The sequence below is a fragment of the Podarcis muralis genome, chromosome 17 (assembly GCF_964188315.1).
Source record: "Podarcis muralis chromosome 17, rPodMur119.hap1.1, whole genome shotgun sequence".
Classification (NCBI taxonomy): domain Eukaryota; kingdom Metazoa; phylum Chordata; class Lepidosauria; order Squamata; family Lacertidae; genus Podarcis; species Podarcis muralis.
Genome location: NC_135671.1, coordinates 40,754,468 through 41,027,741, shown reverse-complemented (window position 1 = coordinate 41,027,741; position 273,274 = coordinate 40,754,468). Strand labels below are relative to the sequence as shown.

Here is a 273,274-nt window from a genome sequence, read left to right as displayed (position 1 = left end):
TCTATGGGCTGGAAACGCGTCTGTTAAGTCTTGGGGGCCAGACTGGGGAAGGGGAAATTTCCTAAGAAATTGGGGATAGGCTTATTAGGCATAGAAGGGGCTGACGGAATCCCTTCTGCTAGAGCTTGTGCAGCTTGGAAGTAAAGGCTGCCGTCCTATGCATACCCACTTTGGAATAAGCCTCACTGAACCCAGGGGAACTTACTTCCAAGTTTACCTGCCCAAGTGTGAGCCAGGAATCCCAAGTTAAGGCACTTTAATAGCCATGGGAAATCCTGAGCAGTCTGGTTAAGGGTGCTGAACTTCCAGAACTACAGTTCCCAGCACCCTTAAGAAGCTACAGTTCCCAGGATTCCCCATGACTGTCAAAGTGGTATGATGGTAGTGCTTTGAATGTACTGTGTAGGGGTGAGGCGACCTTAGACAAGCTACTATTCCTCGGTGCCTTCCCAGTCTTTAATATGGGGAATGGTCACAGAATCACAGAATTGTAGAGTTGGAAGGGAACCCAAGAGTCCTCTGGTCCCTCCCCTGGGTGGGCTCAAACACCAGTCTTCTGGTTTACAGCCAGATGCACTGACCATACTGGTCTACCTTACAGGGTTGCTAGAAGGATTACTAAAATAATATATGCAAAGAGCTTTGAACATTTGAAGTGGGCTTTTATTATTCTCAGATGAGATTCTTGTTTGATGTCTGGGTCTGGGGGGAGGATGAGGCCAAGACACCTGGGCTCCTCTAACACCACATTCATAGGATCACACTGATATTCCCTGCGATGTCTCATATTCAAAACATTTGTCGGATTGCGAATGGGTGTTTATAAACTTGTGAGGGGCTGCTGAGCCTTACTGTCCAAGAACAGACTGTCTTTAATGGATATGGGAAAGTCAGGGGGTGAAAGACAGGGAATAGGGGCTCCCACATCCATTCTCTGCTTCTAGTGGGGGCACATTTGGGCAGTTAACTATGTCAGAAACAGGCTGGGCCCTGGTGATGTCACCCTGCAATTTATAAAAATACAATCAGCTCTGATACCTGAGGGGTAAGTGGCAGTTGGAGGGCTGGAGGTGATTTCATACGGATGACATCACCAAAGGCTGACATTCTTCTCCCCTCTGTGTACCCTTTTGATAAGGGCATGATGGAAATGCTGGATGGAACAAGCTCTTAGATGGTGAGTCGCTATGGCTGGGACCCGCCCACTTTAAAGTGTATTACACAATAACACTTTAGATCTGGTTCACAGCTTAATCAACGAAGCAGTGCAAACAATTGTCACAAGGAGTTGAGGGCAGACCTGAAAAGGGTTTCTGGGACCTGAGTCATCTGCATTTCCTAGAAAGAAAGTACAGCTTTCATGTGTGTGCCCTTCAGATGTTGCTCATGCCCTCAAAGTCCCATCTGCCGCATCCAGCCTGGCCAGGGTTCTGGGATGATGGGCGTTTGTGTGGTAGCAAATGGGAGGGAGGCTGCGGTGGGGTGTCATTATACTGCAGGTGACCAACTTTTCTAGCCTCAGTGACTCCACTGATCTTTCAGAAGCTGGGAGCATATGGTGTCCTGCAGACTAAATTCACACGATGAATCTGGCAGCGTCTAGCAAGAAGAGCTTTGCAGCTATGGCGCTCTTGCACCCAGCTCCTACCTACTGCCCTCCCCTCTATGTTTCAGTCCCATCGGTTCCAGTCAGCAAAGACTTACTGGCTGGAGCTGGTGAGAGCTGTATTCAAAAACACCTGGAGGCCACCAGCTTGTGAAGGGCTGCACTATTGACAAATGAGGTGCACTGACTTCTTTCATAGATGCTACCTGCAGAATCTGAAAAGAGAAATGCACTATCTAAATCAGGATCTCCCAAATTTGGGTCTCCAGCTGTTTTTGGATTACAATTCCCTTCATCACTGACCACTGGTCCTGCTAGCTAGGGATGATAGATGCTGTAGTCCCAAAACAGCTGGAGAGAGACTCAAGTTTGGGAAGCACTGATCTAAATGGACAGACTTCCCATGCCTTTAACAGTAGTGCAGAAGAGAGAGAAGTACATCAGGTGCAGCTTTGCTATGTAGGTGAGGGGGAAAGCCACAAGGCTGGATTTCGCTCTTCTAAAGGTAAAGGGACCCCTGACCATTAGGTCCAGTCGTGGCCGACTCTGAGGTTGTGGCGCTCATCTTGCTTTATTGGCCGAGGGAGCGGGTGTACAGCTTCCGGGTCATGTGGCCAGCATGACTAAACTGCTTCTGGCGAACCAGAGCAGCGCACGGAAACACTGTTTACCTTCCCGCCGGAGCGGTATCTACCGTATTTTTTGCTCTATAAGACTCACTTTTTCCCTCCTAAAAAGTAAGGGGAAATGTGTGTGCGTCTTATGGAGTGAATGCAGGCTGCGCAGCTATCCCAGAAGCCAGAACAGCAAGAGGGATTGCTGCTTTCATTGCACAGCAATCCCTCTTGCTGTTCTGGCTTCTGAGATTCAGAATATTTTTTTTCTTGTTTTCCTCCTCCAAAAACTAGGTGCGTCTTGTGGTCTGGTGCGTCTTATAGAGCGAAAAATACAGTATTTATCTACTTGCACTTTGACATGCTTTCGAACTGCTAGGTTGGCAGGAGCAGGGACTGAGCAACGGGAGCTCACCCCATTGCAGGGATTCGAACCGCTGACCTTCTGATCAGTGTCCTAGGCTCTGTGGTTTAACCCACAGCGCCACCTGCGTCCCTTTTCTCTCTTCTAGATGACTATTAAAAGTTTGGGGACCCTGTCCACCAACAGAATGTTCCACTTTATTGCTCATGGGGTCACCCTTGGAGATTGGATGGTTAGGATATTGAGGCCTCTAAGACACTCTTCAGCTTAGCTTCTTAACATCACACCTGGGCCCCAGCATCAAATAAATGTGACTCCCCTCATTCTGCAATGGAGATGTTGTGCCCGTGGATGATTTCCTAAAGATCATGGCATCGGCTTTGGTGCTAACATCAGAAGAGGGGCCTTAGAAATGTGCCCAGGTTTTTTGAAGGGTAACCTTGCATGATGTTTGAAAAGCACTACATTGCCATGGATTCAGACTATAGGAAGATGTCTTATAGTGAGTAAATGGATTATCCCATCTGCTTCACTATTGCCCACCTTGACTGGCAGTAGCTCTCCAGGGTTTCAGACAGGAGACATTCTCAGCATCGCCTGGAAATGTTTAAACCTGGGACCTTCTGCATGCTAAGCATGTGCTCTGAGCCTCTGATATTGAACTATGGCTTCTCAAAGAGACAAGAGATCCTGGTGGAAGAGCTGCTTTGAAATGCGTCTCAGCCACTACAGCTGGGCTTCTGCAGTAATGGGCAGCTGTAGACAAGTGTTGAGTATCTTCTAGATCAGGGATGTCCAACTTCCTGGGGACTGTGATCTACTCACACAATTAAAATCTGGCAGTGATCTACCCCTTTGAGGGGGTTCAGGTAAAAGTTGTTAAGCTTTTAGGGAGGAATTGTTTGTGAATTTAGGGGCTTAGGTCTATTAAATAAAATAAGGCACTCACAAAGAGATCACTAATGAGACAGTCAGCCTCGCTGCGATAACTCCAACTTCCGCTCTAGCAATCTAGAGGATAGGGCGAAGGGGCGGGGCAGGATGGAGGAGCCAGTGATCTATCATGATCTACCGAAACCTCCCGGGGATTGACCGGTTGACAACCTGTTGGACATCCCTGTTCTAGATCACATGTGATGATGCCCCAGAACTTGCTCTGGAAATTTTTGTCTGCTCAGTTTCCAATGTTGTGAAAACTGCTATCTTAGGCTCTACCCCTCCCAGGCAGATCTGGGAAACCCGAGGTTCTTGGAACGCTTCTGGACTACAGCTCCCATCACCCCTGACCTTTGACCATGGGTGACCTGCTCTTGAAAGAAATGCCATGGTCTTATTCATGGGAGCAAGCAGGCAGGCAGGCAGGCAAGTGTCACGTCAAGGCAGCATCAGGACCCTGGGATTCTCTCACTCCGCGAGATCTCAGAGGAGCACTACCAGAGCAAGCAAAAATTTGTTTCAGCATTCACTGTGGCAGGTGGACATGACTTGCATTCCAGGTGCTTAGAACAGTTCTCTGTCCATTACTGTCCACTATCTAGTTTCCACCTGTGACAGAGATACATGGAAGACTGTGGGATGGTGCATTTCCCCATTTTGTACAGCACAGCATCACAGCAGCATGACTCAAGATGCTGTCATGGGGTGGAAAGCATGTTTAGCCTGAGGCAGTGGTCTCTTCTGGCAGATCCTGAAGTAATGGGAAGGTCCAGAGGCCAAAATGCTCAGAACAATGAATGTGAATTGTACCTTTGTACAGCAGGATAGTTTACACACACTCTCTCTCTCTGTCCATTCAGGTGTTTATGGGATGTTATTTTGAGTGATCAAGAACACAAGATATCTGGGCAACCCCCCCGCCCCCACAACTCTCAAGGCATGTGAAGCAAGGGCAGTGCGGGGCGGGGGGAGTCCCAAAGAGCAGGCAGAGAGGCAAGGGAGCTGCTTTTGTTCCCTGGGCCTGGACTTCCCCATGACAAAGGGTATTTTGGCAATTATCTGAAAGGGAGATGCATGCTGCTTGCTTACCACTGTACTCTGAGTTGTTGTTTCAAATTTGTTTCTGATTTGATCCCAAAATATCCCACTTTTCCTTATGACATCCTTATTTTCACTTGAAAAATGTTGGAGGGTATGGAGTCATGTGACGCCCGAGCCAAAGATTTAAGTAACTATACAACCTTTAGTTTAGAAGACATATGAAGGCAGCCCTGTATAGGGAAGAGTTTTAATGTTTTGTTATGGTTTTATATATGTTGGAAGCCATCCAGAGTAGCTGGGGCAGCCCAGTCAGAAATGCAGGGGATAAACATAAACATAAATGAAGAATAAAAAGGTAAAGGTACCCCTGCCCGTACGGGCCAGTCTTGACAGACTCTAGGGTTGTGCGCCCATCTCACTCAAGAGGCCGGGGGCCAGCGCTGTCCGGAGACACTTCCGGGTCACGTGGCCAGCGTGACAAAGCTGCATCTGGCGAGCCAGCGCATCACACGGAAACGCCGTTTACCTTCCCGCCAGTAAGCGGTCCCTATTTATCTACTTGCACCCAGGGGTGCTTTCGAACTGCTAGGTTGGCAGGCGCTGGGACCGAGCAACGGGAGCGCACCCCGCCGCGGGGATTCGAACCACCGACCTTTCGATCAGCAAGCCCTAGGCACTGAGGCTTTTACCCACAGCGCCACCCGTGTCCCTCAAATGAAGAATAGATGTCCCTATTTTCATCAGAGAAATTTTGGAGGGCATGTTATTTGCCTCTGACAGAGATCTATCCCTCCCACTTTTCAATAAAAAAGGTTCGTGGAAGCTAACAATAAGGTCTGCAACAGAAAATAAACAATTTGCAAACTGTATTATGCAGTAACACAATGTAAACATCAGAGCATATGGGAAAGTGGGTTTTTTTTAATGTAAGGCAGTTAAAAACGTATTTAAATTGCAAACATGGCAGCAGAGGCGAAGAAGCAGCCTAGAGGAGCCCAGACAGACCTCGGTGGTCAAACACCTGTTTTATTTAAAAGTTCCCGAGTTCCCACACTTGGGATATTCCAGATCCTCGACTCTGCCATTGCTCTGGAAGGAAGCCCCGCCCAGCGCACCAAACCCCTCGCTGGGAGCCCCCCCCCCCAGCATCTCATTGATTGCTGCACATGGTGTGTTGTTGTGGTTTGGTACCTCCCTCGTGTGGCCAGACATGGCTATTACACATCCATTAATTCTTGCTTTTCTTTTTTTGTTTAAGTGAAGCCGACAGAGAGAGAGAACATGAGGGTGGGGACAAGCAAGCTCCTTTAGTAATTATCTTAATAATTAATAATTCATTTTTGGAAAACTATTTTGAAAAGTGCAATATAATAAAACAACAACAAAACAAATGGTTACTGTACAGTATGTGATTTGAAAGACGTGCAAAGCATTATCAATGCTCATCAATGGTTCCTCTTCATCCTGGAGAAGAGTGACTAGTGGGGTGCCACAGGGTTCTGTCTTGGGCCCGGTCTTATTCAACATCTTTATCAACGACTTGGATGATGGACTCAAGGGCATCCTGATCAAATTTGCAGATGACACCAAACTGGGAGGGGTGGCTAACACCCCAGAGGACAGGATCACACTTCAAAACGACCTTGACAGATTAGAGAACTGGGCCAAAACAAACAAGATGAACTTTAACAGGGAGAAATGTAAAGTATTGCACTTGGGCAAAAAATAAATAAATGAGAGGCACAAATACAAGATGGGTGACACCTGACTTGAGAGCAGTACATGTGAAAAGGATCTAGGAGTCTTGGTTGACCACAAACTTGACATGAGCCAACAGTGTGATGCGGCAGCTAAAAAAGCCAATGCAATTCTAAGGGAGCTGGGCATGTTTAGCCTGGAGAAGAGGAGGTTAAGGGGTGATAAGCCATGTTCAAATATATAAAAGGATGTCATATAGAGGAGGGAGAAAAGTTGTTTTCTGCTGCTCCAGAGAAGCGGACACGGAGCAATGGATCCAAACTACAAGAAAGAAGATTCCACCTAAACATTAGGAAGAACTTCCTGACAGTAAGAGCTGTTCGACAATGGAATTTGCTGCCAAGGAGTGTGGTGGAATCTCCTTCTTTGGAGGTCTTTAAGCAGAGGCTTGACAACCATATGTCAGGAGTGCTCTGATGGTGTTTCCTGCTTGGCAGGGGTTTGGACTCGATGGCCCTTGTGGTCTCTTCCAACTCTATGATTCTATGATTCATTAAAAGAGCCCCTCCCTAATACTCTCAAGAGAAGCGTTTATGAAAGGGGAGAATGGAGTTCATACAGAGTCAAATGGATGAGATGCAGTTTGGCCCTTTACTTTCTCTTCACTTTCCACATATCTTGCTGATCTTTGAGATCCTTGAGGGGCAAAGAGGGTGGAGAGAAGGAGGGAAGCAGGTGAGTCAAGGGGTGCCCAGAATGCCCACTTTTGGCTGTGCCCTTTCCAGCAGCCGAGCCCATGTGCTTTAGCAGGTGAAGCCGAGATGGGGCAGCTGCAGGTGGCCCCTCCTTCCTGACCCTGGCCATGTCTGCGAGGGGGCGGGGAGTCAGAGACCAGTCGCATATGGAGGCCACGGCATCTCCACCCCTCTGTTACAGGCAGGGGAGCAGGGCCAATGGAAACAGTGGCAATGCCAAGAGGGCCGACAACCTATCAGCACCTTTGGGAGAAAGCAGAAGCCAGGGAAGGGACTTTGACAGAAGGAAGCTGTGTTCTCAAGCTCGCCTGTGTGTTTACAGGCAATTTGGGGTGGGGGAACTTTAATCTGGAGATTGCGTGCCCTGGGGGATATTGAATTCTGCCTTAAGTTCTTGGGGGGAAATTGGTGAGAACTACTGAGACCAAATCAGAGTTTGAATAAAACAATTTATTTATGTACCTATAATCATGCCAGTCAGGGGTGTAAAATGGCTTTGTGCCTTGCAGGGCCAAATGTAGTGTGGCCAAATGGCCAAATGGTTCACCACAGCAAGGTCACACACAACTTACCTTCCAAGCCCACATTGCCTGGACTTTGCCTATGAAACTGATAGAAGCAGGCAGAAGCAGAGAGCCTCATGGTTGCGGTGTGATAAACTGGGAGGGGTACAAGAAGCTGTTGACTTGAACTGGACTCCTAGATGCATCAGGGGTTGGGGAAATACTTGAATGCATGATTCACATTTCAGGCACATGGGGAGCAAAAAAGACAGCCCTTTTTTTGGAAATGGAAACGACAGAGAGAAAGGGAAATAATAAATCATGACTTGGAATAAACTGTTCCAAGGAAAGGGGAAGAAGATGAAGCAATTTCCTGAATGTCACTGTGACCTGCGGGCATTGCAGTTGTATACTGGAGTTCTGGCAAGTGCCAGGCAACAAGTCTTATGAATGTATGACAGTCTGCAGATAATAACAAGGAGAGTGTGTATTGTTCAGAACATTGGCTGTGATGGAGTGGCTGAACACATAAGGCAGGCTTTCTAGGTTACCCTTAAGCCCTGGGCTCTGCACTGTCCTAGCAAGCAAACTGAGCTCCTTAAAGGTAAAGGTAAAGGGACCCCTGACCATTAGGTCCAGTCGTGACCGACTCTGGGGTTGCGGCGCTCATCTCACTTTATTGGCCGAGGGAGCCGGCCTACAGCTCATGTGGTCATGTGGCCAGCAGGACTAGAGCTCCTTAGGACCTCCCAATAATAATAAAAAACTATTTAATGGTGAGCATGAGGCTTCTGTTGTGTTCCTTTCAGGGTCCTAACTAGCCCAAAGAAAGCAATAAATACAGAGAAGTGGCAAGGGAAGTGATCTAGCTAGAGCAGGAGCAGTCTGCTCTCATGAGGTCAAGCCACTTGAGCAAAGCCCAGAGCAGCACAGAGAGATAGAGAGAGATCTAGGATCCCTAAGGCAAAAGATGAGCTCTTTCAATTGCTCATTTAAAAATTGCTTCATGATACCAAAAACCAGCAATATCTTTGCCACATTGGGTTCCATTGGTTTCCAATTTAGCAGTCTCTGCCTTCAAAATCTGCATCTGTCTCTTTAAGAAAGACGTGCTTTCCCCATGCTAAGGAATGTAGTTTCAGTTCTGCAACCAGCGCTCACAGAAAGGACGGAGAGTTAAAAGTAATATAAAATAACAATTCTTAATAACCCGAGCATCCTTACCTGTTTATAATCTTTCTTAATGTCAGATAATTACAGTGGTACCTCTGGATGCGCACGGGATCTGTTCTGGAGCCCCGTTCGCATCCTGAGCAGAACACAACCCGTGTCTGCGCATGCGCGGGTTTTGATTTGCCACTTCTGCGCATGTGCGTGACGTCATTTTGAGTGTCTGCGCATGCACGAGCGCGAAACCTGGAAGTAACCCATTCCGTTACTTCCGAGTTGTCGTGGAACGCAACCTGAAAACACTCAACCTGAATCATATTTAACCTGAGGTATGACTGTAGATGCAATTTTTATATTATTTTTCAGCCTGTTAGTTAATGTTAGTTAATGTATCTTCTTATGCCAGCATACAATTTGTGTTCTAGGTGAAAATTAATTGACAGACAGGTCACCCAAATCATAACCTGATGCCCTGAGGCCTAACCTTCACGGCTGGACATGATGGTGGTTCCTCACTCCAAGATGCTCCCTTCATCCCAAAACCTATCTTAGCTCTTTGTGATTTCCAATTCATGCTTTCCTTCTGTGTTGATTTCTGAATTTCCCTATTTTGGATTAATGCAGATACACACAGGAAGGTGATAGACAGGAGAGGAGGGGCCCTGCCTGACAGATAGGGCAGAGAGGATCTCCCTGGGTGGGAGGCTGGGGGAAGAGGGGGGAGCTCCCAGGGGTGACCTGGGAGGGTTCACTCTTTTGTGTGTGGAATAAACGCTAATATATAATGGTGCTAGAGGGCTTTGTATGTACTTTTACTTTTACTCTTTATTTTCTTCCTTTTCTTTCTTTTTTAAATAAATCGTTTCACATTAGATTAGCTTGGCTTTTATTGCATTTTGTGTGGGAAACTTTCAATAAAAATTGATTTTTAAAAAACCCCTTCAACCTTCTGATTGACAACTGCACAGCAGGCCTTTGACTTACCGGTACATTGTGGGGATTTGTGCACAAAGGCAAAATCTCAGAAGGCAGAGTCAGGAAGACCCCTAGAACTGCCCCACCTTGTGACTATCCCTAGATTGCCAGAAATTGGGGTTGGCTTTTACAGTTTGACTCTCCATCAAGGGACTCTGTGTCCGCTAGAATTCAGTGAAAGCAAAGTAGAGCTTTATTTTTCCATGGCAACAGTTTCCCCAGTGCATTGCAAGGAGGTGAAGACCCAGAGCAAAGGTGTAAAAGAACCTTTAAAGACTTTGGAAATTGCCCAGCCCCTTAGCCAAAGACCACCCAAAAAGCATCATACACAGAAAGAGGTGGTCTGCAGCAGAAATTTGAGAGTGTGGCTTGTTTCCTGTCTGTCAAGATAATACTTGCTGGTTGTCTGGCCATTCCTCTGAGATGGCAAATACTTCAGTTCTTGAATCCAGGTCACAGGATTCATACTGTATACAGTATCAAAGGAACGGAAGCTGGGCCTATTCCTCAGCCTCTGTGGGCCTGAGGTGTTTGAGACGGCCTGAGCATTGGTTGCGCCTGAAGCAGTCCAGGCAACACCATGGGACACGATCCAAGAGAAGCTCTGCAACCACTACACGCCAAAGCCATCCAAGATTGCTGCCCACCATGCGTTTTACCACCGGAACCAGGCAGAGGGGGAGTGAATCAGCAACTACACCACCGCCCTCAGACAGGCTGCAATGCACTGCGAGTTCCAAGACTTAGACGATGCCCTGATGGATCGAATCGTCTGCGGGGTCCGGGACATCCATCTGCAACGGCGTCTCCTCGCCAAGCCAGACCTCACGCTACAGAAAGCCATTGAGGAGGCTGTGGCCTCAGAAGCCCAGGAGATCCGCAAGTCCAGTAGCCCGCGTCTTGCTAGGAAGCCAGTTCCAGTGCATCATGAAGAGGCCAGCAGTGATGAGGCATCCTCCAGTGAAGACGATGACGTGCACCAGACAAAGCGGGAGCGCAGGAAGTTCCAACAGAAGTCCAAGGGCCAACCGGAATGTGCCGGCTGCGGAGGCAACCATTCCCGTGCCAAGGGTTGATTCAGAGACGCCATCTGTAGGAAGTGTTCCAGAAGGGGCCACATCGCTAAGGTCTGCCGATCGGCTCCGTCTGACACCCCCCCTTCACCGACTCGCAAGTCCAAGTCTTCACTCCAGTCTGCCAAGGAAAGCTGTTTCGCTCTCACCAACTGCCACTGCCCATCTGGAACCACGATTGGCCAAACCGACTCGCCTATGCGACGCAAGCTGAACGTCACGGTGCTCATTGAAGGAGCTCCATGTGACATGGAGATCGACACCGGGTCTGCCCTGTCCATCGTGTCTTGGAGCACCATCAAAAACTGGTACCCAGAGTGTCCAAAAGGCAACTCGACTCTCACCGCGTACACCTGAGAGACTACCAGGGAAACGGCATTCCTGTGATAGGCGTTGGCCGGTTCCGGATCACCTTCAATGATTTTTTGGGCCTGCTCCAGTTGGTGGTGGTTGAAGGTCAGCGGCCAAGCCTCCTAGGGCTAGACTGGTTTGATGCCCTCGGCCTGGAAGTCACCGGCATCAACTGCATCTCTAACGCAGAGACTGAGGGTCTGGTCAAAGACTTTGCCGAGGTTTTTGATGGCACTTTGGGGCAATATATAGGTACGCCCATCTCCTTTAGCCTTGATCCACAAGTCGCCCCCATCAAGCTAAAGCCACTCCAGGTTCCCTTTGCTCTCAGGGCTAAGGTGGATGAACAACTGGACAAGCTGATCGCCCAAGAAATTTAGAGCCGGTTGACCATGCCAAGTGGGAAACCCCCATCGTCACGCCTGTCAAGCCAGACGGGTCGGTGAGAATCTGCGCTGACTACAAGTGCACGATCAACAAGGCACTTCAGCAGCACACTTACCCGGTTCCTGTTGTTCAACACCTGCTGCATTCCCTGGGTGAGGGTAAGGTCTTCGCTAAGCTGGACCTTGCCCAAGCCTATCAACAACTGCCCGTCGATGATGCCACTGCTGAAGCCCAGAAGATCGTCACCCACCGAGGGGCATTCCATTGCCGCTGGTTGCAGTTCGGGGTGAGTGTGGCTCCTGGCATCTTCCAAAGCCTTATGGAGCATCTCCTGCAAGGGCTTCCGGGCGTGGTACCATATTTTGATGACGTCTTGATGTCCGCAGACTCACACCAGCAGCTGTTCGAGCGCCTCCGTGCCGTGCTGACCAGGTTCCAAGAGGCCAGGCTCAAGGTAAAGAGGGAGAAGTGCCAGATCCCCGTTCCACAGGTAGAGTTCCTAGGCTATCTTATCGACGCCTCCGGCCTTCACCCGACCACATCCAAGATCCACGCTATCCAGCAGGCCCTCATCCCAAAGAACAAGACGGAGTTGCAGGCGTTCCTGGGGCTGCTGAACTTTTATAACATGTTCCTGCCCCACAAAGCCACGGTGGCTGAGCCTCTTCACCAACTCCTCAGCACAAAGACACCTTGGTCCTGGGGTCATCGGGAGACGGCGGCCTTCATAGAATCATAGAATCATAGAATCATAGAATCATAGAGTTGGAAGAGACCACAAGGGCCATCGAGTCCAACCCCCTGCCAAGCAGGAAACACCATCAGAGCACTCCTGACATATGGTTGTCAAGCCTCTGCTTAAAGACCTCCAAAGAAGGAGACTCCACCACACTCCTTGGCAGCAAATTCCACTGTCGAACAGCTCTTGCTGTCAGGAAGTTCTTCCTAATGTTTAGGTGGAATCTTCTTTCTTGTAGTTTGGATCCATTGCTCCGTGTCCGCTTCTCTGGAGCAGCAGAAAACAGCCTTTCTCCCTCCTCTATGTGACATCCTTTTATATATTTGAACATGGCTATCATATCACCCCTTAACCTCCTCTTCTCCAGGCTAAACATGCCCAGCTCCCTTAGCCGTTCCTCATAAGGCATCATTTCCAGGCCTTTGACCATTTTGGTTGCCCTCCTCTGGACACGTTCCAGTTTGTCAGTGTCCTTCTTAAACTGTGGTGCCCAGAACTGGACACAGTACTCCAGGTGAGGTCTGACCAGAGCAGAATACAGTGGCACTATTACTTCCCTTGATCTAGATGCTATACTCCTATTGATGAGGCCCAGAATTGCATTGGCTTTTTTAGCTGCCGCGTCACACTGTTGGCTCATGTCAAGTTTGTGGTCAACCAAGACTCCTAGATCCTTTTCACATGTACTGCTCTCAAGCCAGGTGTCACCCATCTTGTATTTGTGCCTCTCATTTTTTTTGCCCAAGTGCAATACTTTACATTTCTCCCTGTTAAAATTCATCTTGTTTGTTTTGGCCCAGTTCTCTAATCTGTCAAGGTCGTTTTGAAGTGTGATCCTGTCCTCTGGGGTGTTAGCCACCCCTCCCAGTTTGGTGTCATCTGCAAATTTGATCAGGATGCCCTTGAGTCCATCATCCAAGTCGTTGATAAAGATGTTGAATAAGACCGGGCCCAAGACAGAACCCTGTGGCACCCCACTAGTCACTCTTCTCCAGGATGAAGAGGAACCATTGATGAGCACCCTTTGGGTTCGGTCAGTCAGCCAGTTACAAATCCACTGAGTGGTAGCATAGTCAAGACCGCATTTTACCAGCTTCTTTACAAGAATATCATGGGGCACCTTGTCAAATGCCTTGCTGAAATCAAGGTAGACTACATCCACTGCGTTCCCTTCATCTACCAGGCTTGTAATTCTGTCAAAAAACGAGATCAGGTTAGTCTGACATGACTTATTTTTCAGAAATCCATGCTGACTATTGGTGATCACAGCATTCCTTTCTAGGTGCTCACAGACTGTTTGCTTAATGATCTGCTCCAGAATCTTCCCTGGTATTGATGTCAGACTGACTGGGCGGTAATTATTTGGGTCCTCTCTTTTCCCCTTTTTGAAAATAGGGACAACATTTGCCCTCCTCCAGTCTGCCGGGACTTCGCCTGTTCTCCAGGAATTCTCAAAGATGACTGCCAGTGGTTCTGAAATCACATCTGCCAGTTCTTTTAATACTCTTGGATGCAGTTCATCTGGCCCTGGAGACTTGAATACATCTAGACTAGCCAAGTATTCTTGTACTATCTCCTTAGTTATTCTGGGCTGTGTTTCCTCTGCTGAATCATTTGCTCCAAATTCTTCAGGTCGGGCATTGTTTTCTTTATCGGAGAAGACTGAGGCAAAGAAGGCATTGAGGAGTTCAGCCCTTTCTGTGTCCCCTGTTTGCATTTCACCATCTTCTCCTCTGAGTGACCCCACGGTTTCTTTGTTCTTCCTTTTGCTACGAACATACCCATAAAAGCCTTTTTTGTTGCTTTTAACCTCTCTAGCAAGCCTGAGTTCATTTTGTGCTTTAGCTTTTCTGACTTTGTGTCTACACGTGCTGGCTATTTGTTTGAATTCCTCTTTGGTGGTTTCCCCCCTTTTCCATTTTTGTACACATCCTTTTTTAATCTTAACTCAGTTAAAAGTTCTTTAGATAGCCACCCTGGCTTCTTTAGGCACCTTCCATGTTTCCGTCTCATTGGTATTGCCTGAAGTTGTGCTTTTACTATCTCCCTCTTAACAAACTCCCAGCCATCTTGAACTCCCTTTCCTTTTAGTATTACTGTCCATGGGATCTCACCCAGCACTTCCCTAAGCTTTATGAAGTCGGCTTTCTTAAAGTCGAGAATTTGAGTCCTAGTATGCTTGGCTGCTCCTTTCCGCTGTATAGTAAACTTCAGAAGAGCATGATCACTCGCGCCTAATGATCCTTCCACTTCTACCCCACTAACCAGGTCATCAACATTGGTTAGGACCAGATCTAAAATGGCTGTTCCTCTTGTTGCTTCTCCCACTTTCTGGACAATGAAGTTGTCTGCAAGGGCAGTGAGGAATCTGTTTGACCTTATGCTCTTGGCTGAGTTTGACATCCAACAAATATCCGGGTAATTGAAGTCCCCCATTACTACTATCTCCCTTCCTTTTGCATGCTTGGCCATCTGTTCCAGGAAGGCATCATCTATGTCCTCCGTTTGGCTTGGGGATCTATAGTAAACTCCCACAATGAGGTCACTGTTATTCTTCTCTCCCTTAATTTTGACCCAAATGCTCTCACTTTGGCTTTGAGGTTCTAAATCTTGGATCTCTTCACAGGTATACACATCCCTGACATATAACGCCACTCCTCCTCCTTTCTTGTCTGGTCTGTTTCTTTGAAATAGATTGTATCCCTCCATTATTACATTCCAATCGTGGGATTTATCCCACCAGGTTTCAGTGATTCCTATTATGTCATATTTAGTTTGCTGTACCAGGAGCTCAAGCTCATCTTGTTTATTTCCCATGCTTTGCGCATTAGTGTACAGACATTGAAGTCCATTAATCATTCCCCCGTGTCTCTTATTTAAGGATTTTCTCCTCCCACCACTAGGTCTGCATGCTCTTTGCTCCATTCGGTCTATGACATTTGGATGATCATCTTCATCAATTGATAGACTCCTACCTTCAGGAGCACTGTCTCCCTCCCCCACATTAGTCAGTTTAAAGCCCTCCTGATGAGGTTTCTGAGATTTTTTGCAAAAACATTCCTCCCAACCGTTGTGAGGTGCAGCCCATCGCTTGCCAGAAGTCCATCTTCAAGAAACTGCATTCCGTGATCTAAGAATCCAAACCGTTCCTGTTTGCACCATTTGCGAAGCCAGTTGTTCACTTCCACTATTTTTCCCTCTCTCCCTGGGCCACGTCGTTCAACTGGGAGGACAGATGAGATGACAATTTGTGCATTTAATTGCTTCAATTTCCTGCCCAGAGCCTCGTAATCTCTTTTGATCTTCTGGAGGCTATTGCTTGCAGTGTCATTGGTTCCCACATGCGGTCCACTTGCAGTGTCATTGGTTCAACGTGGTCAAGGCTCTCCTTTCATTGGACCGTGTGCTGGTACAGTACAGTGAATCCAGGCCGCTGGTCCTTGCCTGCAACGCCTCACCTTTTGGCCTTGGCGCTGTCCTTAGTCACCGTTTTCCAGACGGAAGAGAAGCACCGCTCGCCTACTTTTCCAGGACGCTATCTCCAACGGAACGGAATTACAGCCAGCTCGACAAGGAGGCACTGGCACTTGTGGCTGGAGTGAAGAGGTTCCATGAATACCTCTATGGCAGGACTTTTGACCTCATCACTGACCACAAGCAGCTCCTGGGCCTCCTCGCCGGTGATCGACCAACTCCACCGGTCCTCTCGCCACGCATGCTGCGATGGACTGTTTTCCTGGCTGCCTACCACTACCGGCTCGTCCATCGCCCGGGGAAATCAATGGGCCATGCCGACACCCTCAGCCGTTGCCCTCTTCCAGCGTTTGTGGAAGACCCGGCTCCTGCTTCATCGCTCCTCCTGATTGAGGATCTTCCGGCAGTGCCTGTATCAGCTGCCACTGTGGCCTCCGCATCTGCCCAGGATCGCACCATCAGCCGTGTGCTCAACTGGGTGTGGAGGTGGTGGCCACAAGGGCCTTTTGCATCGGAGTTCCAGCCCTTCGCAACCAGACAGCATGAACTCTCGGCTCATCGCGGCTGTCTGCTGTGGGGAGACCGCGTCGTGATTCCCCAAAGACTCCGTCAACGCGTCCTGGAGGCTCTGCACGTTGGCCACCCGGGAATCGTCAAAAGGAAGGCGTTGGCTTGGTGTTACGTCTGGTGGCCTAACATGGATGATGCCATCACTGCCTGGGTGTCCACCTGTCAAGCGTGCCAAGAATCGAGGCCCGCACCACCGGCAGCTAAGGGACACACCTGGGAGACACCAAAGACACCCTGGTCGAGGGTGCACATCGATCTGGCTGGCCCCTTTCACGGCCGGACCTTTATGGTAGTGGTGGACGCCTATTCCAAATGGCTGGAGGTGGCCCTGATGCCCTCCACCACTACCGAGGCCGTCATCCGGGTGCTGTGAGGCCTGTTTGCGATGCATGGGTGTCCTGGTGTCCTTGTCTCCGACAATGGACCGCAGTTCACGTCAGGCACTTTTGAGCGGTATCTTTTGGGACTGGGCATCCGCTATGCCCTAACGGCACCTTTTCATCCATCCAGCAAGGAGCAAGCGGAGAGAATGGTGCGCTCGGCAAAAGAGGCACTGGCGCGCCTGGACCGGGGAGACTGGCACGAGCGGGTTGCCGAATACTTGTTCGTGCAACACATCACCCCTCATGCGGCCACAGGGCAGAGTCCTGCTGAACTGCTTATGGGCCTCAGGTCACTTTTCGACCGGCTGCACCCGGACTTTGCTGTGGCCGAACCCCTAGGCTGTGCCAACGCGCCACGGTCATTTGTTCCAGGAAACCAGGTCTTTGCCCGGAACTATGTGGGGGACATTCCTTGGGTGCCAGCCACAGTAGTGGGAGTCACTGGACCTCGCTCGTACCAGGTGGCACTCGAAGACGGACGCTTGTGGCGCCGGCACATAGACCAGCTTAGGCGCAGGGTTGGGGACTTGGACACTACCGTGGTGCCCCCAACTGTGCTTGTGGCTCCAGAAGAGACACTTACAGAGGCTCCACCTACACCTCCCTCACAAACTGCCAGCGTGGAGCCGAACCAAGCCGCTTCAGAGGGTCTGCCAGACTTACCACAGACTCAGACCACTCCACTTGCGGACGCTCCACCCAGCGGATCCAGGGGATTTGGTTTCAACGCCACCTAGGGTCGCACCACAGCCTCAGCAAGAATTGTGTGGCCCCCCGGACTTGGCTACCAGTCCCTGGCGGTCTGGCAGAGTTTCCAAGCGCCCAACTTATTTAAAGGACTATGTTGTTGGACATGTATCACTGTTGGTCTAAGTATGGGAAATGTAACCGATATGCTTTTGTGCCTAATTGAACCATCATGTGTAGTGCTGTATATAAGGAAACCATTACGATTGTAACTAACGCCTTATCTCGGTGGGGAGGGGTGTTATGTACTGAAGTTCTCACCCTGGGCCAGCAGGGGGATACTGTAGATAGTTTTCACTCAGGTCCACGTCAGTTATTTTAGGTGGGAAACCCTGGGTTGTTGTTGCTACAATGTTGACAGCTGGCTGCCTATAAAAGCAGGCCGGCTGAGCTGTTGGCTGTTCAGTTCTGTCCAGCTTACAAATAAAGAGCTGCTCTGGAGAAATCGCTGTGTCGTCTGCTATGTTCGCCCACAACTTAACACCAGCCACTACAGATAAGCTGAGTGGGGATTTGCACCCTGTTCCCTAGTCCCACACTCTTAACCCCTGCACTGCCATACTTCTTTCTCTCGGAAGAGAACCCTATTTTGAATGATATCTCAGTAGCAGATTTCCACATGTGTGCTAGCAAAGCACTATTATCCACCTGACTTGCTCTTCAGCCTAGATGTGCCCCTTTTCCTATTTACATTTTCAGAGCCAGTGTTACGTGTTTCTTCTAAAGTTTGTTTTTGTGCTGAATGTAGCACAAGGGATCAAAAAGGGGAACAAAAAGGTGGTTGAAATGGTTTCTTTGGTGCCTCCAGTGCAACCCTGAGCTGGTGGGAGAGAAGGGTTTGGGTCTGCAGCTTTACAAGTTTGTCTGAGTGGAGCTCAAGCTCAGCTCCAGGTGATTCCCCCTTCGCTTCTCTCAGCTGCAGAAAAGGGATTCGTCTAGGGCTGCCAGATGTCCGAATTTCCTAGACGTTACTGGGATTTCAAAGGCGAAATTGACTTCAGGGGAGGGGGGCAGGATTTCCGCAAGGTGGTGTTTTGTCCTGGATCTTAGGCAAGTCAATCAAAAAATCATGTTTTTGGTGTTTTTGTAAAAAAAAAAAAAAAAAAAGGTCAACAATTTAACATTTTTTGAGTGACCTGGTTTTTCCTACTTCAAACATGGCAGCCCTGGATTTGCCAGAATTAAAGTGTACTTGCCAGTGGAGTGGAACAATGCACTTGCATAATTTAAGCATAGCCTCAGAGTCATAGTCACTTCCCTAAATACATTTAATGAATGTGTGTGTGTATTTGTTCACTACCTTATAGTATTTGCAAAAACAACCCCTCTTACTTGACAGCACAATATTTACCATGTCTGTCCAGCAGTAAGTTCTACTGAATTCAACCTCTTGCTTCCAGGCTTCCAGAGTGACTGTTTACTGAGCTTTCATCCTGATTTGTTTGCAGGGAGATTAGAAAGCAGTTGGCTGTTTAAAGAGCATTCACTTGATCTGTTTGCAGGGAGATTAGATGACACTTGCGTCAAAGCAACTGTTACCCCAGTGTTATGTACTGAGCTTGGATCCTAGACCTAGAACAATAGGCAGGTAGGATCCTAGAATGCAACAAGCTGATTGGCCTGCAGGAGCAGACCATCAGGCCCCTGGAGGAAGTTAATCAGTCTATTAGGCAGGTAGGATCCTAGAATGCAACAGCTGGAGGCTCCAGGAGGGAAGCAGAATCAGCCAGTCAAACGGGACCCATTGTGTAAATAATGTATATAAAGCCAGAGGTTTGGGGGGAAATTCATTCACTGTTTTACGAGCTGCAATAAAGAGCATGAAATCACTATGCGACTCCGAGTATATTTCACCCACACTTGCAGGTGCCTTTTCCTGGTGCTTTCCTTCTTGCGACAAGTCTGATTACTTTGGTGAAGTGGCTTTCTTGCACCAGAGCTGCCCATTAACAACAACTGCACACCTTGATTTTTTCAGTATGAGATTGGGATCCCCCCCCCAATAGTAACAGTCTGGAGGTGCCCCTGCAATGGAACTGTGTTCACAAAAAGACAACAAAGTAACAAAAGCTGACAAGCAGCCTCTTCCTGTCAGGATGAGCACTGCAAGGATTTTAATTGGAATATAATGCCCTTCAGAACCACAGCTATGGTTCTGCTTCTCAGCAATTGCAGAACAGTCATGATTCAGCACAGTGAAGGGCTGTAGTGTAAAACAAAGCAAAACGCACCCAAGTTGGGAAAATGGAATGAAACACGGTCCCATTCTTTGAGTGGCTCTGATGTTCTTTATATCTGGGTCACCCTTTTGCCAGACTTCTGCAGCCACAAAAGCCAGGGTGACTCATAAAACAGACAGGGTTATGAGATGGTAACTGGACTGTACCATGTCAGGAGGTACAGTAGGTGGGGTATATCACCTTTTATTAATTATTCCCTTCATCACAAAGCCACATCAACTCTCTGCAAGCCAGCCAGCCAGCTTGGCACACACACCAAGGTGAAAAGCTCTTTCCTGCACTTCTTTTCAACTTGCATGGAGCATTCAAAATATCAGTTAAGACTGAAGTGATATGCTCTACTCTACCATTTCAGAAACCAACTGGCGTCACTTTCAGGTGAACTGGTTATCAAGCATTAATCCTGATTTGTTTGCACAAAAATTTCCTGGAGCTCAGATTACGAGGAGCGTTTATTGAGCATTCATTTCCCTATCACGTTCTTTATTACAAAAAGAAAAAAATAATAAAGGGGGGAGGGGGAGAGCAAGTTTGTTGTGCAAGATCTCCAAATCTGCTGTAATTGCACAACCTGAATCAGCTAGTATGTGCTTGAATTCCACCTGAAAATAATGGGAGTCTGGAAACGGCCTGCCTCATTCACAGAGTTGCTTCACAGCTGTCTGACTTTACAGAGGACACGGTGTGGAAAAATGGATGGTGGGAAGACTAGAAGACTAGAACCCAGAGTTTACCCAATGGAACCGGAATGCTGGTATATTTAAGGCAGGTGTAAGGAAGTGCTTCAAACATAGTGTGTGGATGCGATCATTATCCCAAGGAAAGGGGAAAGGACTGCACTGGGATTTCATGGTTTGCAGTGGCTCAGGTAGGATCGTCAACGTCTTGTCCTGCTCTTGCTGCTATGTCATTAAACAGCAGCTTGATTTGCAGCAATCAGCAGAATAAGCCTTTCAGGGTCTTCTATGCCATACAGGCCTGTTTCTGCACACACCTGGGAATGCTCACTAATGGCACTGTGCATGCACACCATTTGAATTGCTATGCTCATCAACTCTGTGGGAGCCCGGGCCCCTCAAATATTTTATTGCAGGGGCCAAAGCATCCGTTGCCCCTAGGAGTGGGCTCCTATGCATGGTGCGATTTACTGCCTGCTTGCTGCTGAAAACCACCATGTCAGGAGCATGCCGCATGGTTTTGAATGCCATCTCCCATCATCCCTGACCATTGATCAGGCCGGCTGGGGCTGATGAAAGTTGTGGGTCCAACAGCCTGGCCTTAAAAGTGTGCTCTCCAGGTAGGAGCGGCCAACAAATAAATATGTTGTAATTGGTCCCCACATCTTTGGCAGCAGCTTGAGCTGCAGACATTAGGAAGGAGCAGCCCTCATCTCCTTGGTGTGAAAAGCATCTCTTTGCTGCTGCAGTTCTGTGGGGGTATCAGCCCCCAAAGCTGCTTTTTACCATTCACTGCTTTGTTTGAGCTATGAAGAGGTCCCATCTCTTTCTTTTTGCATAGCAGAGATTTATCTGCCAAGGAGATTTTACTCCCCACCTCCCTCTCTTTTGGTCTTTGCTAGCTTCCTCATTCTTCCAATAATGTGTCTTATTTCCTTGACTTGAATAGCTCTTCCAATCCCCTTTCAGTTCTTAAGAAGAAGTTAAATTTCCAGCTGCAGTTTCAGCCTCAGCTCTTGCCTCTTAATTTAGATCATTATCAAGGTTGTTCCCAGAAGCCATTGTGCAAGACAGAAAAGAAAAACCTCTTTTCCAAATGCCGTGTGGTGACATTTTAACCCCTTTTTTGCCCAAATATTAATAAACAGCGCTCGTTGTTATCAGCTCTTAAGAATAAATGAATGAATGAATGAATGAATGAACGAACGAACGAATGAAGACTAATTACTAATACTATTATCAATAAAACAAACAACAGCAATTATAATATTTGAACATTTCTCAATGTTCCTGGAGCATCTAACAAACCACAAACCACAAAATGCCCAATAAACTATAACACAGCAATAACAATTAAAAACAACCCATTACACATGCTGTTTAAACTTAAAGACATTTGCTAAAATGTACTAAAACGTAACCACCAGAACAAAGTAGGTACCAGCCATGCCTCCCTGGAGAGAGCATTCAATAAACTGGGCAACACCACTGAGAAAGGTGCCTTTGAGGAAGATCTCAATGTACATGGGCTGGTTATTAGAGAAACCGAGCCTTGAAGACTGGTTTGGCAATATAACAGGCCACTTACAATTTTGAAAATCTCTCAGTGGTGTACACTATTGGAGGGGAAGGGATTCATTAAAATACAGTAATGTAAAAACCTATAAAATCATTACAACAGGGATTTGGGGAATTCAAATGCATAAGATACGATCTGAAATTATGGGTCAAAGCCTGGGCTAAGTCTTTACAAGATGTATGAAGCAGCTGATGGTTGCAGCATCATGTAAGGCAGAAACGAGGCCATTCTGTAATACTGGGACAATGGCAGAGAATGGTACAGGGCTCTGTGCCAGGAGTAGAATTTCCCCATATGATTGTTCCATCGGGGCATGCATTTCGGCTTGCTGGACTGAACAACCCCCCTCTCCTAACTTGTGTGCTGTTTGGGGGTTCCTCTGACCCCCCCAAAAGAAGCCAAAAAGGGGGGGGGAGATGGGGAAAGTCTCTATGTGCAAGCAAGAAGTCTTTACACAAGGATGGTGTTGGTTAGCTGAGTCCCACCCAATGAAATCTCACAGGTCTGTACAAGGGAAGGTGGTATTTCAGGGAACATGGTCCTCGTGTGTTCCCAGAGTTAACAATAAGACTTTGAACCCGGCCTGGTAGCTGATTGGCAGCCCAGGTGATGGAGTGGGGAGGGCCAAGTGGATAAGCTGTCTTCTCCCCATGTTGCTTAAACTGCAGCTTTGCCTTTTCTCTCCGCACTCCCATCTGTGAATAGAAATGACATTTTCTGTCTTTGGACCCTTTGCTTCGTTATCACTTGGCACACCAGCGGGGATGAGCTGACCTTCAGAGGAGGACCAGGAGGCTTCAAATAAAGAGGAAAAGTGAGACTTCCAGGTTGGTGCCTCTGGGCAATGGTGGATTTCATCTGACCGGGAGGAATCTGCTCTGTGGAAATTTGGGTCTGGCCGCTACGGCGAAAGCGGAGACCCGTTAAAATCACAGGCGGGAGAAGCCTGTGAACGTGGGATTCGGCGGGCACCTTTTGCGCCTCCTTTACTCGCGGGGAAACCCAGTTTCGGGGATCCGGAGCGACGTGGGGTGAGTGGCGCGGTGCTTCGAATTGTCTGCTTCTTCCACGGAGTGAAGCCGCATAGCTGTTGCCGGAGAGCACTGACTTTTTCCTGTGGACAATTTGGACTCTAAAGTAATTACCCGTGAGTAGAGCTGATATGAGAGAATTGGATTTTAAACGTTTAATTTGGCATCAAAACGGGGAGGTTCAAAACAGGAAGTCCGCCTTCCCTATTTGTAAATAGACTGAGGCAAGGAGTCTCTAAGCTGAAGTCTTGGAAAGCCCTTTGTAAAAGATTAAATTTCCATCGGCAAAGAGTATAAAACCCCCCTTGGAGGCAGGAGAAGAGGGGGGGGAAGTTGTGGAGTAAGTATGCCTGCAGGAGAGAGTAAAGAGAGGTAAAGGCCTGCCGCTCTGACCCTGGAAACGGGCTGCTAGTAGGACTGACGTTTTGGAATGTTCATTGACAGCTCTTAGAATGTTCCTTGACAGCTAGCAAAATAAGAGAGATATATTGTTTCCACTTTCTCCGGCTGCTTCTAAAAAGGAGTAATAAAGTAACTGAAAACTGAAACTAACTTTGGATTGCGCTTAAAGGTGATATCGTTGATTATTATAAATAGAAACTGTTTCCCCCTAGTGGAAATTTCTGAAATTGGTTACTTTTGAAGAGCTGGGCTAGGGGAGTTTCCAGCTGCAAGATAAGAACTGTGTGACTCAGGGACTGACCTTGAATCTTTTAAGTGTTATGGCAAACGGAAAGGAAAGAACAGATGAAATGTCAACAGAAGAGGCCTTAGTGGTCGCATTATTGAAAATAAATGATTCACTGGAAGAAAACAGATTTGATGAATGAAAGGCTGGTGAAAGTAAATGCTGCAAATATTAAAATTGATTTAATGGCAGAAAGTTTAAATAATCTGGGACAAAATGTGAATATCAACACAGAAGCCACCCAGAAATTGACACAGGAATCTACTTTAACACGGCAAACAGCAGATGAAGTCAGGGAAACCTTTGCTGCTGAATGTAAAACAACACAATTGGAGTGTGAGAGAGCCCCACACATTCAAAAGCAACTTGACAAATATAAGCTGACCCCACCAGAACTGGGGAAGGAAAGTTTGACAGAGCTTCAGGAGGAGACAGGATCAACATCGGCTGAGAAAGAGAGATTTTTGGGGGTCAGTAGGACCGCCAAAAATGTAAATTTACTTAAGGGTAACTGTGAAGGACGTTGGATTGAAGAGAAGGGGGATTGGGAAATATGGATAAATCTGAAGTTGTTATGGTCGGGCCGAGCTGTTCTGGTGGGGATGTTGCTTTTGTATCAAAAAGTGCAAGTTTTGGATGGGATGGATTGTTTCAGGAGGTGGCAGAGGGATGTTTCTGGATTTGTCTGGCAGGGCAGGAAGCCTCGAGTAAAACTTAAGATATTGACGGATGTTAAAGAAGGAGGTGGACCTGTCCTGTCAGACACCTAAACTTTGTTGTGAATCATCTGCTTTTTGCTGGCTGAGAGAATGGCTGTCTCTTAAAAGCATCGAAGTGTTGGAGAATGGCAGATGATGGACTAGATTGAATTGGCAGAAAAGACTGGCAAGATCCGAGACCAGGGAGAAGAGTCGGTGGAAGAAGACTGGGAAAAGTTTAAAGACTATTTATAGAAATATTGTAAAATTAATGAATGTTAGAAGAATGTTGGAATGAAATTATATGGCTTTAGTAGGAATGTTATAAGGAATTAAGTATAAATAGATTAATTATTAGAGGAAAATAAGGTTAAAAGATGTTCAGATAATTACAGTGGTGCCCCGCAAGATGAATGCCTCGCAAGACGGAAAACCCGCTAGACGAAAGGGTTTTCCGTTTTGGAGGTGCTTCGCAAAACGAATTTCCTATGGGCTTGCTTCACAAGACAAAAATGTCTTGCGAGTTCCTGCAGGCTTTTTTCCCTTCCCCCCCCCTTTCCCCAAGCCGCTAAGCCGCTTATCAGCTGATCCGCTAAGCCGCTAAGCCGCTTAACAGCTGATCCGCTAAGCCGCTAAGCTGCCAGTGTGGTGTAGTGGTTAAGAGTGGTAGTCTCGTAATCTGGGGAACCGGGTTCGCGTCTCCGCTCCTCCACATACAGCTGCTGGGTGACCTTGGGCCAGTCACACTTCTCTGAAGTCGCTCAGCCCCACTCACCTCACAGAGTGTTTGTTGTTGGGGAGGAAGGGAAGGGAGAATGTGAGCCGCTTTGAGACTCCTTAAAGGGAGTGAAAGGCGGGATATCAAATCCAAACTCTTCTTCTTCTTAACAGCTGATCGCTAAGCCGCTTATCAGCTGATCCGCTAAGCCGCTTAACAGCTGATCCGCTAAGCCGCTTATCAGCTGATCCGCTAAGCTGCTAAGCCGCTTATGAGCTGATCCGCTAAGCCTGCTAAGCCGCTAATAGCGCTAATCCGCTAAGCCGCTAATGGGCTTGCTTCGCAAGACGAAAAAACCGCAAGACGAAGAGACTCGCGGAACGGATTCTTTTCGTCTTGCGAGGCACCACTGTATAGGATAGAAAACAGGGGAAGATGGTAAGGAATTGCTGAAATAATTAATAGAAGTGGAACACAAAAAGGGAGGTGTGAGGAGGCCATGGAAATATGGGAAAGAAAGATAAGATATTGGAAGTTTGTCCTTTTTCTTCTTTTTTCTTCTTCTTTTTAAATTGTTTCTGTTTCTGTTTTGTTAATTTTTATGTAGTGTTTGTGTATTATAATGTATTGTGTATTTTTTTTGTTTTTTCTTTTGTAAGTGTTTAAATTGTTGTAAAAGCAATAAATATTATTTTTTTAAAAAACAAATAAAGAGAAACAGTAACTCAAAGGCAGTATTAAATCAAAGTAGAAGTTCATACCTGGCTGGTATGGACAGTAGGCCAAGCTAAAAAATGCTGCTTTGATTGAAGTTGCCTGTTGCCATGGTAATACTTATGCAGATAGGAGCATGTTTTTATTAACCAATGACAAGGTGCACATGTGCTGATCACACCTCAAGCAGCCAATGTGTATTCATAATAGGTTGTGTTCACATGAAACGTGGTAGAACAATCATATAAATATGAACTTCGTGCCTCTTTATGGTGCGCAGAATTTTGGTGTATGCTAGCACATCTATGCCTTTCTCACATAAACCTGAAATAATCTTTTCCCCCTATCTTTCCATCCCTGGCAGTGATTCTTGGCTCTTGGGTCACCCCAGGAACAGGGGCTTTTGCCCCTTTGGCTGGTTATTCTGCACCTGGTGCTCTCCCACTACGGGTCACAATATTGGCCACAATCCACAGCTACCCTGGTTTCTTTGGAAATACTGCATTTTGATGTATTTTCCCCCTGACAAGCTTCAATCCAATTTGAAAATGTAAGTGATATGGTGAACAGACAATAGGCGACTTGGAAAGTCATTCAGTCATACTGATGCGCACAACGATGTGCATTTGCAATTTGAAATGCAACGGGGAAATGACCTCACTGTCTTTAAGTCAGGGTACACAGCCGTAGAATGGTCACTGTTCCAAGGGGTCACTCCACTGCAGCTCTGCATTTACAACCAGCTTGATTTGCAGACATCAGCCGGGATTAATGTTCATGCACATCCTGCAGACAGCCTCACTTGCTGATATTTGCACATGGAGTGGATGTGAGAGGCCCAAGATCAGGCCAACTCACTTTGTCCTCCTCAGCTGCCAATGTCCTGAGGCCCAGCTCTTCCACTGCAACAAGAATGTAATAGCAAATTGTAATTACTTTCCTGGATCAGACAAGCAAGCTGTTTCCAACAGCAGTCGGCCAGTTGCTTTTGGGATGTGTCACAACCAGAGCATAAAGGAACGGGGGTCCCAAAGGTCATCTAGTGCAACGTATTGCCAGAAATAACTATTTGCTGCATATTTATCCCCAGCACTTGGGGCTGGTTGAGTCTTTGTACTCTGGAGATCATGAATTTGCAAAAAGGAACCATTTATTTCAATTGTAATCTAATCTTCGTTGGTCGAACAATCCCTTAGCAAGGAACAGCACACTAGGCAGAATCAGCAGGGTGGAAGCATAAGGGTGCAATGGCAGAAGCTTCTGCAATAAACAGAGTCAGCACAAAACCTCCTGGTTAAGTAACAAAGAAGGCAGAAGACTTCCTATAAAGGTTTCCTAAGATTTTCAAGAATCTTAGGTGGAGGCACAATGAATATTAATGCTGCCACCTCAGGCTAAGTGCCTTTGAGGACATGCAAAATGCATTTTGCCAAAGTGGGATTTTAAAGAAGAGTTTAAAGACAAAATGTTTCTCAGCATGTACAGTGTGTCTTTCTATTCCAACACAGTCACTTAAAATAATAATAATAATTACCACAGATAGTTTTTGAGAATATAAATAGTGCCTACCCTGCTAAATACACATAATGATCACACTTTTTTTTTGGTCCTGGATTTATTTTCTCTTGATCTGGTAACTGGTGCCAGGAGCTTGAAATCTGGTCTGGACTGTTTGGCAAAAGTTTGCCCAAGCTAGATATGCAAATACTCTAATGGCGGTACAAGATTTTGCCTTAAAAACAAAACAGCCTTGAGACTGAAGAGCAGTGACAGATTCCAAGAATGCAGAGTTGATTTCATTTCCCCGCTTATACAAACATCAGTGATGTCAGAGTAGGGAAACAGCAACAGAGCCTTGTGGCTATGGAGATTTATGCACCTGTAGGCCATTGCAACTTCCCCCACCCCTGGAGTGCTGCGGCACTTATGAGGAGCATCTTCCACAATCCCCTCTTTTACAGAGATATCTGTTTCCCTGAATATTTTACTTCTCAAGGAAAAGGAGCTGGAAACAGAGGGGTGATCTTGAGCAAAAATGAAACTGGAAAGGAAATAGTTATCGCCGCCACCACTTAAGACTGTGGGCAATTTAACAGCTGCTCTTCTGCCAGCTGAAAGTGAAATAACAACTCTGCTTCCAGACTTCGTAATTCAAATACAGTAACATTCTGTAGCCAAGTGAGCAACACCCCCCTGCACAAAATATGGAGAGAGGTGATTTTAATTGAGGCTGCTGTGGGGGTCAGAGGGATCTACATTGGGACCTGCTGTCCAAGGTGGTCACCTCACCGTGCCTCATGGGTGGGCTGGCCCCGTTTAAAGCATATTCAAAGCATGGTTCCTCCCTCAAAGGATTCTGGGCACTGTAGTTTACCACCCCAAGCTACAATTCCCAGAAACCCTTAACAAAGTACAGTGCCCAGACTCCTGGGCTTCGAATGGGCTTTAGAGGTAGAATGTGGACGCAGCCTCAAAATGGTTAGAACACTCCCTTGATGGCCACCAGCCATGGTGCCTCTGTCTCCACCGTTGGAGGCAGCAGTGCTTCTGATGCTGGGGTGAGAAGAGGATGCTGGCCTGGAAGGGCCATTGGCCTGGGCCAGCAGGCTCTCCTTATGTACTTAGAGGTCATATAAGTGACCAAACTACTGAAGGGTCCAAAGGGTCATTCATGTCTGTTGAAGTGAGTTCTATGGCATTTTTTAAAAGCTGAATTTCCTCAGAAAGCAAGGAAAGGGAAAAGCAGAAGCCTGTGGGGGCTGTTTCTGCCTTTGTGCTCTGCTCCGGGGTTCTCCACAGCCATCTCACTATCTACTGTGACACAATGTTGCTGAACTAAAATGGGCCTTTTGTGTGAGCCAGGGCGGTTCCTCTTATGATCGCTGGGAGTTGGGGAGCCTGGTGGTTAAAATAAGCCCAGTCTGTGTGTGTTGGTGACACCAGATGACTTGGGATCTGGCCCATGAAAGCTCACACCAAAGAGCCTTCTGTCTTTTCTAAGGCATTGAAGTTGATTACATCTTATAATGAAATTTATGCTCTCCATTGTTACTGTTATTTGCTTTTGTGTTTACCTTTGAATGTGAATATATATATATATGGGAGCCTATGGCTTTGAGATGTTGTTGGGCTCCCTTCAGCCTCATTAAGCACCACCAATGGTCCAGAATGGTAGTACCTGTAACAGCCTCTGTAGTCCAACCTAAAGACATCTGAAGGCAGCCCTATTTAGGGAAGCTTTTAATGTTTGTTACGGAAATTACGGGGGGGGGGGCACATCTTTAAAGTTAAATATTACAAATATTATGCCTGAATGTATCCTTTCAACCTGACAGCTCAGGGAAGTTACCTAGCTTTAAAAATAATATAAAATCATCTCCTTTCCCAGTTTCCCCCATTCCAAAGCTATTTTCCCCTTGAAAAAGGACTCCAGGAAGTTCCCAGAGGCAGTGGCGTAGCGTGGGGGGTGCAGGGGGGGCCGGCCGCACCGGGCGTAACATCTGGGGTTAGGGCAAATCCACAGGTTAGGGGGCGCAAATCCACGGGTTAGGGGGCGCAAATTACTTGCCTTGCCCTGGGTGCTGACAACCCATGCTACGCCACTGCCCAGAGGTGACAATTGCTGGGCTAATTGTTAGTCAAAGGAAGCCAAATCTCATCACCTGACTCGCCTCAGGCTCCAGACATGCAAAAGAACTTCTATTGTACTTTTGGGTGGTGGGTACTTAAGACATATTTGTCTATGCTAATCTTATACCTGAGTCTTGCCCTGCCATGTCTGCTTATGCTAATCTTGTACCAAGGACTTTTCTGGACATGTTTGCCAAGGTTAACTCCTCCCCTTCGAACTGTATTCTGGGATATGGTGGGAAAGTTTTAAAAGTCCTTGTCACCCCATCCTTGGGGTTCAAATTTGCTCTTTGAACCTATTGTTCAATAAACTTTGGTCTACAGCTATTTGCTCCGGTTGGCTGGACTCCTTCCTTTATTTCGCAGGGACCTGTGGGCTCTGCCCGACCAGCTGGGTGACTGAGCAGCCTCACACCTAGATTTTTCCTTAACATGTTTAATAGGTTATTGTATTTTAGTGTTTTGTTGGAAGCCGCCCAGAGTTATTATTATTATTGTTAAGTTGTGGGTTGACATAGCAGATGACACAGCGATTTCTCCAAAGCAGCTCTTTATTTGTAAGCTGGAACTGAACTGAACTGAACTGAGGAGCTCAGTCAGCCTGCTTATATAGAGCTCCAGAAGAATTGTAACTGTTGCAGCTTTCTAAAACTATCCAATCACTGAACGTCACTTTCTATCCTTCATTTGTATACAAACTATCCAATCACTGAACGTCACTTTCGATCCTTCATTTGCATAACTATCTACAGTATCCCCCTGCTGGCCCAGGGTGAGAACTTCAGTACATAACAATTATTATTATTATTATTATTATTATTATTATTATTACCTGGCAAAGGTTCCCCACTCCTGACTTCAGGTGTTGTGTGACAGGGTGCGTTTAATGTATCACCAGGTGCACCCCCTTCTCTTCTTGAAACCCTTTCTGCCTAACCTGCACCCCTGCCTTTCAGAGCCCTGGTGTGTCTGCTCTGTCTAGCGGCTGTCAGGCTATTGGGGTTCCCGTCATTACACAGTGCACCCCAATCATAGAGGGGTGAGAAACTTAGGGGGTGCCTGGGTCTACTCACAGTTTTATATTGTTTTATTTACACATCCTGTATATACAGTCTGAGCACAGGATGGAGGGGCTCCAGGCATTAACATTCTAAGAGGTATTGACTCCCCGTGAGGTTTCCAGGGAAGCCCCAAGCTCAGCTTTGGGTCCAGCACAGTGCAAGTCATGTCTCTGTCTCCAGCTTCCAGCATCAGCCAAAAACTCACAGTAAGTAACTCTGGCTAGTGTTCTTCTACCTTACAAGGTGACTTGCTTCCAGCTAGATGGGTGGTGATGGTGGTAGCTACCCCGTTTGTCTCCATGGCAACAGGGCAACATCTCTCTAATGTAAATGGAAGGCTAAGGCCAACTGGTTTGACTGGTTTCCTCTTATAGAGTCAGACTGCACCTACACAGGTTTGGAAGGGACCCCGGGGTATCTTCCAGATTGACTCCCACCCAAACCTTTAACAATACCCAGCTCTGATGTTACAGACTCCTGCCATCTCCCCAACAGACTATGCTCTACATCAGCAGTGAGGAACCTGTGGCAATTCTTGACCATTCCTCATGTTGGCTGGGGCTTTCAGGGTTTATAGTGGCTTGGGGGCCACAGGTTCCTCCTTCATGCTTGAGATTTTGTGCATTGATCCACAGCTCTGCCTACAGAGAACAAAGAGTCTTGCAACCCCTTAAAGACTAATGAATTCATTAAGGCATGATGAATCTCAGGGTCCATAATGAATGGACAGATGATGCAGGAAATTGTGTCCTTGGCTGGTCGGTGTACATATGCCTATATCAGAGGTTTCCAACCTTTTTGAGTCCGTGGCTCCCTTGACCAACTACACTCTTTCTGTGGCACCCCTGTGGGCCTCAGGAGTTCAGTTATGTCACCCCTTGCCCTCAGAGCCAGCAGCCCCTCACCCCTTTTTGAACACCCTCCCGTGTAGAATGTTCCCTCGGCCTCCTCTCCCCTCTCCTTGGGAGTCCTTTGGGCAACTGCTGATGCCACTCCTGGTCTCTGAGCTCCCCCCCCCCGCCCCAAAGAGAGGTGCCTCCTCCCACTGCCCCACAGGGGCCTGGGAAGCACCCCCTGACCAGCCCCAGAGGCACCCTTCGCCTGGGGAGTTTGTAGCCAGGGAAGCTGCAACAAACAGCTGTGCAAGCTTTTGGGAAGCAGAGATGCAAGAGGACATCAGAGGGGAGGAAAGAGGGCCAGTGTTGCCTGCAGCACCCCGACTATCATTCAAGGCACCCCAGGGAACACTGGTTGAAAACCACTGGTCTATATGTTCTCACCTTACTTATATTGGTGCAAACTTGAGATCTCCTGGGGGGGGGGTCTTTGCTTCATGGAATCATAGACTCACAGATTTGAAAGGGACCCCAAGGATCATCTAGCCTAACCCCCTGCAATACAGGAATATGCAGCTCTCTCACATGGGGTTTGAACCTGCCACCTTGGCGTTATCAGCACCACACTCTAACACATGGAGCTATCCAGGCACCTCCTTCTGAGTGCTTTGTTGCTCTCCTTGGACTCCGTCCTCTTCGGCTGCAGGTATCTGATCAGGGTGCTGCCCCACCTATCAGGGCTGAGTCACTCCAAGGGACTATTGCAGGAGGGGCTGACCAGGGACTTCCCCTGCTCCAAACTTCCCCAATAGCTGGCCATGTCATCTTCCCTCTCTCGCTTCCTTTCACTCTGCTCCAGAGGCAGCCATGGCTGGGGGGAAAGAGTTCTGGCTCCTGGTGGTGGTGTCTTGGTGGTTTGGGGTGCTGGAGGCTCCTGCAGGTAAAGGGGACAGGGATGTTTTGGTAATGAGTATCAATTGCCGGCGGGGTGTGTGTGTGTGTGTGTCTTGCTTCACTTTGCATTTAAAGGCTGACCTGCCTAATCTCTCGGAAACAATATGTGAATTGAAAGGCAACTATCCTTTGAAATCTGGGATTCTCCAAATTTTGCAGGGCAGTTCTCCTGCCAAGTAATGTGTACAATGCTGCATATAACAGGGTGAACTGTGCACAAAAATGCATATATACATGCACCAGTGTATTTGGGGAAATTGTTTTGCAAGAATGTGTACCTTAGGCAAAACTGCATACAAGAATGTCTATAACAGTGAGTGCTTGGAGGTTTTTGAAGTGTTAACTGGTTTATAAATGCTTCAGAATAAAAATAAAATATTAGGAGAAATATGCACCAACATGAAGATTAATTTTCATGAGGAATTAAAAAAAAATCATTACAAACTGATGTGGAAATATGAAGAACTGAATTCAAGATTAGAAAACTGAGAAATTAGAGAAATTGAAATTGAGAAATTCACCCACCCCTAGTAGTGAGGGAGAGTGGCCACCATTCTCTGGCAGGGCCTGTTCCTGTGCCTGCAAAGCAAGCAGAAATTAATCCAATAATGTCCTCATGCGCACAGACTCCTCTGAGCTGCATTCTGGGGAAAGCTTGATGTCCTTAACTTTTGTGTACTGGTAGCTAAGTGACAAGGGACTCGGGTGGCGCTGTGGGTAAAAGCCTCAGCGCCTAGGGCTTGCCGATCGAAAGGTCAGCGGTTCGAATCCCCGCGGCGGGGTGCGCTCCCGTTGCTCGGTCCCAGCGCCTGCCAACCTAGCAGTTCGAAAGCACCCCCAGGTGCAAGTAGATAAATAGGGACCGCTTACTGGCAGGAAGGTAAACGGCGTTTCCGTGTGCTGCGCTGGCTCGCCAGATGCAGCTTTGTCACGCTGGCCACGTGACCTGGAAGTGTCTCCGGACAGCGCTGGCCCCCGGCCTCTTAAGTGAGATGGGCGCACAACCCCAGAGTCTGTCAAGACTGGCCCGTACGGGCAGGGGTACCTTTACCTTTACCTTTAGCTAAGTGACAATCCTGGACATAGGTTGTGTTTAGTTGCCACTTTTTATTTCCGCAGCAGCACTGCCTTGCCTTTTTACCAGCTGCATAGCAGGCAGGAATTCTGTGCACACAATCCTTTCCCCAGTATATGCAATAGGGAATACTTTGCCTATTGGATTTCTGCCTGTCATGCAGATGCTAAGCCCAGGACCCTCACCATGGGAAAAGGGTAGCAGACTTAGGCGGCATCTGGGGTGCTTAGGGACGTGGGTGGCGCTGTGGGTTCAACCATAGAGCCTAGGACTTGCCGATCAGAAGGTCGGCGGTTCGAATCCCTGCGACGGGGTGAGCTTCCGTTGCTCGGTCCCTGCTCCTGCCAACCTAGCAGTTCGAAAGCACGTCAAAGTGCAAGTAGATAAATAGGTACCGCTCTGGTGGGAAGGCAAACGGCGTTTCCGTGCACTGCTCTGGTTTTGCCAGAAGCGGCTTAGTCATGCTGGCCACATGACCCGGAAGCTGTACGCCGGCTCCCTCGGCCAATAAAACGAGATGAGCGTGCAACCCCAGAGTCATCCACGACTGGACCTAATGGTCAGGGGTCCCTTTACCTTTACCTAGGGGTGCTTAGGAAGCTTTCAGGCTCCTTTAAGCCACAGATTTGGCTTAAACATTTCCATGCAACCTGAGATGTGAAAGGTACCGTAAATAGTGCGAAACCTGCCTATTATGTGACCAAAGTATCCCACGGGTATAGAACTTACTTATCGCTTCTTACCAAATCTTCCCTTGGAAGGGCTTGGATTCTCGTGTGGTTTCAGCAGAGACCTTTTGTTGTCCAGGAGGACTGATGCAGAACAATCCCTTTATAACTTGAAGCATTTATTTAAATAATAAACATGTTGCTATTCAGCAATATATAAACAGCAGGTCACAAAATTAGAATAAAATACCCAAACCAAAATACAATGCAATGGATCCTTTCCCTCAACCCAACAGTTAGTCTTTAATGGCAATGCAGCTCAGTCTTCATTGGGCTTTTGGGGGCGGGGCTTCCCACTAAAGCTTTTTTCATGCTTTGTCATGCATCCATCTTGTGCATGGGTAGTGCTGTTTTGGCTACATAAGCAGCACCACTCACCTCTGAACACCAATAACAGAGGCGGGTGATGCAGCAAAACAGTATGAACCAAGGAATACTAGAACATAGGGAGCTGCCCTAATACGGAGTCAGATCCATTTAGATCCATTTCTTGATCCATTTAGATCAGTATTGTCAAGAAACAGGCTGGGTTTCAGGCACCTCCTCCTTGCAAATGCCAGGGATCAAACCAAGGAGCTTTTGCATGCCAGGCAGCTGTTCTGCCAGTGAGCGATAGTACTTTCTATGCAAAGATTATAGCTGTTGGTTCTCAAGGGCCAACTGAAACAACAAAGGTTTTACCCATACAGTTGTACCTCTGGTTAAGAACTTAATTTGTTCTGGAGGTCCGTTCTTAACCTGAAACTGTTCTTAACCTGAGGTACCACTTTAGCTAATGGGGCCTCCCGCTGCCACCGCTGCGTGATTTCTGTTCTTATCCTGAAGCAAAGTTCTTAACCCAAGGTACTATTTCTGGCTTAGCGGAGCCTGTAACCTGAAGCGTCTGTAACCTGAGGTACCACTGTAGTTGAAATATTGCTCCATCCTTCATAGGGTTTCCAGGTTTCTTTCCTGGTAGAGCTTTTGTAAAAGTAATAACAGCTTCCCGGCAGGGAGCTGTTGAGTCAGAGAAACGTTTTCTGGCCTGAAACAATGAGAAATGACAAGTGAGTCCCGTGGCTTCCTGATGTTTACTATGGCACAAGTGGTCATGGGCAATTGGTAGTTTCGCAGATGCATGCTAGCAAAACAGTTCACCTCATTAGGGTCTGCAGACCCGGCAGCTGCATGAAGCATTAACCTCACTTGGCAGACGTCCATAAGCAGTGTTAGAAACTCAGATTTATAAGCTAGGCACCAAATGGCTCCTTAAACCAAGGTTACAGTCACCAAAATGCAGTGGCGGAGCTTCATGCTTCGGCACCGGAGGGGGGGAGAGCAGGTGGGGGCGGGGCTGGCGCACGTCCCGGGGGCGTGGCATGTGTCCTGGGGGCGTGGTGCCCAGCGTGGGAAGGGGGGAGCTGTGATGGCACCCCACCGGGATGGTGCTGCCGGGGGCAATGCACTCCCCCCGCACTCCTCTGCCAGTGCCAAAATGGAACATCTAGTTGCCATTTTGGGGCAAAACGGTTCTAAAGTCTTGTTTTCCAAATATTGGACTGACTCTGATCGATTCTCAGTTAAACATCTGGCCAGTTCAGATGACAACCTTGAGCTAAGTTAAGAGCTTTGAGAACTTAAAGAAGAAAAGTCACTTACTCCAGGGACTGTCCACATATATATTTGCCTGTTCTGACCTATTTTTCTTAATGGTGACATGGACCATTCATAACGTAGGAATATTCTTCACAACTGTGAGCAGGGCAGGGGTGGGGGGACAAAGACGAGCTACTGCAATCACTATAACGCTGTTCCCTGCTCTTGCTCAGGCCACACAGAAAAACATTTTGGTTCCTCAAATTCATTCTGATTGTGCAGATAAAATATAACTGAAAGAATTCTACAGGATGTGGTATTAGTACAGTGGTACCTCGGGTTACATACGCTTCAGGTTACATACGTTTCAGGTTACAGACTCCGCTAACCCAGAAATAGTGCTTCAGGTTAAGAACTTTGCTTCAGGATGAGAACAGAAATCGTGCTCCAGTGGCGTGGCGGCACCAGGAGGCCCCATTAGCTAAAGTGGTGCTTCAGGTTAAGAACAGTTTCAGGTTAAGAATAATAAATTATAATAATAATAATAGATTTTATTTATATCCCGCCCTCCCCAGCCGAAGCTGGGCTCAGGGCGGCTAACAACAATAAAACAGTACAAAGTACAACACAAACAACACTCTAAAATCATTCATTATAAAATTAATTCAAATCAAGCCACTGGCAACCATTGGGCCAGGGCTCCGCGAAGATTGCCGAGGGAGGGAGTCAGGCTGTGCCCTGGCCAAAGGCCTGGTGGAACAGCTCTGTCTTGCAGGCCCTGCAGAAAGATGTCAAGTCCCGCAGAACTCCGGAACGAATTAAGTACTTAACACGAGGTACCACTGTATGTGAAAACAGTCAAGAGCCAGCGACCTAAGCAGTTATGTGGGCTTCTACAATTTCCCCCTCCAACTGCAAGTTCTCAGGCTTTTAGTACCAGTTCGAGTGACATGGAGGAAGACACATGGTCCTTTGGATCTGCCACCATGTGTTCTCTTTTTTTATTATAAAAATTAAAAAATTAAAAAGTTATCTAGTTAAATATAATACTATTCTAAGGTGGAGGAAACTGGCAACCAGTTGCTGCTATGGGAGGGTGGGTGAGGTTGCTCTAGAATCATAGAATCATAGAGTTGGAATAGACCACAAGGCCCATGGAGTCCAACCCCCTGCCAAGCAGGAAACACCATCAGAGCACTCCTGACATATGGTTGTCAAGCCTCTGCTTAAAGACCTCCAAAGAAGAAGACTCCACCACACTCCTAGGCAGCAAATTCCACTGTCGAACAGCTCTTACTGTCAGGAAGTTCTTCCTAATGTTTAGGTGGAATCTTCTTTCTTGTAGTTTGGATCCATTGCTCCGTGTCCGCTTCTCTGGAGCAGCAGAAAACAACCTTTCTCCCTCCTCTATATGACATCCTTTTAGATATTTGAACATGGCTATCATATCACCCCTTAACCTCCTCTTCTCCAGGCTAAACATGCCCAGCTCCCTTAGCCGTTCCTCATAAGGCATCGTTTCCAGACCTTTGACCATTTTGGTTGCCCTCCTCTGGACACGTTCCAGTTTGTCAGTGTCCTTCTTGAACTGTGGTGCCCAGAACTGGACACAGTACTCCAGGTGAGGTCCGACCAGAGCAGAATACAGTGGCACTATTACTTCCCTTGATCTAGATGCTATACTCCTATTGATGCAGCCCAGAATTGCATTGGCTTTTTTAGCTGCCGCGTCACACTGTTGGCTCATGTCAAGTTTGTGGTCAACCAAGACTCCTAGATCCTTTTCACATGTACTGCTCTCAAGCCAGGTGTCACCCATCTTGTATTTGTGCCTCTCATTTTTTTTGCCCAAGTGCAATACTTTACATTTCTCCCTGTTAAAGTTCATCTTGTTTGTTTTGGCCCAGTTCTCTAATCTGTCAAGGTCGTTTTGAAGTGTGATCCTGTCCTCTGGGGTGTTAGCCACCCCACCCCCCAGTTTGGTGTCATCTGCAAATTTGATCAGGATGCCCTTGAGTCCATCATCCAAGTCGTTGATAAAGATGTTGAATAAGACCGGGCCCAAGACAGAACCCTGTGGCACCCCACTAGTCACTCTTCTCCAGGATGAAGAGGAACCATTGATGAGCACCCTTTGGGTTCGGTCAGTCAGCCAGTTACAAATCCACGGAGTGGTAGCATAGTCAAGACCGCATTTTACCAGCTTCTTTACAAGAATATCATGGCGCACCTTGTTGAATGCCTTGCTGAAATCAAGGTAGGCTACATCCACTGCGTTCCCTTCATCTACCAGGCTTGTAATTCTGTCAAAAAACGAGATCAGGTTAGTCTGACATGACTTATTTTTGAGAAATCCATGCTGACTATTGGCGATCACAGCATTCCTTTCTAGGTGCTCACAGACTGTTTGCTTAATGATCTGCTCCAGAATCTTCCCTAGTATTGATGTCAGACTGACTGGGCGATAATTATTTGGGTCCTCTCTTTTCCCCTTTTTGAAAATAAGGACAACATTTGCCCTCCTCCAGTCTGCCGGGACTTCGCCTGTTCTCCAGGAATTCTCAAAGATGACTGCCAGTGGTTCTGAGATCACATCTGCCAGTTCTTTTAATACTCTTGGATGCAGTTCATCTGGCCCTGGAGACTTGAATACATCTAAACTAGCCAAGTATTCTTGTACTATCTCCTTAGTTATTCTGGGCTGTGTTTCCTCTGCTGAATCATTTGCTCCAAATTCTTCAGGTCGGACATCGTTTTCTTTATCGGAGAAGACTGAGGCAAAGAAGGCATTGAGGAGTTCAGCCCTTTCTGTGTCCCCTGTTTGCATTTCACCATCTTCTCCTCTGAGTGCCCCCACTGTTTCTTTGTTCTTCCTCTTGCTACGAACATACCCATAAAAGCCTTTTTTGTTGCTTTTAACCTCTCTAGCAAGCCTGAGTTCATTTTGTGCTTTAGCTTTTCTGACTTTGTGTCTACATGTGCTGGCTATTTGTTTGAATTCCTCTTTGTTGGTTTCCCCCCTTTTCCATTTTTTGTACACATCCTTTTTTAATCTTAACTCAGTTAAAAGTTCTTTAGATAGCCACCCTGGCTTCTTTAGGCACCTTCCATGTTTCCGTCTCATTGGTATTGCCTGAAGTTGTGCTTTTACTATCTCCCTCTTAACAAACTCCCAGCCATCATGAACTCCCTTTCCTTTTAGCATTACTGTCCATGGGATCTCACCCAGCACTTCCCTAAGTTTTATGAAGCCGGCTTTCTTAAAGTCAAGAAATTGAGTCCTAGTATGCTTGGCTGCTCCTTTCCGCTGTATAGTAAACTTCAGAAGAGCATGATCACTCGCGCCTAATGATCCTTCCACTTCTACCCCACTAACCAGGTCATCAACATTGGTTAGGACCAGATCTAAAATGGCTGTTCCTCTTGTTGCTTCTCCCACTTTCTGGACAATGAAGTTGTCTGCAAGGCCAGTGAGGAATCTGTTTGACCTTATGCTCTTGGCTGAGTTTGACATCCAACAAATATCCGGGTAATTGAAGTCCCCCATGGGTCTAGGTCAGGGCTGGCCGAGCTTTCCTTCCTTCCTTCCTTCCTTCCTTCCTTCCTTCCTTCCTTCCTTCCTTCCTTTCTTTCTTTCTTTCTTTCTTTCTTTCTCTCACATATTTTATTAAAGATTTCTAGGTTTACAAAAGTATGTGCAATGTCTCTTTTTTGAAGTTACTACAGATCAGTTTCATTTGTTGAGACATTAGTGTTATATTAGGAGGAAAATGGGGAAAGGGGGGAAGGTGAGTGGGTGGCAATGCTTCTCTTCTACGTGGTGTATATGTGGGGTTTTGTGTCAGCGTCACGTGTGGGTTCCCTTTACTATTCACTTGTATTTCTTTGGTGGGGAAAGAAGTTGGGGTTGGCCTAGGTTGGTTGGTTGTGATTGGCTGTGGTGAACTTTGTTTCCATGTGTGTGTGTTTTTGGATCACAGATTAGCCAGATTGCTGTTGGTGGGTTCTTGTTGTTGTCTTGTTGGGTTGTGAATGTGATAAAGGGTGAAGGTGTCTTCTTCTATTTGTCCCTGTGTCAGTTTCAGTTTGTTGGTTAGTTTTTCTAATAAGGCTGCTTCCCATACTATTTGATACCATTGGTGTTGGTCCATGTTTACTCCTAACAGGTCTCTCCAGTGTCTGGCTTTGAGGCTTCTGGCTGCTGAGAGTAGGTGGGTTATGAGCTCTTTGTGGTGTGAGTGGGCATTATTATCTTGGAAGATGTTTAGTAGGGCCAGTTCTGGGGTGACTTCTAATACTTGCTTAGTTATTTTGCATATTTCTTGTATGAATGTTGTCCAGAATAGTTGGTTTTGGGGGCATTCCCACTACCTGTGGATGTATATGCCTATGGAAGTGCATCCTCTCCAGCATTTTGGGGACGTTCCTAGGCGTATTAGTGCTAGTTTCCTTGGTGTTAGGTACCATCTGTAAGTATGTTTCAGAACAAGTTCTTTCCTTTTCGCTGATATGGATTTAAAGGGCCATATTAGACCATATTCTAGTCCACTGGGTGGGGTTAATGTCGTCCTCCCAATTTTTTTGATTACGTCTAGGGGGTTTGTGGGATTTTGTTTTGTTTTTTTTAATAAATTTTTATTGGGTTTTCACATTTTATATAGACAGCACAGACACACAAAGACAAAAAACAAACATGTATAATTTCAAATCCTTACTTTCTTAACCACTTTCCCTGACTTCCCCTCACCTCCCCTTCATGCATCCCAATTCCAATAGTTAGCTCAGCAAGTTCTTATCTCTCATCCTTACAATATCATTATGATTTTTTAACTTGGTTCTTCTTAATTAGCCAAATTTAACTTATACACAACTATTATAAACAATACATCCTTTTCTAAGGTCGACCCAGATTCCCTTCCACAAATTTCCCCTTTTTATATTATTTATTGATCATGATAACTAAACACAAAAAACATAAAAGTTCTTAAAGTTCTACTCTCATCCCCCCCCCTTCCCGGTTTCAGTCCCATCCAAAAAAAAAAGAATAATTGTCCACAATGACAGTTCTTAGCCTGGATTTCTCACGTCCGAGGCCTTCAAGTCTCTGTCAGTCCCTCTCTGCCGATTTTGTTGGTAGCCCTTTATGTTGGCCAGCAGGTCTCGAAGGAGCTCTATCTCTGTAAAATCAAAGTTTCTTCCAACCAGTCCTCCATGTTCAAAAGTGGAGCCCCAATCATAATTCTTACTTCTTTTCAACCCAAATATTCCAAATGTCCCAGAGGCTCCCTCTTTCATCTTAAGCAGAGTTGTAATCCATGAATATTCCGATCTCCCCATAAGGAGATCACTCCATTCTTCATTCTTAACTTCCATCCAAATTTTCATAGACCACATCTTACTTTCCTTGTATTCCACAATTATAGGCTTCTGGTTGGTCAATTCCACCTGCACTTTTTCCGCTCCTTCTTCCCTCTCCTCAATTTCTGACGATATCTCTTCAAATTCAGCTGCAGAATTTTTTCCAGTCAAGTCCTTAACACAGTCAACAGAATTGCTTACTTTAGAATTCAAGGTCGCGATCCTTCTAGCCATAGCTGTACTCTGGTCTTGTAATTTTCCCACGAGAAAGAACATTTTTTCAAGCTCGGCCTGTAATTTTCCATCTGCAGCCATTGTAATGTCTCAGAATTCCCCCTAGAGGGATTCTGGTTACTTAATAATCCTTTTCCAACAATCCGTTACCTTGTTATTTATTTCTTCTTTGTTTCCCACAACTTAAGTTTAAATGTAGCACACTTAATCCGCAAAGATAGTAAATAGCAAGTCTTTCTACTTTTGACAACTCGTTTGACAGCTTCTCAACAGCTGTCAAACTCCTTATGTCTCCTCAACAGGCTCGCTCGCAGGACGCTCCCGGGGTCCGGGGGGGTTACACAGCAACTTCTAAAATTCAGCACTTATCCTCCAGCACAAAACCTCTTATGCCAATCGTGAAATTAATATCTTTTATCTCACAAGGAGAGGAATGGTCTCTCCACCTTAGTTATCCAATTCTTGCTTTTAGCACATCCCCCGGTCGTACCGAATTCAAAGGAAAAAATTTTTTTAATCCCAATTCCGTTCTACTCACGGGTTGATTCTTTTCCAATCCGAATTTTCAAGGAAAAAAGTCAGCGCTCTCCGGCCATGGCTCGCGGCTTCACTCCACTGAAGTAGCGGTTTACTCACAGCACCACGCCACTCTCCGTACCCTCTCCGAAGCCTTTACAAAGGCTTCTTCGTGGGTCGGGGGGGCGCTTAAGGTGCCCGCCGAGTCACCAAGTCCGCAGGCTTCAGCGCCTGCGGTTTCTTTTTTTTTTTTTTTTTGTTAAATAAATTTTTATTCATATTTGCACATATTTACAAGGAAAACATAAACAAAAAATCCACCACATACCTTATACAAATTATATCCACTTCACAAATCATAAATAAGATACATAACTAAGTTAGTCTCAACTGAACCTTGGACTTCCCTCCACTCCTTTGGTAAGTATCGAATAAGTTATATTGTCGCGTACTTTTTAACTCTTTCACATAGGCCTTTCCCGCTGTTAGAGTTATTTCAACCCCGCCAGTGTCACCTGAGATTTAGATTCCATATAGATTAAATATTTCTTCCAATTATCATGAAATTTCTGTTCGTCTTGGTCCCTTAATCTTCCTGATATTCTATCAAGCTCAGCATAATTTATCATTTTAACCTGCCAATCACTTATGTTGGGTATTACTTCTAATTTCCAATTTTGTGCTAACATAATCCTTGCAGCTGTCGTAGCATATAGAAACAAGATCTTGTCTTCTTTTTTAATTTCTTTACCAACCATTCCTAACAAAAAAGCTTCTGGCTTTTTGGGAAATGTATATTTCAAGATTTTTTTAAGTTCATTATAAACCAATTCCCAAAAGCCTCTCACTTTGCAACACGACCACCACATATGGTAGAGGTCACCTTCTACCTCTCTACATTTCCAGCATCTTTTTTCCTTCAACTTATAAATCTTCGCTAATTTCACTGGTGTGTGCTACCACCTGTAGATCATTTTCCACAGGTTTTCCTTTAGTGCCGTGCATGCCGTAAATCTCATATTCTTGTTCCATAGTTCCAACCACCTCTCAAAGTCGATGTTATATCCAATGTCTATCGCCCACTTAATCATGGCCTCCTTCACCTCCTCATCTTTTGTATACCACTCCAGCAAAATATCATACATCCTTGACAGTGTTTTGTTCTTACCTTCTATAACTTCTACATTAAATTTAGATTTTTTATCTTCAAATCCTACTTTCTTTTTGTCTTCTTTTAGCAAGTCATTTACTTGGTGGTATTGCAACCACCCTGTAAATAGATTTTTGATCTCTTCATATGGTCTAAGTTTAATCCCTTGCTCTGTCTTCCACGTTAGTTCTTCATAGGTGGCATTCTTCCCTTCCATGTTTATTTTTTTTATAGTTAACACCTCTATTGGTGAAATCCACCAAGGTGTCTTCCTTTCCAATATATTTTTATTTCTTTCCCATACTTGGAATAATGGTCCCCTAAAGATATGATTTAGAAAGCCTCTATGAACTTTCACCTTTTCGTACCACAGGTACGAGTGCCACCCGTACCTGTTATCGAAACCTTCCAAGTCCAAGATGTCCCTATTTTCCAATCTTATCCAATCCTTCAGCCACAATAAACACGCCGCTTCATAATATAAACTTAGATCCGATAGAGAGAATCCCCCTCTTTCTTTTTTGTCCACCAATATTTTCATTTTTATTCGTGGTCTTTTGCCTTGCCAGATGTATCTTGCTAAGGCTCTTTGCCACTCTTTACACTGCTTTAGACCTTTTAATACCGGAATGGTTTGGAACAAAAATAACATTCTGGGGAGAACATTCATTTTGATAACCGCTATCCTCCCCAGAAAAGATAACCTCAATCTCTCCCAGATTTCAAGATCTTTCTTAATATTCTTCCAAGTGACTTCATAATTATCCTTATATAGGTTAATATTTTTCGTTGATATCCACACTCCAAGGTATTTCACTTTCTTTGCTGTCATAATTCCCGTCTTTTGTTCTAGTTCTAGAATATCTTCCTTAGTTAAATTTTTAGTCAACATTTTAGTCTTATTTTTATTAATCTTGAGGCCTGACACCGCTCCAAACTCTTCAAATTTTTGCAAGGCTTCTTTCATACTATTTTTCGGGTCTTCTAGAGTTAATACAATATCATCCGCGAAGGCTTTTATCTTATGTTCTTTAGTCCCTACCTTAATCCCTTTCACTTCCGCTGCCTCTCTCAGTCTCTTAGTAAGTACTTCAAGTGCTGTTATAAATAACAGAGGAGACAGGGGGCAGCCTTGTCTAGTCCCTTTAGATATGTCAAAAAATTCTGATGTCGAGTTATTTATTATTAGCTTAGCTTTTTGTTCATTATAGATAGCTTCTATACCTTTTCTAAATCTTTCACCCAGCCCCATCATTTTTAGATTTTCTGTCAGGAAGCACCAAGAAACGTTATCGAAGGCCTTTTCGGCATCAATGAAAATCAAAGCGGCTTGCTTGTCTATTCTGGTTTCCAAATATTCAATGATATCTATCACATTTCTTACGTTGTCCTTCAATTGTCTCCCTGGAAGGAAGCCTGTTTGATCTTTATGGATTCTGTTATTTAATACTTTTTTTAATCTTTCTGCCATTACATCCGCAAACAGTTTATAGTCGTTATTTAATAACGAAATCGGCCTATAGTTTTTCACCTCTAAGGCATCCACATCTTTTTTAGGAATTAATGTAATATAGGCTTCCTTCCAGGTGTTCGGGGTCTTTCCTTCTTTTAAAATATTATTCATCACTTCACATAGGATTGGGCTTATTTGATCACTTAATACTTTATAATATTTGGCTGACAGACCATCTGGCCCCGGCGCTTTACCAATTTTCATCTTTGATATTGCCTTCCTTACCTCCTCCTCTGTAATCAGCTGATTTAGTAATTCTTTTTCTTCGGTTGATATCTGTTGTAAATGATGTTCTTTCAGATAGCGTTCTATATCATAGCCTGTCTCCTTACCTCTTTTATATAAATCCTTATAGTATTTCTGAAACAACCTTTTTATTTCATTTGGGTCTTCCACTATCTTGTCTCCATCCCTTATCCTACAGATCATATTTTGTTTTTTCCTTTCTCTTAGTTGCCAGGCCAAATATTTCCCTATTTTATTAGCAGATTCAAAACTCTTCTGTTTCAACATTTTAACTTTCCACTCAATCTCCTGGTTTACTATCATAGAAAATTGGGCTTGTAATAACTTTATATTTTGTTTTATAGTCTCATCACCTGGCTTGATAGTTAATTGTCTTTCATTCTCCTCAGCGCCTGCGGTTTCTAAGGGTCCCCGCGTCGCCGCCGCGGCAGGACCCGTCTCCAGCAGAGCCGATTCCCTCCGGAGCTTGGAGGGAATCCGCCATTAGCCGATCGCGCCAACCCGGAAGTCCGGGGGTTTGTGGGATTTTGGAGTAGTATTTTGTACATTGTGGAGACCATCCCTTTGCCGTGTCCCTTTGTTGTTAGGAGGAGGTTTTCAAAGGTTGTCAGGGGCCTAGTTGCTGCTGATTTTAAGAGGGCATGTAGTTGGTGTGTTAGCCAGGGCATTCGGGTGTCACCTCGTTTGTCTTGTATTTCTTGTGTCGATAAGGGTTTGTTATCTGCAGGGGGTTGGACTCGATGGCCCTTGTGGTCTCTTCCAACTCTATGATTCTATGATTCTATGATCTGGCCGACCTTTTCAAGCCTCACCTGGGACTACCTCCCAGGGGTGATAGATGGGGCCCAGATGCAGAAACAGGCACAGCACTGGATGCAAACCTTACCTGTTGTAGGGACACCCCAACTGTGTCAAAGCCAGAGATTCCTATGCACACACCTCTGTCCATTCGTCTTCCAGGCAAGTGGGAGGCATCAAGGAGGGTGTGGCCTGAAGGGAGTCCCCAAGGCCACATAGGGAACTCACAGCTCCCCATTTGTGCTTAGGAGGGGGATTCCTATCCTCATGCTTGCAGCCTGCTCTCATCTGGGTTTTCTCATTTCAGGAGCGCAAAATGTTTTCTGCTACGGGGCATTTGATGTGACTTCAGGGAAGTGCAACGACCTGCTGGGGGAAGGTGTTGCCCAGGACGACTGCTGCCTAAACCACCAATACGGCTTCCAGCTGGACAGGAATGGGCCTTGCCAGGCCTGCCAGTGAGTGTCACACCAGAGTCTTATCACTAACCACTGTACCCATGTTTCCCTCAGCACCTTCTCTAGCTCACCCAATCTCTCTTGCTGGAGATCCCCAAGTACCTTCTGTGGCTACGAGCCAGAATGGCATACTCTACCTCCAAAGAGCAGTTGCTTGGGATCACAAGTAGGGAGAAAGCTGTTGTGCTCAGGACTCACACCATATGCTCATTTAACACATGGATTTCCCCCCAAGGAATCACAGGAACTATAGTTTGCTAAGGGTGCTGAGAATTGCAGTTGTTGTATGAGGGGGTGAACTATATTTCCCAGGATTGTCTGGAGGAAGCCATGTGCTTTAAATGTGCACCAAATTTGCTGTCAATGGATTGTGTATAAGTGGTTACAGCATGAAGCTCACTTTTTTTCTTTCTCCCACCCTAGCCGAGGCACCTGGCAAATGCCACGGCCCCTGGGCTCCAGAGGGCCAAACACTGGCCTCCCTTAAAAGTATGTTTGGATGCTCAGCTGGTTCAGCCACCAACCTCATTATCCCCAATGGAATTCCCTCCCCCCCAGACACTACGCCAGGGGTTGGGCCTTAAAGCACAGGGGATAATTACATACCATAAGTCCCTGGTGTGGCTGTAGCTGCCTTGCCTAGTACCAGGTCAACTACACACAGACAACATGGAGGGGGGGGGGATCCCTGTAAAGGTATTGTCCTGCTGTTCAATTTGGAATGTTGGTTAATCAACCAGCATAACATCCTCTGCTTTTCGTACAGCTTTTGTGAGACCACAATTTGACTGTGATAGTGTGTGTGTTAAATGCAAATAAGCACTTTGCTACAGGCAAATATTTCCCCCGCAACGATATGGCTTCCTTGTGAACAGAAAATCTAAGTAGGGTGCTGCCCTCATTGCTGTCTAACTAGTGTGTTGGGAATTAGCTCGCCGTAATACAAATTTGCACCTAGACTTTGTGAGTGCGCAGCTAAGGGAGGAATTTAGTATAGCCTTAGGCAGATTGCTCTGTCAGCACCAGCAATCCTGCTGGCCTGAATAGCCCATCTCCTTCCTGCTACATGCTGTTGGGGGAGTTCTCCTGACCCTCCAGAGCCCATTTGGGGTAGCAGTGGTGGTGGGCATGGGGAGGAGAAGCTGGTGGAAGTCCTTCCAGAGTCTTTGGCCCTGGGGCTCTCTGCAGGAAGCAGAGCTTCAACTCCAGTTGCAGATATTTTTGGATGCGGTATTTTTGGTATGGTTTGAAGAGAGAGCGGGAGAGAGGGCTTTTGAAGGGTGTTTAGAGGGTGCTCCCCACTTAACGCAGTTTCACTGAAGTGTGTGGGGGCCTACATAACCCCCATGCAAGTGGGGAGTCACTGTACTTCAATTCTGCCCTGGGTTATCTGTGGCATTTCCCTGGGGGAGTTTTATGACTCGTAACCTCCTGCTCCTTTTTCTTTTTGCACAGGGCAGCCCACTGGAGTGACTGGTCCCCCTGGAGCCCCTGCTCTGTTTCCTGCCGGGAAGGCGTCCAACGGCGCAACCGGACGTGTCATGGGCGCAACGGCCCGGCCGGCTTTTGTCAGGCCAGCACCCGCCAGTGGGAGATGCAGGCCTGCAGCCTGATGGCCTGTTGCCCCAGTAAGCATCTCGGCTCTCCTATTGTGGCTCTTTTCTCTCTCTTTTTTTTTAAAAAAACTTTTAATTCAAAATTAAAACAAAACAAATTCTTTCCCCATTTTTCCTCCCTCCCTCCCTCCCCCACCCACCCCCACCCCCCAGCTTCCCTCAGTTCCAGTCTTTGATTTCTCTAAGAAAGCAGTTTTCTGCATGTTACACAATTGTATAGATCCTCAAACTAGCTGATTATCATCAATAGAAAAGTTTGTGAATGTTTATTCAAAGCCAGCCAAGGAGTCCAGTTCGCTTTGTTGCGTCTTCAAATACTTTGTAAAGGGTTCCCATTCATCTTTAAAGTCACAGTTATCCTTGTCCCGTAGCTTATATGTCAGTTTTGCCAGTTCTGCATAGTCCATCAATTTTTCTTGCCATGATTCTTTAGCTGGGGTTTCTTCAGTCTTCCATCCTCGTGCTACCAGAACTCTCGCAGCTGTTGTCGCATACATGAAGATGTTTTTCAGCTTTTTTGGCAGATCATTCCCTACAATCCCTAATAAAAATGCTTCAGGCTTTTTAATAAATGTTAAATGGAACATTGTATATCATTTCCCAATTTTTTTTAATTACCTTACAATCCCACCACATATGATAAAATGTCCCCTCCTTTTCCTTACACTTCCAACATATATTTGAACTAGTTTTGTACATTTTCCCTAACTGCACTGGTGTCATGTACCATCTGTACATCATCTTCATGTAATTCTCCTTCAGTAGGGAACAATCTGCAAATTTTAAATCAGTTTTCCATAATTTTCCCCAATCTTCCATCATAATGTTGTGATCTACATCTTGTGCCCATTTAATCATAACTGATTTTACCTCTTCATCTTTCGGCTCCCATTCTAATGTTGTTGTTGTTTAGTCGTTTAGTCGTGTCCGACTCTTTGTGACCCCATGGACCAGAGCACGCCAGGCACTCCTGTCTTCCACCGCCTCCCGCAGTTTGGTCAGGCTCATGTTTGTAGCTTCAAGAACACTATCCAACCATCTCATCCTCTGTCGTCCCCTTCTCCTTGTGCCCTCCATCTTTCCCAACATCAGGGTCTTTTCCAGGGAGTCTTCTCTTCTCATGAGGTGGCCAAAGTATTGGAGCCTCAACTTCACGATCTGTCCTTCCAGTGAGCACTCAGGTCTGATTTCCTTAAGAATGGATAGGTTTGATCTTCTTGCAGTCCATGGGACTCTCAAGAGTCTCCTCCAGCACCATAATTCAAAAGCATCAATTCTTCGGCGATCAGCCTTCTTTATGGTCCAGCTCTCACTTCCATACATTACTACTGGGAAAACCATGGCTTTAACTATATGGACCTTTGTTGGTAAGGTGATGTCTCTACTTTTTAAGATGTTGTCTAGATTTGCCATCATCTTTCTCCCAAGGAGCAGGCGTCTTTTAATTTCGTGACTGCTGTCACCATCTGCAGTGATCATGGAGCCCAAGAAAATAAAATCTCTCACTGCCTCCATTTCTTCCCCTTCTATATGCCAGGAGGTGATGGGACCAGTGGCCATGATCTTCGTTTTTTTGATGTTGAGCTTCAGACCATATTTTGCGCTCTCCTCTTTCACCCTCATTAAAAGGTTCTTTAATTCCTCCTCACTTTCTGCCATCAAGGTTGTGTCATCTGCATATCTGAGGTTGTTGATATTTCTTCCGGCGATCTTAATTCCGGCTTGGGATTCATCCAGCCCAGTCTTTCGCATGATGAATTCTGCATATAAGTTAAATAAGCAGGAGGACAATATACAGCCTTGTCGTACTCCTTTCCCAATTTTGAACCAATCAGTTGTTCCATATCCAGTTCTAACTGTAGCTTCTTGTCCCACATAGAGATTTCTCAGGAGACAGATGAGGTGATCAGGCACTCCCATTTCTTTAAGCACTTGCCATAGTTTGCTGTGGTCGACACAGTCAAAGGCTTTTGCATAGTCAATGAAGCAGAAGTAGATGTCTTTCTGGAACTCTCTAGCTTTCTCCATAATCCAGCGCATGTTTGCAATTTGGTCTCTGGTTCCTCTGCCTCTTCTAAATCCAGCTTGCACTTCTGGGAGTTCTCGATCCACATACTGCTTAAGCCTGCCTTGTAGAATTTTAAGCATAACCTTGCTAGCGTGTGAAATGAGTGCAATTGTGCGGTAGTTGGAGCATTCTTTGGCACTTCCCTTCTTTGGGATTGGGATGTAGACTCATCTTCTCCAATCTTCTGGCCACTGCTGAGTTTTCCAAATTTGCTGGCATATTGAGTGTAGCACCTTAACAGCATCATCTTTTAAAATTTTAAATAGTTCAGCTGGAATATCATCACTTCCACTGGCCTTGTTATTAGCGATGCTTTCTAAGGCCCATTTGACTTCACTTTCCAGGATGTCTGGCTCAAGGTCAGCAACCACACTACCTGGGGTATATGAGACATCAATTTCTTTCTGGTATAGTTCCTCTGTGTATTCTTGCCACCTCTTCTTGATGTCTTCTGCTTCTGTTAGGTCCTTTCCACTTTTGTCTTTTATTATGGAAATCTTTGTACAAAATGTTCCTTTCATATCTCCAATTTTCTTGAACAGATCTCTGGTTCTTCCCATTCTATTGTTTTCCTCTATTTCTTTGCATTGCTCATTTAAGAAGGCCTTCTTGTCTCTCCTTGCTATTTTTTTGAAATCTGCAATCAATTTCCTGTATCTTTCACTATCTCCCTCGCATTTTGCTTGCCTTCTCTCCCCCGCTATTTGTAAGACCTCGTTGGACAGCCACTTTGCTTTCTTGCATTTCCTTTTCATTGGGATGGTTTTAGTTGCTGCCTCTTGTATAATGTTACGAGCCTCCATCCATAGTTCTTCAGGCACTCTGTCCACCAAATCTAAATCCTTAAACCTGTTCCTCACTTCCACTGTGTATTCATAAGGGATTTGACTTAGACTGTATCTTACCGGCCTAGTGGTTTTTCCTACTTTCTTCAGTTTAAGCTTGAATTTTGCTATAAGAAGCTGATGATCTGAGCCACAGTCAGCTCCAGGTCTTGTTTTTGCTGACTGTATAGAGCTTCTCCATCTTTGGCTGCAGAGAATATAATCAATCTGATTTCGATGCTGCCCATCTGGTGATGTCCATGTGTAGAGTCGTCTCTTGTGTTGTTGGAAAAGAGTGTTTGTGATGACCAGCTTGTTCTCTTGACAGAACTCTATTAGCCTTTGCCCTGCTTCATTTTGAACTCCAAGGCCAAACTTGCCAGTTGTTCCTTTTATCTCTTGACTCCCTACTTTAGCATTCCAATCCCCTGTTATGAGCAGAACATCCTTCTTTGGTGTCACTTCTATAAGGTGTTGTAAGTCTTCATAGAATTGGTCAATTTCAGTTTCTTCAGCACCAGTAGTTGGTGCATAAACTTGGATTACTGTGATGTTAAAAGGTCTGCCTTGGATTCGTATCGAGATCATTCTATCATTTTTGAGATTGCATCCCAGTACAGCTTTCACCACTCTTTTGTTGACTATGAGGGCCACTCCATTTCTTTTACGGGTTTCTTGTCCACAGTAGTAGATATGATAGTCATCCGAACTGAATTCGCCCATTCCCGTCCATTTTAGTTCACTGATGCCCAAGATGTCTCCAACGGTTGTAAAATCCAAGTCAGGAGAAGAGGTCGGAGAGAACTGGAAGGAGGAACCTTACACGGTGGCCATCTTGGAAGTCATCGATGTCAATATTTAATAATAATAATAATAATAATAATAAATTTTATTTATATCCCGCCCTCCCCAGCCGAAGCCGGGCTCAGGGCGGCTAACAACACTAAAACAGTACAACATTATAAATACATTCTAAAAATTAATTAAAATACAAATTGATGGCAACCATAGACTAAAGCTTTGTAGAGATTGCCAAAGGAGGGAGTCAGGCTGCGCACTGACCAAAGGCCTGGTGGAACAGCTCTGTCTTACAGGCCCTGCGAAAAGATGTCAAGTCCTGCAGGGCCCTTGTCTCTTGCGACAGGGCGTTCCACCAGGTTGGAGCCGCAGCCGAAAAAGCTCTGGCTCTAGTTGAGGCCAGCCTAACCTCTCTGTGGCCTGGGACCTTCAAGATGTTTTTATTTGAAGACCGTAAGTTCCTCTGTGGGGCATACCAGGAGAGGCGGTCCCGTAGGTACGAGGGTCCTAGGCCGTATAGGGCTTTGAAGGTTAAAACCAGCACCTTAAACCTGATCCTGTACTCCACCGGGAGCCAGTGCAGCTGGTATAGCACCGGATGAATGTGATCTCGCAGCGAAGACCCCATAAGGAGTCTCGCTGCGGCATTCTGCACCCGCTGGAGTTTCTGGGTCAGTCTCAAGGGCAGCCCCACGTAGAGCGAGTTACAATAATCCAGTCTGGAGGTGACCGTCGCGTGGATCACAGTGGCTAGGTCAGGGCGAGAGAGGTAAGGAGCCAACTGCTTAGCCTGGCGGAGATGAAAAAATGCCGCCTTTGTTATAGCTGCAATCTGCGCCTCCATGGAGAGGGAGGTATCGAAGATTACACCCAAACTCTTAACGGACGGTGCTGGCATTAATTGCACCCCCGCAAGAGAAGGGAGTTGCCCCCTCAATCTCATATCGTCCCGTCCCAGCCAGAGGACCTCTGTCTTCGAAGGATTTAACTTCAACCGGCTCCCACGTAACCATCCAGCCACAGCTTCCAAGCATCTGATCAGTGTGTCTGGGGCCGAGTCAGGATGGCCATCCATCAACAGATAGAGTTGGGTGTCATCAGCATACTGATGGCAGCCCAGCCCAAAACTCCGGACAAGCTGGGCAAGGGGGCGCATAAAGATGTTAAAAAGCATCGGGGAGAGAATCGCACCCTGAGGCACTCCACACACCAAGGAGTGGCGGGATGACAATTCCCCCCCAAGCGCCACCCTCTGTCCCCGACCAGAGAGAAACGAGCGCAGCCATTGAAGGGCTGTGCCCTGGATCCCCATGTCTGCAAGGCGGTGGTCCAGGAGTTCGTGATCGACCATGGCGAAGGCTGCTGACAGGTCTAGAAGAATCAGCAACCACGACCTGCCTCAATCCAGCTGCCTACGGAGATCATCTGTTAAGGCGACCAGAGCTGTCTCGGTCCCATGACCAGCGCGGAAGCCGGACTGGAATGGATCCAGAGCCGATGTTTCATCCAGAAACCTACCAAGCTGTTCCGCAACCGCTCTCTCAATCACCTTACCCAGGAATGGAAGATTCGAAACCGGGCGGTAATTGGATAGATCTAAGGGATCTAATGATGTTTTCTTTAAAAGCGGGCGCACCACTGCCTCCTTCAGTTCCCCTGGGAATGTCCCGGTGCCAAGGGACAAATTGATGATATCCCCCAGGGGGGCCCGCACCTCGTCTGGACACGCTCTAATCAGCCAGGACGGGCACGGGTCGAGAGGACAAGTGGTGGGCTTTCCAGCTTGGAGGAGTCTGTCCACATCGGCTGGGGATATCCGGTCAAAGTGGTCCAATACTGGACCCGAGGACAGTCGAGGGGCCTCCAGTTCCTTTATTGTATCGAAATTGGCGGGGAGGTCATGGCGGAGCAACAGGACCTTCTCCGCAAAAAAGCTCGCAAATGCCTCACAGCTGTGTGTCAAATTGTGTGTTAAATTTGGCTGTCCTTCGAGGGACGTTAAAGACCGAATTATACTAAATAATTGCGCCGGGCGAGAGCTGGCGGATGCAATGGAGGCTGAGAAGTAGGACTTCTTAGCGGCCTTCACTGCCATCTCATAGGTTTTCATAAAAACCCTATAAGATGTTCTTGAAGCTCCGTCACGGGCACCCCGCCATACTCGCTCTAGCCGTCTGAGGTCCCGCTTCATTTTCCGGAGCTCCTCGGTAAACCAGGGAGCCCGGTTTCTGCGGGGTCGCAGAGGGCGCTTAGGTGCGATCTCATTGATGGCTGCCAGGAGCTGGGTATTCCAGCCCTCAACAAGCTCAGTCAATGAGTCGCCAGGGGGAGCAAGGTCCCGCAAGGCTTGACGGAATTTATTCTTGCCATCTCATTTTTGACCACATCCAACTTACCCAGGTTCATGGTTCTTACATTCCAGGTTCCTATGCAATATTTTTCTTTACAGCATTGGACTTTCCTTTCGCTTCCATGCATATCCGCAAATGAGCGTCCTTTCGGCTTTGGCCCAGCCGCTTCATCAGCTCTGGATCTACTTGTACTTGCCCTCCGCTCTTCCCCAGTAGCATGTTGGACACCTTCCGACCTGAGGGGCTCATCTTCCAGCGTCATAACTTTTATATGCCTGTTGTCTTTGTCCATGGAGTTTTCTTGGCAGGGATACTGGAGTGGCTTGCCAGTTCCTGCTCCAGGTGGATCACGTTTGGTCAAAACTCTCCACTATGACCTGTCCATCTTGGGTGGCCCTGCACGGCATAGCTCATAGCTTCTCTGAGTTATTCAAGCCCCTTCGCCATGGCAAGGCAGTGATCCATGAAGGAGCCCATTCTAATAATATTCAGTAATTTCACTTTCCCTTCGATCACTTCCGTTTGAAACCTAGATCTTGTGTAACTGAATTCTTTCTCGCTGTCTTCTTTATGTGTTTCATATAGTTGTCGATAATGCAAGCAACTCTGAAAGTGGTCTTTGATCTCATCGTAATCTCTTAATTTCCATTTTCCATCATGGTCCTTTTAATAAATCAACATATGTGAGCCATTTCCCTTTCTTTCCAAGTGGTTTGAGCGACTGCTTCATGTGGTGAAAGCCACTACGGGGTCTTTTGTTCCAATAAGTCTTTGTATTTCTCCCATACTCTCATTAGTGATTTCCTAATTATATGGTTGTAAAAACTTCTATGAACCTTCCCTTTTCCGTACCATAAGTATGCGTGCCAGCCAAATCTGTTGTCATGTCCTTCTAGTTCTAATGCCTCTTGCTTATCCAATCTCATCCAGTCCCTGATCCAAACCAAACAAGCAGATTTAAGGTCTGGGAGGGCGAACCCGCCTCTGTTTTTTACGCCTGTAAGTATTTTATGTTTTACGCTTGGCCTTTTGCCCCCCCCCCCCCCGATAAATTATGAAATCTCTTTCTGCCATTTTTAAAAACATTCATCTTTCAGAATGACTGGTATCGCTTGAAAAAGAAATAGCATTTTTGGCAACACATTAATTTTAATTGCCGATATTTTTCCTAACAATGAGAGATTCATTCTACTCCATATTTCTAAATTTTGTTTAACCTCAAGCCAAATTTTTTCATATTTATTTTTAAATAGGTTTATATTTCTTGATGTTAACCAAATCCCTAAATATTTAACCTTTTTATGGACTTCAATCGCAATGTTTTGTTCTAATTTGGTTCTTTCTTCTTCCTTCATGCTTTTAACGAATAATTTAGTTTTATTCCTATTTAACTTAAATCCTGCCACTTCCCCAAATTTCTAATTTTTTTCTGTTACTTTAGGGAGTGAGGTTTTAGGTTCTTCCACTGTTATCACTAGGTCATCTGCATACGCTTTTAACTTGAATTCACTTTCCCCAGTTTTTACCCCTGTGATCTCTTTATCCGCTCTTGAACTTGGGGTGAAGCCAGACATCACCTTGAAGTCACCCAGGGTCCTTTAACTTGGGCTGAACACAGCTTCCTTTCAGCTACAGAGTTTCTTGCTCAGATATACACTCTTGTTATCAGGTTGTTTTCCATTCCATCTGGTCTTTAAGAACTACTATGGTATGCTAAGATCTAGGGCCTGAGTTTACTTGTTTTCCTCTTTCCTCCTCATCCATTTTCCCCTTTGTATTGTGCTTTTTAGTTTGTAAGTCTTCATCAGGGGCTGCCTTGTTTTTATTTACCATATTTTTCGTGCCATAAGATGCACCTGACCATAAGACGCACCTAGTTTTTAGAGGGGGAAAGCAAGGAAAAAAATATTCTGCGCAGAGCATGTAAGTGGCTCTTGCTTTTCTTGCTTTAAACCCTTCCGTCGCTCCTCCTGCTTCACTGAGAAGCCAGCAGAGCAAACAGCGCAGCTCTCGCTGAAGCCAGCAGAGCAAGAGCGATAGCTGCACAGCGCCTCTTGTTCTGCTTTTTTTCCCCCCATTCTTTTTATTAAGTTTCCTTTATCATACACCAACAAAAGGATAAGAAAAAATAAAAAAGCAAATACATTTAGAGAAAAAAGACAAAAAATGCAATTCATACAGTACCGTAGTGAATTGACTTTTAAAAGGCACTAAAAAGAAAATAGAAAAAGACAAAAAGAGAGAAAAAAGAAAAAGAAAACACCGAAGCAGACAAAAAAGCAAAATTAATAACATACAACATTCACTTCCTTCCCTACTTGTTTCGGATTTCCACTCTTAAACCTTTTCCTTTACAGCTGGTATGAATTTTTTATTTTTACATCGAAAGTTTTATAATAAACCTGCTATAGTTGGTAAGTTCCTAATATTGCCTTCAATATAAGTCGTAAATTTATTCCATTCTTCATTTAACTTTGCATTTTTTTGATTTCTGATTTTTTGTGTCATCTTTGCCAGTTCAATGAAGCCATATAGTTTTAATTGCCAATCCCTCACCGTTGGTGGGTTTGTGTTTTTCCAGTTTTGGGCGATTAACATTCTGGCCGCTGCTGTTGAATATTGAAATAAAGTTTTATCTTTTTCCCGTATTTCTTTTCCGACCATCCCTAATAGAAAGGCCTCTGGTTTTTTGGGGAACGTGTATCTGAATATTTTTTTTAGTTCATCATATATCTGGTTCCAAAATTTTTTCGTTTCTTCACATGTCCACCACATGTGTATAAAATTACCTTCTTTTGTTTTGCATCTCCAACAGGCTTTATCACCCGTCTTGTAAATCCTACTCAATTTTTCTGGTGTTAAGTACCATCTATATATCATCTTTTCTAAATTTTCTCTGATTGCGGCGCTTGCCGTGAACTTTTTTCCCTCGTTCCACAGTTTTGACCATTTCTCATATTCTATGTTGTGCCCCAGATCTGTCGCCCACTTGACCATGACTTCTTTAATTTCCTCATCTTTTGTGTCCCATTCCAGTAGTATGTTGTACATTTTAGATAGTAACTTAGATTTACTTTCAATTATTTCAATCTGGAATTTGGATTTTTTTTCGTTCATTCCTAATTTTTTATCCTCTGTCCATAATGCATTAATCTGATGGTACTGTAGCCAGCTCTTCAACTTCTCCTTCAACTCCTCAAACGATTTTAGTTTCCAACCCTCTCGAGTTCTTACCAATAAGTCTTCATACGTCAATCTTTGTTCTTCCAAATTTGTTTTCTTCATTGATAGGATATCTGTTGGGGACAGCCACCAAGGTGTTTTGCATTCCAGCAGTTTTTTGTTTTTCCCCCAAACTTCGTATAGGGGACCTCTGATAATGTGATTCGCGAATCCTTTATGTGCCTTTCCTTTATTTAACCAGAGGTAGGCATGCCAGCCAAACCTGTTATCTGCTCCCTCCAGCTCTAATAAGTCAGTATTCTCCAGGGTTATCCAATCTTTAACCCAACATAAGCAGGCTGCTTCATAATACAGTTTTAGATTAGGTACAGCAAGCCCTCCTCTCTCCTTTCTATCTGTAAGTAATTTATATCTGATCCTTGGCTTTCGCCTCTTGTTCTGCTGGCTTCCCAGCAAAGCGGGAGGAGCAACGAAAGGGAGCCCTTACAAGGGAGCACTGAGCAGAGCATGGCAGCGGCTCTTGCTGGCTTTCCTGGGAGATGTGGGAAGGGACAGAGGGCAGCCTGTCAGTCCCTTCTCCCACCTCGCGGAAAAGCCCCCACGCTAGGCGCGGCTCTTTAAAGGGAGCGCTGAGCAGAGCCTCCCACCTGCTTTCGCTCTATAAGACGCACACACATTTCCCCTTACTTTTTAGGAGGGAAAAAGTGCGTCTTATGGAGCGAAAAATACGGTATCTTATGCAAGCTTCTCTGGGAGACTTTTTGATTGAAGAGCAGGGTAAAAATGCTGTAAATAAATCATTAATATTTATAAATAAATCCACATGGAAACCAGTTGCTTCTCTTCCTTATCTGTAAAACCAAGGGGTTTTTGTTTGTCTTAACATTTTGTAGGGACAAACAGGGCCAGGTAAAATTTACCCATAACTAGAATCCAGCCCACAAGTTGTGCATCTCCAACCTAAAATTTCAGTTCTCATATAGTGCAACCTTACACCTGTCTGCTCACAAGTGAGTTCTCTGTAACAGGCTCCCAGGTAAGTGTGTTAGTACAGGTGGGGAGCCTGTGGCTCTTCAGATGGGGCTGGACTCTCAGCTTCCATCATCCTGACCCCTGGGCCTGCCAGCTGGAACTGTTCTGAGCTGGAGTCCAACAACATCGGGAAGACCACCAATTCCCCATCCATGATATATGCAGTGGTGGAGCTTCATGCTCTGGCACCGGGGGGCGGAGAGCAGGTGTGGGCGGCGTGCATCCCAGGGGCGTGGCGTGCCGCGGGGGGCAGCCAAGATGGCAACCCCCCCCGAGCACGCTGCCGAGGGCGGTGCACTTCCCCCACCCCCATCTTCCTCCGCCAGTGGATATATGGATTGCATCCTGATCACACCTGTAGCTCACCTGTCTGTTTATATGATGATAATTTCCCATTACTGTGGATTCTTGTAGCTGCTGAATTCCTCTCCCACCCCACTTTGATTTGATTTAAATATATGAGATGAATCTTCAGCTTTCAGCTTCGCTAATAGCTCCCGCTTTTTGTCTTCTGAATATATCAGCTATCTGGAGAGCGGCTGCCAGTCAGTCTGTGGACAACAGTGGGTTAGATGGGCAGGCTTGCTTGCTTCCTAAGAGCATTTCTGCAGAAAAGACTGGGCTTCATGAAGAGAATTCAGGGCATGTCAAGGAAGCTATTCTTCCCAGTCTTCATTGATGCTGCCCCTTATTTCCTTGCAGGGGTGGGAGGCTGGTCAGCCTGGGCTGCCTGGAGTCCCTGCTCTGTGACTTGCCTCAGAGGGCTGCAGACAAGGAAGCGCACTTGCACCAATCCAGCACCAGACTGTGGAGGCAGTTGCCTAGGAGACGGCGCCGAACAACGGTCCTGTGACACCAACCTGATCTGCCCAAGTAGGTTTTTGACAGAAATATTGGAAAATAAGAACTGGGTCAAAGGATGTCAGGAAGGGAAGGAAAATGGATTCAATGAGAGGTCAGAGAGTTGAAATGGAGGAGGGAGCAAGGCTGTACATGTAATATGGATTAATCAGCTACATATATAGTTGATTATTGCCTTCCCCAGAGAGGTGCACCTGGTGTCTTTTTTGTGGTCTTTCTGGTACCTTTTTATTCACTAAGGTGAATGAAGCTTAAGCTTGTGTTTCAAAACAAACCCTAGGGCTAGGCCTTCACAGTTTTAATATTGTTTTAAATAAAGCTTATGCTCGCCATCTTTCAGGGAGAAATCCTATACACAATATTTTTTTAAAAAGATGTTTATTAAATTTTCAAAAATTATACAAAAAGAAAAACAGTACTACAAACAAAAACACAAACAAAACAAGTATAATTTCATTCCCTTATTTTCTTATAACTTACTTCCCCGACCTCCTCATACCTCCCATTTCTGTATTCCAATTTCTAATTCATTAGTTCAGCAAATCCTCTCCCTTAATTTTTGTTTAGTTTTTAACCTTTCTTTACTTTTTACTTAATCTTTACCGCTGAAAACCATTAATTTCTAAAATCCACATCGTTCTAACATTCATTAATTTTGCAATGTTTCCTGAGATAGTCTTTAAATTTCTTCCAATCTTCTTCCGCCGTCTCTCTTCCCTAGTCACGGATTCTGCCGGTCATTTCTGCCAGTCCCATATAATCTATCACCTTCATCTGCCATTCTTCCACGGTGGGTAGTTCTTGTGTCTTCCAGTACTTTGCAATGAGTATTCTTGCTGCTGTTGTAGCATACATAAAAAAAGTTCTATCCTTCTTTGACACCACTTGGCCGGCCATACCTAGGAGAAAAGCCTCTGGTCTCTTCAAGAAGGTATATTTAAATACCTTTTTCATTTCATTATATATCATTTCCCAGAAAGCCTTAATCCTTGGGCATGTCCACCAAAGGTGAAAGAATGTGCCTTCAGTCTCTTTACATTTCCAGCATTTATTATCAGACAAGTGGTAAATTTTTGCAAGCTTGACCGGGGTCATGTACCACCTATAGATCATTTTCATAGTATTTTCTTTTATTTATTTTTTTTATAAATATTTATTAAAGTTTTAACAAATACAAAAAAAAAAAAACCAGGAACAAACAATAAAAAGATACAATAAAAAAGACAAAAAAACTATAGAAAAAGAAAAGCAAAAACAGCAAAAAGACAAAAACATTTTAAAAACACAAACATTTAAAAAAGAAAAAGAAAAAACCCATGTTTTCATATCCTTATTTTACATTTGCTTATTTCCTTGACTTCCTCGAACCTCCCTCTTTGCATTCCAGTTCAATTAATTATTTCAGCAAGTCCTTTCCCTTTTTCACCAATTTAGATCCCAACTTTTTCTTAACGCAATTTAGCCTTAAATTTTACACTTTAACCATAGTCGATCTATTTCTTACTTAATTCTTAGTAACATTTCTACTAAAGCCCAATACCTTCTTTCCAACAACCTCCTAGCATTCATTAATTTTACAATATTTCTGTAAATATACTTTAAATTTTCCCCAATCTTCTTCCACCGACTCTTCTCCCTGGTCTCGAATTCTGCCGGTCATTTCCGCCAATTCCATATAGTCTATCAACTTCATCTGCCATTCTTCCCGGGTAGGTAGATCTTGTGTCTTCCAGTACTTTGCAATAAGTATTCTCGCTGCTGTTGTAGCATACATAAAAAAAGTTCTGTCCTTCTTTAACACCAATTGGCTGACCATGCCCAGAAGAAAGGCCTCTGGTTTCTTCAGAAAGGTATATTTAAATACCTTTTTCATTTCATTATATATCATCTCCCAAAAAGCCTTAATCCTTGGGCACGTCCACCAAAGCTGAAAGAATGTACCTTCAGTTTCTTTACATTTCCAACATTTATTATCGGGCAAATGGTAGATTTTTGCTAGCTTGACTGGTGTCATGTACCACCTGTATATCATTTTCATAATATTCTCTCTTAAGGTATTACATGCCGTGAATTTCATACCAGTGGTCCACAACTGTTCCCAGTCAGCAAACATAATGTTATGTCCAACATCTTGTGCCCATTTAATCATAGCAGATGTAACCGTTTCATCCTGCGTATTCCATTTTAACAGCAAGTTATACATTCTTGAAAGTATCTTAGTTTTAGGATCTAACAGCTCTGTTTCCAATTTTGATTTTTCCACCTGGAAGCCAATTTTTTTGTCCAAATTGTAGTCTTCTCTTATTTGATAATAATGAAGCCAGTCTCGCACTTTATCTTTCAATTTCTCAAAACTCTGCAATTTCAATTTATCTCCTTCTTGTTCCAGAATTTCCCAATATTTCGGCCATTTGGCCTCCATATTGAGCTTTTTCTGAGCTTTCGCTTCCATTGGGGACAACCACCTTGGGGTTTTATTTTCCAATAGGTCTTTATATCTTATCCAAACATTAAACAATGCTTTCCTGACAATATGGTTTTTAAATGCTTTATGTACTTTAACCTTGTCGTACCACAAGTATGCATGCCACCCAAAAACGTTATCAAAACCTTCTAAATCCAGAATGTCTGTGTTCTCAAGAAGCAGCCAATCTTTCAACCAGCAGAATGCTGCTGATTCATAATAAAGTTTAAGGTCTGGCAGGGCAAATCCGCCTCTTTCCTTTGCGTCAGTTAATATTTTGAATTTTATTCTAGGCTTCTTTTATTTTATTTTAAGGCATTACATGCCGTAAATTTCATACCGGTGGTCCACAACTGCTCCCAATCAGCAAACATAATGTTATGACCAATATCTTGTGCCCACTTGATCATAGCTGATTTAACCGTTTCATCCTGCGTATTCCATTTCAACAGCAAGTTATACATTTTTGACAGATTCTCAGTATTGGAATCTAACAGTTCTGTTTCCAGTTTTGATTTTTCCAGCTGGAAGCCAATTTTCCTGTCCATCTTATAAGCCTCCATTATTTGATAGTAATGCAACCAATCTAGCACTTTATCTTTTAATTTCTCAAAACTCTGCAATTTCAGTTTCTCCCCTTCTTGTTCTAAAATTTCCCAGTATTTTGGCCATTTGGACTCCATATTGAGTCTTTTCCCAGCCTTTGCCTCCATTGGCGACAACCACCTTGGAGTTTTATTTTCCAACAAGTCTTTATACTTAATCCAGACATTGTACAATGCTTTCCTGACAATATGATTTTTAAAAGCTTTATGAGCTTTAACCTTGTCATACCACAAATAAGCATGCCACCCAAAAATATTGTTAAAACCTTCTAAATCCAGAATATCTGTATTCTCAAGAAGCAGCCAATCTTTCAACCAGCAGAATGCTGCTGATTCATAGTATAGTTTGAAGTCTGGCAGGGCAAATCCCCCCCTTTCCTTTGCATCAGTTAAAATCTTAAATTTAATTCTGGGTTTCTTGCCCTGCCAGACAAATTTAGAAATGTCTTTCTGCCACTTCTTGAAACAGTCCATCTTATCCACAATCTGCAATGTTTGGAATAAAAACAACATTCTGGGCAATACATTCATCTTAATAGCTGCAATTCGACCAGACAAGGAAAGCTTTAAGTTTGACCAAATTTCTAAATCTTTTTTCACTTCTGTCCAACATTTCTCATAGTTATCTTTAAACAAATTCACATTTTTAACTGTCATATTAATCCCCAAATACTTCACTTTCTTAACTACTGTTAAACCTGTCTCATTCTGAAACCTCTCCCTTTCAATAGGTGTTAAGTTTTTCTCTAATATCTTGGTTTTCAATTTGTTCAGTTTAAATCCTGCTACTTGACCAAACTCTTGAATTAATTCTAAGACCCTTTTGGTACTAGATTCTGGCTCTTGTAATGTAAGTACCAAGTCATCTGCAAATGCTCTCAGTTTGTACTGTTTAACTCCGACCTGTACCCCTTTAACCAGCTGATCCTTTCTAATCATGTTCAGCAAAACCTCCAGGACTGATATAAAAAGTAATGGGGAGATTGGGCACCCCTGACGTGTCCCTTTTTCTATCTTGAATTCTTCCGTAGCCACATTATTTACAATTAGCTTTGCTTTTTGCTCTGAGTATATTGCACCTATACCATTTTCAAAACCTTGGCCTACCCCCATCCCCTGGAGATTCTTTTTCATAAATCTCCAAGAAATATTGTCAAAGGCTTTCTCCGCGTCCACAAATATCAAAGCTACTTTAGTGTTTATGTTCACATCTAGCTTTTCCAAAATGTCAATTATATTCCTTACGTTATCTGATAAATGTCTTCCCGGAAGAAAGCCCGTTTGGTCTTTATGGATCCTATACACAATAAGCCAGCATAAGTTAAGCTCGTGTACAGCACACCAGATCCAAATTCTGTTCAGGAGCAGGGCTGCTACCAGCTGAGCTGGCCTAAACCTGGCAGAGGGAAAACAAGCCTTCAAAATAGTTTTTAGAGTTCAGAGATCCACTGGATCCTAACCACACTCATCCTGGTGGATATTTCTATAGGATCACTCTCTTAGTGGGGTTTTGAAATGAGCTGCAAATTATTTAATTCTGCTTCTTCTAGGATTTTTTTTTGTGTTGCTGTGTTTATTGACTTTTTGTTTTGTTTCAATTGTTGTATCTTGACTTTAAAAAAATACTGGATGCTTATTTTTATTCTGTAAGCCACCAAAAGAATTTCACTGGTAGGTAGCTGTCAGGGAACTGCCATCAGTGCCGGAGGGAGAGAGCGAGCTCCAGAGGGATCCCAGAGAGCCTCCCGGGATTGGGAGAGGCAGCCCATCTTCTGGGGAAGGGAATCAGCTTAGCTCCAGTGGAGAAGGGGGGCAGATGGGGGAATCTGAGAGGGAGTCACATGACTCCTTGCCGGGGACCAGCGGGGGGAGGAAGGGTCCTCCGCTGCCTACGCCCTCCTTGCGCAGGGAAAGTAGGAGGAGACTGGGCATGAAAGAACTTGTTTGTTGGAAGAAGTTTAAGAAACGCCCACTGACGGATTCTGCCAGCGATTAAGACAGCCACGGGTGAGTGGCCGTCCGGACAGAAAAGGTTCACTTAGGCAACCCAGCCAGGTGTGGGCACCGGCTTACGCACAAGCAACCCCTAGAACCATTACAGTAGCCATACAAAATGATCCAAGAAATGGTTATAGTGGTGTTTTTTTAAAAGGCTGTTTTACTTTTGGGGGAGTTTTTTTTTTTTTTACTGTGGTACAGTACAAAAAATGAAAATGGTAAAATCAATCTTTCCTTCTGTCCATGAGTGGCAGCATTTATGTATAAGTTCTTACACTCCTTTGATCCGTTCAAAGGCGATGGGAATGGATGGAGGAGAGGGAATCAGGGTGGGGGGTTGGGGTGCTGAAGGCATTAAAGGAAATATGGCTGGTAGAGCTTTGCTGGGACCGGATGATCTGATGGAGAAGAGAGACGGGACAGTCTGGAGCAAGGATGGAGGGGACACAGGTCTTAGGGAGGTGAGGTTTGCTTGCCTTCTTTCTGCACAGCCCATCCTGACCCACACCGCCTCCCCCTCACACCCCTCATCTTTCTGTGCTTGCTTCTCTTTTCACACAGCCCATGGAAACTGGGGCAACTGGGGCAACTGGGAACCTTGCCCTGCCACCTGCATTCCCGAGGGCTTGGGGCCACAGCCCAGGCAGCAGCGCCGGCGTCACTGTAACAGCCCCCCACCTTCCAGAGACCCCCCTGGAAACCCCTGCCCTGGAGCTGACCAAGACTACCGCTCCTGCAGCGGACTGCCCTTCTGTCCACGTAAGGAAAGAAAGCTGCCTCATTTACCCAGCCCTCCTCCTGCAAGCAGCTTGCGGGTGATGACCCTGTTGCTCCTGAAGAGACAAGCCCCCCCCCCACCTTATGGATTTATTTAGTGTGTACCTATTTGTGCCAGTTCTATATCACAAAGTGTATTTTAAAAATATCTCTTAGCGGTGTACAGATAACTAAAGCAACAACAATGCAAAGAGCAGAAAATATTACAAAAGTACAGCTAACATATACAAATGTTACATTAATGCATATGTGAATGTTAGATTCTTTGCTGTCTCTGGCCAGCCGGATCGTGATCCAGAAAGGAAATGGGCAAAGAGACTGGCCTGTCCCAATGCTTTCCAAAGTGACAGACCTAGTTTATAGGCTGGGGATGGATGTAGCAGTGAAGACCCCTTTAACCCTTGACCATTGTCCATGCTGACGGCTGGGGCTGCTGGGAGTCCAAGAAAATCTCAACGACCACAGTTTTCGTAGCCCTGCTGCAGGGAGTTTCCAAATGAATTTCTGTTGTGTCCTGGACAATGTAGTTCCACACTTGATGGGCCACAGCGATGCCCATTTAGAGCTTGTGCTTGTCTGAGCAAGTCCGGCTGGGGGTCCAGAGTTCTTTGTGTTGCCCCACAGAGGACGGCAGCTGGGGCAGCTGGAAGCCCACTGGCTCTTGCTCGGTGACCTGCGGGGTTGGCCGAACGGTGGAGAAGCGTCTGTGTGACAGCCCTGCGCCAAAGCATGGAGGGAAGTTCTGCCCTGGTCCAGACACACACACCGACACCTGTAACACCAGGACGCCCTGCCCAGGTAATGGGGAAGGAAGGAGATATGGCAGGGGCAGCTCTTGGGGGTGGGAATCTAGAGCCAGACCGCAAAGCCTGCCCCGCTCGCTTGCTCCTGCCTGCCTGCTTCCATTCCCTCCAGCCCCCAGTGCCCACTGCCATCTGCGGCCCTCCTGCTACCACTTTCTGGCTTTCTTCTGCTGGTGAATATTGCCCCTTCTTCAGAAGGCTGGTGTCCCTCATGTTGTGAAATTCAGGAATTGAGAGGTGAAGGGGAGCCCCCACTTATTCCCAAACTAGCCAGAAGAACTACATGGAACCTCCGTGTACAGAGGCCGTATCGCTTTGAATAAGGTGCTTTGGGATTGTTGCCAGATCCCAAAAAAACTCTGGCCACTCTGAGCTGTCACATGTTGAGGAGACTGTGGAGGTCTGTCTGTACATCTCTGGGCTGTGGCCAGGCTTCTTCTGTAAGTTATTCAGCTTCCCTTTAAAAAGAGATCATGCAAATACTCTGCTTAGCTGCTTGCTAAGAGGTCAGCCTGCTGACCAATGAGGATGAGGCCTGGCCAGCTCCAGCTTTGAGGGGTCTCCTTTGGCGCTGGAGGCTTCTATCTCCCTTGCCCTGCCTGTGGCTACGTCTGGGAACTGCCATGGAAATTTCCTACCACTATTTGGGGGTCAGGGCAGCCAACATGGGGGAGCTGCGGATGGATGCTGCATGCCGACTCTGGACCTGGTATATTTCGCAAACATCTGGATAGCTGGAATTTACATTTTATTTAATTAAAATCTTAATAGAATATAGTAACACGAGTGAAAATGAAAAGGGTCCAGCTGTTTATTCATGAAAAGTTTCATGCCATGGAATCTTCCTGCTTTGCTGGGTCTGCTTACGGGTTGTGGTCATGTGTTGTTTCTGACTTTAGGCTATATTTTTGTAACTTGATGAAATCTTTTTATAATTTGAACAATCAATGCTTTAAAAGTTAGTTTTAAAGTTCAGTTGGTAATTTGGGGTGGAGGTACACACTTAACAACTGCATATGTGGATGTGTGTGAAACAGCGTGCAATTTCTTTGATCCATACCTCTAGGAAAGAATTTATATTTAATTATAACCCTGGTCCCAAGGGCTGCTCCAAGTTACAATACCCCCTCCCTGTGAATCTGCTTGACATCAAGGTAGACAACTTCAGGCCTTGGGCCAAATGTGGCCCCCCAGACTTCTCTATCTGGCCCCTGGAATGCTCCAGCTGCACCCCACATAGCTCCTGCTCTGCCCGGAACATGCCCCTTCTTTTTCTGTTCTCTCCTGTAGCGATTTTTGCCTGGCTGTGTCCACCACTGGGATGGTGACTCTCATTTCCCTGGATGGGGTGTGTGTGTGTGTCTGACTACGGTGGGGGGTGGCCCTCAAGTCCCATCCCCGGACTGTGGGGCTGGCTGCCCTTGCCCACCGTCAAAGCTGGCTGGCATTCTTCTTGACCCTCCTCCTTCTCCCGCAATGCCACACAGTGGACGGGCGCTGGAGGGAGTGGTCTGAATGGAGTGTCTGTGAGAATAAAGCCAGTAATATCAGGATCGCCTGCGATGAGCTGACTGGACTTCAGAGGAGAACCAGGACATGCGTTGGACGGGCGCATGAGGGCAAGCGCTGTGTGGGGCCAACCATGGATATCAGAAGCTGCTACAATGTCCAGTTATGCTCTTGTGAGTATTGGGGATAAAAAGAGGTGGAAGGAGCTGCCCTTGTGAAAGGCTAAGCTTCAGAAATGCCACTTGAGGATGGGAGGCTGCTGGGAGCCCTAGATACTCTGAGTTTTCTTTTTGTCTTCCCCACCCACAATGTGATGGCCATTTCTTGGGTGGCTTGTTTAAAAAGAAAGGAAAGAAAGAAAGAAAGAAAGAAAGAAAGAAAGAAAGAAAGAAAGAAGAATTAGGCACTTGTTTTGAGTATAGGTCACTCTGTTAAAAACTAGTCAGGATATTTAAATGGAACCTCCATATTAAAGAAGCCGTATTTCTTTGAATAAGCTGCCATAGGACTGTTGCTAGACCCCCCAGAGACTCTGGCCCACAACACACATATGCTAAAACCAGCATATGCTGATGTATAGATGTGCACAGATGTGAGCACTGAGGGAAAGTGGCCTTATGTATATAAAAAAAAGGATTTTCAATTCAGGTAGAAGGGAGGAAAGTGCCAAACACCTGGGGCTCAGGCCTCCTGGACAATACTCCTGAGGTGCTGGGTGGTGAATAAGAGGCTGTGTCCTGCTTCCGAGAGCCCAAAGGCTCCTCCACTGGAAGCAGAATGCTGGGCATAGATGGCGCAATCTAATAAGGCCATTCATGATTCCTCTATCATGTGGATTTTTAAAAACAACAGCAACAAAGATTCTACTTTCTGATATCTCTTTCCTTTTTTTAAATAATTTTTTATTGGATTTTACATTTTTATCACATTGCCACATATCAAAATCAACAAAATACATTCCCTCAATTTCCCCCCTCCCCCCGACTTCCCTCAACTTCCTTTTCTGGTCGCCCCCCCCCACCATTAAACCCTGCCTTGTACATATTGTACATGTTATCTCCATATTGATAATTATTATTTCTGTTGTTAATTGTAAATGTTTACTCAAATCCTGGTAGTGAGTTTAGATCTTTACATTGTTACATTGTTTCTGTAAGTACAACATGAAAAGTTCCCATTCTTTCTTAAATTCTCTCTTGAGTCTCTGAGTCTTTCTGTTTACTTTGCCATTTCAGCATATTCCATTAATTTTTGTAGCCATTCTTCCTTAGTTGGTATTTCTTCACTTTTCCATCTTTGGGCTAATAACCTCCTAGCTGCAGTTGTAGCATACATAAAGCATTTCTTCTTTTCTCTTAGTAAATCTTAACCTGTAATACCTAATAAAAAAGCTTCTGGTCAATTTAAATATTTTCTTAATTTCATTACAAATCATATCCCAATACTTATTAATCAGTTTGCAATTACACCACATGTGAAAAAGTTGCCTTCATTTTCTTTACATTTCCTTTTCTTTACATTTCCAACACTTATTTGAACCTGTTCTATACCTTTTTGCTATTTTTTTCTGGTGTAATACTCTGGTCCATGGGGTCACGAAGAGTCGGACATGACTAAACGACTAAACAACAACATCATTTTCATATAATTCTCTTTTATTAAAATACAATCAGTAAATTTCAAATTTACTCTCCATAATTTTCCCCATTCTTCCATTTCTTTATTGTGTCCTATATCTTGCACCCATTTAATCATTATACTTTTTACCTCTTCATCTTTTGTTTCCCATTCTAATAATAAATTATTTGTTTTCTTAAACAATTTGGTATTATCTTCTATAATTTCTCTTTGGAATCTTGAAATATTCAAGCTAAAACCTTTTTTAAATCTTCTTTAAATACCTCATTTAATTGACGATATTGCAGCCAATCATACACATATTCTTTAATCTCCTCATATTCTTTCAGTATTAACTTCCCTTCCTTTTCTATTAGCAAAACTCTATATGTAGGCCATATTTTCTCCCTATTTTTTTATTTTTTTATTGAAATTACTTCTGTAGGGGAAACCTACCATGGGGTCTTTAGTTCTAATAGTTCTTTATGTTTTCCCCATGCCCTTAAAAGTGATCTCCTAATTATCTGATTATAAAATGCTTTATGTATTTTCCCTTTGTTGTACCACAAATACGCACGCCAACCAAATCTATTGTCGTGCCCTTTCAAATCTAATAAATCTGTGTTTTTTAATTTTATCCAGTCCCGGATCCAAGTTGTGCATCTCCAACATAAAATTTCAGTTCTCATATAGTGCAACCTTATACCTGTCCGCTCACAAGTGAGTTCTCTGTAACAGACTCCCATCTCTTAGGCCTCTTGGTTAAGATCAAGTGTAGTATCGGATATCTCTTTCCAAACAGATACAGCCCTAGTGAGCTGTAGACATGAGGCACGATGGCAGAGGGTAGGTGAGCCAACCGCCTCTCCCTACCTGATTATTGCCCCTTGCTTTTGAATGCCTGGCCCAAAGCCACCCTGTGTGCTTCGGGTTGAGCAGGGCTGCATCTACACAACTATAAGAAAGGCTCTGAATTTTTTTTAAAAGCTCATAATGGAAAATTTTATAGTTCTGATTCCAGCTCTACAGCACCATCTGGTATCACATGTTATAATGCATTTATAACATTTTATTTTTACCATGCAGCTGAGTCCCATGTCTTTCTGGTCCCTTTCTGAGGCTGTCACTGCCATGCCCCACTGGTTCTTCAGATACTCTACTTGTCATATTGACACCATATTGATACTCCTTTAACAGTTGTAATGCTTTCCCCCAGAGCATCCTAAGAGCTGTAGTTTGTTAAGGGTTCTGAGAGCTGTGGGGAGAACCCTCACAGAGCTACAGTTCCCTTCATGGTAGTTGTTCAGTAGGCAGAGGTGGAGTCAAGGGATGCCAAGCCTGTGGATCTGATTTGTGTGGCTTCTCTCAGTGAAAGGAGCCTGGACAGAATGGAGCCCATGGGGCCTCTGCAACCCGCCCTGTGGGGAGAAGCCCATGAAATCTCGCAAGAGGGAGTGCAAAGCCATCTACCCCAATTACCCGTGAGTATGAAATGAGGGCAGTGTGTGTGTGTGTGTGTGTGTGTGTGTGTGTGAGAGAGAGAGAGAGAGAGAGAGAGAGAGAGAGAGAGCGCTGAGTTGAGTTGAGTTGAGTTGAGTTGAGGGAGAGAGAAATAGGGAGTTGTTTCATTTTTGAAGGGCAAGCCTGCGAAACCACTTTCTGACTTGCTTAACTGGCCAGCTGCAGCTAGTGCAGAATTCATGTATTTATCTGACAAGAGTTAATAGGCAAAAACTACTTGGCAGTTTGCACAAAACAATAAAGAATGTTCACTAATAATACTGATAAAAATCACACATGAAAAACAAATGGGCATACAATTTATCAAAATAAATAAAATCAGATTGGAAACAGATAGGCTGTTGTGAGTTTGAGCAGGGAGGGGTTAGGCTGTATGATGACTGAGCCCCTTCTAATTCCTGGGGTCCTGGATGCAGCAAGGATTAAAATCCAATGGAGGATTCCATTGCTGGATTATCCAGGAAAGGGTCCTAGTTACCCCCTAAGTCTGGCCCTGAATATAAAGACACCTGAGCCTTTCACAGTCACATGCAAAACCAGTACAAAAGGTAGCCAGCAACAATATCTGGGGTGCTCTGAGCCGGAATCCAGTGGGGTGAAGTCATGGCTTCCTTAAAAAAAACACAACTCTTGGTAACTGAAATGTGCTAAGCGTACTGAGAGTTGTTAGGACAGTCAATTGGTCTTCCCGGGGACTCTGGGAATTGCAGCTCTGTGAGGGGAATGGGGTAGGGTCTCCTACAAGCGCTCCTTAAAAAACTGCAGCTCCCAGAATTCTTGGGGGGAAACCATGACTGTTTATAGTGGTATGGCACAGCCTTAAATGTGCAGTGGTACCACATGCTGTGTTGGGAGGTGGGGGAAGACATATCCTGCTGGAGTTGTCCGTGTTGTTATTGTCTCAGAGAAGCCAGTTTGGAGGAACAGGGGAGGGGAGGGGAGTGTGACCTCCTAAGCCAAGCAGCCCCTTCATTGTGATCCTTTCTCTCTGGCTTGCAGAATGACAGTGGAAGGAGAGAACGGGAAGGTACTGAACGTCAGCTTCTGGGGGCGCCCAAGACCCAACTGCCAGCCGCTGGATGGACAGGGGCTGGTGGTGGAGGAGCAAGCAGCATGCCAAAATGTGCCCCCCTGTGAAGGTGAGTTGGTGGCCATCTTCTGGGGAGGAGAAAACGATGGGGGAGCCCAGCATTTGCCCTGGATTTAACCACGTTTCTCTCTCTTTCTCTCCGCCCCCCACCCCCAGACTGATTTTGAAGAAACTGTGGGTTTCAGTGCTGGAGACTACAAGGAGCCAGGCTAATGTCCGCTTCCTTTCATCTTTGCAACCCCCAATAGCTGCTTCCTCTTTTTGAAATGGTGACCTTGAGAACTGAGGAATAATCAGTACAATAAGTTGTCCTATATGTCAACACACTTACATGTCAGCACACTGTGTAATGTGGGTATTAATTCATATAAGCTTTCCCCCATTTCATAAGCATTTTTTCATTTTCACATAGATATAATTCATTGTATGCTTGTTGGTTGTTGTTTAATATATGATTGTTATTTTTGAAATTAAAAAAAAATGCTTAGCATATCAGGCCAGTGTGTGTCCTAGGTGGGAGATTTTAATCACATTATGGATTCTACTGTTTTCATTTACTGTAAAAGCAACCACTACTCTGCATCTGGATGTTTTAGGCTGTTTGTTGAGAGCTCTGCTTGCAGACAGATGAATATGGTGTAAAAGTATGTACCTCCTAGTGGTGCAGCAATAAAACTGCTTGCACATTTGCAAAGCTAAGCAGGGTCCAGAATGGTTTCAAATGGGATGGGAAACCATGTGTTGAGATTCCTGCATTGCAAGGGGTTGGACTTACAATTCTATTATTCTGTGTAGATTTGCTGAAAAACAGTATCTTTGACAATATGCTAAAAAATTAGTAACAATGACAGGAGCTTTGTAAAAAAGGCAATAACCTCTTTAGCTATTTGCTTGCCTGCCCTGTTGTCCTGGAATGCTCTTAAAGGTTCTAAGTGTTCCAGAGTGAAAAGCATTTCCTGGGCTGGGCTGTGTGCTGAGGTTGCAGAGGTAATAGTAGGGCAATACATTCCATTGTAGTGATTAGCTGAGTAGGAAGGGATGTCCTGGTAGACAATCATCTATTTGGGTTGTTGCATCTGGACTCATCTAACACACATATCCCTGACACAATAAAGTGGAGACCTCTGGGTTTTGCATCAGTCTCTGTTAGGCCTCTTAGTATATATAAACTAGAATTCAGGGCTTGCTTTCCCCATGGTAATGGAACAGGCTTAACAGGACTAAAACATTAGGTTTAATTTCGGGCAGAATTGGCAACAATTACTTCTACAAAGTGAATGGAGATCCAGCGCTGGTTACCAAACCTGAACACTTTACCCAGAGAGTGCTTTGAGGCCAAAAAACCCAAAAGCACCACAAGCAGAAATCTTACTGCACACACAAGACACAGTTCAACGCTACTTTATTGACACTCATGAATTAGAGAAATATAAAATGATGTGTTTTTTAAAATGGCTCTCCTCCACTTTCAGGGCTGAGTCCCACGTAGGAAAGGGTCCATATTTTGTCTTAGTTTGGTTCCTCTGTCAGAGGCTACTTGTGATTCTTGGATCTTCCTATGAGTGCTGGATTGGGCACTATTTCTTCTTTTCTTGTACTTTCTTGGAATTTATCTGCTTGTTTGCACTGGGGAAACCAAGGTGGGAAGTTTCTAGCCATCACCTGCTGGCTACACATCACCTGGACTCCTGGAGTATATGAGGTTTTCAGACTTTCCATTCTCAGTTCCAGTTCCAGTCTCTGTGCACAGCACAGAGGCTGGAATTTTAGGCTTTGTACACATCACCATTCTGGAACCCGGGTCACTACAGGGCTCTTGCCTTTGCACCTGCTCCATCTTCACTTCCCAGGAGCACTGGCCTGGCTCCTGCTGAAAGCAAAATGGGACTGGAATGGACCCTCCGTGGTATCTGACCGGGCAAGAGCAATTCTTGTGTTAAAGGAGCATGCTGACTTAGAAGTCAGTTCCATTGGAACCAGCAGGGTTTTCACATAAATGGGTTTGAGACAGGAAAGGCAGTTCAATTTGTAGGTCTAGAAGGGGAATAAGAACACAAGGTGTAGGGAAGGAGGGCACTGAGCCAGGGACATGGTGTCGGAATATGGACAGTACTTGGCCATAAAAAGGGATGGGGGTTGGGCTTAGGGGTCCAAGGATAGCCAATACAGATGGGCAGGGAACCAGTGGCCCTCCAGATGTTGATGAACTGCAGCTGCCATCGTCTCTCCCTGCTGGCTCCCCTGCCTGAGGCTGATGGGAATCGGGAGTCCAGCAACATCTGGAGAATTCCTCATTGCTGGACCACAGGGACACAGGAGGGACCTGCTAGGTCAAAGCCAAAGAGCTTCAAGCGCTGGGAATGGGATTCTTGTCTGCACGCTGGATTCTTTGCTTGGGAGATGCTTCTCTGCTGACTTGTGCTGAAGGCCCCACAGAGCCCGTGGTCCATGCATGGAGCCTCTGTGGGGGGGCAGGATCAGAGCTCGTGCTCCTGCGGTCTGATGGGGCGATCTGTTGGGGAAAAACAGGTTTGGTCAGGAAATACGGGCTTCTGATGACACCTGCAAAAAGCCATAACCTGGCCTGCTCTCCTGCCCCCTCAGCATCTGGTTCTGTGCTCATAATCCCGTATGTGAATTGAAAACCAGGCGGTGAACAGATGTATGGAAAGCAACCCTCAACCTCCCCCCCCAGCTGTGAGAGCAGCAGGGTGGTTAAAGGGTGCTCTGTGGGGGGAGTAACTACTCTGTGACTTCTCCTCTAGGTCCTTCTCTACCATCCCCTCTCTGCCTTCCAAATGCACAGCATGTTTATCTGAGCAAATATATATGGGAATTGTGTGTGAATTAGAATCAGGGCTGCATGTACTCTGCACAAACAAATATTTGACATTATGCTGTAAAAGGGGGCCTCATATACAGATTTTGGGAATTCCCTGGGAAATGCAGTTATGTTGAGGGTCTGGCAAAACTAGGGGTCTCTAACAGATTTCTCAGCAGTGTGACCAAACTACAATTCCCATGATCCTTTGGGAGAAGCCATGACAGTTACAGTGACATAAAAGTCACCTGAGGACACTTCCAGGCAGCTCCTGTTTTAGGGTTGGGTTCAATCACATACAGTGGTACCTCGGGTTAAGTACTTAATTCGTTCCTGAGGTCCATACTTAACCTGAAACTGTTCTTAACCTGAAGCACCACTTTAGCTAATGGGGCCTCCTGCTGCCGCTGCGCCGCCGGAGCACGATTTCTGTTCTCATCCTGAAGCAAAGTTCTTAACCCGAGGTAATATTTCTGGGTTAGCGGAGTCTGTAACCTGAAGTGTATGTAACCTGAGGTACCACTGTACTGACACATTCAGGTCGCACCATTATAATTGATTGGGAGGTCTTGTGCAACAAACCCACTTAAGAGATCAGATTTTTTGCAATAAGGAAAGTAGCAGGTCAGGAATTTGATGGTTTGATGCAACCATCCTCTAATCTTCCCACAAACAAATGAGAATGGATGCTTACTAAATATCCAACATTGTATGATCTGCCTGCAAACAAATCAGGATGAATGCTCAATAAGCAGGTCATTTGGTGTTATAATTGGCATCTCTGTTTTATATACATTATAACATGAAATAATAATGTAAAACTTTACAAAAATAGAATGAAAATAAATATAAGCACCCCCTTCTTCCTGCCTAAGAAAAGCTTAGTTCTCTGTGGCTTCGACTACAACTCCCATCAATCCTTAGTCAGCAGGTTGGGGAAGAGACTGCGAGAGAGGAGAGATAGAGAGAGAGAGGAGAGAGAGAGAGAGAGAGAGAGAGAGAGAGAGAGAGAAGGGGAAATGGAGACTCACTGCAGGGCTGGTGCTTTCAGGTTTCTCTGGTCGGCTCCGGCGGGGTGCGCAGGTGATAACTGAAGGCCGCATCTGAAAGATCAGGGAAAGAGGTGTTTTGAGCTGGAGATGAGGAAGGACAAGGTGAAGGTGGAAGGAGCGCTTAGCCAGGACTTACCTGCTGCAACTGGGAGACAGTGAGGGCTGGCTCCAGGAGGGGCTTCCTCAGGGGGCATTTACGTGGGCAGGAGGGGTGAAGCGCTTGAGAGTCTCTGCAAGGCTCAGGTCTGGATGTGGTGACACAGGGAACAGCAATCGGGATCTGTGCAGCAGGAGGAACCCTCTCTTCCAGGGAGCTGAAGAGAGAGATAGAGAGCGTCACCTATGCAGTATATCGGAGGTTTCCAACCTTTCTGAGTCCATGGCTCCCTTAACCAACTACATTCTTTCTGCAGCACCCCTGTGGGGCTCAGGAACCCAGTTATATCACCTCTTGTCCACAGAACTGGCAGACCCTCACCCTTTTTAAAACACCCTCCCTTGTGGAGTATTCCCTCAGCCTCCTCTTCTCTCCTTGGGAGTCCTCAGGGCAACTACTCCCCCCCCCCCCCCGCCCCAAAGAGAGGTGCCTCCTCACACTGCCCCACAGGGGCCAGGGAAGCACCCCGTGGCCACCCCAAGAGGCACCCTTCGCCTGGGGAGCTTGTAGCCAGGGCTGCTGCAACAAACAGCTGTGCAAGCCTTTAGGAGGCAAAGACAAGAGAGGGCCTCAGAGGGGAGGAAAGAGGGACAGAGGCCAGTGTTGCCCGCAGCACCCCTGACCATCATTCAAGGCACCTCAGGGTGCCACGGCACACTGGTCGAAAACCACTTCAGTATGGAGGAACCACTTCAGCACAGAGTATGCGCCGCTCTGTGCACCCGAGCAGCTATCCCACACCTGGGAGGCCCCCTCTGTGCCTCACCTCCTCAGGAATGCTCTGCCGCTGTACAAATGATACTGGATTACAGGGCTAGATTAATCCATATGTGAAATCTGCTCCTGCATGGAGCCACAGCCTATTTGTTTTTTTTGTGTTTTTTTTTTTTTATAATTTTTTTAATTGATTTTCCAACATAAAATAAACACAATACACTTCACAATACATCAACAAACAAAAAACAAACATATAAACACGTATAATTTCATAACCTCCTTTTCTTAAACTTGTTTCGCCGACTTCCCCATGCCTCCCTTTTCTGCATCCCTTTTTTAAAAAATTTTCTCAACAACCCCTCACTTCATTAACATATTTGTTCGCTTTCTTTAATCTTACCTCTCTTACCCAATCATTTACAGCTGTAATTCTATTTTTTCCAATACCCTTGACATTTTAACACTCATTAATTTTATAACTGTTCTTAAGATAATCTTTATACTTCTTCCAATCTTCTTCCACCGTCTCTTTTCCTTGGTCACGGATTCTGCCGGTCATCTCAGCCAGTCCCATGTAGTCAATCACCTTCATCTGCCATTCTTCCAGCGTGGGTAGTTCTTGTGTCTTCCAATACTTTGCTAAAAGGATCCTTGCTGCTGTGGTTGTTGTTGTTGTTTAGTCGTTTAGTCGTGTCCGACTCTTCGTGACCCCATGGACCAGAGCACGCCAGGCACCTCTGTCCTCCACTACCTCCCGCAGTTTGGTCAAACTGCTGTGGTAGCGTACATGAAAAACATCCTATCTTTCCTTGACACCAATTGGCCAACCATGCCCAGGAGAAAGGCCTCTGGTTTCTTGTGAAAGGTACATTTAAGGACCTTCTTAATTTCATTATAAATCATTTCCCAGAAAGCCTTAATCCTCGGGCACGTCCACCAAAGGTGATAAAAAGTACCTTCAGTCTCATTGCATTTCCAACATTTATTATTGGGCAAATGATAGATTTTTGCCAGCTTGACTGGGGTCATGTACCACCTATAAATCATTTTCATAATATTCTCTCTTAAGGCATTACATGCCGTAAACTTTATACCGGTGGTCCATAACTGTTCCCAGTCAGCAAACATAATGTCATGGAGCCACAGCCTATTTGAGGGCCAATTGCCATGCTGTGAGCTGCCTTGAGATCTATGGATGAAAGTTAGCATATTTGTTGTTGTTTAGTCGTTTAGTCGTGTCCAACTCTTCGTGGCCCCCTGGACCAGAGCACGCCAGGCACTCCTGTCTTCCACTGCCTCCCGCAGTTTGGTCAGACTCATGTTTGTAGCTTTGAGAACACTGTCCCACCATCTCGTCCTCTGTCGTCCCCTTTTCCTTGTGCCCTCCATCTTTCCCAGCATCAGGGTCTTTTCCAGGGAGTCTTCTCTTCTCATGAGGTGGCCAAAGTACTGGAGCCTCAGCTTCAGGATCTGCCCTTCCAGTGAGCACTCAGGGCTGATTTACTTCAGAATGGAGAGGTTTGATCTTCTTGCAGTCCATGGGACTCTCAAGAGTCTCCTCCAGCACCATAATTCAAAAGCATCCATTCTTCGTACATTTGATTAATTAATTAATAATAATCTAGAGAGTCTCTCTTTGGAATCTGGGGTCTTAGCCTCACATCACAGGAAACAGCAGTGAAGAAGTGGTGCAAAGTGCTCTCCCCTCACCCACCAACCCCCCCTCACTTCAGGGATTAGGGATGGAGCGTCATGTTTCTTCCTTAAAGTCTTGCACTTTGTCACTTTCCCTGTGGAAGTTAAGCCCTGTCTGCAATGCGGAAGGAGGCATGCCTGACCCCACACTAGATCTCTTGGCAATTCTCTGCCACTTGCATGCCAGGCTAAGCAGTGACCCTGTGCTAGAACTTGCTGGTCAGGAGGTGGCTAGATGAAGCTCTCTGGGAGACGTTGGACCAGTCCCGTTTCTCAGCCTGATCACAGGGTTGTTGTGACAATAAACTGGGAGGAGAGCAGAAACCCATGTCCTCTGTTAGTCTTCATGCACTGGCAGAGGAGAAGGTGGCATCTGGAGAGACGAGACTTCAGAATATGGCTCAGAGCATCTTGAAGAGGCCACCCAGTAATGTGGGTGTCACCCTGTAAGTCATTTTAACTACAGCTTTATACCCACAGACAGAACTACGGCTTGTATTCATCCCTAGCCCCAGTTTTGCTTTAAATATAAGCACAACCTATACAATTAATATAAAATAGTCTATACATCTTATTCATTCTACACTTGAGGGACTGAAGCTGAGAAATTAATGGGTTGCCCAAGGCTCTTCCTTCCCAGTTAAAATGCGCCTGGTCCCCATGGAACTGGGACCATTTTAAAATAGGAAACCATCGTTTCCAGACAATTGGCATGCCTATAAATATGTGCACCTTTAGGCTTAACTACAGAAAATATAATGCCTAATTTACAAAAGAAATTTAGTCTTCTACTCTGAATACATTTGATAAAGTTGTGTGTTTGTACATTTGTATGCCACTGTTCCTCCAAGAAGCGCACTGTGGCAAACATAACTATCCTTCTGCGCATTTAATCTTCACAACTACTTTGTGAGGTAGGTCAGGCTGAGAGATTGGGACTGGCCTGAGGATGACTAGTTAGTGAGCTTCATGGCTGAGTGAGGATTTGAACCTTGGTCTCTCGGGTCCAATACTCTAACCACTGAAGAGTGGAAATATATAAAAAAATTAATTGTCCAGTGGCACCTAAGGGACCAACGAAGTTTGTTCTTGGTATAAGTTTTTGTGCGCATACACACTTCTTCAGAAAGCTTATACCAAGAACAAACTTAGTTGGTCTCTTAGGTGCCTCTGGACAATTTTTTTATATATTTTGACTGTGTCAGACTAACATGGCAACCTAGACTGAAGAGTGGGAATGAGCAGGGCTTTTTGGTGCCTTTGCCATGCTAAGAGAACAAGGTGTGGTGAGTTCCAGCACCTCTTTTTCTAGAAAAATAGCACTGGGGATAAGGAAGGGCTTTTCACTTTCTACACTACATTTATATCTCACCCTTCCTCCAAGGGCCTCCAGACAGTGCACATGGTTTTTACAGAGTACAGCGTCCATTTTATCCTCACAACAATCCTGTGAGGTAGGTTAGTCTGAAAATAGGATGGGCCCAAGGTGACCCAGTGAGCTTCATGGCTGAGGGAGAATTTGAATCCTGGTCTCTCAAGTTCTAGTCCAGCACGCTAACCACTCTGCTGCACTGCTTCTCTCACATTTATCAGTGCATCGGGGATTCTAACGTATGCCAGCAACTGCATAGCTCTAAAAGCAGATGTTAGAGCAAATTAATTCAGAATAAAAACATGTTTTGCAAAAGTAGTGGCCTTCAGTGCTTATTGAAAGATGGACTAGGTGAGGGCAAATCATGATCTCTGGATTCAAGGCTCATTTTCCCCATCTATGAAATGGGAATAACAGTGACCTACTCCACAAGAGTAGGAAAAATTGGATAAAACATTAGGAGAAATTGGATAAAACATGGTAAAGTACTTGGTCAATGAACTGAGAGAGCTGTCTTGATAATTATAATAAATCAAATCCTGTATGTTCATATATCTACGCTTTTACACCCATTTTACTTCCTCCTAACAACGTCCCCACTACACATAGCTCCACCGGGACTGCAGACAGTATTTTCTAGGTTCAGAGCTTTAGCTGTTCAACCATCGACCTGAAAGTGGCAAGAATCTGTTTGTGACTTGGGCAGCACCCAGCCCAGAGCGCCCAGAAGGCACACAGGAAACCCTGCCCTGGGACAGATGCTTCTGGGCTGTGCAGTGTGGGCTCACTCTTCTTGCACAACGGGGAGCTGGCGGGATTAGAGGAAGTGCCACAGCACCTGTTTTGCATGCAGAGACCCCTAGTTCAGTCCCAGCATCTCCAGGTAGGGCTGGGAGAGAATAATAGCACCACGAAGTGGGGGGTACCCCAAGGGTCATCTAGTCCAACCCCCTGCAAGGCAGGACTCTCAACTAGATCATCATACAAGAAAAGCATCATCCAACCTCTGCTTAGAAAGCTCCAAGGAAGGAGAGTCCACCACCTCCTGAGGGAGACTGTTCCACTGTCAAACAGCTCTTAATGTTAGGAAGTTCTTTCTGGTGTGAAGTCAGAACCTCCTGTCTTACAACTGGAAGCCATTGTTTCTGCCCCTACCCTGGCAAAACCAGCAGTTTTCTCTGATTCACTGGTAAAAGGGGGGTTTTCCTGGGGGAAGTGCCAGGGTGAAAACCCAAAGCCTCTTGGACATGGAGCTTTAAAGAGCGAAGCTGTGCCTGGAGACTGTGACGCAACCGGATGTCAGAACCCTATAAATCAGCAAGTCTTGTGTCACCCTTGGCTGGCCATGAGCACCATGGTGAGGGGCAGACTGACACACCCAGAGGCCGGAGCCCAAACATTTCAAAAGTTGCTTCAAAAATGCTGAGCCCTTATGCTACAACGCCCCCTGGTGGTCCTCAAGGTCACTCACGCTGCCACAGGCCCGCAGGTCGATCGCTTGACTTTCGACGCCCTCTGCCCATGCAAGCTCCGTTCAGGGCTTCTCACATCCACACTGGGCTTGCGTTTGATGGCATAGACAGGCAGCCGATGGGCTGGGAAGCGGGTGAACCTCGGCTCGTTCTCGAAAGACGACTGACCTGGAAAGAGAGCGCCAATGAAACATCTTGCAGTGCAACTTGACAGCAGGGTGGACGGGAACGCTTGCGTGGGGTGCCGTCAGGGATGGCTCACCCACGAGGCGAGGCAAGGCAACCGCCTCAGGCAGCAAGGTCCCCGGAGACAGTGGATCCCGATGTAGGTCTTTATCCCCCAATGCTCCTGGTGTTGAGCTTCACTCCTCCCTTCTTTCCTGGTGAGAAGGGGGCACCATTTTGTGGTTCACCTCAGGTACCAAAATGTCTGGGGCTGGCCCTGGGTGTTGTGGTTTGGGACTGGGCATGAGAGCAAGAATGGACCTGGCACTGGCAGCAAGCAAGTTGGCTGGTTTCCCATTATGCAATGGTGACTGGGCAGAAGGCATGGAGACCCAGAGAAGGTCAAGGATCCTGCATCAAGGACTCCCTGCCTGAGCTGCTTCAGATCATGATGGATGTGCTCCTGGAGACACCTAGTTTGGTTGTCCTAGGGTAAGGTTACCAGATTGTTTTCAATGAATCCGGGGACACTGGTCAACTTCAATGGATTTTGTATGGGGACTGATTTGTAAATCCAGGGACTGTCCCTGGGAAATGGGGATGCCTGGTAACCTTATCCTAGGGGATTTTAACATCCATGCCAACACGACCTTACAAGGGGCTGCTCGGGACTTCGTGGAAAGCATGGCCTCCATGGGGCTGTCCCTGAATAAGTCTGGCCCGACTCATAGCCGCGGACATGCCTTGGACCTGGTGTTCACCTCTATGGATGTTGGTGATCTGACACTAAGTAAAAGCAAAACAAAAGAAGTGCCATGGTCAGATCACTTCCTGGTGCAACTGGATTTCTCTGAGACCCTTCCCCTCTGCAGGGAGGTGGGACTGATTCTTATGGTCCGCCCCCGCCACTTAATGGATCCAAACGGTTTCCAGAGAGTGGTAGGGGATGCTTTATCCCATGTTGATCGCCTTTCAGCTGATTCCCCGGTGACCCGTTGGAATACGGAGTTAACCAGGGCTATTGACTGTCTGGCTCCGAAGTGTCTTCTCCCTCAGTTTCTCCCGGAGCTGAGGGTGATGAAACAATCGCTGAGACGGCTAGAGTGCTGGTGGCGGAAATCGGACCAGACACGGGTTAAAGCTCAATGTTGAGCCTACCAAGTGGCGACGGTGATGGCAAAGAGGACCTTCTTCATCGCCTCTATTGCATCTGCAGAAAACAGCCTTATAGCAGGGCTTCTTAAAAGATTGCTCAGCAACAGCTGTCAGTCTTTAAGGCTGAACCCCCTTCTCAGAGCCTCTAGAGCAAAGAATGCTATTGCACTCCAGCTCCCATCAGCTCCCACAGTTATGGCCAACAGTCAGGGGAAATGGGAGTCCAGCAACAGTGCAATCCTACACGTTGTCTCAGCAGTAATCCCCATTGAATTCAATGGGACTTAGTCCCAGGTAAGCAGGTTTAGGATTGGAGGGCCTAAGGAGTAGAGGGCTGGCTACATCTTGATTCAAGTGCTTGTGCAAGTACATGCATGAGCCTGAATACTAAAGTGCTGCTTCACATACTGCACTGGGGGAAGTCAATTTTGAACTGTTGATAACATCCTGTGTAATCTGCTATATCCATAACCAAAAGGACAAACACCACTGGGGCTTTTGCCCAGAAGAGGCTCTCGCAGAACAAATGAAGGCAGCGGGCAGACTAGAGCATTCAGCAGTGTACAATAATGTCAGGCTTTATGGCTCTGGCAGGGATCCTTATTACGAAAAGCAGCCGTGTTATAAGCGTGTATCTGTTTTCTTGAGTGTGTGCCTGCCATGATTCCACAGGAGCACAGAAAAGGCGCAGAACATGGCACTGGGCACCACATCTGGAGAATCTCTGCTTTCATCTAAAAACAGGTGTGAGCAACACATTTGGAAATGCCAGAGAAGTGGCTAACCTTGATTTCCTGTGGTTAAAAGTGGTGCCTGACATCGCTCCTCCCCATGACTAGAAACTATGCAGGAAGGGAAACACTGAAGAATAAATTATGCTAAATGAGAGTCTAAAAAAAGAGCACAAGCAACATATCAGGCATCAACATTCATTTTTTTAAATGTAGGATTCAGATTGTCTGGATGCAGAATTTTATTTTATTGTTTAGTGCGGAGGTCACAGAGCCCTTGCTCTGGTGTGCATGTCTCTCTCTACATGGTGTGGACTGAATGGTAGCAGCTGTCCAGGAGGGGGTCTTTCTAATCTTGCTACCAAGAATCCTTTAATCAGAGATGGCTGGAATGAAAGCTCTGGACTTCCTTCAAGTTTCCCTTCTGCTTTTCTCCAAGACTGAAGATAAAGGGAATAGTCCTGTGCTGACTTTGTAGCCATGAAGATTTCAGAAACAAAAGGGAAAGATACTCAGGGGTCAACAAATTCCACAAAATGACCGCCTTTCCAAGTTTTGTTTTCAGACGCTTTCCCCCCTGAGATGCAGACGTTTAACTTTTTTAAAAAACTCCTAAACTGACTTTGTCTGGCACCTGTCAGGGATTATTATTATTATTATTATTTATTAAATTTATATACCGCCCTATACCCAGGGGTCTCAGGCGGTTCACAGAATATAAGCTTTACCACCCCACCCCACCCACTCCTGTATAATCACACAGGGAACATGATCTTCACTTTTATTAGGCTTCTAGACAATGCCACAGGGCCAGTCTGATTTAGCAATGCACTGCTACGCTCTCCTGCTTGGCCACAGACCCAAAAGACCAGGGGAGTTTTGAGCAGCAGCACTTCTCCACCCCCCATGTGGGGCTGCCTCCTGTTTGCCATGATGACTAGAGCAGCTGTCTGGGCTGCACTTGAGGCTTGCGAGGATCAGTTGCTCTGAATGAGCCTGTTGAGAACGGCAACACTCTAAGTCTTAGGGCAGATGCAGAAAAAGGACTTGTTATCGCCCTCCTAGGACTGAACTGCCTCAGGGTGCAGATCCCATTCTGAATGCCCCTCATTCAAAAAAGAAAAAGAAAAAAAGGAATTAAAAATCCTATACCCATAAAAAATGAGCACATTTGGGAAAAGAGCCTAGCTGAGCCATGCTAGGTGTCTATGTGCAGGGAGACTTGGCTTTCATTCATTCATTGATTCATCCATTTATTTATTTATTTATTTTAAACAGGGATGAGGGGTGGGGAACCTGTAGCCCCCCCCCCGAGGTTGTTGGGACTCAAGCTCCCATCATCCCCTGCCAGCGTGACCGAAGGTCAGGGGATAATGGGAGCTGTATTCCAAAGGCATCTGGGGGGGGGGGCACAGTTTCCCCATCCCTGATATCCCTTTTAAGGCCAACCATTCAAATACATACGCAGTTCCCTCCATCTGCATTCTATGTGCAGCTCTAGGTAGGCAATGCCACTTGCCTTTTCTGAGCGCATAAGTCTGGACCTCAAAGAAAATGTCTGGGCTGAATGCTCCTTCCTTTTTTCAAAGTGGGTGGAGCAATGGCATTGACTAATGGTTCCTGTTCAGACAGGTACTGGTGTGGCACCCGACACCACTTCTGTATGCAATGTGCCTCTAGACCTGCGTTCGTAGGTTGTGGGATTAGTTAATTAGCAGTGCACCTTGTCCCATATTCATGCCAGTTCTCGCTTGTTTCAGAGCGCTTGCCCAGATTTGTGCTGGGGAAAGCTATTGGGGATGAGAGCCAACTTCACATCATATGCGTGAAACCGAGCACAATACTGCCTGGATCTGCCAAAGTGAGTTCAAGTCCATGAAAGCTACTGATGCAATACATCCGATAGGTCTCAATGTGCCAAGAGACCCTTTGTTGACCCCCTTCCCTAGCTGAACCCCACTGTTCCTGCTCTAGGCAGGTAAGACAGAACACTTCCCCCACCCAAAGGGGATTCTAACACCCCTTATTTTTGTGGGCTGCAGTCAAGATGAGCACATGGTGTGTTACCATAATCACTGCAAAAGACAGAAGCCTCTGCCCCAGAGAGCATACAATCCAAATTCCAACTGTGAAGACAACAGTGGGGGAAGGAGGATAGACACAGACAAGAGTAATGTGTGCAAATCTAAAAGGAACCACCAGCTGGTGGGGATAAACTGTTTTCCTTTTTCAAAAGGCAGCCTATAAACCTATAAAACAAATAAAAATAAAAGTATGCATATTGAAAAATCAGAAGGAGGTGAATGTGTGAACGAAATACTGCAAGCAGATTCAAATTAAAAATGGAAAATTTTCTCTCCCCCAATATACTTCCACTCTAATATGCACCTCTAAGGGTGAATCGGGGGTGTGGGGGTGGGGGGGGTGGAGCAAGGCAGTGTTAGAGTGGCCGGCCCTGTGAAGTGGGCCACTGAGGAGAATCGAAGTGGCGACACCTGGAAGAGCTGAGATGGTGGCAGGCAGGGTGCTGCCTCTCCCAGGCCGAGCGCAGCTGGAGCCTGCAATTGCTTTTCATGCCCTCAGGATATGGCTGATACGTGGTGTAGCAGGAACAGGGATCCGTGTGCAGCATTAGGCTCAGCACTCAGCCAGGTTAAAGGGGATGTGCTCATTTTAACTGCTACATCCCACTGCCTCTGCGGCTGCAAAAGGGAGCACTGGAAGTTGCACACAAACTGCATTAAAGGCAAGGGTTTGTGGGACTCACCTTCCAAGATGTAGACCTTGAATCCACTGCTGATGCCTGTGGTGTAGTGAAGATCAGCCAAGGCCATCTCTGCTAGGAGGTCCTCACAGGAGAGTTGCCGCTTGTTCGAGAGAAATTCGCTGCAGAAATCAGGGCCACCCTGAATCTAGATGTTTAATCTGCCCAAGCTGTGGGTATTTCAAGATCTTTCCCTACTCCAGCAAAGGGAGGCTCTGAATGCGCCCCCTTTTCTCCCCAGGGCTGAAGGGGACCACCAGTTCTCTGGACCCAACAGGTTGTTCTTCGAAGAGTGCAACTTTCCGTCACCACCCACAGCATCCCTTCTTGAACTTTTGGATTTCTACCTAGCAGAGGCAGAGAGGTGGGGCTAGAATTGGCCAGTTCTAACAGGCCCGACACCCTCCTCTCCCCTCTCTTGTTAGCCCCTCAGGGCAAGTGTGTGTGTGTCTGTGCACTATGTCACACCCTTGTGGGGAGGCGGAAGAGAGTGCAGGGCCCCCCAAAGAGGCAGGTGTGCAGCAGATGGCAAGGGGGGGGATATTCCAAGGGGATGAGCTGTACAGAGCTTCCATTGACAAATGCTGGAAGAGCAAGGAAGCACTTTGGGGGGGGGGATCAGGGGTTTGAGCATAAATTTGGGGAGATTCTGATCTGCTAATCTCAGTGTCTGTGAGGGTGTTACAGTTTGCATTTTATACTTTGATTGCTGCTTTGTACATCATGCGGTTGATCTCAAAACAAGCAATTTACTTGTTTCACACTTTTTAAAGCCTATATCAGTTTTCATTTCTAATTTGGTATTAGTTGATCAGTCAAATACAGTGGTACCTCTGGTTACTTACTTAATTCGTTCCGGAGGTCCATTCTTAACCTGAAACTGTTCTTAACCTGAAGCACCACTTTAGCTAATGGGGCCTCCCGCTGCCGCCGTGCCACCAGAGCACCAGATTTCTGTTCTCATCCTGAAGCAAAGTTCTTAACCTGAGGTACTATTTCTGGGTTAGTGGAGTCTGTAACCTGAAGTGTATGTAACCCGAGGTACCACTGTACATAAAGGGACGGATGGCAGGAAAGGGTCTCAGAGGTCCATCCTTTGAATGCATGAAGAATGGGGAGTGGGCATGGGTGTAGCCAGGACCTCAGTTAGCTATGTATTTTTACTGATTTTTATTGATGGGGGGCAGCTGCCCCTCCCCGCCCCCTTTGGCTACCCCCATGGGAGTGGGTATGGCATTGAAGCCTGGGAGAAATGTTTGAGATGTGTGCTTCTGAGAATCTAGAGGGGATCAGAGCAGGCACGAGGATTGTGTCAAACCAAATTCAACCCCCCCCCCCCCCCGTAATCTGCTCTGAGCTAAGGCATGTGCTATGCGTCCCCCACCCACCACTTAGGTAGTGATGAGGTGATGGGAATGTATGTAATGAGGTGGAGGCAGGGTTGAATTCTGGGTGGAAATCTGGGGTGCTACTGAACTGGGAGAATAGAGGTGCGTGTGACAGAAAGAGAAGAGATTGGAGGAGAGAACAGAAGTTGGCTTACGCTCTGTGGGAAGCTTGTGGGGTACCTGTATTTTGGAAACTGATTTTTTTTACTGTACTGCAGAATGTTCAAGCGGCTTCTCTTGCATTATCTGGTTGCAGCCTTCCCAACAACCCTGTAAGGCAAGACTCTGCACCCACAGCAGCTGGAGGACGGAGGCAGAGAGGGAATTCATGGCAGCGGACAGGGTCCAAGCAGGGGGAGGGGGCTCCCTGGTTCTTAGCTCAGGGAACTTTGTGGAAACAGCCCAGGAAAGGGTGGCAGGCTCTGGCAACAGAGAGGTTAAAGGGAGGGGGCCCCACCCAGTCCTGGCGTGAGGGAAGCCACGAGCCAAGCGAGCCCAATGACTTGGGGCGCGTGTCAGGGCTGGCTGCCCCACACCCTTGGAAGCAGTTGGGCTGCATTCCATGAGCCTTCTCCACCCTGGCTTGCCTGAGGGAGGGAAGATGGCAGGCCTGTCTCCCCTGGCACGCCCCATCCTGCCCCAGAGGCAGCTGTTTTGTTAGGAAGGAGTGGAGTCTAGTGGGTGCGGGTGCGGAGTCTGGAAGTCTGGACTTCTGAGTGGACTGGGAAGGAGGTGGGGGAGGGAACCAGCAAGTTTAAAGCAGCTGGCTGCGGGGCAGGATTCCTGGGCTTGCCCGGGTTTGCCCCAGAGGCACAGATCCAGAGATTTTCTTCTTCATCTAGCTTCGCTCCACCTGCATGGCAGTTTCCTTTTCAAGAACAAAATCTCCCTCCAGACATGCATGAGGAGGACTAGCGAAGAAGATCTGCGTGTCTGAATGCACAACCAGGGGAGGCAGAGAAAAATAGCAGTGAAATTCTCCCTCCTGGCCAGCACTTAAATACGCTTTGTTTCTGCTACTAACCTGGAGACTTACCCTTTAAAAACAAGAAGCAAAAGTGCCCCTACCTCCCAGAGCCTTTAGCAGCAGCAAGATCTCAAGATCTTAGTTGGGGATAAAAGGCTGTCTCAAACAATATCTCTCCCGATTTGGCCTATGATGTGTGGAGGGGAGTGAGGTTGTGCCTGCTCCACTCTTGATACCCCTGATGGCCACACAAGGATGTAACATTCACGTACAACATGTGTAGGCATATTCCAACATATTTAGGATTTCTCTCTCTTTTTGGTAGAGTGGATTTTCTGAATCAAGTATGGTAATCTAGCAATCATCTGGGCCTATTTGTTTTTGGATTTTATGTGCATTTTGAAAATCACACCACTTACATAGTCAGGAGCGCTGGGCACTTTCCGTGCTAAGGCCTGAATCCCAGAAGTTTGTTGTCTGAGCCTGGGGTTCCCCTTCCATTTTGGCAAGTGCAGTGAAATAATGGGCAGGTGAGCTATGGGAAGAACTCCAAAATAAGAGACACTCAGAGAGACCATAAGAAAATGACTTTTTAAATGTGTCAGAAAATTAACAGTACTTGTCTTAGTGGAGGAGACGACAACTCCCATTTTCCCAATTAACTTGAAATGAATGCTGCATTGTCACAAGGCACTGTCCCGAGAAAGAAAGAGCAACAGATAAGCCTTGCCTACAAAACTACTTTGAGAGCCTCCAGACTGTCAGTGCATACCAGAACATTACCGGTAGGTTTGAAAGATTAAAGTAGATTGCAGGGCTGTGTCACCCAGGTGCAACAAATCCATTTAAAGCAAACAGATGTTTGGGGGTTGGAAAATGATGAGGAATTGCACAGAAAAGTGTGGGACTAAGGAATTACTAAGGAGAACATGTGTAAACATCCTGCAAACAGATCAGGATGAACGCAGGCTGAATGCTCACCGCCATATAACAGCCCAGGAAACAAATCAGAGCAAATGCTCAATGAATATTGGATATAATGATGTAAGAACCACATAAGCTTTGTGTAAGTAAATCAGGATGCATGAATAAACAGGCCATATGTTAAAGCTCTTAGGCACACCTTCACTATTGACCAGGGCTGCCATACACCTGGGATTTCAAAGGTGGGAGGAATTTGCGGAAAAAGCTTAACAATTTTGGGGGTGTCCAGATATGCCAACCCTACTATTGACACAATGGTGCCATTTTACTAGGGCTTTTTCTTCAAGCTTTTAAAACACCTTTTGCCATTTTTTTTAAAAAATGAAATATTCACAGAATAGTGTTTAGGTGAAAAAGCACTGTGGTACAAATTAAAGTATTGCCTTCTTAAAGCACACTTCCTTTTCTGGTTTTAACAGCCAGTGCTGTTTTGTTCACCCCTTCTCCATCCATAGAGCTCCACAAGTGTGTAACCTTTTAAGAGGGTGTTACAGTGAAATAAAGAGCGAGCGAGCAAGTGCACACACAGTGTGCTACCCCACGCAAAGTGTGGAAAGTCAGTTGCAATTCCACACAGAGCTTACAGCCAGAAAGTAGGAACAAAGTAGCTCTGGGAGACACCAGTTTGGATGGATCCTGAGAGTGCTCTGGAATCACATACAGTAAGTGAGTGAGAGGGATGAAGAAGGCATTGTTAATGGTTTCTTGAGTGGCACATATTGACACCTGATGGAGACTCAAGAACAGATCTTGGAAGGCAAAACTGGGCTGCCTTCTGCTTGTCCTCCCCCCTCTTTAAGTGAAACTGCCTCTTCCCTTCCTTCTGCCGGAGTCTCCCTCTCCCAAGAGGAAACCCCCCTCGAACACACCTTCAACAATCCCTGCCCAGAGGCAGCTGCATTTTTGCACTCCAGCTGGTGCCGCCTGGGCCTCTGGTGCATCTGGGAGGCCTGTGGTGCATCTGGGCCAGGAGTTCATGCTGGGCTTGTTGCAACTAGCCGGGAGTGTGCTGCAGTGGTCCGCGTTCAGGCCTGCCTTGCTCCTCCCTGGTGGCGCTACAGGTGGAAGCACGAAAAACAGCGAGGCCCTGAAGAGCTGAGCTGCTTTGTTATAGCTCAAGGAAAGGGTTTAGCGTCACAACAGAAGTCACCGCACAGAAGGAATGCATTAGGATTGCTTTGGGTGTTCCTGCCTCTGCCACCATCTGGAATTATGTCCCTTTAAAGACCTTTAAAGAAGGTATCCCACCACAGCACACATTAACAGGGTAGGAAAAGCTTCACTTTCTGAATTTCCACTTGTCACACCTTGCCCTTTAAGGGCTCACGAGCAAAGCCAGAAATCAACCTGGCAATGCTAAATCCTGCATCGCTCCATAACTGCATATGTCCCAGACTGTCTCAGTGTTGGGGCATTTGTTTCAGGCCCCACAATGAGTACCGGCCGGCTTTTTGTCACCCCCCCCCCTCAGTGGTGACACCCGGGGCGGACCACCCCTACCACACACCCTTCCTCCTCCCCTGGCTTTCAGCAGTGGTTGTGGACAAATTAAGAAGATTATACCAAAGAAGCCTGAGTGAAGAAAAATGCCTTCAGCATTTGTCAAAAGCACAAATGGTAGGATCCTGGCATATTTCGGGGGGGGGGAGAGTTCCAAAGATCTGGTCCCACAACTCTGAAGGCCCAATTCTTTGCAGAGGTCAGCTGGGTCTCTTCAGCAACCCGTGACAGAGGGGCCACGTTGTAGCCGGAGTGTTGGTCTCTTGGGTAACCGAGTGCCTTGCATACGCTTGGAACCAATGTTAACAAAGTTTGAGTCACTCAGAAAAGGACACAATGAACATGTCGGGGTAGATTTTCTTCATTGCCTTCATAGATACATGGTAGGCAGAATAATGTGCTCCAACATGTGTTTGATCAGGTTTGCAGTGACCCTTGCACCATCTGAGTTTTCATGGCACACAGCTCCCTACCCTCCAACAGATGAAAATAGGGACATTTCTCACTCCCCCAACTGACCCTTCTCACCCCCCCCCATTCCCCCCACCTGCAGAGCATTTCCTATCAGAAGAAGGGTGAGTGCCACCCCCACTACCCCAACGGGACATAGTACCCATGCCCTGAGAAAACTCCTTAATCCCAATTTTATTTTATTCTTTGGTAGATTTACAAACACACACACACACACACACACACACACACACACACACACAAATAAATTTTAGAAAGGGGCAATATAGGATGTGGATGCACAAAGCATTTTAAAAATAATAATAAAAAACAAGACTCCTTGCGCTCTGCTCTGCTTCCCCTTTCTACCTGCCCAAGGTGGCCCAGGGCTGGGCCCTGGCAGCTGCAGCCTCTCCCCCTCCTCACCCACAGCCGCCATGAGCTGCCCAAGCGAGGAGACTGGCAGCAGTGGCCATGGAGAGGCCAGAGGATGCTCCCTCACAACTGCCACTGCCCCCACCATGGCTTGGGCCAAGCACCAACTCTTCTTCCTCCTCCTCCTCCCTGAGCTTGGTGCTGGAGGAGCTGGTGGGTGAAATAGGGGCATTCTCGGATCAAATCAGAAAGCAGGATGGCTTTCATAATTCCGGGACTATCCCTGGAAAATCGGGGCACTTGGAGCATATGCAGTTCCTAAGGCCTGAATAAAATATTGGGGGGCCAAGTAAGCACTGCCCTGCACAATTGACCACATGATGCAATGCACGGATACCATTTGAATGGCAATGCTCATCAACTTGGGGGGGAGGCCCCCTCAAATATTTTACTAGGGCACCAAAGACCCTTTGACCCCTGGAGGTTGGCTCCTATGGGGTCTATGATAAGCTGCACAGTAACACAGGACCTCAACAGGATTGCCAGTTCTCTCTGCTAGAAAATACCTCAGAGCACACAAGGATCCATCATATTCTATTAGGTCACATCAACACCATACGTTTAAAGTACATGGCAGCCCCCCACCCAAGAATCCTGGGAACTTTAGTTTGGTTAAAGTTGCTGGGAATTGTAGCTCTGTGAAGGGCAGTTCCCAGGAATCTTTGCAGAAAATCTGTGTGTTTTAATTGTGCTTTAAATGTAAGGTGTGGAGGTGACTTTAGTCTTCAGGGTGGGATTGCAGCCTTGCTGTACACACGCGCACACACAAGTCCTTCTCTTTTCAGGCCACTTTGAAATGAAAATGCATTTTGGTTTTGGTGCACACATTTTCAGAGCATGGCTTCCTTTCCTCTAAAACGATGGCATTCCTTCTCTGGAGAGGTCTCTTGGGATCCCTCTCTCCCTGTGCTTAGGCAGGCACTTGAAGCACATTGACTTAACCTGGCTGCTTGTTGCTGTGCCTTTGTACGTTATAAACCCTGTGCACTGTATACTGTTTTCATTGCAATGTTTGAATGAGTTGATGTTTATACTTTTATTTTTTAGGTTTTGTAAGCCATTTTGAATATAATTATTTTGTAGAGCAAAACAGGATCTCTATCTTTATTTCTCTCGCTCTCTGTCTATGAAAAACTCCCACCCACAACTGCCATCAACTTGTCACATAACAAATGCTTGGAAACTATTCTGAAAGTACAACCAGATCCACTGTGACTTGAAATGGTCTTCTATATATTATTCGGCTTCAATCCTATACACACTTATCTGGGAGGAAGAACCACTGAACTCAATTGGCTTGCTTCTGAGTAGACATATATTGGGATTATGCTTCTCTCTGAAGGGAAGAAAAATAGGAGTGATTTATTGAAGCAGCCAGTGCAGAACAGGACTAAAGCAGATTTAATTAATATTAATTTATTTACATGCATTACATACCTCTCTGGGTTTCCAGAGCTGCTAACAATTAACACAATCAGTTTAAAGCAACAAATCATCACATTAAAACATGCCCCCTGTGGTGAAGTGCCTTCAGCAACATTTGATGTGGGAGGGTGTCTTTGGTGTGAGTCTAGTGATGTTGCAAGCATGCACAAGTGTCCCTATTTTCATCAGTGAGAAACTGGAGGCTGTGCAACTGTATGCAGGGAGACTACAGTGGTACCTCTGGTTAAGTACCTAATTCGTTCCGGAGGTCCATTCTTAACCTGAAACTGTTCTTAACCTGAAGCACCACTTTAGCTAATGAGGCCTCCCGCTGCCGCCGCGCCGCCAGAGCACGATTTCTATTCTCATCCTGAAGCAAAGTTCTTAACCCAAGGTACTACTTCTGGGTTAGCAGAGTCTGTAACCTGAAGCATCTGTAACCTGAGGCACCACTGTATATCTTTCTTTGGATGATAATCTCTATATTTGAGGAGCATTGCAGTTTGGGTGGGGAGGGAGCAGGAAGCCAGCATGGGAAGCCGGGAAGAGGGCTTTGTGTTGGGGGGGGGGGGGAGTGCAGCAGGCTGTTTTGAGAATACCAGCAAAAGCCACAAAGGGTCTCAGCAGCAGTATGAAATATGACAGATATAGATGGCCAGGTCAGGCTTCTTTCTCCTTCCCCACTAACCACGTCAGCGAATCTTTAACCCTGGCACAACAGACTGAAACTCAGGCAGATTATTTCCCATGCTCTGGGCTGGAAATGTTGACATGGGCTTCATTTATGTCCTTCTGTCCTTCTCTGCACCTCCCCCAACCAGGGAAGAAGGAATTAATGAAGATCTACATTAGGAACAAGGGGGGGAAGAAATATCATCATTGGGAAGAAGGGTGGGAGAAGACTAGCAGACCTCCTATGTGTCAAGAGGGGGCTGCCAAGGAGGAAGCAGATCTGGCCTCCAAGGAGTGGACACCACAGCTGTTCTTGCCACTGTGGCAGCAGCAGGTGGTGCAGTCCAGGGAGACCAGCTCTGCTGCCCCTGTGGATCCTGCCACCTGAGGCAGTCACCGCACCTTGCCTCTCTGGCAGAACAGCCCTACCTCTGAGGCACCTGGGAAAAGATAATAGTAATGATAACAATTTATTACTTATACCCCACCCATCTGGCCGGGGTGGGGAACCTGTGATCTTCTGGGTAGTGTTGGAATCCAGCTTCCATCAGGCCCAGTCAGAGTGGCCAGTGGTCAGGCCTGATGGGAGTTGGATTAGTCTGGAGACATCTTCATGGTTACAGGCTTCCCACCCCTGGGTTAAGGGAAATATCTTGGGATATCTTGCCCCTTTCTGAGTGGAATGAAATCAAGACGGCAGCGACACCTAGTGGCACATCCTAGCTAAATTGGGCCCCAGCTGATGCTCAGGCTAATAAGGGGAAATCTACCCTCTTACCTCCTAGCTTTATCCTAGACATGCCCATAGCGACTGGAGTGGTCAAGAGCTTCTCTTTAGCTGCTGTTCTTTCTCTGTTCCCTCCACACACACACACCCCGCTCTCAGCACTGGGAAAGGCCAGGATTGGCCTAGATGAAAGAAAGGGATTTCTAGGGTTCTTTCAGTGTGGTTGTCATGGTGATGCTAGAGCAGAAAATCCTCTAACCCCTCTCCATCTCTCCCTCCCCCCTGCACTACTGCAGCAGCCGAAGTCCTCACGGTTTCTGAGGCTGCCTCATTTAGTCATAACCCCTCATGTGAAAATGTAAGGGGGGAAGTCAAGGGGCCACAAAAACAAGCAAGCAGGCAAGGACGGGCAGGCCATTCTGCACTGGTGCAAATTGTTGCAGAAATATACTAATATGCAGGAACACATACAGAAATGCACTTTTGATGCTGGCAAATATGACAACTCCAGCTTTATTTATTTGTTGAATTTAGGACCTTGTGGAATGCCCAAGGCAGCAAAACCACAAAATATACAAAAACATGCACATTAAATCATTAAAACAGAAACCATCATACCAAGTCATGCATGTTTGCAATTTCTCATATAGCCTGAAACAGGCCTGCCAAACCAAATGCTGGGATGTCCTTGCAGACTTAATACACATGAGCAATGTATATGTCACATTCAGTACTTTATCAGGGATTTCCATAAACATCTATAGGTAGATACATGTACATTTGCGTTTCCACATGCAGAAGTAGGAATTGGATGGTACACACACTTCCAATAGGTCTTTTCCTGCCCCCTCCTCTTCAAAGCAGTACAATTATGTTCAGTGAGACTGGAGCAGCATGACAAGGTGTAATTTAGAATACAGCCGGGCCCTGCAGATATGCAACCAGGCGAGTGTGTTATTAACACCTAAAGAACCCCTGGCAGGTCTGGAACTGAGACGTGCAATTACAGCACTTAGCAAAGAAAGAGGAGACAATGCCAGAACAAGAGACTATTTCCACCAGGCCTGTGGGAGATGCAGTTGAATTTACCCTCAACATTTACTTTCTTTTAGAATCAAAGCCACAGCAAGTTCAGACACTTTTTGACCTGGCTCCATGCTTCAAGAAGAAGGAAGAAGAAAAGACAGACAAAATTCTGTGCTGAGAAATTCACTGCAAAGAACACCATGGGGAAAGTTTATTCTCAGCATGCGTGCACACACACGCACACATGCGCCAAAAGGGGAGCACACATCAGTGACTATTCAGAATCTGGTGTGAACAGCATGAATTGTCCCAGATACATCCTGAAACACAAGCTAGTGGTATGCCGACACCCTGAGGGCTGGCAGGGTAGAGACCCTCTGTCATAGTTCTAGCTAGGTCTGCAGCCTACTTATTCAATAGCAAAAAGAGAAAATAAGATGGAATCCTCCCTCCCTCTGAATTATTTTGGTAGAGAATAAAAAAATTCCTTCCAGTAGCACCTTAAAGACCAACTAAGTTAGTTCTTGGTATGAGCTTTCGTGTGCATGCACACTTCTTCAGATACACAGACTAAGGCAGACCAACACGGCTACCTATCTGTATTTGGTAGAGAATGTTTGACACCGAGGGCTTTAATTTATATTTGATGTATTTGAGCTTAGTCCAGTTTCAGCAGATGTTGAAAGGGAGATGTGAGTCATCATGGCTAGATGCACAGGCATCTTTGCTACATATTACCACCGCCAGTGTCACATTAGCTGGCCTTTTTTGGTGGGAGAGGGATATGTTAAACATCTTCATAAAATTTATATAAGGATCCTGGCCATTTCCCTGTACTTCAGATCCAATAATAATTTGAAGTGGGGGCCAAAGCAGTCAATGCCCCCAATCCTCTCTTCTCTTTCTGTAAAGATTTACAGATCTCCAAGTTGCACAGGTGAACCTGGGATCTGGATGCTGAGAGGAAATAACTGGCTAGAACACTAATCGGCTATCTTGGCAACTCAACATTTAACCCCCCTCTGAACATGCAAAGAGCACCAGCCTCACCTTGATTCATTACATTAGTCATGAGGCTTGTATGGAGAAAAAGGGTAGTATTTATTGAGTCAAAGTGCACTGGATCATCTTAGATGTGGGGGAGTTAAAAGTGTCTTGGCAGCTGCTGTTTTGAGAAGGAGCTAGGAAGTTGTTGGCATCTGTCTGTCTTAAGAGACAATGAAGAGGGCCTCCGGGGTGAAGTCAAACTGCTGTGTTAGCAGCATCGAAGTGACCTCCCCGGGGCACAAGCCTTGGCTGCCCATATGACAAGACTCACTTCTCAGCCTTGCTGATGTGGCTCAAAGGAAAGCAGAGCAATAGGTCTGGCACCACTCAGCTGCGGGAGTTTCCAAAAGGAGGCATACAAGGTGCCACCCAACCCTCTCAGGGACTTCGCTCTGGATTTGTGTGGCGGTTACTCCATGGAGTTTCCTTCTCTTGAAGATATTCCACAAAGCAGCCGGGGTTTAGGACCAGAGTTTTCCTAAAAAGGGACGCGGGTGGCGCTGTGGGTAAAAGCCTCAGCGCCTAGGGCTTGCCAATCGAAAGGTCGGTGGTTCGAGTCCCCGCAGCGGGGTGCGCTCCCGTTGTTCGGTCCCAGCGCCTGCCAACCTAGCAGTTCGAAAGCACTCCCGGGTGCAAGTAGATAAATAGGGACCGCTTACTAGCGGGAAGGTAAACGGCGTTTCCGTGTGCTGCGCTGGCTCGCCAGATGCAGCTTGTCACGCTGGCCACGTGACCGGGAAGTGTCTCCGGACAGCGCTGGCCCCTGGCCTCTTGAGTGAGATGGGCGCACAACCCCAGAGTCTGGCAAGACTGGCCCGTACGGGCAGGGGTACCTTTACCTTTACCTTTAGATGGGCTCCCTTCCCAGGTTGAGGAGCCCCATCTGCCCCTCACTTCCCCCCACAGCAGGAGTCAGCAAACTTTTTCAGCAGGGGGCCGGTCCACTGTCCCTCAGACCTTGTGGGGGGCCAGACTATATTTTTTGGGGGAAATGAACGAATTCCTATGCCCCACAAATAACCCAGAGATACATTTTAAATAAAAGGACACAGTCTACTCATGTAAAAACACGCTGATTCCCGGACCGTCCGTGGGCGGATTGAGGTGATTGGGCCGGATCTGGCCCCTGGGCCTTTAGTTTGCCTACCCATGCTCCACAGCATATGCAGGGTAGAGCATAACTGTAAGGTTCAATCAGCACCATGGACAAAGGCACAGCATCTTCAGCACTATGGACAGCACACCCATCGTGATAAATATTGCCTAGTCAAACCTTATGCCATTGTCCTGCCTCCAGTGCTGAGTGGCGGCTGGTGCCCATTGGAACTGCTAAAGTGGAAAAGGGTATTACAATTGATTCATGAGTTTGGTCGGGATTCAAATTAAATAAGCAGAAAACCAAGGTATTGGGGAAAAACTTGACATCTTCAGAATCAGAAAGGTTTCAGAAAGAAACAGACTTAAATGTGGTTAAGAAAGTGAGATACCTAGGGGTAAATATAACAGCCAAGAATCTGAGCTTATTTAAGGATAACTATGAAAAATGCTGGTCAGAAATTAAGAGGGATTTAGAAAGTTGGTCTAGATTGAAACTTTCCTTGTTGGGCCGAATTGCTGCTATAAAGATGAATGTATTGCCAAAGATGCTGTTTTTGTTTCAGACTTTACAGATTATGGATAAAATGGAGTGTTTCAGGAGGTGGCAGAGAGACATTTCTAAATTTATCTGGCAGGGCAAAAAGCCCAGAATTAAGTTTAAAATATTAACTGATGCTAAAGAAAGAGGGGGGTTTGCCCTGCCAGACTTAAGGTTGTATTATGAAGCAGCAGCGTTCTGCTGGCTGAAAGACTGGCTACTTCTTGAAAATACTGTTGTTTTAGATCTGGAAGGTTTTAACAATGTATTTGGATGGCATGCATATTTGTGGTACGACAAGGTTAAAAGTCATAAGGCTTTCAAGAACCATATTGTCAGGAAAGCATTGTTTAATGTTTGGATAAGATATAAAGATCTATTAGAAAACAAGACTCCAAGGTGGCTGTCACCAATGGAAGCTAAGGCCCAGAAAAGACTCAATATGGAGGCCAAATGGCCGAAATATTGGGAAATATTAGAAAAAGATGGAGAGTCTTGGAAGTTGCAGAGTTTGGAGAAACTAAAAGATAAAGTGCGGGACTGGTTACATTATGCTCAGATCAAAGAGGTTTTTAATTTGGACAAAAAGATAGAATTCCAGGTGGAAAAATCGACGCTAGAAACAGAACTGTTAGAATCTAAAACTAAGGTTCTTTCAAAAATGTATAACTTGCTGCTAAAATGGAATACACAAGATGAAACGGTCAAGTCAGCTATGATAAAATGGGCACAGGACATTGGGTATAATATTATGTTTGCTGATTGGGAAAAGTTATGGACCACCGGTGTGAAGTTTACGGCATGTAATGCCTTAAAAGAAAATATTATGAAAATGATATACAGGTGGTACATGACCCCAGTCAAGCTTGCAAAAATATATCACCTGCCTGATAACAAATGTTGGAAATGTAAAGAAACTGAAGGAACGTTCTTTCACCTCTGGTGGACTTGCCCTAGGGTTAAGGCTTTCTGGGAAATGATATATAACGAGTTGAAAAAGGTATTTAAGTATACCTTTCCTAAGAAACCAGAGGCCTTGCTTCTGGGCATTGTTGGCCAGAGGGTGTTAAAGAAGGATTTAACATTTTTTATGTATGCAACAACAGCAGCAAGGATACTTATAGCTAAACATTGGAAAACCCAAGATTTGCCCACGCTGGAAGAATGGCAGATGCAACTGATAGACTATATGGAATTAGCAGAAATGTCTGGCAGAATCCGCGACCTGGGAGAAGAAGCAGTGGAAGAGGATTGGAAGAAATTCAAGGATTACCTACAAAAACATTGTAAATTGTATGAGTGTTAAGAAAAGATGCAAGAATAATAAATAAATGTGGCATCAGTAAGCTAGTTGAAAGGAATTTGAGAATAGGTGAAATTTGAGAAAAAGTTAAATTTTCGAGTTAATATTATGCCTAAATTAAATATTCAAGCTTTTGGTTAATGTAGTTAAAACTAGAGACATAATATTGGAAAAATACAAGATAGGAATTGAAACAAGGTGATAATTTGCTGTATAGAACTTTATAAATTTGGAATGCAGGAACAAGAGACGCGAGGAAGTCTAAAAAGGTGAAGAAAGTATGGATATTAAGGATTTGATTCTGATGTTGTTCTATGTTTTTCTTTTTGTGTGTGTGTGTGTGTTTTTTTTGTCTATTGTACTTTGGGGATGGGTTTATATGTGTTTGGTGATAAATGTTTAAAATCTTGAATAAATATTTTTTAAAAAGGAACTGCTAAAGTGGAAGGCTGGGAGGCCAACAGCAGGTGGAGCCAGGCTGAGTCAACTAATTCTAGTTTCTCCCCCAACCTCCTCCCTGCTGTGATCTACAAGGGCAACACTGAGACTAAGGAGGAGGAAGCCAGCGGGAAATGTCAACCCTTAGACTGGTTAGTGAGTAGGAAGGCAGGCAGGCAGGTGGGGCAGGCTGAGGGCAGGCTGAGCTTAGTGGGGCAGTGCTCTAGTTGCCCTCTGCCCATTATGAGTTCCAGGGACGTTATGGGCTTGTTTAAGCCCTTTCATTCACCCCCTCCCCATTTCTGGCACTCAGGAGAGAAGGGGCAGATTAGTATCATGTTGTCTCCAGTGGGAATTTTGTCTAATGATACAGCCAAGCCACAGGAGAAACTTTATAAAGCATTCACCTTTTCAGCATTCTGTCCTTACAAAGATTGAAAATTCTAGTCATCATAACATCAAGATGCTTTTTTCTGAAATTTGATCTACCTGGAAAGGGGTAAAATCTGGACACATTTCAGAAGCTGTTGATAAATAATGGCTGTGTTGCAGCTTCAAATATTGTTTTCTGGTGCAGCTGTCCCCTGCTTCCTACCATTTTGGGGGGCCCTCAAACTGTGGCATCATACTAGACTTTTAAAGCAGTATGATACCACTTCAAAAAGTCATGGCTCCCTCCTCCCAGTTATGAGAGCTGTCATTTGTTAAAGGCACTGAAAGTTATTCAGAGACACCTCTTCCCCTCCCAGACCTACAGTCTGCAGAATTCCCTGGGAAGGACTGATTGTTCAATCAGTTTCAGCACTGTAGCTCTGGGAGGGGAACAGGAATCTCCTAACAACTCTCAGCACCCTTAACAAACTACAGAATGCTTTTGAGGAAGGCTTGACTTTTAAAAGTGACATCATAGTGCTTTAAACATTTGGTGTGAATGTGGCCTAAATCTTAATTTTCTCTTTTAGTAGGTTGGAGTTGCCAGGTTCAAGGGTACTGCAAAGGTTCTCTTTGTGTTGGCTTGGTGAACATCTGTGTGTATTCTTAATATTATAAAGTCTCAAAGGTTTCATTTGCAATAGGTTATCTACATAAAGGCACGTTTATTTATATTCTTGCTATGGTTGTTCAGCACATGATCACTGCCAGATTAAAGCTTCCCAGGTGGAGCCTCATTCCCAAAAGAAAAATGGCCCTTGCCAGAGTGAGCAGGCAGCAGCTGCAGAAGACAGAAGATGTGGGAAGGGAAGTTATTGCAGATGGATGTGTGTTTGTGAAATGCTGCTTTGTGTGTGTTTTCCTGTGAATTGCTGCTGCAGGTATTCATATGTGAAGTGGTTTTGCCAATGTTTTTGTCACCATTTTTTACTTTTTTCATTAAGGCTTTTAAGCTGCAACCCTAATCCTGTTTATTTGGGAGTATACCCCTTAAATTCAATAGGATTTACTTTTGAGTAAATAACATTATCCTGTAAAGCACTATGTGCACACACACAGGCAAAGCTTGATGCCCTGGCTGCTACTTTAACAGGCCAGTTCTTGACATGTTTACTTGGAAGTGACCCCATCTATATTCAGTGGGGCTTACTCTCAGGTGAGCTACATAGGAGGCTGCATTTTATTTCTTATCTGCCCAGGATCATTCAGCTTCCTCAAGGAAATTCTCAGACTACAGCTGTGTGCTTGTAGAGTTCCATATGAAATGATGCTGCATGCAAAGTGCTTCTGCTTGTGTGTTTTATTTATTGTTTTTTAATTTTTAAAATGTATACCCCAGTTCATTTTAAAATAAAAAATAACAACTGTAATAAAATCTATAACAGTTTCCCCATTCCTATCAAAATTCTCAGCAACAAATCTCAAAATAGACCCCCAAAACTAAAACATTAGAGGTAACTCAGCAGAAGCGGGGGGAACCCAGTTAGTCAAAAACCTTTTAAAACATTTTTACTAACAATGCTGTGATGGGGCCTGAGGCTTCTCCTTCCCCTACAGAAAAAATTCTAGCCCTGTTTACTGTCAGCCACACCTTATGGCTGTGCTATGCATTCATTTTCCTTACACATTTGCTCTTTAATTTTTTTAAAAAAATTATTTAAATATATGCAGTTTTAACCCTGCATACTTAACCTCTTCAGTTTGTGTTGGGAAGCCACGGAGAGAAACCATCTGAATGCCTCATGATCATCTTCTTGCCTGAAGAGTGTGTCTGCATCTGCTTTTGCAGCATGGGGCCATGCTGGAAAGCCCCTGCTAATCACAGGTCCCTCTTGTTATGTGAGCCTGAGATAAACTAGATACCTGTACAGTCTTTAAGGTTAAGAGCTTAATAGAAGGCACCATTATTTCTTTTTCCTAATGTTGGTCTGTAAAGCACTGATAGTGCCATGTAAGCAACATACAAACAAATAAGCAAGGGCCATGAACCTTTTTTCCTTCTACCCCTGTGGACCAGGCAGAGGGCCTTCTTGGTAGTGGCGTCCGCCCTGTGGAATGCCTTCCCATCAGATATCAAGGAAATAAACAACTACCTGATTTTTAGAAAATACCTGAAGGTGTTTTTAATGTTTGATGTTTTATTGTGTTTTTAATATTTTATTGGGAGCCACCCAGAGTGGCTGGGGAAACCCAGCCAGATGGGTAGGGTATAAATTATTATTATTATTATTATTATTATTATTATTATTATTATTATTGGTTTGTTTTTTTCTTTTTGCTTGGTGGTGTGCACATTTCCCTTCTCTGCTTATTTTCATAACTCTGTAGGTAAATTGTTATTTATTTATTTTACAGATTGATAAACTGCTTAAGAACACAAGGTGAGTCTTCTGGATCAGGCCAATGGCCCAATCAGTCCATGGCATCCTGTTCTCACGGGGTCCATCGGATGCCTGTGGGAAGCCTGCAGGCTGGGCATGGATGCAGCAACAGCACTTGGCTCACTGGTGCTTCCCAGGAACTGGTATTCAGGGGCAGAATGCCAGAAGCATTTGATAAGCTAAAATAAGATTAAATGCAAACAATCAAACTACCTCTAGAAACAACCAATGCCATTTCTACAATTCTACAATTAAAAGTCCACATAACGGCCGGGTCCCACTTCAAGCAGGTAGGAAACAGACCTCCCATTTCTCTTCTTTCTCAGAGTCCTGGGTGGTGGTTGGCTGTCTGTCTCTGGCCCATTCATTGAAGGATCAAAATATGGGCAAGAGGGAAGTTCCCGCCTCTCCCTGTGACTGTATCCCATTCCCTGCAGCCCTCAAGGGAGGCTTTCCACTTATTCCGATATCCATTGATACATCCTACAGTGCAGTGGAACCAGTGGGAATATAAATCAGCTTTGGGATTTCTTTGCCACCAGCTTCATGACATCATCGACACTGGCACCATGACGTCAACCTCAGCATTAAGGGCAGTGGCACCACCAGCATCAATTCCACCGGAGAGCACAGCATCATCAGCATCCTTCTGCCTCTGTCCCTGCATCTCCGCTGTTGGGTACCGGGCCGTACCATTCACACTCGCCAGGGAGGGGGGCGGAGGAGAGAGCAGGCGAGCTCCTCCCCTTCTCCCGTCGCCTAATGGTCCACCCCGGGATTCGCTTCGCAGAGGCAAGGCGCCTACCACTGCAGCCGCAGAGGGGGGAAGGGAAGCATTTGGGCGAGTCCACGCGCAGGAGAGCCGCTTAACTGGGCAGGGCTGGTTGCTGAGGCTCACAGAAGGACTTGGGAGGAGCCGCGCCGGGCTGGCTGTTCCTTTCTCTCGAGCGATCTCCCGCTCCCAAAGCGCAGGGGAACAAGGGCACCCATCTTTCCCTATAGGTCCTTTCCCCAGGAGGCAGGCGCGCCGAGAAAGCGCTTTGGAGGACCCTTTCCCGGCTAGAGAGAGAGAGATCCCTGCTGCAAATCCCTTCAGAAGCAAAGGATCCCAGAGGGCTAAAAGGAAAAGAGCAGCCTCATCTTCCCTACAGGAGACAGATCTGCTGCAGGGAGGGAGCCTCTCCCCGTTAGTCGCCCCCCCCCCTTGAGAAGTCCCTGGCAGACTGGCCATTCTCTGGATCCTCCTTTAGCTGGGCAACCCCTGAGATCTCCGCAGCAGCCGTCCGGGGGTGGGGGTGGTGGGGATCCCACCTGGAAGACTTAGCAAACCCCACCCCACTCAGAGACGCAGCGCTCGAGGCGGTCCCCTCCCTAGGAGTCCCCCTGCCCCCCGCCCACCCCCTGCGACCCCCCTCCCGGCGCCAACATGAATTACCTGCGCAGGCGTCTCTCGGACAGCAACTTCATGGCCAACCTGCCCAACGGCTACATGACGGACCTGCAGCGCCCGCAGCCCCCTCCGCCGCCCCCCAGCGCCACCTCGCCCTCGCCCGGCAGCGTCTCGCCCGCCGAAAGGCCGCCGTCGGCCCCCAGCCCGGGCGCGGGCAGCAGCGGCGGGGCCGGGGGCTTCTTCTCCTCCCTCTCCAACGCCGTGAAGCAGACGACCGCGGCGGCGGCGGCCACCTTCAGCGAGCAGGTCGGGGGGGTCGCCGGCTCCGGAGGGTCCTCGGGGCGCAGCAAAGTGCTGCTGGTGGTGGATGAGCCAGGGACAGACTGGTAAGGAGCTGGCAAGGGGAGATGGGGAAGCCGCCCCTCCCGCCCCGCTTATCCCTCCATCTCTCCATCCCTCCATCATCCATCCACCCTTCCTTCCTCCTTCTGCCTGAAGGAGACAAAGGATTAGCTACTCCTCCCCCCCCCCCCCCGCATCACCGCTCCCAGTTCTCCAGAGGGGGCCAACCATCTCTATTATTTCTCCCCTCCCCCAGCCTTGGCCACTTCGAGTGTCGGGGCACCAAGATGTGGCAGATGCTTCCTCCAGGCCGGCTTCCCCCCACCCAACTGTCTCCACACTGCGTGGCACCTTTGTGTCCAGCATAGGGCAAGCTGGCAAACTGGTAGCTGCTCTTCAGCCCAGTCCTGGCTAACCTGGTGCCCTCCAGGTGTTTCAGGCTGTGGCTTCCATTGGTCCCAGCCAGCACTGCCCAAACATCTGGAGGGCACCAGGTTGGAAAGCTTCTTAAACCCTGCCGTCCCCCCCTGTTCTTTTGTCACAGCGCACAACAAGGCAGGCAGCTCCTTATCATGTATGTGCTGCAGTGCCTCTCTTCATTCCCACCAGTGTTCTCACTTTTGCAGGCTCCCACCTTCCTTTAGAGTTCACCCATCCATCCCTCTTCCACCTCTTCATCCGACCTGTCATTCCATCCCAAAATCCATTCCCCCCATAGCTATTGCATCACCCCCTCACTTTCTCTTCTTATTTTCCCTTTGCACTTTTCTGTTGCCGCATGCCCCATCTGTGTCTGTGCTGAGTATCTATTGGCCGTCTGACAGGGCTGTGAGAGGTGACAAAGAAAGGGATAGAGGGAGGAAGGTGTCAGACAGCAGGTAGACCTTGATGGCCACCAGGCTATGTCCCCTTTGGCCTGCACCAGAGGTGAACTCAGCCCAGGGTCATTGTAGACCATGTTTTCATTAAGAGGAGGAAAGGGGAGAGATTTCCAGGTGAAACAGGTTGGTGTGTGTTGAAGTTGTGGGAAAGAAATGGTGCTTAGTTTTCCTAACACAAACGGTTTACCAAAAGAAAAGAAAAGAAAAGAAAAGAGGGGATGGACAACCAGCATTTGTCTTGCAGCCCCAACCTGTATCAGGCTGAGAAGTCAAAATGCCAGCTGGGTGACGAGTGCCAATTTGGCTGCCCTCCCAGTCTGCATCTTGGGTTGGCTGGCCTTGCTAAGGTATGGAGGAGGTCTGAATAATTGAAGAGGAATTTCAGGGAGTTATCTGGGCAAAATGGAAGGTGCTTCTCTCTGTGTCTGCCTTTCCCCCTCCCCAGGCTCATGGAAGATGAAGGGGAAGAGGAACTGTCTGGGTTCATCCTTCAGCTTTTTGGTGAAACAATTTTGCACTTCCCCATTCCCTTAGGGAATGATCACAACCAAAAGCCAGGATTGTTCTTAAGGCTGCATGGTCTAATTTTGTTCCAAGTCTCCAGAGAATGTGTGACTCTCTGGTTTGACACACCAGTCAGACCCAGTCCCTCCAGACTCACCTTCCTGCCCCCACCATGCCTTCACCCAGATTCCCCTCGCTTCAGAGGCACAAGCACCAGTTGTCTCCAGGCTCTCCCAGAGCCTACACTTGTCCTCTGCCTTCTTTCCCCCCAACCTTCCGGCTTCCTTGGCTGGGTGACCTTCTCTACCCACAGCTGTTGGGCCACTCTGGCCAGTAAGTGGCATGGTTGTCCAGTTTTCCAGAAGCCAACATGAAGAGAAGGCTCCATTTACCTGTGGTTTCTATACAGGGACTCTGAGACCCACCAGCCAGGGAGCACAAGCCTATGAAGGCATCAGTCCCTTGAGCATTGCTTCCTGTGCCAGAATCCCAGGCTGGACAACAGCTGGGGACAGGCATGTTATATGGCATGGAGCTAAATCATGCCTAGCTTCCTGTGCTAGGCATCCCCCAAGAGCCTTCTCTCGCCTGCCCCTGATTTCTCTATCAGAGCAACATTACAGGGTGAGAATGGACTCTGTGAACTCTCCCAAGAGAATCATGATTTTGAGAGGTTGTGATAACCAAGAAGGGCTAGTTGAACAAGACTGATGGGTAAGAAGATGGAGAACTCAATGCTTCCATTATGAATGGGATCAGTCCTTGTGCATGGAATTGGATCAGATGAAATGAGCACATGCACACATAATGTAAAATAAATAGGGATTTTAAACTAGAAAATACAGCACTACTGCTGAGCTTTGGAATTGAATGCCCCAGAATATGCTAATGGTCAACTGTATAACTGGATTAGAAAATGAGCTAGACAAATTGATGGCAGGCAGGAATATTAGGACAGCACCAGTTTGTAGAATTGTGTTTTGTTTTTGTTTTAATGTGGGGAAATCAACACAAGTGGGCTGAGTCAGGACCTGCAAGCTCAGTCCATCTCAGAGAATTCAGGAGGATTGCCAGTGTGCCATAATCCCCTGGAGGGAGGAAAGGAAAGGAAAAAGCCAATTCATTGTGACTTCACCATTAGTTAAACAATGGTTTTGTGAATGATGATCTAATTAACCTGTAGAATGGGTGTAAACCGAAGGAGTGTAAGCTGTTTTATATACCTCCTTTATAACACCTGATACTGTCAACTGTCCATAACAGGATACTGGCTAAAATAGATAATTGGTTGTCATGACATACTAAGCCTTAGGATACATCAGTAACTATGTTATACTAAAGCAGGGGTGCCCAAACTTTTTTCAAAGAGGGCCAGATTTGATGAAGTGAACATGTGTGAGGGCCGACCACAGTTGTTGAGCTTTTTTTAAGGACATATACTGCTGCCGCCATGGGGGCTGGATTGGACCCCCAAAACGAACTGTACTAAAGCAAGGGGCTTGGACTAGATGACCTTTGAGCCAGGCTCCTTTCCAGCTCTACCCTTCTATGATTCTATGAATTCTATCAGTTTCTCATGCAGCATGTTTATGTCCCAGTGGCCCACAGGAAGCTGCATTTCCCAAGATCGTTCAAGGTTTCCCAGCCCTTTCATGCCTTTGAGTTATACATTGGGTGTTATTCATAAACAGAGGAAGATCTTCTGGTAAAGAAATATATATATATTTCTGGCAGCTGTGGGGCTACTCTGGTCTGCAACCTCAATGGTTTTCAGTCCTCCATCATCCCTGCAGTTGCCAGACAGAGCAGGTGCCGGCCTTGCTGCCTCTTTGTCATTGTTATGGACTGTTCATGTTTCAAGAGCTCTGCCTAGAATCATAGAATCATAGAGTTGGAAGAGACCACAAGGGCCATCGAGTCCAACCCCCTGCCAAGCAGGAAACACCATCAGAGCACTCCTGACATATGGTTGTCAAGCCTCTGCTTAAAGACCTCCAAAGAAGGAGACTCCACCACACTCCTTGGCAGCAAATTCCACTGTCGAACAGCTCTTACTGTCAGGAAGTTCTTCCTAATGTTTAGGTGGAATCTTCTTTCTTGTAGTTTGGATCCATTGCTCCGTGTCTGCTTCTCTGGAGCAGCAGAAAACAACCTTTCTCCCTCCTCTATATGACATCCTTTTATATATTTGAACATGGCTATCATATCACCCCTTAACCTCCTCTTCTCCAGGCTAAACATGCCCAGATCCCTTAGCCGTTCCTCATAAGGCATCGTTTCCAGGCCTTTGACCATTTTGGTTGCCCTCCTCTGGACACGTTCCAGTTTGTCAGTGTCCTTCTTGAACTGTGGTGCCCAGAACTGGACACAGTACTCGAGGTGAGGTCTGACCAGAGCAGAATACAGTGGCACTATTACTTCCCTTGATCTAGATGCTATACTCCTATTGATGCAGCCCAGAATTGCATTGGCTTTTTTAGCTGCCGCATCACACTGTTGGTTCATGTCAAGTTTGTGGTCAACCAAGACTCCTAGATCCTTTTCACATGTACTGCTCTCAAGCCAGGTGTCCCCCATCTTGTATTTGTGCCTCTCATTTTTTTTGCCCAAGTGCAATACTTTACATTTCTCCCTGTTAAAGTTCATCTTGTTTGTTTTGGCCCAGTTCTCTAATCTGTCAAGGTCGTTTTGAAGTGTGATCCTGTCCTCTGGGGTGTTAGCCACACACCCCCCCCAGTTTGGTGTCATCTGCAAATTTGATCAGGATGCCCTTGAGTCCATCATCCAAGTCGTTGATAAAGATGTTGAATAAGACCGGGCCCAAGACAGAACCCTGTGGCACCCCACTAGTCACTCTTCTCCAGGATGAAGAGGAACCATTGATGAGCACCCTTTGGGTTCGGTCAGTCAGCCAGTTACAAATCCACTGAGTGGTAGCATAGTCAAGACCGCATTTTACCAGCTTCTTTACAAGAATATCATGGGGCACCTTGTCGAATGCCTTGCTGAAATCAAGGTAGACTACATCCACTGCGCTCCCTTCATCTACCAGGCTTGAAATTCTGTCAAAATTCTGCCTGTTCTCCGTGTGTTTGTGTGAAGGCAGAATTGGATGTGCAGATTAACTCAAAACAGTCCTTCACTTTCAAACACTTGAGAGAAAAGGGGGCATCTGTTTGTACGCAACAAAGAGTGACTGCAAGCATGTGCCTTAGCAAAAAACCAAAAATGAACTGAATAAGGAAAGCTGTGTTATCATTATTGTTGTTGTTGTTGTTAACACCTCCCACTGCAAAAAATAGGCTCCTAAGCACTTTAAAAAACTAGCATAAAGTATAAAAAACTAGTTACACAGAAAATTAAAATGTAAAGAACCATAATTTAAAGCAGTGCTTTTTTTGGTTAAAAACAAAACAAAATCATAAGGTGCTGGTACTCATATTTTGATAAACATGCAGTGGGTGCCAACACCCAATGGTTGTCATGAACAGCAAAACGGAAAAAGAAAAAAGAAAAGAAAAAGAGGTGGCCGAAATTCAGTTCAGTGAGTACTATCACATATAAAAATAATTGATTAAAATACAAAACAAAATATTCGTGTTAAAACATTGAGCTATAGATCCATAAATTAAAATAAATTAAAATTAAAGCATACCTGTTAAAACAATACAGCAATTGAAACAGGAGACTTGGGTTGAGACATCAAAGGAATGCCTGCGTAAACCGGTGTGTCTTCAGAGGCCAACAGAATGCAAATACAGATGGCAGTTAACTCTAATAACTATTTTTTTTAAAAAAATAATGATATTTATTACTTTTACAAGAGTTTAAACATTTACAAAAAAGAAAAAACAATACATTACAATACAAAGACTAAACTAACAAAACAAAACAAAAACAAATCAAAGGAAAAAAAGGGAAAAGAGAAAAAGAAATTTCGATATCTTATATTTCTTTCACATATTTCCACGACCTCCTCACACCTCCCTTTTTGTATTCCACTTCTATTAATTATTTCAGCAATTCCTTTCCATCTTCCCCTGTTTTCTGTCCTATAATTATCTTAACACATTTTAACCTTATTTTTCCTTTAATACTCTATTAATCTATTTATACTTAATTCCTTATAACATTTCTACTGAAGCCATATCACTTCATTCCAACGTTCTTCTAACATTCATTAATTTTACAATATTTCTGTAAATAATCTTTAAACTTTTTCCAGTCTTCTTCCACCGACTCCTCTCCCTGGTCTCGGATTCTGCCAGTCATTTCCGCCAGTTCCATATAGTCCATCAACTTCATCTGCCATTCTTCCCTGGTGGGTAAATCTTGTGTCTTCCAATACTTCGCAATGAGTATTCTTGCTGCTGTTGTTGCATACATAAAAAAAGTTCTATCCTTCTTTAACACCAATTGGCCGACCATGCCCAGGAGAAAGGCCTCTGGTTTCTTCAGGAAGGTATATTTAAATACCTTTTTCATTTCATTATAAATCATCTCCCAGAATGTCTTAATCCTTGGGCATGTCCACCAAAGGTGAAAGAATGTACCTTCAGTCTCCTTACATTTCCAACATTTATTATCGGGCAAATGGTAGATTTTTTCAAGCTTAACTGGTGTCATGTACCACCTATAAACCATTTTCATTACATTTTCTCTTAGGGCATTACATGCCGTGAATTTCATACCTGTGACCCATAATAACTCTAACTCTAATAACTATTGACCAATGGAGACCTTCCTGGCTTGATCAATCTCTGCCACTTTTTAGTCGCCTCACCATCATGGCTATGGCACAGCCCTATTTCCTTCTGTGTCAGAGAAGGACACTGTGGCTTGGGCACACACACATTCCTAGGTGGTTCACTAGACAAGCTCCCAATCTCAGGCCATGTGGTTTCTCTGTTCAAGCTCTACATCCCAGGCACAGGCAAAGGAAGTCTTGTTAGAAAAACATTGGTGACCTTAGGGGAGCCGTGGTGCACCCATGCAGAGCTGATTGCAGGGGGCTCCTTAATTCACACTTCTTCTTAGTGGATTGGGTTTTACCAGTATGTCTTTCTCTGGTGGGGCACCGTGACACAGTCTCTGTTGATAAGATTGCTCTGGGTGCAATTCTGAAGTCACCAGGCTTACTGTTGGTGTACATTTGGTCTATATGCAGGTGCTTCTTTGACTCTTTGAATTTATACCTGCAGGCCCTGGTGGAATGACATTAAAACCATGGTTTATGTGAACCCTGCCCAGTGGCTTAATCATTTACTGAAGCTATCCTTTTGTTATTGTTCATAACCTTGGCTTGTTTTAACTATGGCTTGGCATTATATGTGAACCCCAAACCAACCCACCTTGGGCCCTTGCCAGGCTACAAAGGCATGAAGCAGAAGCAGTTGGAAAAGAAAAGAAATGTTGGAGATACAAGCCATGGTTTATTTGATCATCTGTGGGACAACTTGTGGTTAAGGCAAGGCTGAAATAAACCAAGGGAAACCATTGGCAAGATTCTGTGCAAACACAATGTACAAACCATTTTAAAATCTTGGCATCAGTGAGAGTGTTTTTAAGCATATTTTTAACCATTTGACTTCCAAGAAGGAGGATTTAGTATCCTGCTACAAGTCCCTTAAGCAAAAATGCTGATTTATATATTACCAGATCATCCTTTTATTAATAGCCTCTAGTAGCCATTTGATTTCCTGCCTGGCTCTATCTCACTTATGACCGGCCTTCACTCACCTGTGATATATCAGGTTTGGGTATCTGTGTTTTGTGATTGCCTGTGCATGGCAGAATATGCTGCTACACTCAGCTACCCCCTTTCTTCTCATGGTACAGTCTCTCCCACTCGCTCTTTTACTCCACCCCTGCTCCTTCTGTTTCCAATTGGCACAGGCCCCCCAAACCCATCACTCCAGCATTGCATGGTCCATGTGCCAGTTGCCATCCGGAGGTTTTGGGCATGGGGATGCCAGCCCTTGTGTGGTTGCAGTTGTTGTTGTAGGTATGTGTGAAGGTGCGTGAGATTTGAGGAATCTCACTTAGACAGAGGTCAGGATACTCAATAGGGAAGAATGTAAACATGCATGCCAGTTAAGTTTATTATGTGAATTAGCAAGATGTGATTTCTGCAGCCTGAATGTGTCAAATCCCAGGCTGCCAATGTTGAGGATTGTCACAGTAGGCCAATTGGCCATCTGTTGTGAATTTGCATCTCTCTCTCCCTCCCTCTCTCTCTCTCTCTCTCTCTCATCTATCTATCTATATCTATCTATCTATCTATCATCTATCTATCTATATCTATCTATCTATCTATCTATCTATCTATCATCTATCTATCTATCATCTATCATCTATCATCTATCTATCTATCTATCTATCTATCTATCTATCTATCTATCATCTATCTATCTATCATCTATCATCTATCTATCTATCTATCTATCATCTATCTATCTATCTATCATCTATCTATCATCTATCTATCATCTATCATCTATCATCTATCATCTATCTATCTATCTATCATCTATCTATCTATCTATCATCTATCATCTATCATCTATCATCTATCTACCTATCTATCCATCTATCATCTATCATCTATCTATATCTATCATCTATCTATCTATCTATCTATCTATCTATCTATCTATCTATCTATCATCTATCTATCTATCATCTATCTATCCTGCAAGCAAATAGCATAGAAATTCCAAACTTCTAAGTAGTTAATCAGTTACCTCCTTTATACAAATGTAACCTACAGAATTCAGAGCTGCAAGATGGAGTGGATGATGGCATTTGGCTCAACAAAAGGTTGAGACAGATCCATGGGGTTGGGTGGGAATATGTTTATCCACAGCAACTAGCCATGGTCAGGAAATGGAGACCCCCATGTACAGAGGCAGTATACCTGTATAATATAACAGATAACAGTGATCAAGAATAGGGGAAGGCTATTGCCTTTAACTCCTGTCTATGAGGTTCTCAGATACAGATTGCTGGCTGTTATTGGAAAACAAAATGCTGGCCAAAATGGGATTTTCATCTGATTTGTTCTAATATTCCTAATGACATACATATCACATTTTCCCCCATTTGACATGATTGAATTTGGTGGACAATTGCGCAAATACTTCTTAAGGTAAGAAGCCCTCAATAAAAGGAAAGAGTCCTTAATAAAAAGCACAGAGTAGCATTCTCTCTTGTTGGAATGACTGGTTCTTGTAGAGCCTCTCTGGGTTTCTGAGGCCAGCTGGTTAACAGGGTGACTCAGAAACACCCCAATGGCATCACCAGGGTTATTATAATAGCACAGCAAGTTAAGTGCCTAGGCTTACATTCAGCTCCCAGCGGAATTGAGGCTGGCTAATGTGGTCGATGTGCATGCTGGGGAAATGAGCTACAAATATATTTCCCTTCTAGGGACCTCTTATGCAAGCAAAGAAGGGGGCTGAAGAGCGACAGTATCTGGCTGAAGCAGGGGCAATGTGGGGTGGTAGGTGGTCTGCCCTACTCGCTCCACTTGACTTCCTCCGCATCGCACCCCCAACCGTAATGCATGCTTTGGGCATCCTGCTTTCTCCTAGAGATTGCAGCTTCAGGATGCGTGCGCCGTAGGGAGCATGGATTGGCGATGTTTGTCGCAGGCGGCTCTGGATCCCTGCTGGGGGTGATGTGTCAGGATGCAAAGGCAGTTGTTTCACGGCAGGGCAAGATAGAGGGTGTCAGTGCCTTGAAGGCTGCGGCAGACACACAGCAGCCCCAAGCAGCTGCAGCCAAAGCCCTGCTCCCCAGCTGTCTCCCCCTGGGTGTGCAGCACCATGCTGAACAGAAGATCAAAAGGCTGCCTTGTATATGCTGCCATCTCTTGCACCCTTCCCTGAGCTCATTGTCCTGAGCCACAGCCTCTGAGCCTTGCTTGAATCACCCGGGTCCATGTGCTCCGGGCATCACTTTCAATGGAATGAATGGCCTGTTGGTTTGCAAGGATACCTGCCACCCAACTTGACTTTGACTGAACCACTGCATAGTTCTCCTTTCTGGCTACTTGCTTTAACTGTTAGCCAAAGAGGCAGCCATGCTAGTCTCTTGCAGCAGCAAAACCAATGAACACTTTGTGTTATCTTAATGCAGAGATGGGGAAGCTACCCCCCACCCCCCCCGAATGCTGTTGAACTCTCATCAGCCCCAGTCATCATGGCCAGTGCTCAGGGATGAAGGGAACTGTAGACCAGAGACATCTGGAGAGAACAAGGTTCCCCAATCCTTGCGCTGAAGGTTAACGCATTCATTCTAGCATCACCTATCCTTTGCCAGCATGCTGGCGGGGGCAGAGGGGAGATGTAGTCTGAAACTCCTGGAAGGTGCCAGGTTGGCAAAAGTGGTTGCAAAGGGTCACTGTGTTTGCTTGCCAAACCTTTCAGGTTGAATTTTATTGTCACAAAATGCCCTTTTTTGCATTTCTTTCCCTGTAAACCCCAGCCATTACGTTCCCTCCCCACCCACTTTTATACTCACATGGATATATTTGTGCCTACTGAGGATTACACTTCATCCATCTATGGACTCAGCGACCACCAAAAGCTTGTGCCATGGCAGAGCTGTTAGATTTTCAGAAGCCACAAGGCATTTCCACGCTTCTGCTACAATTGAAGGCAGGCATGAGCATGTGTGTGCTCTGATTCCACAGTGTTGTGAATGTGTGCGCTACACATCCTGAGTGGTTGGGAGGAGAGATGGGGTACAAATCCATTTTTATTGTAAGATGCTTAAATGATTTTGAAAATTATATTAAGAGAGGATTGCAAGCCTGGCCTTGCTTTCTTTTGTGAACTGGCGGAGAGTATAGTGGCACCATTTCTGCAGGAGGCATAAGGCAAAATGGCAACAGGGAGCATTGTTTCACCAAGGATGTTCAGGTAGCTGAAGGAAGACCCTGGGCTTCTTCCCTCGCAGCCATCTTGGCCACCTGCTGTCTTCTGCCAGGGCGGCTTCACAGGCAGTGCAGCAGTTTGGTTACCAAACTCCCCTGAGAGCAGGATGCCAGGCACCAGATTTCCCAGCACAGCCAGGCAGTTGCTGGGCAGGCAGCAGGGTATTCTGCTCACAAATGACACTCTGCTCATGCCAAGAGGGGCGGTGGAAGAAACTCTGCGGGTGTTCAGAAGCACTCACCCCTCCCATATGCTAAAATAAAGGTAAAGGTAAAGGTACCCCTGCCCGTACGGGCCAGTCTTGCCAGACTCTAGGGTTGTGCGCCCATCTCACTCAAGAGGCCGGGGGCCAGCGCTGTCCAGAGACACTTCCGGGTCACGTGGCTAGCGTGACATCGCTGCTCTGGAGAGCCAGCGCAGCACACGGAAACACTGTTTTCCTTCCCGCTTGTAAGCGGTCCCTATTTATCTACTTGCACCCGAGGGTGCTTTCGAACTGCTAGGTTGGCAGGCGCTGGGACCGAACAACGGGAGCGCACCCCGCCGCGGGGATTCGAACCGCCAACCTTTCGATTGGCAAGCCCTAGGCGCTGAGGCTATTTTATATGCTAAAATAGTTATAGGCAAAATGTGACAACTCTACTGCTGAGCACTGAGGCATGGGAGGGGGGCTGCCTTAGAGTAGAAGATGTTTCTGGAGGAATTTGTCTATAATTATTGATCATTCTCCCAAGGAACCTCTGATAAACATGGAAGAAATCCTACAGTTCCGAGAAAGACTGCTTGAAACCCGCAGAGTATCAACCTGCAGTCTAAGGCCCTATTCCTGTAACAACCATTTACCGGTAGTTGTGTCATAGCTGTGTGCAAAAGTGTTATTATTCCTAGTGTTTGTTCACATTCCTGCCTTACAAGAGACATTGTCCCCACCCCCAAGCATTGCACAGGTCTTTCCCCGCTAGCTGTTCACATCAGCATGGCTTCATTAGGGTCAGATTTGTTGCTGCTGCTTGTGTATGCTCCAGGGCACCAATGTGTTTACACAAGGTGTCCACACCTTGGCTATCAACAAATTAGGATCAGCTAAGGACCTCAATTAGCATGAAGCTGGTTTGAGAAACAACATGTCAGACAGCAATATTTTATAACCGTTTGGGATACAGATGCAGTTTGTTGTGTGAACAGGGCTTAAATCTCCAGAACTGGAAATGTAGTGAGGGCACAGTAAACAGGAGTGTGGACACAACCATGGCCTGTAAAAAGCACTGGCTGACATGGGCAGAGTTTGCTTTCAAGCACTCATTGGGAGGTGCTTGCCTGGGAAATGAATCTTCCCAGCATGTGGTTAAGAAGACAAGTCCTGCATATGTTGGCAGATGCGCATGGGGCTGGTTTTCCATAGGCAGGAAGTCCACACTGCTGAAGTGGTAGTGAGAACCGGCCTTGGCTCTGAAGACTACAATGCCCAGGATGCTCCAGGAGAGGAAGCAGAGATGGGGGGGTGGGGAGAGAAAATGTAAGGTTATAAAGGCTGTGGAAAGAAAATAATAATTGGGACTAGAGCTTCTCTGTCTGGAAGGCTTCTATATCCCAGCTCTGTGGTTAAGGCTGCATGCAAACCATATATATATAATGTAGATGGCTCCACACTGCAAATAATAATGGGAACTGTAGTTTACCATCACAGAGCTACAAGCACCCTCAACAAACTATGGTTCCCAGGACTCTTTGAGGGAAGCCGAGACATGTAGGCAGCCCATGCTTGCCAAGGTTAGAGTGGCCATTTTTATTTTAAAAATAATGATACTTGGGTGGGGAAGCGGGGAAGCCTCGTGCACAAGAGCAGAAGCAGCAAATATATTTAAATAATAATAAAACAACTCCTATGTCTGGTGCTGGTAAATAAAGTGGACTAAGCCTCTAGGGACTTAGGAAGCTTCTTTGAACTGTGCCAGACCATTGGTCTGTCTAGCCTGGTACTGTCAGCACTGACTGGCAGCAACAAAGGAGATGGGGGTGCTGGGGACTGAGGCTGGGACCCTGGACGTGCAAAGCAGCTGCTCCAGTGCTGCAGCCATTGTTGCGCTCCTGCGTAGAATTTGTTGAAGGGTGAATGAGCTGTGCAAAGAGATGTGGTTAAAGTAACGTAAAGTATAGATGCTCTCTTGCTCTGTAACCCACTCATCTTACCTTGGCCTTAACAGAGCCCGTGGAGGGTTATTATTATAGGATGCTGAGGGACCACACTCATGCACCCCCATCTCTTTCGTGTAGCCAGAGGCGGCTCTACTATGAGGCAGAGTGAGGCTGCCAACTCTGGCAGCAGATGGGGAGGGAAGCAGGCAAAATGTTGACGCCAGAGCTGCGCATGCCCTGAAGAGCGAGCTTGCTTCTGCTCTAGCGCAGAGGAGGATGCTGTCCCCTCGCCAGTGCTGAAGTAAAATTCAGCTGCCCTTCCAGTTTAAATGCGGGTGGAGTGAAGGATCTTGTCTTCAGCCTCTGGCAGCAACATGTCTTGGGCTGCTCTGCATGCAACCATTTGTGAAATGGCCTGTTGGGGCTGAGCACAACCATGTGGATCAATCTTCTAAGCACACATAAGTTGTGCCTTTACTCTGACTCTGTCTGTCTTAATCTGCCCCCCCCCCTTCTTCTTCAAAAAGTCCCATCTTCCCTGACCTTTGGCCATGCTGACTGAGGCTGATGGGATTTGGAGTCCAACATATCAGAGGCCACAGGTTCCCCTCTCCCTGATCTAGGCCAAATGGATGTGATGCAAGAGAGCCATATTGGATCTCCTGGTGTTTTTCTGTTGTTGTTTTTACTTTACTGCAGCCACAGGAGATCTCTAATTTTGATGGTGTCTTAGCCTGTTACATGCTGTTCCATTTCCCTCACCAAACTCATGCCGACCTGAAGCTGTGCTAATTCTACCAAGGTGGGGAAAATATAGTGGCAGGGGGGTGGGCATCTAGGACAGGGAAACACCACTGTGGGGATGCAGGGGCTAAGCAGCTCCACTCAGTGCTGCTGCACAGATCAGAATGGGAGCTTCTCTGTGGCTATTTTAAAATCCAAGCAGAAAACAACACACTGAGCCTCTGTGTCCCCTTCCCCCTCCCCCGCTTCTCTTTATCCATCTTGCCCCTCTCCTTTCTTAGGAAACCAATTAAATATTTTTTTTTAGTTGGCTAATCACCCACCTTTTAAGCAATTGAACAATTAATTACAAAGTTCAATGTAAATAATTTCAGTGGTAAAAACTGCTATTTAAGGGCCTTTCTGAGCTATCGAGGGAAATGCAAGATAATTGAATGAATGAAGCTCTCTGTTTTACTGTTTCCTTTTGGAAGGCAATATTTGCTTTTTGTCAAGCCTGATTACAGAAACATCCCAAAATCAAAACAGCCTCTTAAAAGAAATATGTTCCTTCAGCTCTCAGTCCTAACTAAATTTGAGGCCCCCCCCCCCAGTTCATAACTTGGGTATGGGGAGGGGGTGGCAACCTGTGACACTTCATATATATTGCTGGACTGTCGCTCCCATCCTCCCTGACCATTGGGCATGCTGGCTGGGACTAGTGGGACTTGGAGTCCAACAGCATCTGGAGGAGACCAGGTCCCCCATTTTTACTTTAGTTGATATGCCTGCTGATTAAATTTGGAGTCCTTCTTTTTGCTTTCTCTTTCCCAAAGATGGCTGTGGTAGCACAGTTCTTGAAATCCTGCCTTAGGGCAGGCTTTGTGACTCACCAGTAAAAACCAGCGCTCAGCTGGTGTTTCAAAGGCACACTCCCTTCCTACCCTCATTTTACCTGGCCTAATAATAACTAAAGCATTGCTTTGCTTTGTTTATTGCTTGCCAGTTGCACCTGTTGAATTTCTGTCTGTCAACGAGGCAGGAAACTTGAGGGGGGGAGGGGAGGGAGCTGCAGCAGATACAACAGCAGGATGCATAAAGCCTTCATGACCTGATCGCTTGTGTTTGAGGGGACTAAGATCCCATACATCTGCTTTCCACACGCAGGTAGAACCAAGTGGGGAATAAGCTAGTGGAATCCAATGGACTGTGCCTCTTCAGTCTCTGGGTGGACTGAAGGCTCCCCTATGTGAAAGATTCCCTGTAATTAGAAAACTAATGTTGCAGCGGAAGTTTTGGAGTCTTCTCTATGGGTTCAGAAACCTCTCTTCTGATATCAAAGTTTTCTGAAGGCCCAGTCAAACTCCATACCTCTTCAGATTCCTCAAGGAAAGCTCTCCTTTTATGGGGAGGCATTAGCTAGAAGGAACCCACCCCTTGTTTCAAAAAATTCCCGTTGCGCCCGCCCTGTGGAACATCCTCCCACGAGATGTCAAAGCGATAAACAACTACCTGACATTCAGAAGACATCTTAAGGCAGCCCTGTTCAGGGAAGTTTTTAACGTGTGATATTTTAGTGTATTTTTGGTTTCTATGGAAGCCGCCCAGAGTGGCTGGGGAGGCCCAGCCAGATGGGCGGGGTATAAATAATAAATTATTATTATTATTATTATTATTATTATTATTATTATTATACAACGCACCTTATCTCCATCCAGCCAACTGGAACAGCAGCCTAACTAGATCGCTTCAGCCTTTCCAGAGCACCCCTCCTTCCTGCCTACTTGCAGAAACAGAGGTCCTGTCTACACATGCTACAGAATGCGATGATGGAGGTGATGGAGCAAATTTATGAATGGCCCCTTAACGCTCTGCATATACAGTGATTGCCACCCTTTAGATCTGTGGGCACAGGTGTGTATTTGAGTGAGTGCCTTGGGTGCCACCCCCTCTCTAGTTACTGCTCACTACCCAGTGAGCCCCCTGCAGAGAGACAGAACGTGCATGCATCCTCACGTCACTTTCCCAAGGGATCTCCGTAAAACCTGGATCTAGTAGAACTAATCTGCTTGAAAAGCCCATAGAGTTGAAAGCGTAAGTGGGAAAGAGCACCACTCTCCCCACTTCCTTCTTTAAGGGAGAAAAAGGTAACCAACCCCACCCCACATGACCAAGGGGACAGTGAATTGGGAGGGCTCAAAGGTTCTAAGGCAGGCATCCCCAAACTCAGCCCTCCAGATGTTTTGGGACTACAGTTCCCATCATCCCTGACCACTGGTCCTGTTAGCTAGGGATGATGGGAGTTGTAGTCCCAAAACGTCTGAAGGGCCAAGTTTGGGAATGCCTGTTCTAAGGGGTACTATCTTGGCACCTAAAGTAGCACCTCTGCCTTTTCCTGGAAGGGATAATCTGTCTTTAACAGGTGTGACAGGAAGAAATTCAACAGGCAAAACCTTTTCTAGTAGAGGAAAAGCTGTTCTTGTGGCAACATACCTGTTGCACTTCTGTCTATCACAGAGTTGTTATAGGCAAATAAGCCCCCTCCCTAACCAATTTTGCAGGGTAGGGAGCTTCTTGCAGTGTAATATGGGTGGATATGTGTGCTTTTTCTCAAAAAGTGAAGAGGGCATTTTCCCGTTAGAGTCAGGCTTTGAATAATAGTGCATGTGGCAGCCAAACACTGGCACAACACTCAATTTCTATTAAGTAAAGTGTCACATCTTCCAGTATGGAATATGTTCATTCTAATTCCAAAAACAGACAATTTCGCAGATGGGTGATATTTGGTGTGGAGGGAAATGTACTCTGCACATGCTCAGAGGTACTTTTATTATTGTTCCTTATGTTTCAGGTGTGAGCTGGGGCATTTAAACAGGTCCAGTTTTGAATCCAGGGTAAAGCTCTGATCAGCAGCACTGCTCTATGCTAGGGTTGCCAGATGCCAGAGAGGACAGAGCTCCTGCATCTTTAACACCTCCTGAAATTTCCTCTTCTGCACAATTATTAGAAATTTTGGAAAGCCCTGTCCTCCCTACTGTATCTGCAGGAGAGTCTCTGCTAGTCTCCCTTCTCTGAAGACAGTAAAATGCAGCAAAATGTGCCTGTAGATGTGAACTGAAGAGAATGTTACTTGTGAGGCACGGTGACATAAGAGGAGGTAGCATGTGGCAATCCAGGAGGTGTTGATGTGCTGTCTTCTCCTTGAGGGTGGTGCCTAATGCTTCCATAATGTGTTAGAAGGTATAAAACTACCTGCAGTGAAGACTCTTTAGAGCAGGAGAGTGGATTGCAATTTGATAATGGAGTCTAGGTTAGAGGGTAGGGTTGCCAACTGACCTGACCTGCTTCTCTGCCTTTAAAAGCAGATTGATCTGGAGGAAATGGTAGGCCTTGCAATTCATAACATGGAGCTAAACATCACTGCTGGCTAATGCCTCACGTTAAGCTGCTGTTTGACTGTGTAATTACCGTGGCAGTTTGAAAAGCTGGCAACTCCAGTTGAGACAGCATATTGAAAAAAATGTCATAGTGACTGTCTTGACGTCTTTGCTGCAGGGAGAAAATGTAATGAAGATGGACAAGGGTAGCCTACAACATCTTGTTTCATTGCATGGGATTGTTGCTTGCAGTTGTCACACAGATAAAGCATCACAGAACATTGTTATATTTAGAGGTGGGGCTTGGACAATTCAGAGAGGTGGGGCTCTGTATTTCAGGAGAGTTCTTCTTCAAAGGCAACCCATTCAATTAAGCAGAACTACATAGTAAAAACTTTTTCTGGACTGTACCACATTACACTGCAGCTGGGTTGTGTGTGTGTGTTTTGAATGCACCCCTGTTAAAAGAAACCAGGCTCTCTGCAGGGGTTAAACTGAACAGTTATAAGAGGGTGGTTTTCCATGTGCAGGGAGGTTCACCCAGGGAGAGATCATTGAGACATTTGACCCCATCTGTATCTTGAAGTGCTGCAGTCCTGGAAATGCACCACTTGATTCTGCAGGTGTGAAGTGTTGTGTGGTTGGCAGCAGTGTTGCATGGAGGTTGTGCTTTGCCAATGTGTTCCACCTGGAGTCGCCAGGTGCTTTGGGGCTCAGTGGGCAGAGCCTGGAAATGAAAGGGTGGTCCTGGCAGTTCAGGTTGTACCTGGAGCTTCAGGTGTGGAAACTGATGGGCATAGAGCAAATAAACGAAAGCTCTCCAGCCAAGCAAAAAATGCCACGTCCCCTCGATTCTGGCCCCCCTCTCTCTGCTGCTTCCCTTCTTCCCTTGGAGATCCTGAGAAGAAGATTTGAATCTGCAGGTTCAGATCCACCCCTGAGACCCAGCAGACAGTCACACAGCACTTGGCTTCTTCCCCACAAAATACTGAGAAATGTAATGTGCCAAGGGGAGCTGGGAATTGTAGCTCTGTGAGGGGTAAACTACACTTCCCTGCTTTGGGGGAAGCCATGTGCTCTGACTGCATGGTCTCGGTGTGACACTAGTCCTGTTGATGTGGGAGGCAGTTCCTCTGCAAAAAGAAGCTACCTCAGATTTGTAAGTTTGGGTAACAGATGCTTCACCTCAAGAGGACACCCGTCTATCTATATGTCTAAATGCACCATCTCCTTCCTGGATGGGATGGATTTCTGGCCAGGATGTGGGGAATTAGTGGAGCACCGAGATGTGCTCCTCCGTTGTGTGGGTGGCAGGCACACCAAGGCGCAGCAGAGCAGAGAGGAAATCTGGTTTGCAGCAATGCAGAGACAAGGTCCAGTCTACGGGAAAGCAGATCAGTGCTAGCACGGTGGATTTGAGTACCCGTACAAGACTGCAGGGACAGTGTGGTGCATTGCAGAGGGCAATGGTTTTAGCAAGCACAAGTCAGAAGCAAAAGGCAGCTATATTATCAGGTTTTGTGCAGTAAAACTCTATCAAGGTAGATGCTGGGGGAGTTGCTTTGCAGTCTTATTCCTCCTCTGATTTTGCTGCAGAATTGCAAGGAGCAAGATGTGCATCCAATGACTATTTCATGATAAGCAGTGCTGCTTGTTAGCAGTGTAGAATGCAGTGCCCTGCAGTAAGAAATACATTTTCTTATCAGAGAACTAGGAGCTGTTAGCTAAAATGAATTTTACAGGCGCAACCAGAAATTCTTGCTTTGTGAACATTTGTTGGAACAGGTGGATAACAAGCCAGGGAGGGAAAGAACAAAGCAGAAGGCTGGAGAAGGTGTGGAGAGCATTTTCACTGTTTTCCTATTTTCATTTGTACTATTGTGATCATCATCATTGCCTTTTAAATGACCATCTTAAGGTGATACATGAGAAATATTTATTTATTTTTAAACCACCCTTCACCCATAGATCACAACATAAAAATGCAATATAAAACCACAAATTACATAATAAAAACAAGAACAACCCCCCCAAACAAAAAAAAACCCTTCACCACACCCTCACAAACACATCTAAAAAAGGTATAAGATATTAATCGATGGGACGCGGGTGGCGCTGTGGGTTAAACCACAGAGCCTAGGGCTTGCCGATCAGAAGGTCGGCGGTTCAAATCCCCGCGACGGGTGAGCTCCCGTTGCTCGGTCCCTGCTCCTGCCAACCTAGCAGTTCAAAAGCATGTCAAAATGCAAGTAGATAAATAGGTACCGCTCTGGCGGGAAGGTAAATGGCGTTTCCGTGCGCTACTTTGGTTCACCAAAAGCGGCTTAGTCATGCTGGCCACATGACCCGGAAGCTGTACACCGGCTCCCTCAGCCAGTAAAGCGAGATGAGCGCCGCAACCACAGAGTCATCTACGACTGGACCTAATGGTCAGGGGTCCCTTTACCTTTAAGATATTAATCAGCCAAAGGCCTGGTTGAAGAGGAATGTTTTCATCTGGCTCCTAAAGGTACACAATGAAGACGTCAGCTGAACCTCCCTGGGGAGAACATTCCACAAATGGGGGCCACCGCAGAAAAGGCCCCTTCTCGTGTTGCTCCTCTCGTGGAGGATGATCTCAAGGTCTGGGTCAGTTCATATGGGGAGAGGCGGTCATTGAGGTATTGCAGTCCTGAGCCGTTTAGGGCTTTATAGGTCAAAACCAGCACTTTGAATTGGACCCAGAAACTACTTGGCAGCCAGTGCAGTCAGACCAGGATTGGTGATGTATATATATGCTCTAACCATCTTCCCCCAGTGGGCAACCTGGCCACCAAATTCTGCACCAGCTGAAGTTTCTGAACCATCTTCAAAAGGTTTTTAAAGATTATTAAAAGCAGTTAATTTTAAAGTGCCCTTTGTTCCTTTCAGTGATATGTGCATGTGTGGTTACACTCTGCACATGTTCAGAAACACTCAGCCTGACAAACCATTTTTTTTTTAAACTGAAGTGGGCATTCATTGGAAGACTAGGGCTACATGGGTGTTGTCTGCACTTGGCCCTTGGGACTGGGCCCAGGCCGCACCTCATACTGTTTGTCAGGCATCAGAACAGACTCCACCCACACAACTTGAGTTAGAGGCAGTGTGCAATGGAATGGCTGTAACCCAAGCAGCATACAGTGGTCCTTCGGGTTACAGATGCTTCAGGTTATACACTCCGCTAACCCAGAAATAGTACCTCGGGTTAAGAACTTTGCTTCAGGATGAGAACAGAAATCACGCAGTGGCGGCAGCAGGAGGCCCCGTTAGCTAAAGTGGTGCTTCAAGTTAAGAACAGATTCAGGTGAAGAACGGACCTCCGGAACGAATTAAGTTCTTAACCCGAGGTACCACTGTACAATCATGGAATTGTAGAATTGGAAGGTATCCCCTGCAATGCAGGAATCTTTTTGCCCAATGTGCAGCTTGACCACATGACCCTGAGATTAAGAATCTACCAACTGAGCTGTACACATTTTGGGGGCTTTTGAGGGTTTGAGTTGGATAATACAGAATAGGAGCCTGTAAGAACATGTTGCAGTCATGCAGCAGAAGCTGTCCATGTTGCAATGCAGATGATATGCGTGTTTGCAAGGTGACTGCTGCGCAGAAGATGCAGCACTGTGTAACAAAGCAGTCTGCTATGTTCTGTAAGTAAATATCATCCTATCCAGCAGGGCGTGCATCCTGCAGCAGAAGAACAGGGTCCTGCCTCCTGGAGGGTAAACCCAAAATTTCAATACAGGGCTTTGCATAAATTGAAGGCGTCAGGAATGCAGTGCAGGCTACCATAGGATTTTGCAGTTTTCTTGAGGAGTCCGGAAACAGGTGATTTGGAATGGTGCAGAATTTTGCAGCCTACCTGTGAAATGCTTTTTCAGAAAGCTGTTGCCATCTGCCCTCCTGAGAGGCCCATTAACTTTCTAAAAACTGCAGCGAAAACAGCTCACGTCCCCTTGCTAGCTGTTTTCGCTGCAGTTTTTAGCAAGAGACTCTCCGTCGGGCAGATTTCAGTAGCTTTCGGGGGGAGCGATTTATAAGTAGGCTGAAAAATCGTGAAGGGAGACGAGGTCGCGTTTTGTACAAAAAAGTGCATCTACGGAAGAAACACGCATCCGTAGCACCGCAGGCTGCAGTCTCCCGAAGGTTCACACGTTCTCTCTCCCCAAGCGCAGTTTTCCATTGCTGCAGAGAGATCGGGGAAGGGAATGCGGATTTATTTAGCAGAGACAGCTGCACTCTTCGACACGCAGACTTTAGTTGCAATGCGTACGTGTGTGTATGCTTCCGTATGGATGAGTTTGGGGTGGTGGTGGTTGTTTTGCGATGCGGAAAAGTCTGAGTTTTAGGATGCAACCATCGTTGGCCGGGGGAGAGAAAGGGATTTTGGTGCAGAGTTCGATGCTAAGAAGGGACCATTGTTGTTCCAAGGCAGTGTGCTTTGCAAATGCCCTGCCAGGCGTTCCTTCCCACCGATTGCTGGCCTTTAGCTTGGGAGTTCTGCAGCCGCTCGGGCTCCAGAATAGCTCGCGAGGGAGATGGTCTCGCACCGCGTGGGGGGGTGGGGAATAGGCTAGGCAGGATCTTGGGATCCGCAGAGAGGAAGCGCTCAGGCGCTGCGCACGGCTGAAGCATCCTCGTCTCTCTCTCTCCTCCCTCTCTCATCCGACTGAGTCAGGAGGTTGCGGGGGCGCCTCAGAGATGTTCCAGCCACAGAATGGAGCGGGGGAGAGAAAAACGGATCGGGATCGGAGACTGGAGGAGGGCACGCCGTAGCATCGCAGCCCGGTCGAGAGGGGTAATCTCTCTCTGCCCCCTCCAATAGCCGCTTCATAGGATTTAAAAATAATCTTTGCGCCTAGGGGATCCCGGAAGGGGAGCGGGGCATGGTTCACTTCGCGGCCCCTCGACTCAGAGAAGCCTAGGGAACAATTGTCAGAGTTCCCTGCAAAGAGGCTGTGAAAGCACTACGGGAGTTGTAACTCTCTGAGGGGAATAGGGTGGGGTGGTCTCCCCACTCTCGTCGCTTCTAACACTCCCGTCGCCAGGACACTCTGGCGGAAGCCCAGGCTGCTTAGAAATGGCGTGGCGCTGCTTTAAACCTGCAGCGCGGAAGCAGAGCCATACCTGGGCTCCCTTGCGCCCTTGGCGAGGAGATGTGGGGCGCACAGGCAGCTAGCCACTCCGAGCCAGAGTGGAGAGGGTTTTTTATGCCGCCGCCCCCCCCCCCCCGAGCCTGTGCCCTTGGTGGCGGCCCGCATAGCCAACCCCTAGGTCTGCCCTGTGCGGAAGTTGGGAGAAAGGCGCAAAGGGTGCTGTGGGTGCAGGAGTCGGCTCTCTCCCTGTGAAGAGAAAAGGGCCTGGTGTTGCGGGCGGGGCGGGGGAGAAGGGCAGGGGCACTGAAGAGTTGGCTCAGGCAGGTTTTTTTCTCCAGCAGTGCCCTGTGATCCGGAAGGGGGGTGGCTCCTGGGTTGTCCCTGGCTCTAATTGCAGAGTAGGGTGTTACTGAGCCAGAAAGAGGGGCATTTATCGGGGCAGAATTCAGCCAGAAAGAGGGAGGTCAAATAGGACTGACTGGAACATGCCTCCCCCTGCAAAAAAAGGGGGTGGGAGGGAGCCCAATGTGTGCCCCAGAAAGCAGCCCAGAATCATCTGCCTGGTGTCTGAGTCTAGTTGTAAAGGGAGGCAGTTTGAGAATCTCTGGTCTCATGATTTGAGAGGAAGAAGGGCCATGAGATTCTCAGCCCAGTTCTGACAGGAATGGTGCCTGGGCGTTTTGGTGGGCTGCCTGTTCCCAAACTGGGAAGGCAAAGCTCGACTTGGTGAATTAGGGAGTCAGGGACTCCTAGGTTCTCCTCTAACTGTTCTGGAAATATGGGGTTTAGGGCAGGCTTTGCCAACATGGTGCCCTCCAGCCATTTGGGGCTAAACCCCCCACCTGCCATAGCCATGGGCACGCTGACTGGCGAGCAGCTACAGTGCCAAACCACTGCAAGTGGGCAAAGGTTGGTCTGCGGGGCTGGAATGAGCAGAGGGTGGGGAGACCATTCATTCTGACCCTGCTGGGCACCAGAGCTGCACAACCGTTGCTGAAGATCCCTGGGGATGACAAGTTCCAGCAGCATTGTCAGGGAATGCTTTCAGGTGCGCTCATGCTTGGACGATGCGCAAGCCCCTCTGCTGGGTCCTGGCTTTCCCCTTCTAGGCTGTGTGTCTGCAGCCGGGCTCCCTCGCTGCTGCTGCTGCTGCGTCTTTCAGTTTGCGCCGTCCTGTCCCTGCTGGGCGTTTGGTTGCTGAGAGGAGACTGAGCTGTAAACGGAGGGGAAAGCTTCTTCTTTTTAGCTGCTGTGTCTATAGACTCCCTCAGAGCTGGAAGCAGAATTCCAAAGGTCTTGCTGCCCTGCCTGCCTACCCTGCCCATTTCCCACGAACCTGAATGTTTGTGTGTGGGCACGAGGGGGCGCCATATTACAAGAACTGGATTTGCTGAAAGGGGATTAGAATGGGCTGCAAAATGGACCCCAAAGCCCTGGCCCTGACCAGCTGTGATTGTGCCTGTGGGTTAACTGCCTTTGCAGCCATTGATGGCCTCAATAGGAGGCCAGGAGAGACAAAAAGAAATATTGCTTCACAGAACATGTAACTAGCCTGTGGAATTCATTGCCACTAGGTGTGGTGGATTTCACTACCACAAGCCTCTAGGTTAGGTGGCTGTAAAATAAGATTTAACAGAGTCCTGGTTTTAAAATATGCACACTGCAAAGTCCTGTGGTACCTTAAAGACCAACCCATTATAGCATCAGTTTTTGTGGACTAAAGGACACCGCCAGTGGATTTAGTCACCCAAGCTGATGAGAACATCATGAGAGTCCAGCACCCTCTTCTCACAGTGGCCAGCCAGGTGCCTGTGTGAAGCCTGCCAGCAGGACTTGAGTTCTCCCCTGACATTCAATTCTCAGCAGCTGGTATTTAGCGGTGGACTGGCTCTGACTGTGAGGGTAGAAAATAGCCTTTGTGGCTCTTCGTGATTCCATATTAAAGACATTGGTGATGGCTAACTCTGGAAACAGTGGAAGGTCCGTCGGTGGCTGTTTGCCTTGATGGCTGCATGGACCTTCCATGTACACAGGCAGTCATTCCTTGAGTCCGGCCAGGGAATGAACCTCCATTTCATGCATTGTTTGTGAAAGTCCAGTGGCATCGCTGACTGCTTTTGGAAACAGAAGGGTTGTGTGGCTCCCGTGCGCTTCTGTGAGGCTTGCGTGAATGTCCTGGTGGATTCATGAGCCCCATGTTAATGAGTGGGAGGCAGACCACCATTTTAAAATTACTATTATTATCATTAGATTTATTATCCATCAGCAGGCCCCAGGTCGCAGCAATAGAGAACACAGTATTAAACCCAGCTTGAAACAAATTATAACCATGACTAGAGTGGGTGCTAAAAATATATGTACCTAGAGTGTCAAATTTTGCAGGCAGCAAAATACCAAGAGTTGTGGGGAGATTGGAGCCTGCCATAATTTGAACAACCACACTTTACACAGCAGTTCAATCAATCAATAAGCAACAGCAATATGGGAAGTGGGAGGAGGAAGGGAGAGTTTCATTTCACCAGGAACAAAATACTGAGCTTTGATGATGTGACGTCCCCATGCCAGGAGCGCTGCGGGGAGAGAATACGCCTGGTTCCTTGGTGACAGATGACTAAGTACTGCACATTTAGTGCACCCAACCATCTTTACATTCTGGAAGGCTGTGATGCGTTTTGGAAGAGATGGAGGCCGTGTTCCATAGGTTTCTTTGGGTAGGAACCGATCTCGAAGATAGAGGGATTCTGTTTTAAATGTCAGTAATACAATAAAGCAGCGCAGAGCAGGCAGGAATGATTGTGCTCAGAAAAGATGCTGACCAAGGCTGGAATATTCTTTAACAGCAGATAGCCACACACATTCATGCTCCATCCTTGCTCAAATTCAGTTTCCAGGGTCAGGATTGTACTAAGCCGTCCTGTCAGCACAAGGGCAGCAGGAATTCCCCTTCCCTTCCAGCTGTGTGTGCCTTGAGTCCACTCCAGATCTGCTCTAGAGGGTTGGAGGGAACCCCTAGACTAGATTTAGGCTGGGGGGGGGGCTTCCATTGTGCTGCAGAAATCCTTTTGATGACAGAACTACTTCACATTGCATATCAACCCAGGACTTCTGTTCCCTCCAGTTCAAGGCAGGGAGAAACCTGTGGTTCTGCAGAGGCTTTTGGTCTCCAGCCTCCGCCATCCCAGACCATTGGGCATGCTGACTGATGGGAGTTGGGGATCTAGCAGCATCTGGAGGACCACAGGGGCCCCACCTCTGAGGAAGTGGGTCTTGTGCTTTGAACTGGATCGATACTTTTTGGCTTCATAGGCCTAGCTCGGATCCAGCCCTCTTGTACTGTGGCTGTGGTGTGGCCATGCAGACAAGATTAGAATTGTAGAGTCGTAGAGTTGGAAGGGACCATGAGGATTGTCTAGTCCAACCCGTGGGACTCAAACCCACGACCCCAAGACTAAGAGTCTCCTGCTCTACCAACTGAGCTAAATGTGGTGTTTTGCTTACTGCCAGAGACATTAACAATGCCTTTCTTCTTCTAGGGCAAAATATTTCAAGGGGAAGAAGCTTCATGGGGAGATGGACATCAAAGTTGAGCAGGTAAGCCAGTGTCCAGTGTGGGGGACTCAAGAGCCAAAAGCCTTATGGGCTCAGGCTGGAACCTAGTGAGGACTCTCCACAGTCCACACTCTCCACAGCCTCTGACAAGAATAGGGATGTGCACCATCTTGGCACCTGGGACCGGCAGGCGGAGTGGAGCGGTTGACTTGGCTTTGCTTGCTATCATTGGCCTGGGCTTGGCTAACAGGATGGTGTATTCTGTTTGCTGTGGTTGCAGCTCCTCCATCTTGAGCTGGAAAGCACATTTGTCTAGACCCAGAAGCAGCACCCACCTTTGGGTACCTATGGCAGCCCTCGACTTGCAGCCTGGTCCACTGCTGGCCCCTGCTCTACCAGCCCCACCCCAGCTGGTGCTTCAGTCAGTGATGGGTGGCTCGGTCCGGGAGCTGCCATTTTAAATCTCCACAATGTCCTCAAGGTAGCATCTTTTTGTGGCATTGTGGGAAATATAAATGGCTGCCTCTTGGTGTTGCAGCTGATCCAGAGCACTCCTTGGGGCCAACCAAGGGTGCCAACGTGAATAATATATGGGTGGGCCAGCTAAGCCCCACCCTGCATAATTGTTCACGTGATGTGCACACACATCGTTTGAATGGCAATGCACATCAAATTTGGGCCTCCCCCAGCTCCCTATGGGGCCAACTGATCTAAGAGCAGAACTCCTCAAACCTGTGGTCCTGTTTGTGACCCCAGACTGACACTAGTCGCCTGCATGCACATCGCCAAAATTTGTCACTGAGGAAGCTCACATTTTAAACCCTGAAGACACCATGTGTGTCTGCAGTTGGCAATAGGTGAGCACGCTGCCCGTTTATGAAAGAAGCTCCAGCCTCATCCTGACCCTCTCTGTCCTCCCTGGGGGAGGCAAAGTTGCCGTTCATTGTTCACTCTCTTCCCCCCGGCCTGAGGCTGAGCCCAGGGCAAGGTCTGAGGCGGCTTTTGTGGCTGAGCCACTGGCGCAAACCTCTGCCTGACTCAGAAATAATGGACGCAACAACCACAGTGAGAGCAGGAAGTGAAACTCAGGGCTGATGGTTTAGGTCAGCAGTTTCCAAGAAGTCTTACTTTCTGAGAATCCTTTTAACATCACTTTGTCTCCCCCTTTTTTATTTCAAAGGGGAAACAAACAAACAGACTCACACATACAAAAACACACAACATGCAACAGAAAGCAGACCTATGTAAACCCCTATAAGAAAAGTGTTCAGCTCAAACAATTGTGCATCATATTCTGAATCTCTTCTGAAGATTGATAGATGCATTGGCATTTAATTGTTGGTTTGTCGTTGGAGGAACCTCTGTGCATTATGGTGAAGTCTGTTGTGTTTTGGGTGCACACTGAGTTCATGCAGGGCGGTTGCTTAGGTCTTGGTTTACCCATGTGAACTGAGAATGAGCCTTGCAATGGGGGAGGCGGAATTCAGGCTGGTTGGAGCTGCTTTCTTCTTTAACTTGAACCCCAAAGTCTACCGACCTTGTGCAAAATGCACATACACCATTTATTCATTAATTTTATTTATTCTTAAATTTGCACACCACCCTATACCTGCACATTTCAGAGCAGTTACAACATAAAATCACAATATAAAAACAATACTTAATAAAAACAAAAACAACACGATTAACCTCCCCCTCCCCAACATATTTTTAAAAGGCGTTGGATGTCAGTCAGCTCAAGCCCTGGTTAAAAATGGGCTTCTTTTAACTGCTGCGATGTGAAATTGTGCTTTTCCCCCTTGGACAAGGCATGATTTTTTTTAGCTAATACCCAGGGCCATCTTTAGCAGATGCGGCACAGGGGTGCAAATATCCGCCCAGCGCCCCCAAATTACCACAGATAGTGGGGGGATGGCGAAGCTGCGCACTGTCAGCCATCGGGAGGGCAACTCTCCCCCATGCCACTGCGAGAGAGCAATATGGCAGCTGGTGGGTGTGCAGGGAAAGCGGAGGCTGCTGGCAAAGCCGCGCAGCTCCCCCACTTGCTGGGGCGCCCCTGAGAGGCTGGTGCCCTGGCGCGACGCACCACTAAGCCCTATGGGAAAGATGGCTCTGCTAATACCAGTCCAATGCCCTTGAGTGAGGGGTGTGGTAGCTTTTTGGTTCTATATATTGTGTTGTAGCTGCACTGGATGAGTGTACACAGAAAGGCAGTCTAAAAACATTTATAAATAAATAAAATTCCTGATCTTCTTACTGAAGAGATTCTTGAAAGGACCACGGGTTTCCTGGGACTTAAGTCAGCACACGAAACCATTCCAGTTGCGAACCTGCGAACTGTCCTGCCTATCTCTTTCAGGCTTTCTGGGTATCCCTGGTCCCTCCATAGAGTCAGGAGGGGGGCTGCTGACTGTACTGTGTGTGCTGCTTGGTCCATGACTAGGTCTTGTGGGTGTCTCCTGCAGGCAGAGTTCTCCGATCTCAACCTGGTGGCTCATGCCAATGGCAACTTCTCCGTTGACATGGAGGTTATACGCAATGGTGTTAAGGTAGTCAGGTAAGTGGCAGTGCCTGTCCTTCGGTGGCTCATTCAGCTTGTTTTGTTTTTTTTAATGATATTTATTACTTTTCCAACAATTTAAACACAATACTACAAAGGGGAAAAAAGAACAATACAATACAATACAAAAACACTACATAACACTGACACATTAAACTAACATAACCAAACAAAAACAATTAAAAACACATCACACAATTTCAATATCTTATCTTTCATTCACTTATTTCCACGACCTCCTCACACCTCCCTTTTTGTATTCCACTTCTATTAGTTGTTTCAGCAATTCCTTTCCATCTTCCCCTGTTTTCTATCCTCTAATTATCTTAACCCATTCTAACCTTATTTTTCCTTTAATACTCTATTAATCTATTTATACTTAATTCCTTATAACATTTCTACTAAAGCCATATCACTTCATTCCATCATTCTTCTAACATTCATTAATTTTACAATATTTCTGTAAATAGTCTTTAAACTTTTTCCAGTCTTCTTCCACCGACTCTTCTCCCTGGTCTCGGATTCTGCCAGTCATTTCCACCAACTCCATGTAGTCCATCAACTTCATCTGCCATTCTTCCCTGGTGGGTAAATCTTGTGTCTTCCAATATTTCGCGATGAGTATTCTTGCTGCTGTTGTTGCATACATAAAAAAAGTTCTATCCTTCTTTGGCACCAATTGGCCGACCATGCCCAGGAGAAAGGCCTCTGGTTTCTTCAGGAAGGTATATTTAAATACCTTTTTCATTTCGTTATAAATCATCTCCCAGAATGTCTTAATCCTTGGGCATGTCCACCAAAGGTGAAAAAATGTACCTTCAGTCTCATTACATTTCCAACACTTATTATCGGGCAACTGGTAAATTTTTGCAAGCTTGACTGGTGTCATGTACCACCTATAATTCATTTTCATTAAATTTTCTCTTAGGGCATTACATGCCGTGAATTTCATACCTGTGGTCCATAACTGTTCCCAGTCAGCCATCATTATATTATGTCCAACATCTTGTGCCCACTTAATCATAGCTGATTTCACCGTTTCATCCTGAGTGTTCCATTTCAACAGCAAGTTATACATTCTTGACAAGTTCTTGATTTTTGGATCTAACAATTCTGTTTCCAATTTTGATTTTTCCACCCGGAAACCAACTTTTTTGTCCAATTTGTATGCCTCCATTATTTTATAATAATGGAGCCAATCTCGCACTTTGTTTTTCAATTTTTCAAAGCTCTGCAATTTTATTCTGTCTCCATCTTGTTCCAAAATTTCCCAATATTTCAGCCATTTGGCCTCCATATTGAGTTTTTTCTGTGCCTTCGCTTCCATTGGTGACAACCATCTTGGGGTTTTTCCCCCTAACAAATCCTTATATCTTATCCAAACATTAAACAATGCTTTTCTAACAATGTGATTTTTAAACGCTTTATGTGCTTTTACCTTATCGTACCACAGATATGCGTGCCAACCAAATGCATTATTGAAACCTTCTAGATCCAACACTTCAGTGTTTTCAAGAAGCAGCCATTCTCTCAGCCAGCAAAAAGCAGCTGATTCATAATAAAGTTTAAGGTCTGGCAGGGCAAATCCACCTCTTTCTTTGGCGTCAGTTAATATCTTAAATTTTATTCGAGGCTTCTTGCCCTGCCAAACAAATCTAGAAATATCTTTCTGCCACTTCTTGAAACAATCCATCTTATCCAAAATTTGCAATGTTTGAAAAAAAAATAACATCCTTGGCAACACATTCATTTTTATCACAGCAATTCGGCCTAACAATGATAACTTCAAATTTGTCCATACTTCTAAATCCTTTTTCACTTCAATCCAACATTTTTCATAATTATCCTTAAATAAATTCACATTTTTGGCAGTCATATTAACCCCTAAATATTTCACTTTCTTAACCAATGTTAGTCCTGTCTCCTCCTGAAACTTCTCTCTCTCATTCACGGTTAAATTTTTCTCTAAAACCTTAGTTTTCATCTTATTCAACTTAAAACCTGCTACCTGTCTGAATTCTTGAATCAGTTCCAATACCCTTTTAGTACTAGATTCTGGCTCCTGTAAAGATAATACCAAATCATCAGCAAATGCTTTCAGTTTGGATACCTTTAACCTCTTGGTCCTTTCTAATCATATTTAACAAAACCTCAAGGACCGATATAAAGAGCAATGGAGAAATTGGGCAACCTTGTCGTGTCCCTTTCTCAATCTTAAACTCTTCTGTCACCACATTGTTCACAATTAATTTTGCCTTTTGTTCTGAATAAATTGCACCTATACCATTTTCAAAACCTTGACCTACCCCCATCCCCTGTAGATTCTTCTTCATAAAACTCCAAGAAATGTTGTCGAAGGCTTTCTCTGCATCCACAAATATCAAAACTGCCTTAGTATTAATATTCACTTGTAGTTTTTCTAGAATATTAATTATATTCCTCATATTGTCAGACAAATGTCTGGCCGGGAGAAAGCCCGCTTGGTCTTTATGAATTTCTTCTGCTAACACCTTTTTTAATCTTTTAGCCAAAATATCTGCAAAAATTTTGTAGTCCACATTAAGCAACGATATAGGGCGGTAGTTCTTGAGCTGTGTCTTTTCAGTCTCTATTTTCGGTATAAGTGTAATGTAAGCTTCCTTCCACGACTCTGGTGCCTGTCTCCCTTCCAATATTTCATTGCAGACTTCCTTCAATGGTTGTATTAACCACTCTTTCAAAGATCTGTAACATCTTGAAGTCAAACCATCTGGTCCTGGAGATTTACCTAGTTGCATGTTCTGGATGGCCCCTTCCACCTCCTGATCCGTTATTTTATAATTCAACATTAGCTGTTTTTCCTGAGAGATTTTGTGTAGTCCATTTATTTTCAAAAATCGATCAATGTCCATTTCTTTCTGCTTCTCCTGTGTATAAAGTTGTTTGAAATACTTCTGAAAACACTTCCTGATCTCCACTGGGTTCTGTATATTCTTTCCTTCCACTTCCAAATTCGTAATAGTATTGAGTTTTTGCCTTTTTTTCATTTGCCAGGCTAGCAATTTTCCACACTTGTTTGCCGATTCAAATGTCTTTTGCCTCATCTGTTTAATCTTCCATTCTATTTCCTGATTCGTCAGCTTCATATATTGTACTTGATATAACTTTATCTCTTTCAGGATCTCCTGTGACTTTGGTTTTGCCCTCAGTTTCTTCTCTCCTTCCTTTATTTTCTCCAGGATTTTATCCTTTTTCTCATTCTGCATTCTCTTCTTAATTACATTCTGTTGTATTAGGAATCCTCTCATAACCGCTTTGCTTGCGTCCCAAATTACTCTTTTTTCCACTGTAGTGTTCATATTTATCTCGAAATAATCTCTTAGAGTTTTTTGGGCCTTCTTAGTCACCTCTTTGTTCCTGAACAAAGTATCGTTCATCCTCCATCTAAATGAACCAATTGGCGTCAATTTCATTTCCATCTTCACAGCATTATGGTCAGAACAAGTTTGGGGCAAATCTCCACTTTGCTGATCTTTGGAACCAATCCCCTGGTTACCCAGATTTGGTCAATTCTTGTCCATGTCATTTTAACCTCAGAGAAGAAAGTTCCCTCTCTTCCCAGAGGGTTCTTCATTCTCCAAATGTCATAGAATCATAGAATCATAGAGTTGGAAGAGACCACAAGGGCCATCGAGTCCAACCCCCTGCCAAGCAGGAAACACCATCAGAGTACTCCTGACATATGGTTGTCAAGCCTCTGCTTCAAGACCTCCAAAGAAGGAGACTCCACCACACTCCTTGGCAGCAAATTCCACTGTCGAACAGCTCTTACTGTCAGGAAGTTCTTCCTAATGTTTAGGCGGAATCTTCTTTCTTGTAGTTTGGATCCATTGCTCCGTGTCCGCTTCTCTGGAGCAGCAGAAAACAACCTTTCTCCCTTCTCTATGTGACATCCTTTTATATATTTGAACATGGCTATCATATCACCCCTTAACCTCCTCTTCTCCAGGCTAAACATGCCCAGATCCCTTAGCCGTTCCTCATAAGGCATCGTTTCCAGGCCTTTGACCATTTTGGTTGCCCTCCTCTGGACACGTTCCAGTTTGTCAGTGTCCTTCTTGAACTGTGGTGCCCAGAACTGGACACAGTACTCCAGGTGAGGTCTGACCAGAGCAGAATACAGTGGCACTATTACTTCCCTTGATCTAGATGCTATACTCCTATTGATGCAGCCCAGAATTGCATTGGCTTTTTTAGCTGCCGCGTCACACTGTTGGCTCATGTCAAGTTTGTGGTCAACCAAGACTCCTAGATCCTTTTCACATGTACTGCTCTCAAGCCAGGTGTCCCCCATCTTGTATTTGTGCCTCTCATTTTTTTTGCCCAAGTGCAATACTTTACATTTCTCCCTGTTAAAGTTCATCTTGTTTGTTTTGGCCCAGTTCTCTAATCTGTCAAGGTCGTTTTGAAGTGTGATCCTGTCCTCTGGGGTGTTAGCCCCCCCCCCCCCAGTTTGGTGTCATCTGCAAATTTGATCAGGATGCCCTTGAGTCCATCATCCAAGTCGTTGATAAAGATGTTGAATAAGACCGGGCCCAAGACAGAACCCTGTGGCACCCCACTAGTCACTCTTCTCCAGGATGAAGAGGAACCATTGATGAGCACCCTTTGGGTTCGGTCAGTCAGCCAGTTACAAATCCACTGGGTGGTAGCATAGTCAAGTCCGCATTTTACCAGCTTCTTTACAAGAATATCATGGCGCACCTTGTCGAATGCCTTGCTGAAATCAAGGTAGGCTACATCCACTGCGTTCCCTTCATCTACCAGGGTTGTAATTCTGTCAAAAAACGAGATCAGGTTAGTCTGACATGACTTATTTTTCAGAAATCCATGCTGACTATTGGTGATCACAGCATTCCTTTCTAGGTGCTCACAGACTGTTTGCTTAATGATCTGCTCCAGAATCTTCCCTGGTATTGATGTCAGACTGACTGGGCGGTAATTATTTGGGTCCTCTCTTTTCCCCTTTTTGAAAATAGGGACAACATTTGCCCTCCTCCAGTCTGCCGGGACTTCGCCTGTTCTCCAGGAATTCTCAAAGATGACTGCCAGTGGTTCTGAGATCACATCTGCCAGTTCTTTTAATACTCTTGGATGCAGTTCATCTGGCCCTGGAGACTTGAATACATCTAAACTAGCCAAGTATTCTTGTACTATCTCCTTAGTTATTCTGGGCTGTGTTTCCTCTGCTGAATCATTTGCTCCAAATTCTTCAGGTCGGGCATTGTTTTCTTTATCGGAGAAGACTGAGGCAAAGAAGGCATTGAGGAGTTCAGCCCTTTCTGTGTCCCCTGTTTGCATTTCACCATCTTCTCCTCTGAGTGACCCCACTGTTTCTTTGTTCTTCCTTTTGCTACGGACATACCCATAAAAGCCTTTTTTGTTGCTTTTAACCTCTCTAGCAAGCCTGAGTTCATTCTGTGCTTTAGCTTTTCTGACTTTGTGTCTACACGTGCTGGCTATTTGTTTGAATTCCTCTTTGGTGGTTTCCCCCCTTTTCCATTTTTTGTACACATCCTTTTTTAATCTTAACTCAGTTAAAAGTTCTTTAGATAGCCACCCTGGCTTCTTTAGGCACCTTCCATGTTTCCGTCTCATTGGTATTGCCTGAAGTTGTGCTTTTACTATCTCCCTCTTAACAAACTCCCAGCCATCTTGAACTCCCTTTCCTTTTAGTATTACTGTCCATGGGATCTCACCCAGCACTTCCCTAAGCTTTATGAAGTCGGCTTTCTTAAAGTCAAGAAATTGAGTCCTAGTATGCTTGGCTGCTCCTTTCCGCTGTATAGTAAACTTCAGAAGAGCATGATCACTCGCGCCTAATGATCCTTCCACTTCTACCCCACTAACCAGGTCATCAACATTGGTTAGGACCAGATCTAAAATGGCTGTTCCTCTTGTTGCTTCTCCCACTTTCTGGACAATGAAGTCGTCTGCAAGTCCAGTGAGGAATCTGTTTGACCTTATGCTCTTGGCTGAGTTTGACATCCAACAAATATCCGGGTAATTGAAGTCCCCCTATCCGGGTAATTGAAGTCCCCCTATCCGGGTAATTGAAGTCCCCCTATCCGGGTAATTGAAGTCCCCCAATTGATGTCAACTAAGTCCATATTTTCAGTCATGTCAAAAAAGGTTTTTGGTAGTCTACCATCTTTGGTGACTACCTGTCTCTGTGCCTTGTCCATATTTGTAGACACCACTCCATTCATATCCCCCATCAAGATCATATTATAGTCCATCTAATCCATCAGAGTCTCGTGTAGCTTCTTAAAAAACTCCGATTTTCCTTCATTTGGTGCGTAAATACCTACAATCAGGAATTTCTCTCCTTGTGATTGAATTTTAATTGCAACAAATCTTCCGTTGTCATCTTTGAATATGAATTTCGGTGATAGGCTCTCCTTTGCATAAAGGACCACTCCTCTTTTTTTTAACTTTATCTGATGAGATAAATTCTTAGCCCAGTCTTTTATTACTCAATATCTTCCTGTGGAGCCTTATCACATGTGTTTCTTGTAAACAAATCAAGTCTAATGTTCTTTTTTCAACAAATGAAAGACTCTCCGCCTTTTTTCTGGAGAGTTCAGTCCATTCACATTCCAGCTCAAAACCTGCAACGCCATCATGTCATTACACTGATACTCCTCCAACTGCACCCAATGCTTGCTCTTCTGTTGGTGGTGGTGATGACGCGTTCACTGGGAGATCCAATCCAAAGGATAGTGCTGATATGTCCAATATTCCCCTGTTTGGTGATTTTCTATTCGATGCTCTTTGCTCTAGTCCTCTATCCAATGATCTTCTATCCAATGCACTTGGCTCTTTTCCAAGTTCCTTCTGCAGATCTTCTTCGTATTTATACAGAAACTTTACTTTATCTTCTACTGATCTTATTTTTATTTTCCTTCCTTTGAAACTGAAAGATAGACCTTGGGGAAACTCCCACCTGAAGATGATTTTATTCCTTCTCAGCAGGGCAACAATATCTCCGTAGTTAGGCCTGAGATCCAAAAGGTATTTCGGAACGTCTTTAAAAATTTCCACTCTTGACTGTTGTACTTCTAGGTTCTTCTGGTAGTGCCAACCCAGGATTCTATCTCTCTCTTCTTTAGTTCGAAGGGTGATCAAACAGTCTCTTATTCTATTCTTCTCTTTTTTCCCTCCTCTTCCAAGTCTGAAGGCCCTCACAATTCTAAATTCTTCTTGACCCAAGTCCCCAAAGTCAGCAAATTCCTGTGTGAGAAAATCTGTCAAATTTTCCTTCTCCAATTCAGGTAGTGCTCTGATCCTCAAATTCGTCTGTTTTTCTTTAAATTCAATCATAGCAAGTGTCAACTTATGTTCATCAAGTTGCCTCTGTAGGGCTGGGACTCTCTCTCTCTCCAGTTGTGTTACTTTACATTCAGCAGCAACGGCTTTCTCTCTGGCTTCCTCCACAGTTTGCCGTATTAAAGTAGATTCCTGTATCAATTTCTGAATGGTTTCTGTATTAGTATTCACCTTTAGTCCCAGATTATTTATACTTTTTGTATTTAAGTCGATTTTAATAGTTGCAGCATCCACATACGCATTTGTCGTCTCCATGATGGACCTGAACTTTCTCTCAGCTATGGAGTTCTGTCGTGGGGTATCAGGAATTGTGGTTACATGCTCAATTCCTTCCTTCGCTAGGAGAGATTGCATGTCATTTGAACAATATTCACCCCCCATTGTCAGTCATTAGCATAGCTGGAGCTCTCTGGAATTTGTTCTTCACCATTGCAAGTTAGTCCTTGAACATTTCCAGCATTTCACTCTTTTCCTTGATGAAATAACACTGCACAATACTTTGAAAAATCATCAAGAAATATTGGTATGTACCTGTTCTTCCCCAATGAGGGAACATTCATAGGTCCACATAAGTCACTGTAGACTATGTCAAGCACTTTGTTGCTTCTCTGCTCGGTCCAAGGAGGAAATGGAAGTTTAACTTATACATTTTGTTGGTGTTGTGTTGCTCTTTGTTACGTGCAGTCCCCTTGCAAGCTCTTTTCTGTAGACCCAGAATGGTGTTGGTGTCTCTGTGTCCAAGTCTTCTGTGCCACAGCTCCAGGTCTGCCTCATGCTTATGGTTTGAGTGTGCCACCTTAGCAGACTGCTTCTCTGAAAGATCAACCTCATATATGCCATTTATTAGCTTGGCTTGAACAAACACTTCACCATTCTTAGTCACATTACATTCTCCATTACCAAACGTTATTTGAAAACATTTTCTGTCAAAACTGGACACACTAAGCATATTACAACTCAGTTGTGGAACATATAAAACTCTTTCCACAATAGTATCCATTGCTTCATTGTTTATATTACATTTCAAAGTTACAGAACCTGCACCTTGAGGTTTAACAACATTGCCACCTGCAATTTCAATATGAGATTTAACAATATCATTAATATCAGTAAAATAGTCCTTTTTATATCCAAAATGTGAAGAAGCTCCAGAGTCAACAATCCATTTGTTTGATTTATTTTCACGTCTCTGAACAGTTAAACTCTTTTCTTGCCAAAGTAAGGTGTGTTCACATTTCCCCTTCTTTTCTTTTTCTTGTTTGGATCCTTACAGTTCCTTGCAATGTGGCCCTCTTTGTTATACTTAAAGCACACAACCTTCTTGGGTGTGTCTTCGGCCTTTGTAAACTGTCTAGACGCATAATTAGTGTCTTTACTCCTCACATTTTGGACTGGAGACTCTGCTCGTGCTTTGCATTCCTGTCTCAAATATGCAGTCAGATCTTTAAAAGTTAAACCTTCTTTATAATCAAGCAAATACATCAAATTTGGATCCTAATGATGCTAGGAAGAAAGAAGTCTTCATATCTTCACTGAGTGGACTTTCCGCGAGTTGAATCTTTTGTACTATAGCAGTAAACTCATTTATATGCTTTGAGAATTCTGCTTTATGGTTCATCCTCAGTTTAAAAAGGTCACGCAACAGCATCCTATGAGAGCATTTCATGGTATCTCCATACTGTGGGAATGTTCAGGGATGCAGGAGAGGATATCTTGTCTGATTATATCCTTATCCAACTTGTGTTAACAAGTTCCACAATTTCAGCAGAGTAACATTCCCTTCTTTTAAATTTGTAGCGGCTACATTTGCTCAGGCTCACTAAAGCCTCTATAATAACTGTTCTGGTATTTCCCCTTATTCCCTCATAAAATATAAGAGACGACACAGTCTTTTACAAAAGTATAAAAAGAGTTTACTCACATTTTGTTCACAATCAGATCCCAGAAGGCAGACTTAGCTTAATGAAGTAACATACACTTGGAATCTATCTTATAAGAAGACAGTTCCTTTGTCCTCTCTTGGCTGGAAGCCAAGAGGGCATCTTTGGCTCAGTAGATGTTGTTTTTTCGATGCATGTGGTGAAAGAGAGAGAGAGATGGCTGCCCTGCCCTGTGCTTTTGTCATTACCTGCACAGGTGAGGCCACACCCACCTCTAGTCACATGCAGAGGAAGTCTGTCCCAGCCCAGAAGGAAACAGGAAGTTTACCTGCTGGCTGGACAAACATCCCTCCCCATGTGTAAACATGTTCACTCTAGGAATGTTGTACTTGACTGCTCTTGTGTTTCACATCCCACACATACATGTGTTCTAAATTATTTAAAATTTGAGACGCATCATCTCTGCAGTCAACCTGTGATAACTGTTCATCTTTAAGTCCATCAAAAATAATAGTCTTGGCTTTGCTATTTTGTAGCTTCCATAATCTAATTTTTGCTAAGTCCTTTTCACTCGAGCCACTAGGCTTAGGATCTCTTGATTCTAGGAGTACTATCAAATGTTGCTTCCAGTGAACAAAATTATGTTCATTCAGCTTAGGCATTCTTGGCCCTGCATCTTCATCAAAAACCACACTAGCTATCTTAAAAATCAAAAATTTCAAAAATATTCAAAATTTCAAAAATTTGCCAAAATTTCAAAATTAAAATCTCAAAAATCTCAAAAGTAAAAACAGCTCTTTGCTGTCTTAGGTACTGTGAACTCCAAGGGAAGGAGGTGTGCTTAATTCCCTCACACAATGGAGCAATAGACCATGTTCTTACCAGGAAATAGACAAAGAAAAATACTCTTCAGCTTAGGATCTCAATCCTTTGCAAGCCTTCAAAAATACGCAACACTGGGGCCAATAACCCTTTGTGGGAATGTTGTGGGTAACAGGAGATGATATATTGATTAATATTATCCTTCCTAACTCGCGATAGCAGAGTGCATTCCCCCTTTACACAACAGGTAGCTGGTTGCAGATTCGTTAGAATCTCTTAAGTTCTTTTATTCCTGGTAAGACCCCCTTTATCCCTCCTAAAAGAATAAAGACACCACAGTCTTTATTCATAAATAACAAAAATAAGTTTACTCAGGATCAGGCAGAGCACAGTGTGATCCTTGAAGGCAGGCTTACGGTTTGAGGTTACAAATAAGTACAAATAGGTTTGCCCCATATGGGAGATAAGAAGAAGAAGAAGAAGAGTTTGGATTTGATATCCCGCCTTTCACTCCCCTTCGGGAGTCTCAAAGCGGCTAACAATCTCCTTTCCCTTCCTCCCCCACAACAAACACTCTGTGAGGTGAGTGGGGCTGAGAGACTTCAAAGAAATGTGACTGGCCCAAGGTCACCCAGCAGCTGCATGTGGAGGAGCGGAGACGCGAACCCGGTTACCCAGATTACGTGACTACCGCTCTTAACCACTACACCACACTGGCTCTCACACTGACTGGTGGCTGAGAGCAGCAGTGCAGTCGAGGTGAAGCAGGAGGCAGACAGGACGAAAAAGAGGGGAGGGAGGTAGCTACATGACTTGGCCTTTTACCAGGTCTGGAAAGGTCATGCCCCCTACTGGTCACATGCAAAGGAAGGATGCTCCAGCCAGGTGTAACAGGAGGTTTGACTGGCTGGACCAACATCCCCTGCATGTGCACTCTAGCAAAACAAGTAATGTTGTACTTGACTGCTCCAGTGGATTACATCCCACAGAAAGGAGATAGGAGGGCTGTAGGATAAAAGAGAATCTGAGCTGCCCATTGTACTAGACCACACCAATGTATGGACTCAGCAGATGCATTCTGGTTGATTTAGCCCTGGAAAAGGATCTGTGGCTCCTTCAGTGGTCAAAGGAAAGCAAGCACATGGTCCAAGAGAACACCTGGTCTCATCTTTGAGATGCAGCAGATTAGAGATTACAGACCTGGGAGCCGAGATTCTGGGATCCTGGTGTCTCTAGGAAGCAGGCCTTATGAGCAAGGATGGGGGGAGAGTGGTTTTCCTGGCCACCCTTGTTCTTCATTATCACGCTTCTTCTTCTTCTTCTTCTTCTTCTTCTTCTTCTTCTTCTTCTTCTTCTTCTTCTAGGAGCCTGAAGCCCGACTTTGTGCTGGTCCGTCAGCACGCCTTCAGCATGGCCCGTGGAGGAGACCATCGTGGCATCGTGATAGGACTGCAGTATGCAGGAGTGCCCAGCGTCAACTCCCTGCATTCTGTGTACAACTTTTGCGACAAGCCCTGGGTGGTGAGTGGGGGGAGCCGATGTTTGGGGCAAGGACTGTGACTGTAGGCTTTGGACTAGGTGGTGACAACGAGTGGAGTGTTTATTGGCATACCCACAAGTTGAAGGACTAGGGGTGTGTACACACTCTATCTTTAAAGCATACTCTTCCCCTCACAGAATTGTGGGCACTGTTGTTTACCCCTTAGAGAATTATAATTATCCAAAACCCTTAATGAATGAAGAAGCCCAGGATTCCTGGAGGGACCGGATGTGTTTTGAATGTACTTTACAGGCATCATGTGTACACAGGTCTCATTTGCTCATTCTCTTCCCATGGAACCATCACTAAATTAAAAAGAAATTGACATAAAGCTGAGACACTAAAACTTGAATGGCCAGTGAAAACCAGTTAAAAGCCTTGGCTAAACAGGAGAAGTGTTAACTAAATTGTGGGCAACAGGCTTGGCAGGATTCAAGCAGAGAGGCTGTTCTAGAGCATAGATGACACCATTCTTGGAGGATAAGGCTTCCGGGGCTACTAGGCATGAGGGTTATATTGCCTCCAGTATTGGAGGAACTAAGCCTCTAAATCCCAGTGGGTGGAGAACCTGTGAGGAGAGTGCTGTGCTGTTCTGCTCCGCTTATGCTTGCAGGATTCTCATGGGCTTCTGGCTGGTTGCTGTGGGAACTGGATGTTGGACTAGAGGCACCTAATCCTGCAGGGCTCTTCTTACGTTGCTGTAAGCTCACCAGATCCAGGCAAGGATATGGCAGCCTGCCTCAGGCATGGAGCAGCTATTGGGATGCCATGGGCGCAATGCACAGGCAGTGGCCTGGTTGGCCACTGTGGGAGCAGGATGGGAGAGGACCTCTTGGCCTGACCCAGCAGGCTTCTTCTTATGTTCTCATGTTCTTGCTCCATAAATAGAAGGGAAACAGAGCAGAAGGTTGTAAGAAGGAAGGCTAAGGTAATGACCACCACTTTGATTTTGGCCTGCAGCTGATGGGCAGCTGGTGCTGCTATGCCCAAAGGGGACTTCTGGTGGTGGCTGGGCAGCAGCATCCTGCATCAAGTGGAGTTTCGAATGTCTGCCTGTGAAGGCAGCAGCAGCTCCCAGAGGGGAAAAGGGGTTCAAGGAAGCAATAGAGGCAAATGGGAGAGTTAGAACAGAAGTGAGCCGAGAACAGATTTAGAAGGTCTCTTTCTTGTTCTGTCTCTTACCTGTGGTGTCCTCCTGACAGTTTGCCCAGATGGTTCGCCTCTTTCGCAAACTTGGACCGGAAGAATTCCCACTCATTGACCAGACCTTCTACCCCAATCACAAGGAGATGGTAAGTTGGGCTGGAGTGTGGTGGGAGGGCTAGAGATACCATATTTCTTCTTCCTTTTTTGTGCTAGATCAGTGATCAGAGAGGCTTGAATAATAGATTTGTAGAGTTGGAAGGGATCCTGAGGGTCATCTAGTCCATCCCTCTGCAATGCCATAATCTCAACTAAAGCATCCATGACAGATGGCCACCCAACTTCTGCTTTAAAATCTCCAGGGAAGGAGAGTCCACAACCACCAGGGGGAGACCATTCCACTGCCAAACAGCTCTTACTGTTCTTCCTAATGTTTAGTTGGAATCTCATTTCTTGTAACTTGAAGCCATTGGTTCGAGTCCTACCTTCCAGAGCAGGAGAAAACAAGCTTGCTCCCTCTTCCATGTGACAGCCCTTAAGATATTTGAAGATGTCTATCATATCTCCTCTCAGTCTTCTCTGTTCCAGGCTAAACGTACCCAGCTCCTTCAAGCACTCCTCATAAGGCTTAGTTTCCAGACCCTGGTTCATCCTGGTTGCCCTCCTCTGCACACGTTTCAGCTTGTCAACATCCTTCTTAAATTGTGCCAGAATTGGACACTGGACTCCAGGTGTGGTCTGACCAAGACAGAAGTGAGTGGTACTGTGACTTCCCTTGATCTGGACACTATACTTCTGTTGATGCAGCCAAGAATAGCATTAGCTTCTTTTGCTGCTGCATCACCCTGTTGACTCATGTTAAGCATGTGGTCTTCTAGGACCCCTAGATTCTTTTCACATGTACTGTTAGTAAGCCAGGTATCCCCATCTTATATTTGTGCATCTGGTTCTTCCTGCCTAAGTGCAGAACCTGACATTTGTCCCTATTGACATTCATTTTGATGGTTTTGGCCCATTGCCATTTTCAAATGGGGCTGACATGGGCTTAAATGTTGGCTGGCTCTCATTGTGCACTGGATTTAAATGACATGGGGTGAGATCCCACAGCTTTCAGATTCAAAATATGTCACATGCTTCCTTATATGGTATTCCCATGGACACACCTTGCTGGTCAAGAGACTGCGGCCAGGACTTTGAATAAGGGCTTGGACTGGGGTTTCCCAACCCATGGTTTGCATTTGCTGTTACTGGAACTAGGGTCATGACTGCTAGCCACAATGGCTTTGTGCTACTCACACAGTCAGAGGTAGTACACCTCTGAACACCAAAAGCTTCTCTTCTTTCTTGCTTTGCTTGGCTTCAGTCATTTCTCTTTCCTTAGCATCTGCTATCATCATCTAGCAACCCTCCCCCTTCCCAATCACCCTTTCCTTCTGTTTCCTCCTTGCCTTTAAAACAATGAACTACAGAGCTGCAGACAGGGAGTTTTTATTTTAAACTCTTCTTTCAACGCCTAGTATAATTGTTAGGCACAGTGGTGGTGCTGGAGGGGGGGACACTTCCAAACAGTCTATTGCTGTAAGCAGTTGCTCCATTCCTTCCTCTTCAAGCTGAGCCACAATCTGCAGGGAACAGTCCTCCACTGCCCGTGCTTGAGACCCTGCAGAGTGGCCTTATTGCCTTCGTTTCCTCCTCCTCCTCCTCCGAGGTTCTCTTGAGTACACTGCAAGCCCCTTAGCTACCTCTGTGGCATTAGGAGCCGCATTTGAACAGCTTCGAAGCTACATGGGGCTAATGATTATTATTGAAAGCAGATGCTTTGGCAGGGAGCAGCATTTCAGGTTTATGGGGAAGGAGTCAGAGGGCAGTTCCAGACTGTCACTATCTTCTAGTGGGATTCAAACACATGATGGCCAATTCAGGTTGTGCAGTTATGGTTGATGGGGAGATCTTGCGTGACAAGCCTACTCTCCCCAAATACTGGGCTTTTTGCCTGAAGAAGTGACAGGGAAATGCACTGAAAAGTGGCATAACGTTTGCTTTGGTACAAACAACTCCTTCAATAGCCAGGGTCAGCTCATCTCCCTGCAAACAAATGAGGCTGGAGGCTCAATAAACAGGTCACCTGGAAGGGCCTGCAGAAAATGTCAAGGTGGGAAGGGCTCTACGGCTCATTTTGAAGAAGATTCTCTCCCTGACCACTGAAGAGCAACATCTACAACTTCCCCTGGCTCTATGCCTTTTGCAGAAAACGTTTTGGCTCTTCTGGTTTTTCTTCCAGAAAAAGAACTAGAGGCTTGCTCTTAACAGAAACTTCAGATTTTCCAGGCAAAGAACGAACAAGGAAGAACAGGCGGGGGCAGAGAAGGTGGTTTGGAACTGATGTTTATTTTTAAAAGAAACAATCCAGAGATAGGAAGGGAAGGGTCCACAAAGAGATCACTGCCTCAGGAGAATTTTGCGAAGGGAGCCCGGCCCTTGAGTGCTCAGCGACTGCCAAGTGCAGAGGCCGGTGCTTTCGCCCCGGGGCAGGCAAGCCAAGCGTTTGGCCTGGAAGCCATCCCATATCCTGGACATGATCCCATCTGTCCACAGGCACTGGTTGTCAGAAGTGATGGAGCACGGCATGGAATTGCAAGGCACAACCTTTTTTTGAAGGAAGAGTGACACACAGAAACATGAGTGGACAGGCCCCCCTCACGCATCATAGCAACATCCCATCCCCCACCTCTGTTGACCAGTGGAAGCTGGTCCATGAGGACAAGACGGGCCCAAGACATTTTGGCACCTGAGGTTAGCCAGAAAATGGCACCCCCTCCCCACCAGGGAAGAAGGGGGAGGGGGAGATCTACATCAGGAACAAGTGAGGTGGGATAAGATCCATATCTGGATCTGCTTCCTCTGTGAATCGTCTTGCCTGAGGCAGTGACCTCACCTTGCCTCTTGGGTGAGCCGGTCCTGCAGGAGGGCAAATGGGGCACTGCTCCACCAACCTCATTCTGCCCTCAGCCAGCCCCCACTTGCCTGGCTTCTTACTTACATTTTGGAAAAATGAAGATCTGGATGCTGCCTCCATCCATTCTTCTTTTATTGTTAATGAACTATAAAATTTAACATCCTATTGGGGGGGTCTCTGTGCCTGTCATTGGCTCTGGCGCCACCTACTGTTGGTCTCCCTGCCTTTTGCCCTACCAGTTCCATTGCACCCCAGCCATCACAGCTGGTGATGTGTTAGCTCTGCCTTGCCCTAATCGTGAGGACCAGCCACCAGCGACTCACTCTGCCCCACAGGGCTTTCCCATGGGGAAGCCCATAGTTCCCAACAATTCATAGCCATTTTCTTCCACTCAGGGAGATCAAATGGGGGAGAGTTTCGCCAAAGACTCCCTTGCTCTCCACACTGGAGAAAAGGGGATGAAGGAGGGAGCCCTGAGCCATGTCAAAGAGGGTGAATGGGTGGAGTCAGTGCTGCTGACCCCTCAATCCTTGCTCAGTTTAAAATATGGTTCCTGTTAAAAAATAAATTAGGGTCCAAATAGGGTTGCCATATTTCAAAAAATAAAAACCAGGACACCCCAGGACAAAGCGGCACCTTTCGGACCCGCCCCCCGACATCAATTCTGCCTTTGTAATCCCGGACGTATGGCAGCCCATACGTATAACAGATAAGGAAGCACGTCTTTCATTAGACCCTTTGCTGCCAATGACATTGGCTTTTGAGCTAGACAGAGCTCTTCAGAGGCTGCATGCTTTCTCCTGGAGGGCCTGCCCCATCTGCAAGCATATGCCCTCCTGTCCCTGGGGTCCCTCTGAAAGGGTCTGCTGGGGGTCAGGTACTTACTGTGCAGTTGCAGCCCTTGCTGTAGTCTGAACTCAGGCCTCGCTTCTGTGCAAAGGACAGCTGAGACCACGGCTCGATGAAGGAGCAGGCTGTGATCATGGCACGGTCCCCTTCCAGCATGCCTGTTGGGAGGTGAAAAAACAGGTAAGACAGAAAAGATAAGTGTAAATACGGAGGAAGAGAATATAGAGGACTTGCTCACAAGGCCTTGTCACCCCCAGACCTTGCTTTCATAACTAAAATTGTAACCTGATGAGAGGTTTGAAGGTTTATCAATAACGCCGCGCATCTTTGCAAGCATAAGCAGGGTTGTGCATAATCTGCCCTTCGGTGTGTATGTGTGTAATAAAAGAATCTTTTCCTGGACAAATGCAAATTCCATGCTCCCCAAAAATTGAATTGTGTGACCTGAGTACATAATTCATATGAGACCATTTTGTATGAGTCATTTTTTTGCATCATTTGTTTAGTTTTGCCTGATTTATTCTGACTTTGGTAGTCATGGCTCAGGTTAGAAAGCCACGTGAGGTACTGAACCCCTTTGAGCATCTCATTCAGCCTTCCCTCTGCTTTTTGAGATTTCCGCTGTCATAACAGATCTTTAAAAACACAAGGGCTAGAAACCTGCTGCCACTGCTTCTTCTTAATTAAATGAAAGCTGATATTCTCAGTCAGTTGAATTTCATGCCCCAAACGACATTATGTGTTTTCTTGTGTTTCTTTGGAATCATGACCCATAGCTAAAGTATTCCTGGGAAGAAAAGAGATTTCACTAGTTTCCTAGGCAATCTACTCTGTTATTAAGCTGCCCTTTCAAAAAGACATGGTGTGTTTATTTATTTTGGGGGTTTTTTGGCCACTAGAGCAGAAAACATATTGTTCACATTCTTTTGTTACAAGCAGCTTTGAGGCCAGCCTAGACAAGCGCTCACTGTGAGATAAAACTATTCCTGGGCGGTGTCATCTTTGACTGTAGGGGTGCTCACATTCTTGATTACTCATCCATTTAAAAGAACAACTCACTGACTGCACATAGAAAAATTGGCTGTTGGCGGGAGGAGGCATTCTGGCCTGCCCCAAAACTATCCATGAGATGCTGGCATCCTTTGTGCAGCAACTATTCCACCTGCCTCCATGGGAGAGCATTCAGTTGACCAATCCCACTCCTGTATTCTGAAGAGGTGCTGTCCACATAGGAGTGCATGTCCAAGTCTGTTTTGGGGGCCTAATCTGGCCCACCGGTTGATTTAATCTGGGCCCGTGGCAATATATGTCCTTGGGGTAAAATCCTTTAAAAAGCTCATCAAGTTTGGGGTTAAATCCTAGCTCAACAACTTCAATCCTAAAAAAAGCGCAACAACTTTGGTCGGCCCTCACGCCTGTTCACTCCATCAAATCTGGCCATCTTTGGAAAAAGTTTGGGCACCCCTGAATTAAGCTGTTGGTCCAGATCAGGCCTGAGCTCTCTGACAAAAACTGGGATTAAAATGTTCAAAATCTACAGTATAAGGGCTACTCTGGATGCCCTTTCCCTTGGGTATTCATGATGATTTGTGCTCATGATGGTATCAGGGAGGTTACACAGGATTTCAATATGATTTGCACCTGGAAAGGTTTCAAAACTGCTTTGTTTCTGATTGGTGATTCTCCGTAACTTCCTCCTGAAATCTTGTAACTTCATAGCCTTCCATTGAAAACCCTCCCCAAACCCGTTTTTGTGTGCTCATGTCCAGAACCCAGCGCTCCCAAGGAGGTCTTGCACGAGGCTGACTTGTTCTTCCTCTCTTCTAAGAGGGAAGCTTTGTGAGTGACACAGCCCTGGGTGTCACGAAGGCCCTGGGCTGGTTGCGGCTGGTCCAGAAAGAGGAGAAGATTCAGATGGGTGTCAAAGCAGCCGCAGAACAAAACCATCCAGGATATCGCCAAACCCTTACACTGGTTGGCACTTTCTAAGAACATAAGTGGAGCCCTGCAGGATCAGGCCCATCTAGCCTAGCATCCTGTTCTCACAGAGGCCAGCCAGATGCAAACCAGGCGGCAGCAGCCGCAGCTGAGCAGAAGAGCCTTCTCCCCTCCTGCACTTTCCTGCAACTGTGATTCAGAGGCCTGCCAGTGGTCTGACCATAGCCATCCTGGTTAGTAGCCACTAATGACTTTATTCTCCATGAGTTTGTATAATTCTCCTTTCAAGCCATCCGACTTGGTGGCCATCACAGCCTCTTCACCCCTGTATTTCCCTATTCTCTCACTCATGGTGGTTCAAGACATTTAGACACCTGAGAGAGAAAATTCATTGGTGTTTGCTCCTGTAAAACAGCATGCAAGCGACAATTTGCTCCTTATCAGTGGGAACTTCAAACCTGCTGCCAAAGGCTTTTGTTCCTGTGACAGGGCTGGCCCTGATCCTGAAGGGCCCTAGAGCTGTCTATCCTTTCTTGTGCAGTTTGGCAGGGGGTGCCTCTGAGCATGTGCAAAGGGCATGTGCAAAGGGTACCATAGCCACTCCCCACATATCTAGACCTCGGTGACATGGCGCTCCTCTTGACAAATCCATGCTGCCCTCAAATGACTGTGAGCAGAGGGCCCATAGGCCTGCCTTCTTTCACTGAGGGTTATTTGTGAGTTTCAATTTGCCCCAAGTGCTCCCTGGCAAAAAGACGGCGCACCATACCTGCAATGACATATTCTTCTCCTTTGAGAGGACCCTTGTGTTCATAGCCGCAGAGGCTTTCCATGGCAGGAGTGTGGAGGAAACGGACATCTTGCATCTCCTCAGGACCCTTGTACACCTGTGCGGGGGGGGGAGGTGGGTCAGTGACCAGGAAGGGGCCAATAGAGGGACAGGTGCAGGAACAGGACTCTTCCCGGCTCTTACAGAAGTGGGGAAGAGGTTGTACTCAGGGGGAGCACATGTCTTGCATTCATGATTGTTCAAGCCCCATAAATTTAACTGATGATCATCATCATCATCATCACCTTAATGCTGAAGAAGGTTCTACTGTTGAGAAGGCTCAATCTTTTGCCACCTCATGTGAGCTCAAGGGAGTACCTGTCAGTGTGTTGCGGAGGCCTCGGGGGTGCAGACAGCCTTCAGAGGCAGGGAACCTGAGGGCTGCACGCCATTAGTGGTGGGGCCAGAGGCAAAAGCATCCTTAGCAATGTACACTTTGCCTTTGTGCTGCAGGCTGTTTTCCTGCCAGACAAGCATCCTCAGAGCTCAAGGGCACCTTGCAGCCCCCCCTTCCCATCTAGAGGGTGTTGCAGGGAGTGGGAGGTGAGGATGAAAACAAAGGAAAGGAAGGGGGGGACCAGCTGTTCTGAGAATGCGTACTGGGTGGCAGTGCAGAGCCTGGATAGCTGCATCTCTCTGCAAAAGCTTGCAAGGAAGAGAGGCAAAGTGCTCTCTTTGCATGGGAAGTTTGTAGGCTCAGCAAAGGCAGCATCTTCAGGGAATAGGGAAGGAGCTACTGAGGATGAGGAAGACTTGGCCGCTGCATTTTGTTGCTGCGTAGATCCAAGCAGGCTCACTGGCTGTGGAATGGGATCTCCACCAGCTTGTCCTGCCCACCAGCATAAGGGCGGCTTTAGGGGATCCCACTGGCGAGTCTCTGGGTTACATTATAGTAGCGGGAGAAGCTCACCTTGGTGGTTTTGATCTCGTGTCGCATCCACCACACTGGTTCCCCTATGGAGATGTTCACCTGCTGCTTGCTGACTCCCACAAATTTACCCCGGATCACTGCAGAGGAAAAAATGGTATTGCATCACAGTTTTTCTTCCATTCTCCCCAGCTCTCCTGGCTTTTGACCTTGACTTTCATATGGCTCTCTCCCATTATGCTATACCCTAAGGCAGTGTTTCCCAACCTTTTTTGGGCAAAGGCACACTTGTTTGATGAAAAAAATCTCGAGGCACACCACCAGTACAGCCCCGTGACGTCAGCGCGCAGCGTCGCGCCGGGAGGGACGCACGAAAGTGTAAGTTTCAATTTTTTTCCCTCCCCTCCTGTGTAAAGGGGAATGCACTCTGCTAAGTAAAGGCACTTGCCACAGCAGCGTCAACGTCACAGCACCCACCGGCACCCAAGAGAGAAGGGGTCTCAGCAGCCCTTTTGCCAGGAAGAGGAGCAAGAACGAGAGGAGGAGGAGGAAGAGGAAGAGAGTCCCCCCCAAAAAAAATTCTCCTTTTGATCTTCCTTATTTGCAATTCCTCATTGCAAAACAGCGGTTGATATAGAGCTGATTTTTTTGTTATTACAGTCCCCACCCCCTCACCTAGAAAAACACCCCCTGTCAATTTTATTATTATCATTATTATTATTATTATTCCCCGCCACTCTGGGAGGCTGAAGCCCTTTAAGGCTTCCTTCTGTCCACTCTCTGTGAATTACCTGCCCGGAGCGGGTTTCTGGGGGGGGGGGCGCTGCTGCCGGTGTCCTCCCCGTCGAGTCTCACCTTGCCCGGCGCGTGCCGGCCGCCCTTTCCCACACTCTGCCGGCTGCGCTGCCAAGCCCCGCGGCTCGGCCTGTCAGCGTTACCGGGCTCGGCGGGCGGTAATTCCCGAAGAAAGCCGGCGGCGCTTGAAGAGCTGGCAAGCCCCCATTTGCATGTCTGTTTTCCGCAGCCCTTGGAGAGGATTAAGTTCCCTCCTTCCTGCCGGGGAACCTCCAAGCTTTGGGGGTGGGGGGGAGGAGGCAGCAAAGCAAGGCAGGAAGGAGCGCGCGGCTTGGCTGGGTGAGCTTTGGCAGGGGCAGGGAATGAGAGCCGCGAGGCGGGCGCTGCGGGCGGAAGCGCTGCCCGCCGAGCTCGCAGGCAGCCAGGCAGGCAGACGGCGAGAGCCCCGCGCTGGGCGGCCTCTCCTCGCCGCCGCCGCCCCGCCTCTCGCCGCCCGACTCGCCCGCCTCCCTCCCACGGCAATGTTTGCAATCTTGCCAAAGGTTGCAGGCAGCTTTACCTGCAGCAATTGCATGTTGATTGCCCTCTTAAAAGACAAAGTCCAGCAACTGGAGGAACGTGTAGCTACGCTCCAAAGAATTAGAGAGCTGGAACTCTTCTTGGAAGCAACAGAGCACACCGTCTCCACCAAGGAAGAGACAGGGGACTCCCCTGAGAAGGTGGCTAGTTCACCAACACAGGAGTCAGATATATGGAGAAACGTGACTCAAAGAAGTAGGAGGCCCAGGGTTCGCTCTGATTGTTTAGAAATACGCAATCGCTTTGAGGTCCTTTCCCCTAGCATGGAAGACGAAGAGCAGACTCCATTTGAGGATCTCTCCCTCATTACAGTCGATCAGGTATATGAAGACGAGCAGCAAAGGCAGTCCTCAGGCAATGTCCAGGTGACCTTGGAACGGACAGCTCACAGAAGAACCCCGACCAGACCTAAGAGGAGGCGTGTGGTGGTGATAGGGGATTCCCTACTGAGGGGAACAGAAGCAGTGATCTGTGGGCCTGACAAGATGTCTCGGGAAGTGTGCTGTCTCCCCGGGGCTAAGATCCAAGATGTAACTGAACGACTGCAAGGAATCATAAAACCCACTGACAAATACCCCTTCCTCTTGGTTCATGTGGGAACCAATGACACTGCAAGCAATAGCCTCCAGAAGATCAAAAGAGATTACGAGGCTCTGGGCAGGAAATTGAAGCAATTAAATGCACAAATTGTCATCTCATCTGTCCTCCCAGTTGAACGACGTGGCCCAGGGAGAGAGGGAAAAATAGTGGAAGTGAACAACTGGCTTCGCAAATGGTGCAAACAGGAACGATTTGGATTCTTAGATCACGGAATGCAGTTTCTTGAAGATGGACTTCTGGCAAGCGATGGGCTGCACCTCACAACGGTTGGGAGGAATGTTTTTGCAAAAAATCTCAGAAACCTCATCAGGAGGGCTTTAAACTGACTAATGTGGGGGAGGGAGACAGTGCTCCTGAAGGTAGGAGTCTATCAATTGATGAAGATGATCATCCAAATGTCATAGACCGAATGGAGCAAAGAGCATGCAGACCTAGTGGTGGGAGGAGAAAATCCTTAAATAAGAGACACGGGGGAATGATTAATGGACTTCAATGTCTGTACACTAATGCGCAAAGCATGGGAAATAAACAAGATGAGCTTGAGCTCCTGGTACAGCAAACTAAATATGACATAATAGGAATCACTGAAACCTGGTGGGATAAATCCCACGATTGGAATGTAATAATGGAGGGATACAATCTATTTCAAAGAAACAGACCAGACAAGAAAGGAGGAGGAGTGGCGTTATTTGTCAGGGATGTGTATACCTGTGAAGAGATCCAAGATTTAGAACCTCAAAGCCAAAGTGAGAGCATTTGGGTCAAAATTAAGGGAGAGAAGAATAACAGTGACCTCATTGTGGGAGTTTACTATAGATCCCCAAGCCAAACGGAGGACATAGATGATGCCTTCCTGGAACAGATGACCAAGCATGCAAAAGGAAGGGAGATAGTAGTAATGGGGGACTTCAATTACCCGGATATTTGTTGGATGTCAAACTCAGCCAAGAGCATAAGGTCAAACAGATTCCTCACTGCCCTTGCAGACAACTTCATTGTCCAGAAAGTGGGAGAAGCAACAAGAGGAACAGCCATTTTAGATCTGGTCCTAACCAATGTTGATGACCTGGTTAGTGGGGTAGAAGTGGAAGGATCATTAGGCGCGAGTGATCATGCTCTTCTGAAGTTTACTATACAGCGGAAAGGAGCAGCCAAGCATACTAGGACTCAATTTCTCGACTTTAAGAAAGCCGACTTCATAAAGCTTAGGGAAGTGCTGGGTGAGATCCCATGGACAGTAATACTAAAAGGAAAGGGAGTTCAAGATGGCTGGGAGTTTGTTAAGAGGGAGATAGTAAAAGCACAACTTCAGGCAATACCAATGAGACGGAAACATGGAAGGTGCCTAAAGAAGCCAGGGTGGCTATCTAAAGAACTTTTAACTGAGTTAAGATTTAAAAAGGATGTGTACAAAAAATGGAAAAGGGGGGAAACCACCAAAGAGGAATTCAAACAAATAGCCAGCACGTGTAGACACAAAGTCAGAAAAGCTAAAGCACAAAATGAACTCAGGCTTGCTAGAGAGGTTAAAAGCAACAAAAAAGGCTTTTATGGGTATGTCCATAGCAAAAGGAAGAACAAAGAAACCGTGGGGTCACTCAGAGGAGAAGATGGTGAAATGCAAACAGGGGACACAGAAAGGGCTGAACTCCTCAATGCCTTCTTTGCCTCAGTCTTCTCCGATAAAGAAAACAATGCCCGACCTGAAGAATTTGGAGCGAATGATTCAGCAGAGGAAACACAGGCCAGAATAACTAAGGAGATAGTACAAGAATACTTGGCTAGTCTAGATGTATTCAAGTCTCCAGGGCCAGATGAACTGCATCCAAGAGTATTAAAAGAACTGGCAGATGTGATTTCAGAACCACTGGCAGTCATCTTTGAGAATTCCTGGAGAACAGGCGAAGTCCCGGCAGAGTGGAGGAGGGCAAATGTTGTCCCTATTTTCAAAAAGGGGAAAAGAGAGGACCCAAATAATTACCGCCCAGTCAGTCTGACATCAATACCAGGGAAGATTCTGGAGCAGATCATTAAGCAAACAGTCTGTGAGCACCTAGAAAGGAATGCTGTGATCACCAATAGTCAGCATGGATTTCTGAAAAATAAGTCATGTCAGACTAACCTGATCTCGTTTTTTGACAGAATTACAAGCCTGGTAGATGAAGGGAACGCAGTGGATGTAGTCTACCTTGATTTCAGCAAGGCATTTGACAAGGTGCCCCATGATATTCTTGTAAAGAAGCTGGTAAAATGCGGTCTTGACTATGCTACCACTCAGTGGATTTGTAACTGGCTGACTGACCGAACCCAAAGGGTGCTCATCAATGGTTCCTCTTCATCCTGGAGAAGAGTGACTAGTGGGGTGCCACAGGGTTCTGTCTTGGGCCCGGTCTTATTCAACATCTTTATCAACGACTTGGATGATGGACTCAAGGGCATCCTGATCAAATTTGCAGATGACACCAAACTGGGAGGGGTGGCTAACACCCCAGAGGACAGGATCACACTTCAAAACGACCTTGACAGATTAGAGAACTGGGCCAAAACAAACAAGATGAATTTTAACAGGGAGAAATGTAAAGTATTGCACTTGGGCAAAAAAAATGAGAGGCACAAATACAAGATGGGTGACACCTGGCTTGAGAGCAGTACATGTGAAAAGGATCTAGGAGTCTTGGTTGACCACAAACTTGACATGAGCCAACAGTGTGACGCGGCAGCTAAAAAAGCCAATGCAATTCTGGGCTGCATCAATAGGAGTATAGCATCTAGATCAAGGGAAGTAATAGTGCCACTGTATTCTGCTCTGGTCAGACCTCACCTGGAGTACTGTGTCCAGTTCTGGGCACCACAGTTCAAGAAGGACACTGACAAACTGGAACGTGTCCAGAGGAGGGCAACCAAAATGGTCAAAGGCCTGGAAATGATGCCTTATGAGGAACGGCTAAGGGAGCTGGGCATGTTTAGCCTGGAGAAGAGGAGGTTAAGGGGTGATATGATAGCCATGTTCAAATATATAAAAGGATGTCACATAGAGGAGGGAGAAAGGTTGTTTTCTGCTGCTCCAGAGAAGCGGACACGGAGCAATGGATCCAAACTACAAGAAAGAAGATTCCACCTAAACATTAGGAAGAACTTCCTGACAGTAAGAGCAGTTCGACAGTGGAATTTGCTGCCAAGGAGTGTGGTGGAGTCTCCTTCTTTGGAGGTCTTTAAGCAGAGGCTTGACAACCATATGTCAGGAGTGCTCTGATGGTGTTTCCTGCTTGGCAGGGGGTTGGACTCGATGGCCCTTGTGGTCTCTTCCAACTCTATGATTCTATGATTCTATGATTCTATGATTCTATGAGTCGGGCGGCGAGCACACGCGGGGCGGCGAGCGAGCTCCCTCCCACATCCCATCGCCGCTCGCTTCGGCCGGCCTACTGGGCTGTCGCAGGCGGAAGGCCTGCGCATGCGCGAGGTTTTCGCACCTTCCTCCAGTAGGCCGGCCGAAGCGAGCGGCGATGGGATGTGGGAGGGAGCTCGCTCGCCGCCCCGCGTGTGCTCGCCGCCGCCGCCCCGCCTCTCGCCGCCCGACTCGCCCGCCTCCCTCCCACGGAACACAAGGCAACGTTCCGCGGCACACTAGTGTGCCGCGGAACACCGGTTGGGAAACACTGCCCTAAGGAGGACCTTGCCAACAAAGGTCCGTATAGTTAAAGCCATGGTTTTCCCAGTAGTGATGTATGGAAGTGAGAGCTGGACCATCAAGAAGGCTGATCGCCGAAGAATTGATGCTTTTGAAGTATGGTGCTGGAGAAGACTCTTGAGAGTCCCCTGGACTGCAAGAAGATCAAACGCATCCATTCTTAAGGAAATCAGCCCTGAGTGCTCACTGGAAGGACAGATCGTGAAGCTGAGGCTCCAGTACTTTGGCCACCTCATGAGAAGAGAAGACTCCCTGGAGAAGACACTGATGCTGGGAAAGATGGAGGGCACAAGGAGAAGGGGGCGACAGAGGACGAGATGGTTGGATAGTGTTTTCGAGGTTACCAGCATGAGTTTGACCAAACTGCGGGAAGTAGTGGAGGACAGAGGTGCCTGGCGTGCTCTGGTCCATGGGGTCACAAAGAGTCGGACACGACTAAACGACTAAACAACAACAAAAGAAGGGATGGTGCAGGACGCTTGGGAATCTTGTCACCTCGGCTACGGTTTCTTCTGCGATTTGTCTGCTCTGCAGCCTCAGAGTTGCACCCAGACCTGCTCTTCTCACAAGGCCTGCAGCAGGGAACCACTGGCCCTCAGATGTTGCTGCACTACAACTCCCATCTCCCCTAAGTCTTGGCTCTGCTGGCTGAGGTGGATGGGCTTTGGAGCCTGACCACATATGGAGGACACCACAGGCTCCCCTTCCTCACACTCGATTTCCCCATAAAACTACACTCTCTTTCTCTTGTAAGGGTCAGAGTTTTGAAGTCCAACTTCTAACAGGGATGCCTCCCCTTGGAGTTAAGTCAGTGATGCTCTCCATACGGACTACCTCCCATCATCTCACCTCTGACTGTGCTGGCCATCTGATATCAAAAGCCCCCTGAACACAAAAAGTGGAGAGCGGGCTGTGACCACCTGGTGTTTTAAATGTAGACATTTAGATTCTGCTCTTTCAGTGCAAAATGTGCCACTCTGAGCAGCTTACAACAATAAACTGCATTACAAACAGCAATACAAAGGCTCAATGAAGAAGGGGGCAAATTCAGCCATTAAAACCAAATTATAAAAACAAAACAAAAGCTTGCTGGAACAAGGAAGTCTTCAGTAGTTTGGGGGGGGGGGGGTCCTGGTGACACTTTTCAGAGTTCCTAAAAAGCCACTGGACAGATTTTCCTGTTCATATACTGGAGTTGTTGAAACACCACTTGCATTTTAACACTCGCCTGTAGATCATTCACATTTTTGTCATAGATCTGCTAGGAAATGCAAAGTGAGATGTAATCCTCTTTGTAGGCTCTCCCATAATCTCCCTCCAAGCAGGCTTTTGGAGGAAACTGAGAGGAGGAGGGAGGTGTGTGTGTGTGTGCGTGTGTGTGTGTTTTGATTGGACTGCAAGTGGAAATCCCACTCTGAGCTTCTCCCCCTAGTCCAGCCAGGGAAGCTGCTTTCTCTGTGCTGTGTTGTGAGTCTGCAACCAAAGAGGACTCAAATTACTACCGCTTTGTGATGGGCATAGCTAGTGCTCTCCTCTGATTAGGTCCTTGGAGGGACTGTCGCTGGGGGCAGGGCATCTGCTCTGCATGCAGAAGGTTCCTGGTTCAACCCCCAGCATCTCCAGGTAGGGCTGGGAATGTCCCGTCTCTGAAACCCCAGAGAGCTGCTGCCAGTCAGTGTGTAGGCAATGCTGAGCTAGATAGTGCAGTACTCTGACTTGGTATAAGGCAGCTTCCTATGTTTGCATGCAGGAGGTCCCAAAGTCAGTCTCTGGTGCCTCCAGTTTAAAAGGATCAGGGAGCAGGTGATGGGGGGAAACCCTCCCTGGAAAATTGCTGCCAATCAGAGTAGACAATACTAGGCAAGATTGGCAAATAGTCTGACCCAGTGCCTTTTTCTAGAAAAATAGGTGCTGGCACTCACCATGAAGTTGTTACAGCAAGTGTCACACTTTTTAACAACAACAAAAGGGTCCCCTTGAGGACCCCCTGAAAAAAGCACTGGTCTGACTTGATAAAAGACCTATGATTGCAATTTTTGTTACTAGTGGCATAATAATATATTGATAACAGCTGAGATCAGGGTTTAGAACATGTAAACCAAATAAGTTCTGTTGTATTCAGTCACACTGGTGATATCTGTCTGCAATTGCCCTCCTGCTCCCCACCTCAGTGTTATATGAGTCCTGAGCCTCTTTCAATCCCAACCACTTTCTTTCATTCAAGGAAAGAACAGAAATCTTAAAAATTCAAAGGGTGAATCACCTAAGGAGCCCCTTCAGAGGAAGCCCTGTGCAAGGACTTCTGCTTGCACAAAAGGGCTCCCCACTTCTCCTTGGAACTGGCTGGGGGCGGGGAGGCTGGGAGAACTGCAGAAAAGCAGCTGGAAGGGACAAGAGGGGGCGTCATTCCATCTGGCTGAAGCGCTTGTGCAGATGGAAGATTTGTAATAGTGGGGCATTGCATCCCACCCCAAATTTAGAATGTGTAATAAAATAAAACAGCCCAGAATCATTTTATGTTAAAAATCTTTTTTAAAAAGAGACAAGAAAAGAAAGAGGCACATTTTTTAAATCAGACTCTAGCCTACCAGCTAAACATGCCCATTTGCCTAATTTATTTCAGTGACAGGGTCAAAGTTTCCTAGTGACAGTTCTGGGGGGCAAAATTAATTGCCGGATTCTATACTGACTGTAGCTGAGGTACATAAGGGAAGACGTATCGATTGTATACTGCCAGCAGGGGGCAGTGCAGGGCATATTTACTTATTATCAAGTGCGCACTATTGCAGGACTTAAAAATGCTTCTGAAGCACTTTCAAGGGGGTGTTAGCAAGCACAAGTATTGAAACAGTTCCAGGAGCGTTTAGAGGGGATAAAACCTCAGCATACCATGATATATGACCAAGTTTCCATTTGCGCTGCCAACCTTCGGTTTGTGTGGTGTTTGGGTTCCTGCACTTCTAACAACTGCCTGGTTTGCAGAAATTTCGCATGTGAAGCTTTTTCTGGGATGGAGATGAATTGTTGGGGGAAGGTTCAATTGCCAAACTTATCCGGTAGCTGAAGATGAGGAAGACCCAAGAGCCCTGCTAGAATCCTCATCTTCAACATCCTCATCACCATCTTGGGGCGCTTCCAGATAACCTGTTTATTGACTCTGTGTCCTGATTTGTTTGCAGGGAGTTTAGATGACACTGGCTATTTAATGAGCAATTATTCAGAGGCTTCTGTGAGGATGTTAGATGACAATGCACCAAAGTGAGGTGGTTCTGCGCTTTCCAGTGCATTTCCTCCTCACTTTCCTTACTACAAACTTTCAACTACAACTGTGCAACCAGAATTTGCCAGTCTCCCATCTGAAAAGAATGAGAGTCTGGAAGCCCCCCTCAATCCAATTGCCCTAGGCGTGCTGAGATGATGGGCGGTTCTTCTGGGTATAAGCGCTCACCACAGGGAAGTAATCCAGAGTGAAAGCATTGCTAGTGACTTCAAAGTCTGACTACTCAAGTGGCATTGGTATGCCATCAAACCCTTTAAAGGACTGGATGTGAACACACAGGCTGTTGGTACAGGAAGGGGGGAATGTGTAGATTTGCCAACTTAGTTACTAGCAGGTTTATGCACCTAAATAGTTTGTGGTCTGTCTACAGCCTAATGTAGCCTGAGACATGTTAGAGAACAATGGTCTTCCCTTTTATAAAAATACCTTTGTATTAGGTCTACCAGGCAAGTGGCTATTTGCAACCCTGGGGCATAGTGGTGAATTTCAGTTTATGGGAGTGATGGATAGAATTCACAGAATCATGGAATCATAGAATTATAGAGATGGAAACGACCCCGAGGGTCATCTAGTCCAACCCCCTGCATTGCAGGAAACTCAACTAAATCATACATGGCAGATGACCAGCCCACCTCTGCTTAAGAACCTCCCAGGATGGAGAGTCCACCACCTCTTGTGGGAATCTGTTCCACTGTCAGACATCTAGGACAGAGGCAGACGACCACATTCCCTCATGGACAACCTTCTTGGGGGCTGCATGACCTAGTGGTAGGAGGGACTAGAGGTAAAAGGGGGCGGGGCTTGCCTTTTTACAGTAGGTTGCATTCACACACTTCTAGCCAGGCAAGCAAGCAAGAGGCATTACGACTGTTTAAGGACACAGAATAGCCAGGCAAAAACATGTGAGGAATACGTGGAGCAGGACAAATGAGGGGTGTGGTCCTGGGAAGAGTCCAGAGGGCTGACGAGGGCCACATTCAATGCCTGAGCATGAGCCCCCCCCCCCACACACACAAGAAGAGCATTAGGAGTCAAAGGGGAAGCTGTGCCCCAAAGGGCAGAGGAAGTCAGAGAGTGCCGAGAGGAGGAGGGCAGTGCGTGGACTTCAGCCGCGTCCAGAGACTCACCAACATCAGCATAGCAGTATGCGGATTGGGGGTGCCGGGGGGCACAGGAGCAGGCTGCAGTTGGATCCCCCAGCAGAACCAGAAGGAGGAAGCTGGCCGTCAGGAACCCACACACTTTAGAGGTGTCCATTTTTAACCCAAGGAGAGAAGTGACTCAGTCGTGACCTGGAAGGCACAGAGAGAGAGAGAGAGAGAGAGAGAGAGAGAGAGAGAGAGAGAGTTGTTTCAGGAGAGGGACCTTCAGAAAAAGGGGTGGGAACATCATCCACAGAGTAGCACCTGCAAGGGAGTTCTCTAACCCTGGCTGAACAAAGCTCTTTGTGTCCCGGTTTTGTGGGTTGGGCAGGATCGAAAATCAGGGATGGGAGGAGAGAAGGATCACTTGGCATGGGGACAGGCGGGAAGGACCCCAGGGACAGCTCCCTCCACCCTGGGTGGGTGCCACCCAAGCTGTGCAGTGGATTCCTCTCCCTGTGGGGACACCCCACCCAGGCTGGGGCAGTGGGTTGAAAGGGGGAAGCCGTAGCAGGAAGGGCAGTCAAGCGCCTGGGATTCCTGTGCCAGCGTAGGAAACTGCTGGGAGGAACCGGGGCCTTGGGAATCCGCAGACGGGCTTCGGCTTCCTTCCTCCACAGGTCTGGGGGCTGAGCAGTGGCGTAGCGTGGGTTGTCAGCACCCGGGGCAAGGCAAGATTTGCGCCCCCTAACCCGTGGATTTGCGCCCCCTAACCTGTGGATTTGCCCTAACCCCAGATGTTGCGCCCGGTGCGGCCGGCCCCCCCTGCACCCCCCACGCTACGCCACTGGGGCTGAGGGGTCTTTCTTTCTGCCTGGGGCCCTTCGCTCACCTTGCTCTCTGCCGCTGCTCTCTGGGCGTGCGCTGCCCGTTCAGCCTGCAGCTCCTGGGCTTTCGGGCTGGTATTTAAAGCTCACCCCACTTTCCCTCGCCTCTCCTCCCCCTGCCTTTCCTGTCTGGGCTGCCAAATGGGCGTGACAGCAGCAGCCTGTGGTTTTGAGCGAGCCATGCCAGGGTGGAGCGCCTCTTGCCTCAAGGGAGAGACGGGGAAGGCGGGAGGGAGCAGCTGCAGGCAGCCCCCACCCCCCAAAAAGGGTGAGCGGAAGTTTGGGATTACTCGGTTAATTGAAAGAAAGTGATGGTGGTTGTTTCGACGGCTGGCTTCTAAGACGCACATCCCTCTGGAGCTCCCAGAGTGTTACTCTTGTACTCTGGACTAGACTCTTTCCTTCTCGGTTTGATCACTGAAATTTCCTCCTTCGTTCTTCCGGGTTACAGTGTGTTGGTAACTACCTTCGTGTCACAGAAATTGGCATACTGAATAAGTGAGATAGAATCATAGAACTGTAGAGTTGAAAGGGACCCTGAGGATCATCTAATTCCAGAGTCCAACCCCTTGAATTAGCAGGAATATGCTGCTGTCCCATGCAAGGATCAAACCTGCAAACTTGGATTATCCGCACCAGGCTCTAACCAGCTGAGCTATCCATGCAGATGGCATTTCTTACTGAACGAATCAGTCTGTGATTTTTAAGTCTGGGCAAGCTTCTGAGTTTCACAGAACTTCTCTTTTGGTAAAATAAGCATTCCAATGACAGGAGATTGCAGGAAGCAATTCATAAGGGAGCGAGGCAGATTTCTGCACCTCTTGGAGACTCTGAAAGCTCCGTTTGCCTCCTCCTCCTCCTCTTAATTAACTGCCTTTCGCATATATGTCTCAAGGCAATGTACATAGTATAGCAAAAACAGCAGAGAAAATAACTGCAGGTGAACTGAAACACAATAAAAGGAGACAACCATGGCAGAGACAACCATTCACCCAGTTGGGAAAGCTGGTCAGAACAGAAATGGGGTAGTTTGGAAAATAACTTGGCTACAAGATGAGCTTTTGCACGGAAACAAGCCAGGAGCTCCAGATGCAAGTTTGGCAACATGCAAACGGGCTTTTTCAGGGTGTTCCTTGCTTGTGGAGTGCTTTCCCCAGGAAGGCTTGCCTGCTACAACCGTTATTTTTAGTTGCCAGGCCCTTAAGAATTTCAAGTCCTTGTGGCCTCCTTTAGTGGGGCAGGCTCTCTAAGTTATGTCTTTTAATTGTATAGTTGTGGGGTTCTTTAAGGTTTTCATTGGGGGTTTTTTGTAATTAGTTTTAGAGTTTATATTGTGTTTGTAAGTTGCTTTAGGTCACTTGTGGGAAGAGTCACTACTAAATATTATTATCAGTAATAATAAGTTTTAAGATGTTTCTGGAAAGTGCAGAAGAGTGTTGAAGAGCCCTGTGAAAATAATTCTATGCAAACACAAAAACTTCCACCTCCTTTGAGCTCCTAGCTTTCTTCAGGGCCAAAGGTCACACTGGCAGCTAAGTTCATTTCCAAAGCACCCCATGACGTCTCCTCACCTCTGCTACTCCTCTTCTGCTGTCTCTCAGGATGAGCCCCAAGGCTATCCCTGATCAAGCTGGAATGTGTGTGCAACTTCTGTGCCATTCATAGAACCTCACAAGCATGTCTTTTCAAGTTAGCTAAGGTCACAGCTACACTTACCTTTGAATCCCTCTTATACCACTTTAGCAATCGTGGCTTCCCTCAAAGAATGCTGGGAACTGTAGTTTGTTAAGGGTGCTGGAAATTGTAGCCTCGTGAGGGGTCTCCTAACAACTCTCAGGACCCTTAACAAACTTCAGTTCCCAGCATTCTTTGGGGGAAGCCAGGACACTCACTCTCCCCCCCCCCATGTGTGTGTGTGTGTTTATTGCAGGTATATTCTGCAACACGTAATTGACTCAATATTAGTGCATTAATGATGGATGTCTTTATGACTGCACATCATTCCGCTCTGTTATTTGTCCTATGATGTTCTCCAATGTTACTGTGTTACTGCTGTTTGGAGGCGCCCTCTTAGTGCAGCAAAAGTGGGACAAAAAATAAACCGGCATTTTTATGGTATAAAAAGGTGACAGGATTTTAGCAGGAAGTGACGGGGCATGCACCAAATAGAAATGAAGCAGTGTGATCACCTGAAACATTTGCAATGGAAATGTGATAGTGTATAATCTCCCCAATAATGTTTTGATATGTGAAATTAAAAGGACTTTGCATTGTTTTGTAAGACGCCTTGGGAATCCTGTTGGAACCTGAAAGTGCAGGATGCTAATTGCTGTAGAAATAATATGAAAAAGTGGTGCTTGCATAGCTATCCCTGACCTTGGTTTGGCCTCAGTGATGGCACAAGACTAAGTTCCTCTACAGCACATGTTGCTGCCACGGACTTTCGTGTTCCCCCACTTCTGGTGCTGACCTCAAGGACCATGCAGAAGGTCACCGGGTGGCTCATACAATTGCACGCTGGTGTATGACTCAGGAAAGGGGATCCTAGGTCTTTTCTTCACCACTGCTCAGAAGTACAACTCAGCAAATAAAGAGCCCTGAATGTTGCTCCATTAGAGTGTGGGGATTTTGGGGTCACGTTTCCTATCTTGGCTCCAAAGTTGGGTGCAAACCTTCCAGTCTCACCTGCTTTCCAAGACCAGGACTAGAAGATCTGGTTGTAGGAAACTGAACGGGCAGGCCTGGGCATATGAACTTGGCAAGAGTTCTCCTTCAATATGCAGACATTTCTGCTGCAAACACGGAGGCTCAGTATGGATGCTGCCCAGTCTTCTAACCACAGCTAGGAAAGTGAGATCACCCTGAGGGCATTGGTACTACTCCCGCTTCCAACGCTCCCTTCCATTTCCAGAGCTACCCATGGGTAGCATTGCTGGGTTTTTTCCTAACTGTGGTTTGTTCAAAACTACAACATGGAGGTTAAGCGTGGTTCTCAAGCTGCAGTGCAAACCTAGCAATAACCACTGTTTGCACCAAAAATAAAAAAGAGTGTGGAATTAATTTGCAAGAGTGAAGGGTGCATGAGAAGTGTGAAGGTCCCCAATGTTCTAGTTTCATGGTTTTAAGAGATTGGGCAGCAGACACTGAGATCTTGCTCCGAAGGCCTTCTGGCGCTTCCCTCACTGACAGAAGTGAGGTTACAAGGGTTACAAGAACAACCTCTTCATCCATGGACTACGCAGATGACACAGCCTAAGGTGCACTCCATCCTGCCGTGAGCTTGTGGTGCTTCCAACTGGGTGAAGTGGGTGATGGCACAGAATGTTCTGCTCAAGGAACAAAGAAAACAGACTGTTTGCAGTCCAGCTTGTGTGAAGGGAGGAAGATCTGTCCTCTTGGCTGGAATTCAAACTCACCGGCCGGTTCTTTGGACTGTAGGTATCTACTAGTCACAAATTTTCCAGCATGTCTGTGGGATCTAATGGGCCAAAGTAGATTGGGTTTGGAAAAAGAGCCACCTGTGTTCTATTTCTATCCTGTGTGTCTCTATGGTTTGAGGAGAGAAAGGTCAGGAGGAAGGCTGTGGTCAAAGAAACGGCTGAATGAAAAGGGAAAGTGAGATTTTCCATTCATCACCAGCAGGAAATTAGGCAGTGTTTTTGTTTATGTTTGATCTGCAGTGTTTAAGGATGAGTAAAAGTTATTGGGAAAGTGAGATAGGCAGGGAAGGCCCCTGGCGATGGAGCATCATCAGCTCCCCCCTGCTTCCTCACTCCCCATCCCTCCAGGGCTTCTGCCTCCTGCCTGGTTTGCCCCCATTTCTCTCTTGCAAAACCCCCTCAGGGCATCAGGAGTCAGGGAGCAGCAGTGACATAAGGGGAACAGAATGGGAACCAAAAGGTGACGGTCAGGAAGGAGGAGGAGGAGGAGAATGGGCCCACACAGTGACTGTTGAATGGGTGGGGCAGAAGCTGAGTGATATGTGTCGTGCCTCAGGCCATATTGCATATTTTCGCAATTCTCATCCTCTCACCCTACTCTGGTCTTACATCATAGTTATCATTAATAATGAGGAGATACTTTGCATCTATACAACGTTTTAAGGGGGTTGACAACACCTTACACCCACTAACTTAGTAGGCTTAACAACTATTTTTTAAGGAAGACTAGTATTATCCCTGGGACGTGTGTGGCACTGTGGGTTAAACCACAGAGCCTAGGACTTGCCGATCAGAAGGTCAGTGGTTTGAATCCCAGCAATGACGGGGTGAGCTCCCATTGCTCGGTCCTTGCTCCTGCCAACCTAGCAGTTCAAAAGCACGTCAAAGTGCAAGGAGATAAATAGGTACCGCTCTGGTGGGAAGGCAAACGGCGTTTCCGTGCGCTGCTCTGGTTCGCCAGAAGCGGCTTAGTCATGCTGGCCACATGACCTGGAAGCTGTACGCCGGCTCCCTTGGCCCATAAAGCGAGATGAGCGCCACAACCCCAGAGTCGGCCACGACTGGACCTAATGGTCAGGAGTCCCTTTACCTTTATAGTATCATCCCTCTATTGCAGATGCAGGAAATGGAGGCCAGGAGAGGAGCCGTTTGTTTAAGGCTGGTAGCTACCATGTTCATGGTGAACTCATGTCTGTGGTGAGATTTGGGAGCAGTTAAGGACCCCCCCCCCCTGCAAGTGAAGACAGGCTCTGGCCGTTTGGGCAGACAGGACTGATCGTGGGTCCACCAGTCAAGAAGGCGGTTTCTGCCTGTGCTGTAGAGGGAAGTGAGGGGCGGGTGGGGCTCATCCACCTGAGAAGGAATCCCATCTAGGAGAAGAAAAACTCTGATCTTAGACCTCTGCTGCCTTGTGGGATATCTTTGGGGTAATAAAATGCTAAGAAGTAAACCCTGCACAAATCCAGAGTGGAGTCCCTGAGGTGGTTGGATGCCTCCTCTCAGCAACTCCTCCAGCCAAAGCAAGTGCCAAACGTCTTGCTCTGCTTTCCTTTGGCCCACAGCAGCAAGACTGGGGGGGGGGGTCTTGTTGTCTGGCCAGCCCAGAACCTCCAGACACACGGCCCAGGCTTGCACCCCGGGAAGGTGACTTCGGTGCTGCTAATAAAGTGGTTTGACTTCACCCGCAAAGACGCACTCCATTCTCTCTTGAGAAAGACGCATACCAACAATATATTGGTGTAACTATACAAGTATATACATGTGACATATACAATGTACACAAAGGTTCTCTGTAACATGCTCATTGGCCTCTTCTTCCAGACTGTTTTCAGTTTGCAGCCAGATGCCTGTCAGTTTGAGGGGCTTTGCCAGTGATTGTCATGACAACCAACAGAGGCCCTGCAGGGAACTGGTTGAGTTCCCTCCCCGCATTCCTTCCATGTCCCTGCCTGGAGGGTTGCTGCTGCCACCAGGGAGAAGGAGGTTTCTCTCTGGTGGCCCTAAGGCCCCCTGAGATGCTGGTCCCTCCAACATTACATGTTTTTAAGTGTGTTTTGAAAAACTTCATTTATTTGAACTACCTTTTCTTAAACAAAGTCTCTCAGTGCCACAGGTTTTTAATGATTGAACTGTTTTGCAAATACTGCTTCTATGCTGCTGCTTTATTTTATTTTTAGGTAAATTGACTTAGATATTCACAAACTGTATGGTGTTTCATTATGTTTTTTAAAATAATAATAATAATTCATTAGTCTCTTGAGTTGCCTTGTGAGGGATATGAATGCTAATGCTAAGAATTCTAATTCATAGGCCACCTGGTGATGGGAGGCACCTGCTAGGCTACTTGGTAGTGCAGAAGTCTAGCGGTTCCAAGCTGCTTCCCACATTCAGCCCTAACAGGCTCACTAGTTCCTGCCCTCTGCTGACTTCATCCGTGAGAGCTTGGGGTGCCATCCCTTGAAATCTCAGCTGGAGCAACGGCTGGCTCACGAGTGACCATCAGGGCTTTGGGATGCCTGTTGAGTGGGCTGTCTCCACTCCTCCTTTAGCTACGTCCCATCATGTTATGCTCCGTCTCCATCCATATAATGTGTGGTGTAGTGGTTAGAGTGTTGGACTAGGACCTGGGTTCAAATCCCACTCAGTCATGAAACTGGCTAGGTGACCTTGGGTGAGTTACCAGCCTGCCTCACAGGGTTGTTGGGAAGATAAAACGGGGAGTGGGAAAACCATGTGTACCATCCGAACTCCTTTGTGGAAAGGAGATAGAATCACCATCACCATCATTCATAGTAGTAAAAGGACATAGCAGCAGGTGAAGAGCCCTGCTGGGTCAGACTAGTTCCCTACTTCTCACCCCAAGGCAGGAGACGAATGCGAGATCCCTCCTCTCTCTCCAGAGACTGGTAGTCAGTGACGTGCTGCCTTGATCTAGGAGGCAGCCTGCAGCCATCATGACTAGTAGCCTTTTGTAAGAGCAAGTCTCCTTCCTCCATGAGTTGTCTGATCTCCCTTGAAAGCCATCTAAGCTTGTGGCCATCACCACTTCCTCTGGGCACCAAATCCCACAAGCTGGTTAATGCCTTATATGGAGGGGTGATTACATTCATGCCTCCCAAATCTGTTGCCAAATCAGTTTCTAGTATTATGGGAGAAGGACTATTCTATCTCTGCCTGCTTCCTTCCTTCACATATCATGTTTATCATATCTCCCCACCTCATTGCACACACACCCATAAACTAAAAATCCCCAAACCCTTTCATATGCAGAAAATTCTCTTCCAACCCTGTGGATTATTTGCCATTTGCTGTACCTTTCACTTCTTTTTGCTATCCTTTCTGAAGCAGGAGAGACAAACAGAATTAAAAATGGAACTGCTCCTCAGATCTCTATAAGGGCATTATAATGCTGCCTGTCTTATTTTCAAGTTACACATGTTATGAATGTACATTTCAGGAAATGCAATGCCTTTGCATTCCCCTGCGTGGATGCTTTTGCTGGCACAGTGCTGCAACCCACACCCACTGATGGTGCAGGCAGTGACCTTGTGTCTTTGCAGCGGTCAGTGCTGCTTCCCTGGACTGTGGTCGAGAGAGAACTGTGCAGTTATCCCTCTATGTCCAGTGGGACCTGTGATTCTTGAGCATCAACCCCACTGCACAGCAATACGCTTTCGAAAATTGGGGGGGGGGGGTTTCAAAAGCAGCATGTGATGTGCATGAATGCATCTGTTGTTCAAGGGGTAGGGAGAAGTGGCATGTCTCACTGACTCTTGACCAAAGCTGTTTTCTATTTAAAAAATAATAATAATTGCTTTATTAGTTTTAAAAAGAAAAAACAGTCAACAAACGAAAAACCAAAAGGTAATACAAATTACTAAAAGTAAATAGATTTCTTACAACACAACTTCTATTATGACTGCCAGTCACACCATCAAAGGACCAGAGCTGTTTTCTAGAGTCCACAGTGACTCGTAGGAGCCTGCCCGATGGCCTCTCCCTGATCCAGGGTCCCGGGAGGGATGGAAAGGACCCTACATCAGCTTCGATGAAGCACCCTTCCTTTCCACTTCAAGAACTCATGGGCTTCTTTTGTAACTTAAGGCTCTGTTTATTATATTTTTAGTCTGCCTTACAAATGGGCCCCTTGGGGAAGTCAAAGGAAGGGGCCATCTTCCCTCCCCATCTCCATATTTCTGACTTTATGTGATGTGTTTCATTGTTACAGGATAAGAACAACAAAATGTTCTTGGGGCGCTTAAAGGCTTTCACTATTTTTGATGGGATTTGGGGCTCATTCATACTCACTTTTTGCTCTGTGCTTTCTAAGCAGAGGTCCACACTTTCAAGCTCAGTGTCAGAGTGCTTTTTTAGTCTTCGTCGCCCCCCCCCCCATTCTTTCCCCAGGAAATCCTGCTCTTTAGTGCTGAATGAGATCCAACACCTATTTGGGGTTTCAGTGAACTGCCGGTTGTTCCGATTTAGCGATAAAGAGCAGGTTTTTGAGGGGAAAGCACCGGGGTAAAACAAAAACAGCAAATAAACAAAAACTGCCTGGACATGGAACTTGAAAGCACAGGTGTGTGCCTAGAAACGCAGCCCCAAAGGAAGTCTGCCTGGACCCTTTGTCACCTGCTGGCAAATGCAAGTTGCACAATTAGATTTGATTGAGGGGTCTTGTGTTTGCCCCAAAGATCAGACTTTTTGCAGTAATAAAAGTGACAGGAAAATGTGCTGGGACATGTGGGTACCATTAGGAACATGAGAAGAGCCCAGCTGGATCAGGCCAATGGCCCATCTAGTCCAGGATTCTGGTCCGCACAGTGGCTGTGGGAAGCCTGCAGGCAGGATCTAAGCGCTTGCTGGATTTGATGCAACATCATCTCACCTCCCTGCAAGCAAATCAGAATGGATGATCACTTTAAATAGCCAACACCTTCCATTCTCCCTGCAAAACAAATTAGTACATATGCTCAGTAAACAAGTGGCCTGGAAGTGTTGTTAAAATATGTTAGTGTGGGGTGGTTGTTGTTTTTCTGCAATTTAAACCCTGGTTTGAGCCATGCTGTGAATCCCCCTGCTACCAAAATATCCAGACTTCTTCCCCGCTCCCTGTCCTGCTTTATTAGCTTTGGGTCGGCAATTGCTTGAATGCATGACCTAGATTTTATGGAAAACCTGAGTAGAATGAACTGCATTGATTCCTGGAGAAAACAGCTAATATGGACTGGAGGGACTGGAGGTGCTGAGCTGACAGGAGGCTCATGACTGGAGAATGCCGTCTCAGGACCAGTGATGATGAGCGGCCCTTGCCAGTCTAGGGTCCCTGCGCTTGCAAGATGAATGGATTGCCTCCTGGGGTCATTTATTTATTTAGGCATGAGCACCTGCTCATTTTTATATGACAAAAGTGAAATAATTAGAGTTTTACTTCCAGTGTGATGTAGTGGTTAGTGTGCTGGAAAAGGATACTGGTGGCAGGTGAAAGAAAACAACAGCAACAGCGGCAGCAGTAAGCAAATTAAACTACCTCTGTACTGCTCTAGTAGTAGTAGTTTACCATACTTAAAAAAGATATTTTAGTATTTCAATTACTGTTATTGCTACTAATCCTATTTAATAGCTGTTGTACAGAGTTGCACCTCATCACTGGATGAGCCATCGCTGTGTGGTGCATTTTTGTGTGGGTCTTCTACTGCTCCACCCTTGAGCTGGCTGCAGGCTTTGCTCTGGGCAAAAAAAGATTTGGCCTTTAGTCATTTCTGGACTGTGTCATTTCCGATGCAGCTCTAGGACTTTGAGCAGGAAGCTGCCTGCCCCTGGTTCTTCAGGCTCGGAGATGTAAACCTTGCTTTGGCCTTCGTGATCTTGTTAATTAAGGCGCATAAACTCTTTCTAAGAAGTTGTAAAAGCCAAAGCTTGGCCTGCTATCCAGTTGCAACAGCACATCACGAAACTCATATAAATGACTCAGAGTACCCAGGGAATACCATTTTGGATTGCGCCAGGTGTGGTGTTGTGCTGACGTAAAAGTGTAATGGAGAGCTTTGTTTCTGCAAGTGTCATTTGACATCTAGGGCCTGGTTTCTTTTCCCCCCAGTTCATATTTATTGGTTTTTAACAACAGAAATGCTTTCTTAATGTAAGGTCACAGTATAAAGTTTCAGTTTCTTGTTGATGTACATGTGTTTCTAAATCATAATAAAGAAAAACAAATATATATTCTTAATCATTTGACTCATTAATATTCTAATTACTTCTGAATTCCCACCCCTTCTTACTTGGATCCTTTATTGGTAACCAATTTTTCACTATTTTTTGATGTTTCTCATTACAAGAGTTAATCTAAACCAGTCAAAAAAATTAATCCTCCACAGTGGTCTTTCAGGTATTGTTTAAATATATTCCAGTCTTTTCTAAATTTTTGTTTCACTTGTTCCCTTCTCTGTCCTGTCAGTTTATCCATCTCAGCGTATTCCATCAGTCTAATCAGCCAATCTTTTTTTGATGGTATCATCTCACTTTTCCAATTCTGTGCAATCTAAACTCTTGCTGCCATGGTAGCATACATAAATAATTTATTTAAATTTCTTGGAATTTTCCTCCCAATAATCCCTAAAAGAAATGCCCCGGGTTTTTTGGGAAATGAAATTTTGAGTATCTTTTTGAACTTGTTATAGACTGAATCCCAAAATTCCCTCATTCTTGTACAGGTCCACTAGACATGGTACATCCCACCACCTCCTTACATTTCCAACACTGGTCTGAATTATTTTTGTACATTATCGCTAATTTCCTCGGTGTTGTATGCCAGCGATAGAAGACCTTCATGTAGTTTTCCTTAATAAAATAACATGCTGTGAACTTAAGATGTTCCCTCCACAATTTTTGCCATTCTGAGAGTTGTATGTTATGACCTAAATCTCTTGCCCACTTTATCATGGCTGATTTTACCTCCTCGTCCTTCACTGACCATTCTAATAAGATTTTATACATTTTGGACAATATTTTCTCATCGTTATATATCAAATCTCTTTCGAACATTGGAAGTTCTTTGCTAAAACCCTTTTTGTCTTGTTTTTGATGGTACTGGAACCAATTGTTGATTCTACTTTTTATTTCTTCAATTTTTTTGTTTTAATTGGTTGCCTTCTTCACAAAGAATGTCTTTATATGTAACCCAATCATTCATCATGTTGACCTTTTTTACTGTCATGGCTTCCATTGGTGACAACCACCAGGGTGTGTTTTGTTCCATGATACCCTTGTTTTTTCTCCAGACAGCATACAGAGTGAAGTGCTTCTTATTACATGATTCATAAAATCTCTGTTGGTTCTCGCCTTGTCATAGCATAAGTAAGTGTGCCAGCCAAAATGATTATTAAAGCCCTCTAGATCTAATATGTCAGTGTTTTTCAATACTAGCCATTCCTTGGTCCAAGATAGGCATGCGGCTTCATAATGCAACTCAAGATTTGGCAGTGCAAAGCCTCCTCTTTCTCTACTGTCTGTCAAAAGTTTATAACTTATTCTCGGCATTTTGCCCTGCCAAATGAATCTTGTTACATCTTTCTGCCAGGTCTTAAAATGTCTTCCACTGTCCACTACTAGGATGACTTGGAATAAGAAAAGTATTTTAGGCAACACATTTATTTTTATTGTGGAGATCCTACCCCAAAATGATAATCTTAACCTGTCCCACATTTCCAAATTTCTTTTTATCTCCTTCCAAGTTGGTATATAGTTGTCTTTATATAGATTAATGTTCTTTGCCGAAATCCAAATTCTTAAATATTTTATTCTCTTACTAGTTGTCAGTCCTGTAAGGTGTTGTAGTTCTCATCTATCCTCTTCTCTCCTATTTTTGACTAACATTTTGGTTTTTTTCTTTATTAAGTTTAAAGCCTGCAACTAGCCCAAATTCTGTAATCTTTTCTATCACTATTGGCACACTTTCTTTTGGGTCTTCCATAGTTATAGTCAGGTCGTTGGCAAGGCTTTTACTTTGAAAGTCTTATTTCCGACAACTATACCCTTTTTGTTCTTTTCTTTTCTAATGTTCATATTCAAAACTACCAACACCAGTATGAATAACAGAGGGGATGAAGGACACCCCTGTCATGTACCTCTCTTAATATTACAGTTTTCTGTTAGGCTATTATTTATAACTAATTTAGCTCTTTGTTGTGAATATATTGCATTTATACCTTTATAGAAATTTTCTCCCACTCCTATCATCTCTAATGTGTTTTTTTCCATAAACTTCCAGGAGACGTTGTCAAATGCCTTCTCTGCATCAATAAACAGCAATGCTGCCTGTTTTTCATTTCTGACTTCCAGATACTCTAGAGTATCTGTTACATATCTTATATTATTTTTCATATGATGTCCTGGAAGAAATCCTGCTTGGTCCTCATGAATATAGTCTTTGAGTATGCATTTCAATCTATTTGCTAGAATATCTGCAAATATTTTATAGTCGTTATTAAGAAGAGATATAGGTTGGTGGTTCTTCACTGATGCTGGATCTGTTCTCTTAGGAATCAGGGTTATGTAGGCCTCCTCCCATGATTCTGGTAGAATCATAGAATCATAGAGTTGGAATAGACCACAAGGGCCATCGAGTCCAACCCCCTGCCAAGCAGGAAACACCATCAGAGCACTCCTTACATATGGTTGTCAAGCCTCTGCTTAAAGACCTCCAAAGAAGAAGACTCCACCACACTCCTTGGCAGCAAATTCCACTGTCGAACAGCTCTTACTGTCAGGAAGTTCTTCCTAATGTTTAGGTGGAATCTTCTTTCTTGTAGTTTGGATCCATTGCTCCGTGTCCTCTTCTCTGGAGCAGCAGAAAACAATCTTTCTCCCTCCTCTATATGACATCCTTTTATATATTTGAACATGGCTATCATATCACCCCTTAACCTCCTCTTCTCCAGGCTAAACATGCCCAGCTCCCTTAGCCATTCCTCATAAGGCATCATTTCCAGACCTTTGACCATTTTGGTTGCCCTCCTCTGGACACGTGGGCAACGAAACCCAGAAATAACCCTTTCTGGTACTTCCGGGTCGCCACAGGACACAACCTGAAAAGATGTAACCTGAACCGAATGTAACAAGAGGTATGACTGTACTGGCATGCTTTCAAACTGCTAGGTTGGAAGGAGCTGGGGCAGAGCAATGGGAGCTCACCCTGTTGTGCATATTTGAACTGCCGACTTTCCGATCAGCAAACCCAAGAGGCTCAGTAGTTTGGACCACAGTACAACCTGCATCCCATCTACAGGGGTGCCAGCAGGATCTTCTGTGTAATACGTAATTTTTATTAGTTTTCAGTTACAATAACCCAATAAAAGCTGCATTGTCAATACCAAATTATAATACCAAATTATAATACAATTAATAATATCAACTGATTTCAAATGATATTATTTTGTTGGCCTCCTGTGTCCTAGAATTGATGATTTAATAATTTACTTTAATTCTGCATTCTAAAAACTTATAAATTCCAATTACACACCAGTCAGAATAACAAACCTTTATACTGCAGCTGCAATTTAAATGACTTCCATTTGCATTAACACGTCAAATAATTTACAGTCCTACAGGCAAAGCCTTCAAACTCTCTCTCTGTTCTTCTTGTGTGTGGCTATTTTTCTGTCCGTGCTGTTTCTTCCCGTCCTTGTACTGTATTTTCTCTATCTTTTGTCACTTGTCGCTGTTCTCCATCATACCTTGGGCGGAGCTAGTATTCCATTGCTGTTTCATAAGTTCTCCATTGCACCCTTCCAAGCCTCATTGTTTTGCAACTCAAGCATCAGCTGCAAAACTATACTGTTTTCTCTCAGCCTGGGGAGGAGAGGAGAGCCAGCTATCAAATTTCAAGTAACTCAGTAATGAACCTTCTTTGGCAAGCTCGCAGCCCCCTCTTATCTCTCCATTCAGCTGACAAGCAGTTACAGATCCAATTAAATTCAATTCCAAAACATTTTAGCATTATTCAGTTCAGTCCGAGGATGATAAAAAGTAGGGAAGAGTCCGCTCTGAGTTTCCCTCATAAACCTTTGAAAAATAAAGCTTCTCTCCCTTCCCCCCCTTTTTTTTCTTTACACACACAGTTCCATTTGATTTTATATTTCATATCTGCAATCAATTTTTCACCATTGCCACCTGTACTTCCGTAATTTCAACTTCAAACTTAGCAAAGTAAATGTACATCCATGTATTTCAGGGGAGGGTTGCCAAATCATAAATATAAAAAATCAAAGTGTAAAGAAGCCAAAGGCCCCCCTCCCCGCCAACCGTCTTTTACACCAAATGAAATCATTTTTCCAAGTTCAAAACTTAACAACCTTGCAGCTGTTTCGATTGTGCAGTTTTTGGTCTCATCTTTTCCAGCACACGTCTGTACATTAGTCCAAATTAAAATCTAATGAATAGAAGAACCTCTGCTTCTTAATGGCGGCGTAGGAGGGTTATCAACAGGCGAAGTGCTTTTGCACTCAGCGCCTCCCTGCCTCTTGCATTCCATGCTGGAGCGAGAGCCAGGTACTGAGAGGATCTGCAAGTGAAGCCCGTTCCCCCTGGAGGAAAATTTTCAAGGATAATTGCCCTCAATCATCTTTGTTTTTTCTTCACCAACAATCTCCCACTGTTGTGGGAGGTGCCTCCATTAAGACAGACAGGAACCAGAAGCCCTGGTATAGTGCTGAGAACAGCTGCCTTCCAACAGGATCTTCTGGATCCAGTACGCTGTAGATAGATTGAGCCTTCTGACTCACTTGCGAAAGAGGACTCAGATTTGCATAAAATCAGTGTATGCTTTGGGTCATATGCAAATGTATGCTGTCTTTTTCTGCCTGCTGCACAGCTGTTAAAGGCACAAGAATCCTGTTTCCCCCCAATGATAACCATAAACCAGAGTCTAGGCTGAAATGCAGTGTTCACTTATCTGGGAGTAAGCCCCATTAAGACAAAGAGAGTTACAGCTGTGTACAGACACATATACCATTGTCTTGTCAGTTAATGGGTGCCTGGTCTTTAGCTCCTGCACAGCAAGAGACACGTTTAAGCTTCTTTGCAAAGTTTTCATGCTTTTTATTTGCTTTTTTTTTTTTTTTTTTTTTTTGCAGGGTGGATTCTTGAAGCCCTCTAGCACACTTATTCTCTAGTAGTATTTGCATAAAATAACTTCTAGGGAATCCCTGAGCTCAAATGAACCTGCCACAGGAAAGATGCATCATGGTTGCTAGTAAATTATTTATTTATTCATTCATTCATTCATTCATTCATTCATTCATTCTCCGCCCATCAGGCTGGGTTTCCCCAGCCATTCTGTAGAAGGTTAAGCTGTGTGGATACCAAGGATTAGAAAATGAGACCAAAGCAGTAAAAGTGCACCTAAGGGGAGGGGAATACAGCAGCTCTTTAGGACCCAGGGCTTCCTATTGCCTGGTGTTGAAACAACTCACTTATCACTCGTTAGCTAAAAACACTGGTAGGCGGGAGCAGCCAGGCAGTCTTATCTCACGGAAATCACTTAGAAAGTTGCCTGCACATTTTGCTTCATAACTTTCATTCTCGGTGGACTAGAGACTCCCCCTCCCCATGAAAGTTCAGGGCAGGGACCCTTGTTCCCTGTGAGCCTGGCATACCAGTGCCTCCTGTACCGCCCTCTCAAGTGGACCTGTGCATCAGTCACATCCTGAGCATCGGTGAAAAACACCTTCAGAGGGTTAGCATGTACATTTGATAGGATTAAGTGGGAAAGCTTTTCTGGGATTGTATCACCTCAGGAAAAAGGTGGATGGGGGTTGAATACTGGAACACTTCTCCCACCCCAATCTACTTCCCAATCTTAGCATGCCAGCAAGAAAGCATTGCTCATTTCCCTGAAGTAGTTCTTTTCTTCATGGAGGAAACTTCCTTCCTCCCCTAGGGAAGTTTCAAACATGCACTCCTCTGCCCCCCTTCAGCTTGATGTGATCCAGTCCCAGCATATGATTGATTCTACTGACAGCAGAGACTCGATTCCGCTGGCAGTATAAACTAGCTCTCTGTGTCTTTTGCTAGACTGGCAACCTGCATCTTGAGGGGGGGTTGCCTTCTGGGGAGGCGCATCGATCCAAAACCACGTGTAGTCAAGCTGCACCCATGGAACTGCCCCATGCAAGCAATCTGACCTTCTGGAGCTGGTGTGCTGAATGGGTCTTAGCTCTCCCTGCCAAGCAAAGCAGAGAGCTTTTAAGCTCTCCACCTTGTATACTGAGCTCTGGGAGACCCTTGCATGGGCTTTGGTGAGATCTCACAGGAACTCAGATGGCTTTGTGAGATCTTGCGAGAGCCTCCCAGAGCCTAGTAAGCGCAGGGTCCATACGGAGACACCACGGGACTCCTTCAGCCCTGATGTGCCTAGGATGCACGAGAGGATGCGTGGTGTTGGGGGAGCCCACCCTGGCTGAATCCTGTGGCTCCTCTATTCTCTTGCCTCTGGAAGCACCCCTGGATCAGAACCTCCCCCAAGTGCAACCTGAGCCTGGTCTGGAAAAGCGGGTCTCCTGGCTGCAGCAGCAACCCTGAGAGAGTGGGAGGAGGAAGCAGCGACTGGAGCTGTGCCCACTCCAACCACGAGGCTGCCTCTTCCACACTGCCCCAAATCCAGCGCTGAGCTGTACTATTCAGAATCTGCGTTAAAATGTCTGCTCTGCTATCCTGAGTGGTGGGGAGAGATCCCAGAAAATGCAATGTGAAGGCTTTGCTCTTAAGCCCTATCCTTTGAATGACTACATAATTGCAATGGCTCATAGAGTCAGGCCATTAACCATTGCCTGCACATTTCCAGACATTTCTCAATGACTAATGAGAGCTAGATACTTGATTTTAAAATAAATGTCAGGACACAATAAGTTTCTCAAACTTGCTGGTCTATGGAATAGACTTAGCTCTTATTTTGACGGTTCAGGGTGTATGTTGGCTTAAGTCTCCAATCTGGCATGTGCTTAAGCAAGGCATTTCCACTGAACTCATCAGGGTGTACTTCTGAGTAAGTGTGTGATACAGTAAGTTCAATCAGTACACGGTGGTGCTGGGAACCAAGGTTAGAGTGTTCTCCTCCAGCTCTGTGAGTGAAAAGCAGATAGAGCAGACTGTTAGTTAATCAGTGCCACCTCTGATGAAAGGGGCTGCCAGGCACAGAAAGGGTCTTTCCCATCACCGACTTCCTAATATTTATAACTTGGGCCCCACCTGCATTATAAGCAGGATCATACCACTTCTAACAGTCATGATTTCCACCAAAGAATCCTGAGAAATGTAGTTTGTTAAGGGTGCTGAGAGTTGTTATGAGACCCCGTTGTTGTTGTTGTTGTTGTTGTTGTTGTTGTTGTTGTTGTTGTTGTTGTTGTTGTTGTTGTTGTTTTATACCCAGCCTTTTTCTCCTGGCAGGGACTCCAAGTGGCTGACAGATAAAATAACAGCTAAACCATAGAAAAAATAATACTTAACAAACACACACACACAAACACACACACACACACACACACGTTGGCATCCGTCTGTCTCAAAAGACAATGGGAGTGAAATCAAACTAGAGTGTTAGCAAAACCACAGTGATCTCCCCGGGGTCCAAGCTCTGGCAGTGTGTATGGAGGTTCTGGGCTGCTCAGAGGATAATACTCCCCTCTTGGCCTCACTGATGTGGTTCAAAGGAAAGCAGAGTAAGGTGTTGGGCACCAGCTTGGCTGCAGGGGTTGCCAGAAGGAGGCGTACAAGATGCCAGCAAACAAAGTTTGAAACAAACAAAGTTTGAATCAAAGATCTGCTCTCTGAAGCCCGCATTCCCAGCATGTTTGCAATGTCTACACTGGCTTGGTCATGCTCACAGAATGGAAGGTGGCAGGATCCCAAAGGATGTGCTTTTTGGGGCGCTGGCTTCAGGCACCAGGCCTACTGTGTTAAAAAGATGTCTGCAAATGTGACACAAAGGTGGCAACATTAATCCTGCCATATGGGAATTCCTTGCAGATGACCAGAGTGTCTGGAAACAGTCAGGTTGTGCATCCACAGCAGTGACCGCTGTGAGGAGTGCTGAGAGATGAAATGCCATGGTGCATCTGTAACAGCACGATAGGGGTCTCCTAACACTTCTTAGCACCCTTAATAGACTACAGTTCCCAGAATTCTTTGGGGAAAGCCATGACTGTTTAAAGTGGTGTGATACTACTTTAAGCGTAGTTTGAGGATGGGGCCTCAGAGGGCCAGGGATTGAATCCAATACCTTTTGCACACAGAGCATGCCATTCTAATGCTGAGCCTTCCCCTTGTGAGTAGGGACAGGGTTAAAAAGCAGGATAGAAATCCCAAATCCATAGAGTAAGTCACAGGGTGGGACTGGAGTTTCAGAGCTCCCCTTGACTTCTATTCTTGCCTTCTGCGTGGGCTGCCCTGGCTGGGTCCAAACCCAGGAATCCCAGGTCCTAATCTTGGCTACCGGTGGGCAGTGAGGTTAGAGAGAAGAAAGCAGAGGTGGCTGTTTGCAGCCCTGTGGAGTGTTAAATAAACTCACTCCACTTTGATGGAGGGATGGGGGAGCAGCTGTCCTTGGGGAAACAGTCTGTGAGTGTGTTTATTGTATGGGGGCGATCCACTTTCCCTTTTCCTGAATGCTCCATTATTCCTGGAAACTGTTGCCCAGGATTGGTGGGGGAGTGAAGAGCCAGAGCTTTGGCTAAGTGGGGAAACCAGGCTGGGCTGAGAGCCAGGCCTTAGTTGGAACCACATGCCTCTCTCACCCTCAGAGAGAGGGAGAGGGAGAGCCAGAGAGCGTGGGCATATTTGGGTGGGAAGGTCAGAGTTGCAACAGAGAGGCTGAGACAAGGGAAGTACGGGGGCTGGGATTTGGAGATGGGGTGATGCACCAGAGGATGGCGTCACTTTGGGAATGGGGCCAGGGATGCCAAATATGGGATAATGGCACAGAGGGGAAGATAATCAGTGGGGCTTTTGTGTATATATTTCTGCTTGTGTGGGCTCCTCTCTGGTCTGCTTGCTTGGGTCAGATGGGATGTTGTGACACAGCAACCCAAGTTTTGTCGAAGCAGATTCATTCCCTCACCACCTTTTCTCTGGAATCCTGGCTGCCCCAGCTGTGAACCTTCTGTCTGCTGGAAGGCTGCCCATCTCCCCCCTCCCCACCCCAAATTCCTTCCCCAGCCAATACTGCACTTGAGCGCAGAGGCCAACAGGCACCACCAACAGACTGGCACCGAGCATCACCACCCTGAAGGGAGCAGGGATGATGGAAGGAGGCATGGCAGAGAGCATGGCAGGAGCCAGGAGCCTCTCACAGTACCCGGCACTGCACTGTTTTAAGCAGATTTATTGCACTTTAACAGTCATGGCTCCCCCCCCCTGCCCCTCACCAAATAATCCTGGGGAGCGTAGTTTACCCCTCACTCAGCTACAATTCCCAGCACCCTTAGCAAACTACTGTTCCCATGAGTCTTTGTGGGAAAGCCACATGCACTAAATGCGGGGTGTGGGTGGCTCTCCAAACATGCCTCTGAGCTCCTGCCCCTTTGGCTCCCATCCCCATTGGCCTTTTATCTGCAGCTCTCCTGCCTTCCCTCTGCTCTTTCCCGGCAGGATCCCTGCTTTAAAGCTCTGTGTCCAAGCGCTTTTCCTTTTCTCTAGAGCTTTCCCCACAAAAACCTTCTCATTCCAGCTCAATTGGAGCAAACAGCAATCAGCTTAAAAACCCAAATTGGCGTCTGCTCCAATTAAGTGGGTTTTTGTGGGGAAAGCTCCAGGACAAAAACAAAACGAAACAAAAAACCAACCATACTTGGATACAGAGCTTATAAGTGGGGCAAAAGGTAAGTTTGATAAGCCCTCTGTGGCTCTGATTGGGCATCAACAGAGCAGAGAGAGCTGAGACATCCTTACCCAGGGCAGGTAATATGGCCAGGGAGCAGCAGGGCAGGACTGAGTGGCAGAGCATCTGCCTTGTGAGCAGAAGGGCTGGGTTCAACCCACAGCATCCCCAGGCAGGGCTGGGAATGTCTGGAAGCCTTGAGGTCTGCTGCCAGTCAGTGTAGGCAGTACTGAGCTAAATGACTTTATTCATTGCCTGCATGTGTCCACTGAGCACACGAATGAGATCCTGCTTGCGCTCCTCTGGGTGCTGCATGTGGTGCCACAAATCTAACCATGTGCAGAGAGGCTGCATCCTGCCCAGCTGTGCACAAATTTGATGGTATGACAAAAAGAGTAACCCCCTCTGCTTTCTAGAGATGCCACCATACATCATGAGCAGGATTGGAGCTGTGAGTAACAGAAATAATTAGATTATAATATAATGGTTCTGATTTAATAGATAGAAGATAAGGTGCAGCAGAAGGGAAGAAATGGGGTGAGAACGGATCTGGCAGAACGGATCTGAATTTGCAGCCCTTGAACACAAAGGAGGTCCATTCCTCTTGGTTCACCCTCTTTATTTTAGCAGTGTGGTTTAGGTGGGGGAAAGTTGTTGGAGAAATGAGTAGGAGTCAGGAATCCTTGCAGATCTACTGCAAAAGCAAACCTAGAGAATATTCCCTGAACAATCAATAGATACAAAAGAGTAAATAAAGCCAAGGAACTAAATGAACATAATTCTTTCTTATCACATAGATACAGTGGGATTTGAAAACTTAACAAAGAATGATTCGGACACTGTGTATCATCACATCAATGTATTCTAGATACAGCTATATATTTTAGAATACACTGATGTGATATTATGCACACTGCTTTTCAGTGTTGTAAAGTCACATGCAATGGTTGGTCATTATTGCATATTCCGTAGGTCAGAGATTTATTGTAAACTTTTCAAATCCTTCCATATCTATGTTATTAAAAATGGTTGATTTACTTTTTTGCACCTTTTAGATTTATTCCAGGTGCAGAGATCTCCCAATAGATCTCAGTCTTCCTTCTTCTGTACAATTCAAGCACAAGCACTCAGTGACAATACTGGTGCTGATTTTAAGCCCCAAACAATCTCCGAAAGCAAAACAGCACTGTGGGCTTTGATGCAAAACCCCTGGCAACTAGCCTGGACATTTAGAAAGCAAAAGATTTGCTGGACCAGTTTTGGTCTGGTCAGCCAGCACCCCTTGCTGGTCTGGACGCAACCAGAGAAGGTTTCTGCTCCTTATTTGGAGTCCTGCGATGGAGAACGTATCTTCCTTCCACTGCACTCTGAGGTGTTATAAACTGTGTCTGGTTTCCTGGCTCCTAAGCTGAAGCAATGCCAAGCAGACGTTTGGCACCAGCTGGTTTCTAGGCCAAAGCTGAGGGCTGGGAGAAGGTGTCCGGTGCGGCAGAAGAGGCACTCAGTAGGACGGCAGAAAGGAGAGCCATGGGCACCACTGCTCTGAATGGGAATGAGCTGAGTGAGGTGGGGCCCCAGCATGGGAGAAGGGAAGCTTTGGCAGAAGGGGATGCTGGTAGGCTCTGCTGGCTGAGATCACGTCCTCTCTCTCTCATCTCACTTCCCATGGTGCTTCCAGCCACTAGAGTTGCCTCAAGCAATTACCACAAGAAATGGATTATATATATAATGGGACTACATTGGGGTCTTGTAGGGCTTCCTGTCCAGCTATGATGGCCAGTGGGAACCAGCCTGGGAATTTTCAAGCACTTGGGGAATTCAGCTCTGATGCAGCAGAGAGCTTGTGACACTCAAGCTCAGGCGAAGCTTCGCGTTAAATGCGTAGTTTGGCTGTGCCTGTTTTTTCTTTGTTGGTTTGGTTTGGTTTTTTGTGAACAGCATCCCCAAGACGCTTCCAGGCAACCTGTTTCTTGAACTGTTTCCTGATTTGTTTGCAGGGAGTTTGGAGGGTTGTTGTGGCAAGCAAGGGTTTCCCCACACTTTCTGGTGCATTTTCCATTAGTTTTCCTTATGGCAAAAGAACAGAAGTAAGGTCTGATCTTTTGGAGAAGCTGGTTTGTTGTGCAGGAAGTTGTGCAACCTTCAGTTTGTGGGGAAAGAGTTGAGTCCTACCTGAACATAGTGATGGTCTGAGGAGCACCTCCAATATCTGTGTGATGGGTCAAGACTGGGGCTGTAGAGAGAAGGGAAGCTTTTTATTGACCTTTACCCCTGTGACTAGGGAATATAGGGTTCTGCCTGGGATCATGTCAGACAACCAGTCCTTCCAGCTCAGCACTGTCTAATCCAACTGGCAATGGCTTTCCAGGGTTTGAGGCAGCAGCCTTTCCCCAGCCCTACCTGGAGATGCCAGGAATTGAACCTGGAACCTTCCACATGTAGAACAGATGCTCCACCACTGAGCTGTATGGCCCTTCGCTGTCCAGGGGTCCTGGATACTCCACTCCCCAAGCAGCTATTTGCATCAAGAGAGAAGCTGCCATTGCCTCCTGGCGCAAATAGCAGCCCCCGCCGGTTGGCGAGGGTGGTTTTCATTTGAGCTGTGGCATGTTGGAAAAGATTAAAGACCACAGACTCATAGTGTGGTCTGGCTTTGAATTCCCCCACAGTTGCTTTTAAAAGATAAAAACAAAATACCTCCCAAAGGACACACCAGCAGTGCAACTCTACGCAAGGACTCCTTAGAAGTAAGTCTCATGGAGCTTGGAGGGGGGGGGGGTTCATGTGTACGGGTGGGATTGCCTTGCTGCACTACTGTGCACTGGGAGCCAGTGTAGTGGTTAAGAGCGGTAGTCTTGTAATCTGGGGAACCGGGTTTCCGTCTCCGCTCCTCCACATGCAGCTGCTGGGTGACCTTGGGCCAGTCACACTTCTCTGAAGTCTCTCAGCCCCACTCACCTCACAGAGTGTTTGTTGTGGGGGAGGAAGGGAAAGGAGAATGTTAGCCGCTTTGAGACCCCTTAAAGGGAGTGAAAGGCGGGATATCAAATCCAAACTCTTCTTCTTCTCCTCCTCCTCCTCCTCCTCACCCATCTGCTTCCCAGGATGTTCACCCACTGATCTTCCTCTCTCAATTTGCACTTTAGCTCCTGAAACTCCTCCTTACCTTTGGGGTCCTATTCCTATGATGAGCCGCCATTTCCCCAGTTTGTGGTAGATGGCTGAAGGCAGTGTCTTCTCTGCTCATCGTAACTAGAAAAAGAACAGGGACTGAATGGTACTGGCAGGAAAGTTGGATATGATTAATAGCCAGTATCTGGTAGGATTGTGCCTACTTACCAGACTGGTGACACCACAGATGCGGGTGGCGCTGTGGTCTAAACCACTGAACCTTTTGGGCTTGCCAATCAGAAGGTTGGCAGTTCAAATCCCTGTGACGGGGTGAGCTCCTGTTACTCTGTCCCAGCTCCTGCCAACATAGCAGTTCAAAAGCACGCCAGTGCAAGTCAATAAATAGGTACCGCTGTGGCAGGAAGGTAAATGGCATTTCCGTGCGCTCTGGTTTCTGTCAAGGTATCCCGTTGAGCCAGAAGCGGTTTAGTCCTGCTGGCCACATGACCTGAAAAGCTGTCTGTGGACAAACACCAGCTCCCTCGGCCTGAAAGCGAGATGAGCACCACACCCCACAGTCGCTTTTGACTGGACTTAACCATCCAGGGGTCCTTTAGCTTTTTAACCACAGAGAGATGCTCATTCTGTCCAAAGGGCTGGTGGGTTCTTAGAATAGCAACCACCCTTGGGACATCTTATTTTTTAACATGGCTTAAATTTTAGTATGCTTAAGTCAATGTCTGGCACCCCAGAATTAGAAGGGAGATCCAGAACTAGAAGGGGAGTCCAGCCCCCCCCCCCCATTGCTTTACATTTGCATTGCAGCTGTGTCCCTAGATTTCCAGGAAGAGCTATAAGCCCTGATGCCCACTGGAATATAATAATAGAATGGCAGTTCATAATAGCAGCATCACTACCTGACACCAACAGCGTGACTCCAATGTTGCATATGATTCCTTTGACACTTGCATTTTTGTTTTGTTTTACTGTTCTCTTGGAAATAAATCTGCAATTTCATTGTCATTTATCTAGCTATTAAAGGTGGTGCTGACACTTTCAGGCGCCAGGGCTGCGGAGTTGCTGGTGCTAGAGAGGCTCAAGGGGGCTTTCATTCTTTTACTCTCAAGCCAGGGGTGTTGCCAAACAAGAAAACTACCACCAATGTGTCACTGCCCCTGGTGGTCAGAACAGGGAACAGTCAAATTGCAGCCTGTGTTGCTTCATTGTCAGCTGATCTGGATCACATCTGACTCCACCACATAGAGCATCATAGGTCCAGCTGTTTTATAGTCTGAGCACTTTGTCAAATACCTTGATTGCTTTCCAAAACTGCTAATTAACTACCTATTGTTGGATCAGTTTTCTGGAACCACTGATGACAGGGATCATTAGTATTATGTTAGCATGTGGATTTCAAAATTGCTGCCCTCAAAAGAATGTCTGGTCTTGATGGGAAATTCCTTGTTTCTCTGAGCAGCCTGTGATTAATCCCTTTCCATTTTTAAGAACTGGCAATTTATCTCCACTTGGAATGTGTCCTACTTTAACCCCCAGGATAGGACTCACTTACTTTCCTTTTGCTGAAAAAAAGGGGGGGAAACAAATTGATGTGCTTGATAGGAAGACAACCTTTGAAACAGAAAGTAAATGAAGGGGTTCTGAACAGACAGGACATGAAACCTGCCCATAAGAGTTACCTTCTGTGAATTTGGATGATGAATATCCTCCAAATGTGTGGGCACCCAGCTATTATTTTGTATTCAATATTAGGATTTGACATTGATCAGCAATCTGGTTTATCACCAGTGCCAGGCAGTGGTGGTCAGTATTTACCAGTATGTGACAGCTGACATGGGGCCCGTCCACACTCTGCTTTTCCTGTGTTTTCTAGGCACAGGGTCTGAGCAGGTTCCCCCTTGCCCCACTCCTTCCCCAGGGAAAGCAATCAATCCGGAGAAAACCCAAATTGCCATTTGTTCCAACTGAGTGCTAAGAATGGTTTTCCCCAGGAGAAGCAGCAGGACCAGAGGAAGGGCGAATGAGCCCTTACAGTTGCTTTCAGTGCATTTTGTACAAACCTCATCCATCCTTTATTCAGTCCTTCATTCATTCATCCAAACAGGAAAACATTATCTTGAACTGGTTGTTGTTTGTTGTTGTTTAGTCGTTTAGTCATGTCCGACTCTTCATGACCCCCTGGACCAGAGCACGCCAGGCACTGCCTCCTGCAGTTTGGTCAGACTCATGCTGGTAGCTTTGAGAACACTATCCAACCATCTCATCCTCTGTCATCCCCTTCTCCTTGTGCCCTCCATCTTTCCCAACATCAGGGTCTTTTCCAGGGAGTCTTCTCTTCTCATGAGTTAGCCAAAGTATTGGAGCCTCAGCTTCAGGATCTGTCCTTCCAGTGAGCACTCAGGGCTGATTTCCTTAAGAATGGATGCGTTTGATCTTCTTGCAGTCCATGGGACTCTCGAGAGTCTCCTCCAGCACCATAATTCAAAAGCATCAATTCTTCGGCGATCAGCCTTCTTGATGGTCTAGCTCTCACTTCCATACATCACTACCAGGAAAACCATGGCTTTAACTATACGGACCTTTGTTGGCAAGGTGATGTCTCTGCTTTTTAAGATGTTGTCTAGGTTTGCCATCGCCTTTCTCCCAAGGAGCAGGCGTCTTTTAATTTCGTGGCTGCTGTCACCATCTGCAGTTATCACGGAGCCCAAGAAGGTAAAATCTCTCACTGCCTCCATTTCTTCCCCTTCTATTTGCCAGGAGGTGATGGGCCCAGTGGCCATGATCTTCATTTTTTTTTATGTTGACCTTCAGACCATATTTTGCGCTCTCCTCTTTCACCCTCATTAAAAGGTTCTTTAATTCCTCCTCACTTTCTGCCATCAAGGTTGTGTCATCTGCATATCTGAGGTTGTTGATATTTCTTCCGGCGATCTTAATTCCGTCTTGGGATTCATCCAGCCCAGCCTTTCACATGATGAATTCTGCATGTAAGTTAAATAAGCAGGGAGACAATATACAGCCTTGCCGTACTCCTTTCCCAATCTTGAACCAGTCAGTTGTTCCATATCCAGTTCTAACTGTAGCTTCTTGTCCCACATAGAGATTTCTCAGGAGACAGATGAGGTGATCAGGCACTCCCATTTCTTTAAGAACTTGCCATAGTTTGCTGTGGTCGACACAGTCAAAGGCTTTTGCATAGTCAATGAAGCAGAAGTAGATGTCTTTCTGGAACTCTCTAGCTTTCTCCATAATCCAGCGCATGTTTGCAATTTGGTCTCTGGTTCCTTTGCCTCTTCTAAATCCAGCTTGCACTTCTGGGAGTTCTCGATCCATATACTGCTTGAGCCTTCCTTGTAGAATTTTAAGCATAACCTTGCTAGCGTGTGAAATGAGTGCAATTGTGCGGTAGTTGAAGCATTCTTTGGCACTGCCCTTCTTTGGGACTGGGATGTAGACTGATCTTCTCCAATCCTCTGGCCACTGCTGAGTTTTCCAAATTTGCTGGCATATTGAGTGTAGCACCTTAACAGCATCATCGTTTAAAATTTTAAATAGTTCAGCTGGAATATCATCACTTCCACTGGCCTTGTTATTAGCAGTTCTTTCTAAGGCCCATTTGACTTCACTCTCCAAGATGTCTGGCTCAAGGTCAGCAACCACACTACCTGAGGTGTACAAGCCATCCATATCTTTCTGGTATAATTCCTCTGTGTATTCTTGCCACCTCTTCTTGATGTCTTCTGCTTCTGTTAGGTCCTTTCCATTTTTGTCTTTTATTATGGTAATCTTTGTATGAAATGGGACGCGGGTGGTGCTGTGGGTAAAAGCCTCAGCGCCTAGGGCTTGCCGATCGAAAGGTCGGTGGTTCGAATCCCCGCAGCGGGGTGCACTCCCGTTGCTCGGTCCCAGCGCCTGCCAACCTAGCAGTTCGAAAGCACCCCCGGGTGCAAGTAGATAAATAGGGACCGCTTACTAGCGGGAAGGTAAACGGCGTTTCCGTGTGCGGCTCTGGCTCGCCAGAGCAGCGATGTCACGCTGGCCACGTGACCCGGAAGTGTCTCCGGACAGCGCTGGCTCCTGGCCTCTAGAGTGAGATGTGCGCACAGCCCTAGAGTCTGTCAAGACTGGCCCGTACGGGCAGGGGTACCTTTACCTTTACCTTGTATGAAATGTTCCTTTCATATCTCCAATTTTCTTGAACAGATCTCTGGTTTTCCCCATTCTATTGTTTTCCTCTATTTCTTTGCATTGCTCGTTTAAGAAAGCCTTCTTGTCTCTCCTTGCTATTTTTTGGAATTCTGCGTTCAATTTCCTGTATCTTTCACTATCTCCCTCGCATTTTGCTTGCCTTCTCTCCCCCGCTATTTGTAAGGCCTTGTTGGACAGCCACTTTGCTTTCTTGCATTTCCTTTTCATTGGGATGGTTTTAGTTGCTGCCTCTTGTATAATGTTACGAGCCTCCATCCATAGTTCTTCAGGCACTCTGTCCACCAAATCTAAATCCTTAAACCTGTTCCTCACTTCCACTGTGTATTCATAAGGGATTTGACTTAGATTGTATCTTACCGGCCCAGTGGTTTTTCCTACTTTCTTCAGTTTAAGCTTGAATTTTGCTATAAGAAGCTGATGATCTGAGCCACAGTCAGCTCCAGGTCTTGTTTTTGCTGACTGTATAGAGCTTCTCCATCTTTGGCTGCAGAGAATATAATCAATCTGATTTCGATGCTGCCCATCTGGTGATGTCTATGTGTAGAGTCGTCTCTTGTGTTGTTGGAAAAGAGTGTTTGTGATGACCAGCTTGTTCTCTTGGCAGAACTCTATTAGCCTTTGCCCTGCTTCGTTTTGAACTCCAAGGCCAAACTTGCCAGTTGTTCCTTTTATCTCTTGACTCCCTACTTTAGCATTCCAATCCCCTATAATGAGAAGAACATCCTTCTTTGGTGTCATTTCTATAAGGTCTTGTAAGTCTTCATAGAATTGGTCGATTTCAGTTTCTTCGGCACCAGTGGTTGGTGCATAAACTTGGATTACTGTGATGTTAAAAGGTCTGCCTTGGATTCGTATCGAGATTATTCTATCATTTTTGAGATTGCATCCCAGTACAGCTTTTGCCACTCTTTTGTTGACTATGATGACCTGGATGGTTAAGTGCAGTCAAAGGCAACTATGGGATGCAGCGCTCATCTCACTTTCAGGCCAAGGGAGCCAGTGTTTGTCCAGAGACAGCTTTCCAGGTCATGTGGCCAGCATGATTAAACCACTTCTGGCACAATGGGTCACAGTGACAGAAGCCAAAGCGCACGGAAACATCATTTACCTTCCCGCCGCAGTGGTACCTACCGTATTTTTCTCTCTATTACACGCAGATTTTTTTCTCCTAAAAAGGAAGGGGAAATGTCTGTGCGTGTTATGGAGCGAATGTGGGGGGGTCCTGGAGCCGATTAGGGGAGCGCAGGAACAAAAATCAGCAAAAATCAACCGTGCGTTGTTTCGGAGAGGGAAACCTGAAAAGAGGAAGTGGTTGCTTTTCTGCATTCTGCCTCAGGGTCTTACTGCCCACCCTCCTCTGTTTCGTTGCTGTGTTTGCTCAAACGGAACAAAGAGCAGGCAAATCCCCTCCCCTCCAGGCAAGCAGAGGGGAAAGCAGAGGTCTTTCCTTCTAATTCCTCTCCGTGCTCCTCACAGGCAGCCAGAAAACATGCAGGAGGAGAGAGAAAGCTGGCTTTGGTTTGTGGAAACTTTTGCCTTTCTTTCCTCCCTCCCGTAAAATCCCTCTCCTGCTTTCTTAGCCAGCTGCTTCTCTGCACACCGCTCTCTTGTCCCTTCTGTGTTTTTCCTTCACTCCCCACTTAAAATGTAGTTACAAAGCATAGATCCACATGGATCCTCAGGATCTTTGCATTGGGCCACCCCAAATTCACCATCAGATCACATAGCAGCCTGCCCCCCAAAAATCACACACCCACTGTTGCCTGGGGCTGCAATGGTGCAAAAATGTGGTTAAAAAGCATGGATCCACATGGATCCTCAGGATCTTTGCATTGAGCTACCCCAAATTCACCATCAGATCACATGTCTGTGGCCACAGCATGAAGCACAAAAATGATACATCCACTGTTTCATTCAGAATTTTTTCCCTTGTTTTCCTCCTCTAAAAACGATGTGCGTGTTATGGTCAGGTGCGTGTTATAGAGCGAAAAATACGGTATTTATCTACTTGCACTGCTAGGTTGGCAGGAACTGGGACAGAGTAACAGGAGCTCACCCCTTTTCAGGGATTCAAACCACCGAGAAAGCTCAGTGGTTTAGACCATAACACCACCCGTGTCCCTGATCTGCCTTAAAGAGTTGTTCTGATAATCCTTGTACACATAGACAGGCAAAGTTGGGGCACTCTTGCCTGCAAAATGTAGCATGAAAGTGTAGAACTTTTCTCTTTATGTCCTGTAATTTCATTTTTTTCACTCCCGATGGGTGAAGCTTTGGGGAAACTTCCCTCCACACCATGGATAAGGCTCCAATCCCATTCACACTAACCTGGGCACCTCACTTTGCCCCCCACCCCCCATGGAACTCCAAGAGACTAGACAGAGGAGATGTGATGCTGCCATCTTTGCAAATCCCTAGACAGGAGACCAAGGGTACTTTTTAATATGCATTTGTGATTATTTGTGCTCTTGGTGGAGTTCAGGGGGGAGGATACAGGATCCCACTTTCAGTACTGTTTGTGCTTGCATTAGTTTCAGGGCAGAGATAATACTTCCAAGTCAGCGCATGTTCCATAATTTCCTGTGGAATCCTGTAACTTTTTATTCTGCAATGTTCTGCTTTATTTTTCGTGTGTGCGCGCGCTATAGCACTAGTAGCGCCCCTCCAGAGAGCAGTAAAGCAATCATGTTTGGGAAGCATCACAGAACAAATGATAAAGCAGAAGGATGTGCAGACAGTCCAGTGTAAATCCACTGCTAGTCCACTATTGTTGCACCAGCGCCAGGTTGAAGAAGGCACTGCCTGCCTGCCCCCAAACCCACCCCAGTCTGGAGGGTCCTTAAGAGAAGTGCAGAAGAAAAATAAAGGGGTGTTGGGGGCTTAGACACAAAGGTCTGTTGGGCAACCAACACATTGCCCCTCTTTGTCCTTAAATACAGAGTTTGGCATCTAAGCATTACGTCAGACCCTCCTGAATCACAGGCCAGCTCCTTCCTGTTTTGTGCCCTCCAGATTCTTACAACCTGCTTTTTATGCCCAAGCTGTTGTCAGCCTGCGCTGGGGGGTTGTCCTAGGAAGCACAGTGTCATTTGGTTTTCGTCACCCTCCTAGAGCTTCCCCTTGCTTTAAAATGCTTTGGGTGTCAATGTGATGATTGTGAAGTATGGTTGCACTGCCTTAAAAAAAAGAAAACTTCAGAGTTTTTTCATTATTAGTATTACTCATGATGAGTGATGGGGCTGAATTTGTACAAAGAAAGGATGACAAAGTTGCCTGGCACTTCCCACTTCCTCAAATGGTGAGAGGTTTTACGGCACAGCCTTTTTCAGCGTCCATTTCCTGCACGGAAGACTTGTGGCATTTTCATAATATCTATTTATTTACAAATGCGCAAGTTTTCTTTATGTGCGTCTGTGTTTGAGTGGGGAGGGTGCCAAGAAGCAAGCAGGCATCCATTGTAACAGCCAAATTATCAGTTCCTCAAAAGCAACAGCTTCCTTTTTTCAGCCACCTGCAAACCTCCAATTTTCTCTCTCTGTCGCAGCTGAGCCCCTTCTGCCTCTGCTTGGGGCCCCTCCAGACATCCTTGTTATTGCACCTTTGTGATGATTTGTGCTCATGATGCTTTTGGGGCAGCCACATGCCATCGCATGTTTCCATGCCATTTCCAATGCTGTTTGTGTCTGCAAATGTATTGGGGAGGTCACATGGCTTCAGTCCAAATGTCAGGGAGTGGGCAGAGGAGGAATGGTGAAGACCACCTCCCCAGTCTGACCCTTCCAGAGAAGAGGAAGACAGTTCAGAATTACAACAGGGGGTTGAGAGAGAGGCAGATGAGGGGAAAAGCTGGGAAATAATGGCAGAGGAGGAGGAGGAAGAAGCACCAGGGGGCTGACAGCTGATGGACTCCGTGTCTTTAGAAAGCATTCCAGACCCCCCCCCCCGAAGAGCTCAAAGACAGAGGGCACTTAGCGATACCCGTAGAGGAGGTGATGAGGATGACGAATGAGGAAGTGGAGAGTCACTTGGGACAACGCCACTATCCAAGAGGCTGCGTTCTAAAGCCTCTCTCTGTAAATACTGAATAAAAAGCGGACAGTGAGAACATTCCTCGTCTTTGTACGTTCCTGGGCCATGGGAGTTGCTGGCAGCCGCCTGACACCAAACCAGTGTATATCCCATAACTTCTCAAGAAATTGCCGTATCTTTTTATACCACAAATGTTCCGGTTTATTCCCCCACAGACATTTGTTGTTGTTTTTTCCCCCCATCACTTATGTTTCATTTGCTCCCTTTTTGTATTCCAATTCAATTTGTTAGTTCAGCAAATCCTTTCCCTCTTTGTTTATCCTAGTCTTTAATCTTAAAATATTGTAACATTAAATTTTTACCTGTTAATAATCCATTTTTTCATATTCCTTATAGTGTTATAGCTAAAAACCACTTAACTTTTTATCCAGACATTTGTTGCACCACATCTCTTCTGGACAGCAATAATATTCTGGACAGCCTTGGGGGAGCATTGCAGAACCCTCACTAAAGTGGAATGAATCCACCACTCGTGCACTATGACTGTTTCAGGTGCAGAAGACACTCGCAATGAAGCACCCATCTGGAGGGGCCCTTAGGCAGGTGGAGTAGCTACCAGCCCCTATAACACCTTCGGTTATCAGGCTATGCAGAAACTACAGAGAGAAGATTGTCTCTGTGCTTGGCAAGACAAAAGTCCTTCTCCCATAATTAATACAGAAGCACACAAAGCAAAATAATCCATCCTCTTTTGGAGCAAAGGATGAGCATCTGGTGGTGAGATCTCAGTCTCCATGGATCTTTGCAATGCTGCCTCCTAAATTTTGGGAGATGTTAGGCAAGGCATCCTCAGTGGGCCCTCTTCGCTTGCAAAAGATGGGACACGTTACATCGCAATGTTCTTATACACTGTCTGCCCTTATTTGGGTACAAGACAGGGCCAGGTCTTGCCCAACCTAGGCACCCTTTGGAGCCAGGCTTGCATATTCAGGGCCTGATAAGATAGGGAGACTCCCACACACACCCCACTTCAAATGCATGGAGTGCTGTAAACACCTACGCCAGAGCCAGTACAAGAAAGACGTCAAGAAGTACAGATAACTCCCTCATTCTTGTATGCATTCCTTAGGATCTCTAAGATCTTTTACTTGGTCATCTTCCTCCTTCCTTCCTTTTGCAATGGAGATCAGCTCTTACTCTCATCTCCAGCCTTTCTCTCCACTGACTCCTTTCTTCTCTGTCAGCATCTTTCCTGAACCACAAGGTCCCCGGACTGGAACACACCGCTCTGAGTGAGGCCTTAAAGTTGTGCTGCGATTATTAAAGCAGCTCCACACCATATTCAGGAATAGCTTTGGGGGTGGGGGTGTCCCAAAGCAAGCACATAAAGCTAGGGTGGGGAAGGACCCATGGACCTCCAGAGAAGTTGGTAGGCTATAGCTCCCATTGTCCCTGCCCACTGGCCATTCTGGCTTGGACTGATAGGGGTTGTTGTCCCACAACACCTGGGGGGCCACAGGTTCCCTGCTGTTCCTAAAACAGCAATGCAGTGGGGTGGGGACCTCTTTAGGCAGCCACTTCTGAAGCATGGCATCAAGATTTCTCTTTGCTGGACTGCCATTCCATACTTTGCATCCTTACAATTGCCAGGAACAAAAGCCACCAAGATCTGCACCAGCTGCAATAAAACATGTCTCTTCTGTATCGGTCTCCCATTGGAGAATGACTTGACTTTTCCTGCAATGGTGCACTCTTCCACTGTCTCTTGAGACAGACAGATGCCAACAATAACAAAAGTGGCTTCCTAGACAGACAGACAGACAGACAGACAGAGGCTGTAAATCTGGTGTGGGAACCTCTAGTCCTCTGGATATTGCTGAACTGCAACTCCCATCAGCCCAGCAAGCAGGAATTATGGGAGCTGTAGTTCAGCAACCTTTGGAGGCCCAAAGGTCCCCCTCATCTGCTGTAAATCTTCCTTGGGCAGACTGTTACCTAAAGTTTTTGTCCCTAACTTGAAGCTGATTTTTGCATGTGTGTTCATCACTAGACAACCACCACATCAAGTGATAACTCATATGGGTAAAAAAATCCAACCTGGGAGAAGTTTTGTATCACCTGACTCTGTATTTTCCAGTGGAATTAGCTCACACATTCAGGCTCCAAATCCTATACCCACGTACCTGGGAGTAAGACCTACTGAACTCAGTGGGACTGAACTTCTGAACAGATTGCGCTGTCAGCTTGCCAGTTGCCAATGTTCAGAAATCAAACAACATGTACTGATGCATAGACTGGACCTTACATTTGTGCATTTGGTTCTGCTGTTTTTTGTGAGGCATCCTTACTAAACTGCATTTTGTTGTAATCTTTGAATGACATCTTCACCACCTTCTCTGTAACATTTGCAGTCCCTTGTTTCATGTCAGCCTGTGAATTCACATTTATCATTGAGCAGTACTCACCCCTGCAGACTGCTGTCCTGTGGCTAAATGTGCTGATCACCACCCCTTTTCTGACTTGTCTTTCCAGCTCACAACCTCCAAGTACCCAGTGGTGGTGAAGATGGGACATGCTCATTCCGGAATGGGCAAGGTGAGTGGTATAGCTTCTCTCCCAAGAGGCGCGAGAATGCAGGCCAGGTCAGTGCCCTTTGGTGGGATGCCTCAAGTGGGCTGGTTTATCAGCTGCCCCATTCTGGAAGGAGAGTTGTGTTTTCTTTCGTTTTCCAAGGCATTATGTGTATTGCACACTTAGGGTGACTTGCACTTCGGATGCTATCAGGACAGTCACATGTGAATCCACTTTCAGTTTGTGCCTGCCTAAGTTTAGGGTGCAGTCACTCTGCATCATTTCCAATCCGTGCCCAACCTGTAACTTCCTGCTGAAACTACACAACTTTTTATACCACAAATGTTCTGGTTTATTTTTGTCCCGGTTTCATTCAGCACACAGCAATAATGTGTTAGTGTTGTGGAAGCATTTCAGAACGCGTGAAAAAAATCCACCACAAATGCGCTATTACTGTGTCAAGAACATGTTAGAGAATACACCTCAAGCTGAACTCCTGTCTGGTGGGCCACCTTGACGAAGTAGCTTCTCTCCCCTCTTGCTTACCTCTTGAATTTCGATGCTCCAGGCAGCTCTTTGTACTGCTGACTAGACTGGGCCAGCCTTGCTTGGAATGCAAAGGCCACCATCACCCAGACAAGAGAGCTGTTCAGCTCCTCCTTTGCACTTCCTTCCAAAAGTGCTTTCTCTCCAAAGCATTGCATGGCCGAAGCAGACACCCCTGAAACGATGGCACCTCGTATAATTCCCTAGTTTGCCTCTGGGGTCCCCAAGGGCTCTCTTTCCCAGCTCAGTAGGAGAAGGGAGTGCAGCTGAGCAGGAATCCACTCTCTTTCCCTGAACCCCTCCTAGTATGAGTCTGTCCTCTTAGCAACATTTTGTAGTTGCTGCCTCTTTCAACATCATTGCCCTGCAACTCACAGAGAGAACTCTGCTTTTTAAAGGCTGGAAGCAGAGGTTGCTCCTAGATGACCTGCTTATTCGTCCTGATTTGCTTGCAGGGAGATTGGACAACATGTATTTGCTCTAGAATTACTAGTACGATCCAAGGAATGGTGGGAGCGACCAAAGGAACCTTAACCAATTTGATGAGCCATTTGCAGTTGCACTGTAACACTTGTATGCACTGGGCATGTGTGCTTGATCTTTTAATCAGCATTTGTTTGCAGGGAGGTTTTCCTTCATTCTGATTTGTTTTGCTACACTTTCCAGTGTGTTTCTCAGCCGTTTTATTGCAAAAAGTCTGATCTTTTGGGGAAGCAAGTTTGTTGCGCTCAGTCAGCTACATTTCTGTAACCCAGATTTGCTGGCATGCAGTTGAATCCCACTTGGAAATAGCAACAGCCTGGAAGTGCCTGGATGAACAGTCTAGAAAAGAGTTGGCTCTCGTTTGAGACAGGCTTTGCTTCGCATGGGGCCCATCTGCACACCCATTGCCACTCTTTTGTCCATGGCCACTTCTGGTCAAGCAGTTTAAAAAATATTGCTGCCTTGCAGGGGTTTCATTCTATGAAATCCTGTTGGCCTGAGGGCAAAAGTGGGAGGAGCGTGAAGACACATCAGGCCTAGTGCTCCCTCTTTCAAACCACCTCCAACTTAAAATAATAAAACAAAATTTGCCTCTGGCGCTTGGGAGAAGGGACCACGCCCACCTTTTGATTTCCTCTAATTCTTTGGATGAACGAAGCTTGTGGGAAAGTGACCGCGAGTGGCTGTTGTGTGTGTGCAAGTTGAGGACAGGTTTTTAAAGGGGCAGAAGCCCCAGGAGTCGCTCACTGTTTGGGGAGTGGGCTTTGCTTGTGTGGGGCGCAATGAGGCAAGGGGATGCTTCTGTGTGTTTGCTTACAGGTCAAGGTGGAGAACCAGTATGACTTCCAAGACATTGCCAGTGTGGTCGCCCTCACCAAAACCTACGCCACTTCAGAGCCCTTTATTGATGCCAAATATGACGTCCGCATCCAGAAGATTGGCAACAACTACAAGGCCTACATGTGAGCTTGGGTCTGGGGCTGCTGTTTGCCTTTCTCTGCACCCTTTGAGATGCTGCCCCGTGATTCCCGCCCCGCCCCCCGCTTGCCTTCTCAGTGCCGGAGTATAGAGAGGGTGTGGTGCACTCCATCAACCAGGACAGACAGGTGCCCACAGTGATCCCTCTGTGGCATGTCACGAGTCAGTGGAGGTGCTGCTGGGCATTCTTCCGTATTCCTGTGGGTGGAGAAACCAAACCATTTCTCCCTACAGTCATTGCCTTGTCCCTTTGCCTCCCTGCTACTATCAAGTCTTTCTCTGCAACCTGCCTTCTCTCCCATGGCAGGAGAACCTCAGTCTCGGGGAACTGGAAAACCAACACAGGCTCTGCCATGTTGGAGCAAATAGCCATGTCGGACAGGTAAGTGGCAAAGCATCAGAGATGGGGCTCTGATTTGGGTGGAAATGACTGGGAACAATTTTTGCCCAAAGATGGAAACTTACTGGAAGAACGAGAAACCAAGACAGTAAACTTTTTAATACAAAGTGGAAATCATTTATTGAATATTTGCAAAATTATTGTAAACAGATTAAATCATGAGCAGGATTGATGTAAAAACGTGCAGTGGTATAAAATACATATTGATTACAGTAGTACCTCGGGTTAAGAACTTAATTCATTCTGGAGGTCTGTTCTTAACCTGAAACTGTTCTTAACCTGAAGCACCACTTTAGCTAATGGGGCTTCCTGCTGCTGCTGCTGCTGCTGCTGCTGCTGCTGCGCCGCCGAAGCACGATTTCTGTTCTCATCCTGAAGCAAAGTTCTTAACCCGAGGTAATGTTTCTGGGTTAGCGGAGTCTGTAACCTGAAGCGTATGTAACCCGAGTTACCACTGTATATGGGATAAAGAAGAATTTGGTTCAATTTGGAAATGCAGCATAAGTATTATAACCATAGGGAACCGCAGAAAGAGGGGGAGGGAAGTCAAAACATGCTATATATAATAATTGGTATTTTTGTCTTTATTTGTTCTTTGCAAAATGAAAATCATAAATAAAATTATATTAAAAACGAAAATGACTGGGAACTGAAGGGGAGTGGATTACATCCAGGGTCTGGCAAAGAGGAGGGCTTCCTGTCTAAAAATTGCCAGAGCTCAAGGTAATGAGGCAGAGGCCCTCACTTGCTCCCCCTCATGGGCTCAGAGTCACCGCTGCTCTCTCCCCCGACCCCCGGATTCACCAACAGGTACAAGCTGTGGGTGGACACTTGCTCAGAAATCTTTGGTGGTTTGGACATCTGTGCTGTGGAGGCTCTGCATGGGAAGGATGGACGGGACCATATCATCGAGGTGAGGCGCTGGGCACATGGGCACCTGCACCTGCCTGTGCCACTTGCCCTAAATATGAATCAGCTTGCAAATTGCTTTTTAAAGGAAGCCTGTTGATTAATTGAAGACTTTTGAGTGAGCAATCTACCTTTTGTCTGTTATTTGTAACCAGCGCAAATGAACTTCAGACCTTTAGTGTGTAGGCCTTACCAGAGATCCAGGGTGGCATTGTGGATAGGCTGCCACAGACCATAGAATCGTAGAATTGTAGAGTTGGGAGGGACCCTGAGGGTCATCTAGTCCAACCCCCTGCAATGCCGGATTCGTTTGGCCAACATGGGGCTCAAACCCATGACCCTGAGATGAAGAGCCTTGCGCTCTGCCGGCTGAAAGGCCCTGCTCCAAATCCCTGCTCAGCTACGAAGCTCGGCTATGGCCTCAGGCCTATTCCTGCCTTTACCAGGCCTCATAAGGTTGTTGTGAGTTAAAGGAGGGTGGCTCCACGCAGCCTTGCCTGAGCTCCACAGATGTTGCCTGGGATAAAACTGCAACCCCTAAAATGCATGTTTTGGAGATATTAACTACTCACAGTTTGAAACTACCATTCATTCTTAGAATGAAAGACCTTTTTTGTTCTTCATTTTCTATTGCATAAACACACAAGAACCAAAATAGCTCCCCATAGACTAAGATGTCCTTAATTTGCTGCCTGCCCCCCAAAAATTAGTTTTATGTTAAAAATGCATTCATTGAATAAAATGGGACCACACAAATGAAAGCTTGAGCTGTTTAATCTGCTGATTAAATCTATTGAAGGTAGCAGGTCTTGTTTTTCACCCCATGTGGTTAAACCTGTGCTTAATGTGCTGTCCTGCTTTGGAGAGCTCTGCTGCACATTGAGAAAAGCCGTTCAGCTGCCCAGTCCATTGGATACCATTGCAGCCGCATCCATCCTTGAGAATGACCAGAGGTGGTGTGTCCCTCACTCTGCCCCACACTGCCTTTCCCATGTGCCTTCGGGGGGGGGGGGGCACTTGCGCCCTCTAAAGGCGACAAAGTGCTAAAAGTCAGCGGGGCCACAGTGGATCCCAGCCAGCGACTTCTTGGCTTCCTGGATCAGGCTGCATTTCTGAGTCACCACCCGTTGCCTCATGTGGTTCTGTTAATACTACTGCTTAGCGCTTTTATACATATTTTCTCACTAATCCTTTCCTCAAATATCCTGTAATGTGGCTTATCATCACGATCTCCAGACTTGGAGGGAGGAATAGTGTGTGTGTGGCAAGGCCCCCTCAGACGCGTGATTTGAACTGGGAACCTTTTGTTTTCAGCACAGCCTCTTTGCTACTGTGCCATGCTAAGCCTAGCTGTATTTGACACCCCTCTTATTTCTTATTTCCTGATTGTCTCCATCTACATGTTTGGCTTTCAGCCTTAGGAAACCCAATTGTCTGTATGCTGGGTGTATCTTACATAACTAATTTAAAACAGGGGTGGGGAGCCTGTACCATTGGACTCCAGATCCCATCAGCTCCAACCCAACATGGCCCATGGTGAGGAATGATGGGAGTTGTAGTCCAGCAATGCCTGGAGGGATGCAGGTTCCCCACCCCTGACCTTTTGCAAAAGACCCTCCTGCTTCCCCACTCAGCCTGGTTTGGGAAAGGAGATCACCACCTGCTCTTTCTCCTTCTTATCTCAGGTTGTGGGATCCTCCATGCCGTTAATTGGAGACCACCAGGATGAAGACAAGCACCTGATAGTGGAGCTGGTGCTGACACGCATGGCACAGGCCATCCCTCGCACACCTGTGCCCTCGCCTGTGCGCTCGGCCTCAGGACAACATGCCCAGGTATTGCACCTCCTTTCTCTTCCCCTTTAAGCTCCCCGAGATGAGGCTTTCACTGCACAATCCCCAGGCATCTCTTACCAGAAGTAACTTTCATGAACTTCTGCAGAGTTGCTTTTAGGTGAAGTGGGGATAGGATTGCAGCTTTCACCTCATCACCACAACTGTGTGTGTCCATATATGGAATGATTATTCATCACTTCCTCAAAAGCAAAGGAGAAGGGACCATAGGCAGAGAGATGGAAGAGCAGGGGACTGTGTGGAAGTGTGTGTTCACTCATGGCTGTGGTTACCTTAGGGCTCTGGCCTGGGGTCTCTGTGTTGCAGCTCCATGGAACAGCCCAGTGCATGTGCCACTGCTTGCAAGGCCCCTGACATCTTCCCAAGTCAAAAGGTTGCTGGGTCAAGATGACGTGGCGCTCAGGATATGGAGACCCCAGAGACGCATTGCCAGTCAGAGCTGACATTCACAGTCACAAACTGTCCTGCTGGATCTGACCAAGAGTCCACCTGGCCCAGTGTCCTGATTCCAGCCTTGGACAGCCAGATGCCTCGGGGAAGCTTACAAGTGGAGTCAGAAGCAGCATCCCCAGCACCTGGTATCCAGAGCTCATAGCTACCTCCAGAGGGTCTGTCAATGCACAGTGGCTCCTTGCTACTGGCAAACCTGTTTGCCTCTTCAAGTCCTCTCAGCTAGTCATTGGGTGTCTGCACACACACAGCATGAGCATGTGCATTTGGCACTCAATGCAGGTGCCTTTTGGGGGTGCTGTACACATCATCCCTTTGTCACCCCATTCCCCCGCTATTTTGCTTTGCGCCAAGAATGCACTTCTCAAGCGCTTCCTGCCTATGTAAGCCCACCCAGAGAGAGCGCTTCCTCAGGGCGCCTCCAGCTGGGGCAGAACTACTGATGCTGGAGGGCTGCGCAGCTCCCCGCACCATGTTTAACTTGTCTATGAATGAAATAGGCAAAGCAGGAAGTGGTAAACTTATCTGCCTCTGTATACTGAAAAATATCCTCAGTGCATCAGGAAAGCAACGCTTTCAAAAGACTGGGAGTTTGTTTGTTTGCTTTTGCTTTAAAAAACAAGGTGTGTGGAAACACTAAACAAGAGGAGGGGAATAGAGCGCACTGTTGCACACTAGTTGGAAATATGCCCACCTTTGTGTGCAGACAACATGGAAGTCACTGTTGCTTTAGATAACGTTATCGCACACAGGAGTGCACAACTGCAAACTGCTGTGTTCAAAAGTGCTATGTGAAGAAACAAAAGTCCTGTGCTTTTCAAAGGTTAGGTGTGTACACAACCTTTGTCACCCTATTGAGTGACTGAGAAGCACTGCTTGGCTGCAGGATGGGGGCGCTGGCGTGGAGACCACCAGATGCTGATGGACTCTAGCTCTTCTCGGCCCCAGTCTTCATGCCCAATGGTTGGGGACGAGGCAGTTGTGGTCTTCACAACTGGAGAGCACCTGGTTCCTCCATTCCTGCTGTAAACCCTTCCCTGGTTGAGCCATGTGGCCCCTCAGGCTCAGTGGAGTGCCTTAAGTTCTGCTATTAGGAGAAGTGGAGAAAACCACGTCTTCCTCTCTGACTCTCCTCCACACTTTGTGACCAACAAGTAGATGGTTGCTCCACCTCAGTCTTTCCCTACTTGGTGCTCTCCAGATGTTGCCCAGCATCAGCCAACGTGGCCAGGGTTCAAGGGCACTGGGAGGTGTAGTCTGTAGTCCCAACAACGTTGGGCAAGCAAAGGGCAGTGCTGTGGCACCATTCTGGGGAGAGGCTGTTCTGACTCCATAGAAGAGCAGCTTCTTTGTATTTTACAAAAACAAGAGAGAGGGGAAAGGTGTTTCCCTTGGCTCTTTCCCTGATTATGGGATGTTCTGTGTTCTGCTCCACTTGCTGATGGGGGCCTACCCAGGAGATCCAATGGAGCAGAAGTCCCATGGGACCCACCTGCCCATGTCTCTTCTCTTGGTGTGCTTGGTCAGGTGGGCATCCCCAGACGGTGCTGGGCGTGAGCAGCCCCATGGACATGCTAGGGAAGGATTCACAGCCAGGAACAAGACTAAGACCACAGTGGCAGTGATGGGAGCTGTCATCTTCACAATGTTGGGAGGCCATCAGGCTCCTCCAGCCCTGCTTGAGAAGCTTGCCTCTGATGGGCAGGTGATGCTTGGCGAAACACACATGGAGAATGGCACCAGCTGGGCCAGAAGGTATGGAAATGTCCAGCCTCTGAGAGGAGAAGAAGATGGGAGTGTGGTTCTGACCATTCCCTGCCATTAATCTTTCACTTTGGTTCTGTCCTCAGGCTCAGCCAGCTCCAGCTGGGCAGCGACAAGGCCCTCCAGCCCAGCAGAGACCCCCGCCACAGGGTAAGGACCCAACATCAAGAAGGCCAGGGAACTGGGGCTCACACGAGGGTGCAGAAGGGCTCATAAGTCTGGAGCTGGGGGGAGAGGCTTAGAATCCTAGAATCGTAGAGCTGGAGGGACCCTGGGGGTCGTCTCATCCAACCCCCTGCAAGAACCCACCACCTCCCCAGGGAGTCTGCTTCACTTGGGAAGTTGTGGGCTCTCCTTACCAGAAGCCTTCTGTGTGTGCGTAATCACTGGGTTGGGATTTCTGAGGACCCATTTCAGTCATGACAGGTTTCTTCTCTCTCCTTCTCTCTCCTGCCAGGAGGCCCGCAGCACCCCCCTCCGGGCTCCCAGCGCCCTCCTTCTCAGCAGCGCCCTCCCCCGCAAGGCCAGCAGCTCTCGGGCCTCTCCCCTCAGCCAGGGGGCCCCCCAATGGGCCAGCGCCTGCCCAGCCCCACCACCCACCAGCCTCCGCCACAGGCACAGCAGCGCCCGGCGGGGCAACGCCAGCCCGGCCCGGGGGCCCAGCAGCCTCGCCAGCAGGGCCCGCCGTCCGCACCACAGTCCCCCCAGCCCCAGAGGGGTCCGAGCCCCAGCGGAGGCGGGCAGCAGCCGTGGCAACAAGGGTCCCCTCAGCAGCAGCAGCAGCAGCAACGGCCTGGGGGAGCAGGCCCACCCAAGGCAACCTCCGGGGGGGCCCCAGGGCCACAGCAGCATCAGCCGCCGCCACCACAACAGCGCCCCCCAGCGGCTGGAGGTCAACCCCGGCAACATCCGCGGCAGGGCAGCCAGGGGGGCCCGCCTCAGCAGCGCCCTCCGGGGGCAGGAGCACAGCAGCAGCGCCCAGCACCTCCCACAACCCAGCAGCCAAGGCCTAGCACTCAGGGGCAGGGCCCCGGGGGCCCCGGGCAACAAGGCGGCCGCCCTCCACCAAGCCAAGGCAAACCACAAGTGGCCCAGAAACCCAGCCAGGACCTGCCTCCCCCCCAGCCCCAGCTGAAGTAAGCAGTGGACTCCGGGGCTCCTTGGGGAGGGCGGGAGGGGCAGCTGGAAGCAGTCATGGCTCCTTGCCTGTGTTGCTGGCTTAGCTGGGGGGCAGCTGGGTGTGGTGACTTGGCAGGATGCTGGGGGGGGGGGGACAGTGGGGGCCAGCTTCTCAGGTGCTATGGGGCCTCAACAGAGCTGTGTACACCTTGATGCCACCCTAATGCTGTGCAGAATGAACTACGCAAAGTAAGTGCATTTGCATATAGCTGCAGAATAGTTTCTGCTTTTGCCCTCTTACCAATGAATCTGAAATTCCTGGGTGGAGGGAGGGAATTGCACAAAGATGAGAGAGAATGGAGTGCCGGGGGGGGGGGGGCTGGGAATGAAAGCTCACTTGCCCACAGGAAGCCCTTCCCAGCTACCCTCTCACAAGCCTCCAGGGCTCCTGGGTCCAGCATTTCTCCAAACTTTCCTTTGCTATCAGTGAGAGCAAGGAAGCTCCAGATGGAAAGCCATCACACCTCTGAAACAGAACTGAGTTACTAGGTTCCCCTCTTCATGTAATCACCCTGCTAAAGAGCAACACTGCTTTCAAATAATGATTTGTTCAAAATGTGACATTTCAGAATTAACATTGTCCATGTTGAATTTCAGATTTTGCTTCTGAAAATCAGCTTTAGAAAGCCAAGTGCATAGCTCAGGCCTGATGGAGTTTTAAGCTGTGGCGTTTGCATTAGGTTAAGTTAAAACCAGGGTAGGTGGGTGCTTTTCATGAACACTTGAGCTGCGTGTGAAAAGGACGCCTCCAGCCCTCCAGCCGAACTAAGGTGAAAGTGTTTGCCTGTTCAGAGTGAGGGAAGTACTGCCCTGGCTTTGTAATGACAATAGCTAAATTTGATTGGCTGTGTGGTGCCATCCATGGGCCTAGCTGGGGGGGCAGCTGTCCCCCCTAAATCAAGCAAATAAATAAAAATACTTAACTGACCAATTGTGTCACAGATAACTCAGTTCTGCCCCTGCCCCAATAAATCCTGGGGGGTATGCCTGTGGTGTCATCACATAATCAGACTGTTACATGACCCCAGGGATCACAAAAGATAAAAGAGGGTGAAGAGGCTGCTGGGACCAGGGCAGCAGACAAAGCCAGAGAGCTGAGCCCTTGGGGTTTCAGGGGACAGCCCACCTCTCCACCCCCTCCGGCCTGACTTCCTGCCAAAAATGTTTCCTTGCACATCTAGTGCATCCCTTAACAAAGCCAGCAGGCCTGGGGCTTCCTCTCGCGTTTCTGAAGGCAACAGGTTCTACTTGAAATTGGAAAAGCTGCAAAAAAACCACACACACCTTGACCTGGAGAAGCCTTGCCTCCGAATTAGAGGGATGCGCCTGAGAATTCGCCTCCCTCGAAGGACTGCTCCGTTTCGCGGAGCCCGAGGCCATTCCCTGCTCTCTGCTTCCCCCTGCTGGACATGCCGTCCTTGGCCCTTGTAGTTTCGAGGGGGGGGCGGGAGGGGCGGGGGCGCAGAGAACAGCACAGCCCCCCCCACGTGCCCCCTTCAGCGCGCGGTGCTTGTTTCCTTCACTCTCCCAGGGAGGAGGGGAGATGCTTCCCAAACGCAACCCCCCCCCGCCTCCGTCTCTCTCCCTGCCCCCCACCCCCCACCCTGCATTTCTTGAAGACGCAAGTTTCTCTTGCCTGGCCTGATATTAATAGTGTGTTTCTCATCTCTCCGCCTCTCCTCCCCCTTTCCCCCTCCCCTCTTTCCTGCCCCCCCCACCCCTCCCTCGCTGCCCCGTAGCAAATCCCAGTCTCTGACCAATACCTTCCCCCTTGCAGAGGCGCCGGTGCCGCGGGGCAGCCTTAGTCAGGACGAAGTGCGAGCCGAGAGCATCCGCAGCCTCCGACAGAGCTTCGCCAGCCTCTTCTCCGACTGAGAGACTCCCCCCTCCACGCTGGGACCCCGGACCCCCCCCCCCGCGCCCCCTGCCCCTCTCTCCCCTTCCTCGCTCCTGCCGCCCCCACCCTCCCCCGCAGGAGCCGCAAGGGACGCACAAGCCCCTGCCATTTGTTCGTCTTGGGCCAGGGAGAATCCGGGGGGGGGCATGGGGGGAGCCAGCGAGGGAGCCCTTGGCAAGAGGGGGGCGCCTGGCTCCCTGGCGCAGGTGAGGGGGGAGCTCCTGGCCGCTCCGAAGCAGCGCCCATGGCTTAACTAAACTGGCAGAGCCCTGGGTACGTCTCGGGGCCAAATGAATGGCAGGGCTTTGTGTGTCCAGGGATGCTTCTGACTGTGGAGTCATTGTTGAAAATAATTCTATACATCTCACAAGTCTATCGTCTGCAAAGCTGGATTCTGAAATATTTTCCCACCCCACCCTAAATCAATTTCAAGAGCTCCACTTTCCCGCAGAGGGAGCCTCCGATAAAAAAAATTGCCAATGAATCCCCCACCCAAACCCAATTTGTCCCAGCTCCCCGTTTCATCAAACCAATTCTCCGTATGCTTTGCTGCCTCCTCCCCATGAAGAGGAGCCCACCCCCACAATGAATGCTTCCCAGCACACACCCTGGCAGTGCGCATCTCCCTGCCTGCATTCCCTGGAGTCCTCCTTGAACCCAAGGCTGGAGATTTCTCAAGTCCACGTCTCTTCTAACATGAATATGCAAACTCTGCCCGGCTCTCTTCTCCTGGCCCCGACGCTGGTGAGGGGCGGGGGCGTCCCCAGAGCGGGGTCCATGGGAGAGGAGAGGGGTCTCCGGGGATCTCTGTATATAGCACGAGGGAGGGGACCCCTCCTGGGCCATGTCTGTGTTTGTGGCCACAAAGGTGTTTGTGTTGCTGTTTGTGAATAAGCCAACCTAGCGCCAATGCGCTCCCCTCCAACCCACCCAGTGTCCCTCTTGGTAGCTTCCCCAGCTGCCAACCACCACCACCTCGGCTACAGGTCCCCCCCCCTTTCACACAGACCCCTTAGCGATTGGCAGCCTCCCCCCACCTTCCTTCCCTTGGGAACAGTATACTTGGCAAGCCTTAAACCCGGTTTACCTACCTACCCCTAATTGCAGTGTTCCCATGACTGTTGTGGTTTGAGGTCCACTTGTTGCCAGGGAGCTTCCAGGCAGTGGGCAGGACCAGCCGTGCTCTCCCTTCTGGTCTGAGCTGGGATGCTGGCCTATGCTCTGATCCACTGCTCCTGTGGATTGGAGGGCCAGCCGGCCACCGATGGGGAGAGAGCATCAAATCAAAGCATGGTAGAGCTGGGCAGGCACCAAGGATCCTCTAGTCCAATTCCCTGCAATGCAGGAATCTCAGCTAGATCGTCCAAGGAAGGAGAGCCCACCACTTCCCATGGGAGTCCAGATGTTTAGTAGGTTTCTCCTCACTTCTAATTGGAACCCAGATTTGTTAACCCCACTCCCCGCCTGGCCGTAGTCCCTCATCCCCACTCATGGATCCGACCTTCTCAGAGAACAGCCATACTACTGCCGCTGTAGCCAAGGGATGCTTTCGCCACCTTGGGTCAGTGGCTGAAAGACAAGCACCCATTGGACATTTGAGGGGGCGTTTTTTATTCAATGTTCAAAACCCAGAGCTTGATTCCTCCCACTCCCTATTTGTACATAAACTCAAGAGAGAAACTCCCCACTATATTTTTGTGATTCCCTTTTCCTCTAAAGTTGTGTCGCCTGCCCCCTGCCCCCCTTTGAAAAAAACACAACGAAACACTGGGGCGGGGAGAGGGAATGCCACTCAACGCGTGATGGTCTGGTAGCTGCAAAGTCGCGTGTCGTAGACGTGTTGTGACATGACGCTTTGAGCTGTGTTTGCAACCTATTGCCAGGGTTGGGGAGGGAGAAGACTAAAGGGGTGGTCCAGGCAGCCCCTTTTCTCTCCCCCAACCTCTTCTCCCCAGGCAGATGCTCCTTCTTCCCCACTCAAGGAATCTGGGGAGGGCAATTTAAAGTGCTAACTTGTTATATCTTTGTTATTTATTCTTGTCTGGAAAGTGCATCCCCTTTCCCACTCTTCCCATGGGGATAGAGGCCTTTCCTATTGCTGTGATTCTGTCTCTGTGTGGATCAAAGTTTCAATGGATCAGTGGTGTAAAAGACAAAAATAAATATATTATATAAATATAAAAAAACAAACACCCTCAAACCTGCTGAAAAAATGCACACATTTTGTGGCTGGAAAGAAACCAATAGAAAGATATATATAAATATATATATATATATATTATGCAGAGAAAGAGAGTTATATATGTACCAAGATATTAAACTGGAGAAATGATAAGAAGAAATTTGTGTATTATTGGAGGTGTGGGACAAAGGGGCGAAAAGTACCTCTGGAATAAGAGATTCTGCTGTTTCCAGGGATGGCCCAAGGTGTTTTCAGTGACTGCAAATGGCACCCTCTGGTCGAAACCACCACACCATCCCACCTACCTGCAGGGATGCCTGTCCACAGTTGTGTTCACACGCCATGAGCCAGAGCTTTTGGCTTGCCCTGGTTTACTGGGAGCAAGCCGTGTGCTGCTGCCCCCTGTCCCCCGCTCTGCTCCTTTCCTGGTGAGCGCAGGATAAGCAGGTTGCCTTGAACTCCTGTTGCCTCCAAAACGGGGGCTGCAGCCTGTTTCTCCCCAACAAGCCACACTCGCTACTCAATCTAAAGCTACGTTTTGTTATGTGTGAATGGAGCCTGTGTATCTGTTCTGATAGTTAAAAAATGGTTTTTGAAAAAAATCCAAAAATCAGTTATTGTGTCTCTGAAAAAACATAACCAGGCTTAAAATGAAATCTTGAGTTTAATACAAACATGTTAAAACCTTCACTTACAATCTTTTAAATCTGAATCATAAGCATTGATTAAACACATTAAGTTAAAGTCTATCTATCTATTAAAAAGAAGATCGGGGGCAGGGAGAGATGTTCACAATTTGAGATATGAACATATTCTAGAGCTCAGGTAGCTGGGGTTATAAAGCAAAAGTACAGTTTCACCCACGCGATAAATAGGATGGCTTTTCCTGTTCATTTTAGTCCCTGGCTCCAGGAAGAGGCCCACAATAAAACACAGGGCTTACTGTGCCATTTATCGTTCTTAACCTCCAAAGTCAGGTATTTGTAAGTCTCCTAACCCCAACAGCCCAGATGCTTTTTAGAAGTCCTGGGCAATGCTGGTGATTTGTACCAATGGCCTGGATTAAAAACTTAAGAGTGAATCTGGTCCACTGACTATCTACCCCATCTGACTTCTCCTCTGCAACTGGTTTGCTGGCCCAGAGGGGAAAGTGATGCTCCAAAGCGGATCAAGGGGAGCCTCCCAGTCAGACCACTGGTCCAGCTATCTCCGGATTTCCCCCACTGACCGGCAGCAGCTCTCCAGGGTTTCAGGCAGTCCCACTTGGAAATGCTGGGGTCGAGCCTGTGACCTTGATATGCTCTGCCCCTGAGTCGTGGCCCTTTCCCCAAAGCGCTGCGGCTGCGGCTTGGGGAACCTGCAACCATTTGCCGAAAAGCAACCCCCGCCCTCCGTACAGCACCAGGCCGCATCAACCCCCTTCCCTGCTTGAGGGGTCCCTCAGTTCCTTTGGGGCATCAGTATCCACCTACGCTGTTTCCTGGCACCCCAGACTTTGAGCTGACCTCACAGCCACACGCCGAGGGAAGTCAGGAAGCCTGGGAGGAAAATGCTTCATGTCGAATGTGGGCACACAGAGGCAAACCACCATGGGCACAGCTATGGCATTCAATTCCCCCACTGCTTGGGGGTCGCTTTACAAAAGCACTTGGGCACCCTTTGGCACTGGGGGGGACGACCGGTGGCCCTCTGGAATTTGTGACTGTGAGCCATGCTGGCTGGGACTAATTGGGAGCCCAAGAGCACCTGGGAGGACCAAGGTACCCCCCCACACTTTAGAACCATAGAGTTAGAAGGCGGGACTCAAACCCTCAACCTTGAGATTCAGTCTCATGCCGTACCAGCTGAGCTATCCCAAAATCTGCCCCCACTCCCTACATAGTTTCCTCTCATGACTTTCAGTACCCAGGCAATTCATTTGCAAGTCAAAGGCAGAGAGAGATCGTTCTCAGGGGCTCCTCTGAAGATATGGCACTCCTGGCTGCCAAAGCTGCAGCGTAGCAGAGCTCTAGCCCTGCGCATGCCTGGGAAGCACAAGGCAGTGTCCACGTCACCCCTGCATTTATGGGGCTGATGTGCAGCTTTATGGGTAGATTGCCATGCAGAACAACCATCGCAACCCCATGTCCTTTGCTGCATGTACATGGGGGTGTGCACACAGGTGAGACAACTGGAAACCAGAGGGATGATGTGAGGAAGTGTGTGTCCACCTGAACTGTCAGAAGGGCTGCCATCCCACCTTCCTCTGAGTTCCAGGAGTCCTTGAGGTCTAGATACATGCCCCCTTTTGTGTAAAGGAAACTGACTCTCCACAAGCCAGCAGAACAGCAAGCCTCCTTGTGATGCAGCTCAGATAGGTAGGTTGTGGTTTGGCAGGCCTGGACAGAGGGAGGAGGACATCATCCAGATAGGGCATAACCTTTTTATTACACCATCTCCAGCTCCTTTTCCACAGACCACCGTCCTTCTTTCACCCCTCCCATGCTTTTCCTCTCCTACTGAAGTTCCCAAGCAAACAAACAAATGACACCTACAACATCCTGGAAACAGGATAAGCCCCATAAAAGAATACACCTGGGGACAATGAAGCCAAAGTCATTGCAGAGCAGGGATGTTTCAATGTGTTTCCTGCTTTGGCAACCCCCTAGTAGGACTGCAGGCTTTGGAGTGAGAGTGAAATCCAGGTGGATACCCCCAGCCCCAGCGTCTCTCCGCACACAGACCTGGGCGATACATCTGGATGCCAGGGATGCAGCTGCCCCCTGGGACTGACCGGCTCCTCTGTCCCCCCAGGGAGGGCCGCGAGTTGCACACTGGCCTCGAGGGGGACGTGACCTTTGGTAGCAGTTCCAGTCTCGCCACGTTAGCTGTGGAGCCGCAAGGCAGCGGGGAAAGCGAAGGGAGTCAGCTCTTCGTTGTGACCCACCCGATGGAGGGTGGGCTCAGAGGCACTGCGCTCGATCTTGGGCAAAGAACGTTGGAGCGACTCAATGGAGGCCAAAATCTGGAAGAATGGGAAATGGAGGTCAGACCAGAACTGTGCCCCTCCCCACCAGACACTACCTTAGCAAGCCCAGGTTCTGGACTGTGGAGGTTTAGGCCTAAATCAGCAGTGTGGGGAACTGCAGTGTGTCTCAGGGCCCATGCAGGGACTCGACTTTGGCATTTTGTTTTGTTGCAAGCACGTCTCTGGCCCTTATTGCTGCAATGGTGGTCTTCAAAGCAATGGGGTGTGACCTGCATCCCTCTGAATGTTTTGGGACTGGCTCCCATCAGCCCCAGTGAACCCGGCTGGTGGTCAGGGATGATGGGGTTGTAGTTCAACACCTGCACAGCCAGAGACCTACCAGCCCTGCTTTAAACTTGTAGGCAACCTCAGATGACACCAACATGGCCACCTCAGGATTTGCTGTGTGTGTTTGTGCTTCAATGCGTAGCTCCTTCCCGCTTTTCATAACTAGCCAAAGCAGAATGACATTTGCAAACAAAAGTAGTACACGCAGATCTTAATTTGCCCAATTTGTATAGGAAACATGCCTGCGTTTTGCAGGATTATTATTAAATGCAAACAAACGGAGGCTCTCCAAACTAAAAGCTAATCAAAGGAAGGAAGGAAGGAAGGAAGGAAGGAAGGAAGGAAGGAAGGAAGGAAGGAAGGAAGGAAGGAAGGAAGGAAGAAAGAAAGAAAGAAAGAAAGAAAGAAAGAAAGAAAGAGGTATGTGGGTCAGGAGCAGGTAAGAGTGCATCTGAGTACGTGCAAAGTTCCTTGCCATTTTCCTGGAGGATCCTTACCAGTACCTATATTTCCTGACTTGTGGTTCTAAAGCAGTTTGAACCTTAGGACTCTCTCTTTAAAACCACTATGTGTACTTCGTTGTTAAACAGATGTGCTGAGCGCACGCAGCAATTCTATGGGAGCCATAAAACATGGTGACGTTGGCTGAAGAATTAGTTCCTCGGGTTTAATACTTTTAAGTAAAGTTCCTTGAGGTTCTCAGAAGGTGGGATACAAATGTGACGATCTGTCAGTCAGCACACACGTCCATGCCTGTATCTGCCTCAGACTCACCTGAGGAAAGAGGGGTCTCTCTTCACGCTTGAATTTAAGGCAGTCGCCCATCAGCCTGCGCATGGCCTTGGGGCAATTGCTGGGCACCTTGCTTAGGTCAGGGGACAGGTACCCCCGGCCAACCATGAATATAATCTGGAAGGAGGGAAATAAACCACCCATTACAAAAAGAAAGGACCCCCTTTCCCCCACCTCTTTAAGCCCAGTCAGAACACCAGCAGCTCTGGATAAACCTCTTCCCTTTGGGCGTGTTTGATTGGCCATCCTGAATAAGGAGTGAGACAAACCCGGGGAGAGATTTGGGAGATTTCCCCAAAACATGTCTTCTGTCCTTACCTGGTCCCGGTTGTTGATGTGGCTGTAGGGGAGGGTCCCGGAGAGCAGCTCGTAGAGAACAACTCCATAGGAGTAGACATCTGACTGGAAGCTGTAGGGGTTGGGGTCTTGCATTCGGATCACCTCAGGGGCCTGTGGGAGGCCCAGAGAGGGCAGGCATTAAAGTCTGCTGGGACGGGGGGGGGGGGATACTGCTGCTTCGCCCCAACCCCTTTTCTCCCCTGGCTTCACAACTTCCCCCTGCCCCAATGCCAGCCAGGAGCAGCCCCCGCCCTTGGCAAAAGCTCACCATCCAAAGTATGGAGCCACTTGGCTGCTCCACCTGCTGCGAGCTGCTCCAGCGCGTCTTCACGGTGGCAAGGCCAAAGTCGCCGATCTTCACGGTCAAGCCTTCGTGCAGGAAGATGTCTGAGGGCAGTCGGGTGAAGGAGCGTCGCGTGGGATTCTGCCTGGCGGGACCTGCTGCTCCATTTGCCCCAGAGCAGGGAGGGCTGAGCTACAGAACTATCCTACCCCCAAGCTCCATGCTGAAAACCTCCCTTTTACTAGCGGGGCACCTGCCATTTTGGAAACACCCTCCAGCCGTGCAGGTCAAACCAGCACAACCCCCGCTCCCCTGTCTACTGCAACACCCGTCAGGGAGCCCCATGGGGCAGCCAAACTCCCTGCCACAAAAGGCGAGGTGAAGGGAAGGATACTGTTGGATTTGAGGTCCCGGTGGATTATGTTCTTAGCATGCAGGTAACTGGGAGAACGAGAGAGAGATGGAGTGAGATAGTTCATCAGCATCCTTGGCTTGCAAGCTCATTCGTAAGGGCACCACACCTGCCGCTCACGTGCCAGCATGCTCAGAGGGAGGGAGAACTGGAGCCATCGAGGGCTGTTCCCAAACAATGTATATTTTTCGTTTCCCGTATCTGGCTGCCCTAGTTCAGAATTCCTAATACCTCTCACTTGCCCGGGGGAGGATGCAGAGCACCGAGTGAGCAAGCAAAGAAATCTGCCTCTGGTACAAAAGTAAAACCGGCACCCCTTGCTCTGCCAGCTTTTGCCTCTGGCTCCACCCACTGCTGGCATTGCCCCAGAGGTTGCCCAGAGGGGCTGGTAGACCCCTGGCTGTAGACCCCTCTTGCAGCACAAATCCCGCATCAGGGCAAGGGTGCTTCTATACAGGGCATGAAGGCAGCAGCCCTCTCTGCTGTACTCCAGAAGCCACCCTGCCTCTGACTGGGGAACTGCCCCCGAGGGCCCCGGCCTGCACACTCACGCCATGCCCTGGGCCGTCTGCCGGGCCACGTCAATGCGCTGCACCATCTCCAGGGGGGTTTCTTGCACATGCAGGTGCTGGTACAGGCTGCTGCCTTCGCACCACTGGGTGATGATGGCAAAGCTGGGGCGGGTCATGAAGCCCATGAAGAGCAGGATGTTCACGTGGCGCGTCTTCCTGCAAGGAGAGGCCGGCGTCAGAGGCCTCCTGGCCAGCATCACCTTCCCCTCCCCACAGGTCCCTGCTTACCTGAGCACCTGCATCTCGTTCTTGAAGGCCTGCACCTGCTCGCTGGTGGGGTTGGTGACCTTCAGGATCTTGACCGCCACATCCCCGTACCAGCGGCCCCGGAAGACAGTGCCAAATGACCCAGCGCCTATGCGCTTCAGCATTGTCACCTCGGTATGGCAGACTTCCCAGTAGTAGCTGGAGTCCCGGTAGCCCAGGGATTTCTGCAGGGAGGCAAAGGCAGGCCAGGGACAGGGAGAAAGAGGGTCAAGCCCTTCCACAAGGAGGCCCTGCCCCCCCCCCCGAGCCCCCTGACACACCAAAACCTCTCTGCCCCCGCAGCTTAGCCACACCTTTCCTGACAGCAGTGGTTCCCAAACTGTTTTCCCTCGGGCACACTTTCAGAATAAACATTTGCTCACCCCACACTGAATTTTTTTTTATTGATTAGAAATACACGGGGAAACAAAATGAAGCAACTCCTTGCACTGCTTGATTTATAACACAGAATTTATAACTCGGGGCATCCAGGAAGTATAAAGCAGTGCAAGATGCAGAAGAAGGTGAATCCTTCCAAAAATATAGTTATAAATATGCCTCTCCTTAAGTATATACACAAATTCAGTGAGAGCTGTGAGCTTGCTTTTGCCAGGGAGTCTCATTTATAGTAGGTCTAATTTAAAACAAACTAACCCTCATCTCCTCATCAGCCCAAGGAAGCCCTTCTCTGTTCTCATCTCTCATATTTGTCAGAGTTGAAAATCCCTGCTCACAACAATATGTTATGGAGAAGTGCGGAAGAATAGCCAATGCTCTTGAAGAGAGGCGGGGGTGCCGTTTCTGGCTGTAAAGCCCCCAAAATATATTTTGATACTATATACTACACTGAAATGTTTAAATGCTTCTTTGAGTGTCCTTGAATCTTCCCTCCACCCTCGGCCCCCTCTCCTGCCACACCAGGGGGGTGCACCAGACCCTCTGAGAGCCACTGATCTGGGGTCACCTTCCATCATGGCAACGAAGTTCATTCTCTTGCCCCACAGTAAGAACATTTGGTAGCCCTTTGAAGTGCCCACGGCACATCCGTTAGCCCCATGTCAAAGTGCCACCCCCCCCCCCCCACTCACAGGTTTCTTCTTGTCTTCAGCAGGGGCCTTGCGCTCCCTGGGGGACTCGCCAGGGGACTTGGGGTGGGGGGAGCGTCGGCCAGACGAAACAGCAGCCATGCTGGAAACGGGGGGAGCCGGTGGGGTGCAAGGAGGCGGATCAAGCGCACCTGGGCCTGTGGCGAGAAGGAGGGTGGGCTTACTGCAGGGTGCTCCCTCACAAGCAGGTGGACAGGAGACCATTTCCTTACAAAGTGCTTGGGGGCTTCCAAATGCAGAGTTCTGATAAAGGTGGGTAAAACAAAATGTGGTGTGTGGAGAGAGGGAGGGCAGATTGGAGGGTCACCAAGGAAACGGACTGACTGGCGCTTCAGGACTGACAAAAGGAAGAGGCCTCTTCTTCTTCACGGGGTGCACAGGCAACTTATATAGAATCTGCTGCCACTGGACGTGGCGGCGGCCACGGGCTTCGCCTTTCCCAGCAGGGGTGACTCACCTTCCCTATGTGGCAGGACTACAATTCCCATCAGCTGCAGCCAGAACACCCGGAGGTCAGGGATGGTGGGAGTCCAGCAACATCTGAGGGAGCCCCGGTTCCCCTGCCCATGGATCTGTGGGGCGGGAACTGAGCATGGCACTCGTGCTGAGGGAACAGTGGAGGCCCAACCTCTCTGGAACCGCCAGGCCAGTCAGTCATCTTGGCCAGGCCTGCCTCCTCTGACGGGCAGCATCTCTGGCAGGAGGGGGCCTTTCCTGTCCCCCACTAAGGATCCTCTAGCACTGGTCCATCCCCCCGTGCTGGTCCTAGCTGGTACCTCCCCCCCATGGCGCCCCCATTCAGCGCTGCCCTGGGAGATCTCTGTCCCAGCTCCCTCTCCTCCTCCTCCGGGCTGCCCCTGCCCAGTCCCATCAACCTTCCCCATTCCCAGCAGACACTCACCCTCTGTGTTGTGATTCCTGCTTAGGAGCTGGAAGAGAAAAGGCAGAAGATGAGCAGCTCTGCAGGCAGGCATCTCTGGAGAAGAAAGCATTGGGGCGGACAGAGGGGTCTGCCAGCCCCTTCCTTTTCTCCGGGGGGATTTGGGGGCAGCTCTCAACTTTTTCAGAGTGCTCACATGACTGAATGCTTTTCCACACAACTCCTTCTGCCGCCCCATCCATTCACAGATAAAACCAGCACCTCAGAGAGGTGTTCTAGCCTGGCTTCCCCCGGCACACTAGTTTTCTCTGTGCAGAGATTCATTCATTTGTTTATTTGTTTGTTTGCATGGAGAAGCATTCCATCAGACCTGGTGTCTGAAATGGTACACAGAATCATAGAATTATAGAGTTGGAAGGGACCCCGAGGGCCATCTAGTCCAACCCACTGCAATACAGATTTAGCACCTCTGTAAGAACTAGCCCACCATCAATGACCAACCCATCCATATTATTCCAGGCTGGGACAGAACCTTCCCCTAGGTTACATTTGCTCCTGACCTGGGAGACTCTCTCACACACACAACCCCCCCCCCCCCCGGTCAAATATGTGCTCTACCAATGAGCCAGGACAGAAACTTCAGAGTGAAGTGCCTCACCTCAAGCATGGCGCTGTCCACGGGGCTGGTGGTACTGACCATGTGGACATTTGGGGTGGAGGTTGAGCGGTGCCGTTGGAGCTGCTGCCCACCCCCATGGAGGCCGAGGAAGCCGAAGGCATCTGGGCTGAAGGGGGGCGGCTTTCTTGGGCTGCAAGAGAAGAGGAGGAGGAGGAGGAGGAAGGGATGACATGGCATCCAAGCTGGGGGGGGGGGGCACACTAACCCTCCAGCAGTTCAGGCGCACAGAGGATAATCAGGTCTAATAGCAGATTTATACTTAAAAAGAAGAGGCGAAGTGACTTTTCCTTGAGTTTATCAAGCACAAGTCATTGCTTGATAGTTATGCCCTGGACATGGTGGCTACAGCTGCTCTCCTCTCAGAGTGCGGGTATGCTTTTCTATACTATCTCACCTGCTTTTTAAAACAAAAATCAAGCTTTCCTTGAAGAGCAAAGAAAACTGCCTTATATAGTCGGACCACAGAGTCCATCTAGCCAACAAAGACTCCCCAGGTTTTCTGAAGGCTCTCTTTTCTAGTCCTTCCTGGGGATGCCTGGAATTGAATCTAGAACCTTTTTGACATGCAGAACATGAACTACAGCACTGGGAGGACACAACAGCCTGGGTGTGTGATAGCTTAATCCTTCCAGTTCAAATGTCTCCTGCACAATAATGCAACAGGGATGGGAGGACTTCCGGGTTAGCGCCATCGGCGAATGGTAGAGTTCCTCTGACCGGAGGAACTGGCTCCGCGGAAACTGGGTCTTCCCGCCGCGGCGAAGGTGGGGACCCGCTAGAAATCCCAGGTGGAGGAAGCCTGGGAACGTGGGGTTCGGCAGGGCACCAGGAGCGCCTCCCCTACTCGCAGGGAACCCCATTTTGGGGCTCCGGAGCGAAGTGGGGTGAGCGGCGCGGTGCTGCGAACTGACTGCTACTTTCACGGAGTGAAGCCGCACAGCCATTGCCGGAGAGCGCTGACTTTTTCCTGTGGACAATTGGACTTTAAACAAGTACCCGTGAGTGGAAACGGAAAATTGGATCAAGAAACATCCTAATTTGGCACCGAAGCGGGAAGGTTCAAAACAGGAAGTCCGCCTTCCGCTTTTGTAAATAGGCTGAAGCAAAAACCTTATAAGCTAAAGTCTGGAAAGTCATTTATAAAGGTCTAAATTTCCTTCATTTATAACCACTAAAATCCCCTTGGAAGCAGGAGAAAGGGGGGGGGGGGCTTTGACTGTTCAAGCCTGCAGGAGAGAGAGTAAAGAAAGATAAGTTTCCACCGTCTCAAACCTGGGAACAGGTTGTCAGAGACAGGAATTGTTGGAGAGGTTCATTGACTGTGAATGGAACATTTTGACAGATAGCTAAAAAAGAGAAACAAACTGATTCCAATGTTGCCTTTTGCATTCTAAAGAAACAAAATATTTGAAAAATGAAAGTAACTTTCCTTTGTTGGACTTGCTTTAAAAAGATGGATACAAATAGAAATTGTCTCCTTTAGAGGGAGCTTGTTAAATTGTTGCTGCAGTCTACTTGGGGACTTTACAGCTGTGAGATTAAGATCGTGGGACCAGTCTTTTGACCTTGAATAAAAATGTGTTGGGAGGAAGTTTTGGTGCTTGCTTTTTGCAAGACAAGTGCTTTGTTGGAGCAGATGCATGAGAAGATGGATTCGATAATTGAGAAGATGGATTTGATGACTGTTGTAATCAGTAACTTCGGACAAACAGGGAATATTGATACAGAAACCATCCAGGGCCCAACTCAGGAACCTGTTTTGACTGGGCAAGTGCAAGTGCAGAAGATAATGGAGGAGGTTGCGGTTGCACCTCAAGTAATACAAATGGAGAGACCCGAGGCCCTGCAGGAGCATAAGCCGCTGTTTTTGAAGATTGAATTTGGAGTGGGCCAGGGGGGTTCTGGAGCTGAGGAGGCTCTTAACTTCGGAGGGACTTTGCTTTTAAATACTTTTTGGATTACACTGATGACTGTGGGGAGTGGGACTGTGGGGAATGGGCTGGTCTGATGAGGGGAGATGGAGATAATTTTGGGCTGGAATCTCCCAGAGACCTACTCCTCAATGAGAAAGGAAAGAAATTAAGAAAGAGACCAACAAAAGACAAGGAAAAGTGCAGGTACAAACAAGAAGAAGAAGATCTGCAGAAGGGACATGGAAGAGACTTAAGAGCCTCGGACATAAGATTACCAGGTTGATGGACTAGATGGAATGGACAGTAAGGACTGACATAACCCGAGACCAGGAAGAAGAGACATTGGATGAAGATTGGAAGAAAGTTTATAAAGAAAAATTTTTATTTTGGGAATTAGTGTAAAATTAATGAATATTAGGGAAAATGTTGGAATGAAACTATCTGGCCTTAGTAGAAATGATATAAGGAGTTATGTATAAATAAGTATTAAGTTTTAAGCTCCAAGGTATTTTATGGTAAGACAAGGTTAAATAAATTAAGGCAAATTGAATAACAGAATTTGGTGAAAGATGGAAAGGATCTGCTGAGTTAATTAATAGGTTAGACTTGTAAGATAAATTATTCAATAAAAATTGAGAAAGATGGAAAGAATTTGCTGAAACAACTAATTAAACTAGAATAAAAAAAGGGAGGTGTGAGGAGGTCAATGAAACAAGCAAATGAAAGATAAAGATATGCAATATGGGATTTGTGTCTTTTTCCTTTTGTTGTTGTATTGTTGTATTGGTTTTTATGTATATATTTTTTCTTATTTTTTCTTTTTTATGTATTGTAGTGTTGTTTCCTCTTTTTTCTTCTTTTTTGTAATCTTGAAACTTTTAATAAATATTATTTTTTAAAAAACAAAAAAAAACCAATGCAACAGGGATGGTCTTGCATCATATGCGCTGTGAGTGGCAGATTTAGCCTGCTGCCCGACTCTGCTCCGCTGTGGGTCCATGTTGCTGCTGGCGGCTATTTCTAGATCACGATCCCTTGCACAGGTGGGGAGCGAGCAAGGCTCTTACCCAACAGCTTGAGGGGTCTCTGGTTCGTGACTCGGCTGCACTGGGGTAGTCGGGACACTGTCCTGCCAGAATGGAGGGTGCTGCCCCGGATCATGGCTGTAAACACTACATGAAAAGGAGAAACGGGTTGTTGAGACTGGATACAAGGGGAACAGGGACCGAAGCAGGTGCTCCAACCAGGGGGAGGGGGTGGTGGGGAAAGGGGATACTCACGGCTTATGCGAAGTGGCCAGGTCCAAGCAGACCGTAGGCACTCGGCTGCTGCAGTGCTCGTGGAACTTGTAGCCACAAGTCTGGCAGCGGAAGCCATGGAAGAGGAACTTAAGGCAGAAATCGCAGAAGACCAAATTGAAGTAGGTCTTCCGCACCTGCCCAGAAGAAAGAAGGTCCAGGTCAGAGGAAGGGGAGGAGTTGGGGATGGAACGTTCCCAATATGCCTGTGTGTGTGTCTGTCAACAGGCTGTGTGGACACCCAGCAAGGCTGGGCAAAGGAGCCCAAGTCGCCCGCATGCAGAAAACACGCCCCTTTGGTGTCACAAGTGTGGCCTGTATTTCCAAGCCTTTGCTCCAGGGGGGACAGTTCTGCTGTGAGATTCCACTGCACAAGCAGGGCAGCCTCTGGGTCTAGTGCATTCCTGTAGGGCAACGTTCCCCATTTGGGTGCCCACCGGGGTGTTTTGGACTACAACTCCCAGCGTCCCTCACCAGTGAGCATGCTGGCTAAGGGCTGGGGGGGGGGGGGGGCGTTGCAGCCCAGAACATCTTTGAGGGCACCAGGCTGGGGGAAGCGGCCGCGTGATGCTCTGGAGTGGGGAAGGGGCGGCTGGGTGTCCACAGGGCTTGGGGGGTGTCTGTGTTTGTGTGTGCTGGCAGGGAAACGTGCTGCTGGAGGGCCTCCTGTGACTCACAAAGTTGTGCATAGTAAGCGGCAGGTCCTCCAAGACTTCCACAGAGAGCTCGGCCCCCTCCAGGTTGACCAGGTCCGTCTCCCAATCTGTGATGGTCTTTCGCCTACGGAGAGAATCAACGCATATGCAGCTGTGACCCAAAGCCCGCCACCTACTGCAGCTCCTCCCTAGAGACAGCCACAATGCTGCTGTAGCTGATCAACTGCACGGGGGGGGGGGGGGGAGACAAACCCCATGAAATTTCTCCCCACTCTGGTGAGTTCCAAGTCGACTGCTAATGCTAACCACCACACGCACACCAGGTTAATATACTGCAACACCTAACATAATGCAGCGCTGTAAGAAGCAAGAAATCAGCCATTTTCCATAGTGGGGAAGATGGACACAAAGGTGATGGTCTCGGACCATCCCATTCCCTCGTTCCTGAGGGAGTCCTTGCACTAAGACAGCAATCTCTCTGCCTCTGCTCTGCACTGGGCTTGGGGCAATCAAGCATCCACCACTGGTGGGCAGAGCTGGGAACGAACATTTAAAAATATTCCAACAGCTCAGGCAACAAAACCTTCAGCATGTTTAGAGCCAGATTCTGTGTGGAAAGGGGAAACTGTCAAATCAGCTGGGATTGAAACTTTGCATGGACCCTAGAAGACACTGGTGTAGCTTTTTGGGGCAGGCTGAGGAAGGGGACCGTGCAGAAGGGTACGTGAATAGGCATTCCTCTGGGCTTGAAAAGCCACAGTCCATTTCAAATTGGATTCCAACCCACAGGAAATGGTGCTCACCTTCTGCCCCACCTGAGAGCTCTCCTTTGCCAGTCCACCCACTCCCTTCACAGGTGAAAAAGGCAACCCACAAACCTGTAGCACTGCTAAGGGTGGGAATGAGTCTGGCATGCTACCACTAAGGCAGCAGGCTGTCCCACCTGAGCTCTGCAAGCATCCTGTGCAGGAACTCGCAGAACCCCTTCTGGTCTAAAGCCTTTTCTTTTCCGGAAAGGGTTGCTTGCTCATCTTTTCAGAGCAGATGGAGAGAGGAGACAGGGAATTGGGCAAGGGAGCTTTGGCGGACACAAGGGCCTTCGAGGTCAGACTGGGTGGGCATGGCCTATCCCAGCCCTGCCCCCACTTCCTCTGTGGCTGCAGCCCCACCAGTGTGTCTGTCTGCGGAGACCTGGAAAGCCTTTGCAAGTTCATGTGTAAACTCCAACTGTGTAAAACATTTTGATTGGAAAAAAAGATCAAAAGGTACAGCACATCATTAAAAAACAAAACAAAGCTAAGTAACTGTGTCCAGACCCCTGTCCAGCTGGATGAGCTTCCTGGCAGGTTTGCAGGAGATGCACACGGCAGAACTCCTCATGCTGCCTTCCTCAACCTGGGGTGCTCTTCCATACGCTTTGGACAACAACGCCAGCCAGCCCGCCAGCCACAGCCATTATAGCTGTGTTGATCATAGCTGGGGCTGATGGGACTTGTACAGTGGTGCCCCGCAAGACGAATGCCTCGCAAGACGAAAAACTCGCTAGACGAAACGTCTTGCGAGTTCTTGCGAGTTTGTTTTCTTTTTCTTAAAGCCGTTAAGCCGCTAATAGCCGTGCTTCGCAAGACGAAGAGACTCGCGGAACGGATTAATTTCGTCTTGCGAGGCACCACTGTAGTCCAAAGCATCAGGAAGGGGGGCACGCCAGGTTGGGGAAGACTAGACCTCCGGGGTCATCTAGTCCAGCCTCTTGTTTTCGAAAAGGGCCAGGGTGGTGCTTCTGAGATTCTGCCACAAGGGCGTGAAGGCAACAGCCTTCCCTACTGCTGACCTCGATCTACACTGGCCTCCAGAGATGGACTGCTTTGGATGACGGACTAGATGCATGTAAAACTCTTCAGATCTGGACACCCATAATGCAGAATTTCTGTGTGTGGATAGGGCAGGCCTTGGGTACAGCGTGCTACATTTCGTTTGCTCTTTCCTATACCCAGTCAGATTGAGGACCCTCAGCTCCCTGCCTGCCTTCCCTTGCTTCCCCGGCCAACCTCAGCAGCCACCTCCTCTCCCTGACGAGAGCCACTCACCCATCGCTCTTTTTCCTGTAGACCACACAGCAGTCCTGGTTGAGCCCACGGACCTTCAGGGCCTTGTCTAGGGAGCTGTAGACAGTTGTACCCGGCCGGACAGTCACCTGAGAGGAAGGAGGGAAGCAACCGGTGTGTGCAAGACAGGATATAGACAGTTGGGTGAAGAGGGAGATGGTACTGAACTGACCTTACAGACCCTGTTCTCAACATGCAGCTTTGAACTCCACTCTGTCTCTGCCTTCCTCCCATTAGTCTGCTGAAGAAGGCCCAATATGGACCAGTATAGAATAGAATAGATGGCCAGGACTTAGAGCAATCTGGTTAGCATCGGAGCAAGAAGCAGGATCCTTTGGTTCTGGGTGCCACTGGCCCCATGTGGCAAGCTGCAAGATGCAGCTTTGAGCATCTTCCTGGGGCAAGAACTCTCAGGCCCTGGACTGGCCACTGGGCTCTCCTGGAAAGAAGGCCTGTCATTAGGCTTCCTGGGGTCTTGGCTGAGCAACACAATTTTTCTGTCTCTGATCCTTGGTTTGGCGCCTGCCTGCTTGCTTTGAGACTTACTACATGGCAACAGGTCAATTAGGATCCGTGATAACTGGTTTCAACAAATCCTCCGCCCCTGAACCAACTCTAAATCCTCCTCTGCGACTTTTATTATCAAACATGAGCCATATCTGATGCGCTGCTATATATCACCTCAGCATTTGTTTTCAATTTTCTGTACTGTTTGACAGCTGACACAGAATGATATTCTTTTGAAAGATGACAAGAAATAGTTTTTTAGAATGCAAGAACACTTGATGGAATTTCTGATAGTCTTTGACAGATGTTCCATCTTTGGTTAAAATCCAGACATGGCGGCCTCTGAGGCCTAGACCCAAAAAGTTTTGGGCTCTACCACCTCACAGAATTACAACTCTTAGCAACTTTCAGCAAACTAAAGTACCCATAATTCTTGGGGGTGGGATGTGCTTTAAAAATATAGTGTGCACACATATTCAGCTAAGTCCTATTCCAAGGAACCCACTGAAATTAGTGAACCTAGAGTAGTCATGTCCATTAACTTCAGTGGGTGTGCTTTGAGTAAGATTAGTGTTGAATACCCTTCTATGATATGATAGTCCAGTTAGGAACTCTTCAGGATATCTGAACTCACTACATGGTCAGTCCCAGCCTCAGTTCTCCCACCTATAAAATGGGAATAAAAAAACTCAGCTTGGAGATTTATTAAAGAACCCTAATTACATCTATTTTAAATGAATAAATAAATAAATAAAATCCCACTTTTCAATACAGATGTTCCAAGGCAGTAGTCCTCAACCTTTCCAAACCCAGGATTATGTATTTAGTATGAATATTTATACTCATGAGAAGAGAAGACTCCCTGGAAAAGACCCTGATGTTGGGAAAGATGGAGGGCACAAGGAGAAGGGGACGACAGAGGATGAGATGGCTGGATAGTGTTCTCGAAGCTACAAACATGAGTTTGACCAAACTGCGGGAGGCGGTGGAAGACAGGAGTGCCTGGCGTGCTCTGGTCCAGGGGGTCACGAAGAGTCGGACACGACTAAACGACTAAACAACAAACAACAACATTTATACTCTGCCTTTATAGTTCACAACTGAACTCCTCAAGCACATTAAAAACCAACCAACACCAGAATGCAATGAAAATACAGCAAAAGCAGATGATTAAACAAACAAACAAACAAAATCACAACAAACCAGCAAAATTTACCTGGAAACCCAACCTGCAAACAACGGGACCTACTTTTATTTATCTTTTTTTTTTTTACCATGCATGTCTTCCTTCCTCACTTTCATGCCTTCTCTTTGTTTTTCTGTTCCTCCCCCTTTCTGCTCTTTTCCTGCTCTCTCTCGCTCTCTCTCTACCTCCATCTCTTTCCTTCTCTTAAAAAAAAGTAAGCAAACATGAAAAGAATGGCGATTCTGCTGCCCTGAACTGTGGCGCACTTTAGGTCAGTGCTTGACCCAGTTTTGGGTTGTGATCCAGCAATGGAAGACGGCTGCCCTAAAGCAAGAAAGGGGCCTGGGAAACCTGTGCTCCTCTTGCTGGACTCATCCTCAGCCCTGCCGGGGGTCCAACAACACCTGCAGGACCACAGGTTCGCCCACCCGCTGCCTCGCCAGACGCTCTCTGAATAGCTATGATCACACGCAGCCTCTCATGGCCAGAAAGTCTCGCTCACCACTGTGCGCTGTTGATTGGGGAGGTCCACCTTGATGGTGCTCCGAGCCTCGGCCATGGCTCTGCCTCCGAGCCTTTTCCTGCGAGAGGCAAGCATCGTCGTCATGCTGTGGGAGAGAGGCAGGAGGTCTCCCCTCCCACCCCCACCTGAAAGGCCGGGGTCTGGAGAGGAGGAGGAGGAGAAGCCATTCGTGAGTGTGCCGCAGGAGGAGTTCTGACTGCGCCTCATCCAGGGGCCTGCAAGGAGGAAGATAGCAGAGGCAAACGAAAGGGCTGACCTCCAGGTCCCTGTCACAGTATGCATGCTTTTTAGCAACAAATATAAAAGAACAGACAGAAGTGCACACCCACAGAATTTTCATATGGAGCACAATCTGCTACCCGGCACATGAAGCTGGCGCCCACAGGCTCCCAGATTTAGCTTTCAAACAAACAGCAGTTTCCTAACCCCTCATGATTGTCTGACGCAATCTCCTGGAAAAGCATATCGCTGGCAGCAGGTAACAAGCTCACTGTGATCACTTTATATGTTAACTTGTTTTGAAACAAGACTTCCTTTATGTGAAAGAGCCCCCCCCCCCCCCGCTTTTGGGGGTCATCCCTCGCATGACTGTTGTTGTGGAGCTGTTGTTGTGGAGCTGTTGTTGTGGAGCGTGTGTTCACACAGTGCTGAGCTAGTCAGGAAGACAACACTTCGTTTGCACCCCGGCGAGTCATGTTAACAGAGGACATTTTCTTATTGTGTTCCCAGCTTAAGAGAAGCACATTCTCTTTTGGTATAGAGGAAAGTAACTGCATTCTGAATTAAAGTGTAAGCAGCCCCAGGGTGGCAGAGTATTAGCAAATACCTGGTCTTCTCACAGCACCAAGTTTTACCAAAGAAATGTGTTGGACATAAATGTTTTTGTGCTTGAAAACACACATATAAATGTTGCTCCTATAATGCATTTTCTGCTCCTGTGCTGCATAGTACATTTTGCTGAGCATGCCAGTGCCATTTACCATAGAGAGGTAGACTCATGCAAACCCCACAACAGCCAATTTTGTTTTGCTAAAAAAGCATTGGAAGATTGCAACTTTGGGAACGGCAGGGGTCTGAGAAGGCTCAGCCTCCGTTATCCTGAAATTTCACTATCTAATTTCACAATCCCCATTTGCTATGCATTTGGCTTCACCACAAAAGCCTTCCCTCACCCCTTGCAGCACAAACCAATCCTGTGAGTTTCTAAGCATCCTTAACCCTGCCTTGGTTCTAAAGCCAAACAGCCATATTTGCTTCCAAGCCACCCCAACCTCCCAGCTAAGCAAAATTTTCCCATGAGCCCACTACCTCCACCCTCCCAAGGTAGGTGTCAGGGGAAACTGGAAGGGCCAAAATTCCCCACTCCTGTTCTAAAGAGAAGTTTCTGTCACATAAAATCACCTAACCATTATTTAATTACATGATGCTCTTTTGCTCAAAGGCCTGTGGGGGCCATAGAATTGTAGAGTTGGAAGGGACCCTGAGGGTCATCTAGTCCAACCCCCTGCAATGCAGGAATCGCAGCTAAAGCCTCCATGACAGATGGCCATCCCACCACTGCTTAAAAACCTCCAAGGAAGGAGAGTCCCCACCCTCCCAAGGGAGACCATTCCACTGTCAAACAGCCCTTACAGCCAAAAAGTTCTTCCTGGTGTTTAGTCGGAATCTCCTTTCTTGCAACTTGAAGCCATTCGAGTTCTACGCTCCAGAGCAGGAGAAAACAAGCTTGCTCCCTCCTCCATGTGACAGCCCTTAAGATATTTGAAGATGGCTATCATATCTCCTCTCAGTCTCCTCTTCTCCAGGCTAAACATACCCAGCTCCTTCAACCATTCCTCATAAGGCTCTTTTTTATATCCTTGATCATCTTGGTTGCCCTCCTCTGCACATTGTTCCAGCTTGTCAACAACCTTCTTAAACTGTGGTGCCCAGAATTGGACATAGTATTCCAGGTGTGGTCTGACAAAGGCAGAATAGGGTGGTACTATTACTTCCCTTGATCTGGACACTAGACTTCTGTTGATGCAGCCTAAAATAGTATTAGCCTTTTTTGCTGCTGCATCACCCTGTTGACTCATGTTAAGCATGTGGTCTACTAGGACCCCCAGATCCTTTTCACATGTACTGCTAGTAAGCCAGGTTTCCCCCATCCTATATTTGTGCATCTGGTTCTTCCTGCCTAAGTGAAGGACCTGACATTTGTACCTACTGAAACTCATTTTGTTAGCTTGCGCCCAGTTCTCCCATCTGTTAAGGTCATTTTGAATTCCAATTCTGTCTTCTGCGGCACTAGCTACCCCTCGCAAGCTTACCCTTCCTTTGCCCAAGTCATTTGCAGCTTTTCATGAACCCCATGCACACAGCCATTCACCGTGAAGGGCCTGAAGATGCTGAATGCTACCAGCAAAGTGAGGAGAAAAACCGAAGGCAAGTGACAGCAAACAAGCTTTTCCTTCTTCTTTTTGTGCAATAATGTTTGAGCAGGAATAGTACCCTGGAGCAGCGAGAACTTGACATTTGAGCAGCTGTACCCTGGATAATTTCATCTGCTCAGTTCCAGTTTGGGGGGGGGGGTGGAGAGAGAATAAACATTGGGGCTTCCTGGAGTTGCCACTATCAGCTTGCTTCAGGTCCACCCTCAGGGAGTCTTGGTGGCTTCAAGCTCCACTCTGCAGCTACACCATCATTACAGCTCCGGCAACAGCAGGCTACCTTCCATCAGAATAAAGGGGTGTCCCCGACCCTCCCCACTTGGCTGTCAAACTGTTCTCTGATAGACCTCAGAGGCTAGTGTGGGAGGCTTGTTCACAAGGAGTGTGTTCTTTTGAAAGAAATAAATTAGCACTTCCGTCACTCAGGCGCCAATTAATCACTGGCATTAGGCGCATCATGCTGCTACTGTCCCAATATTGAAACAGAAAACACACGACACAGGTTTGCAGCTGGGAACTGGGATTATTACAAGACTTGTGAAGTGAGGATGTAGCAGCTAAAATGAAGCTGGCTCTGGGATCCCTTGACCTTGAAACACAACTTCTTTCAGAGTAGGCTAGAGGACACCTGCAGATCTTGAATTTATCTGAATGAATTTACTTATTATCGAACCTCAATTTATTTATCATGAAATTCTGCAAAAGCTTGCAGGAATAAGACTGTCACTGCCTGACTAAAAGTGAAACTGGCAAGAGGCTGCTTACTTCTATAACTTGCTTTTGAAGTTTTATCGAAACCTTGGAAGCCACTGATCAAAAAGCTGCATCTCATGAATTCACCTGCTGCATTGCTGACAACCCCCCCACACACACACACACCAACCCCAAAGCTGCAACACAACTGCTTAGTGTGTCTAAGATGCAACTGCCTCTTTATACAGGGGTCTCTTGTCTAACACCAAAAATGCCACTGCTTTTGGAACAAGGGCAACTGCTATATTGGGATCTCTAATTTGGAGATGAAACGCCAGTTGATTTTAGGGCAAGGACTGTGAAGAGAGAAAATATCTCTTGCAGGTAACTGTCAGTCTTGATCCTGTAGTCCACGGGCAGCCAATATGTTGCCTCCCAGAGAGGTGGACTACAGCTGCCAATTGTCCTGACCACTGGCTATGCTGGTTGAGGCTGATGGGAGTTGGAGTCTGACAATATCTGGAAAGCATCACATCCCCCCCCCCTGCACACTTTCTGCATGAAATGCAGCTGCGTCCACCTGCAGAGTGGGTGGCAGCCTGGGGGTGAGAGGAAGCCCAGGCCCAGGCCACCAGCGGAGGCAGAGGTCGACGTGGGCCTAAACCCAGCCCGGGAAAGGTAGGAGCCGCGGCTAAGGGGGCAGGACCCCCAGGCCCCCTCTGGTCTCTGCTTGTCCCCGCGGCCCTTCCTCCCTTGGCCATTTTGTGGCTGGCCTACGGGGCTGCAAGGTCTCGGGCTGCCCCGCGAAGCCCCAGGCCAGCCGGGCAGCATTCCGGGGCCCGGGGAGGCGGCGCCACCGCCCCGAGGGGCCCCCATTCACCGGCCCCGACGCCGCCCTCCCAAGGGGAAAGGGGCCCGCGCGCGCCTCCCGCGGATCCCCACGACTCCCCGGAACACGGGTGTGCGCGTGTCCTGGGCACCGAGGCCCCGCGCCGCGCTCCCGCCCCGCCGCCCGGGCGAGGAAGGGAACTTCCTACCTGCCGCCGCGAAGCCGCCGCCGCCGCCGCCATCTTGTCCGAGCCTCCGAGGTGGGCGGGGCCGGGCGCTGACGTCGCAAGCAGAGGAGGGAACTCCCTGGGGGCGGGGCGGGGCGCTTAACTCCTCCTTCGCCGGAAGGGTGTGGGGTGGAGGGACCCCCGAGGGTCATCCAGTCCCTCCGCAGCCTCCTCTTCTCCCAAAGAAGGCAGCGGAGTTTTAGGATCAGAGTCTTCCTTCTCCGAGATGGGCTCCCTTCCCGGGCAGACGAGCCCCATCTAAGACTACGCACCAAGCCTCCCCCGTTTGGCCTGCGCGGCCAGGCTGGCCAAGCCCATGGGGGGGGGGGGCAACTGAATCAGGAAAATTCAATACAAATCTTAGGTTGTGTGTCCACCTAACAAAAGTCAGCCCCCCATGGGGTCAGGACTTTGTTGGGGGGGAGGACTTCTGTTGCGGGGGGGGGGGCAGAACCGACGTGATTTGTCAGCAAATTAAGTATTTCTATTGTTTTGCTTAATGGGGGGCAGTTGCCCCCTCTGCACCCCCTTGGTGCACCCCTAACAAAAGCCTGCCCCCTCCACAAATATCCTGGCTACGCCCGTGGCAAAGCCACACCCATCTAACATCAGGTGTGGGGTGCATGAAGATGCAGCTGTGCCAAAAGGGGTTTGCAGGCACCTGCAAAGCTTCGTGCAAGACCCGAGAGTCGCCCTGGCATGGGGCTAGGATGGCGTGGGTGGGCCCCAGCAATTCAGCACATAATGGCTGCTGAGCCACCTGGGCATTGCAAAACCAGACCACCAGGACCACGACGATGATGATAAATAGCTTACCACGCTGCCAAATGGCAGAACCATGCATCTATATACAGTATACGCAACCGAAGCCAACACACTGTTAGTAAATGCAGCTGGTAGCAGAGCAAATCGCTTCAGCTCACCCACTGACCATGTTACGGACTAACAAAGAATGTAAATAGATATCCTATCATCAACCTCTGTACAATGGCACTACCAGGCACGATACATAGACCAGAAAGAAAAAATCACAATGAGTTGCAAGCTACTGTAGTTCAGTTCCGGTGCTGAAACGGCAGCATTGGCGGTTCAAGCGCAAAAGAAGAGTCCTGCTGGACCAGAGCAAATGTCCATCTAAGCCCCGCGTTACGTTTCTGACAAAGAGCTGCCAGAAACCTGTGGAAAAGATGCAAGCAGCTCATAAAAGGGATGCCTATTTCATTTTAGTTGTCCTCGGCACCCAGTCAGAGGCAGACTTGGGGGCGGAGGTCATTTGGAGCAGAGAAGTACCTATGGGAGTGTGTCCCCTTCCACCACCCACAGTCTTTCTATTGCAAATCTCTCCCTCCCACCTGCCTTCCCCCTTTCCTATATTTGCATTTAAAAGGTAAAGGTAAAGGTACCCCTGCCCGTACGGGCCAGTCTTGCCAGACTCTAGGGTTGTGCGCCCATCTCACTCAAGAGGCCAGGAGCCAGCGCTGTCCGGAGACACTTCCCGGGTCACGTGGCCAGCGTGACAAAGCTGCATCTGGCGAGCCAGCGCAGCACACGGAAACGCCGTTTACCTTCCCGCCAGTAAGCGGTCCCTATTTATCTACTTGCACCCGAAGGTGCTTTCGAACTGCTAGGTTGGCAGGCGCTGGGACCGAGCAACGGGAGCGCACCCCGCCGCGGGGATTCGAACCGCCGACCATGCAATCGGCAAGTCCTAGGTGCTGAGGCTTTAACCCACAGCGCCACCTGCGTCCCTACATATTTGCATTTACTGTACATTATATCCCGTGTCAACCTACGGGTATGGCTTCACTTGCAAATAGCCTTAACAGGCGTGACATGTGAGTCCCTTTCAGGTTTACATGAAACCACACATCTGGGAAGGTGGATACCAGGTTATGATTTATTTGATATCTATATAACTTATGGGACCAAGGGCGGGAGAATATCTATGGTGGTATCTTGGTTCTCAAACTTAATCCATTCTGGAAGTATGTTCCAAAACCAAAGCCTTCCAAAACCAAGGTGTGCTTTCCCATAGAAAGTAATGCAAAATGGATTAATCCATTCCAGACATTTAAAAACAACCCCTAAAACATCAATTTAAGATGAATTTTACTAACAAGACCATTGATCCATAAAATGAAAGCAATAATAAATGTACTGTACTATAAAATAAATAAGACAGTATTTCAGATGATAATTTTTTTTAAAAAAAAATCTTACCTACAATGATGATAGTCATTCTTTGGATGGGGGGCCTTTTATCCATTTCCACAGTCACACAATCAATCAATCAATCAATCAATCATCAATAGCCGAACTGGGTTCCACACAGTCACAAAACAAAATACGCAAAAAATCCTCAAAAACAAAAAGGTCAAACTTAATGCATTCCAGAAGTCTGTTTGACCTGAAATATTCAAAAAATAAGGCACAGCTTCTGATTGGTGCAGGCGGCCCGGAAACAATAGCCGACAGCCACATTGGATGTTTGACTTCGGAAAAGCATTCGAAAACCAGAACTTACTTTCGGGTTTTTGGCATTTGGGAACCAAGGCGTTTGAGTACCAAGGTTCCAATGTAGTATCTATGTCTGAACTGTAGTTAAATGCAGATAAAATATTTGTGGTTCCTGCAGAACCTAAGCAAATTTCTCTCCAAAGGAGGGAACTGTTAAAACCAGGGATGGGGGGGGGGCAGTTAAACAACTCCCTCAAAATTCCAAGTCCCCCCCACAGCCTTGAACTAAGGTCAGAACAATGAGCCTGAAGAGGCTCAGAAAAGCAGTCTATAAAATTGAAGTGGATACTGTGTATCCTCTGTTTCCTCGGACTATCCATTATAGAAACAAAATAAAAAAATCCTTCCAGCAGCACCTTAGAGACCAGCTAAATTTGTTATTGGTATGAGCCTTCGTGTGCATGCACATTTCTTCAGATCCAATATAGAAAACTGTAAAAACTTCAAATCATCGCCAAAATTCAATGGTTTGACGGATTTCCTTGGCTCCAAGGGCTAATGACTCCTCCAGAAGAGGGGGGGGGGATCAAGGTCTCCCCTGCCCCAGGAGGCGATCAAAGGCAGCAGAAACCCTGGCAGAAACCCATCAGGATGGCGGGTCGAATCCTGATACTTTCAAAGGAGAAGCGCAGGAAAGCCTTGCAGCTAGGGGGCTTGAGTAAAGACTTCTATTGTTCTTTGAGGAAGAGGGTAGTTAAAAGGGTGAGGGAAACTGGGGTTACTGACAGGGGTGGGTGACAGTTTCATGTTTCTTTATGCCAACCACTCCTCTTCTGTGTCATATCTGTGATGTATTGATGCTGCTATTGGAAATGTATTATGGGAAAGGGGGAGGGAGTCTTAAAAGTCCACGCAGCCCCACACTCGGGGTTCCTACTCTTTGTGTATTTGAACCTTGTTGCAACAAATAAAGATCAGGTTTACTGACTGCTGTTTTGCTTCTTTAACCTAACTGGAGACTCCTTCTTTTGCTGACCAGAGGGACTCATGGGGAGTGGCACCCCAACAAGCCGGGCAACGGAGTAATCCCCCACCCCAATATTTTTTCCTTATCAGCCTTTCCCGATGACACTGACTAGAAGCTGAAGGAGGAGGAGCCAGCAATGGAAGGTGACTCAGTTGTGGAGAGAATGGCTGCTTAAGGCCAGAGAAATTCTGGTGCCCAAAAAAGAGCAACATCCTTGCCAAAAGGTTTCAGCAGGCTGCAGTCCACTATGCAGTAAGGATGAATGAAGCTGTCAATTTTGGATTCTCTCATTTTTTTCATTTTCCCAATTTTAAGTTCTCCATATTTCCACAGCAGTTTGCATTAAAAAAATATCTATTAAAGATTTTCTTGGGTAACAAAAGCATGTGCATTGTCTCTTTTTTCAGATCTTGCATTTTTAAAAAATGTCTTCAGCAATTTAATGCAATTTTCTCCTAATATATGCATTTTTGCAAAGCAATTTCCCCTAATGCAATGCATTTTGGTATATTATATTCAATAATACATGCATTTTTATGCACACTTTCCCCTAGTATGTGCATTTTTGTACACATTATTTATGACCAAATTAAGTGGAGAAGTGTGAATTTCAAAGCACAGCCTGCGTTTTGGTTTGCAAATTAGGTAAGTTTACCTTTAAATCAACTTTCTCCCTCAGTCCTACTTGTAAGTGAATCCTATGGCATATAGTAGGACTTACTTCTTAGTAAACCTGCATTAGAACAGTTTTCATACAAAATTACTCATTCTTAAAGGAAACACAAACCCCTGGAACCTAGGACCCCCTGGAGATGGGGCCAGGTGCAACAATACTTTAGATCTCAGTGCTAAAGCCATTTATGTTGCCTGTGGATGTCACAACTTAAGCCTAATTATATTATATAGTTATATATTGCTTAGACTGCCTTATTTTGTTTTTTAGGATAATGTTAAATTGTTCCTTCCATTCTCTTCCCAGGCCTAAGAAAGCAATCAGTGACATGCAGAAGCCTCCTGCTCTAATGATTTCATGTAGAGCAGTTTCCCTTTTGACAAGACTTTGAATAATATATAAATTGAAACTGAATCCTGGCAAGACAGAGGCATTATATGTTCCAAGTACTTCGAGTTTAGGAGGTGCACTCCCTTGCAAGGAGTGGGGTCAAAGCTTGAGGGTACTTCTGGACCTGGACCCAACATTGTAATTGGAGGCTCAAGTTAGAGCAGGAACCCCTGCCCTCAGCCGCAAGCCCAGGGACCCCAAGGTTCATCTAGTCCAACCACCTGCAATGAAGGAATCTCAACTAAAGCATCCATGACAGATGGCCATCTCACCTCTGCTTAAGAATGTCAAAGGAAGGAGAGTCCACCACCCTCTGAGGGAGAATGTTCCATTGCTGAACAGCTCTTACGGTCAGAAAGTTTTTCCTAATGTTTTGTTGGAATCTCCTTTGTTGCTACTTGAAGCCATTGGTTTGAGTCCTACCTTCCAGAGCAGGAGAAAACAAGCTCGCTCCCTCCTCCATGTGACAGCCCTTGAGATCTTTGAAGATGGCTATCATATCTCCTCTCAGTCTCTTCTGTTCCAGGCTAAACGTACCCAGCTCCTTCAAGCACTCCTCATAAGGCTTAGTTTCCAGACCCTGGTTCATCCTGGTCGCCCTCCTCTGCACATGTTCCAGCCTGTCCTTCTTAAACTGTGGTGCCCAGAACTGGACACTTGGCTCCATATGTGATCCGACCAATGCAGAAGGAATTACTTCCCTTGATCTGAACACTAGACTTATGTTGATGCAGCTAAGAATAGCATTACCTTTTTTTGTTGCTGTATCACACAGCTGACTCGTGTTAAGCATGTGGTCTACTAGGACCCCTAGATCCTTTTCACATGTACTGCTAGTAAGCCAGGTGTCCCCTAGCCCAGTGTTCCCCAACCTTGGGCCTCCAGCTGTTTTTGGACTACAACTCCCATCATCCCTCGCTAGCAAGACCAGTGGTCAAGGATGATGGGAATTGTAGTCCAAAAACAGCTGGAGGCCCAAGGTTGGGGAACACTGCCCTAGCCTATATTTGTGCATCTGGTTCTTCCTGCCTAAGTGCAGAACCTGACATTGGTCCCTATTGTGCCCAGTTACTGTTACACTGCAACATTTTGATGCAACGTCCAAGTCCCAACTAATGCCAGGATGCCTAAGCTAGGTCAGATTTGCCAACATTTGTGTCCTTGCACAAAGACACAAAAGTACATTTTGTCAAACCTTAAAATATAATATGATGCATCCATTGGGGACCTCCCTCTCATTCTCATCCCATCAGAGGTAGAGTGTGTGGTTTCAATTGCAATCAGCTGTGTCCCTTTGCATCTCATTGAAACTGGTCTTGAGGGGTATAAAAGGCCCTTGATAAGGAAGCTTGGTTTCCCCACCTCTCCACCCAGTGTCTTCTGCCAGGAAGGATTTGTAGGTGGGCCTTGTGGTAGCTTGTTCATGGTAAGTATCCCCCCCCCCCCATTATGCTTTTGCAATCTCTAATCCTTTGAAGCCATGTAGGAGTTTTATAGTACTATTTTGGGTAGCTTCTGCTTTGTAAATTTTTCTGCCTGGTTTTACCACCACCACCATTTTCTGGCATCAAATCTTTGGGTGCAATCTCTTTCAGAGTGGGATGCTAGCATGGTCCTGCTCTTGCAAGTCATGGCAGAAGCCCAGACTTGCAGCTCTGTGGAGCTTGCCTTGCTGCACAGGATGGGGCTGCAACTCATTATGGTTCTCAACAGTGTTGTGGATGAACCTGACACACCTTTCTTGTCTAGCTTACCAGGGACTCACTGAGAGGGACCATTAAAGCTTCTAAATTGGTAACAACATAAAAAAAACATTTGATTTTAAGGTGAACTGAGGGCTGAATTCAGTGCCGGATTTATGTATATGCTAAACAAGGCATAGCTTAGGGCCCCACTCTCTTGAGGGCCCCCGCAAAATTTCCACTATTAATATACTTCTTCTAAACTGTATTTCAGTTCAACAATTACTTTGATAAAATATATTTTGTTATTTGCAAATGGCTTTAGATACCTGTTAGGTCCATAAATTACCCTATAGCATATTCAACACAAAAAAAACAGCGACAATTTGTTGTTGACAAAGGACAGCTGGACATCTAAACGGCCCCATTACCTTCAGGAGCTTAGGGCCTCATCAAACCTAAATCCGGTCCTGGCTAAATTGGTGGAACTGTGAGACCAAACACTTGCCTTTCTACTGATGGTCGTTTGGAGAATGGTTTCTGGTGCAAGAGAGACAGTGTCTAGGATGTGGTTTGGCCCTGGATGTTGAAAGCTTCTGAGAGCCGATGTTTTCTCTGTCTTCAGGCTCATCCAGACTTGCTTTTGTGCCACATTTCTAGGCACAGGTCTGGGCTTCCAAGTGCTTTCTGGTTTTTTACCCTGGCACGTTCCCCACGAAAACCCGCTTTTTACTGCTGATTCTAAGGAAATGGCAATCTTTGAAAAACCTGAATTGTCATGTGTTCTGATTCATCATTAAAGAGCAGGTCTTCCTGGGGAAAGTGCCAGGTGTGTGTGTGTGTGTGTGTGTGTGTGTAGCGCTTGGACACAGAACTTTAAAGCACAGACCTGTCGTCTAGAAAGCACGGTACAAAAGGCAAGCGTGGTGGAGCCCAGAGTACCAAAGAAAAGAATTGTGACCTGAATAAGCATGTCTTTGGTGACACCCATGTTGTAGTTATGCCACTGCTCCTCTTCCTATCTGCAGTGATTATCTATACAATTTCAGGGTGTTGGCAAACTTTTTTTTTTTTTTTTTGCCTCTTAGCAGATCAAATTGCTTAATTAGAGGCAGATTGAAAATGAGCTATTAAAGACTGCAGACCTAAGCAGGTCTGATTGCACTTCACTGAGGTTTAATTTCAAGTAAGCATGTTTGGGATCATGGAGTGTCCCCACTTGATGGGTGTGGGGCATGTGCAGAGTGCTCCATTTTTGGGACTCACCAACTTGTGTCCTACATGCATGCTTGAACTAGGGTCAGGGGTCTCAGGGTAAGTTTCAAAACTTCTGAGAAGGTTAACCTAATAGCTTTTAATGGTTTTGCTGAGGCAGTGTCTTGTCCCACTGGTTCATCCAGCCCAGCAGGCGTGGCTGACACAGGAGGGAGCTGCCCCACTGGCACTAGAGCAGTGGACTCATTCTGGTGCATATTGGCTGAAGCTGATGGATGCTTGGAGCCCCACAACAACTGGAGGGACAGGGCTCCCATCCTGAGGGGGAGCACCCAGATTTACATCCTCCTTCGGCCATGGAGCTCAATGAACTCCATGGCGGTAAGACAACCTGTTACTGAATGTTTGTTGGACCTTGTCCAACCTGCTGTATTGCAGATGTTTTCAAGTTATAACTCTAAAAAGACCCAACCAGCATGACAGGGAGGATGGGAGTTGTAGTCCTGCAACATCTGGAGGGCACCAGATGTTTTTGTCCAAAGTCTGATTTAAAGATCAGGACCAGAGATGGCAGACGCTGGATTGGGAGTCTACTGGGAATAACCAATCCACAAGCTTGCACTACACCCCTGAAATGAGTTTGCATCTATTATTGTTTCAGCTTTGCTTGCGGAAAGTCTCCAAAGGCCTGGGCCAACTTGAAGCCTACATCGATGCAGAAGAAGGTGTGGCTTTCCAGATGGATAACAACCTGATCTGGGACTCATTGGATGGCCAATACACATGGGCCATACAGGGTCTAACTGAAAAGTTGGCATCTAGCAAATTCTGGGTCACTTGTCTGCCTATGGGAAAGGTTATGCTGAGAAACTGGGCAGGGAAGTATCTCGCTGCAGTGGCTATAGGAGAAAACCCAGTAAACTTCCCCATCCAGCCTGTTCAGTACTCAGAAGATCCATCTTTACAGTTTGAGGTCTTTTACAAGGGCAATAGGGTAGCTTTCCAGGCCTACAATGGGCTGTTCTTGACCAGGACATATAGAGGGTTCACTTCAGTTGAAGCAGCCAAGTTGGTCGCTGATGATTCCTGTTATTTCCGTCCCCTGATCGGAGACCTCCTCCCCCCAAAGTTCAAAATACTGAGGGTGATCACAAGCGATCTCTCTCACATGATATACCACCACTCTGTCTTGGATAAGCAGGTCTACGCCAACCGGGGGGAAGCAGCAGTGAGGCACACTTTCGACATGACTTGGGAGTCGACCGTTGCAGACACCGTTTTCTGGAACAGTCTGTGGGGGCTTGGTGTGGAAACTTCCTGCCACTTCACTGTTGAAGATGCAATGCCTCGTTTGGAGTACACGAAGAACAATGACCGGACCGTCCTTGTGCAGAGGAATATTTCTCAGAGGCTCACCCAGGAGGTGCTGGTGCCCCCCCACACTGAAGTCTTGGCCAAGCTTGTTGTCCACAGAAATTCTACGGCTACTGTGTCATTCACAGCTGTCATCCAAAAGGTGAAATCAAATGGGGATGTGGTGATGCTGAACAAAGGTGGGCTCTGGAAGGGTCTTGTCTACCACGGGGTCCGTCTGGAGATCACCAAGCGGAAGCTGAGTGAGCGCAGACCTCTTGAGGAATGCCCCCTCCTGTGATGTTATGGGGAGTGGTGTCCTTCCAAGGGGGCCACATGGACTGGATGGCAGGTGGCTCACCCCTGAAGAAACATAGCTATGGCTGCTCAGATTCTGGACCACCCTGGTCCGTTGTCACTTTGAAGACTATTCCTGCTTATCAAGGCAGGCAAGGACTGCTTCCTGGCTGTCTTCTGGCAGATCCTTTCTACCTCTTAGGTGCCTGAAAATGATGGCTACCTTTTTTACGACAAAGAGGAAGAGAGCTCCTTGCCTTTTTAGCATAATTAACGCAACTTAAATAAAATGGTGAATATTTTTTTTGTCTCTGAAAAATGCCTTCTGCCTCTTTGTGTGTGTGGATAGGTTTAGAGTAGGGACACTTGTGGGGGAAAGGGTCACTGCTGCTGCTGGAAAACACCCCAGTTTCAATGGGAAAGCTGTATGGAGAATATTTAAAGTAACATTTTGGCTGCACACAAACCATAAATTTCAAGCACGTGGCTTCCCCCAAATAATCCTGGGAACTGTCATTTACTCCTAAAGGTAAAGGTAAAGGGACCCCTGACCATTGGGTCCAGTCGTGGCCGACTCTGGGGTTGCGGCGCTCATCTCGCTTTATTGGCAGAGGGAGCTGGCATATAGCTTCCGGGTCATGTGGCCAGCAGGACTAAGCCGCTTCTTTTTTTCCCCAAATTTTTTTTATTAGTTTTCACAAAATTATAAACAAACAAACACACAAGACAAATATAAATCATAGCCTTATTGAAAATTACAGTTATTAACTTTAAGTGACTTCCTCGCTTCCCCTTGGTTGAATTTCATTGCATGTCCTTTTAACAGTTTTCCAAATCCCAATTTTTATGAAATTTAACTTAAACATTAACATCCTTAGATCTTCACCTTATGGAATTAAACATATTAATTCATCACTTAACATAAATAAAATCCTAAGACCATTAAGTATCTGCAAGCTATTTTCAGTTAGTTTAACTTAACAAATTTAACTAAATAATCATTAAATTTATTCCAATCTTCCTGATACTCCTCCTCCTTCTGGTTGCGGACTCTTCGGGTTAGGTCGGCAAGCTCCGAAAAATCCATCATCTTCATCTGCCATTCTTCTATTCTTGGTAATTCTTGGGTTTTCCACTTTTTAGCTAACAAAATATGAGCAGCAGTTGTGGCATACAAAAATAATTTAACATCTTTCTTGGGCAATTCCAAACCTGTTATTCCAAGAAGAAAGGCCTCTGGTTTCTTTATAAATGTATATTTCAACATTTTTTTCAATTCATTATAAATCTTTTCCCAGAAGTCTTTCACCTTGGGACAGGTCCACCACATATGATAAAAGGTTACTTCCTTTTCTTTACATTTCCAACATATATTGTCACAATTATGATATATCTTTGCTAATTTTACAGGAGTCAAATACCATCTATACATCATTTTCATTATATTTTCCTTTAACAAAGTACATGCAGTGAACTTGACCCCTTTCTTCCACAATCTTTCCCAATCCTCAAACATTATATTATGTCCTACATCTCTTGCCCAATCTATCACCACAGATTTAACTTGTTAATCTTTTGTATGCCACTCCAACAATAGCTTGTACATTTTAGATAAATTTTTACCTTTAGTATCCAACAATTCCGTTTCCAACTTAGATTTTTCAAAAGCAAAACCATTTTTCTTATCCAATTTATCCAATTCATTGATCTGGTGGTAATGTAACCAATTTAGCTTATCTTTAACTTGATCAAATGGTTTTAATTTGTAACCTTCCTCTTCTTCTATTAATAAATCATAATATCTCAACCATTTCGTGTCCATATTTAATTTTTTCTTTTTTCTTTTTTAAAAGATATTTATTAAAGTTTTCAAATTTAATACAATAAAAAAGAATCAAAAAAGCAAAAAGCAAAAAGGTTTAAAAACACATAAGTTTCACAATACCTATTTTTCAATAACATATTTCACTGACTTCCTCATACCTCCCCTTCTTGTATTCCAATTTAAATTGTTAGTTCAGCAAATCCTTATCCATAAATTTAACCTGTTTCTATACCCTATTCCCCCCCCCCATATCACATTACAGCTATAAACCCCTTAATTTCTATCCAGCATCATTCAAAACTCATTAATTTTGCAATGTTTCCGTAAATAGTCCTTAAATTTCTTCCAATCTTCTTCCGCCGACTCTTCTCCCTGGTCTCGGATCCTGCCAGTCATTTCTGCCGATCCCATACAATCGATCATCTTCATCTGCCATTCTTCCAGAGTGGGTAAATCTTGCACCTTCCAGTACTTTGCGATAAGTATTCTTGCAGCTGTTGTAGCATACATAAAGTTCTATCCTTCTTTGACACCAATTGGCCGACCATGCCCAGGAGAAAGGCCTCTGGTTTCTTCAGGAAGGTATATTTAAATACCTTTTTCAGTTCATTATAGATCATCTCCCAGAAAGCCTTAATCCTTGGGCACGTCCACCAAAGGTGGAAGAATGTACCTTCATATTCCTTACATTTCCAGCATTTATTATCAGGCAAATGGTAAATTTTTGCAAGCTTGACTGGGGTCATGTACCACCTATATATCATTTTCATAATATTTTCTCTTAAGGCATTACATGCCGTAAATTTCATACCAGTGGACCACAACTGTTCCCAGTCAGCAAACATAATGTTATGTCCCACATCTTGTGCCCATTTAATCATAGCAGATTTAACCGTCTCGTCCTGAGTATTCCATTTCAGCAGCAAGTTATACATTTTTGACAAAATCTTAGTTTTAGATTCTAACAGTTCTGTTTCCAATTTAGATTTTTCCACCTGGAAGCCAACTTTCTTATCTATATTGTAAGCCTCCATTATCTGATAATAATGAAGCCAATCTCGCACTTTGTCTTTTAGTTTCTCATAACTCTGCAGTTTCAATCTGTCTCCTTCTTGTTCCAGAATTTCCCAATACTGTATTTCGGCCATTTGGCCTCCATATTGAGCTTTTTCTGAGCTTTTGCTTCCATTGGTGACAACCACCTTGGGGTTTTGTTCTCCAATAAATCCTTATATCTAATCCAGACATTAAACAATGCTTTCCTGACAATATGATTTTTAAATGCCTTATGTACTTTAACCTTGTCATACCACACATATTTAATTTTTTCTGGGCCTTTGCCTCCATTGGTGAAAGCCATCTGAGCGTCTTTCTTTCTAAGAGATCTTTATATTTTATCCAAACATTATACAACGATTTCCTAATTACATGGTTTTTAAATGCGTTATGAGCCTTTACCTTGTCATACCATAAATATGCATGCCAACCGAACACATTGTCAAATCCCTCCAAATCTAATAGATCTGTATCTTCTAATTGCACCCATTCTTTAATCCAACAAAGAGCAGCAGCTTCAAAATAGATTTTTAAATCTGGCAGGGAGAATCCCCCTCTTTCTTTAGAATCCGTAAGTAATTTATATTTAATTCTGGGTTTCCTCCCCTGCCAGATAAATCTAGAGAGTGCTTTTTGCCATTCTTTAAAGCATTTCGCATTATCTATAACTGGGAGGGCTTGAAACAAGAAGAGCATCTTTGGCAGCACATTCATCTTAATCACAGAAATCCGGCCCATTAATGACAATTTTAGGTTTGACCATATCTCTAAATCTCCTAATTTCATTCCATAATTTCTCATAATTATCTTTATATAAATTCACATTTTTCCAGACAGGTTCACCCCCAAATATTTAATTTTTTTCACAAAGTCTAGGCCCGTTTTTTATTGTAATAGTTTCCTTTCTTCATTATCCAGATTTTTCTCAATTACTTTGGTCTTGCTCTTGTTTAATTTAAATCCTGCTACCTGACCAAACTCTTATATCAGCTCCAGTGGTTTGACTGCACTGGAGTCTGGATCTTGTAATGTCAGAACTAGATCATCAGCAAAGGGTTTTAATTTGTATTGTTTCGAACCTACTGTAATACCTTTAACTTATTCATCTTTTCTAATCATACTCAGCAAGAACTCCAGTACTGAAATAAACAGCAGAGGGGAAAGTGGGCACCCTTGCCTGGTTCCCTTCTCAATTCTAATTTACAATAATTTTAGCTTTTTGTTCTAGATAGATCGCTTTAATACCATTTATAAAATCCTGACCTATCCCCATACTCTCTAAATTATGTAACATAAAACTCCAAGAAACATTGTCAAAGGCTTTCTCTGCATCAATAAACATTAACATTGCTTTACAGCTCTTTCTTGCTTCTAATGTTGTATTTCATATGTCTTCCAGGCAGAAATCCTGCCTGGTCTTTATGAATATACTCAGATAAAACCTTCTTTAGCCTGTTGGCCAGTATATTTGCAAAATTTTTATAATCCACATTGAGTAGGGAGATTGGTCTGTAGTTTTTAACATTGGATCTATCTTGACCCTTCTGGCAAACCAGAGCAGTGCACGGAAATGCCATTAACCTTCCCGCCGGAGTGGTACCTATTTATCTACTTGCACTTTTTTTTTTTGGCATGCTTTCAAACTGCTAGGTTGGCAGGAGCAGGGACCGAGCAACGGGAGCTCACCCCGTTGCGGGGATTCGAACCGCTGACCTTCTGATCGGCAAGCTCTAGGCTCTGTGGTTTAACCCACAGCGCCACCTGCGTCCCTGAGAGCTACAATTCCCAGCACCCTTAAAAAACTACAGTTCTCAGGATTCTTTGGGGAACATAATTTGTCTTATATGCATGCAGCTGAAATGTTTTCAGAATTAAATCCTTTAGTTAGCCTGGTTTTGCTATCTGCAGCAGCTCTGTGGAGGAAGAGCCTGCCCCCCTTTTAAAAATGTCTTGCTTTTTTTATTATTTCTTGCCCTCCTGCTGCTCAGAGCAATTCTGTTCCCGCTGCATCTTTCCTATTCCAATGGAGCAGGGGGAGCCATCATGGCAGCGCAGTGAGCATGTCCAGCAATGCAGTCAATTCCCCCAAGTTCCAGTTACGTCACTACCACCATTTGGCAGCCTAGAAACAAAACAATGCAACTTTCTATGACACCTTTGGCCTGTGTGTGCAGGAGTAGCTGGAACAGAAGGTCAGAGGGAAAGATCCCAGGTCATTTCCTACTGCACACTGAGAATCTATTCTGAGATGACTCAAGGGATGGAGGTGAGAGATGTTCATAGAAATTAATAGAGTCATCTCAAGGGGCAAAAGAAGGCAAGACTCCTGTCCCTTTAATAGCTGTGTAGAAGTTCAATAGGTGGTACTTTGTGTGTACTTTGTGTTTTTATTGTAAACAGCCCTGAAATCTATAGAGCAGTATAGAAATCATCATCATCATCATCATCATCATCATCTAATATTCCTGCTGCTACACATGCATTAAAGGGACTGGAGCCCCCACCCTTGGTATAAGAAAAGGCTGGTGATCGAAATTCCATAGCAAATGCAGTTCATACTGTAGGTCGGATGTGGTTGGGAAAGAGTGACTTATTAAATAATTAATATTAATATTCCATCATGCTATCCCTGCAGGGCAGTGAGAGTAGTTATACAGTTGCACCCTCCCTGATTTTCCCCCAGACCAAAGCAAGTACCGTATTTTTCGCACCATAGGGCGCACCGGACCATAGGCCGCACCTAGTTTTTAGACGGGGAAATCAATAAAAAAAATCTTTTCCCCCCCAGCCCCAAAGAGCAGCGTACAGGCTGCGCACAACCTCTCCCTGCCGGAGGGGTTGCGCGCGACTATGGCACAAGCCAATGCAGTGAGCGGGATGGATCCCGCTGGCTGCTTTGGCTTCCTCTTTAGCCCCGCGCAACCTCTCCCTGCTGGGAGCGGCTGCGCAGGGCTAAAGAAGCCATGGCCCCGTGCAGCCTCTCCCTGCCGTAGGGCACAAGCCTGCATTTGCTCCATAGGCCGCACACACATTTCCCCTCAATTTTTGGAGGGGGGAAACTGCGTCCAATAGAGCGAAAAATACAGTAATCAGTTCCATTCGGAAGCCTCATGCTCTGTTGAGTTCATGTAGAGTGGGTACCCTTGTAATAAGACTTTGAATAATAGGCAAATACTTTAAATGCAAAATAGTAAAAGTACTAAGAATAGATCCAAGTTTGAGCAAAATCTCCTGTCTTTGGTTCTAACTTTTATTTGCCAGGGCCCTCAGCCACAGGCCCAGCTCACATATGCACATCAGGGACACACTGCTACATTTTGTTGCAGCACCCTACGTCCTAACAAATGGCAAGGATGCCCAAGTTGGATTGGACATGCAGTGAGACAAGGACACAGAAGTATATATCTTTTGTCAGGCCTAAAGTACCACTGATCCATTGGGGAGCTCCCTTTCATTCACCTCCCATCAGAGACAAGGTGTGGGCTTTTTAATTGCCATCAGCTGTGAATTGATGCTTTTGAATTCTGGTGCTGGAGGAGACTCTTGAGAGTCCCATGGACTGCAAGAAGATCAAACCTATCCATTCTGAAGGAAATCAGCCCTGAGTGCTCACTGGAAGGACAGATCCTGAAGCTGAGGCTCCAAGACTTTGGCCACCTCATGAGAAGAGAAGACTCCCTGGAAAAGACCCTGATGTTGGGAAAGATGGAGGGCACAAGGAGAAGGGGATGACAGAGGACGAGATGGTTGGACAATGTTCTCGAAGCTACCAGCATGAGTTTGACCAAACTGCGGGAGGCAGTGGAAGACAGGAGTGCCTGGCGTGCTCTGGTCCATGGGGTCATGAAGAGTCGGACACAACTAAATGACTAAACAACAAGTGTCTATTTGACTTTGATGGACATCTGAGGAGGGAGGTATAGAGGTCATTAATGAATAAGCTTGGTTCTTCCCCCAACCCCTCTGTCTTCTCCCTCTAAGGGTTATGGGAAAGCAGCTGATGTACCTGGTGATATACAGTGGTACCTCGGGTTACAGGTGCTTCAGGTTACAGACTCCGTTAATCCAGAAATATTACCTCAGATTAAGAATTTTGCTTCAGGATGAGAACAGAAATCGCGCGGTGGCAGCAGGAGGCACCATTAGCTAAAGTGGTCCTTCAGGTTAAGAATGGACCTCTGGAATGAATTAAGTTCTTAACCCAAGGTACCACTGTATTGCTAATGGTGATAATATTTTTTTAATTGAATAATGATGCTTCTGGAATCTTTAATAATTTGAAGCCTTGAATAAGTCTCATTCCCTCTATAGTGGAGCTGTGGTTTTTTATGGTAAGTTTATGCCTTTCTTAGCCAGGTTTTCATAATCTCTAGCATGCACTCCTCAGTCACAGTCTGTTTCTGATGACTGCAAGTATGTTTATTCAGAAAGCTATGCTTTCAAATTTAAAAGCAGGCTTCTGGGAATGCGGTGGAGATCTTTACATTGACTTGAATGCTTGTTCATCTGCTGTCCAGATGTTGCCAGCTGTTGAACAACTTCAAGGCCCTCTCCTTCCTTATAGTTCTTCTAGTGGATCGGGACCAGGCAGTGCTTCCAATGAATGGCTGTTGTATGTGAAGTAGGACACCTTTCTTTATTTGTGAAGAATTTTAAGCTGCCCTTCATTAATTAAATGTTTGATATCAAGGTGGTGCAGAAAAAATTATGACTAAAGATGGTTCACCCCCGCTGATACAATCACAAAATATAAAATGATAAAAACATGATCCAAACATTTCTATTAAAACTAAAAAAAGGAATAGAATCTAGTAAGTCAGATTTAAGCAGTAAAATGCATGGAGAAGTGTGACCGCTGTACAAGTATATTGGGAAACAGAACCATGTTCCAGAATCCTGTGGGCTGCCCCTGCCTCTCAATATCTCACTCCCCTCTTGCGGGGAGTGAGATGTGGGTCAGATGTGAGGCTTCCACGGAGCTCACTCCGAATGGAGGCCTGAACTTGCTTAAGGAGGGGCATTGGTGCCTGTTCCTGCATTGTGGAGGGGACCCAAATGTGGTGTCAACCAGGTGTTGCTTATTATTACTGTCAGTGGCTCTCCGAGGTGTGTTGGGCAATGGTCTTTCTCAGTATCAGCTCGTGATCCCTTCTTAGACTGGATCTACATTGTTAAAAAACGCTGTAGGAAAAAAATGCTATAAAAGCTCTCAATGCAAAATCCCCCTGGTGACAGATCACAGCTCTACAACGCCATCTGGTGTCACATGTTTATAATGCAGTTATAATGATATAATTGATGAGTGTAAAAAGGTAAAGGGTAAAGGGACCCCTGACCATTAGGTCCAGTCGTGGCCGCTCTGAGTCCTAAGTGTAGATTTGAAGCTGGGACCTTCTGCTTGTACAGCATGTGCTCTGTCACACAGTGAGGGCCCCCAAGAAAGGCACCCTTGAGGCAGACCCCACCTCTTCTAGGTCGAGGTGGCCCAAGGGTGCATACTTCACCCCCACGTCGTCTCTGTTCTCAGGTGCCCCGTGCAAAGGGTGAGAGGGCATCCTGTGCATTTGCCTGCTCTGCAAGATGGGAGTGCAGCTGGGCTCCCAGGTTGTTTCACCTGCGCCTAAATTTCTGAATAACGTCATGAATAAACTTGATACGCCTTTTCCTTTTCTAGCTTGCCCATGGCTGGCTGTGGTCCACAAGAGCTTTTAGAATGGTAAGCACCAGTGCCAGATTTACGTATAAGCTAAACAAGCTATAGCTTAGGGCCCCACCCCCCAAAAGACTTTAAGGGGGGGGGGGACTGTATGTACATTTCCAAAATAGAAGATAAAAAAACAAGCAAAATAAAACCTACATACAGCAACAGTGTTTTAGTTTGTAGGCTCCTATGATGTTAGTAATGGGCCCCGCCTGCTATATAAAGAGCCCCATTACCTTCAGTAGCTTAGGGCCTCATCAAACCTAAATCTGGCCCTGGTAAGCACACACATTGTTTGAGCTCAAGGGGACTGGAGGTGGAACTGTGGGACCAAGCTATGCATGAATGGCCCTTTTTGTTTAGATTGGAGAGTGGCTGAAGACAGAGCCCTGACAGGCAGTGGGGGGGGGTGCCTAAACCCTTCCCTCTCTGCCATCCCTACACCCCCCTCACCAAATTGTCCTTACAAGAAGTTTTGAACGTTTCAAACTTGGAGCAAGGAAATGGGTATACAGTGGTACCTCACGTTAAGAACTTAATTCATTCTGGAGGTCCGTTCTTAACCTGAAATTGTTCTTAACCTGAAGCACCACTTTAGCTAATGGGGCCTCCTCCTGCTGCTGCGCGATTTCTGTTCTCATCCTGAAGCAAAGTTCTTAACCCAAGGTACTATTTCTGGGTTAGCGGAGTCTGTAACCTGAAGCGCCTGAACCCGAGGTACCACTGTACTATACTTCGGTTGATGCAGCCTAGAATAGCATTAGCTTTTTTTCTTTCTTCCTGCTGCATCACACTGTTGACTCATGCTAAACTTGTGGTCCACCAAGACCCCAAATCCTCTTCACATGTACTGCTACTAATCCAGGTGTCCCCTATCCTATATTTATATATATATTCAGCGAGTGCTGAAGACACACACTTCTCTACCCTGACCTTTGGCACTGGGATGTGTCTTCTCGGGGGCCCCCCTATTCCTGTGACTGAGTTTTAAATTGTTATAAGCTGCTGTGGGACTTGCTGGTGGAAGGCAAGCAAGAAATGTAAACAAGAACAGCAACAATAACAATGGCTCAATGAGCAGGTCATCTTCTAATAGTTCCTACCACCTTTCTGCAACCTGCACGAATAACCCAGGAGTTCACCTGCCTAGGGCATCCTTGCAGCAGCTCCTCCCAAGGTGCACCCCCTCCAGTGTAAAGACAGGTCTCAACTGTGTTTTAATGCATTTATTTCTGGAACTCAGCAGAGCTGTTTCTTGCCAGATAATAACCCTAATAATGAGTGTGGACTTGGTTTATTAGCATCCCTGCTGACACCAGGGGGCAGTGTTTCTCTACACATTGCATCCTGCAACATATTGAGACAGGTCCCGCCCTTGACAATATAATCTCCATGCCACCCTGGAAATGAAAATAAAACAGATTAGGACACATCCAACAACACGCTGTGTACATGTTACCAACTTAAAACATAGCTAGTTGTTCTTTTTTTCTCAATTTGGCTTGAAGCTGGCCATGACCTGAAGCTGGAGGAATGTGTTGAACTCAGCCTTTGCTTTATCTGCTTTCACCCCTCTCTAATTATTATTATTATTAAAATGTTTATGATGGTTTAAAATACACACACACACACACACACACACACACACACACACACGCTGCCCTGAACATTGTCACTAATACAAAGAGTCAGATATAAATATAAATAGACTTAACAAAAAATGGCAGCCTCCGCAGAGGGAGGGTGATTCTGCTGGGGATGTTAATGATCTGGTCAGACCCCGCATGGGTATAAGACAGAAATCCCCTAAATACAGGGCAGGCTTTGCATAAGGAACCAAGACCAGTGAATCAGACAGAGGTACAGCAGGCAGGCCTCTCTTGCAGATGTGGACTCAGAGAAGCCCTTAGGTGACACAGTCACTTGTTTCTTGTGGCAGAGTAAGGTAAAGGGTAAAGGGACCCCTGACCATTAGGTCCAGTCGTGGCCAACTCTGGGGTTGCAGCGCTCATCTCGCTTTACTGGCCGAGGGAGCCGGCATACAGTCATGTGGCCAGCATGACTAAGCCGCTTCTGGCGAAACCAGAGCAGCACACGGAAACGCCGTTTGCCTTCCCACCAGAGCGGTACCTATTTATCTACTTGCACTTTGACGTGCTTTCAAACTGCTAGGTTGGCAGGAGCAGGGACCGAGAAACAGGAGCTCACCCCGTCACAGGGATTCGAACCGCTGACCTTCTGATCGTCAAGTCCTAGGTTCTGTGGTTTAACCCACAGCGCCACCCACATCCCTATTGTGTCAGAGTAGCAGTTCTCTAATGCTAAGGCTGGTAGTGTGACCAGTTCAACCACACAGGGCACCAAAACAATGATGTAGAATGGAGTGCCAAAGGTATCCCCCTCCCAAATGTTAGCGTAGCACAAGACACTGCTGAAAATTGAGATCCCAAAGGCCACCACTGTCCAGTGGCAAGCGCTGAAAGTTTTCCTAGGGGAACAGTTAGGGCCAGAGGCAACAGCTTGTGAGGGAGATGGGGGGGGGGCAATGTCATGCATGTGAAACTGTGATGTCCTGACATTGCACATGTGAGCTTCACACCAGGCAGAAGCTTCCCGGGCACCAGGGGAACATTTAGTGGACTAGCCTAGACCCCGTAGTCCAGTCACTGCACACCATGGTCATCATCTAATGGCCTCACAGTATTCCCCAGCTCACACTTTGGGAACAGCCATGTTACAGGCCATTTCCCATTTCCAGCATGACCTTGTGCTTCTGCAGTGACTGGGTGTCTGGGCAGATGCCTACACCTCTTGCAAGGAAACGCCACTAAGAGTTTTCTCCCAACAGACTTCTTACCAGGCACCCATTCCATCCTCTGAGTTGTCGACCACAATCTTAGCACAAGCCACATCTGGAGCGACGTTGTCTGTCAGCAGTTCTGCAAGGAAAGAAGATGGAATACAGACATGAAAGGTCCCTGCTGGGATGCTATAGGTCTGGATAAGTTTTGTGGTGACGGGGCGTGGGTGCAGGTAGGTAAAAAAAGGATTAAAAAGGTAAAAAGGGAGGGTGTAAAGTAGGCCAAACAATATCGCTTGACCCATCCATGGTTGTCACTGACCCACTGCCCATTAGCATGCAATTTGAAATGCCCTGTTGCATCAAGAAGGATGCAATATTTCTATACCCTTATGAATTCCAAGTCAAATAAATGCATTTGCTGAGGTCTCACTCCTACAATGTTCAGTTACATGTGTAACTTGAAATCCCCTGGTTGGGGGGGTGGCATTTCAAGGAGGAAGCCCCAGCCAGCAGATACATCAATGTACAAATACGGTCAGGCCAGACTGCTGACCCACGGCTATCCTACTTTCTACCTTTGGGGTTGTGGACTCCACACCTGCAAAGAGCAGAAGGTGAGGAAGGACAACTGGTCCTTTCTGTCTCCCAAAAGTGTTTGATGTGGCTTACATCACAATTTAGATCAGGGTGGGGAACATGTGGCCCTCCAGATGTCGTTAGAGTCTAGCTTCCATCAGCCCCAGCCAACATCTGGTAGGCCAAAGGTTCTCCATCTCTGAATGAGGCAAAACTCTCTCCAGGGGAAGCCGATTCTCACCAGAGCAGTGAATTCTGCACATGTTGGAACTCGGCTGACTGCCATCCTGGCACCAGTAACGACTGTTGATCTGGAAGATACCAAAGTCAGTGCTGCCATCGTAGTCATTGTAGTGCGTGGCAGCAGTATTATAGCTGCTCTCGTGGCAGGCCGTGCAGACCCCTGAGACAGATACATAATCAGAGCAGAGCTAAGTGCACACAGTCTGGGAAGCATGCCCCATTCTTCACCTCCTCCCTGCAGGTGTTTCAAACCCCTGCCTTATCAGGAGCTGTTCAGAGAGTCAGTGATCCGGACCCACCCTTCTCTGCCTGTTCCAGGACAGTTGAGGAGCCTGACCTCCTCCTCACAAGCAGGAATGGCAATAGCTGACCTCATGCTACCAGATGGGCAATGCATGACTGGACCTGGGATTCTGCTGAGCTGCATCCCCACCTCTGCCCCTGGGATCATGCTTGGTTTGGAGCAGGTCTGTGTGTGAAGCCACTCAGGGTGTTTTGGTTTTTCCACAGCTGCAGCTGCCTTGAGGGAGATATCTTTTGGGGGGATGGTCTTCAGAGAGTATCCACTAATTCTCCTTTAACAATAGCCGGGTGCAAAAGAAGACAGAACCCCTGCACCTTTCCATAGTTGTCTAAAAAGGGGGGCGGGATTTCCTAAAATGCAGCTTGTTGTGTCAGCTACCTGCCCCACACCTGACGCAGCATCTGGGGCGGGGGGAGGACACAGAAAACAAACCAGAATGGAAATCATGCTGTTGGCGTTCAGACTACTACAGTAGTCATTTCAATTTTGTTCCACCTCTGAACAATTCCATCTCCAAGAAATGCCCCTGGCTTCATCCCATCCACCTCTAGGCTGCATCCTTCCACTTCTCCCCAGATGGATGCACAAACCATCCTCTTCACCCCAGTTCACTCATTCACACCATCATTTAAACCCTACTCCTGCAACCCTACAGCACAGGGGTCCTCAAACTATGGCCAGCGGGCCAGATCTGGCCTGCCAGGGTCCTGAACCTGGCCCGCCTGCAAGGCCTGAGGCTCGGAAACGGCTGGGCAGGAAGAGCCCTGAGGTAAAACACGTGAATGTAACAAAGGCCTGATAACGCGCTTGCTACTGTCAGCACCAGCTGCTTGATAACGGCGCACGGCCCCTTTAAGCCACCAGAGGGGGGGACGGCGGCAAAGGACCCCCTTCCACGCCAGCCCTTGCCCTCCTCCCTTCCCCTCAGGCCGGCTCCATGCTCGCCAGAGCAGCGCCTCACCGACCGGTTGCGCACACAAGTCCCATGCGGCAACCTGGGCAACCTTAAAAGTTAGGGAAGCACCAAAAACACAGGCAACATATGCAATAGAATTAGCAAGAAGAGAGGTCTGAATCACAACAGTTTATTGTACAAGGGAATCTCCATGTAAATAGTGGAGGGTTAATCTTTAAAAGAAAGCTCTCCACCCAAACTTCCCCAAGTTTGAAAATAAACTTCAATGCAGAGAAAGTCACATGCATGAGGAACAACAACATCAAAAGAAGAAATGAAGTATAAAGGTGAGGTATAGGTAATTTATATTATTACTGAAGCGCCTGTTGTGTGTCTGTTCTGGCTACTATTTTGAAACAAGGTTTTTTTAAAAAAACACAACAACATGAAAAAGAGCATGTTTCTGGCACCTCTTTAGTCCGGCCCCCAACAGTGTCTGAGGGACAGTGAACTGGCCCCCTGTTTAAAAAATTTGAGGACTCCTGCTATAGCAGGATGCAGCAGAGCATGTTGCAGAGTAGCTATAGAAATGTGGAGGGAGGCCACCTTCCCCTCATAATGACAGCCAGACACATGGTCAGGGAGACCCAGAAGATCAAATACTCACCCCAAATGGAGTGTGTGTGTGTGTGTGTGTGTGTGTGTGTGTGTGCGTGCGCACACGCACACACACACGCACACACACACACCCCGCACGCCCCACTCTCAGATAAATTCTGTCTTTTCATCATGCCTGCCTAGTCAAGACCCAGATGTCCTCTAGTGGACTCACAGTTGGCCAGGCTGTAGCCAGCATAACCATCTAAGCCCAGCTGCTGGAGCCTCTGAGCCAGCGCACAGCGCCCATAGACCAGGCCTTCTCCTGTGGCGAGGAGACCGGTGAGCAAGGGCAGCAGCCAAAGAGCCTTCATCGTTGCACTTCAGGAGGGCAAGGAGCAAGGTGAGGGTGTCACGCTACTTTTATAGAGGCTCTTTGGCACTCCTCTGGAAAGCAGCCAAGTCGGTAGGACTTCAAGAGACCTTTGAGGACGTTGGCCCTGACCTTGCTTAGCTAATCAGCATGTGTGCGTCAACAAGAAGCAGCAGGTGTGACTCCCTGGGTCCCCTTCCCTGTGGCAGAGGGCTGAGAGCTGTAGCTCCAGCTTCCAAGTTGTATTACTAGATTGTAATTAATTCATTTTAAAAAAAAAAAGTATTGCCATACTATATTTGATAAATTCACAATATAATCAATTTTATTCCTGTATTAGAATTTTAATTTTAATGCACAAATAAGGCAGTTTATGGGAACTTTCTATGGGTGGTATTCAACCAAGTCTTACTCAGAATAGACCCACTGAAATTAATGGACCTCATTTTGTCATGTTCATTAATTTCAACGGGCTATATTCAATGAAATTGTTGCACTAGCACAGGGGTATGGAAACCTTTTGACTCCGTGGGTCAGATCCTGACCAGAATCAGCCTTGTGAGCCAATGTTGACAAATGGGTGGGGCCTCTCACCTGACAATCACATGGCCACCTCCTCCTCCTATTCCTATAGTGATTGGTTACCTCTCTATGAGCCTGCAGAGTTATCCTTGACAACTTTCATGACCTAGTCAAAAGGACTTTCCTAGGATTGCCTCCTGACTTTTATCTTCCCACCTTCTGAACCCAGAGCAAACAGTGAGGTGGTTTGATTCTTGCTTCTTATTCTGTGTCCAGTGGAAAATCTGGCACCTGGCTGTTTGCAAAGGAGTCATCTGGCTCCAGCGGCACAGACTGTTCCTTCACCGCTGGGAAGGGTGCCAAGTGGCGTCATACTTGCACATTAGTTCTCCATAAACAGAAAGCAGCCCTATATTATGTGGCATGACCCTGCCTTTAAAGCATCTTCAGAGCACATCTTTTCCTTCAAAGAATGCTGGGCATGGTAGTTTGACAGGAATTGTAACTCCCTGAGGGGTAAACTGCAGTGCCCAGAATTCTTTGAGGGAAGCATCCTCATGGGTGCAGAACGTTATATGGCAAGTGTGAAAGTGCAACTTCTGCAGACTGAAAATGTAAGCTATGGGGCAAAGAAACTGGCTTCAATAAGGGATTTTCATACAAATGTTAAAACCTTGAACTTGGTAGCAGATTGGCAGCCGGTGCAAATCTTTACTTAGAGGTGTAACATGCAGGCAGGATCTCAGGCCTGAAAGAAGTTAAGCAGCAGCTTTCTGTAGTAAATGGATTTTCCAGACCAAGTACAAGGGAAGCCCTGCATAGACATGGACCATTAGGTGGAAGACTGCCTGCACTTTTGCTTTTTGTCTACAGAGAAAAAGAACTGGCCGAATGATTTTTGGGGTGGGAGAGGGTGTGTAAAATGAAAGCTAGAAAGCTAGAAAGAGAAGGAGTCCGGAATCAGAAGAATCTTTATTTGCATCAGCCACTAGCCAAGCGATAAAATAAAATACAATGTACTGAAGATAGAGGTAAAAAGGTAACTGTACAAAATACATTCTAGAGGCTTACAGCTATAATCAAATAATAGCTCTTATTCTAATTGCCCCTGCTAAAAACCTTGCAGTTTTTGCTGTCACCTGCTCATCTTGATCTGCCAAGAGAAAGGACACTGTGGCAGTGGCTGGGCGACCTGGCATGGACAATAATAGAGGGGTCATAACCTTGCTCCTCAAATCATTGTAAAGAGTGCAAGCCAGACGCACATGAGCCACTGACTCAATACTGCCATCTCCACATGGACATGACTGTTTTTCCAGCAGGATTTTTTGAAACTGACCCTCCAGTACAGCCGAAGATGAAAGTGCAAAAGTGCAAAAGTGAAAGCGCACCTGTATTTTGGAATTGTTACATTTTGCAAATAGGGTGCCAAAGTGTCAAAATGACTAGGTGGAAAATAATCATACCATGGACAAATTTTCCTTATTGTGACCAAAGTGTTCTGTCACTCAGTATCATATAGGCACTGTCTAATTAAATTATTTGCTTTACAGAAGCCCAGCGTTAATAACTGTTGTGGTAATAAACCAGAAAAGTAAAGCTTTTAGTTGACAATTTTAGTCCAAGTGCTCTCATGCGATACTAAAGGTAATAGACCAGTGGGGTTTAAATTTAGGCGAAGCCAATAATTAAATGCCCTACACCAAATCTGTAATTCAACAGAGGGGAAATTAGCCTGTAAGCACAATGAAGCACTTGGAACACAGGATGGAGCAGGAAAAAACTGCCTTAGGAACTTAGATTGAACAGCTTCTGTAGATCCAAGGTGAGCGCCTGTCCAAATCTGAGCCCCACATAATAACTGTGCTGGGGGTTTAGCTTTAAACACTTCAAGCGCTGATGGTATGTGATTGCCACCCTTTGTATGGAAAAAGCGTGTCAGAATTTTGGCACTTTGAGATGCCTTTTCCTTTGCATATTTCTGATGTGCTCCCCATGACCCTGTTGACTGAAAAATAAGGCCAAGGTGTTTAAAGACTTTAACTTGTTTGATCAACTGATTCTCCATATACCATCTATGGGCCCTATAGTTCTTGAAAACACCATGACTTTAGATTTCTTGTAATTCATAGCCAGCTGTCCTGAGAATGCCCAGAAGGAGTCTGGAACATTCCACCTACAGCCTTCAGCCTTACATATCTTGTATTTTACTGTTGGGTTGAATATATTATTTAGACTGTAATCTGCCTTGAGCAGATTGGAAAGACGGGATAAAAATATTTGTAATATATCCGTCTACTATATATTTTGGAAAATTGTTTGCTTGCTATGCATTTGGACTCCCACAACCAGTGATGATTCCTGACATCAAGGAGCAGTTCTTCATCTATGCTCTCGCGCAGATCAATGCCATTTTGAATCAAGGTGGCAGATTGCAAAACTGCACCGATTTTATTATTACTATTATTTCTTAGAAATCCCAAGCAATGACAAGTACAAGGCTGCTGGGTTCTAATGCATTGTGAATCCAATACCAATATTATGGATGCAATTATTACAGTCCCAAGGTGGCACTTATCCTCCAACTACCCAGTACAAATTGCTACAGCAGGGCAGTTTCCAGATGGCAAAAGCCGGCTACTGTGCTGAACTCATCCGAGTCCCATTCAGGCATCCATATCACCCCATTGAGTTCATGGTTTGCAAGAAGAGGATGAGATTCTGCCAAATTGCTCAGGGAAACAGGGCATCCTCCTTCACAAGTTGAAAAGCAGAGGTGGAAAGGTCCAAGGAGGACACAGTGGCTTTTGCATGGAAGCTGCTGACATGGTTTTCTGACTCCTCCTGTTATTCTCCTTAGAATTCCCTGGATTCGGAAAACATTCCTAACTAATGGACAGTTGCTAATCTCCCTTTCCTGAGCAAGATTTTGGAGTGAGTGGTTACAGACCAGATCCATGCGCTTTTGGAAGAAACTGATCTTCTGGATCCATTTCAAATGGGGTTTAGGCCTGGTTTTGGCACAGAAACTGCTTTGATCACCCTATATCAGTGTTTCCCAACCACTGTTCCGCGGCACACTAGTGTGCCGCGAGATGTTGCCTGGTGTGCCACGGGAAAAATTAAAAAATTGAAAGATTTTTTTTTTTAAGTCAAATTTTCGATTGGGGCGCCGTCACTAGATGACCCCTGGGGTTCCCTCCCTCCCTCCCGCTCTGCGCCTCCCTCCTCCTCCTCCTCCTCCTCCTCTGGGGAGGCCCTTCCTGGCTCTCGGCCAAGGCTTGGCGGCTGCCACTCACTCACTCGCTCGCCCACCCGTCCCTCCATCCCTGCACCCGGCCTCTCCCCCTCCGTCCCCGGCGCGGGGGCTGCCGGGATCCGTAGTCCCCTCGCCCTTGGGCTCCGCGTCCGCGCGGGGTGCGCGAACTACGTTTCCCAGCGTGGCCTGGCGGGCCGGGCGTTTTGTTTGAAGCGCTCTTCTCCCGGCCATGGAATGAGCGTGGCGGCGGCGGCCGGGCGGGCAGGGGCTCTTCCGCGCAGACCCCGCGCAGCCTGCCTGCGCCCCCGCGGAGATCGGGCGGCAGGATGGAGGCCGGGGATCCCCGCGGAGGCGGAGCGGCGGAGGCGGAGGCTGCCCCCCAGGTAGGGCTGCGTCGGGGGGGGTTATTTTTGCAATGCTGCATCCGCGCCGGAGGGGACGCATCGGACCGCGGGGAGACCCCTTGGCGGGCGTGCAAGGCAATGCATGCATGCAGGCGTTGCATGGAGTGCAGTGCAATGCAATGGCAACGCGGCGCCCTGCATGCATGCATGCAACTTCCACCGGCGCTCCGGACTTGGCAGGTGAGGGGGGTCCCCAGTGGGCGGCAGAGAGAGCCGGGAGGGCGAAGGGGAGCCGGGGGGGAGCAGCGCTGCTCCCCGAGCCGAGCCCGGGGGGAAACTTCGGCGTCGTTGCGCCGGGTGTTGGAAGCGGAGGCTGGCGGGGGCCCCTCACCTGCAAAACCTGGTCGCCTCTCATATATTTCGTGCATTGCATTCATCGCCCGCTTTCTCCTCCAAGGAGCTCCCGGGGGCGCGCGTGGTTCCCCGTGTTATCCTCGCAACAACAGCCCTGCGAGGTGGGTCAGGCGAGTGGCCCAAGGGAGCACCCAGGGATTGTCCTGGCCAGGTGGGGTGATTTGAACCCTGCTCTCTGCCCGGTCTTCGTCCTCATTTAGCCCCCACATGTGCATGACTGTGCATGACTGAGGTTTTCCCCCCTCGTCTTGGCTATGGTGTGGGTCTGTGCTATTAATTAATGGGGTTCTGCCTTCGGAGAAGATGAGCCAGCCCTCAAGGAGGTGATTATGTAATTTGCTAGCAATTCATGTCCCTCCCGGCGTGACGCTGCGCGCTGACGTCACGGAGCTGTAATGGTGGTGTGCCTCGAGATTTTTTTCATGAAACAAGTGTGCCTTTGCCCAAAAAAGGTTGGGAAACACTGCCCTATATGATGACCTCTGTCAAGAGAGAGACAAGGGAAACATGTCCCTGTTAATTCTCCTCTACCTCTCAGCGGCTTTCGATACCATCGACCATGGTATCCTTCTGGAGCGGCTCTCTGAACTAGGGGTGGGCGGAACCGCTTTGCTGTGGTTCCAGTCCTACTTGGATGGTCATTCCCAGAGGGTGTTGCTTGGGGAATGCTTTTCATCCCCATGGAAATTTCAATGTGGGTTTAGGGTTATGGGCTATGGTTAGGTTTAGGGTTTGTTTTCTTTCAAATGATATTTATTCAGAGTTTCATCAATACATATAAAAAACCCCAACCCTAACCCAAAAAGGAAAACAGAAAAAAAATTTAGAAAAATAAAAAGAGAAAATACAAGTCTCAAATTACAGTTTTTCATTTGCTTAATTCTTGAACCTCCTCACACCCCCCTTTTTGTATTCTAGTTTAGTTCGTTATTTCAGCAAATTCTTCCCATAATTCTCAATTTTAGTTTAAGTAGTTAATCTTCACACTCTATCTTATTTATTAATCAACATAGCCTTTCCCTCTTTTAATATAATCTATTATTCAATTAACCTTACTCCATTTAACATTATCTTATGTTAAAAATCTTCAAATTTCAACAACACATCACATTCATGCATTTCTCCTTAAAAACATTTCTACTAAAGCCAATTTAGTTCCTTTCCGACAAAATCCCTCAAATTTCAATAATATTACCCTAATTCCAAAGTTAACATAAAGAATTCCCTTCATATTTCTAATTTTCATCCTGGTTTTGGGTCATATCAGTCCTTTCTGTCCATTACTTAGTCCATCAATCTGGTGTTCTAATGTCCGAGGCCCTTAAATCTCTTCTAGGCCCCTTCTGCAGATTTTTTTGTTCTTGTTTGTACTTACGCAGTTCCTTGTTTATTATTAATTTCTGGGGGAGTGGGTCTCCGGAGGGTTCCATCCAGTAATAATTTCCATTTTTCTTCATCTGATTGTCCCCTTCCCCCTGGTTCCACTCCCGATCTTCGTCTTTGTAGTCCAAAAAGTATTTGTCCAAATAGTTGTTCACCTGTTTCACAGTCCCACTAGAGTAGAAAGCTTCCTTAACTTCAAATACTTCCCAGCACTCTCCAAATTCAATCTTCCAAGGCAATAGCTTTTGTTCCTGTAGAAGTTTGGATCTTACCATTTGTGTTGTGTAGGGAATAGCTACTACCACTTCCTTCTCCATCTGCCCTTGAACTTGCCTTGTCAAACCAAATTCCTGAGTTGATTGCAGTGTAGCTTCTTTATCCTTGTTTCCTGTTAGATCATATTCACTGGCCACAGCACTCATAAAGTCCAATTTTTCATTCATCAGACTCATTTTCACAGACAGCTGCACCAGCAAAGCATTAGTCCTGTCAAGGGCAGACACCAAACCTTCCTGCCAAGACATTTCTGTTCAAAAACAAGGTCAAACGGCTGTTCCCACGGTGCAAACCTCACATATGTAAGCTGAAACTGCAAACTGACAGGCTCCCTCTAGGGGACACAATTTCTATTTGTATCCATTTTTCAGGAGAGTATCAAACAAAGAAAGCTACTTTCGATTTCAAAGTCCTTTCAATTTCAAATACTTTGTTTCTTTAAAGAGCAGAAATGCAGAAGGTGGCATTGAAGTTAGTTTGTTTCTCTTTTCTTTTCTTTTTTCTATCTGTCAAAGTACTCCACTTTCAATCGATGGACGTCTCAAGCAGATTCTGTCCCGATACCCTGTCCCCAGGTTTGGGACGGTAGAAACTTATATTCCTTCTCTCACTTCCTGCAGGATTAAACAGTCAAATTCCCCCCCCCCTTTTCTCCTGCTTCCAAGGGGGGTTTTGTTGATTATGGGTGCAGGAAATTTCCAACTTTAAAAAGACTTTTTAAGCTATTAGTTTGCAAGGTCTTTGCTTCAATCTGTATACAAGAACGGGAGGCGGACTTCCTGTTTACACCTTCCCGCTTCATGCCTAATTCATAAAATTTGCAGGTTCTTAATCCGATTCTCCGTTTTTACTCACGGGTACTTGATTTAGAGTCCAAATGTCATCAGGAAAAAGTCAGCGCTCTCCGGCGATGGCTACGCGGCTTCCCTCCATGGAAATAGCGATCGGTTCGATGCACCGCGCTGCTCACCCCACTTCACTCCGGAGCCCCAAAAATGGGTTTCCTCGTGAGTAGGAGAGGCGCTCTTGGTGCTCTGCCGAACCCCACGTTCCCAGGCTTCCTCTACCTGGGATTTCTAGTGGGCCCCCGCCTTCGCCGCGGCGGGGAGCCCCAATTTCCACGGAGCCCGTTCCTCCGATCGGAGGAACTCCGCCATTCGCCGATGGCGCTAACCCGGAAGTTCGGTTAGGTTTAGGGTTTGGTTCTAATTCACCAGCATCAGCCTCCAAACAGCAAACAAAAAAAACTAAGCAGAACAACCGAAAACAAACAAAACGTCCAGCAATGAAAAAAACCAGTGGGAAAGAAACTAGCTGAATGCAAAAAAGAGGCAACACCTAGCAGAAAGGACCAGAACCTGCCCAAAGTATGTAAATTCACCAGTAACACGTATATTAAGCAAAACCACCAAGAACAAAGAAAGAAGCACCAAAGATGAAAAAAAGTATTGAAAAGAATAAAAAACCAGCTGAAACGCAACAAACAAATGACCAGAAGCCTTCCTTTAGAGAAGCAAATTCACTAGAAAGACAAAAACCTGGAATACCACCAAAGGCATGAGAAACTCAACAAACAAACAAAAAGAAGCAGAATCACCAGATATAGACCTATATCTTGTATATTTACCAGATATACAGAAACTAAGGAAAATCACCCAAAATAAAGCTAAACCACCAAAATGAAAAGTCACAATGAAAAGTAGAAGCAACCCACCGAAAAGAATGCAAAACCACAAGAAATGCAAAAACCAATCAAAGCAGCATAACGAAGATAAGCAAATTCACCCGAAACACGAAAGCTATGGAAGACCTCGAAACACATGGCTGAAGCACCAGAAACTGAAAAAGCAAATGAAAGACAAGGGCAAATGAAAAGAAGCAGAATCGCCAGAACCTCCCAGCCCCCAAAAGCAGCCAATTCAACAGAAGCACAAAAAGAAAGCTCTTTTTCTTTTCTTTCTGCATTAGGGTTAGGGTTAGGGTTAGGGTTAAGGTTTTTCCTTTGGTGGTTTTTCTTGTTTCATGTTAATTTTTATTCACTTTTTGGTTTCTGGTGAATTTGTTTCTTTGCCAGTGGTTTTGCTAGTTTAAAATAGTAGTTATTGTTTTTTGAATTTCTGGTGAATTTGCTTCTTTTGCATTTTATGGTCGTTTTATGGTTTGGTTTTTTGGCTTGTTTTAGTTGTCATTGGTTTTTGTATTTGTGGTTGTATGACCTCTTTTTGGGTGGTTTGGCTCCATTTCTGGATTTCTAGTGAATTTGTTTCTTCTCTTGTGTTTCTCCATTATGTAGGTGGTTTTGCTTGTTCCATGTTATTTTTTATTTGTTTTTTGGTTTCTGGTGAATTTACTTACCGTATTTGTCGCTCTATTGGACGCAGTTTTCCCCCTCCAAAAATTGAGGGGAAATGTGTGTGCGTCCTATGGAGCGAATGTAAGCTTGTGCCCTCCGGCAGGGAGAAGCTGCACGGGGCTATGGCTTCTTTAGCTCCACGCAGCCTCTCCCGGCAGGGAGGGATTGCGCGGGGCTAAAGAGGAAGCCAAAGCAGCCAGCGGGATCCATCCCGCTCGCTGCCTTGGCTTGCTCCATAGCCGTGCGCAACCCCTCCGGCAGGGAGAGGTTGTGCGCAGCCTGTATGCTGCTCTTTGGGGCTGGGGGGGGGGGAATATTTTTTTTATTGATTTCCCTGTCTAAAAACTAGGTGCGGCCTATGGTCCGGTGCGCCCTATGGTGCGAAAAATACGGTAATTGGCAGTGGTTTTGCATGTTGTGGTTTGGAATTTGGTGGTTTTGCTAGTTTTATAATAGTTATTATTGGTTTTGGGGTTTCTTGTGCATTTGCTTTTCCATTAGTTGTTTGCTTGTTGGGTTTCTGGTGATTTTGCTTCTTTTCAATTGGTTATTGTATTTCTGGTTGTTTGACCTAATCCAACACCACAGGACTAGACTGTGCTCTGGACACCCCATGAGATTCATCTGCTATAACAGCAGTCAAGGTCTTGATGGATGCAAGCAATTTTATCTTCAAAATGCCTTGCAAACAAGTCACAGTGAGCTACCATTGGTTCTCCCCCCTCCTTTGATTGGGTTTTGATTGAATTTTACATTTCTGGTGGTTTGGCTTCAATTCAGGGTGGTTTTGCTTGTTTGGGGGATTTGGTGGTTGTGCTTCTTTTATAATTTTGATTGGTTTGTGGGTTTGGTGGTTTTGCTTCATTTTGGGTGGTTTTGCTTGTTTGTGGTTAGGTGTTAGGGTTAGTGGGTTAGAGTAAGACTTTTAGGGTTAGGGTTGGGGTTGGGGTTAGGGTTAAGCTCACTCCTCCACCAGTGTATGTCTCAGCCAGTCTCAGAATAGAAGTTTCCTTTTGTTTTGCTTCAGCTTGTGCCTGCTAGGTCAGGGAAATATAATAATGTTTGCGTTCTTGTTCTTTTTTCTCAGATGGGAGCAGGTGGTGCTCAACCTCTTGGGCTTGCCAATCGGAAGGTCGCTGTTTCAAATCTGTGTGACTGTGTGAGTTCCCCTTGCTCTGTCCCAGCTGCTGCCAACTGTTATGTAGTGTAGTTTCACCCTGGGCCAACAGGGGGATACTGTATATAGTTTTCACTCAGGTCTGTAGATAGTTTTCACTCAGGTCCGCGGCAGTTATTTTAGGCGGGAACTCTGAGCTGTTGTGGTTACAATGTGACAGCCGGCTGCCTATAAATACAGGCCGGCTGAGCTGTTCACTGTCAGTTCTATTCCAGCTTACCAGAATAAAGAGCTACTTAAAGAAATTGCTGTGCCGGCTGCTATGTCAACCCACGACTTAATACTGGCGACGAGGATGGGATAGATGGACATCAGAGCACAGCCAGATGCGGCCAGCCTCTGAACTGAGCTGAATCACTGAGCTGAATCACAGAGCGAAATCACTGAGCGAAATCACTGGGCAGAACCAGTTCAGAGCTGACTGTTCTGGCTAGAGCACTGTGTTCCATCCATCGCCCTTCACGCCGGCATCGGAATCATGGCTTCACTTGTGCCTCTACCGCCGTTTGCGCCAGCCTCTGAATCATGGGACTCCTACCTCGCTCGGTTCGACTGCTACCTCCAAGCCAACGAACTGACAGCAGTATCACAGGATCGGAAGCGGGGCCTATTCCTCAGCCTCTGTGGGCCTGAGGTGTTTGAGACGGCCCGAGCGTTGGTTGCGCCTGAAGCAGTCCAGGCATCACCATGGGACACGATCCAAGAGAAGCTCCGCAACCACTACGCACCAAAGCCGTCCAAGATTGCTGCCCGCCATGCGTTCTACCACAGGAACCAGGCAGAGGGGGAGTCAATCAACAACTACACCACCGCCCTGCGACAGGCTGCAATGCACTGTGAGTTCCGAGACTTAGACGATGCCCTGATGGATCGAATCGTCTGCGGGGTCCGGGACATCCATCTGCAACGGCGTCTCCTAGCCAAGCCAGACCTCACGCTACAGAAAGCCATTGAGGAGGCTGTGGCCTCAGAAGCTGCTGAACGCTCCGCTCAGGAGATCCGCAAGTCCAGCAGCCTGCGTCTTGCTAGGGAGCCCGTTCCGGTGCATCATGAAGAGGCCAGCAGTGAGGAGGCATCCTCCAGTGAAGACGATGATGTGCACCAGACAAAGCGGGAGCGCAGGAAGTTCCAACAGAAGTCCAAGGGCCAACCGGAATGTGCTGGCTGCGGAGGCAACCATTCCCGTGCCAAGTGTCGATTCAGAGACGCCATCTGTAGGAGGTGTTCCAGAAGGGGCCACATCGCTAAGGTCTGCCGATCGGCTCCGTCTGACAACCCCCCTTCATCGACTCGCAAGTCCAAGTCTTCACTCCAGTCTGCCAAGGAAAGTTGTTTCGCTCTCACCAACTGCCGCTGCCCGTCTGGAACCACGATTGGCCAAACCGACTCGCCTACGAGACGCAAGCTGAACGTCACGGTGCTCATTGAAGGAGCTCCATGTGACATGGAGATCGACACCGGGTCTGCCGTGTCCATCGTGTCATGGAGCACCATCAAAAGACTGGTACCCAGAGTGTCCAAAAGGCAACTCGACTCTCACCGCGTACACCTGAGAGACTACCAGGGAAACGACGTTCCCGTGGTAGGCGTTGGCCGGTTCCGGATCGCCTTCAAGGATTTTTCGGGCCTGCTCCGGTTGGTGGTGGTCGAAGGTCAGCGGCCAAGCCTCCTAGGGCTAGACTGGTTTGATGCCCTCGGCCTGGAAGTCACCGGCATCAACTGCATCTCTAACGCAGAGACTGAGGGTCTGGTCAAAGACTTTGCCGAGGTTTTTGACGGCACCTTGGGCCAATATACAGGTACGCCCATCTCCTTTAGCCTGGATCCACAAGTCGCCCCCATCAAGCTAAAGCCACGCCGGGTTCCCTTTGCTCTCAAGGCTAAGGTGGACGAACAACTGGACAAACTGATCGCCCAAGGAGTTTTGGAGCCGGTTGACCACGCAAAGTGGGAAACCCCCATCGTCACGCCTGTCAAGCCAGATGGGTCGGTGAGAATCTGCGCTGACTACAAGTGCACGATCAACAAGGCACTTCAGCAGCATGCTTATCCGGTTCCTGTTGTCCAACACCTGCTGCATTCCCTGGGTGAGGGTAAGGTCTTCGCTAAGCTGGACCTTGCCCAAGCCTATCAACAACTGCCAGTCGATGATGCCACTGCTGAAGCCCAGACGATCGTCACCCACCGGGGGGCATTCCGTTGCCGCCGGTTGCAGTTCGGGGTGAGTGTGGCTCCTGGCATCTTCCAAGGCCTTATGGAGCGTCTCCTGCAAGGGCTTCCGGGCGTGGTACCATATTTTGATGACGTCTTGGTGTCTGCAGACTCACACCAGCAGCTGTTCGAGCGCCTCCGTGCCGTGCTGACCAGGTTCCAGGAGGCCGGGCTCAAGGTAAAAAGGGAGAAGTGCCAGATCGCCGTTCCACAGGTAGAGTTCCTGGGCTATCTTATCGATGCCTCCGGTCTTCATCCAACCACATCCAAGATCCGCGCTATCCAGCAGGCCCCCACTCCAAAGAACAAAACGGAGTTGCAGGCGTTCCTGGGGCTGCTGAACTTTTATAACATGTTCCTGCCCCACAAAGCCACAGTGGCTGAGCCTCTTCACCGACTCCTTAGCACTAAGACGCCTTGGGCCTGGGGTCATCGGGAGACGGCGGCCTTCAACGCGGTCAAGGCTCTCCTTTCTTCGGACAGTGTGCTGGTACAGTACAGTGAATCCAGGCCGCTGGTCCTTGCCTGCGACGCCTCACCTTTTGGCATCGGGGCTGTCCTTAGTCACCGTTTTCCAGATGGAAGAGAAGCACCGCTCGCCTACTTTTCCAGGACACTATCTCCGACGGAACGGAATTACAGCCAGCTCGACAAGGAGGCATTGGCACTTGTGGCTGGAGTGAAGAGGTTTCATGAATACCTCTATGGCAGGACTTTTGACCTCATCACTGACCACAAGCCACTCCTGGGCCTCCTCGCCGGTGATCGTCCAACTCCACCGGTCCTCTCACCACGCATGCTGCGATGGACTGTTTTCCTGGCTGCCTACCACTACCGGCTCATCCACCGCCCGGGGAAATCGATGGGCCATGCCGACGCCCTCAGCCGTTGCCCTCTTCCAGCATTTGTGGAAGACCCGGCTCCAGCTTCATCGCTCCTTCTGATTGAGGATCTTCCGGCAGCGCCTGTGTCGGCTGCCACTGTGGCCTCCGCATCTGCCCAGGATCGCACCATCAGCCGGGTGCTCAACTGGGTGTGGAGGGGGTGGCCACAAGGGCCCTTTGCATCGGAGTTCCAGCCCTTCGCAACCAGACAACATGAACTCTCAGCTCATCGCGGCTGTCTGCTGTGGGGAGACCGCGTCGTGATTCCCCAGGGACTCCGTCAGCGCGTCCTGGAGGCTCTGCACGTTGGCCACCCGGGAATTGTCAAAATGAAGGCGTTGGCTCGGTGTTACGTCTGGTGGCCTAATATGGACGATGCCATCACTGCCTGGGTGTCCGCCTGTCAAGCGTGCCAGGAGTCGAGGCCTGCACCACCGGCAGCTAAGGGATACACGTGGGAGACGCCAAAGACACCCTGGTCGAGGGTGCACATCGATCTGGCTGGCCCCTTTCACGGCCGGACCTTTATGGTAGTGGTGGACGCCTATTCCAAATGGCTGGAGGTCGCCCTGATGCCCTCCACCACTACCGAAGCTGTCATCCGGGTGCTGCGAGGCCTGTTTGCAACGCATGGGTGTCCTGATGTCCTTGTCTCTGACAACGGACCGCAGTTCACATCAGGCACGTTTGAGCGGTATCTTTTGGGACTGGGCATCCGCCATGCCCTAACGGCACCCTTTCATCCATCCAGCAACGGGCAAGCGGAAAGAATGGTGCGCTCGACAAAAGAGGCACTGGCGCGCCTGGACCGGGGAGACTGGCATGAGCGGGTCGCCGAATACTTGTTCGCGCAACACATCACCCCTCATGCGGCCACAGGGAGGAGTCCTGCGGAACTGCTTATGGGCCGCCGCCTCAGGTCACCGCTCGACCGGCTACACCCAGACTTTGCCGTGGCTGAACCCCCAGGCTGTGCCAACGCACCACGGTCATTTGTCCCAGGAAACCAGGTCTTTGCCCGGAACTATGTGGGGGACATCCCTTGGGTGCCAGCCACAGTAGTGGGAGTCACTGGACCTCGCTCGTACCAGGTGGCACTCGAAGACGGGCGCTTGTGGCGACGGCACATAGACCAACTTAGGCGCAGGGTTGGGGACTTGGACACTACCGAGGTGCCCCCAACTGCGCTTGCGGCTCCAGAAGAGACACGTACAGATGGCGAGGCCCCACCTACACCTCCCTCGCAAACTGCCAGCGTGGAGCCGAACCAAGCCGTCTCAGAACAGACTCAGACCACTCCACTTGCGGAGGCTCCACTCACAGCAGCGGATCCAGGGGAGTTGGTTCCAACGCCACCTAGGGTCGCACCACAGCCTCAGCGAGAACTGTGTGGCCCTCCGGACTTGGCTACCAGTCCCCGGCGGTCTGGCAGAGTTTCCAAGCGCCCAACTCATTTAAAGGACTATGTTGTTGGACAGGTATCACTGTTGGTCTAAGTATGGGAAATGTAACCGATATGCTTTTGTGCCTAATTGAACCATTACGCGTAGTGCTGTATATAAGGAAACCATTACGATTGTAACTAACGCCTTATCTCGGTGGGGAGGGGTGTTATGTAGTGTAGTTTCACCCTGGGCCAACAGGGGGATACTGTATATAGTTTTCACTCAGGTCTGTAGATAGTTTTCACTCAGGTCCGCGGCAGTTATTTTAGGCGGGAACTCTGAGCTGTTGTGGTTACAATGTGACAGCCGGCTGCCTATAAATACAGGCCGGCTGAGCTGTTCACTGTCAGTTCTATTCCAGCTTACCAGAATAAAGAGCTACTTAAAGAAATTGCTGTGCCGGCTGCTATGTCAACCCACGACTTAATACCAACCTAGCAGTTTGAAAGCATACCACCACAAACAGATAAATAGGTACCACTGCAGTGGGAAGCTAAACAGCATTTCCATGTGCTCTGGCACTCGTCACGGTGCCCCGTTGTGCCAGAAGTGGTTTAGTCATGCTGGCCACATGACCCAGAAAGCTGTCTGCAGACAGATGCCAACTCCCTCGGCCTAAAGTGAGATGAGCATCACACCCCAAGTCCAGGGGTCTTTTACCTTTTCCTTTATTTTGTCTTAATACTTTTTATCTTTTCTGGGTTTTCTACATTAGTGGATGTGACGCCAGGCATTATTTTCAGCTCCTTCTCTATCACTTAATAAAGGTCTCGGGAAATATCATTTCAAAAATCCACAGTGCATGAGACTGTTTGCTTGTCCTTCCCAGTTCTTGTTTGCAGTGGGAGACTATGGCCGCCATTTTGTGCTATGCCACACGCTTCACAGCAGCCATGTTGCAACAAGTTGACAGTTTGGACTTGGGAATTGAGACAGAGAGAGGCAGAGACCTGTGCTGCATTGTAAAGCATTTTGGTGTGCAGAGGCTCTATATGGGAAACTAATACAGGATTCACTGATAAGCTGCCTGCTGTAGGAATGTAAATTTGCCTGTACCTGTGCTCTGCTTGTACATTTGTACTTAAACCAAATATTGCATGGATATCTAAAGTCTTCAGTGCTCACTTATCCAAAGGAAAACAAGCCTATAATGATAGCTCATCCCCTGGAACAACCTCACCATTTAGAAAAGGAGAACAGAGGACAAAGCATGCCAGGGGTAAATGATCACAGCTTCCTTGCTTTCTTGTAGGAGAACTGACCATGCCATCAACCCGTCTCATATGGGCCCCGGTCGAAGTCTAAGCACTGCCGGTTGTGGTTGGTTTTGTTAAAAAGGGGATTGGGGGAGGTGCATGGGTTTTTCTGAATGTGCGTGTGGGTACACTCCAGTGAATGTTTTGAGTGTGTGAGACGTTGGAAGCAATGTGTGGTCTGTGACTGAGTGAGAAAAATGACGTTAGGAGGAGGGAGTGTCCCAGTATCCCAGTGTCCCAGTATCCCAGGGTCCCAGGGTCATGGAGAAAAAACAGTAAAACAACTCCCCTCCCCCTCCCCCCGCGATGTTTCCTGAACAAACTGAAAAGATGCCACAAAGGGAGAAGATTGGGGATTTTAAAAACCCTGATGAAAAATAGACTCCAACACTTATGTGAAGTTCCTGACCGTCCCCCATGGCTTAGGAAAAGTAGAACTGTGAAAGCCAAACTGTGCCCAGTATGGCAGCAAGTACAAGTTAAAAAGCCAGCAGTTTTGCCAGTCCCAGAAGAGGAGGAATAATTAGCCCCCCTCACTGCACCAGGGTTAAATGAGGTTCCCCCTACCCAACCTCCAAAGCAAAGAGACTGAGGAAGAAAGAGAAGGAGGAAAGGTGAGGGTGGTGAATTCAGAAGGAATTAGAAAATGGACAAGCAGACAGTCCAAAAGAGTGTTTCAGTATGTAGAACCATATGTGGCTTCTTGGGATAGAAGCAGCACATTGCAAGGATGAACATTGACAGAAAGAAACAGAGAGGCTTTGAGAGCCGCATAGGACAGAACTGTTAAATAAAGAGACAATTAAACCCAAGGGATTAAAAGCCCTAGGATTACAATACTGACCATTGAGGAAATCTGCAAGATACATGCCCTCAGGTCAGTGGAAAATACTGATGCTGCACTTGAGGCAGCTAAAACTCCACTTTGATGGCCCCACCCCACTGAGTGTACGACCCCCTGGAGCTATCCGACGCCCAGGACCACAGACCTCCAAGCACCTAAGTCAGAATCCTTCTTTCGAAGAGGACCTGGCCAAAATAATTAGGGGTTCGTCTTCAACCAGCCAGGGAGCACCTAAGGGATGCAATCAATATGGCCAAGGTAGCAGAAATCCTCCAGCACCCCTATAGACCCTGATGATGAGGCCCAATGGGTAATCATAAAGTCTGCCTTTGTGGCACAAGCAGCCCCCGACCACTTACAATCAGAGAGAGGAGGAGGGCACTCAGAGCCGGCCAGCAGCCAGCGGCCAAAAATGCAATCTCAGAGCGAGCGAGGGTCTCGTGGTAGGGGCAGAAGACGCCTAGGGAAGAAGCCAGTGCGCCATCTGCAGGCAAGGGGGTCATTGGGAAGTGGAGTGCCCAAAGGCCCCACGCCCGAGACAACCCCCCACTCCCCACAGGCTGAGAACCAATGCCACGTACCCAGCCATGAGCCTCAGCCTTACAGCCACAAGCCCAGCCACAAACTCCAGAAAAATCAAGGCAGAGGGCAAGAACAGGGATACCCCATGGCCTGGACCCCACCTCACCAGCCGGGAGCACAGGCCCTGAGAGACGAAGAAACTTACTAGGATAAACCAGGCCCAAGAAACGCAGGTTCCCAGAAGCTGCCTGGCCCTGGTCCAACAATGGTTGCTCAGCACACAGAATGAGGTTTCTGAAAATGATTTTTTTCTCAGCTTTCTTGCTAAAAGACTGTTGCAGCTAGAAGCAAGTGACTAACTGTTTCTAACATTCATTCATGCAAGTAACAGGACATCCACTCCCCCCCCCCTTGTGCCAGGCGCTTGGAGTAGCTTATCTCTTGGCAGCTATCTCAGAAGGACACTGCTGCATTCTCACCAACCAGCTACCCTGAACCCCACACTGTCTGGATTTACAGCCAAGCGACAAAAACCCCAGAAGGCCAAAGGTTACCCACCCTCTGCACTAACTTGGAAAGTGACTTCCTTCAAAAAGCAAGTGAATGCTTTCTGTGAACTTTGTCCAAAAAATTTCTTTTTGGGGGCCATTGCAGAAGCGCAGCAATGCTCAGATCAAAATGCTGCTGCAACATAGGAATTGATACTTTGAGGAATTTGATGCTTTGCCAGAAGCAAGGGAACACATTGGACACTAACAATCTTTGGCAGATGAAAACTGAAATTTGCAACATGGCTTACAGGCTGCAAAAGCTCTGAAAAAAATAGAGCACAGAAAGACTTTAAAAAATCTGAGCTGGCAAACTTAACCCATGAAACAGGACTATTAAACTGGGTTGCCATGCTATCCCCTTTGAGTTACTATGCCTTGTGTGCAAATGCTATCTGTCAATGTGCAGTCGTTCTGCCATGTGTTTCTTTTCTCTTCTCTTGACAGGTAAACCGGCCAGAGGCTGTCCTGTTTCTCTACAGCTGTTAAAGTCACCAGCATCTGTAACACCTGATCTACACCTGATCTACATCGGCCCCTTCGACTCACCCCAGACGCTCCAGCCTTGTTGGAAGGGACCCAAGACGCCCGATGACCGCGAAACGCCCTGCTAAACGTCACCCCCGGGAAACTGACGTTTTCTACGCACGGCTGAAGAATCCAGCATGGATTGAAAAGGGGACATTTTCCTTTCTTTCCTTTTGCATAACTGAACTTTATAGAAGGTTGAAGGGCCCCTGGATAGCTTTACACCACCCCTGCAGAGAAGGGTATTTGTGTGGGACGTTCAATCAGGGAAATTACGCCCCAGCCCGCTTTCACCTGGCAGAGCTCCACCCAGAGCCTCCAGAACTTAACTGAAGCCCCCTTTGAACCACAGCACCGACTTGGTAATGACCCTGTGCACAAATGAAATGAATCATCATTTACAACCTCAATCATTCCATCACCGCCAGTGACAATCTGCAATTGTACGTTCCCAGGCCAAACCATTACACCTGAGTCCACACCAGGAACTTATCTTTTGGCTGCAATCTGACTGCATGCCTGGCACGCTTGGTGTGGTGACAGCTGACCTAGCAGCAATTGCAGGAAGCAGCTTCCAGCTTCCAAACTTGGGGCAAGCATCAGTGGCCTCAAGAAAGGATAGTGGTCCATTTGGGACAGGCCTGGCGGCTGTCCAAAAACTAAGAGGGGGGAATGAAGGGACAGGATACCCAAATCCTGTCTGAAATCACCCCAGGCTTCAATAATCACACCAGGCCTCAAGACTGTCCAAAATTCCTTTTGTCTTCTAAAAACCCACAGCTATAGCTTTTCTGTGGACTCTCACAAGATGCTGTTCCAAAGGCAAAATGTTATTCTTTTATCAGCACAAGAAGGCTTCAAAAAGCTAATGAATAGGCTCTGTTCAAAGCAGGCCTGAGAACTGAATCGTATCTCATTCTAGTTGCAACATCTTTGGACATGCTGAACCACTCTCATCCCCCCTTTCCTGGGAAGGGTGCCAAGAGTCCACAATAGTCCCAACATAGGAGCTTTCTGTTCATGCTCAGAGGAACTCATGGGCAGGACTCCTGGAAAAGGAGGAGAAAAGGGGAGGGAACTGGAAGGGGATATATACTCTGTGCGCATGACTGTGAATTCGTGCATGCTTTTTGTGAGTTATCACACTTGCTCCTTCTACCAGTTCATGGATGGTAGAAATAAAGCTTTTTCTCTGAAACTATTCCTTGAGTGTCTGTTGACTCCCACTTCCCTTTCCCGGGCGCAATATTTTTCCCACCTGAGGGCAAAGCCTCATAAGGCTAAAAATATGTCTCCGTTTGCAGCTGGTTGCTGCTGCAATGCAAAGACCTAACCAGATTCAGAGAAGCCATACATGGAACTCAAAATCTCAAATTCCCTTTTCTTTTTTAACCAATGGGTTTTGGTCCAGTTTAATTACCGGTACTTGCCTCACCCTTTTTCTAGCTCTTTATTAACACGCAGCAGAGAAAGTGGGGGAGAGAATGCACACCACATGGCCAATTATCAAGTGTGCGTGGTGGGGGGTGTTGTTCATCGCTTCTAGTGTGTTGGAGCAGAGAACGGGGCCCAGATAGGTTGAGAAACACTCGTCCACGTTTATGCTATTGCAATTATGAAAATGTGGGGTTGAAAGCCTACCCCATCCCACCGTTTCGTTCCAAAGTTGCTTTTAATTCAAACTACTTTATATCCTTATGAGGAATGGTCACTCTGGGGAGCAAGACACAAGCCAAGGAGTGGGGTGTGGGGCTAGATGTTCCCCAGGGTGGGTGTCTGTCCCTCCTCCCCACCCTAATCTAGGAAGGAAGAGCACCTTGTGCTTCAGGGACCTCCTTCAACAGTTTACTGCTGTAGAGTCGACTGATTTTGGTCACTGCCTAAATTTAACGCCTAATTCTGTGCCACATCTAGGATTTAAGAAGAAGGAAAAATTGTATCTTATTAAAGAGAATCTAGGGGTGCTCTCAGACTGTTGCTTTTTCTGCATTAATCACATGCCAGCAAATTCAGGTTGCACAACTAAAGCAAATTTGCAGCTCTGGCACAAACAACTCGCTTCCCCAAAAGACTGGACTTTTTGTGGTAAGGGAAGTGATAAGAGCGAGCCCTGGAAAGTGTGTGGTAACGTGTGCTTGACACAAGGTCACCTAACCAACCTGCAAACCAATCAGGATGAAGGCTCAATAAACAGGTTGCCTGGGAAGCAGCATCTCTATTTGGTCAGACAAGCTGCATCCTGGCCATTCTTAGCCCTGTCTTCCAGCACCTGCTATAAAGGTATTCTCTTACACAAAGGTTGGAGACACCACCATATGTGGAGGGGCAAATATGGCATCTACGTTTGGCCCGATGAAGACCACAGCCCAGCAGCTCTTGGCATGCAGCAGTTTGGTACTGGTATGCAGCAGCCTCCCATTGTACTTGAAGCTCCTTGATTGGGCTGAGGCACAGACCAGCAG

The 273,274-nt window shown here is 46.9% G+C and overlaps 7 protein-coding genes across 14 annotated transcripts; 3 read left to right on the top strand and 4 right to left on the bottom strand.

Moving 5' to 3' along the window:
- The first annotated feature begins 32,044 nt into the window (after positions 1–32,044).
- CFP (complement factor properdin) lies at positions 32,045–71,470 on the top strand. 2 transcript variants are annotated; one of them, XM_028712632.2, is made up of 10 exons: positions 32,045–32,198; positions 45,713–45,863; positions 47,319–47,491; positions 58,438–58,608; positions 64,225–64,422; positions 65,065–65,238; positions 66,731–66,925; positions 69,739–69,850; positions 70,890–71,029; positions 71,137–71,470. In XM_028712632.2, the coding sequence occupies exons 1-10, from the start codon at positions 32,126–32,128 to the stop codon at positions 71,139–71,141; spliced, it is 1,392 nt and encodes a 463-aa protein (XP_028568465.2). In that variant the 5' UTR covers positions 32,045–32,125; the 3' UTR covers positions 71,142–71,470. The 2 variants fall into 2 exon arrangements, with proteins under 2 accessions (XP_028568465.2, XP_028568466.2); XM_028712633.2 differs by lacking the exon at positions 58,438–58,608.
- An 895-nt stretch (positions 71,471–72,365) lies between these two features.
- Positions 72,366–85,513, bottom strand: LOC114587824 (uncharacterized). Its single transcript, XM_028712634.2, has 5 exons — positions 85,085–85,513; positions 80,266–80,434; positions 74,990–75,167; positions 74,833–74,904; positions 72,366–73,492 (listed from the first exon to the last, which is right to left on the bottom strand). Exons 1-5 carry the CDS (start codon positions 85,149–85,151, stop codon positions 73,328–73,330), a joined length of 651 nt encoding a protein of 216 aa, XP_028568467.2. The 5' UTR covers positions 85,152–85,513; the 3' UTR covers positions 72,366–73,327.
- Positions 85,514–102,704: 17,191 nt separating this feature from the next.
- On the top strand, positions 102,705–208,549 carry SYN1 (synapsin I). Of its 3 annotated transcripts, none has more exons than XM_028711586.2 (13): positions 102,705–103,668; positions 128,835–128,892; positions 131,316–131,407; positions 142,845–143,001; positions 144,223–144,312; positions 195,728–195,790; positions 197,615–197,757; positions 198,081–198,155; positions 198,984–199,086; positions 200,768–200,917; positions 203,236–203,299; positions 203,607–204,285; positions 206,068–208,549. In XM_028711586.2, the coding sequence occupies exons 1-13, from the start codon at positions 103,319–103,321 to the stop codon at positions 206,201–206,203; spliced, it is 2,160 nt and encodes a 719-aa protein (XP_028567419.2). In that variant the 5' UTR covers positions 102,705–103,318; the 3' UTR covers positions 206,204–208,549. The 3 variants fall into 3 exon arrangements, with proteins under 3 accessions (XP_028567419.2, XP_028567420.2, XP_028567421.2); XM_028711587.2 differs by having other exon boundaries at positions 102,707–103,668; positions 206,106–208,549; XM_028711588.2 differs by lacking the exon at positions 102,705–103,668 and adding an exon at positions 124,882–125,003 and having other exon boundaries at positions 206,068–208,548.
- TIMP1 (TIMP metallopeptidase inhibitor 1) lies at positions 146,533–162,679 on the bottom strand. Its single transcript, XM_028711590.2, has 6 exons — positions 162,523–162,679; positions 161,676–161,840; positions 151,646–151,743; positions 150,676–150,793; positions 148,005–148,126; positions 146,533–146,809 (listed from the first exon to the last, which is right to left on the bottom strand). Exons 2-6 carry the CDS (start codon positions 161,803–161,805, stop codon positions 146,603–146,605), a joined length of 675 nt encoding a protein of 224 aa, XP_028567423.2. The 5' UTR covers positions 161,806–161,840; positions 162,523–162,679; the 3' UTR covers positions 146,533–146,602.
- Positions 208,550–209,052: 503 nt separating the features above from the next.
- On the bottom strand, positions 209,053–229,392 carry ARAF (A-Raf proto-oncogene, serine/threonine kinase). Of its 4 annotated transcripts, XR_003704290.2 has the most exons (17): positions 229,362–229,392; positions 225,179–225,414; positions 222,966–223,072; positions 220,900–221,002; positions 220,205–220,359; positions 219,992–220,096; positions 216,991–217,141; positions 216,354–216,381; positions 215,435–215,589; positions 214,329–214,531; positions 214,080–214,256; positions 213,511–213,557; positions 213,102–213,220; positions 212,813–212,944; positions 212,477–212,611; positions 211,755–211,864; positions 211,277–211,411 (listed from the first exon to the last, which is right to left on the bottom strand). XR_003704290.2 is itself a non-coding variant. In XM_028711681.2 (16 exons), the coding sequence occupies exons 2-16, from the start codon at positions 225,404–225,406 to the stop codon at positions 211,271–211,273; spliced, it is 1,986 nt and encodes a 661-aa protein (XP_028567514.1). In that variant the 5' UTR covers positions 225,407–225,414; positions 229,362–229,392; the 3' UTR covers positions 209,053–211,270. The 4 variants fall into 4 exon arrangements, 3 of the variants coding, with proteins under 3 accessions (XP_028567514.1, XP_028567516.1, XP_077777699.1); XM_028711681.2 differs by lacking the exon at positions 211,755–211,864 and having other exon boundaries at positions 209,053–211,411; XM_028711683.2 differs by lacking the exons at positions 211,755–211,864; positions 214,080–214,256 and having other exon boundaries at positions 209,053–211,411.
- Positions 228,877–238,762, top strand: LOC114587448 (uncharacterized). Its single transcript, XM_077921574.1, has 4 exons — positions 228,877–229,002; positions 232,953–233,115; positions 233,843–234,276; positions 237,485–238,762. The coding sequence occupies exon 4, from the start codon at positions 237,563–237,565 to the stop codon at positions 238,475–238,477; it is 915 nt and encodes a 304-aa protein (XP_077777700.1). The 5' UTR covers positions 228,877–229,002; positions 232,953–233,115; positions 233,843–234,276; positions 237,485–237,562; the 3' UTR covers positions 238,478–238,762.
- Positions 238,763–248,266: 9,504 nt separating this feature from the next.
- Positions 248,267–259,374, bottom strand: LOC114587986 (lysozyme C-like). 2 transcript variants are annotated; one of them, XM_077921090.1, is made up of 4 exons: positions 258,761–259,374; positions 250,676–250,837; positions 249,913–249,994; positions 248,267–248,455 (listed from the first exon to the last, which is right to left on the bottom strand). In XM_077921090.1, the coding sequence occupies exons 1-4, from the start codon at positions 259,290–259,292 to the stop codon at positions 248,389–248,391; spliced, it is 843 nt and encodes a 280-aa protein (XP_077777216.1). In that variant the 5' UTR covers positions 259,293–259,374; the 3' UTR covers positions 248,267–248,388. The 2 variants fall into 2 exon arrangements, with proteins under 2 accessions (XP_077777216.1, XP_028568733.2); XM_028712900.2 differs by lacking the exon at positions 258,761–259,374 and adding an exon at positions 252,709–252,966.
- Between the last annotated feature and the right edge of the window lie 13,900 nt (positions 259,375–273,274).

Excerpts from the sequence above, each read along its gene's own strand:
- CFP (XM_028712632.2), top strand. The coding sequence starts at position 32,126 with ATGGCTGGGGGGAAAGAGTTCTGGCTCCTGGTGGTGGTGTCTTGGTGG. Across the intron at positions 47,492-58,437 it reads CCTGATGGCCTGTTGCCCCA|GGGTGGGAGGCTGGTCAGCC; the intron begins GTAAGCATCTCG and ends ATTTCCTTGCAG. Across the intron at positions 65,239-66,730 it reads CACCAGGACGCCCTGCCCAG|TGGACGGGCGCTGGAGGGAG; the intron begins GTAATGGGGAAG and ends AATGCCACACAG.
- LOC114587824 (XM_028712634.2), bottom strand. The coding sequence starts at position 85,151 with ATGGCCTTGGCTGATCTTCACTACACCACAGGCATCAGCAGTGGATTC. Across the intron at positions 75,168-80,265 it reads ACCTGCGGGCCTGTGGCAGC|CTCCCTGGAAGAGAGGGTTC; the intron begins GTGAGTGACCTT and ends CTCTCTCTTCAG. Across the intron at positions 73,493-74,832 it reads CTGAAAGCACCAGCCCTGCA|ATCGCCCCATCAGACCGCAG; the intron begins GTGAGTCTCCAT and ends TTTCCCCAACAG.
- SYN1 (XM_028711586.2), top strand. The coding sequence starts at position 103,319 with ATGAATTACCTGCGCAGGCGTCTCTCGGACAGCAACTTCATGGCCAAC. Across the intron at positions 103,669-128,834 it reads GATGAGCCAGGGACAGACTG|GGCAAAATATTTCAAGGGGA; the intron begins GTAAGGAGCTGG and ends TTCTTCTTCTAG. Across the intron at positions 131,408-142,844 it reads AATGGTGTTAAGGTAGTCAG|GAGCCTGAAGCCCGACTTTG; the intron begins GTAAGTGGCAGT and ends TTCTTCTTCTAG.
- TIMP1 (XM_028711590.2), bottom strand. The coding sequence starts at position 161,805 with ATGGACACCTCTAAAGTGTGTGGGTTCCTGACGGCCAGCTTCCTCCTT. Across the intron at positions 150,794-151,645 it reads ACGAGATCAAAACCACCAAG|GTGTACAAGGGTCCTGAGGA; the intron begins GTGAGCTTCTCC and ends CCCCCCGCACAG. Across the intron at positions 148,127-150,675 it reads AGAAGAATATGTCATTGCAG|GCATGCTGGAAGGGGACCGT; the intron begins GTATGGTGCGCC and ends ACCTCCCAACAG.
- ARAF (XM_077921573.1), bottom strand. The coding sequence starts at position 225,481 with ATGCATACTGTGACAGGGACCTGGAGGTCAGCCCTTTCGTTTGCCTCT. Across the intron at positions 221,003-222,965 it reads TACAGGAAAAAGAGCGATGG|GCGAAAGACCATCACAGATT; the intron begins GTGAGTGGCTCT and ends TTCTCTCCGTAG. Across the intron at positions 220,360-220,899 it reads CGCTTACTATGCACAACTTT|GTGCGGAAGACCTACTTCAA; the intron begins GTGAGTCACAGG and ends TCTTCTGGGCAG.
- LOC114587448 (XM_077921574.1), top strand. The coding sequence starts at position 237,563 with ATGGATAACAACCTGATCTGGGACTCATTGGATGGCCAATACACATGG.
- LOC114587986 (XM_077921090.1), bottom strand. The coding sequence starts at position 259,292 with ATGTCTTGGCAGGAAGGTTTGGTGTCTGCCCTTGACAGGACTAATGCT. Across the intron at positions 250,838-258,760 it reads AATAATAAACAAGGAACTGC|GGGTCTGCACGGCCTGCCAC; the intron begins GTAAGTACAAAC and ends TATCTGTCTCAG. Across the intron at positions 248,456-249,912 it reads GAGGATGGAATGGGTGCCTG|GGTGGCATGGAGATTATATT; the intron begins GTAAGAAGTCTG and ends TTTCATTTCCAG.